This window comes from Accipiter gentilis, chromosome 25 (genome assembly GCF_929443795.1).
Source record: "Accipiter gentilis chromosome 25, bAccGen1.1, whole genome shotgun sequence".
Lineage (NCBI taxonomy): Eukaryota > Metazoa > Chordata > Aves > Accipitriformes > Accipitridae > Astur > Astur gentilis.
In genome coordinates, this window is record NC_064904.1 from 16,444,740 (window position 1) to 16,733,097 (window position 288,358).

General features: G+C 43.8%; 5 protein-coding genes across 8 annotated transcripts; 3 read left to right on the top strand and 2 right to left on the bottom strand.

Annotated features, from left to right (window-relative positions):
* Positions 1-45,858: 45,858 nt before the first annotated feature.
* On the bottom strand, positions 45,859-89,425 carry SLC38A6 (solute carrier family 38 member 6). 2 transcript variants are annotated; one of them, XM_049828541.1, is made up of 16 exons: positions 89,270-89,425; positions 88,330-88,451; positions 87,482-87,555; positions 83,164-83,216; positions 80,066-80,105; positions 68,916-68,994; positions 64,147-64,229; positions 63,618-63,676; positions 58,840-58,905; positions 58,594-58,647; positions 56,955-57,034; positions 56,182-56,282; positions 51,543-51,667; positions 50,528-50,672; positions 50,303-50,397; positions 45,859-49,143 (listed from the first exon to the last, which is right to left on the bottom strand). In XM_049828541.1, exons 1-16 carry the CDS (start codon positions 89,423-89,425, stop codon positions 49,063-49,065), a joined length of 1,413 nt encoding a protein of 470 aa, XP_049684498.1. In that variant the 3' UTR covers positions 45,859-49,062. The 2 variants fall into 2 exon arrangements, with proteins under 2 accessions (XP_049684498.1, XP_049684497.1); XM_049828540.1 differs by having other exon boundaries at positions 89,264-89,425.
* Positions 89,426-89,585: 160 nt separating this feature from the next.
* On the top strand, positions 89,586-96,114 carry TRMT5 (tRNA methyltransferase 5). The gene is made up of 5 exons (XM_049828678.1): positions 89,586-89,665; positions 91,437-92,086; positions 92,496-92,620; positions 94,154-94,808; positions 95,786-96,114. Exons 1-5 carry the CDS (start codon positions 89,661-89,663, stop codon positions 95,848-95,850), a joined length of 1,500 nt encoding a protein of 499 aa, XP_049684635.1. The 5' UTR covers positions 89,586-89,660; the 3' UTR covers positions 95,851-96,114.
* A 3,203-nt stretch (positions 96,115-99,317) lies between these two features.
* MNAT1 (MNAT1 component of CDK activating kinase) lies at positions 99,318-225,910 on the bottom strand. Its single transcript, XM_049828301.1, has 8 exons — positions 225,767-225,910; positions 188,075-188,227; positions 186,319-186,392; positions 177,404-177,507; positions 173,023-173,163; positions 167,250-167,375; positions 138,011-138,132; positions 99,318-99,807 (listed from the first exon to the last, which is right to left on the bottom strand). Exons 1-8 carry the CDS (start codon positions 225,853-225,855, stop codon positions 99,687-99,689), a joined length of 930 nt encoding a protein of 309 aa, XP_049684258.1. The 5' UTR covers positions 225,856-225,910; the 3' UTR covers positions 99,318-99,686.
* Positions 225,911-226,900: 990 nt separating this feature from the next.
* On the top strand, positions 226,901-238,739 carry SIX4 (SIX homeobox 4). 3 transcript variants are annotated; one of them, XM_049828298.1, is made up of 4 exons: positions 226,901-227,125; positions 227,246-227,799; positions 229,657-230,345; positions 232,818-238,739. In XM_049828298.1, the coding sequence occupies exons 1-4, from the start codon at positions 226,907-226,909 to the stop codon at positions 233,612-233,614; spliced, it is 2,259 nt and encodes a 752-aa protein (XP_049684255.1). In that variant the 5' UTR covers positions 226,901-226,906; the 3' UTR covers positions 233,615-238,739. The 3 variants fall into 3 exon arrangements, with proteins under 3 accessions (XP_049684255.1, XP_049684256.1, XP_049684254.1); XM_049828299.1 differs by having other exon boundaries at positions 227,414-227,799; XM_049828297.1 differs by having other exon boundaries at positions 226,901-227,799.
* Positions 238,740-260,787: 22,048 nt separating this feature from the next.
* Positions 260,788-263,882, top strand: SIX1 (SIX homeobox 1). The gene is made up of 2 exons (XM_049828302.1): positions 260,788-261,411; positions 262,524-263,882. The coding sequence occupies exons 1-2, from the start codon at positions 260,852-260,854 to the stop codon at positions 262,810-262,812; spliced, it is 849 nt and encodes a 282-aa protein (XP_049684259.1). The 5' UTR covers positions 260,788-260,851; the 3' UTR covers positions 262,813-263,882.
* Positions 263,883-288,358: the final 24,476 nt, after the last annotated feature.

The following is a 288,358-nucleotide window of genomic DNA, read 5'->3' on the forward strand; positions in this document are numbered from 1 at the left end:
ATCTGAGAACTGCAAGGGTCTCTGTAAGAGCACTGTTTTTACTGCACTTTATAGTGCACTGGGAGGAGGTTAATTGGTGTAAAAGTTTAATTTCAAATAAGGATCCCCTTTTAAAGTTGCATATATGCATATACTTTTTATGGAGCGTTATATTACAAAGTCAAAGTGGGGGAGAAAAATCATCCAAAAACATTTCAGGATCAAAGACACCCAACCTGTCAAATGCTAAGATATTTTTATGAGGAAATAGGACTCACATTTTCTCCAGAAGACGCAGAGAGAAGTAAGGAGTGGAAAAATATTTAACTAGATTCCATGGCATATTAGAAGAGGGAGAAAAAAAACACCCATGCCAATATGTTGGTTTCAGAACCTTCTGGCTTGGCTTCCGCTGCTGAAAATATTGGCAAAGAAAATGCTCTGCGCTGGGATTATTTATTAGAAAAGCAATAGATTTGTACAGTTTAACAATAGAGGGAGGATTGAGAATTGTCCATTTGCTCTGTGTTCTAACTTTCAACTACTTTTGTTTTTTATTTGCGAGCCAGAATAACTATACTTATCCCTTGAAATGATCATCAGCACTGGCTTAGCATAATTTTATTATTTGATTAATTGTATTGCCTATGGAGGGGTTATGGCATGTTTCTTACACTGAAAACTGCACAGGCTACTCCCAGATGGGAGACCAGTTTTCTTATGAATCTTAAGTCATTTAAATTTACATTTTATACTTATTAGAAGTTATCAGGTTTTTGCCTTTAATAAAGACAACAACAAAAGAAACTGTATTTACCTTAAACTTCTGTCTAATTTTGCAGGCAATAGAGACTATGGCAGTATTCCACTCTAGAAAGGCTCTCCCTCCTTCCCTTCTGAGGGACAATCCCATTAAATTTTGCTGCCTCTCCTGCCTTGTATTACAGGAGCACCCATGGGCCTTGGCCAAACTTCCTTAGCACTTTCCAAACCATGGTCTTGACAAAGCACCTTCAAGTCTACCAGGGTAAGCCAGATAAAGGCAGGTCTACAATCCCTTTCTGCAAATGAGAAATGAGTGATTTACTCAAAACCATAGGAAAACTATGCCTGGTGACTTCATACACGCTTCTTACATCCCAGCCTAGAGCCCCAATCATAGCAGGTTCAGTTTCTGTTCCTGGTGAAGACTTCTCATCAAACAGCAGCAAAACACGACGGCAAAGTTCTCATCTGTTACTTCTCCTTTCCTACCTGTTCAAAGCACAGAGTCATCTCAGACTTGCATGGCTGAGGGAGATTTTTGTGGGGTTCAGTGTAGAGGATCATTTCAGACTTTCCGGGCTGAGGGTGGTTTCTGTAACCTACAGTTTGAGCTTAGTCAAGTCTTGTGCACCAAGTGTAAGAAAGACACGCTCCCCTGGCCCTCTCTCCTGCTGTTCTTTTTGGCAAGGACTGTATTTCAGGCATTCGTAGTGTTGTGCTACAGCAAGACCTCCGTGGTGATGTTCAGACTCATGTTTGAATTTGCTACATTTGCTACATCTACATCACATTAGCCAAAGTGCCCATTGAGTTCCTCGCCTCTGTCCATCTGTCCGTAAGTGGCACTGTTGGCTGCTGTGGGGAGAGCACTGTCTGAGCTCTGTGTGGCTCAGGAACAAGGAATGTGCAGCACCTGGGAAGGGGAAAGGAGGAGTTTACTTTGGAGAATTCCCAACAGGAGCTGAATACTGGGCAAGCTGGAGGTGCAGACATGCAGGACATTTCCCAGACAGCAGAACAGTGCAGGTGTTGTAACTACGCTGGCTGAATGGGCACTTTTATCATCGGCAATGTGGTGAAGAGATTGGCAGGATTTTATTGTTTTTGAAAAATCCTTTTCCCAAAATTAAGGGTAGCTGTGTAAGAAGGACTCAGTCCTCAGAGCTTTCATGACTGGGCAGGGCACACCAAGCCCATCACTAAATACGTTCTTTCAAAGGGCAGCTCAAAAAGGTATTGACATGATCAGTGAAGTTCCTGTGCAGGGTTTACACCTATTTTTTATAGTCTAGTTTAGTGGTACACAGGGACCTGAGTGGGCTTTCTGCCCAAGGAAGAATATTATCCTTCAGGGGATATGGAACTAACAATCTCATAATGTATTGGAGCCAAAACAGGCAGAGCATACTGGGCCAAACGCATCCTGACTAGAAATCCCACGATTTGAGAAGGCTGCAACACAGATGAATTTGACCCAATGCACTTTGAATTTAGAATAGATGCCAAGTAGTAACCATTGCCATGTGAAAATAGCTAACATATCTCCTGGAGACCGGCATGTTCCAATGAAGTGCATGAACTTTAGGATTTTTTTCCTTCCAGGTGAGTAATGCAAGAATAAATTAAAAGCAGGAAATCCTGATAAGTGCTACAAGGATATCTGTGCTACAAAAACATCAATCCCCATCTTCTCTGGCTCTCTTTTTCAACAGCTTCTTCCTCATTAATCTCACTTTCAAAGTTCTGAAACAAGTTGCTGCCAAGCCTGGTATCTGGGGCCAGGCGAAGTTTTTTATACTACAGCCATTTGGAATATGTATTGCAGCTTTGTTAAAATACAGGAAGACTGCCCAAAAAGCAATTACTACCCAGTTTATACAAGACAACAGTGGGCTTCAGGTTCTTTACCTTTCTTTTGTCTTTAAAATTCACCTCAGAAAAGATTGCTTCCAAATTCCATGCAGTGGTTTTCAGCCCACCAAATGCAAACTGTGAGGTCTTCCAGTTAGCAAATACTGAAATCTGGAGTCAGCTTTTCCAGAAGGTCTTCTGGAGCACATTTTAGTCCTTCTGACTTTAATAGGGCCTTTGGTTTTAGCATTTATTGACATCAGTAGGTCCCTAGTAACTTGGGATCTCTTCACCTTTTAAACCCCAGACTTGCAGTTCTCCAAATATCTCTTCCCAGATAAAATATGAATACTTACTAAGACCTTTGAGAGATTTGGCAGTTGCATCTAAATTGAAACTTGAGTTTGTTGAACTCCTGTTCATAAACTTCACACCCTGAAAGTGTCTAGGATCCCTAGTGCCCACCAGCAAAGTTCCGTGGACACCTAAATTCATGCCTCAGATTAGGTGCCACCTCCTCCTTCCAGACACTGTTAAACATTATCAACATCACCAAAGGAACACAATATGAACTGGGAACGGTAGACAGAGGAAGGTGTTTCTCTGAAACCAGGTTTAGGGGCCTAATTATCAAATCAGAGGAGAGATTACTGCTGCAGCCTCATCTCAGGTTCTCCTATTGACCAGTCTATGCAACTTCCAGCTTGATAAACTTCGTACATCCATTTTGATCCAGCTTTGTACATCCCATTTGCGGGTGCACATGTTTCCTTCCTTATGTGTTGTCAAGGATAAAGAGTAACTAACTTCGCTTTGTGTCTTTTTCCATGTACTTTAAAGTATTGTAATGTCAACCTAAGCTTTACTGCCTCCCTGAAATGGAGGAGAAAAACTGACAGATGTTGACCCATCTCCCTGGTATCCAGTGATAGGATGCGCAGGAATGGTTCAAAGCAGTGCCAGGGGAGGTATAGACTGGACATTAGGAAGCATTTCTTTACCGAGAGGGTGGTCAAACACTGGAACAGGCTTCCTCGAGAGATGGTCAATGCCCCAAGCCTGTCAGTGTTTAAGAGGCATTTGGACAACACCCTTAACAACATGGTTTAACTTTTGGTCAGCCTTTTGGTCAGGCAGTTGGACTAGATGATCGTTGTAGGTCCCTTCCAACTGAAATACTCTAGTCTAGTCTAGTCTAGTCTATCCTATCTTTCAAATATTAATACCAACTTGATAAAGGCCAAAGCCAATAATTCCTCTGTTAGATACCTTTGATATAGAATTATCCTGCGGAGGGTGTAGATGAGGGTGAGCTAGTACTATGACTTTCCCAAAAGCATGGAAAACTAAAGATGGATGTAAGCCTGATGTTCTCTTCTTTACGCTGCAGTGAAGGCTCCAAGTTGCCAAGAGTTGGTCAAATCTGCCCAGATAGAAGATTTCTCCATCAAGGGTGAAAGATGATGTCCTGAGACAACTTTCAGCCATGACATTCACTGCTCACTAGGGACAACTTGTGTTTTATCCTAATTTTCAGCTGCTCAAATGTCCACAGGAGACTTGCAAACATCTGAGCTGCTCACGTCTAAGCCAAAACTCTAAGACCTGAATGCAAGAGTGGGGCTGACCCTGGCAGTCTAACATGATCATTTCCATCAGTTACATCTTTTTCCTTTCCTCATGTACCTGTTACTTGTCTCTAACATTGGTCTGGAACTGCTTGTCTAGAAATACCAGCATGGGTAGGACTTCACAGACAGTGAGATAATTCTTAAATCGCTCAACTTTTACAGTGAAACATGCTAAATAATCAGAAACGCCACCATGCTACAGATGTATGTTTTCATCATTATTTTTCCTTCCTCCATTTCTAAATACACAGATCAGTTTGATGTTCATAAAAACAGGAGGCAAAATGCAAGACTGTGTCCTTGGATGCATCTCTGCGGATCCTGGAGCCTGGCTGCCGGTGCCAGATGGACTCTGTGCGCAGCACCCTATTCAGCTCTGCCAACATATTTCTTGCTCCCCACTAACTTATGATGTCACTTGGAGCAAAACTCATCTCAATATCTTACTTTTATTATGGTAACTGTGTTGCAAAGCTGAAAATAAAAGCAGCGGTACCCTGGCTTATCAGCTGGTATAAAAAGGAGAGCTGCATCAGTTTATGCCAACTGAGGATGTGGTTCAGGTTGTTTGGGGAGTTTGGGTTTGGTTTTTTTCCTTGCAAGCTGTTTGCTGTAATCTCAAGGACATTAGAAAAATGTTAACATCAGCCAGTTGGGGGCGGGAGTGAAAAAAACCTGAAAATTTAATATAGTTGCAGAGCACTTTTTGTTTTTTCCATTAGCTGATATTCTCAGGTTACCAGAAAGGAATTCATTGCACTTCTCCACATTCACTGCTAGTGAAATGAGAGATTGAAAGACTTTAGAATAAATGGCCAGGCTGAAAACTAGCAGTGCTTGTGCTGGGGTTTGGGCTAGGGCCTTTACACATTCAAGGCTGATTAGGCATCTATTTCCTGGTCCTCGGCAATAAGACTAGGAAGTGCGGGAAATGCAGTCTTCAGCTTGCCACTGCTGGCTTGCTCCTATAGCTATACATCACACAAAGGACTGACAAGCTCAAAATGTCCATGTCAATCTGCAGCTGCCTTTAATCATATACAGATTTATGAGACACCCCTTATACCCCCTGTGGAGGTCTAGAAACTGTGCTTTGTTTTGACTTGACATATATTTTTCCATTTAAGATTAAGAAGTATGAGCCCTATTAGACTGCATTGCAGCTACGAAGCAGAAGGGGTAAAGCTCTGTCTGAAATGGAGGAAATGATGATGTAATTTTGAACCGTTAAGGACTGAAGGGATTAAAAGATTTGGAGTAGGATTTGGAAAGTCTCTGGTGTTGCGTACAGTAGGGCTATATTGCCTGCCTCACCATCTGGACAGAGAAGGCCTTTTTCCTATTTACTGGTTTGGGGGTTGTTGTTATAGCTGTGCAGCTCATGAGCACCACTGCACTTAATACTCCATCATCATTTCCATCATAAACCCTTTTTTCCCTTGAGGGACCTACAACGTCACAGTAAATATTTGCTGCAGGGTAAAGCTTGCCACTAAGGTCTGTTCTCAGACCTAAGAGCAGCAGGGGCACGAGGCAGCATCGGGCTTGGAAGCTTTCCACCTTATAGTAACATTACACTTACCTCATTTTCTAAAATGAACATTTCTAGCCATTATCAACAACCACGGACCAAAGGCTGATGCTCCTTTTCCATCGGTTTGGACAGCTTGCTGTCCAGTCCGTGCAAGGATTGACAACCTGACCAGTTTGGTGGTAGGACATGTGCCCTGGGCGATCCTGGCCAGCCACGTCTCGCATGAGGGGGTAGGTAAAACCTCGGCAGGCTCAGCAGCACGCTGGCGCAGCAGTGCTGGTGACTCCGGGCAGCTGGTCGCTTGACTCAGTTGAGTGCTCTCCGATGCACCAGGCAGGAGCTGCATGGAGAAGGCAGTGGCTGGTTTTCCTCAGCCTCCCCTCAGCCATTCTGCTCTTACAAAAGAGGTCCAAGAGAACAGGCATGAAGTCATCGCATGCTATAGAAATTACGCTATTGTTCTGTGCTGCTGCAGTCCTATAGCTGGTCCTTGCAGCAGTTCAATACTATTTGGGATCTCACTCGTTGTTTCCATTAAGAGAAGAATTTCACTTTAATTTTTTTTTTAACTCCATAATCAAAACCTCTTTATGAACTCAACTACTCTTTATTAACCAAATCTAGTTTCTCTGAGCAGAGCAGGAATTGAATAACACGTGGGGCAACAACTGGTCCTATTGCAAACAACAGCTCACCCGTATTCTCTCATTATTTTCTCAAGGTTGGGCTCTAAGCACACCTCTGGCAGCAGCTCAGGTCCCTTGCCCACTCTGCTTCTCCTGTCATGTACAGACACACAGTCTCAATCAGAGCTGTACACTGTCCTGCTTGTATTGTGAGAAATGCCTTTGTTAAGTTTTTCAGGGAAATTTGAATTTTCCAGTTACAAATATGTCCATATCAAGTACATGTCATGGATATCGAGCTAAGAATAAGTTAACAAATGGCAAGGCAATAAATTATTTTTTAGTCTAAGAGCAGAAGTGATAGTTTGACAAGTGTTCTTGCCAGGCTTTAAAGGATGAACAAACCCCATCAACACTCTAAACACATGGAAAGTAAGTATACATGCAAAAATGTGGGCATATCCCCTAGTAAAAATCTGACTAAGCAACTGCATTGCAAATATATTTGCAAAGCCTGTTCTGTAATTACTCTGCTATATGGAAACACAGCATGAATCTGTGGTCTGCTCCTATTAGTTTTAATCACAAAGCGAGCAAATAAAATCAGCCATTTAGACATGCTGAAATAAATTTAAGGGCCTGATAAATTTGCAAAAGCAATCACAGTTGCAAATCAAAAGTTATTTAAAAATCAAAGTGTGTCAGTCTAATTTAAGAGGCCTTTCTTTCTTTCAAGACCTGCTTTCTTATCTGCCTCCAAAGTCAGAAAAAATTGAGTGTAATATGCTCTGATAAGAACTTTCACGAGTTCCTTATCTGAACAGAAGTAGCACAGGGACTGTCTCACTAAGGTGACTGTAAATCAAAAATGAAACAACAGTTTTAGTGGAGCTTCTGGGATTTAAATCAGCTGAAGACCGGGCCATACTGTTATAGCATACAAGCTGGCCATAAAGACAGCGTTAAATGAATCTTAAAAACTTTAAAGGAGATCCAATTTACTTTCAGAAATAGTCTGTGATTTACAGGATTCATATTCCTGTATTATTTTTATTATCATTTTATTACATGGTTCATCCAGGGTCAACTGAGACTCCAGAGCTCTCCAGAGCTGAGCTGTGCCTGTTGCAGTGGTTAATACAAGACCTAACACTGAGGAAGGGAAGTCAGTCCTATCTGTCCCATACCCGGGCATACATTTAGGCAGGGGGTGCAGTGCTGCTTGGTAGGGAAGAGGGTATAGCACTGTGCTGCAGCTGGGCAGCGCTGGGGATAACTTCTCTAGAGCATGGCAACCTTCATGGGTCCCAACAGGACCATTTTAGGGGTTGCCCAAGAAGAACTGTTTTCAGCAGCATGAAATACTCCTACCTTTACTTCCCAGTGACTACACTGGGGGGGCACAAGAATTTGGGAGGGGACACAGCTGGGACAGGTGACCCCAACTGACCCAAGGGATATTCCAGACCATATGATGTCATGCTCAGCATATAAAGCTGGGGGAAGAAAAAGGAAGCAGGGGGACCTTCAGAGTGATGGCATTTGTCTTCCCAAGTAACTGTTATGCATGACGGAGCCCTGCTTTCCTGGAGATGGCTGACACACCTGCCTGCCCATGGGAAGTGGGGAATGAATTCCTTATTTTGCTTTGCTTACGTGTGTGGCTTTTGCTTTGCCTATTAAACTGTCTTTATCTCAGCCCACGAGTTTTCTCACTTTTACCCTTCTGATTCTCTCCCCCATCCCACTGGCGGGGGAGTGAGTGAGTGGCTGTGCAGGGCCTACGTGGGGCTCGAAGGGTTCAAGAATACAACAGGTTTGATTGGAATGTGCTAGATCGAATTTAAAGCTATTACTGCTGTTAAGCTATTAATCAGCGGGCTTCTGTTCTTGCCATGGGGCTTGCTTGCCTTACTGTATATTGGAGTCTAGTCTATATTAGAGTCTAGTCGTTAGTGGTTGCTTTTTCTTTCGCTGCTGGCTGTACTGCTGTACCGCTTATCATCTTACTCTGGGAACATTTTGATAACAGCAATGGCAATGCGCCTGGGCTGACAAACGGCCAGGGCATCGTTATTGTTTCTGTGCTGCTGTACTGGACAGGCTGGAATGCCAATGTGAGCTTGAGTCAAAGGGACCTTGACCTGTGGATGAGTCCACGCAGGAGCAGGACACCCCGAAGCATCTGTGGTCATGCATATGTCCACACCAGAGCAGGTACATCTCAAAGTGTCTGCGGCTGTGGTTATGTCTGTGCTACAGCAGGTACATCTCTGAAGGGATTGTGGCCCAAGGATAAGTCTGCGCTGGAGAAGGTACACCTTGAAGCATCTGTGGCTGTGCGTGAGGTTGTGCTGAAGCACCTCAAAGCGTGTGGCCATGGAAAAGCCCACGACAGAGCAGGTACACCCATGGAGGGACTTCAGCCATAGGTAAGGCCATGTTGGAGCAGGTTCACTCCTGAAGGCACTGTGGTGGTGGGTAAGACCACGCTGGAGCAGGTATATCTCTGAAGGCATTGTGGCCCATAAAGAAGGCCATGATGGAACACATGAACCTCAGAACAACTGTGGCTGTGGATAAGTCTATGCCGCAGCAGGTATACCCCTGAAGAGACTGTGGATCATCAATAAGCCTCCACTTGGAGGGGGTACACCCCTAAGGGACTGCAGCCTGTGGATAAGTCCCAGCCAGAGCAGGGGCAAGGGGAGGACCTCACTGCAATGTTAAACCCTATGGTCTGGTCCAAAGGGACCAGGGATGGAGACTGTAATGCAAATACCTTTAAATTGTTGTAACCTGGAATTTGAGTTGCATGTTATGGGAGTTACTATAGCAAGTACCCCTTATTGCTAGCCAGGCTAGGAGCAAGGGGAGGAGTTCGCCGTACTGCTAAACTGTATAACCTGGCCCAAAGGGACCAGGAGCGGAGATTGTAATGGATATACCTTTAAATTGTTGCAACTCATGATTTCAGTTGCATGTTACAGGAATTACTATAGCAGGACCCACCTGAACCAAGGGAGGACAAGCCTTACAAGAAGCAGTGCAAATGCAGCAGTGCCCTGACCTGAGCTGGCTTTGGTGCCCAATAACTCCACGCAACACACCACCTCTCCTGCCCTGAGTGACCACCACAACAGACAGACCCCAAAGTCATGGACTAAATGAACTCAGTGGACATTTTGTGGACATTTTACAGGGGTGGTCCATAGACTGGGGGAATGATAGCTGTGTATTATATCAAGGAATGGGAAGGGGAGTGGTAGGTAATGAGAATGTATTGGATAGTGTGGGACCTGAGCATGACATAAATGGTATGGAATAAGGGTAGAGAATGTGCTGGTTTGGGTTGGGCTTGAGTTACTTTTCTTCATAGAAGCTAGTGTGAGGCTACGTTTTGGATTTGTGCTGAAAACAGTCTTGATAATACAGGGATGTTTTCCTTGTTGCTGAGCAGTGCTTACACAGAGTCAGGGCCTTTTCTGCTTCTCACCCCACCAGCGAGTAGGCTGGGGGTGCAGAAGAAGTTGGGAGGGGACACGGCTGAGACAGCTGACCCCAGCTGACCCAAGGGGATATTCCAGACCATACGATGTCATGCTCTGCATATAAAGCTGGGGGAAGAAGAAGGAAAGAGGGGGACGTTTGGAGTGACGGCATTTGTCTTCCCAAGTGACTGTTACATCTGCCTTTGCTTTGCCTATTAAACTGTCTTTATCTCAACCCGGGAGTTTTCTCACTTTTACGCTTCCGATTCTCTCCCCCATCCCACTGGGGTGGGGGTGGTAAGAGAGCGGCGGCGTGGTGCTTAGTTGCCAGCTGTGGTTAAACCACGACATCCTGCTCAGTTCCTGAGATACTACTCTGTGGTAACAGAAAATAATCCTATGTAAGCTAGAGGACAGCTTGTGGACATTGTCCCACATTTCTGCTTGGATTCATATGAATCTGGTGTTCATCTTAATTAAAAAAAGGACTGGGTGACACAAGTACACACATGGATATGGTATTCTTATTTGGAAAGGCCAGAAAACCATAATTCCCCAGAATAAAAATATTGGACCAAATCCAAAAGTCCTCGTTGCTCAAAAATATTCCACAAAGACAAAGACAGTGTCTATCGAGGGATCACAAGCCATATCCCTTAGCAAAGCTGAAATAATATGGCAAAGTAGTTTTATAGGCTGCCCCACTGTACACAGTTAGGGAATAAATGTACACAACCAAAACCAATATTGCTTGCCAGTGGCTGAGAGCCAGAGAAGACATAGTTTTGAGTCTTTTTTTTTTTTCCTCTTTCTCTTTCTGTCCCATCTTCAGAGCAATTACAGATAGCCATCCAGCAGAAGATTTCAGGGCTCACACTGAGTTCTGCAGCCTTTCTGCAGATCTGCTGTGCTCATTACGGGTAGGAGAAAGAATGGTGGAAAAGTATCTTAAGCTGCTTTTGATACTTTGAAAAGTATCTCAAGATACCTTGTAATAAGCGGTGCTTTCATGATTATAAGCAGCAGTTGACTGGTAGGCTGAAAACAACAACCTGTTTTACCCAGACTATATTTTTGACCCACAGTTGTCACCTGGATAGATATATTGCACGATCAGCTAGTCCTTATGCCTGGAAAGGGTTTGGTCCCTCCTTCCCTGAGCCCTGATGGACCAGTGGACTTTTGCCATCAAGCTGGGGAGAAGCTCCTCTTCAATTCCAGATGCATGAAATTAAATCTGTAAGTTCTGGTCAGTATTGCCATTGCTGGCTTTCACAGGGTTGTTTAAAAGGGCTTTTTCCCATTGTTTTTCCAAGGACCTGCCCAAAAATGTTTCCATCCAAACCACCATCACGCAAGACTCCAGCAGAGGAGCAAAGAACAATAGCACACAAGGTTCCAAGTTCAATAGCAATTTCAAGGATTTCAGCTGTCACAGTTAATTAGTGGCAGTTTCTCTCAGGCCTCCTTTGCTTAACCCTGAAGGACAAGGCTTGGAAAACTGCTGGTTGAGAGGGCAAAAGAGGTCAAAAGACAAGGTTTGTAGCAGCCAGGAATTATTAAGAAAGCAAAACTAAAAAATGGAATGCGTTGTGAAGTGAAAATTTCAGACAAAATGAGGTTCAACTTCTATTTCCACTTTTGCTAAAGAAAGAGGCATGAGCCTTGAGGGTGGGGTCCAGAGTCTGGATTTTGGGCAGGGTTATTTTAGAAAGCTGAACAGAGTCCAACTGTTGTTCTAGGGCAAGCACTTCCCAACTTTAGGGTATTTAAAAAAAAAAAATCTGGATCCTGATCTGAAATCTGTGGCTTGGGCTTGTTTCTAAACATTTCTTTTTCTTGCAAAAAAAAAAAAAAAAAAAAAAAAAAAAAAGGCATCATATGGTAAGCCACTACAGAAAAACACTGGAGCTCTGCTTCCTTACAGGAAACTACCTTGGCATGCCTTCCCTTCCAAAAGGTGTGGTGTGTTTGCTAGATACAAGACTGAAAGCCAGAAAAATTGGAAAATTCAATGTTCCCAAACACTGATGCACAAACCACTTCTAAATGATACACTGGAGCAGTTCCTGACTCCTCTGTGTGAAGACCCCTGACATCAGAGGATGCCGTCTGGGTGCAGCCTCTGCCCTCACAGCTGAGGGAAGAAGTTCTTCCCCAGCAGCTACCAACCCACACCACGAGGACTGTTGGCCTGTTGTGCTCACCATTTCCAAAATAAGGCCCAGGACACAACACCCTTGCCCCAATCCATAGCGGGTCTTATGACAAGGGGCAATGCCCATCAGGTGGACTGACACAGGACAAGCATCACCTGAGCCAGCCCAGGTCTCATGAGAGGGCCATGTCCCCTCGGTTGGATCGGGTGGTCATGGGGATGCCCCTTATTTCAGATCTTACCACACAGTGCACGTGTCAGGATTAAAAGTTGTCCCCTGACACAACCAGGGGAGCCGTGAAAGCTTGAAGGGGGGGGGGGGGGGAGCGTCAAATGGGAGCATGCATACATGTCACAGGGAAAGACACAGGATTTCAACCTGCAATATGAGAAAGACCGTATTTTATGGGAGGTTAGCAGCCTTGCCTGGGATTGCTTGCTATATACAAGCCTCTGAGCTAGTTTGTTACTCCTGCAGCAGAGAGAAAGATGGATTAAACCTGGGGGACAGAAGGAGCACCTGAGCAAGAGGGACACAGCAAGATGTAACGCTTCTGTCTCTCCGAATCCGAACTCGGCCTCTTGCATCCTTTAGTACCCAGACGTGCAGCTACCTCTGCCCGGGGGCTTGTCCAGCCTATGCAGCTACTGGCAGGACCCGTCCTGCAGGAGCATCCTCCACGGCTGCCCCATTTTCCCCCATGCCCACACACACACCTCGTGGGCAGAAGCAGCAGCCCTGCACCCGGGATCAGTACAGTTCTCTGGCACAGCAAGATTGGTGGCTTGAGTCCTGGTTTGTCACCTACCAGAGCGGGTTCAGGTGAGTCCCTTTGCCCGAGTTGTGAAACGGGACATCTCGCTCTGCTGTGCGTGCAGCACGTCAGAGCAGGAATCCATCAAACCACACAGCGCTGGCTCTTAGCCCAGCTTGGTTTTGTCCTGGACACGCATGAAGGCAGGGGCTGTCCCTTACGACATGTTTCTGCCACACTTCCCTGCGCCTCGCTGGGGTCTCAGGGCCAGCGGTGCCCAGTCTTTTCTGACCCCATACAACACGGCACTTTGCTCCCGCTGCCTCCATTTTAATGTGTCCACGTCCTGCGAGCGTGAATGGTGTCACAGATGGGAAAAGACCAAAATTAGGGGTTGTGCTGCAAGGACACAGCAAAGGTAGCTCAGTAGAAATCAAAGGTCCATTCAGAAAATCTGCACTTTGTGTTACCTGAGATACATCGTTTGTAGTTGCTGGTGGTATTCCTAAGCCTTCTGTCCATCTTGCAAACAGCAACAGCTGAAGCGTGAGTAAATCCTCCAGCACATCTCCAGAGAAAACAAGAGGCCCTCACATTCAAGGAGAATGCTCGTCACAGGCTCTGTGTGACAGCTCAGCGTTTGATATGAATGAGGGGGGAAGCTGGCAGCAGGTGGAGATCTTCAGGCTAATTACCTTGAATAATTTGCCTGCAGGTGCTGTGCAGGTGGTCTGAGCCCTTAGGCGTTGACCTAGGAAAAGCGATGGGAATCCTGCATCTGCCACTGCTCCCGTCTGAGCTGCAGGCCTGGGATGCTGAAAAATTCCAGATTCCACATTTTTTAATCTACAGTTAACAGTTTAGGGTTGTTTCCCTAAAGGTTTCGAAAGAGGAGAAAAAAATTTTGATCCCATGGAAAAGTTTAACTCTGTTCACTTTAGTAGCTTGCTACTTGTAGCTTTAAAACAACCTCGAAGTGCAGAATTTTCTTGCAGATTAGAAGAGCATTCAGCAGCTAAACCCAGTAGGCGTTTAAAAAACAAACCAAAACACGCATTCTTTCCTGAGGCTGGCAAGGCAGCTAGTGGGAGTCACACCCTCTTGAACAACTGCCCTCTGATGTTTTAAGATATTCTGGGGTTTTAGTTCGTTAGTGACAAACACTCGTGAATGTGCTCAAATTCTTCTTCTCCAAACTGCTGACTTGAGGGCTACTGTGACTGCATTAAGGTTTACAGGGATTTAACAGCTCTTTATTTTAAGTCAAATTCTCAAGACGTTCGAACCTTGAGACTCACGGTGGTTTCTAAGGTGAAGTAGTAATTTATACTAGTGAGAGCTAGACTCTTGGATTATCAGAACAATCTAATTTCTGAAAATAAATAAAAAAGCTACACTGGTATTCTGTGCTTTGACATACAGGAATATGTTATGAAATAAGGTTACTAGTTTATGCTACATGCTCAGTTGGTTTCTAAAATCAGATACGAGTCTGTGATCAAGTTAGAGTTTTACCACACATTTTTTAGTGTTGCATGTGCAATGCTTGGGTTTTATCCCAAGAAGCAATTACAATCCTTTCCACACCCAGGGAACACGTTGGTCAAGACTCAGTGTAGGCTGATCCCAAATTTAGCAAGAAACTAAAGGCTTCGCTCACATGCTCAGGGCCAAACTTCTTGGGTGGGGGGAGTAGAAAAATACTTCCTGGGGAGTTCTCATTCAGATTGCAGAAGATTCCTTTAAACCCAGCATGGATTGAGGCTGTGAATGTTCCTGCATGAATTTTAGGATGAAGAAATTCAAAGTATTCAGAGTCTGCTTCAAAATTCACTTTTTTTCACAGAAGTTGTCCTCTGGCATCAAAAGCTGAGATGCAACAAGAAGCTACAGGAAAGGATCAAAAAAAAAAGACTGTTCAAAGAAAGAGAGAGCAGGAGTACTGAAACCAAAGGAATTCCAAGCTGTTCGGTATATCTGAAATTCATGTTCCTCCTTTACAACAGGGAACTTGTCTTACCATAAAAGAAACGATTATTTTAGCACCCTTTTTGTGATATAAGGGGCACCTTGTGCACACAGCAGGCTAGATCAGACCCAAGAGGCGAAGGATTTTTATGTTCTTTGGAGAGGAGCTGAAAGCAAATGGGTTTTGCTTTTGGTGCAGTTACAGCACAATCCTGTAGCGTATAACTTTTTCAGTAATAAATAGGTGGAGCCCTGTAACTGCTAGTATAGGTACCGGTGGGTGTCTTGTCACCTCCCTCGACCCGGATGGTTTCAGAGTGTTTCCATGAGGAGAATACATATGCTGAGTTGTAGTCAGATGCCACTTCACTGCCGTTCTGTTTATTTTTAGGAAATGCAAACTGATCCCCATGTGCCAGGACACGGTGGGATCAAACAGCAGGAGGCTGTTTCTTTGCTCACCCTTTAGGCCTTGTGCTCGCTGCCCCAAAGCTTTTGTTCTTTGTTCTTTTTCAGGATGTGCCTTATGTTTTCTTTATCCCTTGCTGTTCTTGCCCACTCTGCTCTATCAAATAGCATCAGCCTCTTTATTATAGGAAATAGAAATGTCCTGGGAATGTCTTGATATCCCTCTAGCCTCACAACTCCTCTTTTAACCATTTGCCCTACGATCTGCTCTGTTTTTTTCCAGCTGCCACTAATTAAAGGAGCGGTTTCCCATGAGAAGAGAAGACAGCAGTTTTGCCACCACCGCTAACCTGAGACCAAACACACTCTTTGGGAGCCTGTTTTCCAGGGGAACAGCATGCTCTACCCATCTTCTCCTGCCTCTTGCTGGGTCCACAGCAAGCAGAGAAAAAGGACTGTGAACAGATTACAAATGGCACAAGCATAACCAGGCAGCCACTATTTTTTGTCATGATGTTTTCATACCACGAGCTCAGTCTGAGCTCTCCTATACAAACCTCCTGGGGGATTTTAAATCTTCCTGCTTCTTTTTATTCCATCTGTCCTTTCAGAGAGTCCCTGAGGAATATTTATTCTTTCTTTGGAATCTGCTGTCTCTTTCATAAACTCTTTCTCGCTTCTCCTATAAAAACCTATCCAGGACAGAACTCCTTCCAGTTTCCAATTTAATTTTATTCCTGGGCAGTTTATACCCCATTGTTTTCATGCTGTGGTTGCGCCTTAACTTGAGTAGCTCTTTTCCGTCCCTGGTGTTCTCCCCCACAATGTGTGAAAGGTAAATTATTCCTTTTCAGGGCTCCTCACATTTCTTTTTGTTTCAGATGGGCTGCCTTGAGCTTATCACAGACCACTTATAAAGAGTTTATGAGTTCCCCTTCAAAGACTTCGGCATGCGTCAGGATATCGGCCAGATACAACACACTGGACAAAAGACACGTACCACACAGCAGCCTTTTATTAGTGGATGGTGCATTTTCAAGCTGAAAGCCATCTCTTTAAATGAGTACAAGCCTTGTCTTACACTAAGGGCTGGGCTTTTCTTTTCCTGTCTTTTGTATCCCCCACTACTTTTCCAGATCTAATAAGGAAAGCCCGGTTGAATCCACTGCAGCATTCTGAATGCCATCTCTTCATGCAAGCAATAGCCACCTTTTAAAATTATTAAGTTCAACTTTCCAGTGTTCACTCAGAAACCGGTGCTGTCATCATCTTATTTCACAGTAAGAGCTGGATGAAGGTCAGTGCTTGACTGCGGGTCTAATTATGCTTAGTTTATCCATTTCCTCAGTAGTGCAGGAAGACTCTTCTCCTTTTGTTACTAGTAAGTGGTAGAGTCATTGCTTGATGAGCCTGTTTCTGCCAGTACCTGGGCCAGTTTTAACACCTGTACCTCTACGAGATCTGGAAATTAAATCCTGATTCCTTTTCAGAAAGTGTCTTAAACTGTTGTTTTCCCCCACTTAGAGGTACTGCCCTGTGCTGGCACTAGTCCGAGGACAATTCTGAGAACGTACTTGCACTCTACCTTTGTCTTCAGCCCTTTGCCCCTTCACACACACATCTATGACAGCCATGTTTTGCAGTCATGCCTCATTTTATAATACTCTGCTGTTTATCAGAAATGCTCAGCAGGCAAGCAGGAATCCATACTTGCTCCACAAAAGCCCAGATTCCCTGAACTTTTGTGCAGGTCTCAACCATGCTGCACTTTTCCTCTCTTGGAACTCTATCACAGGAGGAAGTTGTTAATGACTGTTCCTGTCCCTGGAGGCGAAAGGAGTCATGCATGGCAAATGAGGAGCATGTACCTGCCCTCCCAACCCTGAACCACATGTTAAAAAGGGAGTTTCCACCAGCCTGTTGCGAACACCTTTCCTCACTCTGGCCTAATGAAATTCAGAGCGGTCAGTAATTCCTTTGCTACCTTGGCTACTCAGTTTTTGGGCTCAAACCCCAGACAGTCAGTTTTTAATCCCCGTTTAAGCCCTTTTTGGACAGATTCCCCATCACTGACACCAATCAAAGACTCGGTTTTGGATCCCTTGTTCTCTATCTGTTTTCACCCACCTACGTCCACTGCCTGCGCGTGTTCCCAATGGCTGCGTTCAGTTGCTAGCGTACCTCTTCTCCCGCTGTTTGACTGCCATGACCTAAACCCCCATGAGCTGACTCCGCAGCTTTGTGTCACCTCCTTCACTAACCCATGTTGGGGGATAACCTTATATTGGGCACTTCTGAAATTCTGTTCTGTATTGTTTTGTACAGTTCAAGTTTTTTTCTGCAACCAGGATTTCTTTTTCTTTAACTGCAAAGTGAAAGACTGTAACAGAACTATTTTTCCTCCTTTTTATGGCAGTGCAATTTTTCTTGTTTTATGGGGATTGAACAATGTTTCAAGTCACAGGCCACCAAATATGCCCTCTCAGCAGCAATACATTCAAAATTATCTACTTGCACCTTCTTCTGAACAGCTGCAAAGACAAAGTCATGTTCTGTAAACCATTTCCACAACCTCTTGGAGTGGCTTTTTTTTCTTTTGCTGATACTGAATGTCAAAGCCCACTTGTGAATTTATAAATAGATCTATTGCCAATTCATCCTGGAAGACCTCACTGTGCTAGGAACATGCATTTCCTCTGCTTCTCTACCCCTTCAAGTAGGGCATCTCCTTTCACTCCACTTCAAGCTTTTGACTCTTCCCAGGCCAGCTTAGGTTAGTGGCGAATGCCAAACTATATACCAAGGACTTGTACAAAGTCTAGCTAATTCAGCTTTTTTTTTTTTTTTTTTTTTTTTCAATCTGGCGGTAAATCTTGCAGTAGCATCAAAAGGTGGGCTGCTTGGGTTCATGCTTAAAAACCCATCTGTGTTCATCCTTCCCAGTCAGCCTTTTAGACCATAATGTTGAGCTAAGCTGAAAAACCTCTGAGGACTCTTCCTCTCCCAGTGCAATTTTGCATTATTTGAGAAAATAAAACCTCCCTTATTCACACTTCTCAGAGTTACTGATGGTTACAGAAAAGTGCTACAAATATCTTGTTTTAGCCAAATTCTCTAGCTGGCCCAGCTCCCGCATCAAGAAGGCTGACTTTCACTGTCCTCTGTGACCCTTCCATCACCTTAGTCAGGCAATTTTTCAGCTCCCAAAAAGCAATTGCAGAATCAGGAATTAATTTGCTGCATCATCATCTTCTGCATCATCAAGCACTATATAACTGGAGAAATATAACAAAAAACATCAGTCTTTTTTCAGACTATATTTTTAGGCTTTTTCAGATTACATCAATCTATTTTTAGACTAAATAACTAACCTCTTCACTCACCTTCCGCTAGTTAGTCCTGACAGCAGGAGGATTGTTGAAAGAGATGTGTGTGGTCTATGTTGAGAAGTGAGTGCACAGGGCAGCCTCTCGTCCTCCATTCCAGCTGCCAATACTCTTTGTGCTGAAGTTGCACATGGGGAAAAGGGATAATGGAACCAGCGTATCTGGCCATAGCAAGGGGAGGAGAGGACCAGCAACCACCACGTTTCCTTCCACGTAAACTTAAAGTAAAAAATGTAGCAGTTAGGTGAGTTTAAAAGGGTGCTGCCATTCACTTGTCAAGAAGGACCACAGTGCTTCATAAGAAATGGTAGCTCCCATAATGCAGCATGATCTGAGATGAGATTGAGTTTTGGTTCAAAGTTTCAGTTTGCTTTTTGGAAAGAAAAAAAAACCAAACCCAAACAACAACCCACTCTAAAGAAACCAGTGATGCAGCTTTCTTATATGATGTAAAATGTCTGAGCAGATGAAGTGATGGCATATTAAATGGTACTTTAGCATAGAACAAACCATAGTGAGAAGCAGGAACCAGACATGAAAGCCAGGCAAATCCACATGAGCAGCTTTGCACATGTGTTAAAATGGGGGCCCTTAATCATTGGAGCAATCCCTGGAGGGCAGAGGTGGATTGGTTTGTATCTTGTCATTTCTTCAGATGAAGGGATGGAGCTTGGGGTGGGAGTATGGGACAGTTATGTGTTAGGCAAACAGAACATAAGCTTTAGTCAAATGTAAGCTATTTAACTCAGAAAGGAGGTAAACGTGGATGAAATTTAATATCCAAGACATTACAGCAGATGTTAAAGTCCCTCTGGACTTCAGTCTCTCTGTTCATATATAGTCGAGGATTTTGTGGGTTAGAGCCAGTTTTTCCAGGGGAGCACCTTGCTTGAAAACCTTTTGGGTCTCCTACTCCTTTGGGACACAACCCATACACTGTTTATCTGAACTTGTCCACTTCGCTCTTTTCTTTTTGAGAACCTGGCAGGGAACATATGACCCTGTGAAAGCACTGCGGGGTGTTGGGGCTCTCCCTATTCCTGTCACAGATAGCCTATTACATACCACTAAAAAAAAAAAAAAAAAAATCTGTGCAAAGGGAGAAAAGCACTTTATAATTAAGACCCCTTAAATAGTTTTCCTGGCTCCATTTTACAAAATCTGAGTCACCCTGGCTCAAGTTGGAAGGAATCAGTGTTCAAACCTGCAGAGATATTATCTGCTTTTGAAATACTTAGGAAAACTCTCGGCCTTATTTGGAAAAGTGAAATCTGCTGTGATAACCAAGGCCTTGATTTACTGGGAGGAGAGAAGGGTCCTGAACACCTTTGCCCTTTCAGATGAACTCCTGCTCCGTCTGTGTGGCACCCTGTGGGGCTGCTGGCACCTCCGACACCTCATACTTGTTTCCAGAGCACCCCACGAGAGCTGAACTGGCAGGTCACGTGCGAGGATAAAGGACATTTGGGGTCTTCTGGCAGGGACAGGGCTGCAGTGGGGGAGCGTGCCTTTTCCCGGGACACCTTTGACCATGGCGGGGGGTTTGTAGGTGGCAAGACCTCACCCTCCCTAGCAGCAGTGCCACCACCCTGCTTTTTGCTGGGGTCCCCAAACAACCAGTGGTCCCCCAGCAGCGTAAGGTGCCAGCAGGATTATGGTGCTGGGTTCATGGGGCAGAATAGACCCCATGGTGCTGTGCTGTGACAGCAGGAAAGCCACCCTGGGCAGCCGGGGCTGGGAGCTGGGAGCTGGCTGCGCCCACAAGAGCCAGCAGCGTGCGTAACAGTTCTGCAGGCAGAAGACCGGCAGCGTATCACTTACATTTACACGGTCACCAGTAACACAAGACCTGGCAGCTCCTCAAAGATGAGCAGAGGTTTGGAAATCAAAGATATTTTTCATTCCCGAGCATTTCTATCATACCCACTGGGTGTCTTTGATTGTATTCTGCAAGGAGAATAAGGCAACCAGAAGTGCATAAAAATGGTGGAAAAAACTCCACCCTCCTAAATTTGACAAAAATTTTTTACCATTTGCTAGAGGTTGCCCCCCCCCCCCCCTTAAAATGTGAGTTTCCTTCATTATAGAAATACTTTTTTTTTTCCTTTAAAAGCCAATGGAATGTGGACAATGAACAATTTCACATTTAGAAGCCAACTTTTCATCAGGGTTTATCCTTTTGATTTGGAAACTGGCTCATTTAAGCTGGAAAATTCTGTGAAATGTTGCAATAAAAGAGGCTCTATTTTTGCATTAGCTAAAATATGCGCACACAGAAACCCAAGCAATACAAAAGCAAGCAAACAAAGATGTGCCCAGCCCATAAGCTCCAAGTTGCTTAAAATTTCTTATTTCAAGTACAAATGCCACATAGATCCTTGCCATCTCTAATAATAATGCAAGCTGCCACCCAACAACAGCATAACATTTCCACTAGGCAGTATATTTTTCCCTGCGAAACGTAACTTGGTGAATGTGGCTTCAGCTGCCTAAATGTCATCTGTCTGTTGCAATCTGCTGTAAACTTTCAAGATACTAGTCATATGTCATAAACTCACAACAGTTTCTGGATTTGCTTTAGGACTAAAATGTTCCTGGGCAAAAACAATTCACTAAGGAAGAAATCCTATCCTCTGTTTTTTTCCTGATTCCCTAGAAGTAGCTTCTCACTGATTTTTTCCCTCTTTCTTGCCTACTTCTATGCATGCTATTTTACTTTATAAATCAGATCCATCCCAGTTCCAGTGATCAGAAATGGGAGTATCTTGCTTTTCTGTATTGCAAAGCAGAGCAGTAATTGCACATACTGTTTGAGGAAAAAAAAGGAGAATCCAAATCCAGGATAGGCTTCTGGCCAAAGCAGCTCAGATTTTCCATCTCATTTGCAACTGAGACATGAAAAGCGCAGGTTAGGACTGGGCAGCAGCCTCCGACAGAAAAAGCCTTATTTCTGGCACCTTTCTTTCCAAAGTTTGTCCGTGTGACTCAAGTTATGGGCTTTTAGACCAAATACAGTAAAACTAGGTACAAGGAGGATGCATTCAGACATTGAAGGGTAGGGTAGGTATTTTACATTCATATGAAGCCCACATTTACTTGCTAGCAGATATTTATAGAGCATGACTATATGAACCCTGATCTACAGTCAAGAAGTGGGATAAGTTACATGAATTCAGTGCTGCCAGTTCAACATAATTTCCTTTCAACACCACGACCAAATTGCCTTGATTTTCACACCTGTAAAATGGGGATAATACTTATCCCTTTTACAGGGGATGGTGTTATAAATGTTAGTCAAATTGTCTGGAGAAGCACTGACTTCAACTGTAAAATAACTTTATCTGTACTAGCTGATAGTACACAGGAGGAGCTGAAATCTAAACCAGGAAAGTGAGGGAGAAAGGAAGCATAATTTCCTGTCTGTATGATGTACTCTGCAAGTGCAACTAAGAATACAAAACCGAGGGACCTTGTGAGAGAAAACTTTTTTTCAGCCTGCTTTCCCCCCTTTCACCAGGTTGTGCTCATGCAACGCCACGGTCCTCAGTAAAGGCATTCCTCGTTTACCCAGCGTGTGAAGAGAACCCAGTCCTTTCACCTAAAATCAATTTTCCTTAGATTCCAGAGCAGCTATGGTGCTACATGCCAGCGACTCTCTCCTATCTCGCATGCCCATGCTGTGCGCAGTTGTCCCCTCTGGTTGCAGAATAAATTAGAGGAGCCACCGCAGTACAGCTGAGAAAGCAATGGAAAATCCAGCCAGCCAGGAAGCTTTTTCTTCTTGATTTCTGTAAAGTTCTCCACGTTTGGCAAGCTTTGTAAACTCAGTAATGGGAACTGAAAAGGAAAAACCATCACGTACAATTTTTCTGTGGCTTGCAAAAGTGAAATAAATCAAGACATAAAACAGCAAGGCATCTGTGATACAAGATTTGGTTTGTGAATGTTTAAAGCATTTAATCTACATCCCTCTGGCTTCCCATTCTGGTTGCTGGGACTTTACTATTTTACCTATTTTGGAAGGTATAATCACTTACATCTCAAGAATTTTCTGGCTGTGTTCCATATTCCCCTTTGCAGGACTTGACTTGGATAAATCTCCATTACGCTGTCCATCTGTCCCTCTTTTCTGCCTTCTAATTTATCATCTGAAAATTTTCCACGTGACACCAGTGAAGTCCCCGATGTCACCAGCGGGGCCAGCCGTGCCGCCTTGTTATTTCCCCCCGTTTTTCTGCCTCATCAGCGCTAGGCCAGGTGTCTCTACGTGAGCCACAGTCACTCCGCTCAGGCAGACAGGCACCCCCATACCCCCCCATCCAAGGGGCAGCCACAAGTTGGGCTTCCCGCTGCCACCACGCTCCTGTCCGTCCGACCACCGTGCTGTAGCACATCCCCTTTCCCACCCCTTCACCCGGAGCGATGACAAGTAGCGTAGCTTAGGTTAGCGTGGGAGACCTGGGGAGCCACCGCAACCCCAGCGTGAGGCTGAGATTTTACCAACAGCCCCTGGCCCTGGCAGTCTGCACAGAGGAGACAAGCAAAGGGTGAAAGAGAGGTCAGCGAACAGCCTGGCGTGTATTTGCGAATCGGTGGAAGACCTGAAAATAGACCCTGCTGCCTCGCCTTATTCAGTCCCACACGGACTCCTCTCTGTCTCCAAATTCTAGTTATCCCAGGGGTCGTGCAGGGATCCCTGCTCCCAGTAGGTCCCTGTCGTGCCCATTGTTAGATCCTGGCTGTGGCTGCTTAATTCTCACTAAATAGCCAAGTTCCTTTTAATCTTCTTCCAAAACAAGGAGCTTAAGCCTTACAACAACATCTCCTAGGAACTTTCAGCTCTCCTTTGGGGAGATATTTCTTTCTATTGAAGGGAAAATTTCCCAATAACTCTCTTCTGCTGCCAGGCAGCAAGACCAGAGGCAGCGCCGTGCCGCTCCCTCACCATTTCCCAAGGGACTCACACATCCCAGGCTGTGCCCTCTACCTTTAGTTTCCCGTTCTCATTCCAGCCTGTCTGCTTGAATTCATTCAAAGGTGTAGGAAAAAAACCCTCTTGGGACAGTTTGTCCCACGCTGCACCCACCGCCATAAAACCTCGGCTGCCGTACTACTGGTTCTTATCAGCCATCACACCTTAAAGTATAGAAGGTGTGTCTAATATTAGCCAGGAAACGTCGCAGTGAAGACCTGGACTTTTTCAGCTAATCGGTATTAATAACTTCCTATGTTTGAAGACAGCCCATAGGAAATGCAGCCTGACTCATCTACCCTGTAATTAGATGAACTCCTCGAAAAAGTGCAGGTGGCTGCACCACAAAGGCACATTAGCCAAGGTGCAGAATATGCATCTGACCAAAGGGCAGATAATAGCAGCAATAATTTCCTTCCACTGATATAATACAAAAAAGCAGTATTTCTTACAGATTTGGCATCTGGCTGAGGCTGGAAACTCAAGCAGTCATTTTCTTTCTCTTTCTTATCTCGCTCACGGGAAATCTGTAATATGCACAAAGACTTGATTTATTTTTTACACTCTCACAAATTACTGAAAAACAATTATGCAGTGAAATTTCGTGAAAAACAGAAGATATGCAGGCCTATTTGCTACAGAGTTTATACCTAGACTGTGATTCTTACCAAAGATATTTGTTTCCTGTGTTCTTTTTTCCTGCCAAGTTCAGCCATATATCACTTTTATGTATCTGAAGGCCACGGTGTAATGCAATATGAAGCTATGAATGGGATAAAGTTACATATTCTCCATTGATTTTCCATTGTATCCATTATCTTTAATGCTGGAATGCAAGTTAGTGCGAGGGCCGGAAGCCTCCGCACCTCCGCGCTGACTGCTGCCTTATGAAAACCATCCCCTGGGGGCAGATAAAATCAGCTGCAAGTTGCAGAGAGGAGACAGGAGCTCCCCAAAGTGTCCGGCTTAATGGGGCAGGCGGGTGGCTCTCACCCGTCTGTAGGAAAGAGAGAAGGAGAAGGTAGACTCGGGGAGGGGGACGTGAGAGGGGCTGGGAGGAAACCAGAGAAGGGCTGGAAGTGAAGGCAGGGGAAGGAGAAGAGAGACGGAGTGGAAGGGAGCACAACACGGCTGCCTCGAGGCTTCTTAGCAGTGGAGAAATGCTTTTTGCACGCGTAACAGAGGAGGAAAAGAAAAAGGGCTGTGGTCCGTGATGCTGTTGTTCCCTGCTGCGGTGTCCCCCAGTCACCGCCAGCGTGGCTGCTGGGGACAGCAGCTGGGCAGCACCGGTGGCTGCTCAAAAGCCGTTGCCCCCCAATCCTGGGTCTTGTGGAAAGCGAGCTGAGGGCTCGCTGCCACTGCTGCTCAGCCCCGGGGGTCGGGATGAGCAGGGAGGGTGTTTGCAGGCAGCACCGGAGCTTGCCACCATGGCAGCTCAAGCCAAAGTTTGACCGTCGGCGCTCGGGAGCGAGGAAGGTGAGTGGGACGGGAGGATGCAGCTGGAGGGGGAAAGCCGGACACTCGGGAGGCTTTTGCCGCCCAGAAGGGCCCAATTGCGCTGGGACTGGATGTTAACACTAGCTCTCTAACAAGCTTCTCAAATCGCATTTTTTAAGGCCATGTGTTAACAGAAAACAACTGTTCAAATTTAGCAAGTTCCAGCGCCACTTTCACCCTTGTTACATCTGGGCCGCGGGAGTAAGAAACACCACTGCCGCTTAATTTTTCATTCCTCTCGCAAAGGGTTAGAGCGGTTAGTCATGCGAGTGGTCGCCTTGGACAATCCCACGCAAGCAATCCCAGCAGGATTCCTCCATGTGTGACTAACTGCTCCTCCTGGGAGGCCAGAGCTTCCCATCGGGAAGGCAAAGGACTCCCCATTTTAGCAGCAGAGCTGTCTGTAATCTTAACTCTGCTGCTGCCCCTGTAATGTATTTTTAAGATCAAAATTCTTCTGCAGGACAAGTGACCCGTTCGTCTTCATCTGGCCTTTATTGCTCTGGCTACTCTTGTTGACATCCGTGACTAATTCGTGATCTATGAAACTGAGCTGTGACCAATACAAAAAATCTTTATTAAAACACTGCCAGGTTGATCAGCAGGCATTTCTTGGGAAAGCTGCTCAAGAAGAGCCGTCTCTGAGTAACTCCATGGGATGACATTTCTGGAATGAGCATTTCATCCCAGCTTACCTTGAAGCTCACAGCCACGGATGAGCCACCTTGCTTCACCTACAACCCTGGGGACAGAGCTTAGGGACCTTCACGCGAATTTTCCTTCAGTTATTTGGCCTGGTAGTGACAAGGCTCGAGCCGACACAGAGCAAAACCTTTCCAGCTAGTGCAAGAAAAATCTGGTACCTTGTTTTGCTATTTTAGCAGGGGGAGAGCGCGAGCCAGGCTCCTTCCCGCCCGCCCCCCTCGCTATATGTGTGTGTATGTGCATGTGCAGCGCAGCAGGACCCCTTTTCTCATTTAAACAGCCAATTAAAGCCTACTTTGGCACTTAGCACATGACATCAACTTGCAGTACTTAAGCTGCCTAGCACAGTGTGAATTTAATTTGATAAAGGGGCAACTAATAAAGATCTTGGAAGGCTGGTTAAAGTTCATTAAGTCTTTCCTTTCAAGGTACACTTCCCTCCAGTGCAAAAGCTTGCGTCTATTTTTTTTTTTTTTTTTTTTTTTAAAAGCTGTGTTATATCCTGCCACCAGAAAAAGGTGCCTGTGTCACATCCCGACAGGGTATATTTAAAGTCTCACTGTCAAAGTCATGTCGGGCCTTGGTTCTTTGCCCAGAAATGTGCAGAAAGAAAAAATAAAAGCCCCTTTCCTCGAGTGTGGGGCGAGGAGTGCAACGCGGGTTGGTGCAGGCAGGCTCGTGAGAGGGGAATTGGGCTTCTGTCACACTGAGCTGCATTCATCCTCCATCTCTTAAGCCATCCGTAATTCCAGATGGCTTTCATAAACAGATGAGGAGGCTCCTCTGAGTTCACTGGTTTAATGAAGCCCGTATGGCTGACTCATGTAATAAGCATTTAATCATGCTGATGAAAATCATTTTAAAAACTTCCACCACACACAGTGCTGTTCCCTGCACAGCCACGGAGCTGATAACACAACATCACAGCCAAGGAACCTCCGTTTCCAGAGCGTCTCCAGGTGCCTGCCTTGACTTTCATCAAGGAGTCATAAACGTGCGCACACGTTTGTGCATCGCCACCCTCTAACAAGGACCCGTTCATCTTTGAAAATACTCATCAAATCACCTACAGAAGTGCCACAAAAGGAATTTTTTTTTAAGCTCCACATTCCCCATGCAGCTGTTTCAGAGGTCACTCAAGGGTTAACACTTCAGTGTTTATATCTTCTCACTAGTTTCTGTTTGTGCTCTCAAATGCCCATGCCTTAAAAATTTGCAGAGCTTAAGCGGTCTTCATTTGTAAACAGAGAAATGCAGCAATACCTTGCAAATACCGAGTCATCTTAGGTGGAAATCGTTCCTCTCATCAGCAGAAGTCGTCCTCAATGCCATGAAGGTCACGGGCCTTCATCATTCCCAGAGCATGGACCTAAACGAATGCATGTAAGTCCATCACGTGGCAACTGGTGGCCGACACAATTTCAGTACCTTTTAAGCTAACTCCAAAAAGTCAGTCCTCCTCTCCTCCAGAGGAACCCCAGAGCTGATGGTCCCTTCAGAGCAGGCTGCGTGCCGAGCGTGGGGGTGACCCTCCCTGGAGCAAGGCTGGGGGCCTTAGACCTGTTCTCATGTGCTGCTGTCACCCAGATAGTCCCGTGTGGGCTGGAAGACTCCATGTCAAGATTTGAACTTATTCCTTGGGAGACAAGGTCCATAAATCACTACCTTGGAAGGTCGGGAAGGCCTGCAAAAGTCCATGAGGTCTGAGAATGAGAGAGGCCGCCTTGCGTGGGCTGTAGCACTGAGAAAGTTCAAGGTGCTCTGCCAGGTACTGAGTTTGTTTCTGTGAAAGGCTGAAAGAAGAAACATTAACTCTAGGGCTGGATTCATGTTGTCATGTTTGTCCTTACCTTTACAACTGGGTCATCACCGTTCAGCCGGTCCAGTCACTTCTGAGAGCTCTGGGAAAAGGAAGATGATGAATCCCATACTGTTCTGCACAGGATCCCAGCCACAGACAGATACCCCTGGTTTTATCTACACAGAATTTTGTGGATTGGTCCAAATTTTGACGGGTAGATATTTTTTTATTATCGGTCGAATTAGATTTAATTTCAAGTGTTGGCGACAAGGCCACTTGAAGGGCTTTGATTCGTAAGATTGTCTTTTCCAGGTTCTAGAAATGTTGAAAGCTGAAGGTATGTTTGCAGTATGTTATCAGTTACAAGATTGCTTACATCCTAATGGGGAAAATGCTTATTTTCTGACACGAGACCAAATGAAATCTCCACTTTGTGTCATTAACAGTTAGTTTCCTTTTGTGAGCAATTTGTTGTTCAAATCACTGAAACACAGCACAGTGTTTGTGGCTTTAGAAACTTGGTTTATTTTAATTTCCCTCATTTGATTTTACAATGGACATTTTTTTCACTTCTAAACATGCACATATGTTGAAAAGATACCACTATAGGCTAAACAGAAAGATGACTGTGATCCTGTCTCATCCACTTGCACAGTGTGCCCAGGAATTACCCCATACTTTCTGATGGACTGAATGCCCTTTGCACATAGTGGTTGTCGCTATAAATAGTTGTTCCTTGGGGCTAGCGTTTAAAAGTCTTCAAGATTGGGAAGTCTTCAAGATTGGGAATTCTTCTGGTTAACTTTGAATCATATTGCTGTAGCACCTAGACATAGGCAGCTCCAAATAACAGGAGCATTATGGTCTTTAGAGGCTTGATAACGAAATCCAGAGTTCAATTTATGCAAGCGCTTCATCTTCCCATGAATGAGCTTACGAATTTTGGAGCCATGGGATCAAACTCTGCAAGTACAGGAATTCCGCACGCCTTCTTGTATCTCACTTCAGAGCACCTAATTAAGATGTCATCATGACTTTTAAGAAGAGCACCTTAAACAGAAAAACACTGGAACAGTGGAGAGGTCTCAATTTCCTTGGTTTTGACTTCAGACTCCGCAGTTAAAGGACACCAAAAAGAGAGCTTAATGCCTATAAATCTTACAGTGTGAACTGATTCACGACTCAGACAAAGTGCCCAAGTCCCTAAGAGTCAGGAGAACAACCCTTTAAAATAAAGTTCGCTACTATCGCTGGAAACTTTAACCCACTGGCTTCACACTGAGGAGGTTTAAGCTGCAAATGCAGGAGAGGATTTATGTGTTCCTCTGAACAAAATACATCAGGGTAGGAAAACTTGACCCGGCAGTTTTGAGACATGCCTGCCGTAAATAACCAATTGATTGGCTGACTCGCAAAGCCATTAGCAGGCGTGAGGTGCCTGCTGAGATTCAGACACCGCATAAAATGCTGGAGGTGCCAGCAAAATGGACACGGCAATTGGCTATGCAGTCGTCTTCCAGCAGACCGCTCAGAAGGGCTTGTGAAAAATGGAGCGGCTTTCATCTCGCTCGTTTGACACCGTCGCTCTGGAAGGGGATTGTGCGTGGGATCCAGTCTGTCGTGGGCAAAGGGGGAAGAAAAAAAAGAGATAAAATTACCACCTTGTGCTTGAGCAGTAAATCATCTGGAGGAGTAGAAGTATTTCAAATGAAGTTGGAGCCTTGACAGTTGCAGATGATGAGTCTTTTCTGCCATAAATCACCACAGCTGCCAAGTGGCACTGATAGGTCTGAGCTAATGGGGCTTTCCACCCCCTGAAAAGTGGCAGCAGCAGTTATAGGAGGGAGTTTGATGACTGATCACAGGCTGTCAGGTGAGAGGACCGGAGGTTATGTTTTACTCTCTGAGAACGGGCCGTCTTTACCTTTTCCCTCCATCCCTTTTCCCTCCCAAAGAATGCAGGTGATACATCCATCTTTGCTCTCACTGCTGCAGCAATGGTTTCTGGACTTGTGTTGATCTTTTTGCACTGTCCCACCCTGATGGCAAGGGAAAGGGTAAGAGCAGAGAAAGGTCCCTGGAGCTCTGCTTACCAAGTCTTTCATTCTGGAGAAGACCAGGCAGTAGGAAGCAGAGCAGACGTGATGCTGGTCTACACCAGACACTCATTTACACCAGTCTGAGAAATACACACCGTGCAATTGAGTAGGAATCTGGGTGTAAATGGCTACACAAACAGCAGCGTAATGATGAACCTGAGCCAGCTCCTTGGGGAGGCTGCGGCTGCGGGTATTAGCCTTGAACAAGCAAAGACGGGGCCTCGTTCCGGTATCAAACACGAGATGAGGAGTGACAGCTGGGAGATAAAAGACAGGTAGGAAGAACGTGGGTATGTGAAGTTACATTCAATCCGATTCCGCTCAGTCTCAAGTTCTTTGCAAGCTGTTCCTGCTCAAGGAAAGAGTGGGCCAGCACACAAGGACCAGGGTATCTCCTTCTGTGTTAGCCAGATTGTCTCTTGTACTGACTTTTAGAGGAGTGAGAAAGTCCTCAGTCCTGGCACTGCCACCACTCAAACCCATTCGCTCTTTCAGAATCAGAGGATTCCTCCACTATGTAGGACTTGGGTCCCCCAGATAGTTTATTGGTTTATGGATTAGATTCAACAGGTGGGTTGGGGTTTTTTTTCCCCCCAGGGAGCAAAGGCCCACGAGGGAAGAATTGGTTCCAGATAACTGCATTTACACAGTATGCAAATATGCAGTGGCTGAGTATTGACATGCTGCTGCCCAGGTGGTTTCCTGGTGGCTCCTCAAACATCAGAAATGGTGAGCACCAGCAGAGGATTTATCTGCTTACAGGAATCTGGCCCTATTCCTATAAACTACAAGACTATACAAGCACAACTGTGCCTAAAGTCTGACTAGCTAATACCAGGTTTTATTACACCATCCTGCTACCCCAGCAACATCTCTCAAAGAGGCATAAATATCTTAAACTCCCCACCCAGGTCCAGTCCTCACCCCCCCCCCCCCCCCCCCCCCCCGCCATTTTAATGCCACCAAGATACACACTTGCATGCTGTGCTGTCGGAAGCATCTGCTTGAACAAACCTTCCAGCGGAGCAATCTGCAGGACGACGACCATCACTGAAGCAAAGACCTCATCCATGCTCAAAGCACTGTCCCCAGAACTCGTAGCATCTCTTTAGTCAACGCATTCAAACACTGAGGGCTGGCATTGCTGGAGACCGGTATTCATGATTCCTCTTCATTCTGGTTTGGCCTCTGGTCTCTACAAGTGGAAGCTGAAGTAACAGGTACAGGGGGAAAAAAAAAAAGAAATCAGCTAAGTATTTCCCAGCTATGTAATATGGAAAGATGGGGGGTCCCAGGTTGGGTGGGGTATCTCTACTATTAGGAAGAAGAGGGAAGAGCAGGTCAAGGGAGAGAGAGTTTGTGTCTGGAAAACACAGAGTAAACTGCTGCCAAATACTTTGCATTTATTCTCCCTTTTTCTGTTGTTCTTTTTTTGAACTCAAATCAGCCGTAGGCAAGGGATCGGGGGCAAGAAGCTTTTGGGATCTTGCTTCTGTTTTGCAGGCAGTAGTTCCTTTGAATTCATGGGCTTTTCATATCAAGGAGATAAGAGCGATCATATTTAATAAGAACAGGAACTCAGCATCTCATCTCTGAGAGTAGTCAGTAATAAATGCTTTGGAAACAGGTATCAGAAAGGGAAGAGCAGTTGTCCCACACCCAGCCAGCTTCTAGCCCACAGTAGTTCAGCGTCCTCCGAAGATGTTGTATCCATACGGCTTCTGCAGGGAACAGGCACTGTTTGTGCTGTTTTCCATGAGTTTGTTTAATCCTACCCTTTGAAAGTTTTAGCCACCACAACATCACTAGCGAGGCATTCTGCAGTGCCATGAAGCGTGTTAGAAAAGTGGTTCCTTCTGCTTGCTTTGAGCTTGCTCTTGGGCAATTTCTTCAGGCACCATCTAGTCCTGGTTTTATGGGATAAAGTGACTAACAGCTCCATGTTCACTTCATAAATACCAAGAGCTCAATCCATGTCCCCTCCTTGCTAGCTTCTTTCCACAAGTGTCTTACTCTCTGAACTGCCCATTTTTTGGAAACCTAACACTACATTTTGTACAAATATTTTTCTATGGGAGAGAAAATACTTGATTTTGGAAGTGTCATTTTAATACACACAGAGCAAATGTTTATAAATACATACCTGCACATAGACAGGGCGCTTGTCAAAACACATTCAAAGGATACCTAGGTTCTTTCATGTATTACATACTCGGAGTGAAAATAACGAGCTATATTTAACCCAGATCCAAGCCCAGACTAAATTATTTTAAAGGTCAATTAAAGAACAGAAAATCTCACTAGCTAAGAGATAAAAAGCTCCCATTCATCTGCATTTCCAAGAGCTTTAACAGAACTAAAGCACAGAATGAGAAATCGTAATTAAATACAATTTCATATAAAAATCATTGACAACTCCAAGTTTCCGTACCTGCCAAGACCTGAATTCAGATGACTGCATTTGGCCTACAGCAGTTGATGGAAACTCCATCACTCACCACGCTGATGTAGTTGTTTGGAAACCAACGGCTCTTGGCAGAGAAAATACATTTCAGCTTCTGTTGAATGACTGCACATATGATGAGCAGAAGACGAGATAGACTAATAGCCGGTGTTCAAATTTGAATTATGTTTTGGCTGGTGCTTAAAGTTCAGGTCTGAGGCCAAGTGAAGGCTAGAATTTAGCCTGCAATGTAATCCTGAAATCACATGAACTGTTCTCCTCAGGTATTGGACTCGGTGGCAGAGACCCAGGGGTATTTTCTCGCTTGCGATCGCGAGTCCGTCAGTTTGGCAGACGCCGCTGCGCTTGCTGCATTCCTGTTCTTTGGCCCTATGTGAGTCAGCTCTGGAAAACTCTTATTTGACCACAACTGGAAAAGAAAGAGAGAAAAAAAACCCAAGCCAAAACCCACAGATCAAATTTGTAGGATGGGTTTGAACCACAGAATCCAGTTTTCTGCCCCGACAGCCTGCATGATCTCAGCTCAGAGATGCCGGCGCAGTCCCCGCAGCGGCCACAGACAGCAATCACCCAACCTGAGCCAGGCAGGCAATAGCAGCCCAACCGGGAGGGCAATGAATGCAACGAGCCAAATCCCTGAAGAAACACCAGGATTCGTTCTCTCTGGCTGCTTGGAAAAGCTATTTGCAGAACTTAACACCTTCCTTCAACCTCAGAACACCTCCTTGGGTAAACATAATCACCTTCCAGGTTTGGGCCTTACACAGAAAGAGATCAGTCCACGTTGGAATGATATTTAGCACAGGTCAGAGTTTAAAATGCCATCAAAAATATCTGGAAGGGCATTCAGGTTTCAGATTTGCCATCAGCCCTAAGGTGAGGACACCTTGGCGCGTCTGCTCAAGGCGTGGATTTGTGATGTGCACCAGAACATTTGTGCAATAAACAGAAATGATGGCCCGGCTCCATTTCTTGTGTAGTCTGCAATTTCTTAACATGTCCGACACACTGGGAACCCATTTGAAACGCAGTGATGGAAAACTTGGAAAGCAAATGGAAGTGAAGAAAAGCCCTTGGTGTAATTTTACAGCGTGTGAAAGACTTAAAGCAAGAAACACAACCAGATGCCACAAGGAAACTACTTTCAATTAGTTCTGCTTTGTGTTATACCTACTGATGAAAAATAAAAACAAATTCATTCTGTCAACAGCTCTATCTATAGCATAATCCTTAAATGAACTCATCCGTCAAACTGGTCCTCTGGCAAAACACATTACAATCCCTGTTTCTCAGCTGTGTGAATCAATCATCTGTTTCCCAAACCCATTGGTCAAGATCTCAGGAACCCAATATATTTTTATTGCGCTAAACAAGCCAGTTGCAGGGCACCAACTTCACCACAGCACCTATGTACAAAGTGTTCATCTATTAGCAAACTCTGCCATTTCAGGGGAACTATTCCCCCGTCAAGGTTACGTGGTAAATGCGCCTGACCTGGAACAAAAGCAAACCTCGACCTTCCTGCCCCAGCAGCATACATGGGAGCCGCTCACGGCTGGACAAAGAAAGAGCACCAAAGAACAAACCAAATTTCTTTCTAGGTGGACAGTTCAGAAAGCTGTGGACAGTTCAGAAAGTGATGTTTGAAAGGACATAGACATTTTTGAAGATATGGAGGTATTTTTATGGGGTTTTTTTTAAGAGAAAGCTAATGGTTCACGCTGAAGTTGCAGCAAAAGAACCCCACCAAACAGCACAGACATCGCTGGCAGTATTCAGTAGTATTCACAATATTTCTCAGTCGTGTATGTTTCCCATCCTCGATGCAGGAGGACCTTGAAGAGGGCGTCCCTTCCCAGGGCTCTGAAGGCTGCTGCAGCCCAAGAGCACACCCTCCTTCAAGCAAAGGCATCCTGTCAGAGGGAGACCTGCTCTCATTCCCATGTTATCGATGGGAATATACAGGTACAGCCATACTCCATCCTGGATGCACAAGGGGATGTAGGTGTGGGGGTTTCCAAGGGTTTCGGTGCCAAACCTCCCATGCCAGGCTAAGAGGCTGCACTGGCCGCGCTGAGATGATCCGTACTGTGCTCTGCAGGAGCCACATCAGGATGGAGTGGTCAAAGAACAACTTTAGTCATCGTCACTAAAGGCTAAAACATGCCGCAAAGTCATCCTTGAAATCCTGTTTCCCACCAAGACTCCCTCGTGCTGTGAGCAGAGACTTGTGCAGTTGGTGCTTTTGGCTTCACAATATTGGCTGATAGAAAAAAATCTACTAGAAGCATAATGCAAACCTGGGTGTTTCTTGCAGATGTAGTAGCTTTGACAGGCAAACTGCAGCAGTGGTTTTACCTCATGAAAGGTTATTACTTAGTGTCGTGGTTTGACCTTTCATGAGGTGGCCTCAGGTAAAACCACTGAAACCAGGAGACTTAGTTGCATTTTAACTAATAAAATGACAACTTCTATGAAATTTACTGGGAATCTCTCAAAATAATTTAAGATGCAGATACCAGTGCAGACTTCTAAGGAATTTTGAGCAAAGCAGATATATCAAGGACCCCCTGATCCTACTGTCCCAGCAACAGTACCAGCTACTCTTGACATTGCAGGAGCAGCAATATCTGACCAGTAGTGCACTACTAGTTCAAGAGAAACTTCCATCCATCTTCCATGGATGTCACCTGGGATATTTGGGAAATTTTTCTTCTGGGTTTGAAAATTTTTGATGTAAGTCTTTACAAAAAGCCAAACCTTTCAGAAAGATCTGGGTAAAATTTCCTCGAATCCTGGGGGCAAGCAGAATGGCAGAAGACTCTCCCCACCAACCAGCAGATCTTACAGAGGTCTGTTATTCATCAGCTTGGATCAACATGAAAAGTGCCCAGAGAAGTACCTCTGAATACACTGGAGGAAGCTGAGCAAGTTATGAGGCTTAAAAAAAAAATAGAGCATGAACTTTTTATCCACATTTTTAACAATATCAGAGTTTACTGCAAGGCTGGGCAAACTGGAGAAAAGCAAGATACATCCACAGTGTTGCAACCTACGTCTACCAGGATGAAGATCAACCATGGCCAAACTCAAGGGAACCATGCACCCACTTCAGCAGGTACTGGGTCTCCACTGCAGGGGAACACTGAAGTGGCCTGTTGGTGCATACAGCTGTCAAATTTCACTGCAGAAAGCGGCAAAGGCAACAGGACTCATAGTTTGGTGTGGATTTTGATAGCTCAGATATATCTGCCCAGGGTTTCCAGACCTGGTTGGTCTCGGCATTGGGCCTGGCAGTCCGAGGAGGAGGAAGAGAGGAATTCGTCTGAGCTGAAATCAAAGTCAGACTTCCCCAAGGAACAAAGCCTTGGCTCGCGGAGATGCATATGCTGGGGAAATCTTGGGGCAGACAGGTGCCTGGCCCACGTCCGTGCTTGGGGACGGACAGGGAATTTTGTCAGCTGAATGTCTCCAGCACCGATACCCTTGGGAGGAATGAAAAGTTGCCAGCAGAGCTGGCAAAAAAAAAACCCACCAAAACAAGGCATGTATCACTGGAGAGTCAAATAATCCCCATGCAGCAAACAAAGTCAAGTTTGAGGAACGAAACGTCACTGCTCGCAGGCAGTGGCTGCTGAGGGCATGTATACTCTGGAACCAGCCTCTGGAAAGTTATCTGGTGTTCATCTTCCCTAACCCCAAAAAAACCAACCACAAATCCCCCGGCATCACCATGGAGAAGCAGCCTTAGCATCTTTCCTCTGTCAGAGGAGACACACACACACACACACACACACACCCCCCTCCCTGCAAGCAGCAGAAGGGATGCACTTAGCTCTGCCCAGGAGCTCGTTCCCTTCTTTATTGAAGGACCTGCTGTAATTCCATGTCCTGCAGGGTGAGCTGAAGCCATCCACCTCTCTTGCCCTCACTGGCTCATCCTTCAAAAGCTCATCTGTAAATGAAGCCGAAAGACCCGCTAAGGGCATCGCCAAATCCAAGCATTCAAGCCCCTGAGTCAGCCCTACACCCTGCTCGTGAGCTGGCGTTAAAACACCATGGGGTTTTTCACAGTGATGCATTGAGCATGCCTTCGTTGTGCTTTACGTCCCAGACCTGCTCTACAATCACAAGAAGTAAAAGGATTTTTCTTTTCAAAGATGAAATTCTGTCTGCTGGCACAACCTTAGAGCCTGAAGCCTCTGTATGAGTATCAGGTATTGCTAATTCATACCAAAGTGGTGAAAATTGGCGACATAGCACAGTTCTGCTGCTTACCCAGCGACTCTGGAGTCAGATTTTGGCACAGACATGGGATCACTTAGGGAAAAAAAAAAAAATCCACATCAGTGCCACTAATGAAGTATCAAGCAGATACTTGAATTCTAATGGAGATAAACATAATCTGTTCCATTCAAGGAAGGGTGAAAACTACGCTAAGTATTCATAGCACTTCAGAAAGAAAAATATAATTATTTAGATGAGGCAGACACAAGAACCAACATCAAATCCAGTCCCCGTTGGTCATCTCCCAAAATCTCCAGGGGAAGACAGCAGATGCCCAGGGCAGATGTAGGCCCGGCTGTGGGACCAGGGCTGCTTTGGGCTTTTCCCACCATGACGATGTTGGGGGCCAGGGCAACGTTTTCCTACCTCGAAACAAGCTTTGTTTTGCCGAGGTTTTTTGGCATAACGAAAGCAGCACAATCCAAGGCAAACCATGCAATTCTCAAAAACAGCTTAGATGATAAACAAGAGCATCTAACTTCGATAGAGGGATCGGGGGCTCACCCCGGCAGGGTGCGGAGGACCGCGCTGCGGACCCCCTGGCCTTACCGTCGGGACATTTGTGCTCCCGGTCCCTGCATCCCGCTGTCCTTGGGGAGCTGCCCTGAACACTTGGACCCTTCACATCCCCGGGATGGCGATTGCCCCCTCCCAGGCCCGGCGCTGAGGCAAGCTATAAATATTCCTCCCAACTTTCCCTCATCGCTCAAGCCCCTGGCGCCCCGGCAGTGGCCGCGGTCTCCGTGGAGCAACCCAGAGCCCCGGGCCGGCGCGGAGGCAGCACCTGCTTCCCTCTCCCAGCGGGATGCCCGCGGATGCTCGGAGCCCCAGGGGTGACGGGACATCCCAGCAGGCTCTCCCAGAGACACCGGCAGATTAGCGGCTCTATTTTTCAAGCTGATCCCCTCCCATCCCCTCCGACTTTCATTCAACTTACAAGAATTTAAGACAACTTGGCAGGACAGGCAGGATCTATATATAAACCCCGGTGGCCATTTCGTCAAACAAACCCTGATGAGCAAATGGCCTCTGTACCTGGAATGCGGGTTTATGCAAGTGACAGGTCAGCAAAGCAGCTGCCCTCTTTCCTCGCAGCACAATGGGGATAGCAGAGATGCCATCAGCACTATTTTTTTCCTACCCTGCTGTGTGCTAAAAAATTTATTCTAGGAACATTAGGGAGCAGGGGAGTAAAAATAGATATGCAGGTTCAGCAAATGGCTCTCTCCACTCCTTGTGTTTCAACCTTTTTTTGCAGAGAATAGAAGCAAAAAGGGTTGTGCTATTAAACTCTGTGTGTTTGCTCAGCAGCTCCTGATAACGACACTTGCTGCTTTCTGAGCTCATTTTAAAAAATGTTTCCAGCAAGCTGGGCATTTCTGCGGTTCCGATTAAACCAGAAAAGATGAGTCTTCCAACGGATCAGCCTGGGTGGGAAGTGTCAAAACATTTAGGGCAATGGCCCCAGTTGAAGTTAAGTTTTGCTTATCACTATTGGCAGCAACTAATGTTAACCACATGGTAAAAGAAAGTTAGAAATAAGGTTTACTTTGCTCCAAGACCTCTTGCCTGGGGGTCAGCAGCCTGCAGAGCCGTCCTGGGCACCGGTCCCAGTCCCTCATGCTCTCACCACCCCAGCCCTGAGCCCTGCGCGTGTCCCAACACCGAGGCCGGGTGGGAGGCAGCTCCCGCAGCCGCTCGCTGAAGTTTTGGCTCAGTGAAGCTCAGCAGAGACCAAACCAGCTGGAGCTGCTGGGATGCAGCAACGAAGCTTGCGGCTGCTGTGCCCGTGCAACGCGCCCGTCGCAGAGGCCTGCGATGGCCAATTTTGCCTGGTCCCAGAAGTGACAGTGGTTAAATAATCCCGGTGCCAACGCTGGTGGAGTCATTTTGGTAAAGCAGCCTGGGAGGTGCCGTGCTGGCGCTGGGAGCATCTCCCACCCACTGAGGCACCTCCCGTGGCTTTTTTAGACCCTCGGGGACAGGCAATTGTGTTTATGGCCAGCTCAGAAGGGGCTGAGTGACAGGCTTTGACCTTAGGCTCTCCTCTGGTTTCCTTGAAGGTGGAGGATGAGGCTACAACATGGGTCACCATGGCCATCGTGGGGGGTGAGGGCAGAGCAGGCAACCGTCACAGGGAGATGCCGGCTAGGTGGGACACGGAGGGTGATGTCCCCATCCCAGCCCTGCAGAGCCCCTGCACAGCAGGGATGGTGCCACACTCTGCGCCGGGTCAGCAAAACAACATAGTTTCAAGAGACAACCCAACAAATCCTTCCTCTCCCCTTGCTCCCTCCTCCCCTCTGCTCTCAGCCACCTTCCTCCTGCCCCGGGGTGGGACAGCAGAGCTGGGCGATCCCTTTGCCTTGGTGATCTTTAGCCTTGGCCTCTCTGTGGTTGGAGCAACCTACAACAGTTCTGCAGCCACTCCAGGACCAGCTCAGTTGTGCCAGAGCCCAGGCTGGGCAAAGGGAGCCCGTCTTTAGGGGCTGGATCCTGAAGATTCAGGCTTTATTGAAAGCCTCTGGCATTTAGGCTCCTAAACACTTCCATTGGACTCCGCTTTTTAGACTTTCCCAGTCAAGCGCGTTCCCTCTGCAGCGCAGAAAGGGACTTCAATTCCCAGCTTCCCAAGAGCTCATTTAACAGCGAGCTGTAGGGACTGGAGAGACGACAAGGAATTTTAATAGAAGGCAAATTAAGCACTTTATAAGTCACTTCCAAATTGATTTATATGGCCAAGGCTGCTCTGCTACCCTTTCACAGTAGAAAGATCCCTAAAGAAAACAGCTTCAAAGGACCAATCCAACTCTCCTTGAAGCCAGGAGATGCAAACCCTGGAAGTCAAAGCTGGGGCTAAAACTTACACAAAAACCTCAAAACTCTCAAAATCACCATTCGATAGATCACCTCCGCAGTCCCCTGAACCCGAAATGCTGGAGCCTAATGGATAACGCTGAGCTATCAAAACACTAACGTACGTGGAGTTTCTTTATGCCTAGTGAAATGCTGTGCTTAGCATTACATTTTTAAAAGACTTGATTTCTCAGCATTAAGGTTCATTTCAAAGCAAGGAATTTTACTCGGTCTCTCCCGGGACCCCTAAAGCCCTCATGTTTGTATTCTACCCCGGCGAGGGAGTGAGAGGTGGTGAGGAAGCACTCGAGCCAAATATTTCCCCCTTCTCAGCATGCTGGAGAATGTGCGGTGACACCTCTGCTCAAAGGGAAAGGCCTTGTTTAGACAAGACGTGGCAAACACGAGGCCCCTGCCCTGGTGGAATGGCTTCAGTGGATGGAAGGACAAATATCGACTTTCAGAATTTGTGGGGGGAAAAAAAAAAAAATATCTGTCCATGGTTTCTATGTATCTCCAGCCTGGGGCTTTGTATCCCCTAGGGGAACATTATTCCTTGGCTTCCGACCCACCAAATTGAACTGTCAGATTAAGGAATGGCAAGACAGACGTCTTCAACTAACATTTGGCAGCCAGGCTGAGACAATGTCTCTCCACCATCATTCGAGTAATCTCCCCTTGGAAAAGGACCAGACGAATGTTCCCGTTGCTCAGACGGTTCCAGAAGAAACGACTTGTAAACAGCAGCAGAAACTGTGCCAGCAAATACCAAAAGGAAAACTGTACCATTTCAACAACAATTTTGGAGCTGGCTCCAGCAACAACACTCTTGATGAGCATTAAAAATGACCATATCCCCGCAGCTCCCTGTCCCTCCGTGGCTGCCAGGGAACATCGTGGACCTCACGGGGTGCACCTCATTGTGCAATGCCATCCCCCGAGATGTGGACTTTTCCCCCTAATCCCATCTGGTGATCACGTTGTGCAAGGGGCCTGGTTGCCCTTGACGGTATCATTGCTTGTGTAACAGCTGAGGCTGGTCTTACTCATCCCCACCTCGAACCCTTTCCAACCCTTGGGAAGGGACGTGCTGTAGTAACAGCCCGTGACCCCAAAGTGCCATGGGAATGACTCTGCTTGCACTTCACTGGTCTCAGTGCCCTCCAAACTCAAAGCAGCACACTTTCACGTGGCAGAGTTTATGGATAAATATCAACTGATATAACAAAAGGGCTTTTAGCTCTTCACTCCACCTTTCCTTACTACTAGTGCCTGGCAAGTCACAGTCTGCAAGCGGCACCTCGCTGTGCTGCACCGCTCGTGAGAAGAGCACACGTCCAGGAGGGATAGAAGAACCAAAGTCCTGAAGATGCAGCAATGGCTGGGGCATAAATTCCACATATCTTCTTTGAGACAAATCACAACATCAAAACAACATCAAAAGGGCAGCAAAGGCTATAACCCACCTCTGGAGTCCGGGTGGAGGAATGGACTATGGAAGTGTTGAGTGTCAGATGCTTTCCAGTAACCTCAGCTCTCCCCGTTTGAGCAAAGTCACCTCCAGACAGACCTTCCATCTGCATCCCTTACCTACCACGTAGGATTTCACCTCTAGCTCTCTGCACCTCCAAACTCCAAGCCCTGAAGAACTGGGTCAGCACCTGGTCAGTGAGCAAATCCCCCGGCACCCCCACCCCAAGCTCAGGGGTGAGGGAGCCTCCAGACGGGCCCCTATGACTGCGCAGTGACTGGCAATGAAAACGGACGAAGAGGAGGAGGTCGGTGTCATTTCAGAAGTTCTCCCCAATGCCAGACACACAGAGGTTAACAGGTAGCCCCCTTGGCACAGCTTCTGCCCAGACTGTCTCTGCGTCCGCGTATGGTCCCCACCAACGTGAACATGACTCTGTCTCACCGCTCAAGCTCTTCAAAGCTTACGCCTGAAGGATCAAACATCGATTTATATATTTAGAGAGGGAAACTGCGGACAATAAAAAGCACGAATTCAGCCACCTCTCCCTTTAACAGGCATGGAAGTTGTTCATCAAAATCTCGAAGCAAAACTCTAAACACACGTCCCACCAACTATCCCCAGTGCCAGACCTGTAAAAAGCTATAAAATACACAGGCGACTTAAACCCTTCCTACAGGAGATTCACAGCCATGAGCTGCACAAACCCAGCTGGGGAAACGTTATACTAAAGCCCCGCTTCCGGACCGACACACAAAATGAAACAGCAGAGCGTGACTGGAGGAGGCAAGAATAAGGCCCGAGATTTTCATGGCCCTTGACTCCAGCCCTGCGGGTTCTGCATTGTCATAACCACATCCCAAATCTTTTCTCCATCCCTGTGTGTAAATCCCATTATCAAGCAGAGCTACCTGGGAGGGTGGAGAGACCAGGCTCCCCAGAACACTGTCCCACTCCAGTCGATGGAGCCACGAGACTGGGCTCCTGAAAGGCAACAGCCTGTAACAACAGCCCCGAGCTTCCAGGCCTCGTTAACTCTCCCCTGGCCAGATCCGTGATTTGCTACACGATGCATGGAGCAGTAATTTCCACCCTCGGTCTTCAGAAAAGTAGTTCTGCAACCCGGGCCGATTAGCCACCGCACCAGCCTCCCCATCCGTCATATAAATCTAGTGCCTTCGATTACATCATGCCAGAAAACTGAAACGTAAGTCAGATGGTGAAGGCATTAATGGCAGCACCATAAAGGCTCAACAATGCAAACCTTCCCAAAATGAACTGTCTTGACCTTCACCGGGCTGACAATAAAAGTGTGACATCATGTGCAAATGAGCTTTAAATTTAAACCAGGTGCGGAGAGCTGCCTGGTGTCATGTGGCTGCCGTATAAACCACCGACATGCGAGCAGCGATGCTGGAGGCAAGAGACATGCCACGCACAGACAGGACTCACTCTGCAACAAAAACAGGTACGAGCAGCTGGTGCAGTGCAAGACCAAATTCTGCATCGCACTTGAAAAAGCCGGGGATTTTGCCATTTGGTACCAGTTCTAGCTGGGGCAGATGTTATTAAGTAAACACAAATTTGCTGATACTCATTTCCATGTGTGTGAGCATTCAGACAGCTCTGGAATCGAGCCAGCAGCACAATAATGAGTTTTTTCCATTTTTCACTTCTATTCAGGACTCCCTTAGACCTTGCAAAGCGCTTGGAGCTGTGCTCACAGGTTGTCAGTCACAGCTATTAGAGGACCACGATTTATAGCCAAAAAGCACGTCCCTGCTCCACGGCAGCCATCATCCCTCTTGTTACTACCCCACAACGAAATGTTTCACCTTCCCCGGCTGCCCCTCACCTCGCTGCACAAGGTGGCCCTTCCCAAAGTGGTTTCCATGAGCAGTTTTTCGCCCTGTTTTGCAGTTTTTCACCCCATTTTGCACTGCCAGGCCAGCCAGGCACCCACTGCCCACGGCCTGGAGGCACACCGCACAGCTACAGCCTCCGGGATCTCTTCTGCTGCCTCTTGTTTTATAGAGGGGAGCAGAACAGCGCAGAAGAGGCAGGTTTGCTGTCAATGAAACCAATACCTGAGAGGACATCAACTGCACTTCTCGCTGGATAAGTTATTTTTTGCATCCTTTGTGTTTTGGAGAGCATAGTTCAAAGGGTAAAATTAAGCACCGACAGTAGACGGGTCCAGGAGGAGCAATTCATAACAGCTTTCTGGACCATGTCCCACATCCATTTCAAGCTGGGTGCTGCAAGACATCGCCTGCAGAACAGAGCAGGGATCACACATAACTATGCGGAGGAAGGAGAACACTTGTAAGTGCACAAATATGCTACCACCACCAAACCAGGAGTGACTTTTAAGAACACCCAGGTGAAAGCGATGCTGCCGCCTGAGCTGGGCCTAGCAGCAACACCACTGCATGTCAGGAACTAACTGCAGAGATGGCGACGCTTAGTTATTTCCCTAAGCAGGCACGTTACGCACAAAGCAAAGATGACAATCGCATGAGTTGTGCAAGTACTGTTCTTTATTTTCTGATTTTTTTGGAACATGTCCTGGCTGTTCCATAGGGAATCTGAGGGAGGGAGAACTCAAAACAGGAAATCTGTTGTACAACATACAGGTTTGACATGAGCTAGGCAATTTTTACATACAGATAATTCTTAATTTCTTTTAAGAATTCCAATTCCACATGAAGCGTGGTTGAATGATCGCTACTGAAACACAAATACCAAAAACACCACCACAAACTGTAGAAATTAGGCAGCACGTTTGTAATACTGAAAATTCTCTCCCACCAGCAGTCATTAGGAAGGAGCTGTAAACATGTCCAAAGGTTTTTCAGTATGCAGAGCAAGTACAACTAATGCTTTCAAGATGAAAGTCAACTGTAAACCAACAATTCCAGGTAAAGTGTTAAATTAAATCTAATTGGGAAAGGAGTTCTACAACAATCCATGTTACTTTAGCTCCTGGACTGATCTGAGTTTCAATCTTTAGTTAAAAAAGTTAGAGAGCACATTAGGATGCCCACTATAGAAAGAAGAATATTAATTTTCATCTCCTTAAGTAGGGACATTTGGAAACAAGTTGATTAATCTTCAAGTATTTGTAGTGATGCATTGGTAAATATGTCCATCTCTCTCTACTTTTTACAGAAATATCAGTGTAAAGCCACATGAAGAGCCCAGGCTGCTGAACTGGCAGGACTCCGAATCCCAAATCTCCCTTTGGCTCAGTAAGGGCTCAGGAGCTGGCCTGCCAGAGAGGTACGGCTCTGCGGTAGTGGGGACATCACTGATATTTCTATCCAGAACAGACATACTTCTGTCCTCACTTATCACATGCAATGCTGAATGCACATCGGCTGATGCTCATGAAAGCATTTCATATTCTTCACAAATAATCCTCAAAACTAATTTTAAGAATTTATTTTAAATGAGCTGGCCATATTGGGTCAGGCAAAATACCCACATAGTTCCATAACCCTGCTCTACTTCTGGCCTGAGGAGGTGCCTATGGAGCCTCAAAAGAGGCAAGTGTGGACTGACAGGTCCTCTGTGTCCTTGCAGCCTCCATGGACTAAAGTCATTGGAGCACTGACTTCCAGATCCATACCAAAATTATACTTTGTACTTTTATTACTCGATTTCTCATGCCGCACAAGTCCATGTTCTCTTTCATGCAGACAATGTGCTTACAAGCTGCTCAAGGATTTAACATTTGCCCTGGCACCTCAGCCAGACAGATCCCATTGTACCATCATGTTTTCATCCTCATTAGGAGGATTGCAAGGGTAGGAAATATGGCACCTCGAGTATATTACATGACACAAATTATTTACAAATTTTCAATCAGCACAGTCTTTCTATGTTGCAAAGTTTCGAGACAAAATTCTTACAAGAACAAACAAGATGGGCACACCAACAAGGTCTGCCCATGTCTAGCATTGACCTTTTCAGTACAGTGCAGCAGTGCACACTCGGTGAAAATCAAGCCCGCAGGGCATGGATAAAGCGGTGCTTTCCCTGATCCATACCCTCCCGCCCAGGCTGCACTCCTCCTAACGATCACTCGGACTGTCCAGCTAACGGCACATTCCTGCTCAGTGCCATGTAACTGGTATTAACACAAAACCGAAGGGGAAGGTGAAAGGAGGGACAGAGAGAGGACAGGACAGTTTCACAGTGTCTCAATTTTCACTATACAGGGACACAAGAGAGAATTTTAAACATGCTTATTGCCATGAAAATCAATATATTAAGATACTGCTTAGAAACATGGGAATAAAACACGAGCATTTGCCACAATACAAAGGCAGGTTTGGAGCTCTTTTGTTTTGCAGCACTCGTTCCTGCAATGCTGCTTACAGGAGACACTCTCCACACCCAGCTTACTGCAGTCCATCTGAAATTGGAGCAGCCTTCAAATGGACAAGGAATGGAAATAGGAGAAAGAGAGAAAACAAATCAAAGGTAACCAATTAATTCTCATCCCTTACATTGTTGTTCTTGCTCAGCTGGGGAAAGGCAACCTTTCCAAATGAGTTCAGAAATGCTGCAGGCCCCTTCATCCATTCCCACCAAGTCTTCAGAAAAGAAGGTTGGAAAATGCTAACTACAGGTAATAAAGCAGAACCACTGAAATTTATAAACCTGGAAATTCAGGGGGGGGGAAATCTGTATACAAGAATAAAGAAAAAAATCTATTTAGCAACACGTGAGTGAGCAGAGTTCCAGACTGGAGGCCTGTTTTGCTCAAAAAATTCATGCTAGTGCACAACTGTAGTGAAACCTTCGTAGACACAACATTAGAACAGTCTGTGGGAGATGCGAAGGATACAAATAGCGTCCTTACTCTGCTTTTTCATTGTGGAAAACGCTCATACCTCTTTCTAAATTTGGAAACAGAAGGTCTTTCTCTTTCTGCCCTCTCACTCTCTCCGTATTTCAAGTTATGTCTCACAGAAACTTAAAAGTAGCAGTACTTCTAACTCTTTTTTCAGATGAAAGATAACACACATTCTGCAACCCCCTGTGCTGCTATCCTTTCTGCACCACAGCCAAAATGTAATAGAGCTCCAGCAGAGGTGCGAATTACTTCCATTCGTCCTCACCAAGTATTAACTTCATACACTGGTATTCATCATTCCAAAGTCTACCTATTAGGATAGTTAGTTAATAGCCAGGCTATTGAGGATAATACTCAGGGATTAAAAACAATAATGTAGTGATTTCCGTGGCATTACAGGAATTAACTGCAAAATTAACACTGTATTTCAGGTATTTTCTCAGTCACATTTTTTAAGATGATGCACACAAATCCAACGGCCTGTGTATGTGCAGAGCATTACAGTGCAGGGCAAGCCTCAGCTTTTTCCGGGGGAGGAGGAAAGAGCAAAAGCTAAGCAAAACTTTGCCAACTTTCTGCACATTCACAGATAATCTAAGTCTTCAGTATTAAGTCTTCATGGTTAGAGTTTAAAATAAAGTGACTGCAGTGATTACGAGTATTACTCACCAGTATGGTACAAGCGTGTGTGAAAAATGAGAATCAATTTCCATAAAATTTCTAATAAATATTCCTCCTAAATTCTAGTGTCTGAAAAACCCCTACAGTTCATTCGCATGAATGCAAGGTCTCCTGTTTTCCTAAAATGTTTTGCTTCAATCAGACAGAAAATCATTCCCTGATGTACAGCTGTCATTGCTTTCTCAAGGTACACTTTTATAAGGTAAATATTTAGCTTTTTACACTATTGCCAGAAATACCCTGAGTGGCTGAATCCCTGTAGTGTAACAAAGCCTGTGAAACACAGCTATTAGAGGGTAGCCACAGGCAGGAAGGCGGCTACATCTGGTTATCAAGAGTTAAAACAAGCTGGGCGAGCTGCAAGAATAAAGACAAGATGGGGAGCCTCAACCATTAACACACAATGCTGAGAAAGTCTGATCGATCCCTTGATCAAAGGAGGCCAGAGACCTCTCAAGTTAGAACCATCCCCTATGTGCACATACACACTTTAACCTGCTGAAGCAGAACCGCTGGACAAAGTGTGAGGTTTTACGAGAAAAGTGTGCTATCTAATGGCTGCTGCTGCTCAAAAAGGTGGTCCCACTCCTGCCACCCCCTCACTTTTCTTGTCCCCTAAGTGAGCTCACTCAGTTCATTTTTTTTGGCAGATAACAGGTCACATCTTGCGGTCATATTGGTTTTCTGCTAGTTAAACAGCCTGACCAGGAGCCACTGCCAGTGCCACAGAAGTAGTGTGAACTTCTGGCCAAGAGAGGACATGCTGTTTCTGGTGCTGACAAACTATTAGATGGCTCAACTTGTGTCATGAAACCTCTCCTAGAAGCTTTATTATAAAGATAACTGCAGTCTTTTCCAGGGATCCTTTTCTTTGGGATCCTACCAAAACTTCCGAGTTAGTTCCCAGGCCTCACTGTACACGTCTACGTCTATATTAAGTAGAAGAATATTCCCCAGGCAAAAAGGAGGACCAAGCTGCACCACCTGGGTGCCTTCAGGCCATCTGTCAAAAATGAAAAGTATCTTACGGATCCTGAGAGAGCCAAGTGATCTGTGGGCATGAGAAATCCTAGTTTGTCAACTCAGGAATAGAGAAGGTGATTCCAACTCTGCTATTTGCTGTTCCTCCCTATTAGACAGGTGAGGATCAAGCACATTCAGTCAGGGTTTTGTAAAAGTTGGCACATCAATCAGCATTTTCCAAATCCAATGTGACATAATTAAAAAGGTTAATAGCACAGACCCACTGCTAAGAAGCTAGAAATGCCAGGCTCTGGGGCTAAGTCAACATTAACAGAGCTGTCTCAGCAGGACTTTCTAGCAATAGTCAACTACATTTGCTAACTGTGCACCTTATGGACAGAAAAATTTATTCAAATGTCACTTACTCGTTGCTTTCATATTACATAAATGTATTACTTCACTATGATTCACTTGTGTCTTATTCCACTTCTCAGATGTAAAAGTGCTAAGCTAAATTAAAAGAAATATTGCATGTGGAAATAATGAAGAACTTTCCCACTCGCTGAATCTTGCCATTTGATGCTGAGGTCTAATTTCTTAAGCTTACACAAGCCATTTCTGTGGAGGCTTAGCTTCCTTAGGGCATAAAGTGTCTGAAGAGATTAGGCTATTTTAAAGACATCAGATCCCATCCGATAGAAACAAATTTTAAAAACCTTACCACAATATCAGCCACTTTCATTCTACTAATGCAAGGAACTTTCGTGGTGGGCACTCAATACCATATTTAACAGAGCCCAGTTGCTGTTGAAAATTGCATTCACATTTCATTTAGGCAGAAAAAGAAAAAGGAATTATAAAAGGGTACATGGAAGTTTATAGAGATCCGACATAAAATTAAGGTTCCATGAACGTAAAATTTCCTTTGTCTTCAACAGAGGCAGAATTTCACCTTTCAAGCCCAAACCTTCTCTGACACACAACAGTACATAAAATATAGAAACACTCTATTTCAAATATGAAACACTTGTAAAAATGGGAATAAGAGAGAAAAAGAAAAAAGTCTTTCACTTGGAGGAATACTGAGGTACATTGAATAATATTCAAAAGCAGATATTAATTGAAAAATGTCTATTATTAACTGCAAAATTCCTAATGCTACTAAAAGCTATTATGCTAGATGGCCAAAGCCTTCTAATTTAAAAATTACTTCAGTATGATTCAAGTATACTGAGGTATAAAAACTCTACTTAAAATAAAAAAATTAACAAAAATCATGACGTGCCCATTAAACTGGGCTAAGGCAGTTGGTGTCTGGATCCATGTTAGAATAAATTAATGGTAAACAGTTGGAATCAGGAAGTTCTTAATATGAACTGGCTGAAATTTTGGAAATTATTAAAGCAATAGGAGTCTTTCATGGTTTAGGATAATGTGTGCATTATCCTAAATGCACACATCACAATATGCACATCATGATTGATGTACTATCCATCCACCTCATTATCTTCAAAAGAGAAGTTATTTCAAGGTTCTGCTTTTGTTCACCATGTGCACTAAACCATTTTTGCACTGCAGAAATTCTCAAGAGACCTTCGTACCTGTCATGATTCCACCATTAAAAACTAATATTTTAGAATGACAAAGACTAATTGTCCAATAACTGAAGAGAGCAACTCAAGATTAAAGGAGGAACATCACTAACACAGTAAAAAAGAGCATTATTTCTTCCATAGACAGCTTTGGTCAGTGTTTTCTTTAGGATGTTCAGCATTCATTTCAGTAGTTTTGACACATCTCTGGTTCTTGCTGTCCTTCTGAAGCTCAGTTCAGACAGTGACAATAGGCTGTTATTGATCAATCCAATTGAAAATTATTAGAACTAAACTGAGAAGGCCAACACAAATGCCAAAAATAACCAGTGCACATGCCTGTGAAGAAAGAAAGAAAAGCAAAAATTAATGTTTTACTAAAGGAACCATTTTACATTTCTAAGGCTTATGATGAAAAAATCTGTAAGAACTGGTTTAAATACTGTCTTTTAAAATAATCTCTAGTGTTTCAAATTACTCAGCCTTCAAACACAAGGGATCTGCTTAGGGGGAAACTAAACTAAGCCTGCTCTGGGATAGTTTCACTGGAAACTCAGAGCAGTCTGGTTTGCTTGCTCACACTATCCATCTGCCAAAAAGAAAAAAAAACCCAAAACAACAACAACAAACCAAAACCCAAAACATTTGCCCTTTACAACTCTGAGCAAATTAAGAAATTGAATTCGTATTTTACTCGAAATATAATTAAAGTTACAATGGATTCTTTACATTTTTGAATAGCCAGATGATAATAAAACTACAGTTCAAGAGACAGTAGCTTGCTGATTTATAACAAGGCCCCAAATCTGTTGGAACAAGTGAAAACTTTAATGGTCAGAGAGCACCATTACTACATTTTCTTTCAGATTCCCTATTTAATCAATAGAAGAGCAGCCCTATGAATCATAAGAACAGCAGAAGGACTATGTATAAACAGTTTGTCAGCATTGTAGCCACTGTCATGAAGTAGCTCTGCTTCGCAGTGGTTAAAACAAAGACAGTTACGGTGCAAAAAGCAGACTGCTGCAAAAATTCCAACTAGAACTTAACCTGCTACATGGAAAGAGAAACCATGAAGAGGAGAAAAAAAAGAAAAAAAGATGGTTTTGAGAAGGCTTACATAGAAAACAAGCATAAACACTGTTTCGCTTAAACGCAGTTTGGTTTTGTCCCAGCTGCCCAAACAACATCAGAATAATGTGTAAAAACTGAGGAGAAATTGGATTAAAAGTCAACATCTGAAAACTATAGGGAAAAGCATGTATTCAGATCAACGGTCAGGCATACGGACATACTGCTAGTCAAAAATCTCTTGTGAAGAAGGTGTTTCAGAAAGAATAGACCTATCATGACGGATAAAAGAAAATGCTTACAGATTTTGTGAATTGCAATGAAAACAAGAATTTGCCCCTCATATTACATGCTCTACAGTGTATTAAGATGCATCTAAAATGAGACTGTTTAAATATGATTAGCACACATGGAAAAAAAAGCATACCCCAAGTTTCTGTGGTGATAAAAAGTCCTCTCTGCTAAGTTTAAGATAAAATAGTCCAGGATATACAAAAAGTAGACATGTTGATGTGGTTGAACCTTTAAAAAATAGAAAGTAAGATTTTACTTAGAGCAAGATTGAAGTACATTAGCTTATCATAATATTGAATTTTTTGAAGAAAAGTTAAAAAAACAAAACAAAACAAAACCAACAACCACAACAACTTACCAACTACTCCAAATACATTTTTAATGTCTGGCACGTACATTGCAAACAAAACAACAATTGTATTCAGTGTTAAAGTGACAAGGATATGGCAAATCCACGACACAGGAAGATGAGAGAAAAATACCATCAGTACAGCTTTCCTTGCCTACATAATATGAAGAGAAACATTGCATGGGTAAATACATACATATACATATATTTTAATCTTATCTCAATTTCATAAACTTAAGAATTACATAATTCCAGATATGAAAGAACATTTTAAAAATCAAAATGCAAAATATTAGTAATAGTTAAATGTTTCATCTTTCTGTAGCATAGAGTTACTTTAGTATTAAAGCAGTATTTTTCACGTGGCCATTAGTCTTAAGGAATCACTCCTTTTTTGCAGGGACAAAAGAAGGTCTGGGGGATAATGCTTTGTCTCTTTGAGCATCTGTGGTAGCAAATGTCAGCATGTTGCCAACTGATACATAATCTATACACTACTTCTATATACATAGTTTTGCATGCACAATATTTTTTGGTCCTAACTGAATGAATTTTCAGTTCCACCATGGTATTGATAAACTAAAGTAGCAGTTTTTTGGTGAAATAGGTCAGTATGTGTTTTTAATTTACAATTAAATTGAGTTTTCAAGTATAAGTGTGTTTGTGTGTGGGTGCGTGCATGTAGAAAGGAAAAACCAAGTCAGCAAAACTCAATTTAAGGCGGGGGGGGGGGGGGAGGTGGAGATCAAACTAAATAAACTTTAGAAGTTCTGCATTCTCTAAATTAAAAACAATGCTGTGGGCTAGTTTTAATCTGAAATCTGTCTCAAGAGCACAAATTAGCTTAGTGGTTAGTTGTTATTTTGGAGCTCTCATGGAACATATGCAAATATGTGGTCTTTGATCAATCACTTGACAAGTGAGTAAGATACACAAGACTAGATGTGACTCAAATATTGCAGTCTGCAAAGTATTAGCGTTACCATTGCTTATTGCCAGCTTTAAAACGTTTAGGAGTACTTACTGGGAAATGGATTAGAGGGACTGTCAAAAGCACAGCAAACAGTATGGCTACTTTAACAGTCATGATGACAGTATCATGTGGCAGGTACCTGCTGTAACCTTCTAACAATTCAGAGTCCACTTTGTCTGAAAACAAGAAAAATTAATTGCTTTGTTAATCATTTGACAACTAAGATAATTAGCAACGCATATTAAGCTTACATTCAAATTGATCAATTTGCTTGTGACTAATGTGGAGTCGAGAGGGGCTGCAGATAAGCATCACTTTGGCATTACTGATACACTAGGATACATAACCTTGAGAAAACAGAAAAAAACTTCAGGAGGCGAGTCTCTAAAGCCTCTGCTGAAGCCAAAGCTACTTAAAGAGAAGATACAAATATGAAGCAGGAAGAATTGAAAAGAAAGATGATATGACGTGAAGCCAAGTTACGGTAAAACTTGTTCTATGTGTCTGAAACAGTCAACACTAGATTCTTTTGGTTGAACTAGAAGCCAGAAACAAATTAATTTTGCTAAATCATCTGAATTGCATTTCCTTTTTTTGTCCCAGAAACATTAAGTCATACGCAAGGTAAAATTGCATTATTTGAAAGAAAAGCTGCAATTCTAATTTAAAGGAAGAAAGAAATGTTCAAAACTATGCTAGCGTTATGTGCTTTTACTGTCTATAGTTAGCAATATATTACTATGGAGAAGGATATATTGACATGGAGAACGATAACTAGCATTAGTTACACTTCTAAAAGACATTTCTTATTTAAAAAAAAAAACAAAAACAAAAAAAAGAAAAAAAAGAATAACAAAACTATTGACAATTGAGACTGATTTTTCCCTATGCCAAATAAGTAGACAAGTGCAATGCAAGGACACCTGAAGGCTGTCAGTTTGGATTCTTACAGCACCCAGAGAATAACAGAGGACTGGACAGTACTGGCACCGCACCCAACCAGGCCACACACTTTCAAATGACAGCTCTGTCTCCTTCAGCAGTAGGAATCTCGTGTGCTATCCACCACATGCATATTTAGCTTTGCAAAACAAACTCTATTGTGGAATTAACTATAGTTCTGTATACCACGCATATACCATTGTAAGTGTTACTTCTGTGCTATTCAAGGCAGAAGTCGGACAGAAAGTGATGAATCAATGATGAATCCTTCACTTTTGACTTCTGTCCTTTTAAGGTGAAAATTTTCACTAAGTTAACAGCAAAAGTCAGAGCCCCAAAAGTGATCTGCTACCCTGACTTTTTTTTGGGGGGGGGAGGGGGGGGGGCATACTTTGACTCTATGCTTTTTTGGACTTCAGAATGGACCAAAATTTCCACCAAAGTCTAGTTGCTGTATGACATTTCAAATTCACAGAAAACAATAAACCATCTGAATCACAGAAAGATAAAACATACCTCATTTCAAAGAGGAAGCTCCTTTTTTTGTTTTCAATTTAAAATAAAATATCTTATATTTTCTCAGACCGGTGTTTTAGGAACAATGAACAGATTATCTCTATTTAAAGAAATAAGTTAAACAAGACAACCAAAAAGTAAAAAAAAGAAGAAGCTTGCAAGGGCTGGGGTGGAATGGGGGGGGGGGGGGGGGGGGATAAATCTCTTACAGTCATCCACTGTTGGTTCCAGTGTTTTAGGCTCTTGGAGTCTAAGAGTTACAAAAATAAATCAGGCTTGCAGAAAACCAGAAATGTTCACAGTGAAACAGACTAAAAGTCTACAGTCAAGGCAGAGTCTTGTCCCAAAGAAATTGTGACACTGAAGGTAACAGGAACTGGGATGGTTTCTAGGGCTACTACCATTTTTCTTTTTCCCTTGGTTTGTTTTTTGTTTTGGTTTGGTTTTTGTTTTGGGTTTTTTTGTTTGTTTGTTGGGGTTTTTTTGTACTTCTTGTTGAGATCTCATCTGGAGACAGATGGTCATCCTGCACTGCCTGCTGAATCCTTCAGACGCTCAGAGTGGCACTCAAAATTATATTTTCCTACAAACCACATGGAGACAGTCAGGAAATGGTAATAGTGGCCCATACACTATTAGAGGTTTCAAGACTCCCCATATAATTTTTCAAAGGATTTCAAAGGAGTGTCAAGGGAACATTTTCAGACAGTTATGGTCAGACATACATTTATACTTGGGAAAAAAAGGTGCAAAATCCCCTAGAAATCTGGAATTATTAGCTGCTGAAAGCCAGTATTCTTGGTGCTTTGTCAGACACTATCTCAACCCCATGAAAAGATCAAGAAATATAAAACACTCTGAAAGGAGAGGAAATCATAATCAGAACAATTTTGTCTTACTGCCTTACCATCCCTTATAAGAACTTTTATTCTTTCCAATCAACACAGGTTATCATGTGATCGTCTCATAAAAACAGTGAGTTTTTAGAAGACATTAGAAGAATCCTCATAGATGACTGTGATGCATTTATGAGATAACATTTGTATGAAACTACTCCAGAAGACAGATCACCAAGTAGAGGCAATTCAATTTGACAATGCATGCTATGTAAGCAAAACACACCATAACACAAATTTACAGCAGGATACACAGAGCCAAATGACATTGCTTAGAAAAGACATCACACTGTACCATTATACAACAGTATACCAAAATCACTGCATGAAATAGACACACCTACTTCTGCCAAGGTTATGATGGACCTTTAAAAAAAGGCCATTATGTAGATAAGGGTTCTGAAATCTGAGTACTTGCGAAATGCAAGGATAGCAGATAGACGAAGTCATCTATGTTTAAACTCAACTAAAAAATTATACCCAGAAGTATCAGAAAGTCCAAATGCAGAGTTATTAAACTGGTACTGAAGTACATTGCCACGTAAACTCTACAGCAACTGAAAATGAAAGATGTCAGTAGAATTTGGTAGGGCAAGTGTCATACCCTACCCACTTTTCTGTTTGGTAAATAAAAAGGCATATTTACTTCATCATGCACTGTGTTAACAACACCTCTAAGAAATGTGCATTTCTTGGTTCAGTTCATGTATCAAACAGATACCAAGTCTGGCTCCGGAACTGCATGCAACACAAATTATTAAAGACTGGAAGCATGTGCTAGGAAGCCGAACTCAAAGCTTTTCCTTTTACATTTTTAAATCCTTCCCTAGTCTTTTGTCGTGGTTTAACCCCAGCCAGCAACCAAGCACCATGCAGCTGCTCACTCACTCCGCCTCCACCCAGTGGGATAGGGGAGAAAAATCAGGAAAAGAAGTAAAACTCATGGGTTGAGATAAGAACAGTTTAATAGAATATAAAAAGAAGAAACTAATAATGATAATGGTAACACTAATGAAGTGACAGCAGTAATGATAAAAGGATTGGAATATACAGATGATGCGCAGTGCAATTGCTCACCACCCACCGATCGACGTCCAGTTAGTACCCAAGGAGCGATCCCCCTGTCCCCACTCCCCCCAGTTTATACACTAGATGGGACGTCACGTGGTATGAAATATCTCTTTGGCCACCTTGGGTCAGCTGCCCTGGCTGTGTCCCCTCCCAACTTCTTGTGCCCCTCCAGCCTTCTTGCTGGCTGGGCATGAGAAGCTGAAAAATCCCTGACTTTAGACTAAACACTACTTAGCAACAACTGAAAACATCAGTGTGTCATCGACATTCTTCTCATACTGAACTCAAAACATAGCACTGTACCAGCTACTAGGAAGACAATTAACTCTATCCCAGCTGAAACCAGGACACATTGCACTCCACTGAAGTCACGACATAAAATTAGATGGGCCCTTTTTCCGATTCAGACCTTCTAATTTTCTTATGTTCCTTGTTAATTTTTTTCTGGAGCCCTCTAGTTTGTCTTTACATTACACATAAACAAAGATGCCACTTTGTGCAATCCTTTAAAATAAAGCTTTCCTAAATTGGATGATTGATGGGGATTTTTTTTTTTCCACTTCCAGCAGATTTCTAGTGAAATAGCTAGTGTTCCAATTAATTTGTAAAAATACAAAAACAAAACAAAGAAACCATACATGCTTTGTACCCAAGCTGTATCGGACAGGGAAAACATGCTGCAAACCTTCATGCCTACCTAACATTAGGGCTAGACTTGCTGTGGTCAAATTCCCCTCATAAAAGACAACAGCCTCAGTGTTACTCAGAGACTACGAATGTGCTGGGGTATCACAGGGTTAATAAGTGATGAATGTTGCTAGAAGATATAGCCTCAGCACAGACCTTTCAAACTTGTTGGACAAGCAGACTATTATCAGATCTCAAAATTTCTCACAGACCACGATAAATCTGTTCCCAGCTTTTAAGTGAAAATACTATACAGGCCAACATATAGTGGCAATCGGTAGTCTAATTACATAGCATTAGAGAACATCAACAGACCATCAGCTACAGTTTAGGGACCAATATTTTCCTTATAGCATTTTAGGGCATAAACCCTGCAAAGTTCAGCTACATTAAACACTGAGAAGTCAATGAGACTAATACTTGGCAGTGTTAGGCATATTCTTAAGTCTTCACAGGAATAAGATTTCTGAGGATTCAAGTGTATTAATGCACAAACAAGCCTGAAGTACTCCAGACAGAATGCATTTATCATTTATTATTAGCCTTCATTCTAAAGAATAATTGAAGAATATACTTACCATAAAATGTCAGGTACCCAAACAGAGCAGACAGAAAGTAAATTAGGAAACTCAGACCAATTCCTGTGACAGTTACGTTCTGCATTCTACTTTTGGATGGACTAAAACAAAAAAATCCAGAAAATTAGTGTTGCTTAACCTGTATTGTGGACTACTACAATGCAATCTACATAGCAGCTTGCCTTTCATAAGAAGGCACCATCTTAATTTATGGCCACAAAGTATTTGCTGAGGTCTGTGCTGTCAGTAATATTTAGGGTTTTTAAAAGTATTTTTAATCTGGTAATTAAAGGGCACTTTTCATGCTGACAAGTAACATTGTCCCCATCTTGTAGGGAATTTAGACATACCAGAGTATCTTTTAAATCAAAATTTGCATTTATACAGGATGATATATATACACAGAGCCAGGAACAGAATCTGGGTCAAAAACCCCACTGAATCAGATGTGGCCAAATGCAGATTCAGTTACAGCAATAAAAATTAACTAGTAAGTACCTTAGCAAATGACCTTTTTTTCTCCAGATTGTCCAGGCCAGGACAATGTACTGACACTGATGATGGAACCATATTTGCTTACTTTTCTCTCCTGTAAGAGAGGAAAAGCCAGTACAGACTAAAACTGTACATTTCCCCAAAACACGAAAGCTACTTAGTTTGCATTGTTTGATAGCACTGACTTGAAAATAAAAATTATTCAAGTTTAATTTAGGGGAAGTACTACAGAAATGCTATAATTATATTTTAATATTGCATGTGTTTTCATACATTACCTTTGGAGTTCACAATAAATGGGTAACACTGAGGTATGGCAGAGAAAAGAGAAGGCCATAGTTGGTATTGCATAAGCACTCTAAAATGGAAGAAAAAACATCTTGTAGGTTATTTGTTATTACAGATGGTTGGAAAAATATCTGGATGAATTCAGAATTCAGTTCAAGCACTGCAAATCAGTGGAAACCTTTCCACATTAATATTCTGAGATAGATCTCCACAACACAGAATGGCATCTCTGAATCATTCAACAAAAACTGGACCTTTTCAACTAGCATATCTTCAAGTGGTGGTCATAGATTACTATTTCATGATCGGGAAAGGTCATGCTGTCTATAAGCCAACAACTGAAAGATTCTTTTTTAGCTGTATTGAGGCCAAGTACTTACCTAAGAAGAGTAGGATTTGCCCCAGTCAGTGTATCATTCATAAAATTTTCTAAGTTTTCTAAACTCTAATTTCCATAGCTACCTGTCAAATTACTGATTCCATCATCCTGACTTCACTATTTTCATATTACTCCTTCACAAAAATTTGGATACAGCATCCAGAAAATATAACATGCTTTGGCATCTAAAGTTTTAAGATAGTTATATAATTAAAGTTGCAACCACACAATTAGCAGTATATTATTCCAAAAACTTGTAATGGAAGAGATGACTCATCTAGTACAGTTTACTTCAGTTGCCAAGTGGCAAAAGCCGAAATATAACAAACACTTTTGCGCTGACATAATCAGGCCCATACTGGTAAAAATATGCCACTTTCTATCGATAAAGTTAAAATTAAAAAAGAAGGAGAGAAGGGTCCCAAGATTCTTCAAAGCACAAAAGGACAGATGAAAGGCCAGAATCTCATGATAGATGTTTCTGGTCAAAGCAAAATTTCTTCTCTGATCTACAGATAACATTTGTCTTCTGTTCGCATTGCCAAAGGTGGTTTGGGGTCGGGTTTTTTTCCCTTTTTCTTGGGAGGGTGGTGGTGGTGGATTTTGTTTTTTCAGACAAATGCAACCAACCATGTCCCTCTTAAATTCCACTACGTTACAGGCCTATCCCAGATTTATTCTTCCATTTTTCCCTTCCTCTTCACCCCACAGAGACTAGAGTTCTACATGACACTTCCTCTTTTGCAAGCCTTGATAGGTGGTGACATGATTTAAATGCCACATTAATTAACAAATACCAGAGCTGGCATCCAATGAAATGCACAAGATTGCATTAGGCCTGAAGAATTAGCTTCAGGTAAGAAAAAACTAAGGTTAGGTCCAGGCAGTTTCAGGAAACCTGTTCTACCTCGCCAGGAACTAAAAGTGTGCATACAGCCAAGTAGCATTGATTTCCACCTGAGGGCATATTAAGTTGGCTTGATACGACTGCATCATGAGGCTGACCACTGCTGCATCTGTTATACTTTATACTTTGGTCATATTTGCAAAATGTTTTCATAAACGCTAACTTGGACAGCCAGCCTTCATATAAAAGAGTGAGACTGGATAACACTTGGCAGCAAGTATAGGAAATATTTCAGCAGCCTATAGTTTTACAGAAGAATAGCTTACCCTGGGCACAGTTTAAACCCCAATTCTTTAAAAACCACCCACCCCCTGTAAATTTGCGTATTGTTAATAGAGATTACCTCTTTTGAAAGATGAAAAAGCTTTGCTTTACAATCCCCAGTAGAATTTGAAACCTGTAAGACATACATGCAAAAATATGGCATAATGAAAGAGTAAGTCCAAACCACAGATGTGAAACTTTATTTTCTGTGATGATTAAGAAAAGAAGGAATTTAAATTACCAGTAATTCTGAAAGTGTTAATGTAAAAAGAGCATTACAGTTCCTAATAAAATTAGAAGAACTTCAAAACAGCATGCACTTTACCTGTAAAGTCTCTGTGGCACTGCTAAGAGGTAGAGGACAAGGGATTGACCATTTTTTTATCATAACCTGCAAAGACAGCATATTTAATGTATGAATGATACCCTAAAAATCAGTTTAAATTTAGATATACGTAGCTAAAATATCAGACTGTTGGTATACAAAGCAGGGAGCTACACCCATAGTAAATTATCAGTCTTGACTGGTAGATAGTGAGGCCACAAGAAGGAAGCTTGACAGAAAAACCTGTCAGTGCCATTCCATACAGCTGCTTACCATGCACAGCTGGCAGCCTTATGGCGTGCCTATCTGGAGGTGGTGCACTGAAACGAGCTCTGACATCAACTGAAATACAACCAGCGCTCCGCATTCACTCTCTCTGTGCTCCACACTAACTGCCTCCCGTACAGAATAGCTGCTGTGTTAGCTATCCCAGGCTCTTTCCATAAGTAGACAAGCCCTTAACAGAGATAGAGCAGAGCCTAGGGCTAATCTTAAAAAGGCAGAAACATATGGTTTGGACTAGAAAGCAAAGGAAAAACAATAAATGCAATTATTGTCCCAGAATGTCATTGGGGCTTTAGCTACACCCTGCTGGTTTAGGGACTGCCAAGTAACAGGGCTGAAAATCAAAGGGAAATTAAAATAAGAAATGTTACCTCCTTTTCCAGGAGCCTAGTTTAAAATGATAGTTGCATTGCTCTCCTCACCCTAATTAATTTCCTATTGTAGTTGCCTGGCTTTAGAGGTTGTAATTCTTTTGAACCCTAGAGCAAATAATTAAAAACTTAATTAAAGACTCAGATTCACGAGAAAAATAACATGGAAGAGAGCGCTTCTCCTGGCTCAGAGAACTACTTTTTGCTTGCAGCCAAGTGGTGTTTCCCAGAGGATAGGGATTAGATGCTCCCTCGTCACCAGTGCCAGGAGAAGCAAACAAATGCTACCTCCGGCCAAAATGTGGGGAAAAGAAACTGCGGGTACGCAGCACGCCGAGTCCATTGTGGCAATAACACAGGTCTTAAATTGCATGACTAAGAACAACTCACAACAACTCAAGGTATGGAACTAGGTAGCAGCTTGCTCAACAGCAGTCTGCAAACTTCGTGAAAAATTATTGTCAATGGAAATCCTCCAAGCATGTTTCTGACGCTAAACTGGCACTGCTTTCTACCAGGAGATCTGTTCTTACCTGCTTACTGATTGGGTAAACTGCCTCCCTCTGTGCAAAGTGAACTGCAACCTCATCTGAGCAAGGGTGTAAAAGAAAGGACAAGAACATGCATCAAGAAGTTCCACCAAAAAGTGAGCAAGGGAGAAGGTGGAAAGAACCAAACACTAAAATATAACTTAGGCCTGTACCGTACATATGCATGACTCTGTCATATGGGTCACCCCTGCTTCATCTCTTTCTTACACACTAAGCTGAGGCACAGATGCAGACTGCTGCTGCTGTAGTACCATAACTGTGGATGCATGGCTATGCTATGTCTCCAGGAAGCCCAAGGTTGTTGGCTAGCTGAAGACATTGATGAGGCTGAGCAAGAAGGCAGAATATTTTTTCAAGAAGATCTCTTTGTATTTAAAGGTACCCAGACAGGGGAAATAAAGGAGAGGCTTTGAAGGCTCCAAAGTAGAAGGCTTTGTGGGAACTCTGGCTAAGGTTGGAATAGGCTTCCTGAGCAATGAAAAGGAGCAACGCTAAAGGGCAAGCTTTGGGGAAAGTGAAGTGTGCCTGGCAGTGGTGGGAGCAAAGACATACATAAACATTGCAGATGGAAGACAAGACAAGCCAAACCTAAAAAGCTGAAGAACATTTTTCTAAAATAAAATTAATACAGATTAAGATCAGATTGAAATGGAAATAAAAGGAGACAAAATAAAATGCACTAGGTGCATTTAGAATCTAATTATATTTGCCCATCTGCTTAATTATTCAAATCTGTTTGGGTTTCCAGTTGTAGTCTTATGAGGTTCCCCCCAACAGGAAGAGATTTTTAAGTTGGCAGCACAGCTCAGTTAGCTGAGCAGTCACGCAGGCAGCACAATCTTCCTCTGGAACTTTAAGCCTATTTCATATAAATGTTGTCTTTTGAGTGTAACAAACATTTGGTTTTAAGTGTAAAAAACCCTAAAACCTAAAGAGAGATTCTAGTGGAAATAGGGTTTTAAACCCATACCAAACACTTCTAAAAATAAAGTTAGAGGCTCAAAATGTTCTAATCTTCTCAATGATGTTGCTTTTTTGTATCCTGCAGAAGGAAAACAGGAACCCCTTTATTCTAACAGTATTGACAGCACTCAGCAAAGAGGGGCTCTCTGTGCATAACATCATTCATTACATATGGCAGGTTCCCAATCTGCATTACATCTTGTTCTGGGAACACAAACAAGATATTTAGAAAAATACCATCAGGAATCATTAACACCTCTGTTAAACCAGCTACCAATAGGGTTGTCTCCACAAAAAAAAGAAAAATCTGTCTTTACTCTTCACCAATATTCAATATAGCAAGCGGGGAGGCAGTAAAAAAAGTTTAATGATCACATTTAATTTCTTTTCACTTCAGATTCAAGTCAGGAGTATTCAACAATCAGAAACAAAAGTGCTCAGGACCTCACAGAATCTGGCTTTGAATTAATAGTTACATATATTTGTTTTTCTCCCAGATCAGCTCATCTCAGTGTTTTCACTTTTTTCCTAGGGAGGACTACAACCAGTGTATTAACTTTAAAGGAAAAGATACTAAGCACAGAGAGGAGATACGTGACCTGCCAAAGCCCCACAGCAGAGCACAAAGAGTACTCTCTAGACCTTTTGCTCAATGCACTCACTAGACCATACTGACCAAGACATATGCCATCTATTGTACCTATCTTTTCTGCAGGCTGTATTAAAACTGGCTTGCTGGCAAAAAGCTGAACAGATGGTATGCACTTGAAAATGCACAGAATTATTGTATATGCAAAACATAATTGTATTACTTCCATATGACTAACACAGTTTTCTTCTGGAACAAATTAAAACATATCTGCCATAAAGAAATTAACATTGTGCAAACTAAAACACCATTTCAACGGCACGTATCACCCACTTCAAAGCAATTAGATATGAAAACTAAACCACAGTTAATGCCTTTGATTTTCAGTGCCTAAAGAAGTCAGAGAAAATATTCTGTGAAGAGTATTAGTTTTCTTTAAAAATCTGCAATGGCTTTTAAAGATTTTTACCTCAATTAGATTTACTGTGGCTGCTTCTTTGTCATTTAACAACAAAGAGTAACCACACACGTTTAACCATTTCATAAGAAATCCAGTAGTCTGTGTACTCCTTCGTTAGTACTTTCTACCTACTTTGCTGATACTCAGAACTAAACCCTAGCTTAAATCATCCCAGCTTGACACGTCTGCACACAAGTCTTGCTTACACACTTGCTTTTTCAGAGCCAAAAATTGTTTTCAAATGCATCCACCCATTACAACAGCTTTCTCCAGAGATGCATACACATTCCCATTGAAATCCAAGAGCTGAACTTGTTTTAAAACAACTCTTGCAACTACCTTCAGCCAAAGGCCTATTTCAGCATTATAGTTAGTGGGTTTGGGGGGGGAAGGGGGAGGGTCCCCCCTCCTTTTTTTTTTTTAAAGATAAAGTTTAGGAGAGGTCAAAAGTTAAGATAATTTATAAATATTACAAATGAATTTCCATTAGCTCTGGAGAGGCTGTAGCTGCTCCTCAATGCTCAGCTTAAGAAGAATACTTCCCAAGGTCCTACAAACACTGCAGTTCTCCAGGGATACCCTAGGGAGATGTTTTGACAGCTTTGAAGTTTGGTTTTATCACATGGTTTAGTTCCTAATGGATTGCCTTGGTCTCCTGGATGGCATGTTTGTTCAACTTGCCTTCAAGTCTGTTTATCCCTTTGTAAAACAGGTATTAAATGCAAGTCAATGCAAGCCAGAATGACAGGGGAGAGGGGGAACATTTTTCCAGGCTCCCAAAAAAAGATTCCTGTTTCTATACCTAGATGACAGAGTGCGAGTTGCTTGGTTGTACTACAGATTACACATGTGCATTAACATACTTTTTCTCTGTAAAAAGAATGATAGTGCAACTTAAAGGCATATTTTCCCTCTTAGATCTGCCTAGCAGGTCTCAATTTTGATATTTGGAAACATCTACCTCACAGGGGCCTTGAGAGGGTGAACATCAGGGTCAAAAACCCCCATATGGCTGGGAAAAGAACTTTTCCTTTCAGCGGGGAAGAAGAATAAGGTCATTGACGTATTAATGAATCTTGTAAACTGCCTTAATGAAGTTCTAGTTTTCTTTGCCTTTTTTTGAACTCTGTCACTCCATTATACATGTAAATTTAATTTATTTGGAGTATATTAAATTTTCTTCTGCACTAGTTGCAGTAAGTAATAGAAGCTAAGAAAACAGAATTCCATTCCACTACTAGTAGGGAAACAAAAGTATACGTGCCAGCTCCCTTCACTGCACCGTCAGCAAAACAAAAATATTGTTACATTTACCAGTCCAAAATATAATTATTTTTAAATCTTTTCACATGCTTGAAAGTTCATATACATTTCCATGCCTCTGCAAAAAAAATGTAATCTGTCCAAGCAAGCACATACTGAACTTAAGGAAAACTCTAAATTTCACATAAAAAGTTAAGTGGGGAAGGGGAAGACAATTCATTTCAAAACAAGCTTATGAAAACATTCAAACAATAAGAAAAAAAAATAGATAAGCTGTGCACAGATTTTTAACTTACCACAAGAGCAAAGTACACCATAAAGAAAAATGATAAACTACTTGTGTAGCCAAGAAAGCCTGTAAAATAACAGTAAAAATAAAAGAGAATTTATAAGGAAAGTGATCCTAATGTACAGCTAAAGCTTTACATTTTAGGCATGTTTTCTATTACAGTGCTTGGTATCTGGGGCTTAGGACTCAGAATAACAACATTCCAACTGCCTGTCACAGATCATTTATGTAGTTTTGTAGGGCAGAATTAGAACTGGCTTACCACTAATGGCATGCTGTAAGTAAATGCAGCTCTTTAATGTTCTGCTGTAAAGATTTTATTTTAGTATTGCAGACAAAATACTACTGCAACCCAAGTAATAGGTTAACTAGGCAGGGCTGGAAGGCAGAACACAGTACAACAACTGAAGTAATCCCCACCATCACCAGCCCCCTGCCAGTTAAAATAAATAAATAACCCACTAAGGTTTTAAAGTCTTCAATTGTAATTGCTACTAAAGTAGAATAATGTTCGCTTCTCTCCTTTAATTACTCACCGATTTTAGGAAGAAGCGCAAGAGGAAAAACAATGCAGACTGAAGTAATCAGTAGCAGCAGTCTCCCATCAAGGTACCATGACCTGTTGGAAAATCTATTTATGATTGATGCAAAGCTCAAGAGTCCTAAAATATATGTTCTACTTTAAAACCGATCTTGGACAAAATAACCACCAGGACAAGAAAAATAAGTATTTTCCAGTCTCACATGCTGTTTACGTGAATTTGTACTCCTAGTTTCTATATTGTGATATAAAATAGAGCTCCCAGATAATGAGGAAGCAGAGCAGTGTCCCGTAACTAACCAGCATTGCAGGCAATGTTCCATAGGCAAGTGTCTGCATGGATCAGGGGTCTGATGTGTGTTATTTCTCTGCAGCACAATAAGCAAATCCCTGCCTTTATTCAAAGCAATGATCAGAGAGCAAGGGTATTTCATACTCTACGGATTTCCAAGAGAAGTACTTACATAGTACGCTACATATATCTTGAATTAGATTACACCGAGTTGCATATTTCAGTTATATTTTCAGTTGCATATTCAGTTATGTTTTCTCAACATACCAACTTTCTTTTCTGCCCAAGTTTCATTACACCTATCATTACAGCATTCAAATAATAAAAGAAAACAACAAATAAATCAACTTTCAGTTATTTCGAAATGATGTTTGCTGTCCAGAGGTGATATAAGAAAGAACAGCAATAAAGAGGACTTTCTTATCTTTAACTTTGCACAAAGCAGTCACTCATTTTTTGCATACATCCACACAAGAATTAAAAGACAGAAGGGATGGAAATTGTAATAATAAAATCTGCTATAATGTTTAAACATAAAACTATACATACAAAAAAAGCATTGTAGAGGCATATGAAGTCTTAATGGATTTAAAATCTATTCAAAGAATCAAAATCTCATCTCCAAACTGAGGAAAGTACAGATGGATAAGTTGTTAAGAAACAGAAACATCTTGAGGGTGGCTCCCCCTAACTTGGTAATAACCATATCCTGTACTGATAAACATCTTGTACATCAGCCTCCAACTTTACTACCAATAAACACCCTGGCCTTTGACCTTCAAGTTTATTTAGTCCAGGATATGGTTAGCAGCTAATAAACAGGCAGCACCTCAAGTTATCATAAGGAAAGTAGCGTAACACTTATGTTAAAGAAAAATTACCATATATATATTTTAACTACTGTCATACATCATGGACAACCACTTGCGTCACTCATTTGAAAAAATATGTAATATAAACGAACAGAGAAATTTCAAGGTTGAGAGCGTCTTCACCATATCAAAATCAAAGTAACCCTTTAGTGACAATGTCTATATTAAAAATGACTTAAAATACATAATTCTTAAAAAAAAAAAAGTATTACTAGCCTAGGTCTGCTACTGCTACAGTGAAAGAGCAACTTTGCCAAGATCAGCTCCCTGCTGTAGTATTCTTCACATTGTTATCATTTAGCGTTCACATATTTTGAAACTTTTTCTTTCTTACTAGTATGGTGGATGTTCAGATTAGGAGGAACAGTATCATAGCAGTAGGCAAAAGTATAATGAATGCTGCACTGTGTCCATGTGGGACCTCTATTTTAAGTCTCCCGATTCTAAGCATGCAGCAAATCCACAGTTACTATCACAGCTCACAAGCTCAGCAGGACAGAGAAAAAATTATTTTGGTTACTTTATGGTAAATGAAAAAACATTTGTGGGGAATGGAGGAAAAGAGAGGAAAGCTGCAATGAGGTGATGGGAAGGAGAAAAAATAATTTTGTAAATGGCTTAATTTTGGATTACCAATTCATTTCTTTAAAAAAGATGTCAAAAACCTAATAGTGGACCATTTACTGGTTATCAAAAAATGTGTCCATTTTTTCCTCAAAATACTGTTGTAGAAATACACTTATTTTCCAAAGGCAGAATAAGTGTTTTGATATTGCCTTTAAAATCAGTTTGATCTGCAAATTTAATCCTATATGATAAAAACATTCCAAATATGAAATATGGAATATAAATCCTTGACTCTACTGAAAATGCTTTGGCATGCAGATGTTCCTCCTCACTCCCCCACATTTTAACTAAAAGCAGACATTTATAAATCGCTTTAATTTCATTCCTGAATGCAAAAGGACAAGAGATTCATATGTTCTAAATTAGGATTTTACTCTCAGTCCATATCAATTATATAACACACAAGCAAGACAACTTAATTGCATCAATCATATCCTCCTGACAGGGTCATTAAATGTTAACAGAGGGCTCACAAATTACAACTTTTTAACACAATCCTCATTTGAAACTATGTTCATATCATCAAAACTATGTGGAATTCTTGTTATGCAGACAGACTGAAACATCTCAACTTGTAATTAACAAGTATGTTGTATGTTTTTGGTTTTTTAATAAAGATATGAACATGTATTACACACTGGCTCTGAGCCTTTCAAACACATGTACACCTGCTAACCTTTATCTATAAAAATAATTCAACGTGCAAAACATTCTTTAAATGGCTTTCCCAAATGTATGGCTTGGGAGGCTTTATGCATATAAAATATTTTCACAGATAGTTTAACTGACACTTTTGATACATTCTAAATACAGTTAAATTCCGCACCCAAACAAAAGCATATCAGATGCTGTAATGACTTAACAAAAACAGTTGTGCAACAACATCTGGAAACAAGTGGTCCAGTTAAAGAAGTTTAATCAAACTAGTCGATATTTATGCCTTTTGCGTAAATAAATTGCTGCTTAGGCTTGATATTTGATTACCTATTTTTGTTGAACAATTTCCTATAATTTAAAAACTCTGTTAGTGAAAAACTACTCTTGACATCTGTGAAGAAATACACAGAAACAAAAGATTATGGTCTACCACGGCAATTCATATGGCAAAATATATGAAATATAGATGTGGACATACAGAGAAGGTCAGCTGTGTGCATGTACCTAGCATGCTGCTTGACCACTGCATTTGAAACATTTCATTTGCTTAGGCAAAGAATAGAGGAGTCAAATAAACATTTATCAATGGAAGAACTCCCGGTAACAGAGGCAGAAACAAGATGAGACCCAGGTTGACAAGCAGCTGAGCTGTGGTTAGTATTCCTATGGACAATTCCAGCTCCTTCTAAATGCAAAATTGAATTTCATTCCCACCTCAAACTGTAATTTCAGCTAAGGAAGAAGTATAGGTGGTGGCATTGCTGATGGTGCACTGAGAATTACAATGGCTCAGATGATTTGTAATAACTAGTTCAACTGCTGCAACCTGTGTGTTCACCAGTGTTCGCATCCAGAAGATCTGCACTAGGACCTTGATAAAGAAAGGTGGTGGGTGTGTTATCAAATAGGCACTTTAATAAAGAAGTTGTTTATACTGCTTTTTTAGACAGAACAATCCTTTGAACAGTATGCATGCATGTGGGACCTCCAGATTCTACCTATTATGAGTTTTCATAAGCTGTTTGTTTAAAAGTGTATCTTGGGAAAAACCACTTTGCATAAACAGAGCTGACAAAAATCAAAAACAGTAGTAAATGATGTTATAAGGTAAATTTGGGGACAGACTGGAACACACATGAAGCAGATACAGTAGCAGGCTCAACGCCACCATGTATGAAGAGTGGGGTTAAAAGTATGATCTTGAAGGAGAAAGTGATAGCACACAAATGAAAAGCTGATGACTACCACAGCTAGAAGAGATACATTAGCAGACTAAAAGTGACATATAAACATAAAACACAATAGCTTTTAAAAAAAAAATAAAAAGGAAAGCCCCTTACTAAAAACATATTATTGCAAGGGCCGGGATGGGCAGAAAGACAGAAAGCAAGATTACCACCACACTTCATTTCTCAAAATGTTTATTATAAAATTGAGAAGTTATAAATGACAAAATATGAAGCAACTTTTAAAAAACTAATTTCAAATTTAAAATTCATCCACAACATTCAGGAGTAATACAAGCATCACACTGCCTTGATACAATTTCGCCACATTTCAAAACAGAGAAAGTTTTGAGCTTGAAATGTCTGAAAATTGCAATTTGGAAAAACAGCTGTAACACAATCTAAGATATATGTTACATATGATATATACTATGAAAGACAGCAGCACTGGAACAACTCAAACAAGGTATTTCAGTGCTAAAGCTGCAATGTTTGTCTTAGCATAGGCACAGATTTCTTGCAGCAGTTCCGATAGAAATCTGAGGGACACGCTCCTTACATACAGCTTTATAGCTCAATTGCGAAGAACAATTTCTTTACTGGGAGCCAAGTCAAGGAATTATAAACCAAGTCTGGAAACCTGGCATTTTTCCCAAGACAAGTCCCATTACTGGAGCAAGACAACAAAATATTTAAATTTTAATGTCTGCCGGTTTTTGTACTGTGGTTTTGAAATATGTGAAGTGATAACATGACAGCAGTTTAAACATTTCTTCTCCTCTCTCTCCTGTCCCCTCCTGCTTCCCCTTTTAAATTTTTACAGAAGGAAGATTTCTGTAGATGGAGTTTTGCCACTGACTTTAAGGTCGTCTGATGGGAAATTGCTACGAGGAAAGAATCATGCTCTGTGTGTGTGCTGCAGAAGGCTTGCACATGCCAAATATATTTCATATTCCAAGAACTCCTGTAAATAACTAATTTTTTTAGCATGTGAGATCAAAGGGAAGTGTCAGTACCCATCTCCTTCAGCAGTCCTGAACCACTTTCTTCTTCAAGACAAATACAGAACGTATGAAGCATTTTTCCTTACCCACTCTCGTCTCCATTTAAGAACCCCGCAACAGCACCAGGAAGTTCAGACTTCACAATTAAAAGATAAGATGACATAGCTGCAAACAGAAGCAGAACAGATTTAGTAGAGGAATACCAGCATCCCTGGTTGTAACAACTAGCATGGCTTAACCAGAGTGATTAGTAATGGAACATCTCAGCTATGTATTAGACACCATGGCACCAGAATCAGAATTTATTTTCTCATATACTTCCTTTAAAAATAGCTGCAAATCCCTGAGTATTGCACTGATGTTAGCTAATGCCTCCAAAGAGACTGTTACGATGTGAGTCTTGAAAAAAGGAAAACATAATCCAAAGGACTAAAAGGCAAAATAATATAAAATATAGGCCTGACCTTTTACCTGGGAATACGGACCTACAGGCTAGAGACAGACCACAAGGCTGCAGCATTTCTCCTTGCTCTTTACTCTTTATAAAACATTGTTAATGACAAGAGTAAATAATAAGATTTGTTTCTATCAATACAATAGGTTTTTTTAAAGAGTCAGTTTTTATTGTTGTTCAATTGCTTTTATACTAAATAAATATCTGACAGAAATTTAAAAGACAAGAATAGGACCTTAAAAGGTTTTTTTATATACGGCATGATTTAGCTGTCGGAGGTAAGAGGATTATCAGTGACAGACCTCCACCTCTCATGCTAAACCCACCACCAAGAAGATCCCAACAACACCATCAAATGTAAAACTATACAGGAACTGCAAATCAGAAGAGAAATTGCTAGTTACTTACAACAGTCATAGGAGTGTCGACTTGAAATTAAGCTTTCATAATTATATTCAGAAGAAAGCAATGATGCATACACATAAATCCAAAAGCTACTTCACTTTTCTCCTTTACTATATAAAATGATCAAAGGCATAAATGAGAGGGTCTTTAAATTACAACTTACACTAACCTGATACCTTCACATACTGTTCGTGTCACTTTTTTCTTTTAAATAAGCAGCAAGTATTTATATGAATCAAAAACCAGCAGAGAATTACTCAGAAAAATGAAGCTTTACAAACAGCTTAACTGAATATCAAAGCCTACATGAAACTAATTTCCATCCTTCAGCAGAAAATAATTTTAGTAACGTGTTGACAAAATTTTAGTTACATTATAAGCTTGACAAAAATTCATCTGTAGTATTCAAATTTTACTGTTCTGTATTTAGTAATTCTTGACAATTTTACTGTAGTGTATTTACTAATGCTTTAAAACTAAACCATAAAGGTAAACTAGCAAACTTCCGTAAGCTGATTTTTTAATAAGTTTGTGGGGTTTTTTTTAAAGGAATGTTTTGAACCTTAAAAAAAAGTGCGGACTCAGACACTGCTGCACTACAGCAGTTAATGTTAAATTTTGAAGAAAGTTAATGTGGTCTCTCTAAAGAAAGCAAATTCTATTAAGACAAAGTGACATCTACCTACTGCGAGGTTAAATTAAAACCATTTGGTAGGTCACTAAATAAGGAAATACTCACTTCTTCATAATTAAAAGCTCTGGTTTTTTCCCAATATTCAAGTGTATTTTCCTGCTGACATATAGCTGTTGATTGCGTCTGGCGAGGTGTTTATCTGCTGTCCTGATTTTACTCTCCTCCTTGCATACAACAGAATGTAAATGCCACCACAGAGAAAATGACAGCATGCATATTTCTAAATTACCAGAATTTGTAAGTAAATTAACACAATTTCTCACACTAAGCTACAAGCGGATGCATATTTCACCCTAAGCAAAGACAGATTTTTAAAAAATTAAGTGAGGGGAGGGGGAGAAGAAAGATTCCTCTAAATTATAATTCAACTTTATGTACCCATTAGCCTTCTTTCTTGTATTATACAATACTTTATACACAAGCAAGTCAGAATTCTCATGTATTTATGTCCTTCAGAAAGATTTCAAAATTAGTTCTTTTGCAGCCTCAGCTGCAGAAAGCTTCAAATTAATTTCCAGATCAGATTTCTCCTAATATGCAATCTCTCACTCTTCCCTTGCATTCCTATTAGCCTCTGGCTAATCATTTGATCACTTATCCTTTGTTGTGTGCTTAGTCTTTGTTTTTAAAAGAGGAGTCCTATTTCACTGAATTCCGTTCCTAAGTAGGGAACCAATCATACACCAAGAAACTTGCACATGCTAAACATTTGTATGCCTCTTTCTTCCTTTCTCTGGGCATACGGGAAACAATGTCACATAGTAGGATCTCCCCCCCCCCCCCCCCCCCCAGTTTAAATTCTCTTGTTTGTTCTAGAAGATGAAGAAAATAAATAATAAATAATTCTGTTTATATCCTGATACTTAGATAAGACATGAATCTCATACATAAACCTAAGCAGGACACCCACGCTAAATACAGTTTAAAGAGTCAAATCCTGCATTTTCTTCACTTACAAACACAGTTGTAATTCTCCTCATGAGCAACAGCTCCTTGTAGCTTTACTTAGCATGACAGAAGAGATGCTAACCACCATATAACTCTCTGAAACACACTACAAAGTAAGCAGAAAACTTTGTTTTTTAAAGCAGAAACTAACAGTGAAGCATCTTCAAAAAGGGCATAGCAACTTGAAAAATTTATCTCAAGTAGGAATAAAGTGCATACAGTACAACAGACAAAAAGTCATGTATCCTTTGCTCCAAATGACAAATTTTACTTAACTTCCCTGACGCCCACCAAGACCGAAGCCATGTCAAGTTACATTGTAAAAATTAAACATGAGCTATCCTTGGCAGTCTTAATATATAACGGAAGGAAGAGATTACACAGTCACAAGGCTAAACTGTGACACAAGTGAACACAACAAAAAGCATACCTTTGTGCTTTGATTTATTCCACTTTGAAATACTGACTTCCTCTCTTTTTGAAAATAACGTCAATGTTTTAAAGGCTAACTTCTAAGGCACCTTTTATCATACACAAAAGTTACAATAAACATACATTCCTCTTCAGAAGGCAAGCGTTCAAAAAAAAATTTGCAGAAGTCAGAAGCAACTTTCCCTTCAGAGTTCACTCCCCCTTGCACGCACATATTACGAGAGCACAGAACTTACTGCTCTTGCAACCCAGCCTCATCCCCTAAGTCAAAAAAAAGAATGTTTTATTCGTGTCACCTTCTCTTTGTAACTTGAGACATCTATCTTTAGCACTAAATGAGACAGGTTTCCTGCAGAACCAATGGTGTACAATGACGTAGTTTGAGGCTTTAGCAATATGCATATGCAACAAGTGCTGAACTATAACTACGTAAGCAACCTTCATATAGTCACTTCCTAATCTTCAGGTCCTGAATTTGTATATATTATGTTATTTTTAATTAATTTTCAGTATGCATCAAGAGCTACTTGATGAAGAACTAAGCAGGTCTGAACTTCTCAATAGGACTTGACACAGAAATGCCATAAAACAGTATTCAGCAGAAATCAAAATTATATTACTACTTTATTATTCAAGAGGCTTACCACTGTCTTGACAGCAGCTAGAAATCACATTCTTAAAATACTTATCACTTTGCCTGTTTTGAAAACTTGGTATTAGCTCTCTGACAGAAAAAAAAGATGGTTTTTAAAATATAAAATAGGGTACTTGCTTTATACTTCCATTATTATAACCTGTAGTGCTACCATGAGATATGACCCTCTATAAACATACATACCAAGCACACATTATTCAGAATGTCCTTATTGTGCTACAGTGTTGTTTGACACTGAGCATGTCTGCTCCTACCTGAAAAAACATTAGTTGCTGGAAAAAAGGGAAGTCAAGGTTATGCTTTGAAAACAGTCCCCAAAATGCCTCTTCTGAGGTAGCTCAATCTTAAAATCAAATATGTGAGCGGCTTTCTGGTTACCAGAAAAAGAAGTGTAACTTTTGTTTATTATCCTACCCAAAAAAAGTTCAACTGCTGAAGTCCACAGAAATGATGCAAGAGAATACGTACATTAAACTTAGGTGTAAACATATAATTTATTCATTCCTTAGAAAACGGTTGGTGATAAATCCTTTCAAATCACTTAATTGAAGGGCCTGAATCTAACTCTTCTGGTTGGTTCTTCCTAACCTTCCGCTGTAACTGATCATATTAGAGCACTATAAAGATGTCTTACATTATTAAGCACTGTGCAAAAATGGAACCAAGCTACCCTCCAGACTTCACACAGGAGAAGACATAGGGGAAAGAAGGGGCTGGGGGAAAACAGACTCTATCAATACAGCCACACTGGCTCTTCAGAGGGGTGCTGATTTGGGAGTCAGGACAAGTAGACAGAGCAATCCCCATTCTCACCTGGGGGAATACCAGATAAGAGAGAGATTCCTCACAAATGCTTATAGATCATTAAGCTAAATGAAAATGCTTGTAACTCTCATCCTTTAAAGAGTTCAGTCAGTCAGATCCCTATTTTTCCCAAAATACTGAAAAGATTAAAGGCTGAAAGACAGAAACAGAATAAACACTACCAGTCGCTGCACGCTCCAGCCCAACCAAGCTGCATCTTTCATAGCAACTGCATGTGACAAACCCCTTTGGGCTTGTGTCTTCCCTTGCTGGTGTGGAGGTTGTTTAAAACTGAATCTGTCCTCATCCAAACAACGTGACAAAGTTAAAAAGGAAAGCAGAGAAGGATTTCAAGAATGAAAGTGAAACTAGAGAGGATTTTGGGCAAGCTCCCCTTTTTCCTGTCAAAGAATTAGAATGGAATAGCAAGATAGGGAATACTTCAGTATTGCATTTTGCTCCTCGAAAGTAATCAGAATTGTGCAAACACCAGGAATGATGCATGGATGCCACTGAAAACCATCAACTGTTTAAGCCCTCACATCATATGGCCTTAAGAGCATGCTCTTTTCATTTTACAATTAATCCCCCTCATATTTGATTTTAAGAAGTCTCCCAATTACTTTAAGTATTGTTTTTAATATTTCCTCTTAGTGGAAACTTAGAAAGAATTTGTTGGGCTCATTTGTTTGCTTTTAAATACAGATGCAGAATAGAGCATGTGAAAGCAGATGTAATGCTTGTTCATATGGAGAAGTTCTGAGAACAGAAAAAGGTTGTCAACTTCTTTGCTAGTCTTCACATTATGGACGCTCATCCTGATGAACTTCCGCTCCCCTGCTTCCCTTTCCTTCTGTGTTTAGCTTTTATCTGAATTACTCTGGAACGTATCTATGGCAAACTTAAAAAAAAAGTGCTTCTTATTGCACAGGGAACACGTGGGCAGCAGATTTATTTTGGTAAAACTTCATTAGTTTAATTGTATTTGTATAGCTATGCTAAATGCTAATAAAACTGTGTTCTACACAGGTCTTCATATATTCCATTCTGAAGTAGAGCTACAGGTTGGGATTATTGTTGGGGTCTTTATTTAAAGCAGACTTAATATTCTTTAGAGTATCAAACCTTCCAACAACCATTCACTGCAATACAAAAACAGAAGAGCATGGGCCATCAATTGTTAAATTAGTACAGGAGCTGACAAACATGCCCTTAATTAAGGCAGCTCTGCACTGAAAATCCTCACTTTGAATCAGTAAGGATAATTAGGGTTGCAGGTCAAAAGCAAACACCACTGTGAAAACAAACATTCGTGTTTGTTCGAAAACAGAATTAGATTTCCCATACTTAAAGGAAGCTCAGTGATTTCTTAAGGTTTTAACGATGCAGGTCTTGGCATGTAACAAGCAGTATTTTATTATTCCATGATTTGCACCTCCCCCCCCCCCCCCCCCCCCCAAAGTTTGCAGAGTATCTTACTCTGATTACAAAGAGGTGGTTACTCCCACCGACCTCCCCATTCTCAAAAAATAGTTGCTCCATTTAAATTCAAGACAAATTTTGTAAATACTTTTAAAACTAAATTTCAGAATCGATGAACTCTGGGGAGAAAGAAACCCCAACGAAATAATTTGCAAAACAAAAAAGCCCAATTAACTTGATAAAACAAGGTATTTTTTTCAATCCACGCACAGCATTTGTAAGTACTGACTCACAGAAAGCATACCTATATCCCAGCCCTGGCAAATGCCAAAGTGAAATATTTCCTTGTTTACCTCATGCACACAAAAAGGCACGGGGGATGTGGAATAAAGCCGGGGAAGGCTGGAGGTTCTGGTGGCAGCTGGCAGCCCCCACAGGCCAGCCAGGCCAGCGGACGGTAGTGGGGGGCAGCAGCACTGCTCCCCCCACCACACTGTCCGCACCCTCTCGCTGTTCTTCATAAGCATGCTTCTGCCTCGATTTACTTTGGGAAGCTTGAAAAGCATGAACTATCCACACGTCCATATGTATTTAACAGGCAGTACATTCGGAGGAGGGTTTCTGTGTATCGTCTGTCACGTTGACTGTATTAACAGGCCATAAAATCCAGCTAAAGAACTGAATCTCTCATCAGAGCTAATCCCGTAGCTTCTATTTACTGCCTATAGCATTCAGGCAGACCCGAGGATAAAACAGTGCTCCAGGGATTCTGAACAATCTTTTTTTCCTCATTACTTATTCTTACAAAGAAGAAAAACATGTACCTTTGAGGACATGTTAATTGCAGAATATTGAAACAAAATCCTCAAGCACCAATTTACAGAAATTACACTTAATTAAACTGTATTTATACTAGAAAGCAAATAATTCTTTGTAAAATTAAGATACCTGTCTGGAAAGCTTAGTTCCAAAGAGGGACTGCAATGATCACTTGGGTACAAGCCAAGGAAGGCTAGTTACCCACACTGATCCGCAGCATGAGAATTCCTCTGTCTATCTCAGCCTATCGAAAGAAACAGAAAAAACAAAATAAAGTCTGTTGCAAAAGTTCTCCCACAGACCACCTATGCTATGTGGCTGTACTGCAGGTTCTACTGTTGCACTTAATCCCTCTGCTAATAAATTTTAAATAATTAAACTCGTGTTCCCAGCAGTTTCAATTTATGTCTCTGCGTATCACAGCTACCAGGCCCTCTGCGCCTGGCCGTATCTCCCTACAGCAGTGACCTTCAGCTGATACCAGCCCGCAGCCCAGAGAAGTATGCTGTAAAACTCTCTGCATACTTCCTGCTAGACCTCAATGCTGAAGATTTGTTAGTGTTGGCAACAGACTGAGCGCTGCTCTTGTGCAATGCTTTATTGTGTTTGTCTCCATTTTTCCACCAGCCTTGCTAAAATAATTCTTTCTCTAACTTCATTACATATCCTTTAAGATTCCTACCAATTTTCTCTCACACAGATGCGGACCGTCATTCTTTTCAGTCACATCCACAGAGAGGACAATTCCAGGAGGAGAAACTCCCCATTTTCCTTCCCCCCTTCCGAAAGCATCTAGGAAGCTCACAGAGCTTCCCTGGCAGGAGAGGGGGAAGGGCTGCGTGACGCCGAGCCACGGCTTTGGCCCACTGTGCCTCATCCATCACTTCCTAGAAGCACAACACTATTAAAACAATAGCAGGGACTCTGTCCAAGTCCAGTCGCTCCTGGGAAGGATTACATAAAGAGCCAGCAGGGCCACGTAACTTAGCGCTTTCGATAGCGGTCTCCCTCGCTCCTTCTATACCTCCAGGCATGCAACTTCCCCAGGGGCCCTCCTTCATCTTAGAGGGCACGTGACAAGATCTGAAATCCTTCAAGATCTTCTTCTGCATGGCAGGCAAGAAATGGACACTTGGAAAATCGCTCCACTTAAAGACCTGGGGTGAAAGGAAAGGGTTGGGAGGAGTGGAGGAACCAAGTAACAGCCTGGTAGGCATGCAATTTGATAGTTTCCTTTCTAGTGTCCAGTTTGCAGCCCCATACACACAGTAACAAGCTCTTTCAAGAACAAGGCAGTTCACATGTAACTCATCACTACTTACTTAGATTAAAGCGCTGCTGGATTGGGCCAAAATACTGGCAAATAAAACAATGTAAAACTTAGAACTGGCCATCCCATTCAATGTTTTGGTTCCACTTTATTAACATACACCTATAGTGCAAGAACAAGTACATATTGATACAAGGAAAGCTAGGCAAACATTCTCAGTTTAACCACTCTAAGCTAAGAATCTGTATCTGTTCTATAAAGTCTTTAAGTCACAGTATTTAAGATGACCTTAATTTACATTTGGATATTGCAAAGTTAACGCATTATCCTGACACATCCTTAGTTAATCTTTTGTACTTAAATGGATTTTGGTACTTGATTTGTGTTACCTGGATTAACATAACACAAAGTGTTCCAAGAGACAGTTAAAAATCTGCAGGAAAGTTGAGCACTTATATTAGAGATACGTGTTAAAATCCCAAGCAATGTACTTGAAAGCAATATTTTTTTAACCTTTTAAGTTCAAAATTTGACCAACCAGTGTGTTCCTGTTGCTGTACAACAATCTTTTCTCCCCCCATCCCCACCTTCTGTATCTTGCTAGTAGAAAAATCAACTCCCCTACCTACACAAATCCATAACTGTATGCAATTAGGATGTCAAGTTCGAATTTGCACTTTAAGCTTTCTTTTTAAAAAAGCACAGATGACAAACTGGAAAGCATAACTATATTAAAATGATTACTAAAAAGCTCTCTCCACCACTAATGAATGTAAAGCACTTCCGCACTGCAATTATTTTTAGAAGTGATCAGACAAAACTTTAAAAAGCCCAGACTAGATGCAGACAGTGACAATAACCCTAGTAAAGTTGCTTATTTTAATCACAGACCATCATTCATTATCTCATGCTCTCCAATCACATTTGAAATAAGACACCATATGATGTGACATACCCAGGTCTGATGATGGAAGAAGTAACAGGAAACAATTTTCTTTTTAGCCTTACTCTGAAATTAAAAATGTTGATAGAGCCTAGATGTCTGCCCATCAGGCATGGTACTTCTGGTTCCTTCAAAGGTACAGAAAAACAAGAAGAGGGGAACACCTACCAAAGTGCACTAAGGGCAGAACCTAAGTTTTACACTTAATTTAGGCACGGCTCCCATTCAGGACAAACTACGCTCCACAGTTTGACCACCCCCATTTAAAATCTGCAGAAGGACCAGAAAGACAAGAAAAATTCATTTCTTTCTCTGCATTTCTTCAAGAGTCAAGGCTCAGTGAGAGATGAAGAGAACTCTTCATCCCTCCTTTTTTTTTTTTTTTTTTTTTTAAAGCCTGTTAACCTCCAGTATAATCATCTTCAAAGATGATTCCTGACACAGTGCTGCTGTGCTGACTTGGACTGCAGCATCAGGACTCTGCCAAAGGCAGTTGTTAAGGAGCGAAATAACGCAGCTGGGAGCTCCACTCCCAAACAGAAATCTAAATACTAAACAGAAGCTGTGATAGCTCCTTGCAATGACAGCACAATACATCTTCTGCATGGCAGAAGGTGCCAAGGAGGCCCAACTTTCAATCCATGTTTCGACAAATGACCCTTCCTCACAGTTTGGGGCATGTGTCAGTGTTACTGACTCAGAGAAGGAAAGTCAGCTTTCTCTTTTCAGTGCATTTGAAACTGTGATCTTTGCAAGCAAACATATCAGATACATGAACTACTACCATGCTCTTACATGAAAGATAGTGCCCTTGGAACCAGAAGATCCAAAACATAGTTTTGAAAGCTTCCATCAAAATGAGGTCACTAAAAATATTCGAAAGAAGGGTTTCAGCTTGCAAAAACCTACTTTTTAATTAGTTAAACAGAAAACCACTGGTTGGCAAACCAGGCCCAACTTGTTGGCAGAAGACTAAGTAGTTTGATAATATCCAGCATGCAATAGTTTGGGGCTCTAGAGTTACTGAGCTGAATTTTATTAAAAATGACACAGAGAAGGTTATGAACTGCTATGAAGAAGAAATAAGAATCATATCTCCTTTGACCAGAGACCTGTACACAAACCCGGAATCTCCAGAACCTGTACTGTGTATCCCTCCTTCTCTAGTACTTTTTATTTAGAGGTCCACTCAAACAGGAAAGGAAATTAAAAAATTTGTTCATTGCTAAAGAACATCCTCTAAAAACCTGTATGAATAAATAATCCTTAATCTTGGAATTAATATGTTCACTCCTGCCTTAAATAAATGCTTGGGGTTTTATAGCCATTTCAATTAGGCAGTTTCTATTATTGGAGCTTTTAGTATAAGAAAAGATTCCAATTTTATCATAAAAGCAGTTACTTGGTCTAGTTCTAGGTCTCTACATAGTGACAAAAACCAGCAATCACTGAATAGTCTGAACTTGACAGGTAATCCTGAAGGAAAGAACAGTGCTGGAATGCTGTTTCCTTCTGTCAATGTATGTGAACATGTGTGTCTTCTTGAGGGTAGGGGACAGAGAGAAAGGAGCTTTCACGCAATTCCTTCATCTAAAATAAAGTATCCAAAACATTTAAGGCCAAAAATATTTAAAATTGTTCTGTTAAACACTGTCTACTTTCAGACAATTAATTTCTAAGGGCACTACTACTTAGTAACTGTCTAGTATGTGAACATAGTAAGAGTTTAAAGGCTTAGGCAATTTTTTTTTTAATACAAAGACAGCTAGTGTTATTTTATTATGTTATACACTAATAAGGAAGACAAAACAAGAATAATAAACTGGGCAGCCCAGCATATGACAACATAGATTATCAGCCCACATGATGAAAGTCAGCAAACTAAACAACCTCCCCAAAAACCAAGGTATTGAACTAACACAACAAAAAAAGCTACCATTAATAAAGAACACATGAAACTTCAAGGCTAAGTAAACATTCAGTTGTTACTCAAATCACTAAAAGGCATAAGCAAGCTCCAACAGCAAAAACTAAAACACATGATATGATAAAATGTAGCTACTAGACGTAAATGTATGGAATGGCAGAGACGAGATTATGCTTTCTCAGCCCCTTCCAATTAGCAACGCCAGCTATAATGGATGTGCTCCACAACCTATGATGCAGTATCAGTCATACAATCCAACCCCCGTAAATCCCCCCATCTACCCCATGACAACGGCATGTCCAGTTAGCATGATCACATAAGCACTTTCTTTAAGTTTTCTGTCCTTTTAATCAGTCTCTTAAGAACACTTTCATTTAATTATTGCTTTTGGTGTTTGTGGAGCTTTGTAGACTGTAGAGGTTATACTCAACTTGGTTAATATTGAGCACATGAAATTTCTTACCTCCAATATTCTGGATAATTATTGTAGTTGCAACAAGGACCTATAAAAAAAATTGATTTCTTTAGAAAGGGTAAGGCTAACTAAAATCGTATGTCTACAGCAGTCATAAAACACATATGTATTATCTTAAACAGACCAGATGTAGAAGCGATAACTAGCACTGAAGGGAAGGGCATCTTCTCCAGAGTTTAACACATGGAAACCAACACAATCTAAAATGAATATAAAAGCAAAAAAATCTCCCTGAAAATACTGCATTTTCATTCTGAGATGACAAAACAAGAGAAATTATGGAGTGAAGCCTGTTCTGCAGATGATGAGGTTTTTAAATCACTGAAAACGTGTATGCACATTCTAATTATCATCAGGAGAGTACAAGTGAAAATGATCATTCATCTCTGAAGACAATCAGACAGCAGAGATTTGTGCAAGCTACTTCCTCACTCCAAAACCCTGGATATTTTTAACTGTCATGAATGTCATTATTCTTGTAAACCAGACAGACTTTTCTTTAGCATTTGTGATTAATCATGCTGGACTGATATGGTAGTCGAAATGATCACAGGCTATTAAAATATTTGTCTGAATCCAAAGAATTAACTTCCAACTGACAAAAACCTAAAAGCGTCTAAAGTTTTCCCAATGTTTTCTTTTCAGTTCAGTTCTAAAATAGTATGATCATCCAGTACAGTTTTTCTTTTTACCCACTGCTCTCCTTGATGTAGCAGGGCCTTCCTACAGAGTGCTACCATTAAATCAGTTTTGAAAAAATTAAGCCGCAGTTATGAGAAGAAAAACAACTTTGTACTTTTGAAAAAAGGCTGAAAGCAGAGTTGCCTTTTTTTTAGTTGATCAGCTAGAAAATCATATCAGATTTTAAATGAATTCAAAGTCAATTCAAAAGTCACCAGGGGAAAAGAAGGAAAAAAAAGAGAGAAAAAAGCGCATGGTATCTTGGCATTTGCCATAGATGGAAACAAATACTTCATGCCTTTGGAAAGGGAGAATCAGCAATATTCCAATAGCAGAAAATGTCCATTCTCACAAATCTCAGAAAAATATGTTTGACAGGAAATCACTGTAAGGTTGTATAACTGCTCTACTTCAAGAGCAGTTAACCAGTCATTTACTGTCAACCTAAGATGCCTGTTCAAACAAGGTCCTCCTACAGCAATCTGTCTGTATCATTACCTCATGACTTGGGTGAGGGAAGAATAAGTACTACTTTAAATAAATAAAGCCACCTGTGCCTGACTGAAGTGAGGAACGTTCAGGGACAGGATTAGAATTCAGAATGGTTGTGGTAAACTAGAAAAGTCTAAAAATCAAAAAGATCAGTTATAAGCAATGCACTCAGGAAGTAGATCTCAAATATTTGACTTAGAGTTATTAGACTGCAAATAGAGAAAACAGTCTGAGATAAATAGCATGAAGCACCCACAGGAACAGCAAATCTTGTTTTGGGACATAGTACTAGCCATGTTCTATCTAAAACATAGGTAATAATTACATTTCTTGTCACTGTCAAGTTCTCAGCCAGCTTACTGTGTTCCATTTTGCAGGCAAGTTTTAAGAAAGGTGTATAAATATCAAAGATACTTCAAGAGAGAAAGATAAGTGTTCCAGAAAATGTCAGTTCATCAAGAAAACTTGGTGAACTTTGGTTAATTATTTTATCAAAACAAAAGCTTCCTAACCTAGAAATATTCCAGTGTTCTCCATGCACACTGAAAATAAAAAGACTGGATGATTTTTAGCACAAATTATTTAAACTGAAAATTATGAAAAAGTATATTAGGGAGAATAAAAAAAATTATTGATGTTGACTACATAGTGCAGCTGTGAAATCACCTTCATTTAATCTTTTAAATAACAGATTAGACAAACGCCTGCCAAGAATCATTTATGTATGTTTAGCCCTGCTTCAGAGCAAAGACAGACTAAGTCACATTTTAGTATCTCCTTAAGCTCTACATTTCTATGATTTCTGCATCTAATGGCTTGTGGTTAACGTGTACAGAACGGCTCCTGTAAAAAAATAACTTTAATTCATACCTTGCTAATATCAACATTTATTATCTATTGAAGTTGATCACATCTTAACTTCGATCGATAAATATTGATCCTCACAGACTACACTCACATCTGCTTATTAATGCTAATGGAAGTCTTCCAAACACCTAATAGCTCAGATTTAATTCTCAGTTACATTAAACCAGAAGAAATTAGAGTCCCGTCCATTTAGCAGAACTCATTTTAAAAAAAATTTACATTGTTTCAGTAAACCATTAAAATTGCAATTTCTGTGGGGTAGAATCTGCTTTTAGTATTGTGTAACTGAAACACAGAGCATAGAAGTCATAATATTACATGTGCAGTATTCACAAGCAGTATTTCCTGTGCACGCAGTATTACTGGACAACATTGCCTACTAGGAGAAACAGATTCAGCACATGCTACTGAAAAGGCACAGCTTACATGTTGATTACTCTTACAGCAAAAATGGTTAGTTTGTTGTTGGTTTGTATGGGTTTTTTTAAATCATGAGATAAAACAACAAGTAAGAAATATTCATCTGAAGAGTTTATTAAACAAAAGAAAAAAATTAACATGCATTAAATGTACTCTTACTTGTTCCTATTGTGGAAACTACATGAAAGTCAAACGCTTATCTTGGATCTCTATTAAGTGCTAGAACACCAACAGTAAATCACTTACCTGTCTCTTAACAGTTTACAGCACAGGTACGATGGGACTGTAACAAACCTAAAATGGATTGCTGAGCCAATTTGACCACAATGCCAGTAAGCATGTATTTGCACATACAACTAAAAAATGAACACACTGACAGGAAAGTAGTGCCAAATCTTGCGTTTAAGGAATGTCTATCTTACAGTTAACTTAAGTTTGGGCTTCCACAGACCAGACACACTAACTGAAACGTAGCAAAAAGCTTCAGGAGGTAACGGACCTTTTAGTATGCTACATCAGTAATCGTACTACTTATTTCATTTATATCTCTTTACTATGCAAAGAACAGTTGTATATCAGAAGCATGAAAGCAAGAAAAAAATACACAGGTAAAAATAAATGCTCACCTTTCCAGTTGATCCAAAAGCAAACAGGCCAAGGTCTTCATAAGAAGTGACAGCTGTTAGTATGGAAAAAAAAGTGAAAATATTTCTAACTTCAAAATCACTTGAAAGCTCTAGCTCTGCCTTTTTTCCCTTTTTAAATTAACATAATTCAGGACAAAATTTAGAGTATTTTACAGTATTTTTTATTTAAAAAATAGCTTTTATATACACCTGTATTCCTGCTACAAAATACAGCTATATGCTCAACCATTTAGAAACTCTCCAGAAACTCAATTTAATATTAAAAATAGTACTATTTAAATAAATAATAAAAAAAAAACCCAACACATTAATGGCAAATTGCCTTCCCCCAAAGATCTTTGCAAGAGATACTACAGGTAAAGAATTCTGAGATTAGCCTCAACAATTAGATATAAGATCTTCCCATATTTTACTTGTTAAAAGGGCACACTTTTTTTTTTTAAATGAAGACAACAACAGAGGATCTGTTTTCGTCTTTCTACGAATATAAACATTAATCACCATCTTGCCAGCTTTTAAAAACTTGGCGCTATTTATTTTCAAGAGAGCTGAAGGTAAACATCTTCCTTGGTTGAAATCTATTATTAAAAAAAACAGAACAAAACACACCAAAGCAAAACCAAAACAAAAATCCTGCCCTTACCTGCACCTAACTTACATAATCACATTAAAACAGCCTGTGGTTTCTTGTACCCTTTTGTTGAGTTTTAGCTGCAACCCACTTAATATTGCTGGTAACTCAAACCAACCCCTTCTCAGAATGAAGGAAGTCATACTGAAGTCTTTCATTGTTGCTCTGTATTTTGTTATTAGAAACTGAAGCGGTATCAAAAAGATGAAAGTTTTCTGAGAAATACCACTCACTTTCTCAGTATATAATAAAATGGTCCACAGTTGTAAATGTCTCAAAGGGTAAAATTAATCTCAAAACCACATTAATTTTATTGTCACAACACTTGCTTTCTCTCCCTTGGTTCTACTTGGTACACTACTGCTTCTATTCCTGTCACATCTTAATTTAAGGCCCAGCCCTGCAATATGAGCTGCTGGGGGCAGACCTTCACACCTGAGTGAAGTCCCACTGAAGTAAATGAAACAAGACATAGGAGACACAGGCGGTTCGCAGGGATCAGATGACGGGACTGGAGCCTCAGACTGCCAACTGCCCAGGCTTAGATGTTTTTAGTTTTTATTTCACTGAAGTTCCGCATACAATCAGATCAATGCTACAGAGGGGTGGGGGGCAACAAAACCAAACTTCATTAATTTTCTCACATTATTTTCTCAAGGGCGATGTTTCACATTCTGCTCTACTACTGACACCAATATGTTATGAAAAAATAAATGAAATGACAAAATTGAGCCACAGTCAGCTCTCAGCATAAACCTGGACTAAACTCTTACATTTGCCGTTACACTGATGTAAGTTACATAAAGATTAATAATTAAAGAAGGAGTATGTCTTACTAGATTTTACTCTGTATTTTTCTTAGATTTGTATTTATAAAGTTGTTGATCACAAGAAAAAAAAATAGCATTTTAGAAGACCATCTCCATGGCATCAGAAAAATCAGCAAAATTTTAAACATATTTACGAGAGAGTTGTTTTTACCATGTGGGAACAAATACACAGCACACGCGTATGAGGAGTTACTAACAAAGAGAACAAAATTTTCCACAGAATTACAAACAAGCAATGTGAAACCTTAGAATATTTTCTATAGTAACTCTGTTTCCGTAACCAATTTAGTCCTGTGAACACTGGGAAGCCTTAATACTTAATCACATTACTTTTTGTAATTTCAAGAATATATGAAACAAAATATTAAGCACAATTGATATAAAGATAAACAAGTTCTGCCTGATTGGCTTGATTTCTATTACGTTACTAACACTAAATGGAAATTATTTATTTAAATTCAAAGTGAAATTGGCAAGTATAGTATGAGCAATACTATGACTAACTCTTAAAATGAAAAGAAAAAAAGCCACAAAATTTCAAAGTACATCCCACTTAAATTCCCAATTCCTCAGCTTTACAGAGTAAGCTTAGCCTTGGTCAGCCCAAACCCGAAAACAACTTAGGTCGTACTGAATTAACACGAGGAGAAAACATTGACTAAAGTAATCCAAGTCTAACCCTTGACGCTTGGGAATATTTCTTTTGCTAAGCCTTTTGGTCTACACAAATCATTGATTTTGTCAAAGTCCAGACCAACATAATTTAAAAATTTAAGACACTTCTTTATTTTTAAACTACAACTAAAATGCCCGTGCTTAATAAATCCTGGTCTCTGTTTAAAATGGAATTAATATTAGAGCTTTCTTTTCAGAAGGTATTTTACAGGTCAAGTCTTTCCTAGGATTACTTTTATGATTTGAATACCTGAATGAATTGTTTACAAACACTTTCAAAGGTTTTTCTTCTCCACCCTTTAACTTTTTCTAGCTCATTTTTTAATATAAAACTACTAAAATTTCCTTACCATGGATTAAGCTTAATACTATAACATTGTTCACAAATGGGCGTAGGTTTTATAAAGAAAAATGTTCAATTATCTAGCTTGGAAGCAAACACGTACACAGATTTTACTTTGTCAGGCACAACAGGTCACATTTCTCACTTTTTAAAGACAACATTCAAAGGAAAAACTCGGAATGGTATCTAACATTTAATTACTTCAATAGTTTACAGGAATTATAGTAATTATAATCTGAGAGAAATCTTACTTTAAAAAAAAATTACAAAAAAAAATAATCAAAACACAGAAGGCCATAAATCCAGCAAACTTAACCAGACATAGCTCTGGTGCTAGTATTATCTGTCAACATTAGGTGATAACTAATTATTAAATGTAAAGTGCTAGTTTCAGACAAGACAAATACTTCATCCTGCCATTTCAATGGTATTCCTTGCTTTCAGTTGTGCATATTTAAAAAATGCTTTCTTGAGGTGGAATGTTGCCTTTGGACAATAACTGAGGAGTTAAACCATTCTTGTATATTAGGTCTCTAAGTTCACAACACTGAAATTTTCTTAACTCAAAAAGCTTAAATCCTTAGTTTTCCCCTCTCACCAGTCATTCTTTTGCAAGGATCCCTTTTATTATTATTTTGCCAGACAACAACATAATACCACTTTGTGCCTTTATAATACAGAACTTTTCAGCCTCAAGTAAGAGGTAAACAAAGATCATAAAAAAATACTTCCAGTTCTCCCTTTTTTTGCTTATCTATCTTTCTAGCTATTCATTTCAGGTTCCGATTCCTTTCTACTAAGCAGAGCTCCAAGAGGAGGGAAAAAATTACCAAAGACTTAGTCCAAAATCATCAAGCAGCCAGCAGTATCAGCCATAAAAGTAACCCTACCTCTGAAGAGTATTTTTTAAGAATGTATGAAGAAGATCACTCAACAGGTGAAGACAGGAGCAGCAGATCTAAGAAGAATCAGGAAGCAATCAGCTGAGAGACCAAAGCTAGCTATAGAAAACCAAAGCCAATGAGGAAAGAAACAGAAGCTTTCTCCCACCACCTTTGAAAAGAGGAAAACAGAGGAGAGAGAAACAATAACCAGGTGATTGAAAGAGAAGGAGACCTCCTGCTACAACGTGATCTTTGTGCACGAGAACTCAAGGAACTAGTCAGTTGTTTCAGTAACAATTAAAAGAAGCAAGAATTAAAACGTTAGCAAATTAGATTGTAGATATTAGAATCTACATGTTTGAACATTCTCAAAGCAGCGTAATTTCTAAGGACTGCAACGTGACTTCTCATTCAGTATCAAAAATGCTGTAAAAACCTGCATCTATAAAACGCCATGAGAATTATGATAATCCAGTATGATTACAAAACCTGAAAGGTATCTATTTCAAACCATAAACAAAATATATATTACAAGTAGAAGAATGAAAGTCTGCTACTTTATTGCTCTTAAGCCTTCACTGAAAGCAACAGTATACACTGAAGTAGTGCAGTTCAGCCAGCTCCAAAATAACTTTGCTACAGAAATATAGGAACTATCTTTCTGGAAAGATGGGAGAAGCATTTTGATAAAAATAAAACTGAAAACCTAGAAACCAGTCGGTGTGGCATTGACTTTTCATAAGAAGTTTCAAAATAGTATTTTTAAATGGCAAATAGTAATTGCTAAAGTTGTTAAATATTTCAACATCAGGGAATCAGACACAGCTATCTGTTAACATGCTGTTAATTGTAATAATTATACTGGGTCATGTCTTTGTGATACAGGTGAGGAATTATTTCAGAGATCACTGTTAGATAAATCCTTTTCACTTACCAGTCTGAGTGCACATACTGAGCAGAAGAAATACAGAGTAAGCAGCAAGGCTGGCAACAATCAGCAGCAAGATACTAAAAAACACAAAATATTCACAATTACAGCACTTTTACACTATAATGCACTTTCTATCTTTAAGAATGCTACTTTTGCAAGAAGTAAGCTACCACAAGACCAGATTTCCTCATTTTACAGCTTGTATCTGCTGACTATGGTTCATACGGTCTCTGACCTTCCCAATACTTGCTAAGTTCCACTGTTTGTTACATTGTTCACCAAAGTATATCACATACTACACAGGACAAAGGCCTGACCATTGAATTACAAATGGGACATAAACATGGGAATTTGTGCGTATACATATACACAGACAAATATGTATCTTCTAATGAAGTGAATCTAATGCTTAGAAAATGGTAAAAGTGACAGCTCTGGTGACTTTGGCCCTGTTATCCATAGGTTGGCATGTACAACAAGCAGAAAAAGTGCAAAGAAAAGCACAAGGCGATTCAACATTTTTCAGATACATAGCCATCCCACTCCAGGAGGCCCATTTCTGGAACTGAAGGAGACAGCAGCTTTGAAACGTAAATATCAATCTATTAGGAGTAATGGCCAAGAAATTGCCACCATGTGGCAATTTAATGCAACATCTGGGCAGTACTTATGTTAGGCCAGCTCTGAATGACTAAACCAAAGAGGGAAGATCTTATTCAACAACGCCAAAAAGCACAAGTTATTTATTTCTTCCTCATTTTTTGCACAGGAGTCTTAGTAATCAAGTTCTGTTCCATTTAAAACTACAAGCTGAGTTTAAAAATAAGTATACATAAAAACTGAAAACTTACCTAAACCCCATGATCCCTGTGTTGGCCATAGCATAGGACAAGCCAAGTATCCCACTTCCCATGATCGCATTCATTAAATTAAATACTGAGAAACCAAAGGAAGAGCCACGATTTGGACGATTCTGTGAAAAGGGCAAAACAAAGTACAGTTAGTACAGGAGAGGCGTTTTGGTCTTTCATAGGAGGAAATTTAAGGGAGGGGGAGACAGTCAACTTTTCCTTCCCTCATCTAAATCAGAAAATCTCTTTTCTCCTTCTCAGACCACGCAGACCCTCCTGCACATACAACAACAACGCGATGCCGTCCCAGGAGGATCTCGAGACTTGAGAACGGCGATACCGGAGCACAAACCGAGCGCAGCAAGATTTTAGGCTTAAAAGCGGGCTGCCCCCGGCGTGCTCGCCACAGGAGCGAGGGGCAGAGCAATCGGCAGCACCACTCCAAGAGCTGCGCCACCGAAGCGTCAAACGGAGCAGAAGGAGCGCCAGGACCAGGCGTTCGGCTTCGCAGGCCCGGCACTGCCCCGCGCTCCCGCCGCCCCCGGCCCGGCCCTTCCCGCTGCCCTCGCCAGGTGTCACCCCCCGGAGCCGTCCTCCACAGCCCCGTCCGCCCTCCGCCTCCCCGCTCCACTGTCGATCGGCCCGACCTTTGAGCCCCCTCCGAGCTCCGCCACCCCCCTTCCCGGGCCACGCTCCCCGAACTTCTCCTCAAAACCAAGCACTGCCGGCGGCAGCCGCCCCCGCAGCCTCCCGGCCCGGGAGCCGCGGGGACCGGGACCGCCCTGACAGACACAGCGCCCGGGGAGAGGAAAGGAAAGGAAAAAAGTCAAGCCGAGCCGAGCCGGCGCCCGCCGACGGAGCGGGCCCGGGCAGCCCCGCGGCCGCAGCCCCCTCAGGGCGCTCCCCCTCCCCGCCGCCGAGCCGCTCCCCTCACACGCACGCTGCCCGACGGCGGCAGCAGCGGGGCGGACTCCCCGTCCTCGTCCACCGCCTCCTCCTCCTCCTCCTCCGCCTCCTCTTGCTGCTCGCGGGCCGACAGGTACCAGCCCCGCTCGGCCAGGAGCCGCCCGGCCCCCCGCGGCGGCGGCGGCGCCATGCCACCCCGCGCCCCGCCGCCTCGCCTCTGAGGGGAGCGCCGCCGGGGGGCGGGCCGAGGCGGGGAGGGGGGGAGGAGGGCGGGGCCGCCGAGGGGGCGGGGCCGCCGCTCCAGCTCCGCCCCCCCACCCCACCCCACCCCACCCCACCCCCAGCTCGGCGCTGCTACACGGAGCGGCGCGGCGGCGCGGCGTCACGGCGGCGGTGATGACGTGAGAGGGCGGCGGCGTCACGGCATGAGGTGAGGGAGGGCGGGGGGGGGGGGGAGCGGTAGCCGTAGCAACCGGGGAGGCCCCGGCTGCGGCCTTGCGGCCGGGGAGGGGGATCCCCACGGTGACCCCGGCCCCGCAGCCCCCCTCCCCTCCCCCCCCCCGGCCAGCGGCGGGCGGCCCAGGCCGCGCGGTGGGCCTGAGGCGGCGGCTGCCGGCGGGGCTCCCCTCAGGCCGAGGCGGGGGGTGACCCCACCGAGGCTCCCGCTCTGCCGAGGGTCCCTTCTCCCGGTGAGGCCTGGCCGGCGCCTCTCCCACCCGCCCGGGGGGGGTCTGTGTGTGTGTGTGTGTGTGTGTGCCCGGTGGAGCTCGGAGCGGGGAGCGGCCCTCCGGCAGCACACCACACCCCACCCCCCCCCGATTTACCTCAGATTACTCTGAGGGAAAAACGGGGCCAACGGGGATCTTAGTGGGACTTTGGTTACGGGGGAAGGGCAGGCCTTCCCGTAGGCGGTGTTGGGGAGGTGTTAGTCCTCGTCCCGGCTGCAGGGGCCTCCGGCCAGACCCAGAGCGGGGGAGGGGAGGGGGGGGGGGGGCTTATCTGACACCGAGATGCCCATGCAAACTGGGTCAACAGTTTCCAGCTAGGGAGTAGGGGAATGCCTAAGAAAAACACCGGGATGCTCTGGCCTCTGGATGAAGTTTTTTTCTCCTCTGTAGCAGACGTGAAGAATGTAATGTTTATTTTTGAGTCAACGGGGAAAGGAGGTGCGCTTTGCCAAAAACTTGGCTTAGGGAAACGAGCTGGCTTGGAGATGTGGGGAGTCCCAGCGAGGAGCTGGGATTTGTGGGGGAGGGAGGATGGGAGCGGGGCCAGCTTTGCTAAGGGTCGAGCACAGCTCCTTTTTTGAAGAAGAGACCACATGGCTTGTTACCCACAAGGAGGGCAGCAGCCCTGTAGATGTGTAGATGTCTGAGGCAGACAAGAGAACCGGTTTCCTTTCAGAGCTGGTTTGCATCTCTGCTGTCAACCCCTAATCTTAAAACAAACTTCCCAAGAAGTCAGGAGAAATGTCAGCCTCACACACTACCTAAACCCTTGGTTCCTGCCTAGGAGCAGCCGGTGCAGAATCAGGAAAGTTGGGCCCCTTTGGACTGGCTCTAGTGGGGGAAACCATTTAAAGAAGCGTACAGCTACTTTTCAAGTCCCCATCCTATGAATGAACTGTGGAGAGGGGTTCACTTGCTCAAACAGGCATTACTAATGCTTCTCTGTACCTTTAGGGGAATTCTGCATTTAATTCATGGTCTTTCTGGCACGCAGCTCATGGAGCAAAGACACTACGGAGTGAGTCTTACCACTGGGGTATAGGAGGCAGAAATCGCCAAAGAGTGATTATGACCGCTATTGCTAATAACTGTTTTCTAGCAACCACTGCTTGGTAATGAATTTTATCAGAGACAGAAGGGATCCAACAGTAGGATCAAGACGGTAGAAATTTTTCCATGTGGCTTACCGGGATTAATATCACATTTATTAGAACAAAGAGAGGTCATTGTTTTTTGGCAGGAGGGGATTATCTCACTGCTTAAAGTTAGTTAATGTTTAAGTCTAAAAATACATTTGCGAAAGGACAGAAATTTGTAGTATATTATTCATAATAAAGAGCTTTACTAAACTATTGTGGATTGTTTGGTACAGATGGAAATTCTAGTTTAAGAGAACAGCAAATCCATGTGATTTGCAGCCTTTTTAATGGAATGATTACATAATGTCTATAAAATGAATAATTTCTCTTCTAGGACTTTATGGAGATTTGGATACTCTGCCAGACTACTGAAAACTAATCGTTTTAGGACAGCTGCATCAAATACATCATTTCCAGCAGTTTGGATGCTATTGGCGCAATATTCTGGCAGAATACCTGGGCTGTTTGTAGTAGTTAAAAAAAATACTTTTTTTACAATGCCTGAAACTGTGGAGGATAAAGCTAATCTAGAAGTGTATTCGCCACATCCTGAAGTGCGTGGGATGACACTACTCAACAGGGAAGCTTTTAAAAGGACAGTTGTTGTTCCAGTTCTTAAAGTCAAGAAAGAAATTGTAAATACTTTGCTAAAGTCCCTAAAACATACGGTACTACAGCGTCCTGGTCTAAAGCGAGTGGTTGAGGATCCAGAAGATGAGGACAGTAGACTTGTTATTCTGGATCCTCATAAAATACCAGAATTCTCATTAGGGCAATCGGAGCAAGAGGTATTAAAACAGCTTAATATTCGTCCTGAGGTGTCCAAGTATAACTTGGAGCTGACATACGAGAATTTCAAGTCGGAGGAGATCCTACGAGCAGTCCTTCCTGAAGGTCAAGAAGTCACCTCTGGATTTAGCCGTGTTGGTCACATAGCTCATTTGAATCTTAGAGATCATCAGCTACCATACAGATATTTGATTGGTAGGTAAAACAACTCTTCTCAAAAAAGTAATTAATGTATTTTGTATAGTCTGAGAAAGATATTTTAACAGTTATCCTGCCGATAAATTATTACTTGTACAAAGAAAACTTTTGAGTGCTTTTCATTGCTTTATATTTCGACTTTAAATAGCCTTGTGCTGATGCCGTAGCAGTGCACAGAAGGCACAGTTCTCTCCTCTTACAGTAATTGTGGTCTCCCTTCACTGAGCACTGGGTCAGGGTAAAGTACATGCCTTAGAAAGATGTCACGTCTGCAACGCTGAATCATTAGAGTTGTTCTAATACATGCTTAGTTTTATTAACTGTAAACAGCAGTGTTTGTATCTCTTAGTAGAATATTAAGAGGTTGTAGTCCCTTAACCAGACTATCTTTTGCCCTCTCTTTCAGGCCAGGTTATAATTGACAAGAATCCAGGGATCACCTGTGTAGTGAATAAAACCAGCATAATTGACAGCACATACAGAAATTTTCAAATGGAAGTGCTCGCTGGAGAGAGCAACCTGGTAACCAAGGTACAGGGTTTTTTCCCCTGTTATTTTGAATTTAGTATGTTAAAAACCAAAGGCATCTACTGGAAAGATGTGCTGAAGACGGTGCCCTTCATGAGACCTGTTTTGGAGTGTAAAAGTTGGCAGTTACTTCTACCTTCCTTTGTCCTGGTCTGCTAAGAGCAAACTCACAACCGTAGGCATCATGAACATAAGTATTCTTTCAATTTCACAGCCTAGATTTTAATGGTATGTAAAAGCAGCTGAAGTAAAGGTTTCTTACAGAGATGCTAATTACAAACTTGTAGCGAGGGGTGTTTCTCACTCTAAAGCCAAAATACTTAGTGGATTTGATGTAAGAAAATGCTGTTTCTTAATTTCATCAAGCATTGTACAGTGGCTGGTACAGAACGCAGGACTGTGTTTTTTAAATCTCACTGGCTTTGCAACTTAGGCGAGATTTTGTCTATGCCTTTTTCTGTCAGCAGCAAGACAAACTTCCTCTCTCCTCTGTTCCGACATTTTTCAGGTGTAAAGCACTATGTAACTGCCAAGTATTCTTCACTCAGGGTTTCTTGTCCTTAGCTGGAAACTTGGCCACTGGTTCGACCAAAAAATATTTTTTCCTAACTGTTAGCAGTTTTATACTTTTAGAAGAGAAAACTTTAGATTACCAAATAAAGAAGATGAATAGCTTGGTAGAACATCCTGTACATGCAGAGAAGGCATTTGAATTGTCAAGGCAGAAGCGATAATCAAATATTATGCAGCTGGTATTAGCTCATTAAGCATACATCTAGCATACCACTGAGCTGCACACCGAGGAGTGCCGATACGCTTCATTATGTTTCTTGCTGGCAAAGCAAATGATGCAGTGATTTGGACCCAAAGTTACGTTACTTCAGCGTCACACAATTCAAGCGTGGTGGTGCAAAGTGAGTATTATCTTGCATCCCATTCTCATCTGAATAAATACTGTTTCTTTTTAGCTCTGTTCTTAAGATAGTGGTCATCCCAAAGTTTGGGTTTGGATCAGTTTCCAAACTCTGTCACCTTGAGAGATAAAATACAGTATTTCTTCAAACTGCAGAATTTGCTCCCAGTGGCTTTAAATTTGGCTGACTGTTGCCATTCTTGTGCTGTATCATTCGTAGACACTTATTTACTATGTGGACTCTGCTAAGGAGGGCTTGAGGCATCTTCCCAAGGTCTGCTTTCAATAAAGGAGTTGTCAGCCAGCCACAAAGCTCTTGAAAAGCCTCGGAATTTTTTATTTTTTTTTATGGTTGTTTTAAGTTGCTGCTTTATTTCCACCTGGTGATTGAGACATGCATAAGCCAGCCATCTGGATTGACAGTTGGAACATTCCTTATGGCTAATTCTGATGAGTAGATCTGTTTATACAAGATTCATGTGTACTGCTAATGGGACAAATGTCAATGTACACGTTCCTGTTTGATAAAGCACCTTGGGTTTTAGCTGTCTTAATTACTAATAATGCTTAAACATGCCTGGAATTTGAACAGAGAGACTTAAGCAAATTTTTTGGACTTTCAGGTCAAGGAAAATAATATTGCATATGAATTGGACTTTTCTAAAGTCTACTGGAACCCACGTCTTTCCACAGAACACGGCCGTATCGTTGAGCTTTTAAAGCCCGGTGATGTCCTTTTCGATGTCTTTGCTGGGATTGGACCTTTTGCAATTCCAGCAGCAAAGAAAAAGTGCCACGTATTTGCAAATGATCTCAATCCTGAATCCTACAAGTGGCTCCTGCACAACTGCAAACTAAACAAAGTAGACAACAAAATAAAAGCATTTAACATGGATGGCAGGGACTTCCTCCTGGGGCCAGTAAGAGAAGAACTAAGTAAAGAGCTCCAACTTCTGAAAGAAGAACAGAAAACCTCTTTTCATATAGTCATGAATTTGCCAGCTTTAGCTATTGAATTTCTAGATGTTTTCAGGTATCTCTTAGCAGGAGAGCCATGCAGCACTGCTAGCCTTCCCACGGTACACTGCTATGGTTTCTCCAAACACGACGACCCAGCCAAAGATATTCAAGAACGAGCTGAAGCTTCACTGGGAACCTCCTTGGATGGACGTTGTTCTACTTACCTGGTTAGAAATGTCGCACCGAACAAGGAGATGCTGTGCATTAGTTTCCAGATTCCAGCAGATGTGCTATACAAGAGGCCCTGCCCTGATGAAGGTGAGGAACAAGCCCCCTTCGTGGCACTTGGATTTCAGGCTACACCTTTTGTTGTCTCAGGCTGGTCCCACCTTGTCAGCCCTGAGGGCCACTTCAGCCGTGTGACAGCGATGCTGTACTCCGGCGTGAGCGCGGAGGTGGCCGGCAGGACTGAGCGCCTGCACGTGCGCAGCAGCTGCAGGGCTTCGTGTGCTCTTGGCAACAGCGCTCCACTCCTCTGATCCCAGCATGAGCCTCCACAGAAAAAATGGTGGACTGGATAGGATCATCCCACAGGCCGTAAAACAGACCTTTATGCCCTAGATTGCCTACTGGGAGAGGATGAGGTATCTAATGCCAAGTACACCTTTCTATTAGCTAAATACTTCAGAACTGGAGCTTCATTTTCACCCAGGGTAGAATGATGTACTTCCAAGTGACTGGTCCCAGTTCTGACCTTCTCTCTTACGCTTGCACAAACTCAGTTTAGGTCCGGAGTCACTACATCAGCAGAATCAGGTTCTGTACAATTTAACTGAGAAATAGATATCCTTAGAGATTGCTAACATTCAATTTGATTTTTTTTATTTTTTTTTTAATAATTGGTGATTTATTTCTTGTAGAAGCTAGTTGGCTTCAGTGATCTTGGGCTTTGCACTACATGATGGGGGGGAAGGCTTTCAGTCTGCAGTTACGTGAACTGGAGGAAAGGAGGTTTTGATAAAGCTTTAATGCCATGAAACTTATCTTTACACTGTTGTTGGGTAGCACTGAGATATACATCAAAATGTAGCTCCATACAGGTTCTTTCAAAGTCCTTTTTGGCGTTTGGTAAAGAACCCCACGTGACTGCTGTAACGGTTTTCATTTGTGACTGGTAATCCTGATTTTGACTCTCATCTCTTCCTGTTAAATCCCTTAAGCGTTACATGGCTTGTGGTTTAGTTCAGTCTGTTTACTGTACATTAAGTAACTTACTTTTTCTAACCTTCTTCCAGCAAAACCAGCCTCTAAACGTCTGCGTACCAGCAAAGATTTTCCTGAAGAAAAGTTACCGAGTTGAAGACTAAAGTTACGGTAACTACTTTAGCAGTTTGCGTAAGGTATACTTGGGTTACCTCTGGTTTACCCCTTGAATTATTTGAAGCATACCTGCATTACCCATCTCAGGTGCCAATATGCGTAACACATGTTGCAGCTTTCCTTTGTGAGCCTTGCTTCCTGCATTTACCTTTTTTTTTAAATTGTGGGATCAATAAGCAGATTGAAAATGTTGTTACTACAAAAAATTAAAACTTCTCTTTTTTGTAATAAATGTGTTTTGGTACTTTTCTGCTCTCTATTGTTTCACGCCCGTGATAGTTCAGTGACGCAGACTGGGATAGTTTTTTGCTATGTCATTTTGATACTGTGGGGTTTGTGGCGAAAACCGATTTTTATATTTTGTCGGGTCTAGCAAGATAACTTGTATAACCCTTGCATTGGATTCTCTCGGACAAATGGTTTTGGTGTTCAAGAATATTAGGTTACTCCTAGCAGATGCACAAACAAACAGCTCTTGTGTAAGCAAGATAACGTTTCAAAAACTTAACCGAAGATAAAAAAAGTCCCAAACAGCCGTGTACACTTGTTCCTAGGCTTTTGAGTAATAAGTGCTTTTTAACACTGAGATTTAGTTAGGGATTAGTTGACTCCTACCTTAGTGTTTGCCCACCGTTAAAGCAGGAAAGACTGTAATGCCGTTTGCACAGTTGCAGATGATGCACTTGCGTTGGAGCGCTTGACTGAAAACCAGTACCTGGCTGAACAGTCCTCGTCTTGAAACTGCATCCTCCTGCGGCTTTTGTGCCCCTGCCCTCTCCCAGCTCTCCCCTGAGTGCTCCTCTGCTGCAGTCCCTGGATGATCTCTCTGACTGGCTGCCTGTGTTCTGTGGGGATTGGAAAAGCCTCTGCCTTTGATTTCCTTTTCTTACCCATCCAAACTATTGTTGGGCAATGTCAACCACAAATAGTTTCTTGGGACAGAGAACTCGGATCACCCTCTCGGTTTCAGATGTTGTCCAAGCTCAGAGCTCACGCCTAGCAACTCAATTACCAGATGTCCATCCCCCTCCCTGGCTCTGCTGCTGTGGCTCCATCACTGGGCCCAGCGACCTGACACCTTGGCTCTCACCCAGAGAACCGCTAAGGCCCGTGACTTGTTTTCCTCACGCCTCTGTTACAGCCTTTCCCTTGGCTACACAGCCTGTGCTTTTGAGCAAGCCTTCGCAGCTTCGTTACCGCTGGATTGCATTTATCAAACCAGAGGAAAACAGTCATCGTGACTCACTCGTACTATCTTGAAAGCTGCTGTACAGATTACTTCCCTGGTCTGCCACTCCAGCCTCAGCATTCCTCCACTGGCCTTTAAAATGGTATCGCAGCGGCTTTAACCTATTTGTCCTTGCTGTCAAGGATGGGCACATCGTATCCTCTCCTTACCAGTCACTGCTCCTCTACGAGCAAGTGCTGGACTCTTGCCTCCGGCCTGCGATGCTATCTCTGCTGTCTGTTACATCTTCTAACACCACTGCATGCTTTCCTACCGCTGCCCCGCGGGTTTCCCATAAACATTTGAAAGCTGCTCTTGTTCTTCAGAGTCCTCCATAAACACTGCTGTAGTGATAAGGCCCTCGACCGTTCTGGAATGGTGCAGTCACCCTATGATCTACACTAACGCACCTGTCTGTGCTGCTGGAGACCGTGGGTCCCTTTGCGTGCGTTGCCTCACAGTCCAAATTTAGGGCTTCTTGGCACTACTGCACTAACAGAAACCTGTCTTTGATCACCCTTTCTGTGTTAAGCAAGTCAACTACATAACTCCAATTTTCAGCACGTGACTATCCCAGGGCAGGGAAGGATTTTAGTTCTTAAAAGTTTTGTTCGCTTAAGGATTAAATGCCATCGTTATTTTAGCAGCACAACTTTAGTTTAGATGCCAGTTAATGGATTGTATGTAGCTATACTGGTAACCAGGGTTTTTTCCACATTTCTGTGCAGTTGCCACTTCTGCATATAACCCTCCCACATGAAATAGCAAACGCTAGCCAATGTACACGCAAGTTGCATGAGTGTACTTAAATGATATGTATGAATATGCATATGCAGTTCTGCATTCATTAGGGCAATGACCTGAGGCTTTACAAACTGAGTATAAAGCAGATCATTGATGAGGCTTATCTTTACCAGTCTGGATGAGCCCGGAACAGTACAGACTCCCCCTGGTTGCTGCTACTCCCTCCCAGGGTCCCGAGCTGAATCTCGGGAGAACCGCCGCTATCTTCTATCTGGGAACAGGAGACAGGCTGTCAGGTATCTGTGACAAAGAGAACGAACTCCCGCAGCTTCTGGCTGCTAGGAAAACAATCAGCTAGGCCCCACGGTGGTGGCAGCCATCTACCATGAGTGAGGGAACAGATAACTAAAGGGCATGTCAATTTTCAGGCCTTGCAGCCGAAGGGAGAGGAGGAAGGACCCCAGGTGGAACGCAGCACTCGTCTCGGGGCTAGGCTACAACATAAGTGCAAGCGTATGAGTGATTTCTCATGTGCGCTGCACAGCCAAGTCCTGCAACACCCAGCCACAGGCTTTCTGTCTCTAAGGCCAGGCCACCTGGCCCTGGCAGGGAGCAGTGCTCTGCAGGCTTTCATCTTTTCTACTCCTCTGCCTCCTGTGTAACGTTACCTGTTGGCAACTCTTCTGGGCACAAACAACAAGATTTCAGAGAAAGGGCAATGGAAATTTTGGTGCTTCCCCCCACTTCTGCACCGAGTCTGGAATAGAGCTTTTTCTTCTCTTTATTACAACATAGAAAAAATACATTCATTTAGTACACTCCTCAGAGCAGTATTCAACAACTGCTAACGGATGACCCATAAAATGTGGTCCAGGCTTTGCTCTAGAGGTGCTCGCTGTCCTGAGCAGTTTCCAGTCTCCTGCAGTTTATACACACTCTTGCCCACATATACACACATCCTGCCACAGAAAGCCCATCTCTGCTGTGATTAGTCTACGTTCCACTACAAGGAGAGGTGAAGGAGTACGTCAAAGCAGCAGATCAAGTGGCCAGGGTCATCCCAAGAGCCAGACAAAGGGATGTTCCTGCCAAAAGAAGCTCCTGAACACGTGACAGAAAAGTTGCCAACAGAGCTAAACAGGAAAAAAACAAAACCAGTTTTGACCACTTTAATGACCTAGGCTTCTTAGATTGCTTCTAGAGGAACTCAGTTGAAAGACTTTGAGCTAATGATTTCTTTTCCAGACAAAGGTAAGAACATCAGGACAGATCCTGCACAAGACTTGTGTCAGCATAGTTCCAGGGTTTCTCATCTCATCCAGCTGGCAGAAGGAAAAACCCACTTGTCTGAACTGAGGAAACTAGTTTTATGGGAAGAAAATGTAGGCTTGAATATTGACACTAAATGTTATAATCAAAATGGCATTTAAATGCTTGTGCAAATAAAACCCTGCAATAAGAGTAAAACCACAAACTTTAATAAAAAAGTCTGGCTTTATTTAAAAAAAATTTACAAGTGTATTTCTTTAAACCTCAAACATACACAGCTGAGTTATTCACATCTTCCATTAGATGTGGCTTATTGCTTCAGCCTCCCTCAGCAAAGTGCCACATGACTAACGAGTTTCCCCCTCCACAAAAATGTATCTACCATTTTACAAAGCTCTCGTGCAGACTTTTTTTTTTTTCCCCCCCTTTAACACTTAAACACAGCTGGTTTTACACAGAAAAGTGACTGCAGCTTAGCCGTTGTGCAGATGGCAGCAATTTTACCCAACCTTTGCCGGCTTGATTTGTTTCTCACTCCGTTTGGCGTCCCTTGATCACAGGCTGATGCACACTGGCTAACTGGGGTGCCAGAAAAGACCACTGAAAGCATCCTGTAAGGCTCGGTAACAAGCAAGAGAAGAAGTGTAGCCCCCAGCAAGATCCTGTGGAGAGGCGGCTCGTACATGGTTGAGATACCTAAAACAAAGAGAAGCATTTAGAGCAGAAATAAACACATGAAACACCTGTGTAGTTCACTGTACAGTGAGATTGAGGCTACTTTTTAGGAGGAAGCAAGGAGACACAAGCTGCCTAGTGTTAGCCACCTACAAACACCTTGACATAAAACCTCCATTAGTTAAAGCAATGATGATGCTCGCACACCTTCAGACAAGCTGCCCAGCCAGCGCACTGAAAAACCCAAGCTCTTTGCAATAGGTTGCACAGGGTGAAGTACACTCCCTGGTTTGTTATTTTCTGTGCTTGCTCTGGGAGGAGGGTTAAATTTTCCTCCCTTTGGTAGGTCCTTCTAAGACGATGATGATGACAACAGATCTTTCCTGCGCTCCTGCGGAAATCAGAGGGTTTCAGCTCTGTCCAGTTAACGCTGGGCGCTCCCAAGAGCCGACTGTGCCGGTTGCTCTGATGACAACTGGGCTCAACTCTGCTCTTGGACCTATCTGTATCTGCTGTAAGTCCACTGACACCAGGGAATTAGATCTGTAGGAGGCTATCATCAACATTTTGGCTAAAGAAGCCTCTAAACTTCCCCATTAATTAAGCATCGTCACCCATTTGCAGAGCCATCTGATTTTACACCAAACCAGCCAGACCGATGAGTTGACATTGAAACACGCTACCTACGCTGGCACTGCCGCAAGCTCTTGGCTCCCCTTAGCTCCTTCTGAGGGCACAGACGCAGCCGTGCACACCAAAAGGTCCCATTAAAGGTGTCTGCTCAGGGGGCAAGTACATTGCACCAAAACCCCATCAAATACAAAGACATAGACATAGGCTGTAGCCTAGCATGATCAGCACAACGACCATCTCAAATTCTGAACACCAGATCAAACACCGTAAATGAGGACTGCTTTTCACAGTGGCCATGTAAGCCACTGAGCTTCAGCTAGCTGTTTTGATTCATCACTTGGTACATGTTGCTCCTGGGAAGGTTGAGTCATTCCACCTCTGGCTTGGCAATTCAAGCATAAACTTGCAAAACGCATACAGCCTTTTATAACGTTATCCCGAGAAACCTAAAACAGCTGCACTTTTGGCAGGAAAATACAGGACCACCAGTAAAATATCCAAAACAGTTGCATCTTTTAATTTATGACTGTACACTGTTTCCATAAAGAGTATATAAAACAGGTCAGATTTTATAGGTAAGACATAATAAACAGTCATACCCATTGATGCCATAAATGCATAGAAAAAGAGGTTACTTAGAAATGATTAATTACAGTTTTAAAACTGTATTTCTTGCACCTAGTAACCACAATGCACAGAAATAAGCAACATTTCGGAGTGATTGTTGGTCAGATGCTAAAGTTAAAAGACTGAATTTGCCTCCTGTGGCCGAGTTCAGGTGAGCTCTGCCGCTTTGTACCAATTTGCGACAAGAGTTCGGTCCTCACTGCTGGACACTGGTTCCCACCAGCACAGGCACAGACGTTAGGGCACAAACCCTTTCAATAGCATTTAGTCCAAAGCGAATCTACAAACACAGCAGCAAACCTGGTCTCGTCTCTGTAGAGAGCTCCTGTTTTGTGGGAGAATGCATTTAATAGATTTTTTTAAAAAAAAAAAAATTCTTGTTACTTGTTCCTTAATATTTTAGAGGGAAAATCTCATCCTTCCCAAAGGCCTTTTACAACTGCTGTGGGAAACAGGAGCTCCTTCCCCCAGCCAAGAATGATGAAGGGATACTGACAACAACAAATTTCCTTCAAATTGCCAGTGTGAAACTACCTCCACCCTCCGAACCCGAGAGTCTTACAAAAATCAATTCCCATCTCGGATTTCACTTCCATCATGTTTATCTCATTGCACAAACTTCATTTTCCACTCATGCATGGAACAGTCCAGAGAAAACGGGATTACTTTACATTTCTACATTAACAAAGGTTGGTTGTGTGTTTTTCATTACTTATCTTTTGTTACTTATGCATCACTAAAAGGAGAGAGGCAGAGTCTATTGTTTCCCTTTTTTTTAGGTCATCTGAAATTGGGGCATTAGTTTCATAAGAGGGCCTGATTTACAGCTATTACAGCATTTATAGTTAATTGGTATGTGATCGCTGAAGCAATACAAAATCATTGCCAAAAAGGCTCAGATCAACTTTTACTACGGCAACCTCCATTAATTCTCCTTACTCCTGTGAAACAAGCACGACACGCTCCGGCTGGTCAAGTGAGGTCTTTATTTTCCTGTTAAGTATCTAAACTTACTGCTCTTGACCCATTTAATTACTGTGGTATACCAGGCAATTGCAAAGAATCTGCCACGCTGAAGCCACACAATGAGAAGTGAACGTTTCGCTGGCTTTTCCACACCAATCCCCATCTGTGCTGCCTGAATCCGGCCGTACCCTTCGCAGGAGAATCTCTCTGAACTGGATTCCTGGGGTTTCTGGCAGAGGTCAGCACATCTTTTCATGTACACCTTTACAACAGCAGCAGGAAGAAGCGCTTGCCAAGTTTTATTTCCAAAAAGTCAAGCTCCGTTAGGTCTGGGGACCTGGAGGTAATTGCTCTCACTAGTTAGCAAATTCCAGCACACTAGGTCTGTTTTTCATAGGTTTATTTTAAGTACCTGTAAATCTTATAAGCAGAAACCAGGAAAAAGAGGTTTGCTTTTTCTGGTGCACAGTTTTTTAATGTAACTTGTTTTTACTGAGGGCAGACTAAACTCTGAAGTTAAAAAAAGCCTGCACTATTATTTTTGAGCGAGGCCAAAGGGCTGTGTGTTCTCTGCCCCACGGTTTCACACTTCCCATTCACCGTAATGCCTACGCTCCGCTTCAGGCTCTGCCCAAACAAGTCCCCTTTCCTTCGCTGCAGCCATTGGATGTTGATCTTCCCCATTAACCTTTCACATCAGTTAAAACACATCGTATTTTGTTCTTCATGAGCCTTCAGGGGGCTCATTCCTGACCTTTAGTTTCTCATCACCATGTGGGGGGGGGAAGAAAAAAGAAAAAAAAAAGCCTCCTGTTTTCCAGGAAAGAGGTGTAATTCACACTTTGTGCAGACGCGCAGAATCAAGCTGGTCATTCCTGGGGGTGGGTTTCCTGCATGTTTTCTCTTTTCTGAAGGCTGTGTCACTATCACTTCATCAGGAACGACTGGGACCACTAGAGAACTACGCAGCGGTGCTCAGCGTGGCAGTGGGCGCGATCCCCCATGCCTTTCCACCCGCTGCCCGGGCAGCCTCAGCACCGCTCCGCATTGCCGTTTCCGAGAGCCAGCGGACCCAACACCAGCTCGTCAGACAGTAACGCCTGAAACCACCGGCAAACGTCCCCTCGCTGTTCGACAGGGCGGTCTCGTTTCAGAGAAATTCAAGAAAGACTTCAGAAACAATCAGAAAGGATGGAGAAACAGCACAATCAAACCAGGCTAAAAAAAACAACCAACCAACAACAACAACAAAAAAAACACCCAAACCCAAAACATCCAACCAACAAGCCAAAAAACCCCACAGTACTTCACCCATTCAACTAGAAGTATCAGTGCTTGGGATTATTTCACACAGTCTTCCCCCGTCTACCCAAAATAAATACACTCCCACTGTACTTCTGCAGATGCATTGTTGGAGGTACATGTGGAGTACTGTGTATTTGGCATACAGATTTCATTTTTTTTGATCTATTAGGTAGTTTATAAGGGTGAAGAAAAGCAAAATTATTCACAAGTAGTTTGACAGAGAAAAAAAAAAAGATAATGTAATTCTATTCCACAGAAAAGATTTACTGCTCATCTGATTATCTGCAGTATCCAAGACAGAAAGTAATGGGGCAGACTTGAGATCTGGGAAATTTTCCTGATTCATCATTTAAGTAAAAAATAGCGATTGCATGAAAGCAAGCGGAATACGCCAGTCTGCAAAATTGCGTAAAGCATTAGTAACGCAGTAGTATACGCTGCATTCCTGAACCTTTCTGGAGGCAGCATTTTCATTAGATTTACCAAGTCTCTAAGATGAGCTATCAATACATTATTCAGAGTATCCTTGCAGAGACGGGGTCTTATCAGATGAGAGAGGCACATAAGGAACTGGATTTTCTCTGGCCTGTTTTCCATTGAGGAATGTGTGGCCTGGGTTACTCTATAGCCCCTGAGCAGGTAAAAACAGCTCCTCCAAGCAACTGTGTTTTTCTTTGAACTAGTTCTACCACACAGTCGGTCCATGCAGCCAAAGGAGAATTTGCTTAAAAAATGAGTTCATTGCTGTTCTTCATTAAATAGTCCTGGGAAATTCATTTGAGAACAGGTCTTCGCTAGGTGTTATTCAGACATGGTGTGGCTTTCCCCTTCTCGGAGACTGTAACGTCTAAGTTAGGACAAAAACGCAACACACAGAAAACTGGTAATCAAAGAAGTCATCCAGAATAACAATTCATCCCTCCACAGACTAGTTACAAGCCTGATCCCAGGTCCTCAAAAGTCAAAAAAGCAGTCTTTCATCTATTTTAGCAGACACTCTTTGGGCACTATCATCACATTCAGATCTTAACAAACCAGCTATTATTGGTGTCAGAAATTCCTGCTGAACACCAGCCAGCACAGCCTGTTCCTACATATAATACAACTTTAACAGAACGATGAACACAGCAAAGGCTCCTCACGAGCCCAACTCAATACCTCCCGCACGCCTTGCACCATGCCTGCAGTTACGCTTCCAGACCTGACGGTAGCAAGGCACCTTCCATCAGCCGCTCTTCTCCTTCGCCTTCCAGGACAACAAAGACTAAATGGGAGAAATCTATTTAGTAGCTGAAGGGGGAAAATTGTTCCCTGGAAAGGAATATCTCCATGGCTGCCTCAAGCAACCAAGACGTCATTTGGTTGATAAATACAGTGTTAACATTTTTAATTACTTTAATGTGACCAGGAAGTCAATAAAACGGACAACAAATTACCACGGTGTGGAGTTTGCTGCAAGCACCAGCAAACGGGCAGGCAGCTACCCACTGCAATAGCTGAGGGGGGTTGGCTGTTGTTTTGGTGGGGGTGGTTTTGGGGTTGGGTTTTTTTTAAAGCCTCTGTGTATACAGTTGCAGCAACCGGTGTGAATGTCAAAAAACTGCTAAGCCTGAGGAGGTCTCAATACAACAGATCCCAAGGCAGGCAGAAAAAGAACATATTTTTAACCCGATTATGTCACCTGTTAGTCTTGCAGCAGGACAAGACCATAGTGCAAGGGGTACAAGGAAAAGTCAATCGAAATACCGCAATACAGTTTTGGCTACAGAAGAATCGCTTCGAAGACAAGAGAGCCTACCGTAAACGCTACCCTTGAAAACCCTTCAATCCCACTTGCAGACAGCATTTCCACCAGTTCAGATTCAGCTTAGTAAGCAAGTTTATTTTATTAGTAGTGTTTAGCTATGGTAGTTTTCTGAGGGCTTAGCAGAAATTGCTCACCAAGGTGTCAGAGGAGTGCCAGACCCCAGCCTTTTCCATGCCACAAACTTGTTCAGCCCATTTCACATACCCACACCTCAAGGAACTGCCACAGAATTGTCACTTACTCATCACAACTTGCAGAGCTGTGCCCAGAGTTCCCCTCATTCAAACCAGCATGTGATCAGGTGTAGAAACTTACGGCACGCTTGTAAAACCACCACCTATGCCTCCAATGCAGGGGACAAAGTAGTCATTCTATTCAGGGGCTGAAGCTGCCAGAATTGAATGCTGAATGCACAGTTGGTATTACAAGCAAAGCCTCTGGTTTCATCTGGCTTTACCTTTGATGACATTCCCAGGGGCTCACTTGAATTGCTTAGAAATAAACATATTTATACTTAGAGGATGTTTGAGTGTTCCACCACCACCAGCACCTTTTACTTCAGAGGGAAAGTTCAAACAACTTTCCGATAAGGAAGCGTTAAAGTCTTCACCTTACAATAAATTCTTCAAAATCAGATGCCTACTGACTCTAATGGGTGTCTATTTATTACAATGAAGATTTAAGAAAAAGCACCTTAATTGGGAGTTTGAGTTCATGGCTCCTAGGACTTTTATTTCCCAGTTTTGGGTCTTCTAACTCTCTTCTACCAGAAATAACTTTCCCAGTAGAAAAGCCAAGAAAACCCCAACCCATCAAATCAATAAAAGAAATCGAGGACCTCCAGTGATTCTTTTTAGCCTCTTCTAACTGCTTTTTCTAAATAGCAATTTGTTTCAAATGCTGTCAGAGTGTGGTTGGGCAGGAGTACACATCAACTGCATATAGTGAAACAAAGTTCTTTAAAATTAAAATAAAACAGGTCTGCCACAACATGCCTTAGCTAAGATGGAACAGCACAGAGGTCTGCTAACGGACACTAAAGGAGGGGGGAAAAAAAGCCTAGAAAAGTAATATTAGCCATTAGCCATGAAACAGCTGTCTCTGATAAGGACAGTTCTGACTCCCGAGGTAGAAAACAGCGATGAGTTATTCCTCCCTCTTTTCCCCCATTCCTCTTCTCCCTTATGTCAGAGGGCAAACGTTTCAGCTCCTGGCAGCCCACAGCCACACATGCCTAGCTGCCAACAGCAACCCAGCGGCGTCTCAGGGCTCAGTGCTCCCGCTCCGAAAGCGGTGGCTTCACTCCTTACCATTCAGCTACTGCAGTGACAATAAAAGAATCTCCGGAGTGTTTAATATAAAAACTAAGGCACTTTTATTTGATGTTTCTCATAAACTGTTTCCTCTTTTAATGGTGAAACGCACACGTAAACTCTAAGATATATCTAATTACCTATATCAGTGATTTTATTAGAAATTACCTATGACATTGGTGAGTACAGCTGTGAAACTCACAGTGGAAAAATCTTGAAATGCAAAGACAAAAAGGCAAAGAAGCCATCCTTGGTGGGGGGAAGAGAACAGAATCAAATTTTCCCATACTACTTTCCCTGAAAACTTCCTCTTTTTGTGATGAAATCCAGACTCCAGAGACCAAATATTTCCACTAAACAGCTAATACACTGGGGAACAGAATCATAGAATAGTTTGGGTTCAAAGGGACATTTGAAGGTCACCTAGTCCAACCCCCTGCAGTGAGCTGGGACATCTTCAACTAGATCAGGTTGCTCAGAGCCCCGTCCAACCTGACCTTGAATGTTTCCAGGGATGGGGCATCTACCACCTCTCTGGGCAACCTGTGCTAGTGTTTTACCACCCTCATTGTAAACAATTTCTTCCTCATGTATAGTCTAAATCTACCCTCTTTTAGTTTAAAACCATTACCCCTTGTCCTGTCACAACAGACCCTGCTAAAAAGTCTGTCCCCATCTTTCTTATAAGCCCACTTTCAGCACTTAAAAGGCTGCTGTAAGGTCTCCTTGGAGCCTTCTCTTCTCCAGGCTGAACAACCCCAACTCTCTCAGCCTGTCCTTATAGGAGAGGTCTTCCATCCCTCTGACCATTTTAGTGGCCCTCCTTTGGACCTGCTCCAACAGGTCCATGTCTTTCCCGTGCTGAGGACCCCAGAGCTGAACGCAGTACTGCAGGTGGGGTCTCACCAGAGCGGAGCGGACGGGCAGAATCACCTCCCTCAACCTGCTGGTCACACTGCTTTTGATGCAGCCCAGGATACGGTTGGCTTTCTGGACTGCGAGTACATATTGCTAGCTCATGTCCGGCTTTTCATCCACCAGTACCCCCAAGTCCTTCTCTGCAGGGCTGCTCTCAATCCCTTCATCCCCCAGCCTGTAATGATACTGGGGCTTGCCCCAACCCAGGTGCAGGACCTTGCACTTGGCCTTGTTGAACCTCGTGAGGTTCACAGGGGCTCACTTTTTGAGCTTGTCCAGGTCCCTCTGGATGGCATCCTGTCCCTCAGGTGTGTTGACCACACCACTCAGCTTGGTGACATCTGCAAACTTGCTGAGGGTGCACTCAATCCCACTGTCTGTATCACTGGTGAAGATATTAAATGGTACTGGAAGAGGAAAATTTTCTTGTGATGGCTCTCTCAAAATACATCTTCAGTGCTCCTAAGTGAACGAGCCATAAAAATCCCAACTCTTCTAGGAGTAAAAAAAGTTTAAAGGGCAAAAAGTTTTAGAGAGCACCTGGTTCTCCAGCATTTTCCTAGCACTGCAATTCTACTGCTGCTCTAGTTTTAAAATAGATGCGAGATCAGAACCAGGTACCCATGTTTATTTAACACACAGATAAACATTTGCCTTTGGAGTAACTGAGAAGCCAATGCTATTGCCTAAAGGTAAGATGAAAAAGCATGGAGAAATGAAGATCAAAGAACAAAGAAAAATGCCTTCTGCCCCACAGAAACTGACTGATATAATTTTAAAAGAAGTGGATGCTTTAAAGCGTAAAGACAGGAAACTGGTGAAAAAGGTTTTATAGAATAAAGGAAGCTTTGTATTACTCTGACCTAATATGCATTTTCTACATTTTTTTATGCCACAGGCTGAATGACAGTCCTGCCACTTGCAGACTGCGCATACAGGTTTCTGCAGGTACTGCCGTAACAATAATTTTTAGACAACTCCAGTCCCGCTGCAGGGTCCTACCCAAGAAGGCACCAGCCTTGATACAATTATTTCATGCAGACAAAGACTACAGGCTCAAAGTACTGTGGACTACAGACTTAAGGACTATCCACTCAAAGCACTGTAGTATAAGACTTAAAGTCTTACACAACTTAAAGCACTCTGAAACGGGACATAAACCCCTTAAACGGTGCTAGCTGAACTATACCCATCTTTGAAGGAACTGCAAATCCAATTGCACCTGTAGACAATATGTTGAAAATATTTAACAAGTTAAATAAACCTCTTTTTTCACTGAGGAATTATGCAAAACTAGAGATTTACATTCAACAAGAATCAGGTGTGTAAATCCAGTGCATACCTAATAACACATCTTGTACCTCATGGGAGCCCAGAATTCACAATGGCTGTCTACATACTTACTCTGATAATAATCAAATGCTACATTTAATCAGGTTCTCTTAACATTTGACCAGGCAGCATCACTTCAGATAAGGTATAGCAGTTTCAACCTTAGAAAATGTAAATACCAGCGTGCAAGAGAGCAGCCATTCCTGTCTTTTTGCTGTAGATTCAGTGGTCTGAGCTAATGCAGGAGATCTTGAATGCACTTTCAAAAGTAAAAGCAATGACAGAGGTCACACTGTTTTGTTGGGGGGGGGGGAAGCGCGGAGTAGTTACAAAAAAAAAAAAAAAAAAAAACCAAACACAACAACAACCAAACAAAAAACCCACCACCCTGAAGCTGCCAGAGTACACCATAATGCCCAATAGTCAAACTTCAGAAAAAGGAGGCATATTCTCAGGTGGTGTAAGTCAACATGGTTTATAGATTTCTGTGCTGTTACAGGTCAGATTCAAGACAAGGATTATCTGAAAGTTCTCATTTTAGCAAGCGACTGCCTGTTTTAAAATAAAAACGGGAAGTGGAAAGCAGAACCTGCAAACATATTAATCCTTTGCTTGCAAAGGAATACTAAAGACTACCCAATTTCTTTTTATTCACGTGTTTCAACTCTAAAAAAGGATATTTTATACAAGTTCTATGCTGACTTTTCTTTCTCCGGTTGTTGGGGGGCTTTCTCACATCCCACTTTCCTCCCAGCAATATATTTAGTTGTTTTAATGACTCCATACGTGTCCGTCAAGAACCATCACCGATTATGCTGTGTAAACAGTTTGCTTCTTGTTGCTCACCACACATCTCAGCACCACACATTCCTTGCCGGCGTTCCAGACGCCGTCTCCAAAATATGCGCAACCACCACCATTTGGATGAATTCTCTTTTTTCCTTCAAACTGAAATGGTTTCTGCTTAAACTCTTTCCCAAAGAGCTGCTTGAATTCATTATCCCCACATACTTAGCCGGTAACAAAAGGTTAATGTTTATTTCTAGAAACCTTGCTCACAGGAAGCCTTCCTTCAGCGCGAGTGACTTCCGTAACGCGCGCCTCCGCGAGCACAGGGGTCGGGAGTGCTTTTGGACGGGTGGGGGCACCTGGTCCCCCATTTGTCATCTTCCTGAGGTCACCCGCCAGCTGTCTGTCCTCTCAACATCCAGCCTCGCCACCGCGGTGAAGGCATTTCTCCCTCGCTCAGGTTTCCAGGTCTGAACTTCCAGATACAGTAAATCAATCAGCCATCGCAGAAACTGCTCAAACAACTGCAAGTAAGCATTTTAACACCCTTGAGCAGCCTCGCTGCGTAGCAAGGACACTGCAGTCCTAGCTGGAATCCAGCTCTGCATGACTAGTATAGATTACACTTTGGAGGACTGCAGAACTGCAGCTACATTTAGTCTATGACTAAATCAGGCTCCACTTGTACTTGACCCTGAGAAGAATGTCACTGAACACAAGGGCCTTTTCTCAGCTATGATCTCATATTTTTTTCTTTTCAATGGCTAAAAAGACCATTAAGCCATCATTTCTGTAATTACAAAGTAGCGATCTTTTTAATGTGAAGTGGAAATGTTTTGGCACGGGCTTGATCTTCAAATTGTTCATCTTGCCCCCTGCCCTCCGACTCCGCTCTTCCTCCTGCGTGCTACGTTTAGGACAAAGGTCACCAGAAGAACGTGGATATGTTTAAATAATTATTTTTACTCTGAGGAAGTTAACCATTGTTTTCTAACTTATTACCTGAGTCAGGATTGTTTTCATAGGCTTATCTTCTTTTTTAGGTAAAGGGCACGTTTAGTCTTAAAGACATCACTGTGTCTTTCCCCACGGCTAGGGGAACGTTTACCTGGGTTCCACCCTCAGAATAAAGCATCTCTTCTGTAGGCAAAAAGAGGGAACACAACTTTTATTCTGAAAGACAGTTCTTTTGGACACAAAAATTCTTCTTTCAGGATAAAAAAAAATCCCTACTGTTCCTCAGTCTCCCCCTTTTTCTCTGACTTCCGCACACCCCACCGTGTACCATGAATCCCCCAGTGCACAGCAAGCAATCCATATTGATGAACTGGGGCTTTGAGTGAGCTACATGAAAGAGATTCCTCCTGGACCAGCTTCCATGTAAATTATGCAGCTGTGAAGCAAACTGAGCCCTTTCTGAACAGAGCGCTCAGTCAGGAACACCTACAGAAAGATGATGGAGATGCACAGAGCCTTTTTTCCCCATTTTTCAGTACATTTTGCTTGATGCACAGTTCTGTGGCAACAGGCCACAAGGACGGTCATGGTTGTACCACAACTGCAGAGTGCAGGAGGTATTTTTGCCCCAGGAGCTCTCATAGGGACCTTGACTTTGGGCCCAAGACTGGAGAATGGACTGGCCAGCAAACTTTTAGAGGGGTTTTTTTTCACACTGAAGGACTGTGTTTTAGTCGCAGCAGGGGAGGACAGAGCCCCTGGGTGACTTGGGCATCAGGCATGGTCACAGCCAGGCTGCAGACTAATGGAGGTCAACAGGCTCCTTCGCCCCCACGCCTCCTCTACCTACCTGCTCTGTCGCACAGCTCTGAAATTGCCCCTGCAGGGCACCGATCCCAGTGAGAACTATGAGGCGGGACCTAAGGGGAAAGAAACATCACCTTCTCCCCCCTACCAGCATGAAGGAACAACAGCAGAAAAATAACACCAGAAAGGCATTCACCACAGCCACAGGCTTTGCCCCCAAATCACTTCAGATGGAAAAAACCATCATCTGAACAAAGAAAAAGCTGTAAATACCGTCTCCCCTGGTCAGCCAGTCCATTCTGTTTTCACTGTGACGCAGCATCCTCCACTGACAGCATAGGAATGAATTCATGTCATAAGGTAATTCCAGTTTAATGTAGCTCAAACAACATAGCTCAAGATGCGCAAGAATTCCTAGAGGGTTTTTAACCTCTGATACTGATCAGATAAGTAAGCCACCAAACTAAAAATTATCTCAAATGAATAACTACGAACACAGAGCAAGTTTTAAGAACCCAAAGTTATTTTCTCTAGGCAGTATTTGAAAAGCATAATTGTTGAAAACAAAAAGACTGCTGCAGTTTGAACGACACTATTGAAAGGAGACTGTTCAGGTCAAAACAAGGTGAAAAAACCAGCCCGCCTGGTATCACAGCTGACTAATGCTCTAATGCATTAGACCCTCCGCTTCTTCAGGTTCTGGTTGCTGCTGATCAGGTCAGCATTTCAGTCTAATGTTGAGGATCAAGTTTACAGCTTTCAGCCATGCTGGCGTTTGCTCCTCAGGAAGGCCTGGAAAAGGTGGGAGGGAGAAAAGAGAGGAGGGCAGGAGCAAGGAGTGAGGGCTTCTCCTCAAATCCACGGCCAGGCTAAGAATTAGAAGCATCTGCCCAAGTCATGTGCAGCCTTTTGGCTGAGCTCTCAAACACCAACCTGCAAAGGAACCATTTAGCCCCACTCTGTATCACAGAGCAAAGACAGCTCACCGAGGTGGAGGCTCTGTTCCCTTGAAAATATTTTTATAGGGGAATGAAGGAAAACCCCCACTCCTTCAGTCCTAAGAAGTTTCCTCCTATCTGTCAACATATGGTAGAAGCTATTATTATTTGGCTTAAATATAAAGTATCGTGTTAAGCCTATTTTTCTATTTTAACAGTTTGACATTTCTATTGTGAAATCTGGGTGTAATTCTCTGGATTTTATTGTCCTTCTCTATTGTGCCCTGGTGGAATTTCTAGAGGGGGAAAAAGCAGTGATGACGGGAGATTTTCATTTTACTCTTCTAAAAAGACAATGAGTTAAGTGTCTAAATGGAATCGTCCTTTATTTTATATAATTTTTGTTGAATTAATTTTTATTCTCTGCTGCTTTCAGTCTAATGCAATTTCCTGAACCAGCAGCAGCACAGATATCAAAGCAGAAGTGTGCTGAGTTAGGCAGAATCCCTTAGTTTCACCTGGGGGAGAAAAGTGCTAACAGAGTTTTTACAGAGGAGTGACATTCATAATTACCGAAATTCTCCATGGATTATTTGTATAACAACTTGACCCACCTTGTAAATTGCATCCTCAATAAACATATCCAAAGAAGTTGTGCATGCTGATTGAATTGATTCTGAATCCCTCTGGTGCAGAAACTGCATTTTTAAACATTCACAGAGAGTGCCTAGCAAGTGGGGGGGATTATTAATAAATAATGACGTGTAATAAATTATCTGGTGATACCCTGCTGAGGAGAGAACTCACATTAACACTAGGTGGCAGAAGGCTCTGTCACATTGAAGACACCTGCAGATAGACTCATTGACCTAGACTCAAGCTTGATAGCCGATTTTAGAAAAGCTAAGGGCAAAACAGTTGAAAGCAAAATAGCTATAAAATACCATTTTCCATCCACTTGTCCAGTTCTAATTCTGGCTCTGATATCTTTAGTGCACATCACTGTTTAAAAGATCGTTGGCTATCACTGAATCTGAATACACCTTCCACACTTGAACCTTAAATCACCTCTTATTCAATTCACGTGAAATTCTGTATGTGACAGATGATTCTATTAAGCTTTTATTTAAGTAAAAGAGGAATTTGCAGTTTAAAGAAATAAATGGCCATTAGGGCAAGTACACAATAAAAACATACACTGCTCGTTACCTTGAAAGATACTTGAAACCAAGTTTGGAGTGCTATAGCAAGCACACTTCTGCTGCTGAAAGAAAAATCAACAACCTACAAGCAAACTCATTCAAAACTGCTCAAGAGTCATTGTGGAAGAGGTCTCCTAAAAATGGCAGCTGCTCCTTCATGGAGATGCATTTTCAGGAGGTACGTTTGCAGTTACATATAGAATCCCATGGTGTCAACTGGTTTCTTCTTGTTTTATGTATTTAACCCTTTAAAAGTGTTTATGCTTGATTTTCCTTTATTCTGGCCACCTCTTTTCAACTACTCCAAGTTTCTCTCTCATCTAGTCTAAATACAACATACAGACGGAAACAAAAATTTTAATTTCCAGTAAAAAAGACAGGTGAAGAAATATCAGCAATCACAACTCAAAGGCGGTATACAAAGAAGAATTTGCTGCGTGGGCTCTAACAACCTGGATAGAAAAGAAAGCAAACAGCAATGTCAGATGTAAGGAGGAAGCTGTAAACAGAGAGAGGAAGAGTGGAAGACAACCAATGTCTACATGTTGAAAAACAAAAGGAGGTGGGGGGAGAACGACACAGTATTTCCTTAGACAAATAAGTTAAGCTGACAGCAAAGGTTTGTTCTAGATCACTGTGGCCCCACTGCTTTTACACTTGCCATCCAGTAATGTCCCAGATTTACAGTGCTTGAGGGTTGGGTTCTACAAGTGTGGCTGGTGCCAACAAAGAGCTCAGTAGTGTTGTGGTGGACTGTTGTGCACTTCTAGACATGGAGGCTCTTTGTGTTTAAATATAGTATATTTTATCATTCACAGTTGTCAGCAGTGGAAATTGTCATCTAAGCAGTAAAAGATGCTGTTGAAGAAACAGGAGGGATTGGTTCGAAAGTAAAAAATTATTTTGGCCGTGACAACTCATCTCGCTGCCCGTTTTGAGGGTAAGGGATCAAGCTACCCATTGCAAATTGCTGCCTGAGAGTCAGAAAAATCAATAGTAGGTAGGAAAGCCTACTTGCCAAGGCTACAGCCACTGCCAGCAGATTATTAATGCATCTGTCTGCATTCTTTAATGTTTCCTAAGAAGCAACTATGTTAACTGAAAAGGTGCGATGTGTCACCAGCCCTTCTCTTCTCTCCTCTTCATTTTCTCTCTATATTAAAACCTTGGCTACCAAAGAAAACAATCATGTTTCACCTCATCTTTTCCCAGCTTTTCTGAAGTTCAGTTCCTGCTCTATAGCAATATATACAGTCTAAGTACTATCCCTGACAAGCTGTTTGACAACCTTAAGTTGCACATCTATTTTACTCCCCGAGCTTTGGAGTTGGTAGGGTTTAGATGGGAAATGGAGGCCAATTAAAATAAACACAGACAATATCAATGAATTCTTCAGAAACACACAAGACAAGCAAAATGAAACACTACTGGCTTTTGCCCACAATTAGAATTCAGCCCATCTTGCAGGCTGAACACTCTGGCTGAGCTCCAGAAAGACACTTAAGCACATGTCTTATTTTAAGCATGTGAGTAGTCTCATTGATTTTTCACTCATGCCAGTAAGAATATTCAATGCGCTTAAAGTTAAGCACATTGTTAAGTGCCTTCCTGGATCAAGGCCAGGCTATTTAGCCCTTGCGAGAGTTAGTCTACAGAATATTTACCATTATTTTAACTTCTCAAGACTTATCTTTGAGATAAAGTTTTATGGCGTATGGAAATATTTCATTCATTGAGTATCATATGAGCAATGACTGGTTTACAGCAACCTTCGGGGAACAAGTATTCTTCCCCTTCCCACATCTTCTGAAGCACTAACTGGAAGGGTTATCAAGACACAGAAGCAAATATACCGATAAAGAAAATTAGTTTTGAAAGGGAAGCCAGCAGTCTAACTGATCTGGAAAGCAAAACTCACGCCATAGTGAAAAGCTGACAGACATACTAATTTTCAGTGAAAACTAATAAAGTCATTTGCCAATATCCCATTCCAATACCAAGTCCTGTACAGCAACTTTGAATAACAAGATAATTGTAGACTGAAATGAATCATCACAAAAAGCACATATTCAAGTCCATTTTTCCTTCTTCCTTTTACATCGAGTCGAATACAAAATTCAGGGAAAGACCTGTTGGAGCTTCCTCTAGAGGATCTCACCGCATCAGAGCACTTTCTAGAGATCAAAGGCACAACAAACGCTATTGCTTTTTGCTACAAGGAAGCAAATGCCATTCGCTTTGCTACAGACAATTGGATTAATTACCTGGTTGGCATTATCCAAGTTCAGTATCGTACCCTGAAAAAGAACTAGAGAAAGGCGTTTAACATAAGGAAAGCTGTACTGGGTCAGACCAATGCTTCCTCCACCCCAGCCATCCCTCTCCAGGAGCAGAAAAGGGAGCGAATGGGAGCTTTACCACGCCAGTGAGACCAGCAGGACAACATGACAATTTGCTTCTATTGAGCAGACGTAGCTTTTCATTTCAGTACTTGTTTCTTCCTGAAATGTTTAAACTCAGTAGTGAAAGTATGCAATTGACAGGGCAATACATGAACAGAAAGCCAACTTAAAACTAGATCATCTCTTTGAAACCTCAGGTTGACTCACAACTGTATTACTCATCATGCCTTACACTAATGCAAATCCACTGATTTCATGTTACCAAGCCCACACCCGATGGCGACTCAAGCCTCAGCATCTAAGACACTACTTTAGAAACTGGTGGACTACCCCCACGGAGAACCTCTGAGACCTCTGCAAGAAGTAACTAAGAAGATAAAGGTAGCCTGCTAACAAACAGATACCTCCTAGTGGATTCTAGTTTAGAAGTCCTCAGTTTGAAAGAAACAATCTCTCTTTTTTTATATCTAGAGTTATTTTACATGCCTTGATGCTGAGATTATTTGATGAAATTTTCTCACCTTGTCATGCAGAGTCAGAGCAGACAGACATAAACACCATAAAGCAGCGAACCCTTGAGGCTGGAAGGAGCACGTGGAGACCATCCAGTCCAGCCCCCCCTGCTCAAAGCAGCGTTAGCTCAAGCAGGTTGCGCAGGGCCACGTCCAGTCAAGTTTTGAATATCTCCAAGGAGGAAAACTTCACAAACTCCTTGGATAACCTGTTCCAGGGTTTGACCTCCCTCACAGTAAACCTGTTTTAATAGAATTCCCTGTATATCAATTTGTTCCCACTGCCTCCTGTCCTCTCACTGGGCACCAGTGAGAAGAGTGTGGCTCTGTTCCCTTTACTCCCTGCCCTCCATCGGGTATTTACACACATTGACAAGATCTTTCTGAGTCTTCCCTTCTCCAGATTAAGCAGTTCCAGCTCCCTCAATCTCACCTCACTCGACAGATACCCCAAGTCCTTACTCACTCCCATGTGTCCATGTTTCTTGCACTGGGGAGCACAGGACCGGACCCAGCACTCCAGATGTGTGTCTCACCGGTGCTGAGCAGAGGACAAGGATCACCTCCCTTGACCTGCTGGTAACACTCTGCCTAAAGCAGCCCAAGAGGCTGTTGGCCTTCTTTCGCACAAGGACACATTGCTGGCTCGTGGTCAACTTGGCGTGCTCAAAGCCTTCTGTGCAAAGCTGCTTTCCAGCTGGTCAGTCCCCAGCCTTTCCTGGTGCATGGCATTATTCAACCCCAGGTGCAGGCCTTCGCATTTCTCTTTGCTGAACTTCACAAGATTGCTATCAGACCATTTCTCCAGCCTGTCGAGGTCCCTTTGAAGGGCAGCACAACCATCTGGTGCACAAGCTGCTCCTCTGAACTCTGTATCGCCTGCAAACTTGCTGAGAGTGCGCTCTTTCCCATCAGCCAGGCAGTAATAAAGAGGCTAAGCAGTACTGGTCCCAGTACTGACCCCTGCGGTATACCACTAGGTCCTGTTTTGCTTTGAAATCCACAAAACAAGAGGTATGGTGATATCACTATACTGTATTGGTTTAACTAGTTCCCATTCTTAAATTAAGATGGTTAAATGAACGCAGTATTTTAATATATGCAAGAATCAAGTCTGTTTCTGAACAGTATCTGCTGGCTTAACTAATTCTTAAAAGTGAATTTCCTTTAAGAGAAGTTCAAAAATCATTTATGACTTCAGAGGGACAAATGGCCTTTTCTTTTTGAACTGCTCTAGTATGTAACTAACCCAAATAGTGGACTTTATTAAGAAATCACTTCTGTGGACAAAACTGCACCATCACTTGAAGAAATGAGAGCAACAAGGAAGCTGTATTCCAGAACTGGGATTATAGCCAGCTTATGATGGAAAAACATTGAATGCTTATGGCATAATTATAATGTTACAGCATTTGCTGCCAGAATTACAAAAATTGTTCTTAAAGTTATGCCCTAAATAGAATGTTGTTTAGCTAAACTGAAAGCACATTCCAAGTAATGTGAAAAAACAAACTTACCACGATTCCAAATCTAAATTATGCATACTAAGGGCTTGTTTTAATAAAAGTACATTTAGTGGCTGAATAAAGTTTCTCAAAAAATTATTTTAAAGATAATGAATGCCTGATGTCCAAAAGAGTGTCACATGAAATTTCATCATTGACTCATGTAAACTAACCTCAAATTTAACCAAATGCAACTGTGATCAATATTGTGTCAATCTGAAAATATCTGGGTTTTAAGGCAACAAAACCAGATGCAAGGATGAGTAAAAAGTTGGACTCCACAAACGGAATGGAGTTCTTTGCCACTGAAAGGTCTGGAACAGTTATACTGACAGGGAAAAGCCATAAGAATGAAAAGTTTTGATAGTATTGCCACATTTACCAAGAAGAGAGTCAAGTGCGGGAGAAATAAAAGGAAGCTAGTTTGTTACTGTTGCATGTTATTTAATTTTTTTTCTTTTAAAGACAGCATCCTCCACTTTTAGGCAGTTTGGGGCACAGACTATTCCTCCACACACCTCTAAATCACTGTACAATGTCTAGTACTACGGACTTGCATGATATGTTCCTGGGAACTTTATGTAAAGCAAAAACCAGCAATAAACAACAAAAAACCCAACCGCATAAAATATAAACACTGTCAGATTTACTGACAAACTCTTGAAAAAGCCGTAAGAGTTACTGAACAATAGGACACAAAAAGGCCAGCTATATATAGTAGAGCTGTTCTACAAAAGGACATTGGAAACAGATTCTACCTTCACTGTGAAAAAACCTGAAGGGTTTTGATTTCTTTTGTTCTTTTTTCCCCCCAAAATGCTGATCACCTTGCAGCCTTAATTAACGGCAACCATCCTCAGCCTTGATGACTTAAAGGGCTCATCCAGTGAGAAGGAAACCTATCCAGTGGACAGAAACCTAACATTTGCCAGCCAGGCAGGTCTTCCTAGCCTGTAAAAACTAACTTCTGCAACAGTTTTATCTTTGTTCTGCTGCAACATGTGACTACCTGTAGTACTGACCAGATAGAGGGAATGCAGTCTGATTACCCAGTCTCACTACAGATGAGCGTTTAACATATCATAGAGACACAGACCCTTTTAAACGTAGTACAGAGCCCCTGTTGGGCGTGCTAATTGTTTGTATAAATGTGTGAATGCACAAACATGCATGTGCATGCACTGCCCACCACTGTGCTCTGCCATAGATCACAATCTCAGAAGGTGACAGAGAATAAAAAGTTGCCTACATCAATCCCTTTCTATTATTTATTTTATTTATCATTTCTTGGCAATAACGCTTATCATAAGTTGCCATGGAAAAAACCATGAACTAAAACCAAAAACTGAGCTGAGGAAGGAAGAGGTGCCAGAGCGGAGAAAATGGAGTTTTATTCCTCAAAACAATAACCCCTACCATGACAGCCTTGCTGGCTCCTTCTCCACTGACAGGAAATTTCTGTAAAAGAATCATGTGGTGCTGGAACACAAAACTGCAGAGCTTCATATACAAGACAGGCTATAGTCCTGACCAGGGATTAACAAACAAAGTAAAAAGCCCAGTCTTCTCCTTTGCTTTCCAAATACTAAAAACTTAGAACGTGACAGAAACCTGTTGACTTTGACAGGGTTTAAGTTATACCAATATGAAGTCAAAGAAGCAGAACAGCTAAAACTGGCAGAAAAATAAAAAGTCCAGGACTTCATTGCTTCATTGAGTCTCCTGAAAGTTTGTATCTTCACAAAAACAGGCAGAAAATCCTAGAGGACCACAGAAGGGCAATGGATTTATGAAGTCTGAGAATACCAAAACAAAGATGCAATTGAGCTAGTTGATTTTACTATTTTATCCCTGAAAGCTTGAATAATAAAAAAAAGTAAAAATAAAAATAAAGCACAGAAAGCACCTACTAGAAAAGCACTGTGTCAGTATTGTCCTTTAGGCATGTTTCCCTTCCCACCTCTGAAAAGTTGTCTCGCATTTGACATAAGTGGGAGAAAGAATTTTCTCCCCTGGTAAAGTCAATTAACTTCACTGTATTTGTATCATCTGTCAGAGCCAAATCTGCTATCTTCGTGTCTGACACGAGCTTCTACACCTACTTGACAGATCAAACAGGTTTTAAAGAAATTACTGTGCTTTAAAGGGAAGTTCCATGGCCACATCAAGTCAAAAAGCTGCAAGGGAAGAGGTGATTATTATATTAGTACGTGATACACTCCCCTCGAATATTAAAATACAGTGTATCTTTGTACTGAAATTTAACTTCTTTCCTGCAATTTGCTATTTTGTTATGAAACTCCTTTAGTCTTCAATCATCATAAACATCTGTAGAAAATTAAAGGTTATTTTCCTGCTTTGTGCTCTTGAACTACTTAATTTCTCATATTATTAAGATATGAAAACTCCTTTGTATAACAAGAAATGTAAGAAACAGTGTGGGCCACTGCTTTAACCTAAAGCTATAAACAGGTATATGCATGTTTGTGCACAAACATGTACTGAATGTTATAACCCAGCTTTTTTCTTTTTTTTAAGACTACATAAAATATTAGTGCTTTATGCAACACCGTACAATGTGATGTCATCAGATTACACGTTATGCCACTCTTTGGAATCATTAATCCAAGTGCCAGATCGCATCACATTTTATAGTCACTATAACTCAAGTCCATACTAATTTCTCATTAGCCCCAATTTAATGTTTGTGTTTGTTGTACATCAATCTATAAACCTCCTAATTAAAGGCAGCAGAGGAGAGAAAGATAACGCAAACAATGTGCTTAACGCAGTTCTTCAGTTAAAACCCAAATGAATACATAGCAGTATGGTGGGTAATGCAGGTGTTGAAAAAACTTCTCTATCGAAATGCATTTCTTCGTAATTGACCGTTAAAAGCAACTGGGCCAGTACTCCAGCTCTCCCAGATGGCAGCCAGGAACTGGGAGCACTCACTGGATGCATAACTGGGAAACAATGTCAGGGTCTCTACAGACCTATACTTCTCAGTTTTTAAGTCCCTGAGCAGCAAGGAAGGCGTATCATCGAAGAAAACCAGTCACTTTTATTTGGGCATGGACCTGTTCTGAAGTAAAAAGCTATAGTCTACTCACCAAAGGCACTCTGACATTCCGCTAAGAGGGTTTGGTCAAATAAAATTTCTTTACTAACAAAATAAACCTAATAATTTCTATTGAGTTGGTCAAGCGCAGTGCATCACATCTGACAGGTTGCTGATGTGATTTAAGGGAAGAGAGCAAAGGACCATATTGATCTCTCTCATCAGTAGGGCAAGCGCTCTAGTAAGTCATCATTAACGTAGCTGCATAGAAGCACTGTATTATCTGCCACACAAGTGCTACAGAGGTTTTCAAAGACTTAAATTTTTGGCACATAAATCTACTATAGGCTAATGTGATGCCCTTTGTGCCTGAGAACTTCTTGTACTACAAAGGTTCTATCAGCTGGAGCCATGGAAGAGCCAAAACCACAGAAGCAGCAGCAGAACCGGCTCTTCCCAGACCACCTCCGTGCTATTCCAACCCACAGTGGAGCACACGCAAGTCCAAGCTGCCCTAGAAGCCATCTCAAACTTAGCCCCCACACACACTTCACCACGAGTACAGTTTTACACAATTCTCCTATAGCTCTTGATGGAGGTTAAAGCTGTATCAATGCAAATTCCTCACTTTTTGTATAAAAAGTACATTCCGTTTTTTCAAGGAAAAAAAGATTTTTCCTGCAGTAAGATTACCACAGGAATGCTATGGGTCTTCTTCCCGAGTTAGTTATTGTTTTGCATCACAATTATTATCCCTTAATCCCACTAGGGTACAACAGCTCCCTGTCCATTTAAAGCACTGCTACTGAATATATTCTATACTGACCTATGGATTTGTTTAACCAACACTGGTCTCAAATTTCTTTACCCCAAGAACTAACACATCCCTCAGTGACTCACCTCAATGAAAAGGAAAGATCAAGCTCACCTTTAGGTTTATAAGAAAAACAGGCAGGTTTTTTGTTGTTTGTTTGTGTTTTTTTTTAAGTACTACATTCAAATTAGTTTCATAGGTGCTACACCAAAGAATATTTAAGCACGATTTACACTGATAGATCTCAAGAACTAAGTGTAAATGGGGATTCATCATCCAATGAGGTATTTTCCCTGCAGGGATCTCATTTTATTCCAGTGATACTCAACAACTTTCATCTACAATTTAATAGAAAATATAGAAGTCACCCCTTGTAAAAAGCACAGCTGTCAAAAAATCTGAGGGGGCTGGGGAAACAGATAAATTATTCAGGCTAATCTGTAGCACTCACTAATACAGACTTCTTCCAACTAGAGACAGCTTAATAGCAAAGGTCATGCAGCTAGGAGCAAAGAACACAGGTCACACAAGACACAGCACTACACGAATTAATTAATAATGGAAACAACATAGAGATAATGCTTGCCCACTTACAAAATGTGAGGTTTGGTTACTTCTGTAGCTAAGAAGGTGGATACATACACAAAGTAGCATCAAGCAGGGGAATGGGGAGGAAAATAAAAAGATGGATTTACATGTGGACCGAAGCCAAACTCCAAAGGTATTTTGGTGCTTAATTGCCTTTGAGGATTTTAGTTGACCTGATTTAACAAAGGCTATAGAGGAATCTGTGACAGGATCAGATCTGATCCATCTCTCTGCATGGTCGGTCTCTTCCTCTGTGGCTCCGCAAGCACCTTTCCAAACAGCACATGCTGCCCCACACGCCGATAGGTTCTTTTACACTAACACCGTGTTTCCAGCACCTTTCCTTCTCTAGTCTGATTATCCTAAGCTAGTATGTGTTTTTAATCAATTCAGAGCCTACAGTTTGTTAAAACTAGCAAGACAGACTCTTCATTCTATTAGTTGCTCTAGAAAATGTTACCTCTGTCTATTCAGCATTCAACCTGTTTTTCTGCAGTAAGTTCTCCGAGCATTAGCTTCTCTCTTCTGGGGCAAGACACCTATCTTCAGCTGTAGTTGCTAAAACAATCAATGCATTGACACACCTACAGAAACGCCTAATAATGCGACAGCAATAACAATGAGTTATTACATTGTAAATGTAAAATAATATATAATGATATATGTGTACACACGTATGCACACACACAAACATATATATCAATAAAATCATTCCAGCAGAAATCACAGCTTTTCTGGGTGTACAGAGCATGCCCTCAAAGCAGTTACTCTGATGCCTTCAGTTCTACCCTTTTCTTGGAAGAATGAATGGTACCACTGCAGTTTCTTCACCACTTTGCAAGGAAGTAGAGAGTTTTGGGGAGCTCTCATTCTCCCCCACATTTACACCTACCATGTGGCAGCTATTCTTCTGCAAGCATCCAAACGTTTTACCGGAGGAAAAGCAAAATTTTTTCAAACAGCCCATTAAGAGACAATGTAATAAATGAGTTTGTGTGGCTTGGTGAAAAGGGGGAGGAAAGAAGGTGAAGGGAATCAAGGAGCACGTATGCCTATTTAGATGTTGCTTTCCTATTACTTCACGAAATTTTGCTAAATTTAGCATGTCTTCTGAACCCTTTTTGTTAAATTCTTTTTTTTTTGCATGAGAAGTATTTTAAAGCCTCTCCTTTATTTGTAGTTCTTGCTTTTCACATTGTTTTTGCTTTCTTAAGGAAACCGGCAGCTGAAATGCTGTTCTAAAAACAAGTCACAAACATTTAGCAGTGTTGCCATTTCAAACACCAGACTCAGCTGAAACTGCCGTGTGGCAAGATGATGCTGTTTCAGCTGTTGGAGTCCTCAGAAAGGGCAAAAAAATGCTGAATAAAACCAAAATATAAGTCATGAGTCAACAAAAACTCTGGGATTTGTTGCAAATAACCATCCTTCAAAGCAGCCCAAAAAAGAGGATGCACTATTCTTTGAAAACACCAGCAGCCTTTATTATCACCTCCATCCAGCCATTCCAGCTTGTGGTTCTCTGTCTACTAAGTAGCAAGTACTTCCCAGAGCCTAATGCTGATATTTCAGAACAGATATTTCCATTTAGTTTGCAGATAATGAACTAAAGCACCAATGGGGAAAAAAAAATTAAAAAAATAAAAGGACAAGCTTATAAGGAGCTTAGATGTACAAGTACCATATATTTCAGAAGTTTGACCTTTCTAGGTTCCCCAAGATCACCCAAATACAGCAATGTAGTGGTGAAACCAGCTTCCTCTCTGGAGGTCTGGACTAGAGCCCCGGCTGCACTTACCTGTCATCCCTCAGCAGGGCTGCTGGGCAGATGCTGACACTTACATTAAACTCTATTACTGCTCCACTACTCCCATGGAAACAAGAGGTGTGCAAATGCATGAGGAAGGCATGAAATTAATAGGCTGCCCAGGGAAGAATACCACCATCCCTGGAGGTATTCAAAAAGCACATAGACAAGGTACTCCAGAACATGGTTTAGTGGGCATGGATGACGGCTGGACTCGATCTTGAAGGTCTTTTCCAACCTAAATGATTCTATGATTTTAAGTGGACCCATACGCAAGTATCGAAATCTCCTCTATTTGCTAACCCCATTCACAAAGTATTTTTCTAAGGGGATAAGAATAGCATTAAAAGAAGAGACATTGATTTTCTTTTCTGATCTTAAAATTCCCAGGGCAGACAGCCTGTAAAACCTGCTACCGTAGTACATATGGGCAGTTGATCTTAGCAGATAGCTCCAGACAGTTTTTCAGTTTTTCTGTTTTGAAATACAGGAAAGTCAACTAGCAGCCAACAGCTCCCAGTAAAGCCAAATACCTACTAAGTCAGCCAAGCTATTACCCTGATGAACAGCCTGCAGCATTAGCACGCTGCTTCACTGCCGCGGCTCTGTCACACAGGTAGCCACATTCCTTTGCTCCATTTGCAAACATCCCTGAGCTATGTCGAGCACACTCCTCAATTATATGAAAGCGCCTGTGAGCACACACAGTTTATCCACTGTGTTACAAAAGAAAGTAGTATCCACACATGCTGCCCAAGGGTAGGCACATTAAAGGCACTTCTGTAGGCCTAATCCTGTTCCCACCGACGCCGCTACAAATCCCCTCTGCCAGGGCCGGGAGCAGAACTGAACCTATGTTGAGCTTTTATTTATTTCTAAATCTGCCACCCTCAGCACCCAAGCAAGTTCAATGGGAATTTTTCAGAATAGCATTTTGACACTAGAGCCAAAAACATGTCAGGGAACATGTGAACTTCCTACAGCTCTTAGGAGAAGGCAGGGACGGAGTCTGACGGCATTAGCTGCGAGAACTCATGAAAATGGCAGTTGCACTGAATTATCATTGCTGTCATCTCCAGGGTCAGTACCAGCTGTTACAACACTATTGATTGCTCAGAAGTTTGCAGAATTGGACAACACTGGTTTTATATGTTCTTCTGTTAGTCCATGCTTTTCCAAGCACATTTAAGGGCTGGATAAATTGAGCGAATAGAGCAGACCCAAAAAGTCTACAGATAATTTCTGGGTGAGTGAGAACAAGAGAGAAGTTTCACAAAAATAGTTAACTTCAGTGACTGCTCTTAGACAAAAGCCAAAAGATGAAGAAGGAGGATCCTATGGTCTGGACTGCTTAAGGCAGAGTACTACTCATTCACAGCAGACTCTTAAAAGCAAACTCCTGTATTGTACTCACACCTTCCCAACAATACTTGCTTATCTTCTGGTGAGAAAAAAAAAAAGCAGGATGCACCTACATCACGGAATAAGGAAAAAAAAAAGGCAAGATTTTTCTTTCCGTATTTCAGATTGTTTGCAGACTCTGTATCTGTGGGACTTTTCATTCCAAAATTAACTGTGTGCTGAAGAGAGTCTGGAACAGCAGAGCCTTTATGCTTCCAAGTTTTGAGATGGCCTCAGACTGCAGATCTCTTCTCTCTCATTTCTGGAATACTTTTTGACAATTAACAGAATCAATGACCACAGAGTAAGAAGTCTGCTCAATCCATCAGGGCCTAAATGTGAAAAGAGGAGGAGGAGAGAAGGAACCTTCTAATGACAGGAAGGGGAGAAGAGGTGTAGATTTTTTTGGCTTTATTCATGAGCATTTCCTCACGAATTCTGGAAGAGAGTCAGGAAATAAAGATAGCAGCCAGAACTCACCTTCTGCATCTTTTTAAGGGAGAACTAGACAAAGGCAGCAGTAGCAAATACAGGAAATACACAAGTAACTTTCCCTATGCAAGGCAGATCCTACCCCAGTACAGACAGTTGGCATAAAACAAAAGGTATAGAGGCTGTTTGAGAAATTCTCAATAAATATTAAAAATATTAGTATAGGGATATCTGCATGTTTTTCCAAAGTTGACAGAAAAATTAAAGCATGGGTTGATGTTCCTAAGAACAGAGGAGTCAGTAAGATTCCCAGGTTTAGCAGAAAGAACAAAGAGATGGAGAAACTACCTGTTATCTTGAATCTCAATTCATGTCAACAGACTCCAGAGAAGAGAGGGGAGTGCCTACGTTGGAGCCAAGACCACAGCACCTTCTCTATATTTCCAGAGAGGTTCTCCTGACTTTTTGAAATGAGAGAGCAGAGGCATGGGGAGTCCTGTCTAGTGGACTAATGCCAGCAATACCCAAGACATGGGACCTCCTCTTTCTACAGAGTTCACCCTCTTCTCCTCTCCCTTCATCACAGTTGTATATTCATTGCTACCATCCAGCCTAAAAGGACAGAGAAGGAAAGAAGAGAGACTAGTTCGTTTTCAACAGAAGGTAGTCCTCATGCTCTGTGATTATATATATATATATATATATATATATTTTACATATATTTCACTGCAGAGGAATAGTGGAGACCAAGTGCACAACCATCACCTGATATTAGTAGGGCATTAAGAGCATAGAAAATATGCTCACCTTAAGCAGCATCTTACAAGAAACACCACTTCTACATCAGGACAACAGATGACCGGATCCGTAAGCAAAAAACCTATCCCTGCAACAAATCTGGATTGATATGTCATTAAAAACAGTGACTAAAATAAACTTTTTTTTTTTTTTTGTAGAAATATTTAAAATATAGAAAAACACAACCACTTCCAGTACAAAAGTAACCAAGCATGTAGCAAGTATATTACATCAACTTAAATAATAAATCTAACCTGCTAATATTTTCAACACTATACTCTGTTCTTGCACACTTTAGAATTATTCTAACACTATTTTTAAGCAAATCCTTTCACTGAAGAAAACATCAATATATCAAAACTATTTTTTTAAAACTAATGAGTTTCCTCTTTTGCAAAGCAATTATTTTAAGTACTGAAAAGGTTTCCATAGTACCCTCCACCTCCCAATGACAAATATCAGCAATAGCTGGATTTAAAACAAACAAACTGAAAACACCAAATCAGCAGCATTTGACTCAAGGAAAAACATTACAAATTTTCAAGCAGAAGAATTGAAAAACTTATTCTTACTGAAAGAAAAAAGTATGTAGGCACACCTGCTGTTCTATCAATCTCAGCAGGAAACCATTTCACTGCTGCATCATAAGTAGAAGAAAAGTGCTTATTAAAACATTAATCACAGTCCATTATATTCTGACTCTATGCCAGAAGTTCCCATTACATCACTGAAAATATCTATTAACCAAAACCTGATTCTGACAAGTTACAGAAGTGTAGTGTTTAGGATTTAGTAATGTAAAAGTCAGTTTTAGAAGAACAGTTACACAATTGATTTTGCAGTGGCAAGCAAGTATAATTAATTGTTTTTGTGACATTTATTACTGCAATGGGGTTGATTTAACTGGTGTTTCTACTGTAAAATTATTCAAAAATTATTTCAAACTTCATCTACTTTTATTAAACACATTTATTGTGAAGGTATTTAATACCTGGGCCTGGCTAAACAATTTTAAAGTGTGCTGGATATACTAGTACATGTAAAACTGTATTGTCTTGTGTAAATATGGGCCTTGTTTAGAACTACGTCTCACAGGAAATTATGCCAAATGAAAACCATCTCCCCTTCTCCTCTCCCACTGGAAAGGATTTATGTTTTTACATTTAATACCAGTTAGGTAAAGAAACAAAAATATGGTGGCCTTACCTTCAAGCCTGAGCAATAGTTCATCTGTGAAGTCCGATTATGTTCAAACCCCTATTTTGTTATTAGAAATGTGGCCTAACTCAAATGCCTCAATTTGGAAGAGAAAGAAGTGAACAACTCAATTCTTTCTGGAAGCCTGGCTCTACATGGCTTGTTTACCTAAAACAGTTTTCAACTAACTATTAGCAAGGCTTTAAAACCAAAGCCATGAAAATCAGTTCCTAAATGTGTGTATATAATCTCCAGCCAACCAACTTAATTGCAGGTACTTTCCTCAACCCCCTGTAAGCAGCCCCACGAAAAAAAAAAAAGAAAACAAAAACAAAAGGAAAAAAAAAAAACACAAAACCAAAACAGCTATTGAGCTTGATATGAAACATGTATTACATTCCTAACCCAAGAAAGAAGAAAAAGGGGCATTTTTTAAAAACACTGAACTAATAATCACCTCTGTAGCTGTACATTTAGTGCCACCAATCTTCACAAGACCAGTCCGTTCAGGGGTCAGTCCTCCCTTTCTCAGCTCAAGCAGGTGCTGCCGCGTGCTTCACATGTGTAAATGGACAGGTCTACTGGCCTTGCCGTGGGGTGTACTGGATGAGGCAAAGCACTGCACAGACAGCACTGCAAGCCAGCTTCAGCATCTCCAGCCACCTTATTGTGGGTGTCAAGCAACCAGGTAACATGTCAATCATTTGATACAGAGGTTGATTTGAAATGAAAGTAGTGGATGCTTATAAATGACTAGTATTTACAGAATTCCTTGATTATACCCCCCCCCCATCCTGCAAATACTCACATTTAAGAGACTCTGATTTTTAAAACACCTCATGTCGTTAGTGTTCATGATGAATAAAAGGGGTCTGGAACACACAAAGCTAAGAAGAGTTATGCTTTTGAGAGGGTTGGTTGGTTTGTCCATAAAAAGATTGGGCTCCCTTTTTGCCCCCTTGACCTAACTACAAAAGACACCTGAGCTAATAACTTTTTATCTGTCCTTGGACATCTTCCAATTTCAAAGATCCAAAGAGCTTCAGTTTTCCTCTCCTTTTTTTAAGTAGTGCCATGACACCAGAACTAAAGCAGTTTAACTTCCTACCGCTTGGTCTTGTGGCTGCTTACAAGCTCCGACTGCAGCTTTTCCCGGGTAGTTAGGATGTCTATGAGGTGTCTCACTCCATACAGTTTCTTCGGTGGCTAATAAGTTACAAAGCTTACCAGGCAGGCTTTTTGCAGTCAAGGTACTTTTAGGGTCCCCCTTCATATCCAACCACTCCTTTCCATGCAGCAGCTAGGGTCTTTGCTGCCCCTAAAAATCTCTGCCACTCCACGAAGTGTGACTGCAATCAGTGAACAGATGCACAAACTGCTGGAATGGAAGGGTGTGTAAGATTTGGATTTTTTTTTTTTTTTTTTTTTTTTTTAAAGGAAGCTAGGAAAAAATAAAGAAAAGAACACGTGATCAGATACCATTAACTCTAAGGAAATTTCTCCCGTTCCACTTTTCCAGAAAGTTCCTCCAGTGTGTTCTAATCTGAGGGACATCAGGGTCATTATCAAAATAACAAAACAGGGACTACCAGCCCAACCCTTAAAAATCTTGCCATCCATCATATCAGGCGTGAGACAGTTATATACATAGGATCAAACTTATGAATGGAATTACTGGCTTTGGCAGATGGCATGCTCCTCCAGGAAGAGATCCCTCACTCCTACCACTTAGCACTCCTCAGAGCAGCTTTAAACATTGTTGACTCCTGGTCGCTGTTAGAAATATTACTCATCAAGAATAAAGCTACAACAAAGCTATCTGAAAGGGGTTAAAGAATCCTGAGCAACAGCTTGAAAAGCTGCATAAAGCTTCAAGCAAGACACCCCCCATGTTTCCCTCTGCCATTTCAGGAAACTGGTAATGCACCTTTTCAGCCATTTGATACTAGAACAAACAATTTTCATTTGGAAGACTGCTTTACAACTAAGTTTATCAGTGTCAGCTGAAGTCAAGGAGATGCATCATTTCTGGCTTTATTTTTCTCTTCAGGGGTCTATTTTGCTGGCTGTCCCACTCAGTCTAAATATTTTCATTATACATAACTCACCCTTCTTGAAACAATAGTGTTAAAGAGTCTAGGAAGCCTCTCTCTATTCCTCTTCTCGGACTTCCTTCTTGCATTTTTATTACAAGAGTTTTTTACAAATGCCTTAGAGGGCAAATTCAGAACAGGATGTTCCTCACCCTTCTGAGATCTGAGACTAAATAATTAATTTAAAAGATTAGTGCCTCCAAACAGACCATTCAGAAAACCACGACAGCATTTGCCTAGACTGCCCCAGAGCGATTCCTTGTCATGACACCTCTGCCGTTCCTTACAGCGAAGTACAAAGCACGAGCGATGCTCAGATGTCGATCAAGAGGCAGAGCTCTTCGTCTCAGCAGTGGTCCTCAATGAGCTCCCATATTCTCCATGACCATCACTGGACAGACTTTGCTCCTCGCTGCTAAGGTGTTCCTGCCTCTGTAGTCCAACACTGGGAAGAAAGCCTTTTGGGGGTGGGAGGAACTACAGAAGCTGAGGACACCAAAGCCCTTCTGTTGCTGAAGTGAAAGATAAGCAACAAAGATCACTCATGCACATGCAAAACTTACTGGTTTTCTTGTGGCAACTACACGATTCCCAATGCAATTATACATCTGGCTGAGGAGTCGGAGAAAGACTCAAAAAGGGCAGGACGAGCAAGGAAGGAAAAAAAGAAAAAGAAAACACTGAACAAATAAACTACTGACCTCAAACTTACCACAATTTCAGAGAAGCAACAGAAGATCTAAAACTTAACTTTTACAAAAATATATTTTTCTAAGCTGATGGAGGACAACTAAGGAGTGAAGTCTGTGAACATATAAAGTCACGGGAGAACCATACATCAATAGTGATAATCAATGCAGGGGATGAAGGGAAGGATGAAAGCAAAGAAGGGCTTTCAGTAACAGTAAGAACTATCATAGACAATCAGATACTGTTAAGTGGCTGGTAGTAACAAGGCTTTGATTTGGTGAGATACAAAGAGTGCAGAAAATAGGGCGTTTGGCCCACATAATTGCTGGATGCCTCCTGCCACATTATAATCCATCAGCAGACAGCTCTGACTGACACTGTTTCAGCTGCCCACTTAGCAGCATTGCCTCTACACCTGCAGAGAGAGCTCAGGGTCTGCCTCCTACCAACTTTCAGTAATAAAGCCAATACTACCATCCTGATTTTTTGAAGCAATTTTAAATATTTACTGATTAATCTTGTAGTACAGTTTGCCAGACAATTCTCCATTCCTTATGTTAAGGCTCTGAATTTTTTTTCTTCATATTATATGTATTTTAATAAATGCATGATTTAGTATTCTGCAAGCCCACACTACAAAAAGACTATTCTGGAATAAATGGTATAATTACATTTCCTACAGCGACCTTGTAATCTCTCGAGTATTTATTCTAGACTAAACAGCCTTACTCAGCTGCCCTGTGTCTGATTGTCGATGAAAGAAGCTTGTTTGACAACTGCTTCGAGCAGAAACATATTTTTTCCATGATTGCATGAAAAAGTAAAAAAACATTACCAGACCAGTATTCTGAGTACAGAGACTCATGTTAGATCGATGAGTTAATTTTGAAGCCAAACGCCAACAAAAACAATTACTATGGACATTCTGCTGTCATGGCCAGCTTTTGAGGTTAATTTAGTGGTACATATACAACTACAGCCAACTTTACATATAAGAAACTACATGGTGTGTGCAGGCTTCCTTCTTTGTTTCTTTATATATTTTCCATATTCTCTGCTTTTATAACCCTCACGAGACCTTTTACAGTTACAGAACCCACACTATACCCACAGGTGGGCGGGCAGGAAGCAAAACTCTCCGTTTCATAAGCAGTCCACTTTTAATATATTCAATTGCTAATGACCTTGACAGAAGAGCTCCATGCAAAACACCATATACTACAGGGTGTCGTTTGAAATGTTCATAGACATTTTTGCCAGAAAGCTGATTTCTTAAACAGTAAGATTTCAGACTTACTAGAGGCTGTGCTCCTTTCCTCGATTCCCATTCAGCTGGAAAAATTGGTGCTAATCTATCCCCTCTATATTAAATTTGCATCCTTTCAAAATCCTATGATGAAACCTGTAGGATTTCTGTAGTACACTAAAGCAATACAAGACAGTTTCTACATCAAATCAAATTAAGATGGTTTACACACAGTTCTGTTTCATTGTTCCATCCTCTCTTGAAAAAGACACCACACTCGGCCATATTCACTATTCTAAAAAAAGTGTACCCACATAGTACTTCTATTGTCGTTCATAGGGTTTTATTCAATTATTCATGATAAAATGAACAAAAAATACTTCACTTTGAAAGGCTGTATACAAATATACCTGTGTCTTTAAAGCAGTAATCACTTCTTACCTGCCGATTCTCATTCATTAGGTGCCTGACTCAAAATGCATTGCAGCCAACAGAAATCTTTACTGAGGATCAGGCCCTGCAACAGGAGACACTGGGAAATTCAGACCATATGCCTTGGTAGCCAAGAGAATTCCTGCAAGGAGCGCAGCCCTCTACATGCTCTCCAAAGCAAGACAAGCTTTCTTTGCTCTTACTCAATCTTTTGACTCTGACTACTGAGCTTATTGAGAAACTATATTCTATTCAAAGGAGCAGAATGAATTCAGTGTTCAAAATCAATGGGCCAAGGCAGATCAAATAAGCCCTTCATTTGTGGCTTTTCTCCTTTTCCAAGATTCAAGAAATATCTGCATACCCCAATGACAAAGAGAGCAGATGTGAAAAATCACCTGCTACAACTTTTAAAGCCCAGCGGTCCTGTCACCCATTCAAAATCAATTCTCAGTTATTTCACTGTCTTGAACCCAACACTGACACTGACAGGGTTTTAGCAAAAACTAATCCAGCCAAAGACTAGATCAACTATGGTTTAAGAATAGTTTGGAGACCATCCTTACTACTGCCTCCCTTAAAAAACAAAACAAAACAAAAAAACCCACTATGACTGACAGCAAAGAAGTTACACGAGTCATTTCTAGATTAAGTGCCAGAACTCTACATGTGTTTCAAATTACACTACAACATTGTACAACAAAGAAATATGCAGAATTTTTCCACTTGAAATAAAGGTTAAAAATCAAATGCTAACAAAGCTCTAACAGATATGAAATCCAACCTCCTCATCTTAATTCGAAATTCAAAATGACTGAGCTGTCCTACACTAGGAAAAAAAGGAATGAATCAATTCAGTTTGTTATAAAAGCACAATGGGCTAAAACACGTTCATTGCATGTACAGACTGCCACAGCACTCTGATTTTGCTTCAGTACTTACCCTCAACTCTTAAAATGACATTTTGCTTAGATTTAACTTTTAAATTATCAAAGTATATTACCTATCCTCATTAGATTACTGTTCACCACTGAATTTTATTTTTGCATGACATTTAAACAAAACACTAATTAACTGGAGTGCCCCTAACAATGTGGTTATACATGAAAACAAGTTGGTAGATCAAAGGGAAGACACATTTTTCCCTAAAGAAAAGCAAAGATTTTCAGAGTAAACTCAAATTTTTTATATAGATGTGTACATACTCAGCATGTATCTCTCCAGACAAAGTTAAGTAGGCAAGCACAATTTTATTTTAAGCAGCCCAGGCTTGACTTGATTACAAAGTCTGCACAAAAGTTCTCTGTTAAGGCAGAGGATTTTTGAGTGGAGTGCAGACATTTTTAATCTTACTTGTAAATTACGCTATTTTGTGAGAATGGCGAGAATAGGACTGGTGCTGTGTTAAGAGTACGATACACTTTGGATTACAAGAGACTGTTTCTAAATTTTGAGACATGAAGTTCACACATCTTTACCCAAAATGTTAATCACATAAGCAGATTTTCGATTTATAGTCAGTTTTTAAGTAGCTGGTGTATGGCTCTTCCACAGCTGTAAATACTTGGTGTGAGAATGCTGTGTGGCCATTCCTGCTAGCTCTACATACTTACAATTAGTGCCAAGAATGTCTTTACATTTTTCAGGACCTCAAACAAACATCATTTTGATCCTGAGGGTTTTTTTGTTTTTGTTTTTTTAAATCAAAACTACATAACAAACATACATTTTTAAAACAACAAACTAATTTACATCCCCATCCTGTTTTGGTCTTTCACTACTTGGCATGTCAGAGTTTGTTATATTTTTCATTTCTTTTGTTTTGCAGTAAGAAAAATCCAGACCTCCAACCACACAAACTCAGTGTGCTCAGCTAAAATATTAGCAAAAAAAAAAAAAAAAAAAAAAAAGACAGGCCTTTTTTGCCCCTCTTGGAAAACCTCAAAGTAAAGTAATGGCAGTGAGTGCCAAAGCATCCAGGCGCTCATGCTCTCCTCCTCAACCACACAGCTCCTCTCCCTGAAAGCCATAGTAGGTGTCACAGCCTTGCAAGGACTTTGGCAGTTCAACAGATTTGGACTAATTTGAACCAAAAGATGACACTCCCCACTTTACCCAAACCACACCAACCTAACCGCTTCTGGTGATGGCAGAAGTGCCAGCAGGGTCTTTGATAAGATATAGCTCTCTAAACACGACCACCATCAGCAGGTTGCCTTCAACCCTACCCAGAAACCAACAATTTCCCAATGCACGTCACCAGACACCTCAGTAATTTAGAGAAGTGCCCAAGTCACACAGCCCCAGTACTACTAGTCACCACGGAGGGACAGGCAGCTGTAGAGCCTGCCTCCAGGACGGGTACGTTACCGTGATCCGAGACCCCACTTTTCTCCAAGGACAGCACCACAGGTTTGGGAGATGCTCTCATACTACATATCTTCTCGCCTTCTTCAAGTCACGTTTCCATTTGACAGCCGAGACAGGCGTGAGCTGGTCTTCACAGCCTGAACACTCGAAGTGACCTTTACCACCCAGATCAAGCCACCAGCAACCTGGCATGTTCGGTCTGTATTCATGGGACCATCGGCCACTGAGACGTCCTTGCAGTAACCCCACAGACATGTAGTCAAGGGACCTCTATCAGAGGCTGGCTCTCAGAAAGCTTCACTCCCCCTGCCCTAAGGTTAAATACTGTCTACAAGTTAGCGTAATAGATGTTGCTCCCAGAAAGCCATGTGGATTATTGCCTATATTTCATTACTTCCAGAAAATCATCCTCCATTAAAAAAAACTGGGGGAGGGCTCCTGAAGGACACAAACCCCTACACATTATACCAATCATGTGTGTTGGTAAAAAAAAAATTTAAAAAAAAAATCTATTTCTTCATTATTCTCAGACTTCCGACACAATAGCAAAAAATGCATTATAAGGATGTTAATGCTCTTCTGCACTACACAGAAAAAAAGAAAATTTACCGCCCGAAGAAACACTGAAAACAAATTTGTAAGAACAGTTTGAACATAAACTTCCTTTTTTGCAAAACATGCAAAACGCACACGGAAGAGCAGTAGGAGGATGCAGAATCAAGTTTATTGGACTGCACGCAAAGTTTTTTGTAAAGCCTAATAAGCAAGTAATACAAGTCATTTTAAAAAGCAATTTTTTTAAAATTATAAAAGATCCCTATTGAATGTTCTAAATGATCCCTTAAGGATTCGCCCTTTTTCTTGTTCTTTGCTAGAAACCTTCTTGTCAGCTGTCTCCTTCATTACAGCAGTTTACTAAGAAAGAAAAGCGACACTGATGCTGAAACCTAAAGTGAGTCTTGCAGACGGTAAGAGGTTAAGATGTGAATATTCAAAAAGCCCATTCTACTTTGAAGATAATAAACTATATCTTTAAAAAAAAAGTCAATAAACTATGCTACCAGAAGTGAATTCAAAGTCTCCAGGTTGGCAGTGTCTTTGCAATAATTCTGGCTCCAGAAACTCAGACGATAACAGCCTGCACATATGAGGGAGCTATTTAGCAGCAATAAATAGCCAGACTGCAAAATTATTAACAAGAATACGAAAAAAGGGAGAAACAAAAAAACAACAACAAAAAATCAAATAATTTTGGATTTAACCTGTCCTTGTATGAATGCAAATGAAGAGGAAACTAAAAATATTTACAGGGGTGGATAATGTTGTGCCCAGCTCTTCCGCCTCACGCAGGCAGCTGTATGCAGCTGCCTGAAAAAACCCAAAGCAGGGACCCAGGCACATTAGTTAAGCATTCATCATCAACAGGAAATGCGCATGAGTTCATATAAACACAGAAACACGAATATATAAACGAACAGCCTTGCATGGTTTAAGGTATTTCAGACACCCCATGGAATAGGGTGAGAGTTGCACCGGCTGGGAACCCACAGCATATCGATGTATTTGTTTTGGAATTGCAAACAGCCTCAGGACTCAGAGCTCCTCTCCTGGTGGGCACCACCGACCCACCCACGCACCTCCCCTTGCTCCCACAGCCACCCAGCACCCCTTGCCGCTCTTAACTCTTCCAGCACCCCCAGAGCCAAGCCGAACAACCCTGGCTGTTGGTGCTCGGAGGAGTAAAGTGACACGCGCGTCAAAGTGGCTGCAAGAAAAGACTGCGAGTGTTGTTCGCAAACCCTGCTGCAAATACGCTCACGCAGCGACGTTGCAACGCAACTGCAGTGTTTAAAGGATTTTTTGCAAAGCGTTGGGTTGCCTTCGAACTGGTGTCACAGGCAATCAGGTGGGATGGACACGGATCGCACAGGGCTCCTGCCGGATCTGGACAGCAGCACTCACCTTACAGGGGCGCAGGCAAAGGGGCAGGGACTGGGAATCCTCCCTGCACAAGGCATCTTTTTCTCCCCCCCCCCAGCCATTTTCATTTGTGATGAGGCTTAGGGCTGAGAGGGCCTCAAAGTTCCCCTCGCAGGGGAGGTCCCTCACAGCTGTGCTCCATCCAAACAGGTGGTGAAGGCTGACTCTGGCTCTGCCCAAGTTTAAACTGCTAATTAATATTTGGTCTCAGAAGCTTGGTATCAGATAATAAAAATTACAGGCATCAGGAGGACACAGAAACAATAAAAATGGAGACAACCTCAATTCTAGACAGCCTTGAATTTTCTGAAATGCCATTAGGTTGCTTATTGACTTTAAAAAGTCTATCTACCTCTATCATTTTCTCGATGAGATACAATTTCTCCTGTGCCAGTGAACTTGATGGGATTCCTGTTTGGATTTCAGTGGTCTCTGAAACTGCATACTAACATGTCTCAACTTTGTTCAGTACTTTGCAGCTTCAGTTTTCCCAACTTGCACAGTCAAAAGTAAACTGTTGGGTTTTTTAATTCTTTCTTGCCTTGCCAGTCTGCACATTCACCCTGCCACGTAGTTTTCCAGCCACTGTAAGCAATTGTGACCTTGAAAGTTAGGCCACGACGAGTTGGGTGACACTCACTATCCCAGTAGCTGTATGTTTTCAGGTGGCATTTCAGCTACAAACATTTCTCTAGAGAGCAAACACGTCACTTTTGGACTTCCCAGCCTCCATTACCCGGGCACAGCAGGCTCTCAAACTCCCTTCCAAACATGGCTGCACACCACGATGCCGCCAAGCTGCTGGACCAGCCTGCATTATATTTTTTGACAAACTTAAGCTCTGTGCTTCATTTCTCACAAGCGCAGTTTGACTGTAGACAGCAGTCGACAAGTAAATCTACCCTTTTCCATGGCAAACAGCCCAACTTTAATATTTTTACTGGCTTACAGCTGGGTAAATTAAGCCCCAGATTTTTATTTATTTATTTTTTAATACCGTGCAACTGAAAATGAACAGCTACTTCACTGTGACTGCCAAGGACAACCTTAAAAACACTAATGCAATCCAGTCCAGCTCTCAATAGATCTATAAAGGCTAGAGGACCAAAAATTTCAGCTTATCCACCCAAACAAAATGTTGGTTGGGCAGGAAGTCTAATATTTCGTTAAGATCCTTTAAAAAAAAAAAAATTAAAAAAAAGAGAAAAAAACCCCAAACCCTACATGCTGGCAAAGTGAAGATGGTAACAGTCCCAACTATAATGCCATGAAATGGGAATTAAAACTTGCTGTGTTACTTACCCCAGCCTTCCCAGCATTTCAAGCTCTGGAACTTGTGGTCCGTATGTCTCCACTTGCAAAGGCTGATACTCATACAAAGCTTCTTCTAGCTTTTGAATTGGAGCTAGTGAAATATGCTGACCCTATTAAACAAACAAACAAAACAATTGTACATAGCAGGTCAAGGTTTTGGGTTGACTTTTTTTTAATGCAATGCAAGAACAAGTTTATACCATTAAGCTGGTCCGGACAAAGACCATCCCATTAGGAACTTCTTGTCTATTATATCACTCAGTTTTTCATGATTTAAATTTTTTACTGGGATCTACAGTTTGGAAGTAATGTTTCATTAGCTATAACTGTTTGGACAAGGTATGAAGGAAAGTGGAAAGTTTTACTGAAGGCAGGCTTACCGTTAGAGAGTGCAGCTGCTTCCAGTGTCACTAGTAAAATTATTATTAGGTAAAAATTTCGTTTATCAGAAGTAATATCAAAGAAATGTCTCTGAGCAGCCCTATTTGATTCTGTAATCAATTATTTCCTGAAAGCCCTAATTAGAAAGGGAAGCCGCTTTCATTTCTCTCTGCAGGCTTTGTAAGCTCCCATATATAATGGCTCTCAAGATAGACTTTTACAGCGCAATACAATTAATTCACTCAGCAAATTCCCATTTGTTTCATAACTAAAAACATAGAAACACACAAACATAAAACTTTCATTCCAGATGGTACTTTTGCAAGCCCTTTAGACCACTGAGTAACAGCTAGACATTCCCTCCCCAACCCCCCAGTCCCTATCACTCTGAGCTCTCACAAAACAGGAGACTTGTGGCTGGAAAGGAGGGGTCAGGAGGATATGAGATAGAGCCAAAGTTAACAGATGTTGCTGCGTGACATTCTACACTGATTTGTTGATCTTTCACACAGTTTCAATTTTCTACTGTATTCTATGGTGCTCACAAAAATTAGCAGCAGCAGCAAAAAGACAGCACTATGAGCTCCCCCAAAACAGCCTGGCTTCCCCTGTAGAAACTGAGCTTCACATCTGCAAAATGCAGGAACTCGGGAAAGTACTAGTATTGTTTTTGTAGACATTTTGTCTGCAACAGGAGATCGGAAGCTTTCCACGGTGTAATGTCATGTATAACCCTGTCTCCCACTGGTGATCATTTACTGAGCTTCTCTTCCCTGGGGCCACTCATGCAAGCATCTACTCCCTCAAGTAGAAACTAAAGGCTCCTAACATGGGACACTGTGTTAAAATTAACTAAAGTGAAAAAAAAAAAAGAAGTCAGTAGAAGGGGAAAGCTGTTAATTAAATTTGTGGTTGAGGACAGTGACCTTTCTGAATTTGGAGCATGGATATTTTTGTTTAGAGAGTTGCAGAAAATAGCTAAGAAAATTGAAGACGTAAGTCCTTGAGAAGTTCTATCATGGATCTAGGCTGATCTCTATGGGAATATCAGCAGCTCAGGTTTTCCATTGAAACAGCTCTGTGTGTGTGATGAGAACAGATAGTTCTGGCCTTTTTCTGCACTGCCCAGGAGCCTGGTGGGGCTGCTGCTAGCACTGTTATGGTGACAGTCTCCTGAAGGCGAAACATGGTGAATAAAGTTCTCAAGTCAGCCATGAGTCACTCCAACTTTCATAGTTAGCACACTGTTATTTCTGGGCCACAAACTATTGCTGCAACATTAAAAACAGGCAACCACACATTTAAAAAAAAAAGTAGGAAAAGAAAGGTTAAAAATTCAGCTCTAATGCTACTTCATGATATTTTAAGATACAAATGCAGGGTCTTTTTATATTGCTAGACATTGGCAATTTACAAACAATTCTAATTCATGAAAATATTATACTTTGTAACTGCATTTATATGGGCATGCTAGACCCATTGTAAGAGATTAATATTTAAATACGACTTCTAGATTTAAATTTTTAACAATATTTGTGTGTCTGTCTAAACTGAAAGGAAAGACATACCAGTATTTTACATGTATACACACTCATTTGGTGAGTGAAAAGTCTCAGACTTTCCAAATCCAGAGCAACGTCATTCCAGCCATAGAAAAGAAAATTCAGTTTCAGGCAAAGATCAAACCCATGATAAGTATTTTGGGAAATTACTTGTGTATGGAAAAAGGAAGCAGCTCAGATTGCAGGAGCCACATCTCTGGAGGGCATCACCAGAACAGCTGCTCGCTGTTAGTGGAGTTGCCACTGGTGCATTCCTAACACTTTTTTAACGAGAGCGACTTCTGCCGATGTTGGCCAAGAGACACGGGAAGGCTCACGACAAATGGACCAGGCACATAACAAGCCTCTTTCTTATGCTGCTACAGATGTCCACCTCTGGGGAATCCTAGGAGGACAGGATGAAAATGTTTCGTCTTCCTTTCTTTGTGGGGTTCCCAAGGTGCCAGAAGTCAGAAGGAATCACGACGGTCATTTACTGTCAGATGGTCAACCAGTAACTACAAGGGAGCTATGCCTAACGGTGGGGAGGCTGACTGGTCAGCATGGCAGCTGTATGGTGGGCACTGGTGTATGTGTCATGGGGAAGCCACCGAGCCACGCCAGGACCTTTCTGTGAAGTGCATTATTGCAAAAACAACACACTGTGGTGGCCCAGAGAGCAGAAGTAGAACTTCAGAAGAGGAGCAGCATATAGAAACTGTCCATCCTTGAACTGGTCTGACCTCATGTCCAGCACAGGCCAGGACATTTTGTGTTCCTGTACAACGCCCAAGGACAGGCAGTTCAGCCAAAGCACCTTCTTTTGAAAGGTGTCCAATTTAGACTTAAAGATTTCACATCATAAAGGTCCAGGCACATCCCCTAGGTATGTTGTTCCAATAGTTAATTATCTTCACCATTAAATATTGACAGCTCATTTCTGGTTCATCAAGATCAGTTTCAAAGCGCTGGCTCTCTCCTACGTCTTTCTCACCTATATCCTGCGCCAAGGTGCAAGCATTAGGAAGCAGTGCATACTTTTGCATGGCAAAACCGACTGCTTTGGTTTTACATCCAGCCAGCAGATCTGCACCTCAAGGAGACTGTGCAGCTGTATGACACAGCTCATTTGTTTTCATTTCCCAAAATCACAACTTTAGCTGATGGGCTTTGGCAACATAGATTACATTCCACTTAGCAATGGGGGGGGGGGAGGGGGGGAGGGGGACCAAAACAAAACAAAAAAAACAAAAGAAAGAGAAAAAACACCACCATAAAACCCCACACAACCTGCTGTTGTTCCTGCCCTGTAGCTGTCTGGCCTTTAGGTAAAGGCTTTTTCCTATAAACTGGATTTTAGTCTGCCTTCATTTTGGAAGGGGTTAGATGGAAGCATAAGAGTTACAATATACATTCCCACCTGAAAGGGGCTGAAGCCTGGTCAAGCCCTGCAACCACATCAGCTCTGTAGGTGGTTTGGATATGACCAGGCTGTACCTATGCTGCTGACTCCTTGCAATACGAGTACAGTGACACGGCCACGCAGGCTCCTGAGCTCACGGGCTTCCAACTTGTTCAACCCCACACAGATTACACGGCGGTCACAACACGGGGTATGGCACAGATTGGTGCAAAAAGGCTAGGATAGAAAACAACGAAAACTTAGCAGTGAAAAGTTTTGCCTTTCCTCTTTTCACTGATGTTGTGATAAGGTACATTTACAAAAAATCTCCCTGAAGTTAAAAGGCTCAATTTGAACAATATTACCTCAGTTAAAAGCCATATGACCAGCAGCGTCTCAGTTTTATTTCCCTGCCCTGAGCAGTCCCTAGCCATTTCGTAAAAGACTAGTATAAAAGGGAAGATGTTGCGTAATTTCAGAGACATCACAACAGACAATAACTGTTACTTAGGACTTACACAGCACTTTTACAGATCCAGAAACCATTTCACATCTATGAGGTAAGACTTTTAAATTTCCTGTATTCCACCTAGACAGCCAGCCTTACCTCTTTCCAGCATTAGGAGGCATTTATCAGCATGCTAAAACCAAAATGAAAGCAGTGGGTCCAAGATCCTGCTTTTGCATTGCTTTCTCCTGACAAACCTAAGATCTGACGTTGTGGTCATGGGTAAGTATTTCTAATTCCCCTTGGATGCTGTAATGTTTGTGTAAAAGAAGCTGACAGTATCCAAATGGGAGATAGAAAAAGGCTTCCAAGAACACAGACAACAGATTTTCCTGCCTCCTCTCCCTCCCACCCCTATCTTTGTGGCACAGAAGTTTTTTCTCTGGGATTATTTTAGGCACCCTAGCTGTCTATTACATTTTGGAATGTATGGAACCACAAAACACAATGCTAATTAGAAGGAAGGCATTTGCTTATCCTTATGACTTTGTTTATGTAAAAGACTGCACAGCAATGGATTTGTGAGCAACTGACTTTCCATTCATGTACTGTATGGTTTTAGATGAAAGACAAGATTAAATTGGGAGTGGGGGTTAAATAATGTCTTTGCATTACAAATAAAATTGACTGGCTGATTTACTTTTCACTATCCTAGATACAGTGTTTGAGGCATCTCTCAGTTTAAATAACAAGAAACAAAAGTAGTAGCCAATTTTTGTTTCAGACTGTGATATGATATGGCATTAAGAAAAAAAAAAGCAGCCACGGATTATATACAGAGAAGAGCTGCCCTTGCAGTGACAAGGAGTTTATTTTAAACAAAAACCAATGTCCTGTCAGAGCATCAAAATTATAGTGCATTAGCACACCTTTCACACAGGCGCTTGGGGAGGGAATCTTGGCAAATGCCAGGTATATCAGTATTTGCCTGCTAGCAGAAAGAGGTTACTTTAGCACACAGAGTCCAGAAGTATCAGCTTAAGGTGCAGCGTTCACACTTCTTCCCGTCCTGTCGCCTCTCCCCTTCCCTGTCTCCAAAATGACACTGCCTTCCTTCACCTCCTTCCCTCAGCAGCAAAAAGAACTAACAACTGACAGTCTTCGCAGAAATCTCTCAAGCGCCAAGGAGGAGGAGAAAGGAGACTGACTCCAAAAATGTACTAGCAGGGGAAAGAGGAGGAACTGCTATGCCACAAAAACATCCCCAGGCAAGAGACAGAAGCCAGAGACTGGGGTCAGTAAAACTTGCCCAGACAAAGCATGTTTCTGTACTAGAAGCGGCTGGACTAGATGATGTAGCCAATCTTTGTGCTTTTTTAATTTCTCTCTGCTTAGTAACTTAGGTCTGATATCACCACACTACCAGAACACAGCAAACATCAGATAAAAGAAATATTACTATTTATGTGCTACATCTCATTAAGTCAGTTTGCAGCGATGTTATTTTTATTTTAACTCTTTTCACTGTCAGGTCGCTCTCCCCAGCCTAGCGTAAGGAGCGCACGGCTAGTCAAAAAGAAACCGAGCACTGTGGGATGCCGGGGCATGACACTGCTAAAACACATCCTAAGCATCACTTCGATTGTATGTGGCATGACGGAAAGGCTAACAAAGACCCTTTTTGATACACCATCATCTGAGTGTGTAATCATCCAAATGCTTTCAAGTGAATGAAAATAAAACTATAAATTCCTTGAATTTTTCAGTACAAGCAGTCTTAGGAAACTATTTTACTGTTAAGCTCACAACAGAATTCAGGTTTTAGAAAGATTTCATGTTAACAGAATTTCTTACAGAACAATATTAAAACAAATATCTCAGGCAATGTGGTCCGAGCCAAAAGCTGGATTGTTCTGGGATTTTTTTTCTCCAGTTTCCACCCTCCCAATTCACTATTGACAAATCCATGTCAGCAATGCTAATATGTCTTTCTGATTCTGATTAACTACTTACTTTGATTACAGTAATACTCAGGAAAAGGAGAATGAAACTGATAGATTTGGAGAGCTCAGTTAATATTATTTTAACCTTTACCCTCCCTGTCTTCCACAGCTTTTTTAAACAAACATGAAGAATGTCAAACTAAAATGCATAATTCCATTCCTTAGCCTAGAATTCCTATGCCAGTGAGGCTTTTCCAAAGACTTAAATATCTGAAAGCAACTGCTCACTCTTCTGCTCTTGAAAACCAACAATAAATCTAATTTCTTTACTCCAGTGCTATGGGGATATCCCAGTAGTGAAACAAAGAGAATAAATGATCTGACAGAAACCAACAAAATCAATGCAAGTTCTCCTGTTGATCTCAAAAACAGAATCTGACCACACGTGGCAGGACAAGAGATATAAGATTGCCACACACACACCCCCTTCTTTCTGGGGTAGATGATTTCAGATGCCTAGTAACAATCTGACTAAATTTGGACCCTTTCTCCCCCCCCTCCACAGTAACTTAATTTGATTTTTGAACACCAAAACAGATCTAAAAAATGTGCTTTCTTTAGGAATGGCAGAAATAAAGCAAGAGATCAAAAGCACTGAAGAAGCTATTAACAGTCACAAGCGTGTGATTTGTTACACACAAACAGGCACCTGGGAAATTAACCAGGGAGCAACATGGGCTAAATCACACCATCAGTTCTAGTTGACTCCAAAATTCTCCTTTACAATTTTCTGACGTAAGTAATTACCTGACAAGACTTATCTTTAAGGTCCTGCCAAAAAGCCCCATTTCTCTAATCTCTCAGAAGAAAGGCCATGTCCATCTAACATGCCGAAATACAATTCTTCTGGGTCACTGCCAGTACCAGGATTTAGTAACTACTCTCTTCGCAGAAAAGCCTGCTACCCTTTCTTCACGTCAATGGACGCAACGCCCGTTTGGTACTGTCCTCTCCAGTGCTGGCTGCTGGAGCCCAGTTAGGATTCAGGGGATAGTCTGGATGTTTGCTGTAGCAAGTCACTCGCTTGTTTTCAGCGGAGACTCCAGAGTTCTGGCAGGAACTGCCAAGCTTTCCTCAAAATCTCCGGCACTGTTCAAAGGACAGCCTGGTACACAAGAGAGCACCATTTTTGGAAACTAACTGAAAAACACAACAGCACTTTCATGTAACTAATAAGCCCACAGGTCACCCTCCTGGTTTTCAGTACTCATTCCTCAATCTTGCTCCCAACTGGGTCTCAGCTCCTAAGCGCTTATTCGCTTTTGTACAACCCACCATGCTGTACATAGAAGTCGAACTGCTTCTGCACCTTCTGCTCTGGTTCCCAGGACCTCTACCCTGCACGCAGCATCTGGCCACTTTTGGCTAGACTGAAGAGCCTTGCCATGAACTGGCTGTGGTGTGGTATTCGGACACAGTGGGACTGCCAATTGCATTTGCAAACCTCAGTATCGGCTCACGCCTTCTTTTTCCTGCTGTGGCTTCGACAGGGCTCAACATGACCCTTCTCAGGGTACAACCACAGGTTCTTCCCATTTCTTAGAGACAACCTTTCACTACAGGTGACTCAAAGTCGATGTTCTCTTCAGTTTGTTACGCCAATTCCCAATGTGCTATGTTAGTAATACAGCATTAAGCAGAATTAAGGAAACTTTTACTGCATCTCTACCATCAGACTTCTGGAGCGTTGATCGTTTTGATTTGGCTATCAACAAAGCACAAGCTCTGCAGTAGCCAGTCTAATTACAGGATTAAAAGCTTTAATGTTGTTTTAAATACCCACATTAAGGGCCTAATTTTTCAAGGGATGTGAAGTAGAAATCAATTTGACAAATGCCACTTTATGTATCATGATAAGAGAGGGACAGACAGACCAGCGGAGGTCAGAGCACAGCAATAGCCGCTCATCGCTCACTGACCAGCGACAATTGTTTCAGTCTTGGTACAGCTGAGAAACTCTGTGTGTGTGTGAAAGTCAGACATATTCCCTATTTTACTGAGCATACAGCCTAGACCCAGATAAATGTTGATAAAGATGCAGAACATCACATTCAGCACGGCTTATGTCTGCCTGATAAAGAGAAGAAATAAAGTGAGATTCCTTGAATAGCTAGATTTTAAGGAGGTACTGCTAAAGGTTGATAAAGGTCTGGCAAAAGAAAGCAGGGAAGTTTTTATGGCAATGGGGACCAAAAAAAAGGAATAAAATATGAAGAAAAGGACAATAAAGGCAGATGAAAGGAAAAGCATGAATAGAATAGGAAAAACAGGAAGAGAGAACAGCAGAGTCAATTATTAGAAACAGGCAAAAAGATTCAAAGGAGGAATTTAGAAAAACTGAAGTTTAAAGTAAAAAAATTAAGAAACTGTCATTCAGGCATCAGCAGTACGTCATACTTCTTCACAATATTTGTGGACTGCATTTACTACAAATTTTAAATGAAAACTGAAACCTGTTGGCAATATATTTACAAATTACTACTCAACATAAAGTGGAAAGTAGTTTATTTCTAGCCTTTTTTTCCTCATTTGCATGCAGAGCACACAAATAGACATTAGCCAATTATTTTGGGGACAAGAAGAGACACACTGCAAACATAACACACAGTTCATGGCACTGCTTTGAAAATGCACGTTAATTTTGTCACACTAAACAAACAAAAAAACTCCCTGGGGCAGAAGCAACTGCATTTTAATCTGCAGAAAACATACTCTTTTGTCCTTCCAGAGACTTTTAGTTTCTTACTGTGCAAGTTTCCATCTATGTTTAAGTGGGTATATCAAAATGATACTTAAATCTGAACCACAGACACACGACAGCTTTTAAAGTTGTGTATACTTCCAACAACACCTCAATTTTAGCAGTACTTTGGACAGGATTCACAGAACTTCACAGGATCAGAAAGTCTATTTGTAAGCCTTGGCTGATCCTGAGAGTGTTGCAGAAAGAGTCCCTCCACATACCCAAGAACTACCATTGCCTACTGCATTGCTCTGGTTTCAGTGACTATGGCTTTTTAACTCCATGAAGCACAATAACCAGAAACATCTAAGGCATCTTTAGTACAAAGAAAAAGGAATGGTTCCTGCCATGAAAAATCTACAATCTCACTTCAAGAAAATAGAAGCTGGTAGCAAAACAGTGGTACAACCACACAGTAATTTCACTTAGTCCTATTTATCTATTTATAAAATAAAGAGATGCCTCATCTGTTCTACCTTGTTCACTGGCTCCTTTGTCAACCCTTTTGCTAAAACGCTTCTATTCAAATAAAAAAAAAGCAAGTGTCACCACAGATTCTGAAAGAGGAGACTGCTGGTGAAAGCAACTGCAGCACAAACATCAGATTTTGAGCAAGAGAGAAGCTGCCTGAGTACTTCCTGCTATAGGCTTATAACAAGACAGTTTTGCCTTAAAAAACAGCTTCCATTGTAGAAAGTAAGATTACTATATGCTCTCACATATGCACTGGATGAACCCACACCAGCAGAATGCCCTGAAATGTAATAATATACAACATGGGGGAAGAAATCACTCAAATGCAGCGTGCTGAAGATCGGGGCTTATACTGACATCGCATGCCATAGCTACTTACTGCTTCTTGGGAAACAACACAAACAAGCTGTAATCCAAGAAAAAGGAAGCCCAAAGAACAAGTATTAAGAACATTTGTTAATCAAAGGACTAAACATATAGGAAGGTTTTCATTTCTTTGACTTTCATATATTATTTCCATACAGTAAAATATGTACTAAGCACTCCACAGATGATGCAAATGTCTTACCCTGGCTCAGGGCAGCTGCTGCTCTGAGAAACAAACCACAATGAGCTGATCATTTGAATTCCCTTAAAACTCATAATATTGCACCAAATAAAGCAGAGTGTACTATACAGTTTAACAAGCCATGCCTAACATCTTTGTGCACTTAAAAACCATAATTTAATTAACTTTACCTGTAAGCTTGCGGAGAGCATGAGGGAGAAAAAAAATGAAAATACAAACTCATATTCTCCTCAAGTCTGAAAATAGTTCAGGGTCCAAACCCCTATACAAGATGTAATAAAAATAGTTTGGTTTCTGGTAGCAATAACAAAAATGAGGGCAAGATTAATTCTTACACTTTTACGGCAAACAATCTAAAGCAGATGTTCGAGAATAAAAGCGAGATGTCAAAGTAGTTAATAAGTGCTTTTCAAAAGCAAATACAACAAGACAACTTGCAGCTTTATGTGCTTATATAAAACGCTAAATCATCTCAGTCAGCTTCCACCCTTAGCCCTTCTCTATTCTATGAAGCTTCACAATTAGCAAAAAAGTTATATTCAAGTCTAAACTACCACAGAACAGTGTCTCCTGAACGAAAGCACATGCAAGTGGGTTTTGCTGATTAGAGATCAGCTGCTGAATCTGGGCCCTTAAGAACAGAAATACATTTCCATGGTTTGAATATCCAGGATCTCTGGAATAAAGTCCCAATCTTCAAGAGACAGAGCATATTTTAAAGATATCTAAAAAAAGTTCAGACTGTATTTACATTTCCGCTAGAATACTGCAGTTTTAAGACAGAGATCAAACTTCACATTATAAGGTCAAAACCAACATAAGCATTCCTTAGAATCAGACTTCAAATAGATATTTGAAGTTATCCACACTTTCTTGTTTGCGAGTTCAAAGAATTGCTGATCATAAAGCAAACCTGAAGATATTAAATCTTCTGAGTACAAATTTCACAAGAGACAATGTGTGCATGCAGGAGAATTGAGTCCGTTTAATATGGCAAAAGTTTGTAGAAGGTAACCATAAGCACACCCTTTCCAAATGAAACTAGCTTTTATTGTGAACGCAAAAGACACCGTGTTAACTTAAAGCACCGTTCACTTAGATGTGCTTTCCAAAAGGCCTTAAGCAGGATTATACTGATTTAAATAAAGTAAATTAGGCAAGTCTTTGCACTCGAGCTTCCCACACAAATAGGATTTGCCAAGCCTTTTGAGTCTAATCAGTGGTACAATCATACAGGTACACAAGAGACTGACTCAGCACGCGCGCGCGCACACACACACACACTTCTAGACTCACCAGCGAGAGCTGATTTTTGTCTGACCACAGAGAATTACCTCCTAAGCCGACCAGTCCAAGTCTCCATCTACCTGGAAGCCATCCATCCAGCAACACTGGGCTACTGTGCATCGCCGTTCCACTTCATTACATGAAACACAAACCCCGTTGCTACAGGCATTGGGTAACTGATACTGTATCACTGAAGTCAATGGTAGCAAATCAGAAACTCTAGAGTATATATGAATAATAATAGGTTTTTGTGTTTCCTTTCCCAAGTGCTGACGGTTTGGAAGGGTATTTCCCCCACCACCACTGCTGGACTATAACCACATTAATTTCATCGTGCCAAGGCAAGCTGTTCAAGAAGCTTTCGCAGCACGTTTGGCTTAATAATCCAGGGTGGGGTTTGGGGGTTTTGTTTTGAACTGTCCAAGATTTGACAAGAAAAAGAAAATGAAGGTAATATGTGTAACTGTCAGGAAAATTACATTTACAGCAAAAGATGGCAAGGCCGTATCTAAAAGCTTTAACGAACAACCAAGTCCTTTAAATGACCAGCCGCCTAAATAACTTTGTCCTATTTCTGGGCATAAACTTTTATCAACTGGTAATATAGTGAGAAAACCAGGTTTTCTCCTTTGGTTTCACATTAATCTTGGGTCACAGTTAAAACACGACACTGCATCAACTTTCCTCTCCCCCATTTCCTTTTCACAGCCGTTGCTGTGTCGGCTGAAGCATTCATTCCTAGGATTGAGCATTGATAGCCAGCGTGTCTAAAAGAGCTACAAGGAAAAAAAGCCTGCCAAAGCCTAAAAGTAGCTCACCTTCGAAACCACCTAACCCCCAGCCTCAGCTCCTCCAGCAGCTATGCCAGTCTGCTCCAGGGCATTAGCAGAAGTAGGGAGCTGCAGTGACTCTCTGCTGCTAACGAGTCAAGGAAATTCAGACTTTGTTTAACCTTTCATATCTTAGATTTAGACCAATACTAAAAGGCAACCCTCAAGAGCTACAAAGAGCACTCTAATTCATACCAGTAGTTGAGTCACAGCAAACCAGCAGCCCAGCCAGGATAATGCATCATTGAATATACCTACATTTGTTTCTGTAAGGGGCTACAGTTTGCTGTTAATTATTCACAATGCTTTGTAATCTACTTGGATGTGTATATTGTACATACACACAGCAGGTTTAGTTTTTAAAAAAATAACCAAGTCTCAGTAACTAGAGAGTTGATTGTAGTGCTGATTGCTGATAGTATTTAACAGATACTTTCTTTGAACATTTTGCAAGACCCTGTAATGCCCCAATCCTGTGCAGATTGACACACAGGATTCATCTAAAGGCATATCAAGCTAACAAAGCTACTTGCTATCAGGAAGCATTATTATACGCTTACTTGGAGCTCAGATCCAGATTCAGCTCAGAAAACTACAAATGATTCAGCTTTAGGCGCACAAAGAGCCTCACAAAGTCAAAGCAGCAGTCGCATACCGATTACTTTGTCTAAATTGTGGCCTACAAGTCCAGTCCAACAACGCCAAGCAAGCCTAAACCTGATTGCGTAAACTGAGACCATCCGCTTCGCTGCAATTACCTATGGCAATAAACACAATAGTCTAGGAAGCAGAGGCTTGCAGAAACAGGCCTCCAGAGGAAAAAAACAGCATCCTGACGACTCTGGTCTCTGCTCCTCGTCCTTCCACAGACCATTCCAACAGCTCAGGAGTCGAGCAGCTCACAACCAGGTATTAGACACCAGCGTCTGCTATCGCCTGGTCCACAGATCCGCCACGATACATCAATGGGCCCTAGGGACTGAAAGGCAACGAGGACAAGGTAACAGAGCCGACAGTTAAGCCAAGCGGAGTACATGCTTGCTTAATTTTAAAGCACATGCTTAAGGGTTTTCTGGGTCAAAGCCAGGATAATCCATATCTTATGAGATCAAGCACCTCTGCCCGTTTTAGATCAAAAATTTTACATGACTATTTCAGTGATACAATTAACTACTTCACAAGGGCAGACTTTTACTCAATACTCAGGACTCTATAGTAAGATGAATTTTTCAAGGCTAATCAAGTTGCATGGGCCATTTTTGAAGCAAAGACCCACTGGTATTGGTGTGAGTTTTCTTACTGATTTAAATGGATGCTTGACCATGCTGCTCTAAACAAAGGTGGGCATCAGGAGACTAATACAACAATATTAAGAATATTAAGTAGTATATAGGGCTTCCGAGTAATCTCTCTGGAGTATTTATTTATTACATAAATCATCTTAATTTTATTATCTGGGCCCCAATCCCATGGCCTACACAAATTGAGAAAATAGTCCCACTAGGAACTATGTGTAATGAGGTCCATTACTCATACCAAACAGATCAAGCACCCTTAGAAAGCTAATTTACAGAGAAAGTTTCCAAATTTCTCTAATCATATTTTCGAAACTTTAAAAGGAAGACAGTAAGCAATTATAAATCATGCAAATGTACATACTCAATAATCCGTATAATTTTAAAAAGTAGACTAGAATTCTAAGAAATGGCTTATAGCAACAGCCACTGAATTAATCATATTTACTTCAGCATCTTTTTCAAATAATTCCTATCTCAGCATTCAACAGTACCCTTGACTTTTGTCTTCCTAGTTAAAAACACTGCAAAAGACAAACCACAATCCTCTGTAAACTGATGTTCAGGGGCATCACTGTTTACTGATGGGTTGCACCTAATCACACCAAAACAATAAAAGAAAACTTGCTTTCCTTCCAAATGCATGTCAGATTTCTTTAATCTGTGCATTTACTAAACTGCATAAATAGAAAACTGGTGGTTTGATGCAATCAGCACAGTGCCATTTAAAGCATAGCACATCACAGCACTCTTAAGTCTTTTTGGAAATACCTCTGCTGCTCAGCAGCACTAGCTGTCCACCAGTTGCTGTTCCACATGCTATTGCCAATCAGCTGCATTTGCTGTAGCGCATTCCAAAGTTTACTAATTAATCTCTGCACTAAACCCCACTGATGGCTGGTTGCCATTTGAAATGATCATCATCTTTTATTTAAAGACATAGTGACCCTACGGTCAAAATCAGACCTTATTTGTAAAAAAAGGTGTGCCAAATTTCAGGTAATGAAATCCACTTCAATAACAATGAGAGGTGTTTTTTTTTTTAAACTGGACAGAGGCAATCGTTAATGGTTTGAGAGGGTGTCTGTATTAGACATACTAAGTTATTTCAATGGTAATTGTCAGGAATCGAGCAAACTCTTGCATTTTGACCTAGGAACTATATTCAACCGAGGGTATGAGATGCAAACTTCTGGAAGAGGGACCATTCATTTCTTGCAAAACAGCATACATGCTTTGAAGTCATGTGTTTTAACGATTCCAGCTTATTGCTACATTTCATATGAGGTTTTAAATATTGATTTCACCCAGTCCAACCTCTCACACCATTGTTACAGGCTGCTCTCATTCAGCGGTGCATACTGGCTCCGTGACCTTCACAATGACCTCTACAAAAGCAGTTGTGCATTTTACTGTGGTGTAAATCCTCACAGACAAGTCGAACCTGTTCTTTTTGGCATCCAGCCCTTTAGATGAATACTCTGTGGAGATTTATTATGAAAGGGGAATGAAGGGGCATTATTGCACAACATTCATCCCTCGCATACGGCTAAGTTCCATCTCTTACAACTTCTGAAGGCTTTTAAATAAACAGATCTTCTTAATTACACAAATCGTTCTTGCTTCTCACCAATTTTCTGTAATTAAAATACACTGTTGTTTACGAAAAGGTAGACATGCCCAGGAAAAAAGCATGTGTGTGAAGGTGTTTTATATTATTATTAATAAGTAATATTCATACTTCCTGTTACTATACACGAGGGATTAGTGTTTCCTAGCACAACATTCACTTACAACACTGAAGTATTATTCCACATTGTAGCAACACACACTGCCCTAAAAGGGTCCATTAATTATTTTTGTAATGCCATGAAATTGCTGCAGGATATTAGACTGTCTCTATAAGAAACACACTCCTATGGTAAAATGATGAATGACAAAGTCTGCAGGTTTTTAATTAGATTTCAGAACAGTAAGAATGTATTTACAAGGTTATTTTCCATGGCCTTAGCTTAATACTTTGCTTGCCCTTATGCAAATAGTAGAAAAAAAAAAATCAAGATTAATTGAATCAAAAAATATAAAAGCATAAAAGAATTGTGAAAGGGGCAGATTTTATAAATTCAGTGAATCTGCCAAAGTGGTCAGAGTAGTAACCCTATCATTCACATTAGCCACATTCCTTCAGGATTTCTAATTGATCCTTCAGCAAAACATGCCCTGCCAGGAAAGGTGGGGAAGCCAAAACAAAAAAACACCCAAAGTTGCATTGATACTCCAGTCCAAAAATCTTGTTCAAACTGGCTTTATCTGATAGTTGCTCGGTATTAACCAGAAACGACGCATTTTGAGTGAAGCAAATATTCCCTCATCTAAATCTCTGAATTCCCCTAAAAAGCTCCCTCCCCCCAATGTCAGCTGTCATGGACAATTGACAATGCACACACACATACCTCTGACTGCAAAAATAAAGAACTGCTGTGTGTGTCTCTCCCTGTCACCCACAGGCAATGCCAGGTATGGGTTGTCTCTCCCCTTCCTAAGTGTATCAGCTCGTCATTCCTTAGCTTTCCTGCTCCTCCTTTTCTGCTAGCAAAATCAAAGACAACAGAGTGCACAATAGCAAAAACTTCCCCATACAAAAATATCAGAAACTACACTCTCCTCCCACCTTTCCCAGGTCCATACTGCACTTCCACAGCTCCAGAGCTGCAGACAGATATTTCCCCAAACAGAATATGCAGCAGTGGTTTTTCCAATCTAAAAATCAATTCCCACCTGTAGGTCCAACCGTTACCTCCAGCACAGCCCACTCCTTCATTTCCAAGAGATGGAGCTGAAGATAATAGGTCATGTAGTGTTGTATTTAACAACAAAGATAAAGTATCCTGAGTTCTAGAGGGGGTTTCTTCCTACAGAAGAAATTTCACATTCTTAAAAGTTGCAGTTATGTACTTTGCCTGTTCATAAATAAAAATAAACTAAATAAAAATTAATTAGAAGTGCAGCCACATTTATACTTTGTTATTCACGACAAACAAAACTCAGATACCACCAATATTTTATTCAGGGTCCTTTTTTAAAAAAAATTCCAAAGGTTTTCCATTAGGTGATAAACAGACTTAATGCCAAAGTTATAGCTGGCATCTCAGCTACAGCTGAAGCTAGTTACACAGAGTTTAAAAGCAACCAACAGTTAAGTGGGTACAGCACTCTTCACGAATATTTGTTACTTTAAAAGTGCCACATCTGTTTAATTTTGTATTTCAAATTCACTTAACTAACCAGACGCAACAGGTTAAAAATTAGCATAAAGCAGATGCTGTACACAACACTATCAATGAAACTAAAGTGATAAAACATTAAGCTTTAGAATAAACTGCACCGGGGGGGGGGGGGGGGGGGGCGGGGCGCACGCTACCCCTATTCCAAACAGATTTTAGAGAAATTCTCTTGGCCTAATCCTTTCTAGGCTTCAGATCCCACATAAGTTCAAATGGGAATTCAAGCTCAAGGCATCATGCCCCGAAGAAGCAGATGAAGGTGAATAAGTGAGAACTGAATGGGTGAAGATGAAGGAAGCATGACGTTCCCATTGCAATCCCCTCTACATCCTCCCATCAGCTCTCAAGCCAAGCCCTCTTCCTCTGCCCCCCACCAACGAAAAACCCTAATCATGTTTTATGGGGAACAACCACAAAGGGGAATCCTTGGTGTGCAGGCACAGCCAAGATAGCGCCAACAGAGCTTGAGCACGGGGATCTAGACGTCAAAGCTCTATGCCAAGATCTCCTCTGTCAAGCAGACAACACTGAAGCCCTTCAACTCTATCCATGTTAGAGTTTGTGTGTAGCTGGTGGAAAATCCAACAACAAAACTCCCCAAGTTATACCTTTTCTGAACTTGTAGTCATGATCTGGCTCAAATCCCACTCCAAATGCAAGTGGAGAAAATGTTGCCACTCCCAGTTTCACTACCATCATGCTCTTACAGAAACTGCCACTTTTTGGAAAGGCAGAAAATTCGTCAAATATTTACTAATCAGTTATTCAAACTTTGCTCATCTGAACTCAAAGGGTCTATCACAGGGAGGCACTGCAAGCTGGACATCTTTATATATAGTCTTGGATGCGTGTGGCTTTATTTTTTTTTTATGCTAGCCATGTACACATGCCCACAGGTACACAAACACAGGCAGCCCTAAGCCCCGGTGCCAAAGACTGCCTAATGATGGTGAGGATCAGATGCCTACATTGATCCCTTTTAGATCTGTCAGCACGTCTACACGGCACAGACCAGCAGCTCTTGTTTACTTGAGCACTGGCTCTGAAAGTCTTGCAGAGGATCACATTTCTGTGATTCTCTTTCTATGCTTTGGATAAGAGAGCAGTGCTCCATTTATTTATGCGCCTCTTTCAAGAAATGAAACAGGAGAATGGACCTCAGACCTAAAAATATATGCTGCTTTCCCCCTGTGCACAGCCCTCAGTTTTAAATTGTTCCTCCCTTCAACCTACTTACCTTTCCCCTATCTTCCAGTTCCACACACACCGCCGTTAAATGTACTGTCTCCTGCAGGATCTACCTCACTATCCCAGAATAATACAAGAATCATTATTCTTGCACAAAGCCATCATTTAATTCTTTACTAATCATTGCAAATGTTGCAAGTTCCAGTTTCCTGGCCCCCATCCAGCTAATTTAGATAGATGGTTCCACATGTGCTCTCTGTCCTTCCATTTCCTGCCTGTACCACCACACACATTTGTTTAAGTGAGTCAAAGCAGGTTTCCCTGTAGTCACAATATTCTTATGTATTTTATATTTTTAAAGAGCAGCCTGCATAAAATAAAACCTATTACCATGCTATTATCTGCTTTGCAAGAAACGGAGGATTTTACTGCTCTGTCACACTTTCTGCTGAACTATAAGGCATGTCACAAACTACACCTGAGCCTTGCGTTTCCCCACAATACGAGTTACCTGTGTAGCGACTATGTTCAGGCAAAGCAGAACAATAAACTAAAATAGTCAATTCTCCACTTTGATATTATCCGTTATCCAGGTTTTATTTCTTAAAAAAAAAATAAAATTAAGAGGAATAAAGTCAAACTTTCAGAGACCAAGGCACGCATTTCTTCATGAGAATAATTTCTCTTTCATTAGTAGCCAATGCTGTCAATATTCCTTTCCAGTGACACCTTGACTGACACACTAAGTCCAGACTAGGTATATATGGGGAAATTCACCTTTTGATGTCCAATGCCTATTGCCTAAAACAATATTCCTTTCTCCCACCCTCTGCACCTGAACAAACATTCTTGAGGAAAACTACTTTTGAAGTCTCCTTGGTACAGAACATTATCTCTTTGATCCAAAATATCTTTTGCTGCAAGTACCCTAGCACAATATGAATGCATCTTGGATGAGTACTGACTATTGAAAACTAGGGCCCCCAACAGCTCCTTTCAAATACAGCTTTATTTTTAAATGTATTTTTAATTTACAAATGTGTTATTTTAAAGCTCAGAAGTTGACTCCTCTGAGACCCTGTAGCAAACATTCATTCATCTGCTGTGTTCACTTAGGCACAAGTTAAGGTGCAGAAAGGTGGTACCCATACACACACAGCATGGCCTCAATCAACACGCTGAAGATTTTCTCCTTGTAGGGAATTAATATATTAGTAAGGCTGGTGTACCTTGTAATAGAGATTAACGCAAAACAGAAGATGCTGTGGGAAGCAGAAGTCCTGCATGTACACCCCTGCCTACAGCCAGAACCCTTGTTAACAAGGTGTGGGGGGGTCACATTTGAAACCACCCAAGTGTCCACACACCATCCCCTGCTGTCCCCAGAGACCAGACTTCTTACACAAGAACTGATCCAGACAGATGAGTACCAGAACCCCCAATTCCCCAAATCCTTCTGTCCCAGAGCTCTCCTGTAATTCCCAATCCCATGCAGGAGCCCCTCCGCCCTTCTTCCTAGAAAGTCCCCTGTTCCACTCACTGCCACCTTTCTGCCAAACTCTGCCCCAAATCTCTCCCCTCAGAGCGACAGCCCCATGTCCCCCCATGTTCTCTCCAAAGCACCTCACATCCAAGGTCCCCTCCTCCTCCTCCATCCATCCATCCCACCCGCCGCCCCATGCTTCCCCATCCCCACGAGCCCTAACCCCGTGCTCCACCACGACACCACTGCTGCTGCCGCCAGCACTTGATACCAACTTCCCTGCCACGTTTCTTCCAGCAACTACCTCCCACTACGGCCATCCCTCTTGGCTCCTCTTGCATGACTTTTCAAGTCTGGCAAGAATTTCAGAAAAGCCAGATGTAGGTTGCATTTACCCAAAATTTGTCTGAAGAAGGCCCTGAGAACAGGCAAGGAAGAAAATAGAGGCATATGGGAGATCTTTTGTGTTGCAAGGTCAATACATGCTACAACATCGACAAATAGACTGTAGTTCATTAGAGAATGGAATAACCAGGAATAAAACTAGTCTGTGAGATAAGCCTGCGCACATGTGCCTAACAGACAAGTCTCTCAAAATCAGACAAACAGACACAACCCAACTGACTGCTGACTCAGAGGAATCCGTGAAGCTATTAGCCCAGCTCTGTCATTCCAGGTCACCAGCCTTTCTCCAGGTATGCTACAGAGAAGATGAAGGAATGACACAGAACCACTTTGATCAGCAGCAACAGAAGAAAGGATTAGACGAAAACATGTAGTGTTCTCACAAATGCAGAAAAGTGCTAAGAGAAAAGGATCATGGCAGAAAGATCACACATTCTTCTATGCAGACATATACAAATTCACTACTTTAGCTTGCCTAAATGGCTTCAAATCCTTCATTGCTTTTACTACAGTTCTTTAAATGTTCTTACTGCTGTCTTTTAAAGACTTTTCCTCTCTAAAGAGTCCTCTTCTCAGCTGATGAATGTCGTTTCACATCTAGTCTGTAGAGTGGAGACAGTCTATCAACCATTTGCAGAAGAAATCAATGCTTTTTTGTTAGGTAACGATTAAGGCATCTGACCCTATTTTTTTAAGATGTAAATTCTAAAATATTTAGTTCTGTGAAGTCCTCTTTACATAGGCATCTTCAAGTACATAAAAAGTTCCTACAAAGAGGCAGAGAACAACCTGCTTTTGGCACCTACCTAGGCAGAAAATGGACTTGCATTGGGTCAAAGAAACGCACGATTACTAAGTTTCCCCTAAAATGGAAAAGCAAGGGCAGTTACGTGCTACCAGAGGCTGCCCAGGAGACTGCACAGTCTCCATCTCCGGAGGTCTTTAAGAACGGGTTAGACAGGTACCTCTCATGAAGTACCCAGACTCTGCCTCGCAACAGGGGGGAAGGACCCCATGACCTCTCGAGACCTCCCACCCAGCACTATGATTATACAATTCCACGAATACCTACTGCAATTTCGGCACCAAAGCGTCTCATTTTATTCATTTTTCTTCCTCAACTTAAAATTCCACCCTTACAGAGGAACTTTGTCTGCTCTCATTTTTTTATATCATCTCTATCAAGACATAATGACACTGCTTATACTCCCACTTTTAGACAAGCTATTTATTTCTGCTTCAGCCCAGCACTACTTTCTGGTATGTTTACTTTTAAACAGTGTATCAAGCAGCACTATTTAACAACTTTTCGCATTAAAAATGTGGTTCAATAACTTTGCATTGCTCATTTAGCACAAACTCTAACATTTATGATGTTTGCAACTCTTGGCCAAAGTATAGCATCAAAAGAGCATATATGCACTAAATTGTATCTTGTTAAAAAGAACAGCAGCACTGAAAAAAGTTATATTGGAACAATCTATAAATGTGTTTACATTATATGAATGATTTGCTGTTTCTTCACAAGGCATGTAGGAAGTCAGCACTTCTCAAATGTGTAAAGTATTTCCATGTGCTTAAAGCATGATCTTTCCAAAATAAACAATGATTGAGAAATTTTTTATTATTCTTTATTTCCCTGCCAGCTGTTTTTTTGGACTCTCCTCTCAGCCACCTTCTTTCTTTCAGTCAGATCTCTCCTTATTGCTCACAGTAACACCTACTCAAGCAATAGCGTATTCAGAGCTATATGACTCAGGAAGATCTCAGGCTGATTTAAACAGCATTTTCCTTAGATCACTTCACAACGTGTCTTTGTGCTATCGTAGCTAGTGGCAGGTCTGGCTGTTGCTTAGGATGGAATTTGGGCATCCTACATTAGGACCTAACACCCAGTTCCTGCTGCTCTGTCCCAGTGCCTGATCCCATACAGACAGGACGACAGATAACAGCCTGGCTGAACCCTTCCAGCAGCCTTCTCCCTACAAGTCTCGTCCTGTGCAGCACCTTTTCACGGGACCAAAACAACATGCTGCATGACATGCAGCTCTAAGTCTGAAATTTGATGGTAAAGAATCAGGCAAGCAAGCCCTTGGGCAACCGCATAAATCAAACAGGAGAATAAAAACCCAAACAAAAAAAAAAAATTTTAAAAAGAAAAAAGAACCCCCCCAAAAAACCCCAAACCCCGAGAACAGTGCCATTCCAAAAAGTGACAGCTAAAGAGTAGATGGGCTCCACTGCTGACTACAGCCACTTTACTAACAAGTACATTGGTCTTGCTGTTCGCTCCTGTACAATTAACAGTGTTGGCACTATTTCATTTACTAAATTCCAGTCATTACAGCTGTGCAAACTTATGGGCCTAATTTGTATTTATACTAATATGTGTATATAAACATATGCTGCTTTAGCCATGGAGCCTTAAAGCAAATGAACAAATATTTATTCTAACAGAGTAATATAAGAGAGTCCAACCATAAAACAGAATCAGGTCAAGCAGTTCTGATTATGTCTGTCCACCAAACAGCTTAATTTCAACTATGGCATCTTTCCTAAGGCATTCCAAACAGAAATCCTGGAAAGAGATACAGGGAGACATGGAACTGCATTTTCAAAATCCAGTCCCCTTTTCCAAGGCCAGCATTGTGTAAATGAGGGGAGAGGAAATAAATACTATCATTTACTTGGCCATTTTTTCCCCAAAAACATTTCTTACCTACATTAGGAAAAAAAAATTCATTAAGTCAACATAATGCGCTTAATGTTTATGCACTTTGATATAATAGTAATTACTTAGTAAGGCCAGAACCCAATTAAATGTTTTAGACTTCAGTCTGTGGGCTGGAGTGCACAGGAAGCGTTCCGATGATAGATCACTTAAATAAATTTTATCTGGCATACACTTCAAAACCAGAGTTAAAAAACTTTAAGCACAGTTCTGCATGTATGTGCTTGACTCTTAACAAAACATCTTTATTTAAATAGAGGGCTAGAGATTTAGTATGACAAATATATTTACTACTGCTAATCATTCTCCATCATGCTAGTCAGAAGTTGCAGGCATATTAAATCTCATAGGATTGTATATACAAGTGAGCAGTATGTGGATCACAGGACTCTAGATCACTGTTCAAACGCAGCATGTTAGCCCTAACCTGAATTCTATCATTCAGCATTTTTGGTGTCCCTTAGTTCATATATTTGAATTCCGTATCCATGTATTGTCAGAGATGGAGAACCAACAGCCGCAATTTCTTTTCCCTTTTTTCTTTTCAGAAATAGGTATGCTTCTCAGCAGATCAATGCAATGCTCATTGTTAAAAACAAGATAGTTATTGATGACAAAAATTCAAAGCTAAAGCAACATGCAATATATATTTCTTACTAGGAATCATGAGAAGGTGCTTAGCAACGGCAGAACCCCACTAGCAAAGTTGGTGTTACAGGGCTACATGCACCTGCTCTTCAAACATGCACCCCCTGTGAATCTCCACTCCAGGGAAGCTGCTTGGCCAGAACGCTGGTTCTCTGAGCACCTTCATCCAGCGACCCGCGAGGAAGCACTGCGACTCCCCTCTCACTGTCACTGCAAAGGGACTCTGCTTCACGGGACTGATGCCCAATCCTGTGTGTCTGAGCACTGAGCTGGGATACAGCCACCATGCACGCAGACACCAAGGCTGCAAGGGCAATGTAGCAGCCTCATAGTATAGATTCAGGCAGACTCCTGCTGGAGGTCTAGATAATGCTCAGTGCCCCTGAAAATTTTACCTTTATGTGCATGCTCTCTGAAACAAATACATCTATTCCGATCTATACACCTAAACACACTACTTCCTCTTGAAAATAAGGTGTTGTCATTTTGTTGTGATTCTAAACTATGAAGTGTTGTGAAAAGGGAAATATTCCACCCAGCTGCAAAAAAGAAATGTGTGTAGTATGAGTCAAATGAAGATTAAAAACAAAACACCAATCTCAAAGAAATCAATTCCATCTGAAGTGTTTCAGCCTGAAGATAGACCAGCTGAGCTAACAGCAAAGGCAGGCAATAGGCTGGCTTTATTTATTTATTAACTTTAGGCAAATACTAAAAGCACTTTAAAAAAAAGAAAAAACACACAACACAAACCACCAAACACACCACACCAAAACCAACAAACAAACCAACCAAACCAGAGCAGTAAGAATTGGCAAAGCAAGGCTGGAAGGCTGAAACGGTTCCCAGTCACACAGACAGGGTGGCAAAGCACCCTTGGGAGCTGCAGAGTAGTTGTAGTCTGAACATTAGTGCGACGTGCACTTCGCTTACCTCAGAGTACCTGGCATATGTCTAGGCAACTTTGAAGGAGCACAATTGATTAAAAAGGTATTTTGACAGACTTTTTTGCGTTTGGAACAGGATTTTGGATAATTGCTCCACAAGCTATAAAAGAAACAGACTGAAAAACAGGAGCAGCCGCTGAGCAGTTGTTTACACAGGAAGCAATATTGTAGGGAAACGCAATAACGAAGAACAGTTAATTTGACCTGAGCTGAGGAGGTCAATGTTTTAAAAGAAATAGCTCCACATAACATAAAATAAGAACGTTATTTCCCATTAGAATAATACTGCAAGTGTAACACTGCACAAAATCTATTCCCTAACACTTGTTATCCTCAGCTTAGTGGTAACGTGCATTCCTGAGGTGTCCTAGACATCCTGTGTCTGACGCAGATCCATTCCTCTGAAATACTGATTCAACCGCTCTCTCCTGCAAAAGAGAGCTGCTTCAGACTGCACATTGCTCTCCCCAGCATTCAGCTACTAACAGCCTGAAGGTACAGGAACTGGAATAAAATCCTGGTAATATTCAGACACATAGAAAGTGAAATGTAACATCGTTGCTGTGATTTGGACAGGGAAGCAGAAGCTGAAGCAGATATTTCACTCTTAATTCGCTGCCATTCAGGGGTGCTGCTGACAGGAGATGGAGCCTGGCGCAGCGGAAGAGACACGAGGTTAGGAATTTAGTAGGGCTGGATCCTATTCCTCCTTCCGCCACTGCTTTGCTGTCTAATCCTGGGCGAGTACATCCCCTCCGGGCATCTGGTTCCCCTCCCTCCCTGACACATCTATTTAAACTGCAAATTCAGAGGGGTAGCAACCATCTTGGTAATGACGAAGCATGTACAACACTCTACACTAATACTTCTATTAATAAATATTCCCACTGCTATTAAGTAATCAAACAAAAACCATGATAGAAATTGAACAGTCAATGATGCATTATATTAGTTCTCAGATATTTCGGTATGAAATGTAAAGAGGTAAACTCTCCCACGTGGTGGCAGGCCAGAGGACACTTATGCCCTTTTCCTGCGTATTTGGGCAATCCAATTAGAGGTAATTGAGTTTTTAACCACATGAAATTACTTCAAGAATACCATCACCATAGAGGCTGAATTTCCTGGGAGGCTGGGGAAAGGGAGCAAAGAAACATAAAACTGGAAGGAACAGAGAAGGGACAGGGTACCCAGCCTGAAATATGCTGAAGAGAGCATGCAGCTAAGCCAGTCTAAGGCATTCATATTTTTTACAAACATGTAAATAGCTGGGCCACAGAGTCAAAGATTTGCATGTTCCCAGTTCAGTGAATTAAAGAGGAGATAAATACATCCACACTTCTATGCGTTTTTAATTGCAATGGTAATGTAAAGCACAGATCTACAAGCACCAAAAGGCTTCTACAGTCCTGTAAACATCAGAGACGTTAAAAAAACCCCTAAATTACTGTAATGAAATTAATTCCTGCTGCATTTGCAAACTGCCATTCATGTGCAATGCATATGAGCACCTCTTTTACACATGAAAATTAGCTTCACATTAAAGCCACCTCCCAGCCAGAAATGGTCACTATATTCACCAAGAAACAGAAGAACGGTTCTATTGCCAGACCTTAGATTTGTTTTGCACACCCTGATAAGCCCTAGAAATACTAGGAATGTCATTCACCTCCAACAACCTTTGCTGGTTTTGACAGCTACTAAAATCTAAAGTACAAGCATTGACAGGAAATAGTACTTTTAGGACTACTGCAACAATTAAGATTGCTACAGTTTCTTTTGTAGCTTTACACTAATTTGAGATTAGATTTAATACTACTTTTAAATATTCAGATATGCTGAAAGCATATTTCTTAATATGATGAGCATGAAAAGCAGAAAACTCTGAAGTATTTTCTCCCCCCACCTACAGAGGGAAAGCAAATAGATTGATTAGGAAAGTATGTGTTGTGCACAGAAGATACAATTTACTGAAATAAAATTTAAAAGTTAATGAGCAGACTGCTAAGAAAAAAAAAAAACAGCCTTCACTTGAAAGGAGAAAAAAAAAACCAATTTAACGAAAGGAAAAGCGAAGGAGACCCTGTCCCCATGAACTAATTGTCTGTCTTGTTCTATAGGGGATGCTCTTGCTTAGCTTACAAGTGAAAGACACTCCCTCCTCCCCCTGAAAGCATAGGAACTCCACAGCACTAATATGACACCTTAAATGAGCCAACTTCCTTGAGCATTGTCCAGGAGACTAGAATGGGCATGCCTCTTAATTCAGAAACCGAGAAACATGTTCAATTATCAGTCAGGCTGAAGAACATCTCTGACCAAGACCATCCCAGGAAAAACACTCATGTTCAAGCTGAAAAAAACCATGGATTGCCACAACTGGCATATTTTATAGGCTTCATGTAAACACAAGCTCCACATTAGCCAGCATCTCAGCTAGCTCTATGTGGATTCCTTTCTTTTGAAACAAAATTAAGGAAAACACCCACCAGAAAAGGTCAATGGCCAAACTATTAGGAAAAAAAAAAAAAGCACAGGGGAAGAACTTACATAGTGATTCATTAAATGTGTGCTGCCGAAACCCTAACAGTGAGCATAAAACAGACTTTTCACAGAAACTATACTTAATTTGCAGAACTGTCGAGCCACACAGAGCATTAATTAGAATTGTATTTTTTAAGAAATTCTCAGTACTCCCCTAGAGCTACCCCCACCAATGCAAGTGGTGTGAACCCCATGGCTTAGAGAGGAACAAAGCTAAAGCAACTATCAAGAGTGCTGCCCTTGAGGGCAGGCCAACAAAAGCTCTACCTATTTCAAGTGTACACCTATGCAAAACAAATGGACTGAGCATCTCAGGTTTTTAGAAAAACATTCAACCCGGAAAACAAGCATGTCATAAGGTGAGTGCCCAGGTGGGAATTCACCTTACACTGTCAACCACGCCAAATCATGTACAATGAGCAGTACTGCTTTTTACAAAACTAACTCCGTTCTGAGCCAAACAACTTGCATTTGACTACAGTAACTTTCCAAGATACATCCCAGTCCTAATCTGGAAACATCAAGAACTAGAGATTTCATTGCATTCCAGAGTCAATTTTAACAGTGAGGTCAATTAACCAGTGGAACATCGTGAACTTTTGGTCTTACTTGTTCCTTCAGTTTCTATTTAGATCCTATTTGCTTAACTAAGGTTACTGGTTCTTGCTACATTTACTGTTGCACTGTTCAGATTTGGCATGTTCTGTGTTAAGGAGGTACTTATTGTAAATTGAGTCATGTATTAACCTTCCCTTACACTAGAGGCAGAACACAGCTTGAAGCACATCTTTCTGCCTTTGAATAGACCTTTGCAGCTCCTCTTTGCGTTCTTTCTGATTTTTGCATTCAAAACGCCGTCAGCAGAACTCTTCAGCCCATGAGTCTTCCCAATACTGCATTCAGACGGAAAAGTCCTTTCCTATGTATTGCTGTACTATGCACATACCCAAGGCCCTCCCACACACACATGCTGTGGCTAAGGGTCAAATTGGTTTACTTGCTTAGCTAAACTTCCAAATCCTCTTCGGAGTCTCTTACTTACTCTTCTATTTATCATTTTGAACTTAGCCATATTAAAACACATTTCATTCAAATGAGGCTAGCTTGTCAAAGTGGCCCTGTAAACTGCCAGCTTGCACGTCACCCATAGAAATTCAACATCTGCTTCCAAACACTGAACTGTGTCCTAGTAGAACACCCACGGAAATATTCCTATGCTGTGGTAACCAACAACTACTTGAGAAATGCAAGTTAGCCAGTTAATTCATTTATTGTGCAGAACCTCAATACTGTTATTATTGTATAATATAATTTCTATATAGTTCTAAAAAGCAATGTCATGTAATAACCAAATCGCGCACCCTATAAAGAAAATATGGAAACATTCCTCTTTCTCAACAAAAACCGTACTTTAATTGGTGTAAAATCTATTTTGCTTGATGTAATCTATTTTCCATAAACAGTAGTCAGCAACTTCAAATAGTCCTATCTTAACTTTATTGTTAACTGTACTTATTCCTAATTTTCTTTTTTAGTTGTTCTTTTTTTAATCTAGGACTAAGGTCAGGCAGGGTGAGGTTTTTGTTTGTGTGTCTGGGACTGAACAAAATATATTAGTTATCTACTCACACTTTCTGAACACTGCTAAAGTAACAATCAGTTACATGGAGTATCCCCTATTATTCCAAATGTTAAAATGTAAATGTCGTGATGCTAGAAATCTCCTCATCCAAGTCTTTCACCATTCCTGGTGAAGTTTACTTAGCATTGCAGATCTGAAATGTCCACTACCGCATACTGCATTTAATATTCATTTACAAATGCATTAGGAAGTACTTCCATTGTCCTCATCATGTAGCATAAGCTTGTCTTCTTGCTTTTCCCAGAAGAAAGGCCAACAGCTTTAAGAAATTCTGACAATATATTTTAACAGCAAGAAAAAGTACAGGCATTCAGTTAGAATAGTTTTTAAACAGAACAACAAACATTTTCTGTCCACTAGCTTTTCTACACAAATAGAAAACGTCTCATGAGTATCAATCTCCCCCAGACTCAGATTTTAAAAGAAAAAGGAAGAAGATATAGTTTATACTACAGGAAAACAAGAAAACAATCTGCACAACTTTGCAAAAGCTGACGCTACTTTTGGAAAGATAAGCTGCAAATCCTTCTACATTGTAAACCCTCTGGGGGATAATGAACACAGCACAGATATCCCTGATAAAATAAATTCATTAGCTGATGGGAGACTAGTTTGATGCAAAGGTTTTTGCTTTGCCAACTTCTTGGTTTGTTGAGGAGGGTAGAGAGTGCTGGTTATTTTCAAGACATCGTTTACCATTATCAATTCTAAAATACAAAGTCTAAAAAAGTGCAGAGATTTAAAATGAAACAAAACACGAAACCAGTAAGGTGCAAAGAAGACCAGTAACTCATGCTCCCACCCCTGAACCACCACCCCCAAAACTTCACATTTCATACACAGGCTGATGTGTACTTGTACCACGTCATGATAAAGGACAGGAACACTGACACATCTTTAGCTGTCACCATAGCAGTAACACACTTACAACAATACTTGTTGCTTCCTGCAGTCCAGTAACAATGAAAATAGCGTCCTTAACCACTCGGCATAATTTTCTAAATTGTCCGTCTCATACTCACAGATTATTCCAGTGCTTAATGTAATCTGAAGAAAGTGCAGCCTATTCTTGAACTTCCAAAATTTCAACTTCCAGAATTGGTACACAAATGAGACAAAAATAATTCAGGGACACTGCAACTTTGCAGGGAAAGAGGTATAGCTTGGTTTTTGACAACTATGTAATGAAAATATTTCATATATTCCAACCAGCAGAATGATGAAATTCTTCGATTAATTCCCAATTACTTATTTAATTGGAAGAGAACAGTCTATTTCATACAATATGCAACTCGGGCTTAAACAACCTCTAAATTTCATATGAGGAAATCCTCAGTCTTTTGAAAGGCATTAAAAAAAAAAAAAGAAACAAGCAAGTCTTACCATTTTGATGCCAGTGGAAAACGTGACTGGTTTGACAGGTTTGGGTTTTTCCAGTTGCATTTCTAGCTGAGTAGATCTGTCCTTATGCTGAGCTAAAAGCAGTGAAGCAGGAAGACTGGAGCTCTCCTGTAAACATGAGGAACAAATTTGAGTGCTAAACAAAACCAAATATTAATTAACACTGCATATTCTTCAAAAGTGCAAGCTGTGTCTGAAAGGCCATCACTAGGAGAGCAGTGTAGTGCTAAGTATCCTATGAGAAACAGTTTACAGAAAACGATCATTTTCAGTAATAAGAAAAAGCTGCAGCAACCCCATAAATCAGAGTAACCTGCAAACAACCATTTTTATAGAATCCACATTAAAGACAATATAACAGGCTCCTTATTCCAACTGGCCAATGCAACTGTATTTATTAACATAAAACAAAAATTAGAACTTAATCAGAGAAGGAATAATACCAAGTAGTATAACTTGGATCAGATGTTTATCTAAGACGCATTCTTTCTACCAATGAACTCAGACCAGTTTGAAATTGTTTCCCATTAGATTTCACCTGAGGCCGTTTGGAAATGATCCTTGCTCTGCTTTGCACAATGGCACTATTGTAAGTGCAACCAACAGCATATTTATTTTCTCCTTCACCAACTTATTTTTAGGGAAGCCAGCCAATTTAAAAAAAAAAAAAAATATAAAAAGTAGTAAAATGAATAGTTAAGCAAATGAACTACTTAAATTCTCAGAACAGAATGATTATTAACATACATATACGTAACTGCATTCTTGAGAGAGTCAGAAAATTATTGGCCAAGTAATTTTCTAGTAAACTAATGCAACTATCCACACGCACACCAAAAGCCTTGAGACTTCCTACATAGAATGACCATAAAGTTGAGAGCAGGGAAGTTCAGATGGATTCTTCCCAGACTGCTCTAGCACAGTATTTTACTCGTAAGGCCCTCAAACATCATGTATACTTCTGTTTCATGGGACCAAGCAAATACTGAACTATGAACCATATTTGTTACTCACAAAACCAAACAAAACTTTAACAAACTGGACTGTGATTTTTTACTTATTCAGTTCAGGGTAAGAAGTTGGAATTTTTTAATGCCGTGAGATGCCTTGCGGTTCATGGTAACCTACAGAAATCTTCTGAAGTGATCATGAAGAACAGTCATGTTGTACACTGACTTTTCATATCACTCTCCAGTCCTCTTTCCTCTCTATTTTTTTGTGACACTCCCTTTGTCTTATGACTAGATTGCAAGTGCTAAATGCAGAAAAATCTCAGCTGACAGAGCTGGTCCAGTCACAAATACAACTAAGGCATAGGATCCTACTCACATTTCTGTGATTAAATGGGAGGAGTGAAGAGGTTAAAAGCCTAAATTGTAATAATAAGAGATGCCTAATCTCTGTACAACTGGGAGAAAATCTGGACCATGAAAGCACTAGCTTACAGTCTGCATCTTCAAAGTGTTGTACATATCCGTAACCACCATGCAGCAGCATATGCTGCTAGCTGTCAGCAAAGTTTAAGGATGTTGGATTCTTTTAATCACCAGATTTAATATGCTGGGGGAGAAGGGAAGAGTGGGAAGCATTCTCTGGTTCATTTTGTCCTCTCATATTCCTTAAACGTTCATTGCATTTCTAGTACAATAACTAAAGGAAGCCAATTTTTGCACTAACTTCTCAAGAGTTCACACAATGACCGGTAACGAGATTACACAACTGTGGGAAACCCCCACCGTGCCAGAAAGCCGCCACGTCCGTGATTGTTTGTCCTTTCGAATAAGCACATAGCCCTTCTGTTAACTATTAACACACATGAAAGGTCCAATCCCGTGAGCACGTATCCATACTAGCAGTTTTCTGTATGGGAAAACAAACTGTCTAACAGTATGAACAAAGCTAGTTATATGCAAAAATTTCTAAAAGATTGGTCTCAAAAACCCTGAGGTTCTAATAAAAGTGTGGACACATGTCATCTTTAAGGCACTTTGCCCTCTGCTTGACTCCAAGCTATGCCACAGCCCAGGGAAAACCTGCCTCTCTGCCACATGCTGCAATGCCATTTTGCTCATGCCTGGGAAGTATGGGCTCTTAAAGAGGAGAGTGCCAGTCCCACAACACAGAAGACATCCAAGAGCAAATCTACAATCTCCTGTATGCAAGTGAGAGAGTTTATAGAGTAAATAAAGGAAGCGCTTTAATATTTTACTCAGCCCCAATTATCCAAGTCTAGAAGGTTAAAAATAAACCCAACACAAAATAAAACACACACACACCCCTCTTCCAATGATACATAAAATGCATTTGAGACTACAAGTCTAAATTACAACAAGGCATCGTGCTTTTAAAGTGAGAGGTTTTATTGTGAAAGAGGTCACTCAATGAAGGTAATATAAAATCTGCATAATTTAGTACTGGGAGGCAAAACAGGCAACAGCCTAGGCAAAGCACCAATAGCCTGCAGAGCCCAAGCTGCCCGCGATGCCTTGCTCACCTCTCCAGCAAGCGAACCTGCCCTTCCTTCCCCTCCCTGCTCCCAGCCGAGGACAGGTTCTTGGAGCCTCTGCCCCAGGTCCAGTCCTTTCTGCACGAGCCACGGCACTCGTCAGGCTGCCCAGGAACCAGAGCCTGCTGCGCGACATTTTAAATACCAAATGTTTCTGTGCCTTTTTCCCTCCTTCTGGATTATCTAAATTATAAGCTCTTTGAAGATGGGATGGTATTCTCATACACGTTTTTAAAAAACTGAGACCTTTACTCAATATGATAATACCATAAATAATACATACAAGAAACTGTGAATCTCCTCAGACATTAGGATTTAAGCACCAAAGGCAAAAACCCTCTTCTTGGAAGAGGAATGACCCCACATCTCTACCTGCACCTCACAAAAACAGTTGTCTTGGATATTCTCTTGCTGCCCAGTATGGGGGAGGAATCTTGACAAAAATGACCAAGACCCAGGTCACGTGGGCTGTAGGTTCCCAACACCAGGTGATGCGTCCAAAAGAGACAATTCAAAGCCAATGGGTGAAATGTCAGCTTCCCACCTTTCTCTACACTCACAATCCTGCAAGCCAGTAGTTTTGCCACTGGTATCACTGTAGCCGGAACTTAGTCCTTGTTGTTTTAGCACAGTACCAGCAACCACAGATGTAAGATTTTGGGGGAATTTTTTTTTTTTTTAATGTAACTCTTTACACTGCTACTGCTTATGCTTGGCTTTTGCTGCATTTCTCAATTAAGTTTGACTTATGACCAGCTTCATTTTCAGATTTGCAGCACAGCATTAGAGGGATTTCAGAGACCATAGGAAATGTTTATTTGTTTAACAACTGCTGGTTTTCCAGAGATTTTGTAAGTCATTATACAAATACTTCAGTGCTGGTTTTATAAACCTTTAGTATTACAAAACAAGTTTTGGGTCAAATTTAAGTTGACAGTGCCCCTTCATAAACAGAGACACAACTTAAAATCACCCAGTTTCCTTCCTCAGTCTTTAAAAATCACCTTTCTGTTGTTTTTAGAATATTAAGATATGTTTCAATAGCAATACGTATGCAATCACAGTAAAAACTACCTATTTTGGTCATGTTTTAAGGATTATTTATAACCATTTTTTCCGCAAGCCATCTGGTGAAGTAGGTTTCCAGTAAAACCCACTGCTGTGTAAAAAAAAAAAACCAAAAAAACTAACCCCCACATGCACCCCACCACTGGTCTCTAGTAACTTTAGAGTATATTTTAGAACAGGATTGAAGTAAGTCAGAAATCAGTTCAAAATCCCTATTCTGAGCCATTAAATTCAAGTTCATAATGGAGTTTTTATTAATTGATCCACTACTCAAACTATTCCCAATTGTGTGGATTGTAAGCACTTTGACCTTTAAAGTGAAAAAAAACTGCTGGATGCAAAGTTACAGACTTGAGAGATTTTCAAAGAACCTTTCTGCTCATCTCTGCTTTTGTCCACAAAAAATGAACACCAGCTTCTTTCAGCAAAACCAATGACGGGTTGCCAGTACTCCTGGCTTAGAAAAAGGTAGCTCTTCGGGAGGCCATGAAACTCCTAAATTGCATACTGATGCTCTCTCTTCATGTCAGTGCCTTCTGCCGTGGTTTGACGAGGAACTCTACCAGGAAAAGTAGAAAAGCATCTGTATCTTGAATAAGAACTGAGAATACAAAGCGGGAATCAAGCCTATATTAACGTGAGACAAATTGAAATGAGAGAAATTCTGATTTACATCTGCCAAGTAGCTTTAAGCCACACTGACACAGCTGCACACATGTATGCATGCATACATATGTCTCCTTTTTTCTGATTTCCTGCAGGGTTACACACAGACCATTCTCATGGGTGTTAGAGCATGTGAATGTGTGTGCATGCGTGTCTGTACACACACGTATTAAAAAATTGAGACATGAATGTTGTTTAAATAACACATTTATTGAGCTTCTCTGTGCCCACACATCATCATTGCATTTCAGATGCAGAATCAGTAGTAAATTCAGCCAAAGACAAGATTAACACAATTTCCAGAAGTAGTCTGAGTTTTTTCTTCAGTTGTTTATACTTGCCTCAAATTAATCCAAGCTTCGTTCACTTCAAAAGGAGCAACTCATTAACAAAATTTTGCAGCAGGAGACCAAGACACACTCAAGAAATCTTCTTGTTTTAGTAGTTTTTGAATACAAAGGGACCACCTATCATTTAGGTGTTCTGACTCAAAAAGGGTTGACTAATGCTCCGATAACGCATGAGGTTACTGCCCCCTGTTCTCCACCATCCCCCCATTACAGAGGTGGCTGAGCTCATGAAGCAGCTCCTGATTACCATTTTGCTTCAACACACCAGATTATCAACCACTATTCAGGACTGCTTAACAAGACAACAGTGGTCTGAGTTCACATTATGGCTGAACCAACCTAGTAGCTCCTCTCTACCCCCCTCGCAAATTGCATGACCAGCCATGCACCAAAGCAGATGCAGCTGTCATCAGCTGAAGGCAAAACAAGCAGGCAGTTACATGGCCTCAGACATGACAGAACCTCACCCATCATACATTCAAGGTAGAGTAGTCGCCATGTCAGCTATGCTAATGCAAGCCATCCTTGATCACAGTCAAAGCCTGTGGCTTTCATTATTGTCGATGAATTAAACAGAAATCTAAACTTTTATACTAGCTCTTCCTCAGATAGGCAGTCAAATGTCAGCTAGTAAGTAAACTGGTAGAGTGGCTGGACTCACTAAAGCCATTTCTGAAATACATCTCCACGTGTCAATTAGCAACAGGAAAAGAGCTTTCAATGGAAGCTCACTAGGAAAAGAAATGAACAAAATAATCAAAATGGGTAGAACCAGAAAATAGCCTTCTTCAAACACCCGAAAAACCTTCTGCATTTTTCTTTGCTAGAATCTTAGCCAGGATTAATTTTGTGTTGAAACAGTCAAGAATGCTTTCCTAAAATTAATTTTTAACCAGCACTGGACATTCTGGACAATGACTCCAACTAAGTCTATGAATTCCAGAAGCACTCTTCCTCCAGTCCTTAGCTTACCAAAACCAGAGTCGTTTGTAACACTGAAATGAATAACAGGGGAGACAACAGTAACGCAAAACATGCAAGACAGGGAAACAGAAAGGGGCAGTTGTGTTAATTCCACACAGTTAACTGTGGTAGAGATGAATGTCAAAGTACTTGCTGTTTGCTCTGCTACTGAGCATTCAAAGCCTCTGGTTTTGTTACTCACCAGATCATCCAAGAGTGCCTGTTTATTCTTCCTTTTTATCATCTGTTGTAGTTGTTCTTCTTTCTGTATGAGCAGTCGCCTTTGTTCATTTTCCTGTCGCTCCACCTCTAAAGCTTCCTCCAGCTCTTCCTGCTCCCGTGTCTGAAATGAAAATGAGAAATCAACTCATAGCAATCTTCCTCCTTAGGTGGACAGAGCTTGCCCGCAGCTCTACTGCCTACCAAAGGACCTAGGACAGACCAAGCAATACGAAAGCAGCCAAATTCTACCTTTTACAGTAGAATTTTAGGTAGAAGTTTAAGGTGATTATGGATGATGATTCTACCTCCTCTTATTGTCCAGTGCAAAGTTAGATTTCTATTTTTTTTTCCTTACTGCTCTCTGCAGTAGGAAGTAACCATCTGGATCTTGGCTCTTTAAACGTTAGAGGATGGCAATGGGTTTTTCTTACACCTTCACTCTAAAATGAACTCCTCTTTGCTCCCACACATCCTGCTTCTCAAGGGATATAAGCGGGGTGACCGAAAATACAATCCCACAGTGCTGTTCCTGATCACCCCCCTCATCAGCTACATCTTCTGTGCGAAGTGTGCTGTGTGCTTATCAGTGGTGTAGAAGAAAAACAAGATATTACAAGTCTGTGATTATTAATAGAGAAGCTCATAAGCTAAAACACATTTAAGCACAAACTGTAAAAATGTCATATTCCCAGAAAATGAGGAATTTTTCCTATAACCTGGATTGCAGTCCTGTGACACAAGACGAAAAGAAAGCTATTACTAGTACACAGTGGCTAGTTTTTGTTTCAGGATTTACTTCTTGAGAAGTCTGGTTTAACCTGTAAACTACTAAGTAATCTGTATTTGAAAATCACAGTGAAAGAAAAAAAGGAAGACGGCTAAGAGATGGGGGAAATAAAAAGATTAAACAATTTAACATATGGAAGAGGGAATCAAAAGAATATAAGTTTGGTTGTAAGAAGGTACAGGACAAAACATACAGGAAACATTTTCCAAATCTTCCCCACCAAAAATACTAAAGGAAAGGGAGATTCAGTAAAAACACAGAGATCATTAAAATTTTATAAAACCCAAATGGATGATTTATTGATGGAAGCAGTTTCAGCAAAGCACTGTTACAGCCAAGAGCTTAGAAAAATTTGGTTTTATCATAAAGTATAGCTATCCGATATAGGCCAGAATATGCTGAAAAACATCCCTTTATCAGGCAGAACAAGACAATTGGTCCCAGCGAGGCCCAGTTACTCCTGGATGCAAGAGCTGACAGATCTCATCACCTGCCACTGAGTCAACAGAAGCTGCTTCCATTTTGTAACTAGCAGCAACACTGGTAAAAAGCTGGTCACCAACCAGTGACTGCCTGAAACTCGATTCTCTTTGCATTTAATGAAAGGAAACAAACAAGAAATCCCCAAGTTGCTAATTGACTATATTTCTGAGAATTAAGGGTTCTAGTTAGTTCAGTCAACAGAACTGAAGAGCTCAGGGTCTTTAAGACATTCCAAGCCTCTTCCATGTTTATATCTAAAGACTGCCTGGAATTTGCACTGAAACAGAAGAAAACTTGTAGGGAAGTGCTGACAGACCTAGTCTGAAGGGCCAGCCCTCAAAAATTATAGTCAGAAATAAGTAAACTGATATACAAACCTAAACCAGATCAGACTACAGGAAAAGGAAGAATTATCATGAGTCAGATCAAATTCTTTCTGAAAGGAAGACCAAACAAAACAGTAAAACAGGAGAGACGAGTTCAATAGGCAGCAAGGGTTGTGTCAAGTTTAAAGATAATCTAGACGCAGTCCCAACATCTAAAGAAAAAGATGATCATGGTAGAGCCTGAAGCAAACTCAAGACAAGTGGAAGAAGTAAATAGAAAGTGTAATAATGTTTTGCCACATTCAAGAACGGACAATCAAGAAAACTTAAACACATTCACATCGCAGAGTTCAGACAAAACTATTTCAAGACTGAACAAAGCAGCAAGTGAAATTAAACATCTAGTGACAAAGTAAGAAGCAATAAGTAACCCTATGACTGGAGAACAGCAGATATTTAAGGCGACACGTTTGGGAAAACCATAGTCCACTCACAGTGCAAGGCTTTATAAATATATTAAAAGTATATATAAATATATATATATATATATAAATCAATTTATAATGACAAGAACCCCTTCTCCAAGAGTTCTTCACCTTTTTATCCAAACCTGTCTACTTAAAACTTTTTCTCTGCATGGTCCTGCATCAGATCTACAGATCTAACAGATGGGTTAGTACATGAGCAGCAAGCTCATTAGGAACTGCTACAAAGATGAAAAACATGGCTTGTATTGACAGAACAAGCAGTTATTCAAATCCTGAGGTGACTGGTTCAGTAACTTAGTATTTTGATTTGTAAGAAAGAATGACATACTCATGAGGACAGAAGTAACAGAAGTGAGATCAAAATAACTTACAAGGCCACAGATTTGAGACATTAACTCATCAGTTAGAAACCAAAGAGGAGAAAATATGATGCGCTACTTGACCACTACTGATTTTGAACCTCCCATACAACAGCATCACAAGAGAACAGTCTTAGGATCACGTCAATGTATTTCCAGTAGAGATGGGAAAACAGTGTTCTTTTATAAGAGGCTGTTAAGATCTCAGCTACAATATTACATTCAATTCTGGTCCCTTCTGCTTGCCAAACACAAATTCAAACTGGAACAGGCAAAGGGTAACAAAAACACCAAGAGGGACGGAGAACATCTATATTCCTCAGAAGTAAACTATTAGAGTGGACAGAAAAATTTATGTCAGTCCAAGAATGAAGGGACAATGACTGGCCATAAGAAGCTTGGGCGAGAAATTAGGACACCTTTTACCATTTATAGAGTAAAGACATTCCAAAACCTGCCAAAAAGATGTAGAGAGAGAAACCTTTCAGCTTTTGGGAAAGGGGCAAATTTATGGGCAAGATCATGCAGTTTTTGTAATAGCAACTGCGTCAAGTCTATTATTATGTTTCAATTGTTGAAAAAGAAATGTCGAATGTTTCAAATGTTGTAAAAGAAAAAGAAATGTCTCCAGATCTCCAGTAAGTCTGGATTCACGCAGGCTTGCCCAGCTTCCACTGGACAGCCTCTAGCACATCAAGACCATACAGTACAGAAAACAGAAGGCCCAGGGGGCTTGGGTGGGTACAGAGTATTACTGTGCTGCTCGATATGATCGCACAGCTAGCGCACAGGCTGTCTGTGAGTCACATATATAAACAGAAGGTGGGCTGCAGGCAAAGCGCACTATTCTCATGGTGACCCTAGAGGTTGCACCTACATTGTAAAATAAGACATGTATCCAAAGATTTGGCAGGTCTCTTCAAGCTCTGAAGCATAGGATATTGCACAGTGTCAGAGACAGGATAACAGATCAGAGATGGACCCCTAGGGAAATTTCCTTGCCTTTAAAAGGAAGAGGTTCAAACAAACATTTTTCAGATTCCAATCTCCTCCTGTGAAATCCTAGAGCTAAAGAAATCACTGGAAGTTTTGCCACAGACTTCAGGGGAGTGAGGATTTCACCCCTACTGATTTGAAAGCAAGTCCTTAGTGCAACTGGAATACAAAACCTTGTTATGTCACACTCTGGGCAGACATTTTCCTTCAAGAACCGATAACAACGTGTATTTTTATACCAAAAAAAATATTTAACAGATTAAACTTTTCTTACAGCAAGAAATGCTTGCAAGTTTATTTTCAAAGAACAAAATTATCTCTTAGCCATATTTTAATGAATTAATCTTCAAAGAACCATGTGTTTTGCATACAGACCATGTATACAGTATTCCTGGTGTTATTGTTATCAGCTCTTGAACAAAAGTTTTAATGTTTGTTTCAACATCTTTCATTTTAAATTTTGCATAAACCAGACCTGTGCTTTCCTTCAATTTTACAGCTCTCTCCTGGGAGTTTCATAATGTCTGCATCTGGATTCTTTTTTTCCTTCAGATGAGAAAGGAATGATTGTCCTGGTATAGGAGTGAACTTGGTCTCTCCTGGAAATTGTCCAATGACACTGCCAGCACGCATGCAGTGGTGATGTATTAGATGTAGATTTTACTGCCTGTCCCTCTTTTCAAGCCCTTCCCAAAATAAAGCACAACTACATTTCAGCTATCAATTTAATCACTTTACACAGCACTAAATAACAGTATCGCAGAACATTAGCATATTACAGTTTTTGAATACAAAGTGAAATCTGCATAGTGCCTTCAGCTTTGACTTGTTTTTAAGACATTATAGAAAGTACTCCACTTCAAAAATCCTTTAATTCTAACTAATGAATAAAAATTGTAGGGGAGAGAAGAAGTTAACTAACCAGTTTTATCTTATTTTTCTGAATGACTTCTTTGTTATCCTTCTGGTACAGCTCCATTTTCCTTTTGGTGTTCTCCAAATCCACATTGTTGGTCAAGTTAAATACTGCACAAATATTAGAAAGACAGAAAGCAAAAGTATTAGGTCAGTATGCATGACTGACAAAGAAATACTACTCTTACATTCTCTATCGCTTCTAGCATCAGATATAAACATCACAACAAGAGAATTTATTTAAATATGCCCTGTAAAGCAAGACACAATCTGCTAAATCACTGCAAACTTCAACAGAAGCCAGTAGAGTTCCTTTAGATTTATACATCTGTAGGAGATGAAAATTTGAGTCTTGCATCCTATTTTGCGATACTGATGATTCACATGAATAATCATATTATTCGTAACTACTACTTGAAAAGGTCAATATTTTACAGCTAAGAACACAGTGATTCCTGTAAAATTAAATTAGAATAAACACATACATATTAAGACAAGGTTAAAACTTTAATCATTCCATTTCATAAGATTATATAATGCACAAAGACTACTAAGACTGTTCAAATTCTCAGGTACACAAAAAATCTTCACATTACTTGATAACTTCAAAGGCACCAATGTACAATTACCTTTATTATGAGGAATCTGCAGATGCATCCAGATTAATAAGTTAAATGGCATTCTTTTGATGTCTCTTGATAGTGACAGACTATAGCTCACATAAATATGAGCAAGTAGGGTTGGCCAGCAAGCTCCATAGTTTAGCACAACATTCCCAATTATCTACACATGGCACAGAAGATACCTCAAGAAATTGAACAGTTTCTATAATCAACAGCTTGAAAGATGTAGATGGTTTTGATGATTAGTAACTTGATGCAATGCCTGAGCCTTTCACCTCTAGGTCACTGGTTCAATTGTGGGTCAAGTGAATTCCAACTGAAAGCCGTTATTACTGGGAAGTCACTGGGAGATCCCTATCCAGAGTGGATGCTGGGCTCATGCCCGTGGCCTTAAAGCTATTGAAGACTGCCAACGTACAGCACTCAAAGCCTCAAAGAGCTCTGTCACGTGGCTACAGTAAATTTACCAGAGCAGCAGAGAAATTTGCCATTGATAAATCCTTCGCAAGGGAACAACAGCAAAATGAGTGCGCTGTCAAACCCTGAGGAAGGGAAGGAGGTTCTAGTGAAGACGCCAGCATGGCACTTGGAAGATTTTTGTTCAGTTCTTTCTTCTAGGTTCTCAAGCAACTAGGGCCAAATGAACCCTGTGCACATGCACCACTGCCAAGTCATTTGTATATATGTAAGACTGCTAGAGAGAAACAGAAAGAAGCAGCATGAAGTCTGTTGTCATTCATCAGATAGCACACATCTCAGTTTAGTAAAGATATATCCCTCCTTTCATCCTCTCCACAGGTAACATGGCAGAAAAGAGCTTTTAGGAGGGTTTTAGGTAAACCAAACCATGAATAGCCTAGACTGGAAAAACAGCTGAGAGCAGCAAGAAATCAAAACAGGGAGCAAGTGGGGCCGGTGGGAGAAAACAGGAAAGGTCCAAAAAGCTAGAGTTGTGGGATACAGCTCAGTTTTACAAACCCAGCTGTACAGCAGCTCACTACTGCCAAAAAGGGGCAGTCCTGCTCTTACGTCCCTCTTCCCAGGTACAGGTCTCACTCTTTCACTTGCTCGGACTCCAGACTCCCTGGATGCTTTGCAGTGTCAACAGAAACCCTCCAGTAACCTGAACTGGCTCAACAAAGGGGTCAGGCAAGTGCCAGAGATGGCACAAGGGAAGTAATGAAAGTGTACAGATGAGAATAGGAATACTCTCTTTCCAGGAGTGCTGAACCACGACATCATCTTACTCTTACCAAAAGTATTCAGTCCGTCCTCAAACGGCAACAAAAAGGGCTACACAAGATAAAGCTGAAGAAATTCCTAACCTTAAGCAAAAAAAACCAAAACACTGTATTTATTTTTTGCCTTCTTTTCCAAATAATGAGCAATATCAAGAGGACTGACATTTTCATTCAGCCTGGCTCCTAAATCAGCTGAACTCTTCCACCTCGAGTCCATCATGCTCGCTTCAGAAGGAAGATCTGAGATGGAGGCTGGTTTTGTGGTTTAAGTATTCAATTGGGAATCAACACCTGAGTTCAATTTCCAACTTTGCTACTCTTCCAGGGCAGATCACTGGGCCTTTATACTGGAGGTCTGCCACCAGTAAAAACCAAGAGTAGGGGAATAAAGCTTCCTTTCTCCTATACATCGTCTGCTATATCTCCATACTATAGCTATATTGCAGCACCTATCTCCATAGTCCTGATCTCATTTCAGGTGGAACCTCTGGGCACTGCTTTAACCCAAACAAGCCGTTCAAAGTTCAGCTTCTTGGTTTTTGGAAACAAGTTACCCATTTCAAATTTTTTTTTTTCCTCTCCAAAAGGCATAACAATATTTTCCAATTTCATATTGTGACTAACATATACTTTTGGGTTACAGCAACATTACCTTAGTAAAAGTGTAAATTTCTGGTATTTTAATGGATATTTGACCTCCAAACTTCCAGCCTACAGTTCCCACCTGACAAGCAGCTTAATATTTGAGTATTATGGCAGAGAAGAACTGTCATGTGAAAATGCTGGCATACAATCAGACTAGGACTCTGCAGTGACAGCAGCTGCATGGGAATGTCAGCACTTCCTACAACTTAAATCCACACACCAGCTCTCTAAACTCTTCAATGACAACACAAGAAAGAAATAGCATATGAGACATGCTGTGCTAGCAGGATGCCCAGATACCACCTTCAGGTGCAAGATGAGATGCCAAATGCCTTTAGGCTCCTGATCTTGGGTATTTCTCTAAAAGTAATCCAGTAATAAGCTGATGATCTAGGTTTTGCAACTATTGCTGCTTGAAACATTCAGGGGTTTTCTTCTTCCTTCTCAGTTATCTTTAATAGGTTCAACTAGTCACAACTTGGGTTTGTAAAATAAATAAGATTTAAAACTCATACTGGGGAAAGCAGGCAAGTTTTAAACATGTGTGGATGCCTGCCTTTATTTAGAACTACTTACAAAAGCAGGTTTATTTTGCTATTTGACATGAAGTAACATTTCCATGTCAGAGATATGTTTCTGCATCAATGTTTGAGAAATCTTCAGTAGCCCCTGCATAGCCACCTTAAATGCCCACTGCTCTGCTCACAGCAAGGTGAAAGATGGTTCACTTCCCCTTCTGTTTTCCTGTTGTGGCTGGAACCAAACCACAGGTAAAACCCTCTCAACAGCCAGATCTGTTTATACCATGCTGATTCTGCCCTGTCAGTCTTATTGTACTCTGGCACTTGAGAATAAGGTAGGACATGAGCAATCAGAAAGATTCATAATTCCAACACCCTCAAAGGCCAGGGCAGATTTCTCCCACTGAATACGGATTCATAATCATTGAAGAACAGCATTATTTGGGTCCTAAGCATCTGCTCCTTAACACTAAGTTATCCACATTTCAAGACTTAAAATACTGAAGAGCTACATTTTGTTGCAACAGTGTTAAGATCTGGATGTGTCTATATCAACATTAGTGTCAATAGTGTTCCTTTAATAAATGAAAAGGGTACCCTCCCTCCTACAATAAACACCATAGCAGCAAAATTATGTTCTTTGACTTTGCATGGTTATCAGTGACCAACTAGCCAGTCAAAACATCTTCCAACATATTTTCTAATATATTTTTCATAAGCTTCAAACGTCTTTTCATCAATATTCAGAGAATACGCATTCCTGCCATTGTGTCCTCACAATTACAGCTGACAAGTCCACAGGCCACTAGTCCACAAAAAATAATTAAGAGATTATTTCTTTCTATTCTCTTTTGTCCCCTCCACAAGTTACTTGGCATTTAAAAACCAACAAGTATCAAATCAAAGAACACAGTCAACTAATACTCAACTTCTTACCTTTTACATAGCTAGGACTATGCAGTATTTTTTTTTTTATTTGCTCTGCTTTGAGTTTTGCCAGAAATTTATTTTAAATATAATTCTTCCAAATATTCCCTTTTTAAAAAATACACCAAAACAAGTTATAAAACTAGAAGAATCATAAAGAGTTAAAAAAACGTAACTCATATGCTACACCTACCCTGAAAAAATATTGGTATAGATCTGAATATGACTGGCAAAGCAGATGGCTAGTTTGAAAGGGTTTCAAAGAGAAGCCAGACTTATTTTTGTCCATGTTGAAATATAGCATAAGCCGATATAAGAGGCCTGAAACCCTTCAGGGAAAAGAAACAGAAGCTGTTTTGTATGCAACAATTATTTATCTACTTATCCATCTCACATTGGTTGGTTTATAAAATGACTTGCCTTGAGACATCTGTTGAAGTATAACAGGAAGACTATTGTGTTTTTCTGAAACATTTCATTCTGCTTAGGTAAAACTCTCTACTTCTGAAGTTCAGCCTCTACAGGGAGACTTTCACTGCTTTTCAAAACAACAACATTCATTATGCAATTTTACAATAAATGGAAAAATATTTTCCTAGTTATAAAAAAGAAAGAAAATGAGACACAGATTTTAATTATATGGCATAATAATTTGTCCAGAGATGCAGCACTATGAATGAATGAATGTCACCACACTGCAGGACTTAAAGTCCGTCAAAATCTCCCTGTTTTCGTCCAAGACATTGCAAATTTTCTGACCCACCTCCTTCTATTTCCTTAAGAGACAGTAATGTTACCACGTAAAAAATATTTGCTAATCAAATAGTAGGAACATTCCCTTTCTAGCAAGATAGCAGATGATTACTCTGCTGACAGTGTTTGATCTGCATTGTTGGTATGAGCCAGCTGAAAGTTTAAAAATTAGTAGTATTAGTTTGTTATAAAAAATATTCCTCCCACCCTACTACAAGCAACTCCTTAGTTATCATCTTCATAAATCGCCAGCCAGAGATCAGGAATGGCAGAAGAGCAACTGCTTTGGGCAGAGCACTATGAACGGAGACACAAGCACATCCTCAGTCTGCCCAGGGAGTCCAAAGCTACTGTGGTACCTTCTGTTGGTACTTTTGAATCCTGATCCCTGTACTTTTAAGAGGGGTAGGAGAGGGGTGAAGGGGAGAAAAGATGGAATAGATTTTAACAGGTCCCTTCCAACCAACATTTCTGTGATTATAACAAAATAATTATCAGAAACAAAAGAAAACCTACAGCTAAGCTAGAAAAATATAGTTAGGTATTACGACTTCTTTCTGTTTATCCTCAGTTGTCTTTTATTGGGTCAATAATTTTCCAGAAAAATACCTTAGCATAGTAATAAATGATTGAAATTACTCAGCCCTATCAGTCTAAAAAAGATCACTTTGTCTGGAACAGCATGCTACCGAAATCTTTGTTCAGATGAGATAACCGAAATGGATCTTTGATAAAGCTGCCCAATTTCCAGTTGAGTTATTCCCGTTGTCAGGACCAGCAATACCATCCTCATTCACACAAATGGGGGGGGGGGGGGGGGGGAGAGTGGGGGGCAAGGGCAAACAAAAACAAACCAATAGACACCACAACCCACAAGTAATCACAGATACCAAAACTTTTCTACCCAAGGATTGCTTGTGATAAATGTTCTGAGCAAGACAAGCCACTAGGCAGCTCATATTGCATAAAGTCTTAGAGGAGTAACAAGATACAGGAATCCAAAGGGCACAAATACAGTAGCCTCCTTCCAAGTCGAATGTACTGAAAGTTTTTAAAAAGCAATAATTACTATTAACAACTGTGCTGTGGTAATGCCTGGAGGCCTCATCCACGTATCAGGAGAATGGTGCCAGGCAGTGTCCATACACATGCTCAGAGGCAGGCCCTGCTCTGGAGAGCTTACACACTGCGTCTTGAAAAACTAGCTACCAAGATACAACCTGGGGGAAAGAGGAAAACCTGGGGGAAAGAGGAAAACCTGGGGGAAAGAGGAAAACCTGGGGGAAAGAGGAAAACCTGGGGGAAAGAGGAAAACCTGGGGGAAAGAGGAAAACCTGGGGGAAAGAGGAAAACCTGGGGGAAAGAGGGAGCAAAATTTGCATGATGTCCAGGGATTCTAACTTGTAGCAACACCCTAAGGTTTAACCCTGCCCTGCTCATCATATGGGCATAGACCTGTCTTATTCCAATAGCTGTTGTCCACCCCTTTCCCAAGGGCAGGTTTTAACCCTTTCACTTTATTTTTCTTCCTAGTGTTAATGACAACAAACTGTGTTTACAATGTTCTCAAGTTGTCCAACTGATTTTTCTTCTGGGGAAAACTTGCTTTAAAATGTGGTTTCTATTTAAAGTCTTGTATAACACATTTTAGCCCAAAGCATTATTTAGTGGCTACATTCTAAACCACTTCAAAAATGTGTTTTTTATAATAGAAATCTTAAGAGGTGACTACCCTAATGTTTGTTTGACCTTCCCCTCTCACACTTTTGCTATACCACCCAACTCTTTTCTTTAAACAGAAAAAGTCTATAGGTATAACAATCCTGATATGAAGGGGGAAAATCTGTTTCAAGTGAGGTCATATATCACATCAGTGGAATAAGACAGTGCAATTGCTGCAAATTCTGGAGTGGAGCTGACCTACCTGAAACATTTGGAAAAACTATCAGAATTGTGCCAGGTCACATGAAATATATAGGATGTTTACATTTTGTCTCTGCCGAGCAACTACTTCATTTAATCCCCCAAAACAATTTAGAAAACAAAACATAGCAGCGAAAAGAAAACAGGGTAAAGCTGCACTTTGACCCTCCCACAGAAAAACTGAAAGTTTGGGGCAGGGGGAGAAAGGGAAAATCCAGTTCTCTGCTCCCTTGCTTCCTAACCTGGCAGCTTGAACAACCACCAGCAGCTACTGCCAACCTGCTGTACATTGGCTCCACAAGGCAAAACTTTGCGCTGCGTGACTACACCCTTTTTTTTTCCTGTCTTGCAGCCTAGGTTTTCACACGCACAAATGAGCAGGGAATTCACATACACAAGAAGAATGAAATAATACTCTCAGCAGTAAAATGTGAAGTAACCATACAGAGTCAAAGACACCTTTAACACATGGTTCAGCCACGCCACACACAACACACACAGCAAAAACACTGGAAGAAGTCTGGTACATAGCAATAGCGTGACAACTGTCAGGTGGAGAACTCAGCCCCAGAACGCAGGCAGGGAAGGGCTTAGGGAGAACAAGATGTGCGCAATGAGCTTTGTCACCAAGGAGAACAGGCCTTGAATTCTTACCCACGGTGGTGTTCTTGCATCTAACCCGTCCTCCAGCTTCTGTATCTGCCTGAAGTTAGCAGATCATAAGTGACCCCTTTGACAGTGAAAATTAAGAGCCTTCTGACTGCACTCCTCCTTTCCTCTCATTACCCTGGCTGCTACATGAAGAAACTAGGAGGTAGTCGACTTCCTATTCCATTTAGTATTTTGGTATTCCTGTTTATCGAGCTTTTTCATTATGCATTTGCAGGTCTGGCACAATTATTGACAAAGTTATTCTTCTTCACAAGGTTACAAAGACCAGCCGTGATTTCTGCTGCTTCTAAACAAAGTTACCAGCGCAGGCTCTGGAACCATTTGAAATTTAACAGCCTAATACCAAGAGCTGGAGAATCATAACATTCTGCACAAATTGATGAGGTTAAGGCAATTTCAGGCAAAACTTCAACTCCCTTGCTGCAGATGCTGAAAAGCCCTGCAACAGCAGTAAGTGGGAAACCTGTATTTAATGCTAGATAAATAAAAGCATTTTTCCTTTCCATAAGCACACAGATTCTTCCAGGACCCTCTGGCTAAGATGCAACCATTCTTTCTACTTGCTCACTCCCTCCTTCCCCCACACCATCCAAAAAAATATATAAACAGAACTACACCCACATCGTCTCCTCCAGATATTTGGACCTGTATGAGTGTGCCTGGTATTTCCCAGCCACACAATTTAGCTCTCCAGCCTCAGCCTTCTGATGCCAACAAAAACATGATACATTACTCGCAGCAGTAAGTGTACTGGATACATTTCTACAAAACACCACAGTGCAAAGAGGAGCAAGGGCTCCTTTGAGAAACCAAAGCAGAGTGGCATCTCCATGTTTTCCTTCAAATCACATTCACTGCCCCTCATACATGTTCTAAGCCATCTCTTCTTCCTCCAGGACAAAAAAAGAAAAGCCTCAGAAGCTCATAAAACCCAAGAAACAAACCATTTAGGAGTCACTTCTTTGAACACATCCTTGTTTTTCTAATCAAAATCCATCACTCCACTATAAATCACAAGTCACCCTAACTAAGAAGAAAATAAACTCTCTTGATAACATAGTCCCTTCCCCAAAGGGCAAAGTTCTGCTTCAACTAATCCAAAGAGAAAGGAATCAATGTCTGTTCCTAAACCTTCTCCTTCTGAACAGCAACATAGAATGCTACCACAGTGGTATGTAAGGTCATCAGCTTCAAAGCAGCTTCAACTACTGTACTTGCAGAAGCAAAAATGATGAAAGACACCATATGGCTTCTGTCATGGTAGATAAAGCTAATGGACGCATATAATGAAAGTTTCAATTTCTCCTCTCTTTGTTTAATCTTTCCCAGTGCATCACCAACAGTCCCCTGCAAGTCTGTCTTTTCCAGCTACAAAGCACTACTTCCTCTTTGAATTGTGTTTTTTCTCTGGCAGATAAAATGTTTTACTTAACAGTGTCCTACAGATCAGCAAATATGATTGAAAACACACAGGAAAAAAGTAATTAGATAAACATCTGATACTATGATAAATCCTGTTACAGAAACTCAGACATTCTCATAGGCAGCTGAGTCAGAAGATAAAAGCCTACGGTCTCATGAGCACAGGACATCAAAGATGCAAGCTTTAAGACTTACCAATTTCTTCTATTTCTTCCAGGAAATCATTATATTCACTTAGACTGGGAAAGTCATCCTCTCTTTTATTGTATCTTTGAGAGAAGAAGAGACACAAGTATTTATATAACACACAAAGATGCAATTTCAATTCAACAAGGCTCTTGCTGCAAGCATATTGACATGTGCTTTGTGGCTCCCACAACTGACCAATGTACAGAAACTTAAAAGGAGACAGAAGTGCTTGTTTCAAAGGAAAGGAGCCAGCCTGGCATAAATCAGTGCTATCTTTGCCTACTGTCTGCCAGTTCCTCTTCCAGGATTACAGGTAAACAGGAGCACAGAGGCTAGGATATATTAATTCCAAGCCAGCCCTTCACCATGAGAAACCTGTTACCAAAGGCAGAGACAACAGTAAAATGCACAAGAAAAGCTTTTCTAGTATTAGAAAAGGGAGTTTGGCTTTTTGCCAACAACAGAAAACACATATCAGTGGCAGACTGAAAATGCTACACAATTATCTTATTTCATATCAACAGACCATTCCAGAACTCATTTATCCAACTCTTGATAGCTGGAAAAAGTAAAAAGATGAAGGGACAACTGGCTAGAACATAGAGAGCCTCTGAAAGTCAAGACATGCAGGCTTTCTTCCCAAGAAAACATACAGCTGAGATTCTGCCTGCTCTGTGGACCAAGATACATGACACCCAGGAGTATAAAAATCTAATCCTGAGAACTAAGGCCAAATTTCAATTTGGGGACATTTTTTCTGCCTACTAAAAACTAATCTGGCAAATCCAAGTGGGCCAAGCATTTTATGTTTTCTGTTCTAACTACACTTCATTCTGTGTTTAGTCAACTAAGTTGACTTCATTCCAGTTAGACTTTTGTTAACTTCAGTAGACTTTATAATCAAACATCAAAATTATTACTGCTTTTCACATCAGCATCTTGGTATTCAACAATGCAATTCTGCCACATCTCAGCAACATCATGAGATTCATTTAGTATTGTACTAAGTCTTTAGATAAAGGCTGCCAAGCTTACAATTTACCTGCACGTTCATTTTTGCACACACAATTCTCTCCAGGTTTGTCATGTTCCATCAGACCCGCTTCTACCAAAACATCAACTGGTTCCCTTATTTTCCTTATAAAATGTTGTTTCTTAGCCACAAGGAGCAAGACGCAATTTTAGACCTCATTTATCTCAATTGCAAGAGCTTTCAAATCTACATTACAGACTAGTAACACAAGGCTTGTAAGGAAGCATTTCCACTAAAATTTCCACTAACAATTGTGAAGTAGAAAACAATGTGAACACAGCTTCTCTTTTATCCATTTTCATTTTGAAGGGAACTAGCCTTCAATTCTCAGAACAGGTCCCCAGGGAACAAACAATCAAGGTCCTGTTTCTTGCCCCACTCCCATGTTCACCCCCTCAAAGGCAAAGCTGCTGTAGTCATCAATATCTAATCATCTCCATTTAGGAGGCAAGTCTGTGCCAAAGGAGGCAACACAGAAACACCCAACATTTTCTAATGCTAAGCAGGAATCCCTCAAGGCTAAACTGAGAATTCAGCCCTCAGTTCTTGCATAAAATCAGATTCTCTGAAATCCCTCCATGTTAAATGGAGTCAAGTTTTATGGGTTGTCACTTTACAAAAAAGAAGAAAATTAATCTCCTCTGTACTACTGGAGGAGTCAGTCAGTTTTTTTAAATGGTGATCTATGAAATATAGCCACCTTCTGTTCTTTTAACTGGTGACACTCACATTTTCAGCACTTTCTTCCGTATTTCCACTTCCTTGTCAACAGCAGGATCCTCAAAGAGCTGTACCCTGAAGTTACTCTTCCGCAGAGGTGTATCGCACTCCTGGCAATTCCCAGCCCCTCTCACAAACAGCAGTTCCACACAGCTCTCACATCTGCACGAGAAAAGAAGGGGTATAAAGGCAGATACATATTAAACAGTAACTGAAACACAGGACTGTCCCCCCTTTTTGCTGTTTACACACGCACTATAAGTACACGGTACATCTCCCTTTGATCTCACTATTTCTTCAGCACCCAACAGTGGCAAGGAAGCAAGAGCTCTCCACCACAGCTGAAAGGAAACAATCCCAGCAGCACAAAAGCATTTATTCTACTTGCCCAAACAACTCGGCCTCTTTGCTGAGACTGAAAGTTAATCCAAACACAATGATGGGTTTTGCGTCAAGGGGAAGCTTGTTTATTGACACCATCAAACTCATTTCACATGGACCAGCCTGCAAGATCCTTATTTACTCTGAGCACTACCTTGCTGCACAAAAAGCGTCGTTTATTTTCTTGATGCCATTCACTGTGCAAAATACTATTCAGCACAAGCAGGGATACAAATCTTGCCTGCAGCCTTTAATGCTTCTACCAATACCACCATGGAGGAACTGCTATTACAAACCTGAGCTAAACTCCAGCCCAACACAGCTAAAAGAATTAAAATACCACTTTAACCAGCAACCAGCATTATGCAACTCTCCTGTGCCTTCTGTTAATACTTTTAAAATTGCACATAAAATATACTTTACACAGAGGCTGCACAGAAATAAACCAAAATACCTTTCTGGTTTTATTTCTTTTGTCTTAATGAAGATTTCAGATTTTAACAACATGCTTGCTGACCATTCAATTGGCACTTAATAAAGGAAGAACACACAACAAGAAAGTCCATTTTTTAAAAAGTACTTGGGTACTAATAATGTGCAAATTTCTAGCAGAGGACAACACCTGCTGCAGTCATTTCCTACTGCTGGGAGGCAAGGGGGTGTCTATTTATAGCTTTGCTATATTGAAGCCAAAACAGTTGTACATTAAGACCTAAGCTGTATTGTACCTTCACAAAGCCAGCACAAAAGCTAAACAAGCTAAGAGAAACAATACTGACATGGTTGCAAAGGATCTTAAACAAAACTTTCAGTCTGGTGACCTACCTCCAACTAAACTGGTTCCAGTACTTACAGAGGCAGAGCTAGCTAGTGCCAACCAGTTTTACCCAGCTTCTGTTTCCAAGATTAGAAAGTGCAAAACAAACGCAATTGTATTTTACAATTAAAAAAAAATTAGAGCAATTTCTTGTTGTTGCTAACACAAGTAGAACTTCAGTTTCAAAATGCATCTTGCACAGCAGCTGCCAATGTTAAAGAGCAAAGCCTGAATTTACTTGGACATTTTCCTGCTCCAGAATTCCTTTAGTTAGAAAACCAAGCACTTTTAAATACAATTCATTTGGGAAGGGAAAGATCAAATCTTTTAGCACACTAGGCCTGAAATTCAGAAGTTACAGGGACATCAACTCAAGAAGTATACTTCTTTATGAAAATAATTTAGCTCACCACTATGGGAGAAACAACACTCTATGCAAGAGAAGGCAAGGCAGGGAAAGGGGTTTTTCCTTCCTCCCCCAACCTGCCTGTGCATGCAACAGCCCGGTACATATGGACAGTTTCACTGTCTCCTTCATTTTGGCAGCTCATGCTGTTTAGATGTCTCTCTCAACACAGCAGCGGAAGCACAGCAAAAAACTCCCTGCCTCTTCTTTCCTATTTTTAAGTTATAGAAAAGGGAGTGTAAAGCTACAGAACTTGGCAGGTGGATCCAGGTGTTTGTATTGGTTTTTTTAATCATGGTATTGCCTAAGGACCAACAGAACAGGGTCTCCATGTGCAAGATATTATGCACCTGAAACTACTTCACTCCTCACGCCCCCCCACCTTCCCTAAATCAAAGACATTTCAAGTTTGCACAGGACTTGACTATGGAAAAAATACCTCCTTGGAAAAGCACTTCATACAATTGCCTCAATGCCTTTCCAAACTGGAACCAGTGTTTCTAAGGCTGGAAAATAGCTTTCCATACAAAAAAAGATGAGTCAACGCCTCACTATGGGAATCCCACATCAGGCGATCACATTCTCACACACTTATGCACATCCACCCTTATATTTATTCATAGATAATTCCTTCTGAATTCAAAAGGGGTTATATGGGACAAGTCAAGGGCAGACCTGGACTCTGTCCAAATCCTGCCTCCTCTCCATCTCCAGATAGATTTAATATACACAGTTAGATCCCAAGTTTACTTCCTAGCAGGTCTGTCATTCTTGCCCCCACAAACAGCAGCCACTTTCCCAGTGATGGCAAGAATGTCTGGTCACACAACTATTTCCACCTGATTCTCGAGGAAGGAAAAAAGCCACCTCCTGAATCCCTCTCAAACAAGTTCCTTCTGGTTTCACAGCAGACCACTAAAGTCAGAGCATATGCAAACACCAGGAAGGCAGATTTCACTAAAGATGGATTTAATAAATTATTTCATGTCTTGAAATCAAAGATTTCAAACCGTGACTTGAAAAAACTTTATCTTGTACTATAAAATTTGAAAATACAGCTTGACTTTTTAAGAGATGCAGCAATTTATGTGACCACCAAAGGTAACCCAAACCCATGCAACAGCCAGACATCCCGGACAGCACGGGACACGCCAACATCACAGCTGGCATTACAGACCTCCCTCCTGGCACACAGACCACATCAATTCAGGCAGTCCTTCCATTTCTTTGCAAGTCCAACTCTACCCCATTTGCCTTAGTGTAAGGACAGTCTGACTATGGAAGCAGGACATCATTCAGTGCATCTTTTATTGGCCAACGCATCACACATGGCTTTCCCCAAATGAGCAAAGCACCAAAACACCTGCTCAACTCCCCCTCAAATCATGGCCAAAACAGGTGGCCAAGTGTTTTCTTAAATTAGGAGCCTTAAATCAGTGATTTTTAATACGCATATGTATTCTGTATGCATACATGCTACGTATATAAACTAACGACATGTGCTCATACTTAAAAATCAGGTTTATGCATCTGTTCAAAACTGAATATGTCTGAAGACCACAGTTTCACATGAGGTCTAAACACTCGGGGTGTGATATTGCTGATTCTCCTCTTCACACTGAGATTGTATGGCCTCTGTGATCTGTATTCTATTTCACATATTCACTAAAAATTTTCATTACCTTTTGGATTTAAGCTTGTATCCTGAGAATAGGTAATCTGGATGAAGATATCAATAGAAAACGCCCAGGGAGTTGCACATGCATGGACAACAGGGGAAGACTATTAGTAATGTCACCAACAAAAGCAATCACAACAACTCCAGGAACAATAAAGTCTCCTGGTCTTCCACACCAGGATAATAAACATCAGTATGCTCATTTTCATGTCCACAGACACTGGTTTGATCTGTCTTGTTCTTCTCTTTCATCGCCATGAAATATTAAACAAATGGCTCAGTCTATAAGCAGTCTAGTACAACGCCACATTTTTGAGGAAAGCAAATAACAACGCATCTAGATGGTTTGGCACCATCAACACACAAATAGCACTGCATGCCCTCATGTCTGTGTTCAAGGACTTCAGGACCAGGAGCGTACTAAAAATGCTTTTGGTACACTGCAGAAAACAAGCAGACGTTCCTCTCCAGAAAACTTAGATATTTATCAACTAAATTACACTTACTGGAACTGACTGTTTTAGACAAAGTGTCTTCAAAGGGTACAAGATTTGTGCCCCATCCTGCATTCCCCACACATGCACGCATATACTTCATGGAGGGATGATGGCAGATAAGGCATCGAGCTTCTTGGACACTGAACGGATGAAAATACCTAACAACATTAGCATAGCTTGATGGTGCTGCTTACTTTTCTAGCTTGGCTGGCAAGAGAGCAAACAGAATAAAGGAAGAGCTATTTTCACAAGCAGGAGTACAAGATATCCTTTCTTTTAGAATTTTAGATTCTGCTGAGCATAGCAAAAATTTGCAGGACTTCAGATATGCACCCACTAATCATTTCAGAAAAAAAATATCGTTACGGCTTTTGCTGTTGACTAGGAATATTACAGAATGAGTTACTACCCTTCTTTACAAACGCTATTTTTAGTAGATATACCTATTAAATAGTATCAAATATTTAGAATGTTTAAGCCCCCCTTCTTCAGTTTTTATAACCAAGATGTTTCTGTTATTTAAAGTAACACACAAAACAAATGATCCTCTCTACTATGGAACAAACAGTTTAGATTAAAAAATAATAATACAGCCTTCAACATACAGCCAAGACCTGAACCACAAACAAATGGAATGGAAAGAATCAGCAAAAAAGATGTGTTTTCACTTGTTCCTCAATTCTGATGTCAGAGGGAAATTTACTTACAGAAATGGAATGACTCCTGATTTACAGCGAAGGAACATTAAAACCAACAGAAAAAACACACACGTGAGAAAGCTTACAGAAAAACAGCTAGATTTTTAAATCAAAGATGCTTTTAGAAACATTCACAGGCTTTTTGCTTAGCTTGGGTTACACAATTTTGTGTTCTTGTACAGAGATTCTTGAACTGAGACAAAAACAGCCCAATTTGGAGCAAGCAGCTGTCAAACCTGTTTATTTCACAACCTTCAGTACATTTAGCAAGTCCCCATAACCCACAGTGGTTTCTGCTACATAGCCAAGAGTTCATCTACTATTCGCAGTTGGCCATTGCAGGCATATTTTCTAGGTTGATGGACCAATAGGCATAGCCTAGAAGGCAGGTTCTTCTTAGAATCTGCAGCCAGGATGATCTCTGTGATCCAAAAACCTAAAGGAACTGAGCAATTTTTTTCCCATGTTACAGGTTAGGGATCAAAAGCTGAGGAAAGAGAAAGAAGTGTGACTGCAACGACACCAAACGCTTCTGAGAGCCTCAGAATACAGGAGCTTACAAGATCAGTAGCTCCCAGAGGAATAGGGAGGTGGAGACAAAAATAAGTCTTCTCCTTTTCACACCTCAACTTCAGGAACTCAGAAATCCTTATTCAAGCTCTTGCAGAAGCAGCTGCCTATGAGTTTTGTGCCATCTCTTCCCTCTCCACCAAATACAAGAGAGAGTTGGGAGAAGATGATACCGATTACTCTTTCCCTCTTCCTCTGTTGAGATTCTGTCAGGTCCTACCAATGGGGATCTTGCTGTTCTCACCTTTTAAGGAGACAACTTCAGAATGCTCGCAAAACCTTATTTGGCCAAAAACCCCGCCATGGGCTTGTCTTCAACTAGTAAATAAACAGGTTTCACAAGCAGCCTATGCACCATGCAGAGATGACGGCTCGTTACGGCAATAAGACATCTCATGTTTCAGGCAGAAATCACAACTATCAATCAACAGATGAGAATTTTTGGTTTATAAACACTGTTGATAGTCTATCTTCAGTTGTCTGCAGCTCCCCTCTGTTCAGCCCACAGTAACATGCACTGCAAGACAAAATCTCAGAGATTAAATTTGCTCATGGGTTTTTTTTCCCCAGAAGTATCAATACTCCAGAGAGCTGATCTTAACCCCTCCTTTAAACAACAAAACAAAAGACTCCAATGCTCTACCTTTATCTGTATTATGTCAATTCTCAGCATCATCTGCCAAGATGCTGAGCATGCAATCGTTCTTTTAGACTATTTATATCTTTTGGGAAAAGGATGCACGCACACACTTTTCTTTCATTTTTGTTCTGTCAGATGAGTTCTGCTCCATATTGCAGAAAGGAGGAGATTAAATGAGCCCAGACATCGCAAAAAATTTAGGTGACACTCAGCAACATTAACCCTATTTTCCAAACACCCATATACATACCCTGATACACAGACCGGTTCCATCTCAACTGCACTCGCCAGAAAGAAAACAGACCAGGTAGTGATTGAACTATAGCCTTGAATGACTGGCATTTTAAACAAAAAAAGACATACTGAGTCAATTAATAATAAACAGAAACATTTCCACCACCCATTGAGTTTCAACATCTCCATTACAAAACCATTTCAAGTGGCTTGGACCTGACAAGAGAGTTTGCAGCAAACTGAAACTTAGCTCACATTTACCCAGTACAGATGAGCTAGAAAAAAAATAGAGAAGAACCTTTTTATGGTGTTAACTCTGGATAGTATAAAGAAAATGTTTCTATAGGTATTTAAATAAAAGTGGTTCTTTGTGACATACTGCTGCCTAGTCAATTAAGCACACAATCATAAAAAAACATGTTTTACAGCACAATTATGTCAATTTGGTCAAACTACAGGCCAACACTTGACAGGCCTATTCTTGACACTTCAAGAGCAGCTGTGTGGCATTGAGAAATAAGTGTTTTCACAATGACTAGGCATACCAAAATCAACCAAGAATTTACCCAGTGTACCAGAACAACTACTTCAAATCCATTACAGTCTACTGGGTAAACACATGCACTAAAATAATAATTCGACTATGTCAATAACCCTTTTATTATGCTTTATTCTCTTTGAATAAGAACCTTTGCAAGTTTTCTTGGTTCTCAACAAAAATTAAACTGGGTAGCTATCAGGATTAGCAGCTGCTCACAGCACACCTCAACTTAAGACACAATTATGAAACTTCCCATGTCTAAAATGCAGAAACTGCACTTTTTTAGACATGATCCAGCTCAACATTGCCCATTGTCTCACAAGACAAACATACTTATAGTTAAGTTTAGGATCTCACACCGAACTCCATGCAAGACACATTGCTCCCTTCTCCTTCTGCACGCATTTGTTACCTCATGAGAAAGTCCTACACCATGGTGTGGGCTGAACTGCCCCCAAAGCTAACAGGTCTTACTAACTCAAGTATTTTGAGCATACACTTACTCAGTCTTATGAAACACCTGCATATGCCAGAAGTCACACTGGAAAAAACTAAAGCATAGACAACTGCAAATAAATGCTTTGGGGACCCAAAATAGTCACAACAAATCTTTCACTTGATCCGAAACAAGGCTTCTACCTTCTGTTCTGTACTTTCAACTCATTTTACAGTACAACGATGGCATGTGGGAGCAAGACAAGGAAATACGCTATACTGTAAAAGGAAAAAAAAAAACTTAAAAGGTATTTGTGGCATGATGGGATAACCTGACCACATTACTGAGGGCTTGTCACAAGACACTCCCATATTTTATGTCTAACCTCAGAAAGTAAGAAGATAAAAGTTGATAAGACACACATCTGTAAGAGAACCAGGCACATGACCAAGGTTTTCTATAAAAAACAGTGGTTTGGGGTCTCAATGGGAAACATGCAAGTGTTTAAAACACAAAAATCAAAACCTTTACTGATCTCTTGCAAACGTACCTGTTGAATGATCTGCATATGTTGGCTCATCTCTCCCAGGCTTTTGGGAGGAACTAAGCCAAATTTCTGCCATGAGCATAGGCTTGTATTTCACTTAAAGCATAAAAAGTACACAGTCCAGCTTCCTTAAGCTATTCAAATACAGAGATACAGTGTGGGTGTATGTACACACAATTAAAAACAACTGAAAAAGCCAGCCCATTGGAGCGATAACTGCATTGTCCATGTTCTGGATTGCTTTTAGAGCACCAACAGTGTTTTCAGAGCTATGTGTAATGAAGAACTGTCCCCTCTACCACTAAGCTTGCTTGGTCTGAAAAGACTGGAAGAACAATCTGCCATAACAAAGTGCTACATGGGAGCTCCTGCATAAAACTTGTTTTACGATACAATAAAATCAACCATTTCTTTCCATGTAATTTGTCAGAAATGAGTGACCAAACTCAAACGTTAAGACACAAACTCCCATTCTCATAAGTAGCAAAAGTCCTAACAACCTTCAGTTTATATATGCAGCCCAGGAACACCAAAATTGTATTTCTACATGTTAAATCAGCACCAATGCCAAAGAAGCTGCTCTAATCTGCCTTCACACTGCCATACACTGTCCTTGCCCTGCTGTCCTCTCCCGCAGGCCAGAAAAACATTTGTGCAGCCACATGGTTATTTGCTGGGTTATTTTCCAGCCAGATGAACTCTCCCATTTGGTTCACCACATGGTTCACAAATGCTTTTACCAGCACATAGCAATGGGCAAAGTGAAGGTAGGAATGAGCAGCCAGGGTGAGAAACCTGAAGCGGGATGTTGTCAAATATAAAATCCCAGGCAAAACAAGCGTATCGCACCACTATCATGAAAGTCTTGAAAGACAGACTTGTTTAAGACCCATTCATTAGGGAAGCTGAAGCACAGAGAACAGGGACTGTGTTTAGTACCGAACAATGCAGCTAGGTGCCCAGCAGCATGGGTAGGCACTTTTGTAAACACCCCTACATACCTACACAGCTTTGCAGATCTGCCCTCAAAGCGGAACTAGGAGAACCCTCAAGTGAACTCCAAGTCCCAACAAGATGAGCAGCCAAACTTCCTGCAGACTTCAGACAGGTTAGGACATCCCACAAACAATGCTCCCATTCAGGCAGCTTCCACCTGTGTATTGACACCGAGAGGGCTTCGCCAAAGGGAGATACCCCAACTGCTGACATGTCTGTGACAGGAGCACCAGCACAGCTGGGCTGCAAAGCAAGGGAAGAGGACGGCACCACAGCAGACCACCTCTGAACAGCTTAGGCTGATGTAGGATCACATCCTCAAGAACTCCGGCAATAGCAGACCCTCTGCAGCATTCAGCACGGTCTTTACAAACTGTGTAATAACATCTGAGGCAAGACAACTCCACTCTAGAGAAATACTTCCTCTGGAAGAGGGCTCCTCACCGGTGTTGATGGAACTAACCACAGTAAATCAAACCTGTGGAGATGCCCAGCATGGCCAGGGACCCCCACTGAGGTCCTTTCAGTCTGAACAAGACCCCAGAACTAAGTTACCAGGAATAATCACTGGGTGGGAGAGTATAAAAAACTGTTCCTCTCTTACCACACTCTGGATTCAACAGCACTCGATGCTGTTTATTAAAAATTGTCCTTCCCTCTTACAAAGCTTTTATGACATACTCAGCTATTTTAGCTTGATCCAAAAGTATAAGGAGAGGGAACACCACTCAAAAGCCATCCATCGTTATTTCAGGGTACCCTGAAAGCTACTTGATCGACACTATTTGATCGACACACCTCTAAGAAAGGTGAGCTGAAGCACAGTTACAATGCAAGAATACAAGAACAGGTAGGATAGCAGACAGAGGATAAAAAGTATTTTTCAGAACTGCTAAAAATAAGAAAGTCAAAAAGCATGTCACATTATTTCAGAATATTTTAAACAAAGCATACAAGATTACTTTACAGGCAAGTCCTTCCACAACAGGAACGGAAGGCAATACAACTGAACAAAACAAATTCATGCATTTGAAACAAGTTACAAAGTCACTGGGAGCTCATCATTTAAAAAGCACCAAGGCAAGAAAGAGACACTCCTATACCAATTAAATAGTAGCTCACTGTCCCTCTGCAATGTGATGCAGTCATGAAAAGGCACATGCAACCCAAGAACGTATCAGAAGAGCTGCTGCTGTCAGAAAGACAAGAGTTACCAGCAGGATGTAAGGAGACTTCACCTGAAATGACATGTGCAGTTCTGGTCACTCATACTCAAAACAGATGAGCTCACCCTATAAATACAGCTAACGGCAACTAGGAGGATCACAAGATTGGGAAGATTGGCTTACCAGAGGAGAAACAGCAGAAGAAGTTACTTACACTAAAACACCACTGGTCCAACCAGTAGTATAAAAATTTATACTGGAAATTGTAGTTCTCACCAGCCACAATAGTGAGAGTCTGGAACCATACCCAAAAGAAGTAACAGGGCAAAAACTAGTTTAAAAATGAAGTTTTAGAAGCTCACAGGAAGGATTTGATAACCTGATTGTCTTCAACAGGTAACTAGATTTGATAACCTAGAAGGTGCCTCCAGTCCTATCTATGGTCCTGGCTACGTGCTCTAAATTCTAAAACCCTGAGACAACAACAACTCAGGAAGAAAAATTTTAAAAGGACAGAGGAAAGCTACTTTTGGTGAAAATACTGGAATATTACATGCATCCTTGAATACTGAAAATTTTTTTCAAAGAACAACATGCATGGCACAGATGTTCTAGCATCTACTCCTTCTGCCCGTAACAGAAATAACTCCTAACCATCAGTCTAAAGCAGTCTTTCATAAATTACACAGATTCATAGTCTTTTATCAATAACCAATTGATTTATCTTATCTGGCATAAACCATCGTATGTATATGTCTCAGAGGTCCAAACTTGATTCACTTTGGATCAATTTTTTCACCTTGTGGAAAAAGAGAAAAGGTAAAATCATACCATTCTGCTTGCCTTTAATAGCACAGAAGAAAACTGGAGAGTAAGCATTCTCAGCTTATTTCAGATAGTACATGTAATTTAATATGGATATATATTCTACTAGCATGTAAAAAAATCTTCTGGTAGCAAATACCTATTAGCTGATGCGTACTTCTGTATACCTTGTACCACACCATGCCTTAACTCAGAAGTAAAAGGAGCTTAGATGAACGACTTCTGTGCAGCAATAGGTGGTGGTCATGACTCAACACATGATCATTCCTGTCTCTTATCAGTTCAACACGGCCTTAGGGAACAAACTGCTTCTCAAGACTGCTGGCTTTTCAGGGAGACAGACCAAAAGCACCAGTAGCCTTTGAATACTGAAGACTCAGTAGTAGCTTTGTAGTTGAAAGCACCCCAGTTTCCCAGACTAGTGTAGGTAGTATTACATCATATCCCAATTCCCTACTGGAATTTCAATTGATTGGGGCATTATTTATTTCCCGCCCTAAAGCACCATTTAGAATGACTTGCTAAATCTTTGTTGCCTTTACTATTACAATTTTAATAGCTGGATGTCAGAGAGGGAAGAATGATCTCTATGCAATCCTTAAATACCTTACAGAGCGGAGTCTAAATTATTCTTAACATTAAGTTGCAGAAAATCTCATCAGAAGGAAGAAAAACAAACAAAAAACCCAACTCAATAACATTTTATTGCCATCTTTCATCCAAATACAAACTTAATCCTTAAATAAGTAAGCCTGGGCAAGTATCTTTTAAAAAGAAAGACTGGCATTTTAGAAAAAGAAAAATCCATTTGCAAAGAGTGAAAGATGGGTGTATTTCTATTTTTGAAAACATAGGAAAAAAAATCTTTGACATGCAAAATACGTATAACAAAAAATCTAACAAACCATTCGGGGCCTGCTGAACAAGTTCCTGTCAACGTAATCACACACAGAAGCAGGGGTACAAGGGACCCCTGGGGTCATTCCCTGCATTTCTACAGAGCCATGCATTACACTGTCCAGAGAATGTGCAGAACATTTGCCCCAAATGTGCCATGGGCTACACAGAGCTCTGCAACCCAGCACTAAGGTTTTGACAAATCTACTTGTTTTGTAACCCAAAAAAGTTAAAGATGTAAAGAATGAACCCAAAACCAAGTAAGGCATCTCTTGTTGCAATGGATCACTTATTTAGGAGTGTCCATGTTAAAGACCTTATGCCTAAAGCTCATTTGCGTCTTATCACTTCCCAGAGCCAGCACTTTTGATCCACTAATGATCTTTAGCACCACAGGCACCTTGTCATGCTCTGTGGCTGCAGTCTCTGAAACTGTAGCACTAATAAATGCAAGTTACTAGAGTTACAAGTTTAGTTTTAGTTTCTATAACCCAACAGGTTTTTATTACATTTTCTTGAAAAACTTCTTTATCTTACCAATCTTCATTTCCACCAATGTAAGTGTAAAGGAGATATTAATTAGCAAATCCTAACAGTAGCAATTCAAACAGCTTCCCTGCCTCTCTAGTCTCATTTGGGAATCTCCTACTTCCTACCAATTTTTAAGGGTCATTCCTCACTCCATTTTCACATAATCCCTAAACAACCGTTATCACATCTTTTCTCAGCATGAGATAAAATATAGACTGTGCTTCATAAACAGTGGAGACCTTAAGATTACATTCTTGGTAGGACACAGCATGATAAATATTTCAGGGGTGTCTTGAAATACCCTACAATATACAACACGTGACCAGTGAAACAATCTCAAAAACAAGTATGTTTTGCCTTATTACAAAAAGAAAGGAAAAACACACCAAAACCTCCTCCCCTCACCCCACGCTGCCCATTGAGCAGGTCAGATTGCAATTTCCTTTTTAAGGGTGGCAGAGATCCTGAACTACTTAAAGCCTAGTAGGGAACATTTTTTTGCATTGTAAATTTAACCATTTAAAAAAAAAAAAAACAAAACCAAAACTTTCTCCTCGAGCTGAAAAATAAACGGCAATTGCTATTTTAGTACACTAAACCAGTTGGTGAACATCACACAAACTTTCTGAAGTCAAATTGTAAGGTCACATTCAATGCAACTACTTTTAGAGGAAGGTATTGAACAAAAATAAGGACGTGTGTCAGACCTTCATTAGCTATGCTGGCATCTCAACCATTTCCTACAGATTGTAGGGAATAAAAATCCAGCCCTGTTTCAGTGAAATTATAGTCCTGTTTGATAACCTGTGACGCTACCTCCAAGTAAGCAAATGCATTACTCGCCACACCAAAGACATAACACAAACTGTCCTCTCAAAGTTGCAGCACATTTCAAATAATTTTATCATGATGAACATTTGTGATGCATATTCATTCTTTTAATATTTGTTAGTAGGAGAGACAACAAGGAGAATCAGTTGCACAACGCAGGAGCAAGATGCAAGACAACATGTATTAATGAAGGATCAAAGGCAAAAGAAAAATAATAATTCTATTTTAGCAAAATAAATTAAATTCTTGTTTGTATTGATGTCAGTACTTGTTATGTCACAAACTGCACAAAACAGAACACCCTGGTGTAGTTACTCAGCAGTGGATGCAGACACCAGGACAAGAGACTGCAGAGGACGTGGGGAGGATGACACACAGCTGTCTCCCCACACTGGCAAGCTGATCATGATCGAATTGTTGCCAAACAATTTGAAGTCAGATAAATATCCACAAATCTGTTGTTCATTACGTGGAGTTCCTCCCGTGCATAAAAATGAAACTCAGAGCACAGATCTGTTGGGTGTTTGTGTATGGCTTGTTATTTGTGTGCGAGAATAGCTTGGGAGAAGTATTTTTGAATGCCTGTTTTAGCATAAACCCCACCTGCCACCCTCTGTAGAACTGGTCCAATTTATTCATTTTGCAGAAGAGTTTTGTTCATTCCAATCTCTGCGTAACATTAAGTGAAAAAAAGTTCTCAAAATTTCCATTCACTACTTCAGCTGCAAATATTATGCAGACAACCAAAACCCACCATTATCAACAGCTACAGTTTTATGCTGCATGGCACCATAGCCCACCAGTCCCACTGATTAAGTAAAGAGCCACTGAAAACAAGTAAGAAAGTGGAAATCTGGCCCAAGATTCAGATGATCAGTTCCAGACAATATTTGAGCTTATCTGTTTTATCCAAACAGCAGCTGAGAAGCATTCAACAATGCTGCAGGTTCTCTCATAAACACCACACTGCTCCATAATTATACAGGATCTGCGTGAGTATTCAGAAGCGGCATTTATTTAGGCTCACGACAGCTGTATTAAAGCCATGCATAATGAACATTGTTCCTGGTCTGAGAAACAGTGAATAGTATTTTCCTTATCCATATAAATCACAGACAATAAACGCTTGATATCATCTAGTGCCAATAAGGCAGTCAAATTAAAACAAATCAGGAGAGTATACCCTTGAGCACATAACTCTAGGAAGACTGAAAGCCTTTGAACACAGAATTTTATGCTTTTTATATGCTCCTAGCCTCACTGAAATAAGCTTATACACAATAATGAAAAGGATTTCTTCATCCACCACAACCCACTCAAAAAAAAAAAAAAAAAAACAAAACAAAAAAAAACACATCTATTTTACACATGAATTTTTGATTCTGCAGACCCTCCAAAAAAGCAGTAGCCACTAGCAAATTCCATTATGACCAGCAGATTGGAGGACCCAGTAAAGAAACCCAAAAAAGCAAAGGACAGGTTTTTCAGAAAGCAATGATCCCTCCAATCACTGACATTTTGGAGGTGCCCACTTAACTCTGACCACGTTTAATCTTCTTGGCCAAAGCAAACTGCATATGTGCAAGATATAAAATTCTCTCTAATCAAAAATGAATCTCTAAGGAGACCCCCAGACTGTGAATTATCTACTCCCACCGTTTTATGGAACTATGTATTACTATGAATTATTCAGCTCAATCCTGCAAGTTTAATGCACAAACTGTCCTTGATGTCCAACAGGGATAACCTGGGCAAACAAGGCTCCTTCCATCAGGGCGTAGGGACTAGTTTTCACAACAGTTGTATGGAATCTGAATTTTTTCAGATTTAAGAGCATGAGCTCAGTGCTGTGACACACATTTGGGTAGGTGGTTACTTGTGTGCTAAGGACCAGGACTGTTCTGTAATATGCTTACACAGACAACTTTTCCCATGTAAGGGTTCGCTCCCTCCTTTATAGATAAGACTAGCACCTAAAAAAAATAAAGGTCCTTCTCTGATTCAGTTTAACTGCTGTTACTCACAAGTGCAAGACCTTTTGCCACAGTCCATCCTTGCAAGATAAAGTCCTTCAACTCATTACCAATACCTATGATTAGCAGTCTACTTCATTTAAATCCATGCTCCTGCTATTTATAGTACAATTTTAGTGGAGTTCTCTAAAGCTCTCAGATCCCCAGGAACTTAAGCCGCTTTGTTAACTTTGCAACGTTTATCTAAAGGGCAATTCAAGCTGCTTCCACCCTCTAAAACTACATGCAACATTTTGGATAAAGGTATAAGGTGTTCTACTGTTAACCAGCATTTTCTCTAAGAAACATTACAATGCTACAGAAGAGTGACCATCTTGCCTACTTCCATGAAGGACATAAGCCAAATTTACCAGGCAAAATTTTAAAAAGGGATCCAAAGATAAGGAAGAGATGGGTTGTTTGTAGATACTGAAGATTGCACCCTGGCTATTGCAGCTATCATGCTCTCAACACTTAAACCCTGAGCAGTTACAGGCTGCTGTTCATGAGTGACAGTGCCATTGCGCAACAGAAGTCTTTGAAAAGCAGCTAAAGCCTTTTGCATTTACAGCCTATCAGCCTACCCAGAGCAGAAAACACCATACTGGGCGTTTTCCTTGGAAAACCCTGTAAAACAAGTTCGGTGACACCCACTGCAGCACGACCTGAATCCAGTGTACAAAGTTAACCAGTCTAACAAAATTCCGCAGTAAAAAACATGCTACGGTTGGTCATGAAAATCACAAAGATCAGGCCACGTTCCCAAGATGACTGAACACAAGATAGAAACACACACACCTCTGTGTAGTGGTGACGCATAACCATTGCCTGCTGCCCTAGCATTACCACTTTCACTCAGCAATCTAGTTAACTGGAGCAGGGGGGATGTCAGCCCCAAAACTGGAACCATCACCCTACGCTATTTAGCTTGCCAACAAAGGTTGACAGGTTCATTAGAAATAAATAAATGTGTAAATTAAGTCAGTGATCCTAGGGACGTACATAAGATTCTCCCTTCTCTTCCCTTCTTTTAGGAGGCCTTTACATGTCACCTTATGCTTTGTGCTGTATCAACACCACCACGACATGCTGAGTCTTCAAAATCATTTTGTATTAAAAAATAGAATACATGACTCAGATGGTTTAAAGATGTATATGCTTAGTCAAAAAAATACTCCACCCCAAAATATCACCTCTAATAGCAATTTATATTATAGTTTCCAGAACTGCCAAGTACTTGGCTGCAAAACTTTTAAGCAATGGAACTGAGGCACCTGTGAAATACTGGTTGGTTTGGGGGGGTGTTTTTTGTTTGGTTTTTTGTTGTTGGGGTTTTTTTTCTTTTTTAAGAACTACAGAAATCAGCATTATTAAACACCCGAAAGGAACTTCCATGCTGATGGGCCCTTATATAAATTTATTGCAACTGAATACCAAGATGATAAATTTTTACCTTTTATCTGAAGGTGCTCCCATGGAAGAAAAACTTTCTCCCCCATAAAGGGGTATTTCCTGCTGGTCATTGCCTCTTATCTGGTTACTGAAAACCTTGACAATACTGATTCACACATACTCACTTCTCAGGGCAGCTGCCCTCAACCACACGGATACAATCACACTCAACTGCTACCCAGACTGTATACGTGGAATTAAATCTCAGTCAAATTCACATAGGCTTTAAATGATAAAGCGTTAAAACTGTGGGAATGCGTATAGCAGAGGCAGCTTAAATATAATGCTGTTTAATTGCAAAAAGATGTGAATGCACTAATAAGATAATAGTATGTTTTGGTTCTGCTAACTAGGCAGCACTTGTCACGCTGGGCACAAAGTCAAATAGTTCAAACTGTCACCAGCACCTGCATCGTACCCCCACCTACACAGCAAACAGTTCACAGTGAAATACAAACCCATGTGATTTCTGCTCAGCAGCTTTTAGCAAAACCAGATTCAAGTGAAGCTAAATGGTCCATTAAATGGCCATGCCAAAAGAAGTTACTTGGTTTTTACAATATACAATTAAGTCACTTTTTCCATCCCCGAGATACCTAATTTAAGAGGCATGTTCAAACTCAATACTTCATCATAGTTAAGTTAAAAATGTGCGTATAAGCTGTAAACTGTTGCTTAGCCATTCATTCTCAGACATAACATGTCAAAATATGAACATGTTCAGATCTTTTTTACTATGAAAAAAATCTGGCCTGATCTTTCAGGCAGCTACTACTGGAGAGGCAAGCTGGCTTCACTTGGGGAATGGGATTCCTCTGGGAATCTTTCTCTGGGAACAGAGGTCTCAAAGAAGGAGAGGAAACAAAACCTCAATATTTGGTGGACTTCAAGGAGGTCTTGGATTCAGCTCCATATGCTTATTTGAACAGTCCCACAGGTATCACCAGTAAACAAAAACTGTTCATTACTGTTTTCAAGATTAGGCCCCTCAAGACAGTTGCCTACTGAAAGCAAACAAACAAAAAAACCACTACACAGAAAGGAGAAAAGGAAATCAAAAGACAGATCCAGACATTTGGGAGAATGCTTATTACATGCATTGCATAATTCCCATATAACTGGAGTTTTTGCTTTCCCTAGCAACACAGTGTGGATGTAGGACTGCCCAACAGTCCCCTCTGTAAGCAGCCCTAGCAGCGAGGCCATGCTTACACTGAATATTGTAGAAAACTCGTCAGGAACTGCTTTTCACTTGTTCTCTGCTACAGACAAATACTCATGAGCCTTTCAAAAACAGAGGCTATAAAGAAGTAATAGATTATTAAAGGCAAACTTGAATGCTCTTTCAGAAAAGTGAGAGCCTAAACTTGACATAAAACTCGGCACAACAGACTGCAACCCTGCCCTGTTCCATTCGCCAATACCACCCCTGAAAAAAAGTTATCTTTTTCCTGTTCTGCAGGAATGACTTGTCAACCACCAAATTCACATATAGCAGAAAAATGAGAACAAGAACCGCATTGCCAAAAGGACTGGTCCAAGACATGGAGCCTTTCATTCCCTGTTCTGGAGTCGGAAGCATACATATTTGGGCAAAAGTACCAAAAATACAAAGACACTCACTCTTAGTTGTCCTTCCTGAAGATCACCCTGCTGTAAAGGTCACGCAGCAGAAATGCTTCCTCTGTATTTCACAGGTTGCTGATGCCACCTGGGGAAAATGCGTCAAGCCAGTCACTCCCAGAGCATTAAGAAAAACCGGTTACAAGACAAAAGCCTTCCTCAACTTTGAGGAGTGTTTACAAACGTGATGAATGCCAGTGTGTCCTAGCATGCCAGCTTGAAAATAAGTCAAGCACCTGGCCCTCAGCACAAAAGGCTGACTCACCTGCACAGCATCTATTATCCTCTGAAAAGACCCCAAGTTTAGCACTCCAAGGACACAAAGTACTTTCAGGAGGCTAACAGGAGCATGACTTTTCCTCCTTTTTTCCACCTGCACATACCACAGATCAAAGTTGTGGGATGACTTCCCCAGTCAGGGGACAAAGATGACCTGCATACTTGAGATCACTCTCCCATATTGCACAAACACCTACTCCACTCCAAGGGGGGGAAAGAGAAACAGCATAGAGATTACAAACCATGAATACAGCCACTGATTGCTTCAACCTAAGCTCCATGAAGCTCCAACATCAGTGTTAGTCCCCACCCCATCCTGCAGCTCCACTGAAAAATAATGCATAAAACTGAGCAAGCACTTTAACAAGAGACATTCTGTATCAACTATGTCAGGAGGAAATTGTGCTTTTCTTGTTCCCACTATATCTTCACCTTCCCTGCTCAAATTTGTTTGCTTTTTAGACTACGGCTAATTCAAGGATCTTTCTTTTCCCTGTACGGAACTATGAGTTGGGACTCATGAAAGGCCTTCTGGCTACTACCAATGTCAACATTGCTCAAAAAAAAAAAAAGTGAGAAGAGAAAAAGCAGCTTGGTGATGACAGTTGTGATGCATCAAATATCAAGCTTGCTTCATTGTCATTCCCACTACCATCCAAACAGATTTTGCTTTGTATTATCTTCACTTTATGTAGAGAAGAAAAATAAGCAAAATGAAAACCATCACTCTTACCAAGTACCATATTGTGCAGTGACCATCCTCCCGAGTAATATCTCATACCAGCTTTCCATTCACACTGGTGACAATGCTAGAAGGCCACTGTAAACCACATCCCCCTGCCCAAGCTTTTAAAAGACTACGAAAAGATCTGAATGAGAAGAGATCTGAAAACTCTCCCCTATTTCAAAGGGAAGTTGTATCCTCCTCAGCATGGCTCTTTTCAAATTGCAACACTTCCAGTAATCCACAAGTGATCCTTTTATTCTCAGGAACATAAACTTTACATAACATGAAGAGACAGTTCCTTGCAACTTGTTTAAGCTAAATCTAAATCCAAGCTATACGGTGTTTGAGCAAAAGGAAAACAGAGCCTCTGCATGCTCAAGCTGTCAACTAAAACAAACACCTTAACTCCCACAGTATGTATTGGGGAAATCACGTGGGATCATCTGAGATCAAAGTTTTTTTCTGCATGGCTGCCACACACCTACGTGGCCACTTTATGCTGCAAGACAGCACTCTCCTGGCACAGCACTGAAGTTATCAACAAAGACACATACAAGTACCTAATACAGAGATTTATTTATTTATTTTTACTGGCACCACATACAGCTACTACAAGTGCAAGGTAGAGTCAAGTCCTAGTACCCATACAACAGCACACATGCCCAGGAGCAGTACAAGGAGCTAATTCAGCTGGTAACTAGTCTAAACCCTTAAATGGATCACCTCCCTGAACTGGTTCACCATTCAGTGCCAAAAAAAAGGGTAGGAACACAAGGATGGGACAGGCATGTGACACAGGGAACAAACGCCTGGACTTCAATTAGCTGGAGTAACCATGGAGACTCAAGTGGAAGTCAACACACACATGTAGCCAGTAATTTTATTTTTTTTTTTTTTAACCAAACCACTGCTTATCTTTTCTTCCTGTCACCTTTATTCATAAAAGGCACAACCAGTGATGTCTGATGTCTTCACATGCAAAGCATATACCAAGGCCAGTCACAAAGCTGGTATGTGCTAGAAGCACAGTGCAGGAACAGTCATAACATTTTGAGCACAAGCCATAACAATTCCACTGAAAGGGCACGATCACAGATGTTTGACAAAGTGCAATCCTTCTGTTCATGATTCAGCTTAAAACTGCATAGACAAAACCTGCATGTGAAGGTGCATGGCTGCTGAGGCATCTCAGAAAACACACAGAGGACTCACAGAAAAGACACACAGGGGGCAGCTGCACAACAGGTTTTCTCCGGTGGCAAAACAGACCTTGCTGCTGTGTATCCCCATCTCCTCCCTGTACCTGCACTGGCACCGCAGCTTGCTGCCCCTCAGATGTGCCGATATAACCATGTATGAGGCTGGACAATAAAGCATAACAGAAAAATGAATCAAGGGGGGGGAAAAACAAAGCAAAAAAACCCCCATGCCCCTAACAACCCCACTTCTTTTGAAACTCTACTGTTTCTTTTTACACCCAGTTTCCTTTCCCCCAGGACCAGAACTTCAGTTTTAATCTTGCTCAGTAGCACTGAGATGATCCAGTGGATTATCTGCCCAAACACTAGGTTGCACAAATCACCAGTCATCTATGACCTCAAGGTTGCAACACAAAATAAAACCTCTAAAAAACTCTAAAACTATACTGCAGAGCAAAGCTGAAATATAATTACCTTAACTAACAAATACCCTTTTCTGGAACACCCAACAGCTATTCATAGGATTGGCACAGTCCAAGTTTAACACTTTTCGTTACAAGGCTGTCAAAAGGCTAGTTTTGTTTGCTGTGGAAGTGGGTTGTGTGTTTGAAGATGAAGGGTAGATGAGAAAAAAGTTCTAACATTCCCCTTATAGCACATTTCAAAATTTAGAGATCCTTGTAAAACCATGATTTTTCTCATCAGTAAGATAGAGGTAGCAATGCTTTTATATCACAGGAGAAATATAGGCATAAAAGGCTGTATATCAAGAGACACTAAGCACTACAGAAAAAGAAATCAATGATCCTCCTATTCATTACATATGCTTGATAATGTCCAGAGAATAACTGATTAAAATATTCTCTGAATATGGTACAAAACAGGTCCTGCAAGATGAAAAATAGCATTCTATGTCAATAATAGTACGCTACTGTATATACAAAGGAACAAAGCTAAGCCTGAACAAGGAATCCTTTTTCTGGCATTTTCTAACTTCTGGGCACTAAACTCCAAAACAAAGCTTGGAACATAGCTTCCACATGCAATTTATACATACCTCAAGAGACTCCAGGTGAAAAATACTTGAATTATCTTTAAACAATCTGGAAAAAAAAAATCAGCAGAAATTGGGAAAGGAAAATAAACAGATTTTTATTACAGTAGTCCCTGCAAGCTTGCAAAAGAAAAAAAGAAAAGAAAAGCACTCTCATCATGAAACAAAGTTGGACTGCTATATTTATTACAATCCCTAGTCAAAAGCTGACCTCGTCAAAAGAGGTCAACGCTTAAGACTGGCAAGTAAAAGATCTGATGTCACTCAGGAGCAGATGAGGGACAGCCATTTAAGACCTTTGAACTCGTAATGCTTAAAGGAAAAAAACCCAAACAAACCACCACACCTCTCCCTCATCTCAACCACCTTCAGCTTCTACTGTAAATAGTCCAAGCCAAATATGAAAAGTGACTGCATTAGGACAAACTCCAAATCTACTGTTATCAACTTATCTTAAATAAACTGTTTGTCTGTGTTAAGTAAACTATTTGACAGAAAAATGACTGTCAGAAAAACTGATGTACATTTTTTTTTAGAAGTGAAAATAAATAGTATGGTTTTGATCCTAAAAATAATTGTCACATGAGGCGTCTCACTGTTTCTATGGGCTACTTGCATGAGCAAGGCTATGCTGGCATTCAAGCACCTGATGAACTGAGCTAGTCTTTGAAACAACAATTTTGTTAACAGTTCTTTCATCTGCTCTGCTGTTGTACTGCTCTACATCCCAAATGGCTAGGAAATGAGAATTTTAATTAGAAATTTGTAATTTTTAACTATCCATCATAAATTCAGTGAATATAGAAATCAGTACACCGTGGAAGTGTCTATCACTGATACATAGCTGACATTGCCCAGCATGAAATGCCTAGAACAGACTGGTACAGCAAATGAATTCACCTTCCTACTTCAGGAGATGTCAGATTTACTTCCCCACACCAGATCTTTTCTAGTAAAGAAAGTCTCTGAAAGCCTTAAAAATCAAGTAGGGAAGAATTCAGAAGGTAAAAAAGTAGCGTTCTTGCAGGGACACGCGCTAGGGACTGGGGAACCACCAGGACCAGGGATTACAACCCAGCCTGCCGCAGGGACTGCACTGCAGGCTGCACCGCATCTGCTACAGCTTCCCCTGGGCAAGGGCTCAAATCACAGCAGGGCAGAACTGACCGAGGAGACAAAAGGCAGATCACTCCTGTCCCATCCGAGCTGGCCGCCTAGACCACTCTCCCCACAAGTCTGTGCCAATGGCACCCAGAGGGGCTGCAGAGTGGCAGCTCCAAGGAGGCAGGCTCCAGAGCTGCACCTCCCAAGGGATGCCAGTCCGACAACTTCTCTTGGTCTGCTCCGAGAGGAGACCGTGAAGGTCAAGTGTTAAGTCTTGCTAAAGATTGAATAAAATTCTGGGGCTGCTAGACATACCTGAAATAGTAAGAACAGCCACATAATATGCTCAGCATATAGTGTTCCATTTGTGAGGCTGCTAAAACGTGCATTAAAAGTTGGATTAAAAAATATGTGGGAAAACCTCCTGATTAGCCCTGCTAGTGTAATGCTCCAAGTAAATTAATGCAAGAAAATAAGAACAGTCAAAAGCAATCAGGATAATAACATGTGTTGTGCAAGTGTAGATTTCTCTTGGTACTATATTAAGATTTCTTTTTAAAAGACTTCTTAATAGATGAAATGGAAAATTGCATACTGCCAAGAAAGGAGGTGGAGTGAATACCATTCTCTACATTGCCTTTGGTATTATTACAAAAGGCAATACTATGTGTAGTAGAGAATGTTTCTGGTTATTAAATTTTATGTTTCAATGGCATCACATTATATATGGCCTTTTTCTGCAATTAGCCTCCAAAACACAAATTAAATATTAATGGATAAATGTCAATTATGATTATGAGAAACAATAAAAGGACCATAAATTAAATAATGCAGATAGACCAATAAAGTATTTTCACATGATCAAAACAATGTTTCAGTGTTAATGTTTTCTTATTCTAATTGAAAATGTAATTATGTACTCATAGGTGGTGTTATTGCATAAAATTTGGTAAACAATACCATCTCTTCAGTATTACAATTCACTCCCACTAAGAAAGAGCAAAACAAGCCTTGTTGCTTCTTCCAGCCAAGCCTAGCAGTGCAGCATTATTTGATGCTTCACAGAAATCTTCCATTTGAGACTGTCCAGAGTGCAGTAGGATATCTTCACAGTTATTCCTAGACTATTTCCATCTTCTGTAATTAATTATACTCAATTCTATATTTTATTCAGTATTACCAGCTCTCCCACACATCCAAAATATTTTCCCACTATTGTACTTTTTAACTAAGGAACTAACCTTAGGCTTGCTAAGAATTAAAAAAAAAACAAAGCACGAAACAGAAATACTCAAATATGACACTTGGGCAACCTCATTGCTTTAAGGTCATTGCTTCTGTTTTCCGATGCTGATTTTTTTTTTTTTTGGGGGGGGGGGGGGGGGGCGGTGGTGGTGGAGGTCTGAGACAAAACATTTTTAACAAACTACCAAATGCAGCCAAAAGCTGATTTAAATAGCAGCTGCTTGATGCTCAGATGTACAACTCTTCCCGTGCTTTACCACACTGCCCATCAATGACTACTTTACGAATTGTAAATTACATGGGACATGCTGTTCACAAACAAATCAGATTTATGGTTATATTCAGTTGTTCCTGTTACCTGAAATTAGAATTAGAAGCTCATTAAATATGAATACATTTCAGAGAATGTAGAGGCACAGCATTATATTGATGAAAGCTTCATTAAATTTTCAATGATATAGCTGCTTCTATATTTGTGAAGGAAGGACACAGAACAGAACTAAGTTGAGGCAATTCTCCTTCAGACAACTTTGCATCTTTCTACTATCCCTAAAAAAATATGGATTTTAAAATATAATGGTGGACTAATTAGGTGTAAGAGAAAGTGATTGTGGTCCATTATATTCAATGAATGATTACTTTCAGATCAGCATTTCTCTTATATATGTTTGCCAACTATACAACTCATGTTCAAGAAGAGAGGAATTGGTAGAAAGCTAGAAATCCAGTTCTAATGATCAAACTTACATAAAATACAGACTCTGTACAGGTCCTAAACTCACTTAATGGCACAGTGATCTTTTTAAAATATTCAATTAAAGAGACATAACAAGAGTATTGGAAATAAAGTCTTACCTAGCAAAGAATAAGACATAACTTCTTGTGCAAGCAGAAATGTAAAACTATCTGTCAAAGTCATGCAGTAATACAACCTTATTTTTACTGCAGAGACTGAAACCAAGAAAAAGAAAAACTAGACACAAGCCCACTACTCAGCTAGATTTCTAGCATTATTATCAGCAAGTCAGAATTACAATCTCCATATGTAAAACACCCATAACCAGGCTACATTAAAGAATGCAGAATCAAAAACACAAAAGTGAAAATTCAAGTGGTCTGATCCCTCTTGTGGTCATGCACTACGACATAAACTTACTATATCTCCACATTATGTTACCCCAGTTTTCTCTGGAAAAAAGGCTTATGCAATCAGGCTGTTACTCGGCTCCTCCCCATCCACTCCCCTCAATATGCATTACCTTATGTCAACTAAGTCAGGCAGCGGGGTAGAGGCCTCAATGTCATGTCATTCCTCTAACAAGCCTGCACAATACATGGCCCGGGCATTACATGTTTTCCTTACAGTTAATGTGCATGGCCTGCCAAGAACCGAGATGTAGCGTTGTTCTTTCCAACCTGTTAGGACTGCCACCTCTTTCAACCCTCTGGATAAGCAACGCTCAACTAACATGCATGCAGACAATGCCGGTTTATTCTCAGACCTTGTTTATTCTGCCCTGTTCAAATCCTGCTTCGACACGTTTACTTTTTCTTTTCCCTCCAGTTTTCTTTGGCATGCCTAGTCAGCATTAAATAACTGACCTTCTCAAAACCACCATGAGGTAGTATTATCCCCACATTACCAGATAAGGAAACTAAGCCACTACAATTAATGCCTGAAGCATGCCCAAATTTCACATTCCTGATTTGAGAGTGATTAGCATTAGCGCTATACAGGATTTCCTCTGCTCGAAGCACAGCTCCTGGGGAGCAGGAGCAGTTGCACACAGCCTGCACTCCTGCAGGGAAGTCCGACGGGCAGAGCTGGAGCCCCTGTGAAATGCCAGGCTCCAGGAGCTTGGCCAGCTCCATCCCAGGGCTCTGTAAAGTAACTCAAACACCCCAGGGTGCTGCTCGAGCCCAATGAGGGAAGGCAGGATATCAGAGTGCCAACCGCTTCTGCATCCTTCCTTCTTCCCCCAACCAAGACTTTTGGATCCAGGAACAGACTCCTTCCTTGCTCAGCTAACTTCCATTTAGACACCTACACCCCTTCCCCACACATGCAAGCACACACACACGGACGCTCACTATCCTTACCTCTGAACTTCCCATAGACACTGGCTCCCCCCGCATTCAGCTTCCTCGAACCTCACATCTTCCTCTATGGTTCTTTAGCTCCAGTTTTCCCTCAGTCTTCCCAAATAAGTCCTAAATCCTTCTCTAGCCTAGTCATCACTCCTTCTCTCAAGCCCTTATGTAGTCATGCCCCTTTCTCCAAGCAAGTCCCCCTCGCGATCTTTGCTGCTTCATTTACTGCCACACAATAAGACTGGGAGTCAACCTCCGCTTTTGATTCCACTATAGCATTTCAGAGTTTCCCCAGAGCCACGAGATGTTTCCCAGTCACGCATTCCTTAGAAAAGAGAAGGCTCCTTTCCAAAATCTGTCCGCAAAGGTTCCCACACGAACCCCATGCAAGGTTCATACATCATCGAGATACTGCCCACGTAAGGACAACTAATTCCAGCCACGTCTGCTCTTCCATCCTCTATTACCTTTCCCCAAAACCAGGCAGATAGAACAGAAATCAAGGATTTGTTTAGCAAAATTTTAGGCCAGGCTTTCTTGCAAGAGTGGAAACAAAAAGGTTCAAACAAATACAGTAATTCTAGACTAAGCTCAACAGACAAATATCTCTCCAGCTCCTAAATTCCTCCAAGCCTGCTCAGCTGACAACTGTCCTGGTTTCAGCTGGGATAGAGTTAATTTTCTTTCTAGTAGCTGGCATAGTGCTGTGTTTTGGATTTAGTATGAGAAGAATGTTGATAACACACTGATGTTTTCAGTTGTTGCTAAGTAATGTTTATACTAACTGAAAGATTTTTCAGCTTCTCATGCTTGGCCAGCAAGAAGGCTGGAGGGGCACAAGAAGTTGGGAGGGGACACAGCCAGGGCAGCTGACCCAAACTGGCCAAAGGGGTATTCCATACCATGTGACGTCATGCCCAGTATATAAACTGGGGGGAGCTGGCCTGGGGGGATCGTGCTCAGGAACTAACTGGGCACCGGTTGGTGGATGGTGAGCAATTGCATTGTGCATCACTTGTTTTGTGTATTCCAATCCTTTTATTATTATTGTAATTTTATTATTGTTATCATTATTAGTTTCTTCCTTTCTGTTCTATTAAACTGTTCTTATCTCAACCCACAAGTTTTACTTTTTTTTTCCCCAGTTCTCTCCCCCATCCCACTGGGTGGGGTGGAAGTGAGCTAGCAGCCGTGTGGTGCCTAGTTGCTGGCTGGGGTTAAACCACGACGACATTCACAGCAACATCACATCATCCTAGCGTTGCCCTCAGTCCTGTTAACCTTCCTCTCTCCCTTTACAGAATACAACCATATCCCAATGCTAAAGATAACTTTTCATTTTTTTCCTGGAACAAGGGGATCTTGGGGATTTAAAGGCAGCCTCCCATCTCCAGTTCACAGCACATCAGTCACATGCTTATCAAACTACACAACTGCTACCGACAGTCCTTCCTGACGCCGTCCAGGGCTTATTTTTTCAGTCTTTCCAAGCCTGCAGACAGCTACTCCCAGAAGAATCTGAACTCTGCTATTTACACAAGGCTATTTGTACACTCACACTAAAGATTATCTGGTCTTTAGTTGCACCTACAGATTGTTCAGCTCCTAACCCCCACGAAGATATCAATATTTTTTTTTAATTTTTTTTTTAACAGAAAACACAGGACATATTGCAAGTAAGGATAACAAAGACATTAAACGTTTGTCTGCCTGTACTTGTCTGGAACCAGAGGTCCACCTTCTTCACCCTGGCTCTGCCAGCAGCTCTTGCAATACGTCTAACTCCAGTGCCAAACTTTCCTGCTCTATTAGACCTAACACTGCTCATTCTGGCTCAACACTCTGAAGGTGTCAACATTAGCCAAACCACTCCATTGCTTTTTGCTGTCTAGGAACGCCAGCCTTTCTTTGCCACCCTGGCCGCACTGCTTGGCATTAATAAAAACTGGGAAGCAGAACATTCTTAGGGCTTGGGAACTTTTACCTCAATGTTGCTTCTAAAAAAAAAAAAAAAAAAAAAAAGCCACAATCTGTTCCTTACTCTGCCCCATCGCACTATTTCCTAACTCTCAGCAGAACCACTTATCTTCCTCTATAATGTTAAAGAAGTCGTCCTGCTCATGTTAAACAGCAAAAATCATTATCTACATGTTTCTCAATTTGGAGCCAAAATATTTATCAGACCAGATGACTTGCTCATTGTTCCTTTGTGGCAGAGGCATCTTGTTCTCACTTCTCTGAACTTACCTGCATTACACACATAAAAAAAGAAAAACTACAAAAATTTCCTAATACATTCTCTCCCTGCATATGTGTTATATTTAGAGGAAGAACTACTCTGAATATCATTTTCAGGGCATCAAAAAATGATCTTAGCTACAACAATTAAAGTCTAATTTTGTCATATATAGCAGCAGTTCCCTCTAAGTTCTTTTCTCAGATCTGGTCTTGTCAAATAGAATTCTTGCAAAACATTTTTTAAAAAAAAAGAAAAACCAAGTAGATGTCATTACAAAATTCAGTTCACTCTTAGGACTACTACTTATGACTTTTATTACAGCCAGAGTGGCCTTTCTGTGAAGAAACATCCACTGTTTCCTGCATATCATTAAACCAAAGAGGGAACCAGCAACATGAAACTTAAGCATCCACAACACAAGCTCATCACCCTGCCTGTCCCATATCCTGTTACTATCAGGGAAGATTTTTTTATTTCTTAATTTCCTAACCAAATCAGAACACTGGAGTACTCAATTCAACTTCCAAAATGTTGACCTAGCTTTTCTTCAAACTTCACCTTCAGTTGTCCTGGGGAAAAAAAAAAAACAAGCAAAAAGCGTGCACACGAATGCAACTTTGAGTACTCCAAGAGGGTACTTTCAGATCTGCTCTGCTTGGAATTTACAATTACTGAGACATGCTTTTTAAAATTATTCAGGAATATAGTTGCTTAATTTCATAAATATTAAACCTATGCATATCGCTTATTAACATTTGGCAGCTAATGCAACCACAAAGAAGCAAGTCAGATGTCCTTCTTTCTCACAAACCCGCAGAATTATTGGCTTGAGTTACAATGCAGTAGAATGCAATTAAAAGAAAAAAAAAAACCACCTAATATCAAATTGTTTAAAAGGTTACTGCATTTGCTTTCTTTTTGAGAAGCACTTATTTTAAACATAGAGATTTACCACACCTGTGTTGGACAATTACCATATTCAACCTTACCATGGTAAACATTTACCCAACAAAAAGGGTAGAGCATGTTTGAAGACTCCTCAAGCTGGGCACCCAAACTCATTAGCTATTTTCATGATCCCAGGCTGCAGATTTTAGCCAGACTGAATTTTTAGAACCAAGGAAAAAGAATTTACTTCTCAATTTACTGATTGGAGATTGAGGATACAAACAATAGCTTTTCTTTTGCCAAGGTTACATCTCAGAGCAGAACCACAACTTCAATTTCCGAAAAGTACTTATGAGGAATGAAGAGTAGAGCTCTGCTAGCTTTGCTAAAGCAGGCAAGAAGTATTACTAAGCAGACATGCCAATTGATAGCTCAACAGAGAAAAAAGAAGATTTTCTAAATACGTCAGTTGTAAAACAAACTAATAATATAACTGAAGCATTAACACCACTTCATCAGAAGTATTAAGACCATGATTCAGAGTGAAATTTAAAAGCAAATATTCATTGTCAAAACTGGATGGCAGAAGGAAATAGCCTCTTGGGTAATTCAGCAACGATTTAATCACCTCCCATGACTAACTCGGAGAGACTTTGGAAGAGTAATGGGATGGAACACAGTTCAAAGACCATCTAATCCCAATTAATAAAAACAGGAATAACTCCAAAAAGACAAAGAAGAAAGATGACCTAGATTTCTATTCCCTAAGAAGTCATGAAAAAGCTTTCTTTCTGAAGGAACGCATCCCACTTTAAAAAAAAGTTATTTTGCTTCTTCCTTTGAGGATGCAGACACGTTATGATTGTGCAACTATTTCAACCAACCACCAGTTAACCTAACTTCCCTTGGTAGAACTGACAAAGGTGAGTAAAAACCTCCCTGATGTGTCTCCCAACTCACCCAGAAGAAACAAAGAGATTTTTCTCACAGATGTAAATCGTTGGGAATGAAATAGGCTACATGGTTTTCAATACTTACCTCACCAAAGCAAAGTAGGCATTTTTAGGACCACACAAAATTCCTTTTCTGGTTGAGATTTTTAGCTACATGTAGTCCCAATCTGCTTTATTCCACCGAGACTACATAGTTTTTCATGCAAGTACGAATCTACCACCCAGGAATCTAATTCGAGATGTGATAGGGCAAGAGCAGCAAGAAAACAAGCCTAAGAGACAAAACAGAGCACTTGCTTTCCCAGATAAGCCATCTTTTTAAGCATGCAGCTTCACAAAATGGTGCAAGCTAAATTAACAGTGTGCCATAGCAAGGTACTTCCTTCAACCCTATTCCTACCTTACTTTTGGACGCACGTTCCTACAGATTAACTTGCATCACCTCTGATGCCTGTCTACCATTCACAAGCCACTCCAACTCACTAGCCCTGTACAAACACCACCACATAACTTATCAAAAAAGCTTCTCATTTTCTGCCAGGTTAGCAAACTCGATCAACTCCTGCATGGAGCAGTAAGTACTAGTAATTACCAGAGTATGGTGGCTCTTTTCCTTGTGCCTGCTGCCTGTTCATGGGTCCTGCATTCACGTGCACATTTCTATGGTTCAACCAGCACTACTCATACCATTTACACTCATGAGCCTGCACCCCACTTTTGTATTAATAAAAATGTGATAGCCTAAAAATCATATACATCACAGCCAACTTCTATGGTACAAATGACAGCCCTGAATACAGTATCATTGTATTTGTGTATCTTGCATTTAAGATATTTTCTTTGGGAAAAAAGCTTGCCGAATAAAATTCAAATATGTATTTAAGCACCTAATTCCCACATGCTCAAGTTCAAAGTTCCAGGTCTGACAGATCCTTACTGCCTACTTGTAGTTGGACTTCTTCACTCAAACTCACTTGGCTGAAATACGGTTTTATGTTATTTTCCACAATCTCCAGGGCTTCCCCCCATCTTAGAAGAAAGGCATTTTCTTGAACCACACTGCAGAGAAGAATGCAGCAGGAAGCCAAGCAATCCTTTCACTTGGAAGGAGCTTAAACAAGAAGATTCCAAACTTTTTTCCAACAACTCCAGCCTCACACACTGGCATGAGACCCCACTGCCCCAAATTCACCAGGGATGTTCCTACTTCCAACTCTGGGGGAATCTGACAGCCACAAAACTCCAAATGCTCCTAACATTAAAATAAATATGCAAATAATGGAACCTCTGTTTCTTCATTTTAGCAGCCGTTAGCACCGCAATTAGAGTTCTCAGAGGATGCACTTACCCCCTAATGAATCCCTGGAACAGCCATAACAGGGTGCAGGGCAGATTACAGAATCCCCACAACACAACTCAGTGAATTGATGTCTCCCCTGAGCAACGCAAAGTTGGGCCTAGAGATAGCAAGCGTTTTTATGCTGTCTTCATTTTGAAGCCTTATTAACAAATTAAACAAGAAATAAACACATCTCCCTCTGGGAAAAGGAGAGGAGAAAAAAAAAAAAGACATTTTAATAAGCAGCCTAGACACCTTTCCATAAGTCTCTTGCAGACAGGAAAAAGACACCAGAAAATCTTACAATAGAGCAAGTTCATTAACTGCCATCTAAGATTGCAGCAGTACATGAACAAACCCAAAACCACTACACTGGTAGCAGCTGAAATCAAGCCTATCAGTTTTCTGTACAGGCTGCTCTGGTACCGGTGCCCCTGTCTCCCAGAGATGTCAAGCATGGGAAAGACACTTTGCAGAGACAGCACAACAGCTAGCATGACACTGGGGAGGAAAAGGAGTTTCTTTGCTTTTGTTGGTCTGCAGGCATCCACGTTTCCTCTCTCTACGAGTCAGGATGGGTCACAAGTAGCTCCAGCAGCAGGACTGACTCCTAAGAAAGAGCTTTACATACCAGTTTCCCTCCTCCTCCCTATAGCAGGCAGTGAGACAAAAAAGCTGAACCAGCAGCCTCAGTTAACTACCTTTTTTACCTAAGATTTTCATGTCTGATTGTTGGAGACCATATGGTCCAAGTTTACAGCCAACAGTAAATTTCTTTACCCAGTCCTGTTTGCAGTAACAACTTTAACATTCTTTTAATGCAGTTTTCGGTAGATGCATTTCCTTTCCTCTTTATGCAAGTAAACCAGTGGGATACGCTTAACCTGCCTCCTAAAACTCAACACAGGCCACGAAATCCAAGCAGGCAAAGTAAAAGATAATTCATGATCTCAAATGAAGCCAGGTGGATTACAACTCCATTGGCAAGCACGCACCCAGCATCTGTACACTCAGAACAGACTTTAGGAATCATCTGAATAATCAAAAATTGTCATGCATGCATAAAGGCTTTTGAATATAATTCTTGAGAGTAAACTTTCAAAAGAAGGCAAAGCCATCAGTGCACCTTAGAAACTAATACACTGCAGAACTTTAATCAAGCATTGCTCCATAATTAGACACACTTTCCCCTGGACAAAAGCATCTTTAAAGCCAAGTATCTGATGCCTTGAACCTCTGTTATACTTAAGAAAATAAACTTTAAAAGACATTCATTATTCTTGAACTGAGCACTTCCATACTAAGTCCCATCCTAGAACAACTTTTAACTGCTAATTTATCATCTTCCCTCCCAGTGACAGGGAAGATTTATAGTGGAAAAGGCTTATTTAACATCACTCTAATGCCAAAACCACATGGTGTTACACTTTTGGCGATACTGGTCAAGAAGCAATAATCAAGGAAAACAAAATACTAAGAAATAACCCACCCCCACCCCTGAAAAAAATATTCCCATAATTCTAAGTCTTGGCATGGTTCCATTGGAATAAACTGCAATGGAAGCCCAACTTGAAGGATGTTTACAGCCGAGACCCAATGCCCGATTTCATCCTCTCGCACTCATCTGCCTACCCCTTATCTCCACCGCAGCACTGCTGTGCTTATCAGCAAGCTGACCCCTGCTCTGCCACAAGCGGACATGAACACATTCCGGAGCCCCAATGACCACAAGGGAACTGAACACGGCAAACATGCAGCATTAGGAGAAAGCCACTGTGAGTTCTTCTAACACAGGGGTCAAGCACACTGACACAGGAAGATACAGAAAGGACCAGGCAGGAGAAATGCTATCTGCATATGTTGCTGCCAAGATCCAGAATGAATTTGTTGGCAGGATCAAGGTCACAGTAAGAGAGAGATGGGAGGCCAACACAGGTACTCTAACACATAGTATCTACCCCAGATGAGTGAGATTTAAATTAATGAAGTGGGGAAGAGGAGAAGAATGAACAGCCAAACCTCCAAAGCACAGGACTTCATAGCAAGAGGAACCTTCAGTGCAGGCATCTGTCAAAAAAGAAGGAACAACACACTGCCCAACAAGTTGCCAAATACTTTGAGATTAGCTTTGTTTATATAGCAGGTGAGAAGAAAAAAAGAAAAAAGCACCCAAAAAAAAACCAACCCAAAAAACACCACACACAACCACACATGATAAAAGGAAGGCTCTTCTAGTTTCATTCTAACCAAAGGGGAGGAACTGGCTAAGAACGTGAAAGTGGAAACAACTTGGCTGACAGAAGGCATAAGGCAGCAACTCTCACAATTCTTCAGAAGGGCAAAACACAGAGCCACAAAATAAAGGAAATGAACTAATGGTAAAGCCACAAGCTATCTGAAACCTGGGAGAAAGACCTGAAGCTTACTGACATATCTTCTCAGCTAAGTATAGGCTCTTTAATGACTTGAAATTCAAGAGATTCTGCACAAGTGCAAATCAAATCACTGAAGGTCACTTAATGAAGTGACTAGAACAGTTAACAAAATAGGAACAGTCGAAGCATTAGGAAAGAAACTACTGGGAGGCAACACTGAAGGTAACATGAAAATATTCCTTCAGAACGTCTGCAGTGAAAGAAAGAGCAGTTAAAGTAGGAGCACATTAACCCACTATTCAATGGGAAGAAAAAATCTCTAACAGATGATGCCAAGGCACTTGAGGCTTTTTCTGTATCGATCTTCATTCAGTAAGAGGGATTAACTGGCTAATGTAACTCATAAGGCAGCAAAATGAGCTGCAAGAACACAAGCTAGAACCGGGAAACACATTAGAGCAATTGCTCCAAACCTCCCAAGCCAACAAAGTCAAGACGCTGAATTTCCCATGCATATTTATCGGCAGACTTCAAACAGAAAGCATGACAAAGGCAATATGCTTCTGCTGACAACTTAATAAGCTTCCATAAACCTATGGACTATATTCAGGGGTTACAGCATTAAAAGAGTATGTCAAGGTTTTCAAGTCTGGTAGACATAATATTTACCCTTTGAAAACTGACAAAGGCAGTTATCAAAGACTATCTCTGCTCTCTGCATTAAGTTCCAGCAGCCTGAAGAAAGGGAAAAGCACCTGCCTCAGAAGAGCAGGAAACTGAATACGCAGGGAAACACAGACCAGTAAGGGTTACTGTCAGTCCCTGGGAAAATGCTGAAATAAATAATCAGACAAACAACCCATCTCCTGCATATTTCAGATAACGAAGCAGATAAGATCCAACCCACAATTTGTTAAGAACAAATCATATCAAACAAATTTTATTTACTCCAATGACACAGTAACAATGTAGGTAGCAAAACGGCAACTAGAGGCAATATAGTTTGGGTTTAACTAGGCTTTTGACACTCTTAAATTGACAGTCATATAATCTAAACAAATACGGTACATACTGAAGTACTGAGAGATGATTAGAAACCCATACTCAGAGATAAGTTATCATTATTTCAGTCAGAAAGAAAAAAAGGTAGCAAGCCCATTCACATGGCTCTAATCTTTTAACATTTTCCACTGTTACAAAAAGTAACCTGGGGGGCTGGGGGTAAAGGCTGTTTAGCAAGGAACTTCCCGCAGGCAACTCCGTATTTTGCTCTGCCTCAGTTTGATTCTTGTGGTCACAAGCAACAACTTTGAAGATCTCTCAGACAACAACTTGTCCACAAATTACACATGGGAAAATATCAGGACAGAAAGGTCATTTACTTAAGTTAACAGTATAATCTAGGACAGTTACAAGCGCTTCAATGGAGGGACTCAGAATCCAAAGTCACGTGAAGCAAGAGCAAAAGTCACCTGAAGTAATATGGAGTTTGACAGCACAAAAAGGTAAGAGTAATCAGCTGCATAACACAACATGGAAGGCAAGGTTAAATACTGTTCTGATATGTTAAGTGGTAAAGTGCTAAAGAATCTGGGGTTTATGCTGAACATAAATCACACACATCATTGCAAAAAATAAAAAATACGTAAAGACTTATCATCCTACTGAGATGTATGAAATGCAGGTATCATATGAAAAGCGCATGAAATAATTTTGACTCTGCCTGTTGTACTAAGGACTCAGGTGGAGCACCATGTCCAGTTTCAGTGTTCCAGAAAAATGCAAACCAAGTGGAAAAAGCCTCAAGAAAAGCAGTGAGAATAACCCACAGATGTATAAGAATAAAAATTTAAAAATCACTGAGGAGAAGAGACCGAAGGAATGGGATTTCTTAAGTGTGGAAAACACCACAGAGAAAGCCCCCAAAACACATGACACGTTCCTGCAGAAGAGGTGCAGTTCACAAGGTGTATAAAATGCATGTTAGAATTCTTAAATGCTTAAACTATAGCAAATAAATGTAGACTACAAATTAGAAGTATTTTCAATGGTAAGAACAGCAAACTATTGGAATAGATTGCCTAAGAAGGGTAAACCTCCATCAGAAACTTATGTTAGCTCATTTGCTTTGAGAACTAGTTAAACATTCCTTCCTTGTGCCTGAAATACCCTGAATTTATGAAAGAACAAATGTCAATTACCTCCCCTTTTTCCCTCATACTTCATTCACAGGTGCCTCATCTGAGCTTCCAGCTTCTAGATGATCAGTTATTATGAGAATTTATTAACCGTTACTAAGAAATTACTTCCAGCATGAAAGCTTTGTAACATCATATGGATACAATAATAAAAACACAACCTTCAAGGAGTTATTGGAAGGATATTACAGAGGAAAAGTGACCCACTTGAACCACATCAAGATGGAGAGTCCTTCATTACATCAAAACCAGAGAAATCCAGAGATCCCACCTCCACAGTGACTTGAACTTTACCGTCATGCACATGCTTTAAATCAGTGGTGGCCACCTACACAGATACCCTTTGCTGGGAAGGTAAAGGAGGGACTAACAGACCTTGCTGGGTCCAGGTAAGGTCAGTCTGGGTGGGTCTGCATAGCCCTCTCCCAGTAAGCACCCTGCAGAGATACCTGGCTGGCTCAACCCAGGGCCACATGGATCCAGACTACTGATCTGGTCTCGGATAAAACACTTGCCAAATGCAGAAGTGCAAACAACAAGAGCTGAGGGAAGCAGAAGCAGTCCTTGCGCAGCTGGAAAAAAACAAGGGAAGCAAGACAAGGACATCAACCCCAAATAAGGTGTCAGCAGCTGGACCCAGTAAAGCACAAAACATGACTAATTTTCTTAAGCAAAGCTCAGCTACAAAAAAAACCACTGAGAACCAAAGTAGGAAAGCAAACTGAAACATGCTGTCCTCTGCTGGAAGTGCCTCTGGAGGAGCTTGAAAGCAGAAGATCATCAAGACCACTAGTCCTTTGATCTTCACTGGAATACAAGATAAAAGCATCATTTGAAACCTGCACTGCCTTGCCTAAATGTGGCTGTTACCTTTTGAACTCCAGCTAATGCTGCACTTCTACACAGCCAGCAGCATCACTGTCACCGAAGGGGCACTCCTGATGACACCCTCTCCACGACCACCACTAACTACTGGGAGATCATCTCCTGCTCTCCCACACACCTTCCCTCATGGCAACAGAAGTGTTTATGTGGCCACAGAGAGCAGGATCAGGGAGCTGGATGAAAGCTAACACTTTTTATCTAAGAAAATAACATAAATCCTTTGTTGCAATCCAGTTCCTTCATCCTGTTCAACACTGTGTCAAGTTAAGTAAAGCTTTCAGGCTGTGTCTTTTCAGTGTAATTTATATGCCATTTAAAAATATAAACAACTCAACATACACATCACAGGAAAGATGAAAAAAAAACACAAAAGATGAACAAACAAACAACAACAACAAAAAAAAAAAAAACCACCAAAAAGAGCTGCTACTGCACTATGAGGCTTCTATCACCAGTAACCAGAAAGAATTTAGATTAGAACCTTTAAAACTTCCACACTAAGGAAGATCTCCAGATCTGAAAGTGAATGATTTCAGACTACGTATGCCTTAAAACAGCTAGAGCCAGTGGTGGGTATTATCTAAGTGTTCATCTCTGGGGAAAAAAAAAGAAAAACTCGTGACTCTTGTTGCAAAAAGAAAAAAAATACTGAATGAGTAAACACCACCACCAGCACAGGTTCACAAGAGGATTTTCCAACATTTAAACCAGCATCAAACCTTCAGACAAAGCATTCCTCATTCAGGAGAATTAACACGCCAAAAAAATGACACAAATCACTTATTTTTTCCTTCCCTTAACTATCCAAGCACAGTATTAAATACACGTAAGAAGTGTTTAAATTGATAAATGTATTTTTCTCTAGGTTCCCCGTTTCATACCCCGAAGCCTCACACCCCTTCGGGACAGGAGCCGGTACCGAACACGCCGAGTCCCCTCCGTTTCCACACACACACACACACACCCCCTCCGCCCTCCCCCGAGCATTTCCCTACAGAGAAGCCGCCGAACGCACCGCCTCAGACCCACACCGCCATCCAGACCCTGGCCTCAAACGGAACCGCTGCCGCCGGGAGAGCCGAGCGGGGGACACGAGGGGCCCGCAACCGCCTCGCAAACGCCCGCACGGGTCCCGCGGAGCCCCGCAGGACCGGGCCGGGCGGCCGGGGTCGCCCCCACCCCCCGCACCGGCCGGGGGAGCGATCGTTCCCCTCAGACCCCGTCGCCCGGGCCCCCCCCTGCAGAGGAGCAGCCCCCGGGCCGGGGCGCTTCTCCCCTCACCGCGTCCGTTTCGCACCCCCCCCCCCCGCCCGGTCCCCCTCAGGGCGGGGCGGCGGCCCCACTCACAGCGTGTGCCCGCAGACGTTGACCATCAGCTTCAAGGACGGGTTGCGGTACTTGGTGGTCTTGCACCGCGGGCAGCCCTGGTCATCCATGGCCGCCGCCGCCGCCTCCCCCTCCCTCCTTCCCTCCCTCCTTCCCTCTCCCTCCCTCCGCGCCTTCCGCCTTCCGCCGCGCGGTGCCGCCGCCAAAGGGGTCCGCCGGCGCCGCTCGCCGTCCCCCGCGTTCCGCCCGCCGCGGGGGCCCGGCCCGGCCCGGCCCGGCCCGCCTGGCTCCGCACCCCTCCCGGCCCCGACCACCGCCAGGCAGAGCCAGCCAGCGGCGGGGTGGGCCGGGCCGAGCAGGTACGAGCCGCCGCGGGGGCAGCACCTGCCTGGCGTTGGGGCGGGGAGAGGGGGCTGGGGGGGGGGGGGGGGGGCGCAGGCTGTCCCGGCCCGAGAGCTCCGGTTGTAACGGCGGGGGGGGGGGGCAAGGGGAGGGGCAGGACAGGACAAGACAGGACAGGACACTCTCGCCCTAATGAATAATCAACAGGAGGCCGCTGCGGGGCGGTAGCTCCCTCGCCCCGCTGCCGGCCCGGCCGAGGTGCCGTACCTCACCCCCTGAGGGTTTTAATTCTTCCCACCCCAACGCCCTCCCCGCCCGGGGAAAGGCGCTTCGGCGGCGGCGGCGCAGGTGAGGGCGAGCCGCCGCCGCCCCCCCGGGGCCGTCCCTGCGGCGGGGCGCCGCGCTCCAGGTGGAGGTGGGGAGCGGAGGGGAGGGGGGAGAGGAGAGGAGAGGAGCGGGGCCGTTTGATTGACGGTTGCCATGGAGACGCGGGAGCCCCCGCCCCCCCGGCGCGGCGCAGCCAATGGGCGGGCGCGGCCGGGCCAGCAGGCTGCGGTGCCATATAGTATTGCAGCGGGGCTGGGAGTCACGTTGGGGGGAGCCGCGGAGAGGAGCCCGTTTACACTACTTTGCTATAGCAGCTATCGTTAATGGTTATTGCGTGGCCGGGAGGAAACCTGATCGGCTAGAGCCGGCCGAGAGCAGGAGGAGGAGGAGGAGTGGACTTTCCAGAGAGATAGGAAGGGGGGAGAGGAGGAGAAGGGGACTGGGGGAAGGGAAAAAAAAAAAAAAAAAAAAAAAGAAAAATCAAACCGAAGCATGTCTTCTGCCTCCCCCACGGACGAGATCACGAGCGCGGTGGAGATCAAGCAGGAAAATGTGATGGAAATCCTCTCTGAAGCCAGCAAGGTGCCCCCCGACGGGGCCGCGGCGGGAGCCCTCAACCCCGCGCCGCCGCCGCCCCCTCCCGCCGCGGCCCCGTTCCCCATGGAGCACGCAGGCTCCGCCGCCGCCGGGGAGGAGGGAGCCGCGGACCAGGTACTGCTCCACACGGAACTCCTGGCCAGGAATCACCACGCTGCCTCCTCTCCCTCCTCCTCCTCCTCCTCCTCCTCTTCTTCTTCTTCTTCTTCCTCCTCCTCCTCCTCCTCCTCGCAGACCCCCCTGGCTTTCTCCCCGGACCACGTCGCCTGCGTCTGCGAGGCGCTGCAGCAAGGTGGGAACCTGGACCGCCTGGCCAGGTTCCTGTGGTCGTTGCCCCCGAGCGATCTGCTACGTGGCAACGAGAGCCTGATGAAAGCCCGGGCGCTGGTGGCTTTCCACCAGGGCATCTACGCCGAGCTCTACAGCATCCTGGAGAGCCACAACTTCGACTCCTCCAACCACCCGCTCCTGCAGGAGCTCTGGTACAAGGCTCGCTACACCGAGGCGGAGCGAGCCCGGGGCAGACCCCTGGGGGCGGTGGACAAGTACAGGCTGCGGAGGAAATACCCTCTGCCCAGGACGATCTGGGACGGCGAGGAGACGGTCTACTGCTTCAAGGAGAAGTCCCGCAACGCGCTGAAGGAGTTCTACAAGCTGAACCGGTACCCCTCGCCGGCCGCCAAGCGCAACCTGGCCAAGATCACCGGGCTGTCCCTCACCCAGGTCAGCAACTGGTTCAAGAACCGCAGGCAGCGGGACCGCAACCCTTCCGAGACCCAGTCCAAAAGGTGAGGGCAAACTTTCCTCCCCGCCCCCTCTCCCGCCCGCCTGCCTTCCCTCTCCCGGCTCTTTCTTCCCTTGCAAACATGGCGCTTACCTTCCGTGCGCCTCGTCCTCCCCTCCTTCCCCCCCCTTCCCGCTCCCTCGCTCCCAACACACCCACCCGGGCCCGGGCACGCAGGCATGCGAGCCGCGCCGAGGCAGAGCGGGGAAAACTTTCCCGGCCCCCGCCGCCCCCTTCCACCTCGCCGCGCTCCCCTCTCCCGCCGCGCCCGGCCCGCGCCGCCGCCCCTTCCCCCCCCCCCCCCCGGGCCGGGGGAGCCGCCGGGCGCCCCGCGGACGCTGGCGGCGCGGCGGGCTCCGGGGAAGGGACGGGAGAGGGGAGACGAGACGGTGTGTGGGGGGGGTGTTTTTATTCGATTGCCGCTCCTGACAGAGTTAATCATTGACGGCGGCCGGAGGACGCGCGGGGGTGTGGGGTCCCGCCGCTCGCTCTGTTTTGAAACCTGACTCGGGAGCGGGCCGGGCTCGGGTTTCAGCGGGGGAGCGGGGCCGGCCGGGCCTCGCCTCGCCTCGCCTCAGCGGCGGCACCGCCGGACTCGGCCCGCCGCAGGCCTCCGCCTCCAGCCCCGCGGCCGGTTTGCTTCCCCGCGGGGCGGGAGAGCCTCCCCCCCCCCCACCACCCCCGCCTTCCCTCGCCCGCCCGGCCCCGCTCCGCCTGCGCCCGGCCCGGGGCTCTGCCCGGGCTCACCACCACCCCCACCCCCCCTTCCCGCCCCGGGCGGTGAGGGGCCGCGGCGGGGGCTCGGCGCCGCGAGGCGGGCAGGTGGAGGTGACCTCCCCGCTCCCGCCTCCCTCCTTCTTCCCGGGGCAGGGACGGGAAGGGAGGGGAGAGACGAAGGGGGGGGGGGGGGGGGGAAGAAAGAGCGGGGAGAGGGGGAGGAAGGGAGGGAAGGAGGGAAAAAAATCGGCGGCCGGCGGAGGGCCCCAAGGCATTTCTCAACCAAGGGCGCGATTGTGCCGCCGCGGCCCCCTCTCCGCGGGACACATCAAAGGGCGAGGGGGGGTGGGGGGCGGCGGCGGGGGGAGGGAGGGAGCGACCGAAAAATGCAGCCGAGGGCGGACCAGTCAGCAAAAAAAAAAAAAAAAAAAAAAAAAATTAAAAAAAAAAAAAAATACCCGGCGCAGCTCCGGGCGGAGGGGCTCGGCGGGGCGGTGGCGGCAGCCTGGGGCGGCCCCGCGGGGCGCGGCACAAAGGCCGGCCGGCCCCCCTCACCCCCCCCCCCCGGCCGCCGGGCAGAGCCTGAGGTGACTCCGCCGGCACCTGGGGGTAGCGCCGGCCCGGCCCCCCGGGGGGGGCTCCTCTGCCTACTTCCCCCGCCCCGGGGGGCCGGGGGTGGTGGGGGGCCCGGGGGCGGCAGGCCGAGGCCGGGAGGGAGGGTCGGGCGGTGCTTCCCGGCCTGCTCTCACCTCCCGCAGCTGCCGCCCAGCGATTTACCACATGGCTGCGGCCGGTCTCACACGTGTGGGCACCCTGGGCCGGTGGAGGGCGGGGGGGGGGGGGGCCCGGGCAGCCCCCTTCGGTCGCCCCAGTGGGTTGGCTGGGGAGGGGGGATTTATTTACAAGTCCGTAACCCAGGCTGTAAAGTTTCTCCTCGGCGAGCGTGGGATTTGATGTGTCCTTTTCCAAGAAACCTCCCCCTTGGCTTGAAATTTCGTTTAAAGTGCCTTGTGAAGGCAAAACACCGAAAAAATTGTTCGGGAAAACTCTGACGAGCTGTATCAAAAGCAAGGAGTCCCCCTTGGTGCAGAGCTCGCTGGCACGCCATGGTAATGCAGTGTCATCTCTCCGTCTTTTCCCATAGCGAGTCAGATGGCAACCCTAGCACGGAAGATGAATCCAGTAAGGGGCAGGAGGATTTATCTCCCCATCCGCTCTCCAGCTCATCCGACGGCGTTACCAGCCTCAGCCTTCCTGGCCACACGGAGCCCGTCTACATGCAGCAGCTCGGAAACACTAAAATAGCCTTGAGCTCATCGGGCGTCTTGTTGAATGGAAACCTCGTGCCTGCCAGTACCTCTCCCGTCTTTCTCAATGGTAGCTCTTTTCTTCAGGGACCCAATGGTGTCATTCTCAATGGACTCAGCGTGGGGGCTTCGCAGACGGTTACCTTAAATTCGCCCAAAACCACGTCGAGCGTTGTGAGCAACGGGGTGGCCATTACTGACATACTGTCATCTTCGTCAGAAGACGTTAAGGACTTCAAACTTCTTCAGGCTTCGGTTCCCAATGCCGCAGCAGCCACCTTCACCCCCAGCAACATCCCAGTCTCATTCCCAGGGTTGATACCGAGCTCAGAGGTGAAAAGGGAAAGCGTACAAACTGCTGCTTCCCAAGACGGAGGCTCCGTAGTTACTTTTACTGCTCCTGTCCAAATAAACCAGTATGGCATTGTCCAGATCCCCAATTCAGGAACAAATGGCCAGCTGCTGAACGGAAGCATCGGTTTTTCTTCTCTGCAGCTGCCTCCCGTTTCTGTGGCAGCTTCACAAGGTAAAAGTTTTGTCTCTTACAGCAAGAGGTATGAGAAAAAGTTGGAATCGGGCACACTTAGCATTTCCGAAGCTGTGGTCCTTTTCCTCCAAGGTACCAGGATTGTATCTCAGCCACAGCCACACACAGTACATCAAATAACACCTTTTGCCTTCCTTTATAGTGGGTTATGCTCGTGGGCAGACTGTTAGATGAGGGTGAGCTCCTCTCCTAAGAGAGCAGAGAAGGAGGTCTGGTATTTTACACCCCTTTCATCTCATGCTGTTCTCAGAAGTCTGTGATACCAGTCTTCACAAATATCTGTAAATTTTACACGTTTCGGTAATTCAAAATATTTCCCGTTTGCAGTTGAAATCTTTTAATGAGAAGGTTAATGAAAATTGCAGCAGCTGGAAATTGTTACTGTTGTTCTTGTGGTGGTTGTTTTGGTTTTTTAACCAAAGCATTTCATAAAAATGAATTTTAAATGGCTATAGACACAACAAGACCAAGCAGTTACACTCGTACATTTTCAGTTCTATAATTAAGAAAGATGAAACTGCAGAGAAACAATAGAAATATGCAATAGCTTGTAGATATAAAATGTGAGGGTATTCGGATAAAACTGCCCTCAGTCCAAGGGAAATATGTCATCGCAGGTTCACGTGCCAAGTGTGCAGGCTCCTCCCAAAGTTTGCTTTAGAGTTTGTCTTAACATACCATAGCCTGAAACTTGCGGCCAGCCAGGAAGAACCCCAGGGAGCACAAGCCTAGTTCTGGATCCTTGTTCTGAAGCAGGTCCATTATAAAGCACAACTTTGTTACTCATTAGCCACTGTATCTTTGGTTATGAAAATTATAAACTTGAATGAATCTTTCTACTTTCAGGAGCTGTGAGTACTATAATGAAAATCAAACTGTGTTCATGTTAGCTTATTTGAATTAAACGTGTATAGGGAGTGAATTTTTCTTGCTGTTAATACGGGGAGGAACATTGAAGCTCTACAAACATTTTAAATGGGTGTGCAATTATCCTAAAATGTGGCACTCACAGTCACTGGAAGTTGTTGGTACGTAGTTTAACCAAGATGAAAAAGAGAAGACATTTAGTCTGAATACCACCTGTAATTACAAAAGCCAGTTAATCCACGTGCTCCGAGGCATAAACTGACAGCCAGCAAAGGTGAGAAAGAAAGTTCTGTCCCTTTAGTAGTGTGGGACTATTGTATTTGAAAGTCCTAAGATTCATAATAAGCTCCTCTCTGAACGTTTTCCCTGTTGTTAAAACTACCGATTCCTACTGGAGAGTGATCCACCATTTGTCTAGTCTGGTGCAGAGAAAAGTCAAGATCTGTGTTTGCTCCTTTGATTTCTTTTTTCTTTTTGTTTTTCTTAACATGAGAAGGATGGATAGCCAGCTGCCTATTCCAAGTGAAGTGTGCTGCAGGCTATTTTAAGTAAGCGGCAGTAAATGGTATCTTATTGTCAGGTAACTCCAAGTTGTCTCACTTTATTCTTCCAGTTTACACGTATGAGTAACATCTTCCAAAAAATTATCATTGATTAACAGAAGTGAATAGGGAGCTAAAATAGTCCCCAGGTGAGAAGTTAATCTTCAATGCTGTTCTAAAAAATTCAGGTGTCTCCAACTGTAGCCTCTTATAATTAAACTGCTTTTGAGAAAGAGAGGCGTTTGAAGTGGGACCCAGTCCCAAGAGCCTGTATATCTTTTTTTAGGAATAATTATAATGACAACTTACACAGCATGTCCAGTAAAACCAACTTCAGGTCATCTCTGGCCACCTCTTCTTGCTTTGTCTAGCTGCGACATCATGCAAGCAGCGCCATGGCTTTCAGCAAGGGTAGGCAGTCACTGGGTGACTTCACACAGCATGGTGGATGTGGTAGGGTTAGGCTTTTGGAAATAAGTGATAGAACAAGGTGAAAGGCAATACGTCTGAGTGCTTGATGGACTACCTAGTTAACCTGACAGAAGTTACTGGGTTTTGATGTTTTCTGTACTCGGGGTGACTCAGGTAGGTTCTGCCCAGCAGTAGTCGTTTTCATGTGACGTGTCTCCAGTTCCCACACACAAGCTGTAGTCTGTCACTGAACTATCTTTAATAGCTTTTCATGCTTCTATTCTTAGATAGAAATTGAGTGGTGGCAACTAGTGAAGGCCAAAGCACGTTCGTTTTAGTCACGTGGCTGGGGACTCTTTGCCCCTTAATGAGAGTCTGAAAGATACCTAATATACAAGAACTTTTTTTTTTTCTTTCTTTCTAGAAGCAGTTTCTATTAACGGCTTTTATTTCTATATACCAAATTTTCTTTCACCTGTTAGAAACAACGCTGTTCTGTGTTGCATGCATGAAATATTGGCATATGTGTGTACTGCAAACATAAAAAAGACCAAAACATTTTAACAAAGTGCCTGCACAACTCTCTGCCAGCTATAATCTGTTTTCCTTTCTTTTGCTTACCTTTCTCTAGGTAATGTTTCAGTAAATCCCAGCACATCTGACGGAGGAACTTTTACAACTGAATCTTCAACAGTGCAGCAAGGAAAGGTTTTCTTCAGCCCCCTTGCTCCGAGTGCAGTTGTTTATACGGTTCCCAATTCAGGTCAGGCAGTAGGCTCTGTCAAGCAAGAAGGACTGGAAAGAAGCCTTGTGTTTTCTCAGTTGATGCCAGTCAGTCAGAACACGCAACTAAATGTAAACATGTCTTCTGAAAATATATCCAGCGGAGGACTCCAGTCCCTGGCCTCCTCATTAGTGAATGTAACGCCCTCACATAATTTTTCCCTCACACCACCAACTCTCTTAAATGCTGCAGAACTGAACTCTGGTATCTCGGAGAGCCAGTCCATGTCATCGCCCGTGACCAGTACCTCTACCGTGATATCTATCAGCAACACTAACTATGCAACCCTGCAGAACTGTTCCCTCATTACCAGTCAAGATCTGTTGTCCATTTCTACAGCACAGCCTGCGCTTGGAGAAATAGTTTCTACAAGCGGAGACCGTGTCAGCCACCCCTCTGCACAAGTACATGAAGATTTTGTCAGAGAGCACAGGTTAGTTCTGCAAGCCGTACCTGATGTCAAAGAGAATTTCTTACCTAATTCAGAGAGTAAGTCAACTGGCAATTTAATGATGCTGGATTCGAAATCCAAGTATGTTATGAGTAACATGGTTGACACGGTTTGTGAAGAACTGGAAACGGACAAAAAAGAACTTGCCAAACTGCAGACAGTTCAGATGGATGAAGATATGCAAGACTTGTAACTTTTTTTTTTTCTTGCTTTCTGTTTTGATAGATAAGTCTCCTGTTGAGGCCCTAACAAGCACCAAGTGGGGTTTTTTTTTTGTTGTTTGGGTTTTGTTGGCTTTTTTTTTCATTTAAAGAAAACAGAACATTTAAATGGTCTGAATCGATGTACAGAGGAATCTCTGGCAATGGAATTAGGTTGCCACACTTGGTTTGCATGCAGTATTCTCTTTTAAGCAGATTAAAGGAGAAAGGAAGTGCCAGGGCAAGTACCGAGCGAATGGGTGCAGGTTTGGCTAAGAGACACTACTCTGATAATTTAACTAGACTCTCCATAGTACAACATACTCTCAACAGTAAGTATACACTCCTAACTTTAGATAGAAAACAAAAGTCTCGCTCTGAAAAGGTAGAAACAACGCGGTCATTTTTGCTGTTTACTTCTAGTCCATGGGCATTGAGAAATTTTTAAGGAACTCTAGACGATACCTCACCGGCTACTTCTATGTTGTTTGAGGTTAAGAAACGAAACAAAGTCATAAGTAATATTGTTACTGGTGTATTTGCTTTTTTTCCAGCAGACCTGCTTTCAAACCAAAAATGTCACATCAAACATTTACAGGTTTCTAAATGCTATAGCTAGCATTTTGTCAGTGCACCAGAAAAAGCATCATTTGAAACTCTAATTATGCAACTCAGAAGCTTTCTCTCCAGTATGAATGTAAATATTGTTTCAGTTCTTATAAAGGAGACTTTTTTTTTAAATTAGTACAATGATTTTATTTATGGGTTATGTTCCCTTTCACTTTAGACACAAGGCATTGAAAAGGAAAGCATTTTCTGGCTGTTTAATTTATTTTTATTGTTTGAGCAGGAAGTAAACGTAGTTATTTCTGACAAGGTTTTACTTTTTTTGTAGTTTTTCAAGCAATAGACTGTAAAAGTAAAATGTTAATCACACTGAAACTAGAAAATGAACTCCCAGTCTCACAAACCCAGGAGGTCCCTGTCTCTACCCCCTCTGTCTTTGTGTTCAGGGGTTTTTTGTTTGTTTCGTTAGTAATTTGCGAATTAGTTGAACCTTTTTGTGTATTTTTTACAGAATTCCACGTGCCTTTCTTCCTAGTGGCCTTATCTTTGTTACTAAAGCACAGTGGCAGGAGGAATAAAAACACTGATTTGCAAATATCCGTCCTCAGGGCCAAATCCTGATGCCTTACTTCTGCAAGTAGACCCACTGACTTCGGTGCCCCTACTTGCACGAGTAAGAAGAGTTTTAAGTCTGTCAGTCATTGTGGGTGACATTTACTAGCAGTGCAGAGCGCCAAAGATAGGTCCTTCTGCAGCATGTCAGCAGGGCAGGAGGAGTCCGGAGAGGGACCATGGGCAGAGCCGTCGTGCCGAGGGAGAGGTCTTGGCTCCAGCCTCAGGCAGATGAACAGGAAAGGTTGGATGGGCAGGCCAGGGAAGGGAGCTCCATGTTTACATGGACCCATTGGCCAAATATATTGGCTCATGTGGGAGGGCTTCAGCTGCTGTTCAAGCAAGCAGGCCCCCATCCAGGAGTGCACTTAAGCGTGTATTTATATATCCTTCCAGAATAAGCAGCGTGGGGGCTGATGGTGGGAACTGCAGCTGCCCGAAGGCCTCCTGGAAGCAGCCATGGTCTTTGCCTGGCTGGGGATGGGTCTCCTCTTCCTTCGCCCCCGTGCACTGCGCCGGGGACAGCAGAAGCAGGTGGGCTCTGGGCAGGTAGAGCAGCTCTTTTCCTCCAGCGGAGTTTTTGTAGCATGGAAAAGCACATCCTTAAGCTTTAAAATAATAATAAGAATGCAGATGTATAAAAATGACATGCTGTTAATCTTTGTGGTTTTGATTTGTTATATTTTTATTCTAATGTGAATATATACAGTAACTAAAGCATGTATTCATCCTCATCAGGGGCCTGGTCCAAAGCCTTTGGAAGGCAATGGGAAATGTTTTCATAAGCTTCTGTGGGCTCCAAATCAGGCTCAGGACAAAACAAGATCACTTGTAAAGGGCAAAAAAATGGAAAGGAAAGAGAATAGAGGTAGCACATCCTGGTCTGTTTCTGTCTTGGTTGTTAACTGGTTCTGTGGAAAGCCTTTGAGGAATGAAGGGGTTTTTTTCTGTGCGCCCGTGAGCGTGGCATAGGCATCCTGACTGTTGTTTTGCACTATATTGAATACAGCGTGTTTTGCAAGGTGTTCTGTGGAACCTTGAAGCTGAGCTCTGTCAGTAGGCACTGGAGTCCGTGCTGCAAGCATCAGAGTCTCTAGGGCTGCAGGGAAAAGTGCAGGGAAAGGGAAGAGCAAGTGTGCAAGGCGTGCACTTTGCAGCTGTACCGAGTCACTGATGCTCTGCAAACAGAAGCAGCCCATAAGCAGTTGGCTGTCCCCACCTGCTCCCAGGCAAAAAGGGTGTTTAAGGCAAGCGCTTTAAAGTGGAGATTATCACAAGCAGAACATGGAGCTATACGTTTCCCTGGCACAACTTCCCTTGACATTCAGCGGATCTCTGTGTGAGCAGGGAATTGGATAGTCCAGAATTCTCCCCTCTGCTCTGCTTGTTTATGCTTGCTGCGCTCCAGCATGAGCAATCTGCTTCCCACCTCTTCTTTGCCCATAAAACCAAGATGATGATGACAATAACAGTAGATGTATGTTCCTTGCATGAATTTGTTAAACGGTTTGGAAAATTAGAAGGACCCTGTATCGTCATATTAATGTAGAACATGTGTGTGGCTCTGAAGGAGTTGTTTGGGGCTTAACATTTCATCTGTGAAGCTCAGACTATATTTGGAGGCAAGCTAGAGAGTATGTCAGAGCACTCTCGGTTGTTGAAACGATCAGGTCTCGTAACTGAAAAGACTGCGGTGTTACACCAGTACCTGTTACTTTTTTTTATTTTTATTTTTCCTCCTTTGCATTTGTTGTGTTAACTGAGGCTCTGAATTCTATGGCTTTGCAGCACAGTTGACATGAAAACTGTGTATGTTGTTACAGTGGCACGTATCTTGGAGTGTCTGGTACTTCTAATAGGAGACTTCCCGCTCTTCAGTGGGTGCGGAGGATGTACATAAAAGCAGTGGTTTGGGACAAAGTAAGATTACCCTATTCTAGTCTTCCAGATACCAAGTAACTTATTTTATTATTGTGTTTTACTCTTTCTTTCTCCCATTGAAACTAAGTGTCATTCCCTCCAGATAATGTAGTTATAACCTCATGTTTTCTGCAGGTACATATGCACAATATAAAGACTCATTGCACGGTACAGTGTTTTTAAAATAGATATTTAAATAGTAGTTTTACTCCTACTGTAAAATAAGAGTCAGTTTTTATTATGTGGCCCTCAAGCAAGCAGGCTAACTGCTCTAAATAGACAGTACACAAAGTCCCGAAAAGCATCTGGGGCCAGATCTTCGGCTGCTGTTAATAAGGCATTGCTCCACTGATTCCCAAACTAGGGATTTTACACAGTGTTTAGGGGATATGGATGCTCATGTCCTACACACATGAATGGCAGTGAGTGTCTAAGCCCCACAGACAGTCCTTATTATCACATTCTGTTGTTCAAATGGAAGGTATGTCTATCTGGCATACATGTTCCTTCTCCCTCCCTCCTTCTCTGTTACGGATGAGAATAAAGGATCGTTTCAACTTCACATATGTTTGTAACTTGTAAGTCCACTGGAAATCTTACAGGAAACATTGCCAAATTCTACGACTTTCCTGGTCCCAGGCTCAGCTTTGAAAAATATGCTTAAAGTTTGATCAAATTCCTACAAAGCATGATGTTAAAAAAGCCTTTGTTCTTTACTACTTTTAATTAAAGCTGCCTCTGTTTCACCCAGAGTTTTGCAGAGGACCAGAAGTATATTAAATTGAATGCTCTGTCTGGACTATTTGCAGCATTATTCCTGTGGTCTTACCTAAAAGGACATTTCAGCCACATAAATCATGGACATCGATCGGCCAGGTCCTCGGCTGGCTAAACTAGCACAGTTCCATTGACTTTAATGTCGTTTCACACCAGCCGAGAATATGGTCCATTCATTTCACTGGAGTTGGGTCAGGGATGCATTTGGCCCAAGTATATGGTGGCAGTATGAACCAGTGCTCAAGGCTGACACTCAGACAGTTATGACCGAACAGTCACAGTCTATTGAAGCATATACCTCTTTCCATTTACTGCTTTACCTTACCTGTGGATTCAGGAAGACGCATTCAGAAAGCTACTTTACCCAGAAGTAAGGCTGGAACCATCTTTATTGTTATTACTGTCAATCCTAGATTAATGACAATAATGAACAGATTCTGACTTCCAATCCTGCAAAATCACCTCAGTAACTATTTTCAGTTAAATTAAGCAGGGCAGAATTTGGCCCCGTGTGCACAAGAGCTTTTCCCATGTGTAGATTTCCAGCACCTGTGCACTTTTCTTAGCAAGGGAAGATGAACAAGCAACAGGGTGCATCCCTCCAGTTCCATGTGAAATATGTGCGCAGGACTCCTGGGGCCATGAATCGCCTAGTGCTTGTGGTCAAGAAGCATCTCAAATTGTAAAAAGAATAGTAATTTTATAACTCTGGAAACAAAAGTAATGACATTTTACAAGGAAGGAGACCTGAAGTCTTCCTGTATCTTCTAGCAGTTATTATCTTGAAGGATATTTTATACCTTACTTGTACGTTTCATATAATTTAAAACTAGCTTCTTAAATTTCTGAACTCAAGGAGGGGGTGAATCTTCTGACTTTCAGGATTCGCGTTCAGAGGATGTTTGTTCTTTTGCTGCATGTACTGTTTGTCCAGAACTAACCAGTTATTTCTGCAATATGGGTTTATTGTGCCTTACAACAAATATGAAACTTAAGCGGAATGTACGCATTAGAGGAGGGAATAATCAGAAGACTTTACTGCACTGTTAGGTGATGCCGCCCCAGAGTGTATCATCAAACATATCTGTGCTTAATTACCCAACCAAAGAGATCTAAAGTATGTATGTTTGTTGTACTGTAATAGGGGTTTGTGCCTGGACAATTAAGTGTTTTATTTGTATTCTGAGATGATGTGAACTTATTTTTCTAAACACTATACTGAATAAACTTTATATTTATACACATCTTGTGTAAATATTTCTATCTGGATATAATGTGAGAGCTTTGAATTTCGTGTTAGAAAAGTAATCTGAAGTAGAAGCTTGGCTTTTAATGACTCATCATGAAGGTGGTGGCAACTAGGAATGCCTGTGCTCACCAGGGAATTGATCTAAAGCCTACTTAAGCTAGAATGAGACTTTCTGTTGACTTGAGTGGGTTTTGTCAGACCCTAACTTTGCTTCTAAAATACTAAATTAAAAACCATAAATCTTCTATTTCATATCGAACCTAGCTATTAACTCTGTGTCTCAAACCAAATTTATACCATAATTAGATAGATAACTGTTTAAATGTGTTTTCACCTACTAGTTAGGACTACACAGTATTTACTCGCGGCTCCCATGGCATTGGGATGCTTTCTGTGTCAGGGTTTCTTTTTGGGTAGGTAAATACCTATTTATTTGCTAAATTTGTGTTTGTTGAAATTTTTCTTTAAAATGTTGCGCTTGGTGTCAGACCTGGTTTTGGTTTTGGCAGACTTTTGAGAACAGCCTGAAATTTATGTTCCCTTGATGTTAAAGGATTTAAACACATTGCCATATTACTTCAGGTCTGTGCTCCAAGTGCCAGGATTGCCTAGTTACGGTTTTGATGCCAAAGTGAATGACAGTAAGTTCAAGCGGGCTAACCTGTACAGGTGAAATAGTTTCCCTCACTAGAGCTATATATACATTACAGATAGTTAAGAGCCTGCACATGCCAGCAGGAAAACACCCTTTCACCACTTAAATGGTATTTAGGCTACGGGAAGCAAGGTTAGGTCTGTGAGATTAGTTTTTTCAAATAGGTCCAGTTGTATATACCAATTATATTTTTAATCACTAAGACATCATCTTTCCCATTTATCGCAGCCGTGTCCCGCTCACTCCACGCAGCACCGCTGATGGCAGGCCAGATGGGAAAACCCAGCGAGCCGTCTCCCGGCCCTGGGAGCATCTCTCCCCGCTCTGCCTGGGGTTGACCCGCCTCGCGCTCTGCAGCTGCCGAAGTAAATCCAGTTACCCAGGAGCAGCCCTAAGGTAGAGACAATTGCCTTGTTGCCCAACTCCTTTTCCTTCCCAGAAGCAGTGGGCGTGACTCAGTCCTCCTGTTCATAGCACTTCCCTTTGCCATGCTTTGGTTTTGCCTGAGCGGTAGGACTGTGATAATATTTTCCTGCCCTGCAGATACCAAATTCCTGATGGATCCCTGGCCAGCAGCTCCATCCCAGCTTTGCTTGGAGCAGGGGCTGAGGCTCTAAAGCCCTCATTCAACCTGGCTGCGAGCAACTTCTCCTTTCGTTTCTGCCCCGTGACGCAGCCGGGGGGAGAACCACCACCTCTGGATCGGCTTCAGCTGGGGGAGATCCCCTCCGGGAGGGGGTTTCTGGCTGCGCAGCCCCCGTGCGCTCAACCAAAGTGCAGGGGTTTGAGGGCAACCAAGAGGTGGAAAGTCTCAGCGTATGCAAATGTCAAAATTCTCCCTGAGCAGCCACCCATGCGGTATGCAGGATGAATCATGTCCTAACGGAGCGCATTCCTGCTACTTCGGAGGGCTTTGCAGATGTGTTCCAGGTCACCCTGGGCGAGAAAACCACACACAGCCACGGTTACTTCTTCCCTGGCAGCTTGTGCACAGATGGAGAAAAGGGGGGACAGCACCTTCGGAAGGGTGGGCAGCTGGCTCCCCAAGCCCCTGCCTTTCACAGGGGACCTGGGGATGCTGGAGGGAGGACCGGGGGCTGCGGAGGCAGTCGCTGGGATAAAGCTGGTAGTAGGGAGGCTCGCCGAGACGGGCGGTTGCTCTTGATCTATCAGGGAGACAAGCTGGAAAGGGAGGCAACGTTGGAAGACAGCACTTTTTATCCTCCGTTTCTGGCTGGATTTTCCCCAGTGCCAGATCAGAAGGGAATTTTCCTGCTCCAGGAGGCAGAGGTTGAATCGGTAAAACAAGATCTTAATATAAATGCTCACAGCTTGGAAAGCGGAGGTATCCTTACAGGACTGCATCCCCTGTTGTAGTGATCTCTGGCTGCAGAAATCTTTGGGCTGGAGTCTTAGGACAGTATATCTTGGTTATGGATACAGATCACACTTTTAATATAAAAATACGTTTTAGAAGGAAAATGATTCCCAGAAACAGGAATTCATCTGCCAAACAATGTGCGCATAACTGACTTTACACTTAGAGGTGCCAGAAAGTTCAGGAATGAGACCAACAATAAAAAACCAACACACGTGTGAAAAATCTACTACATTAAAGCCAGATTCAATAAAAATAGCACCTAGTTTATATGCTGCAGAAGCTGGCACACGCCTGCAAAAGCCAAAGGAAAAAGATAAAATGTTCAGAAGTTACATGCAGTCCAGAGGAACTGAGCAGCGCTGGAGTAGAGCTGATTGTTACTTAATAACTCATGTACAATATTCTCATGTGTAAGTACTTTAATTCTTCATCCTGCTACTTCTCGGGCAGAAAGACCCAATTTGGAATACTTCGGGCTAATCAATAAGCTTTGTTGTTGCAGCCAAAGTGCTTTGCGATAGATCTTAAATTACCTAAAAGGACTCCAGAATGTTTCACCGCACCATTTTCTTTTCTACTCTCCAAACTGACAGCCAATTATTTTGGTGTTAGTGGTATCCCTTATACCGCTTGCAGCTGTAAAAAGCAGCCCCTCCCTTGAGGAACGACCTGACTGTATACAGGAATACAAGCAGTCCAAGCTGGGAGGGGAGAAGAGGTGATTTGCCCGGGGCGATGCGGGCAGTGGGTGGCAGAGGCAGGTTGCAAAGCCAGGTCTCTGACTCCCCCTGTTGCTTTGCCCGCTGGCTCACGCCGCCTCCCCAGGAGCCCAATCCGGCTCTGATGCAATGCCCCCTGACAGCAGCAGGAGAACTTGCTGCTTACACCAAAGCTGAATTTGCTTCATTCATTTATTTACTACATTTACAGCCACCTTCTGATGCTGACCAACAGCAACGTAAGCCTCCAGCAAAGCCCAGTCGATAACTAGACTGGCCCTGGACCGGGATGACTGAGCCTGCAAACACTCAGGCTCCAGCAAAAACCGCTCCTGCCTGAATCACCCCATCAGGGTGATGCACGCGTGGGCCCTGAAGGACTCCAAAGCCACCCACTTCCAGATCAAGGCAATCTGAGAAAGGTTTGACTCATCTCCCACCAAGGCCGAGGAGCTGAGGGAGAGAGATGCTCACGGGAGGTGAAGCTGAGTTAGTCCGGAGCCTGAGCTGTCCATGCTCTTGCATGTCCTAAGGGAGTGGTTTCTTAAAATGATAAATCAAGGACAAATTATAACTCGTGTCCTAGGAAGATGCTGGGGATTTTGCTATTTACTGTGCCTAAGCAAACAAGGGCAGGCTGGGGGATCAGAAGGTGGTTCTGGAAGGCAACAATTTCTATACCAGCCCAAGCACATCTGCAAGGGACATAGACATCTATAGGCTGTCTGTGTTAAAAAACACTATCATCTGTTGTGTTGTATGCATGCAGGTGGAAGTGACCACTGACTGGATTAAGAGTCTCTCAAAAAAAATTCTTTATTTTGAGGTTCACCATGAAGTTGCAGAAGAGGCAGCCTCTGCTCCCTCTTGCAGGCAACATATAATAGAGCCCCCATCCCAAAACTCAACGAGTGAACCAGGCTGAGGCTCAAGACCCCCCAGCTGGGTGCAGATTGTTGGCCTGCTGCTAAACAGCGCAAGAGCATGTTGTCCCCTTGCTCAGAGCTTGTGGCCAAAGAGCAGCAGAGGCAGCAGGGGTTAACTGCCCTATTAGTGCCATGCCTGGAGGAGAAGCATGCTCGAGCGATACCAGTAAGAGAGCTGCAAACTCTAGGGGCGTGATATCATCTGCATGTGGAGGGATTTACGCACATAACACCCCTATGTAGGGAATTACATTAGCTTCTTGAAGGCTGTTGTAGCCCTTCTCCTCCTCTTGCCTATAAATGTAATAATGTTCTCCCCAGAGCGTCAAAACATTGTTCGTGGTGTTTCTGCTTCTTACATCGCCTGCAGGGCTTGGTCTCCCCGAGATTTGCCAAGAAAGCTGCCAACACCAGGCCAGAGAAGCAAGGTGCACTTTTACACATCTGCCCAAGAGGATGAGGGCTGGGTGAGAGACCACAGCGGGTCCAGCCTCCAGGTCAGCGAGCACCAAGGTGCTTCAGCTGAGCCCCCCACAGCATCTTCCCCATAGCTCCTTTTGCTTGGGACCCCTGAGGATCCCCCCCCCCCCCGATAAATTCCCAGGGGGTTGTTTAGGGGCTGCTCTCATTTGCCATCTTCCCCGTAGCCCTTCAGCCCCGCAGACCTCTGCAATGTGAGGGAGGTGGGACACCGGACTCACAAAACCAATGGTACCTGGAAGCGGGCTGCCAACAGCAGCCTATTTCCAGGTATCGCTTTATCAAGAAGAGCCCAGCCCGGCTGGAAGCGCTCCCAGGAGCGCTGCACATGCTGCACATACCGGGCACGGTCGCCTTGTACCGGCCGGCAGCGCCGCGGGACGCCTGGTCCCAGGACGGAGAAGGGACCGTGCCAGCCAGCCCTCCCCGGGCTCGGCCGGGGCAATGCCGACAATTTCCTGGCCTGGTAGAGGGATGCCAGGCGGACATTTGGCACCTCCTGCTACGCACGGCGTTGGGGCTGGCGGTCTCGGTAAACCCCTTTTGGTCTTAACTTCTAGGAGTAGCTTCTTATAGCTACTGGGGGGGGGGGGGGGGCAAACAAAAGGCAGAGCTAACCTGAGTACCAAGCCAGGAGACCTTCATCCCACTCCTTTGGAAATGTCAGTCCCAGCAAATGAGACTACTTGACCCGTTACTTTTGGTTTATGTTCGTTGCCCAGTAATGGCAGCAAGCATGTAACATATACATGGCTCAGAAGTGTTCCCGTTCCTTCCAAATTTCCCCACAAAGATCAGAATCTTTATAGTTTAGGTTACAAAAGCAGGACTTGTTCAGGTGAACGATGCTCACGATGAAGAAGGAATAGTCATTTGCCGATGGACTGGAGGACTAGCCCCTCAGATTAAAGTACAGTGTAGAGCCTATTTCTGTTCATTTCTTAACTATTCTCAATTCTTAGGATCTTCTTACATACCACAATAAATTAAATATACCTGTGAAATAAGCAGCTGCTATTAACATAGACTCACAAACCTGGAAGGCAATAGGAGAGCCATACCTAAGCCCAAAACTAAACACTCCTGCTTAGGTTTTACCAGAGCCAAATCCAGTGGAAGAAATGCCTCCCGCCTTGCAAGCTCTACTTCCATGATAGACACCACAGACCGTGTTTCAGGACCCAAGTCTCCACCCTGTGAAACTCGTGCAGAATTGTCAGCTTGTCTTCCAGTTTTTCTCACCTTGGTGTAGTTTCTGTATTTAATAAGGACACCCTCTTCCAACATCCAGGACGTTCCTGAAAATACTGTCCAGCACCGTGCTGAGTAGAAACCCTTGCTTAAGAGGTCGTGGTATTTTGACCTGGAACCACAAGATAATCACTGTTTCAGAGCAATTTCCCACCCATCCTACAGGGGCTTTGCCCAGATCGCATTTCCTCAGTTCATCAGGGCATGGAACAGCATCAAAAGGCTGATGGATGCCAAGTTGTGTCATGCCTAATGGCTTTTCCCTTTCCAAATGGTGTATCATGTCATCAAAGGCAACTAGGCTGGCATGACATAATTTGAGAATCCCACTTTATAGCCGGTAGAAACCGAATCCCAGCGAGTCTGTCAGTAATGATATATTCCAGGTAATACAGGATTGAAATCTCCTGGCCCCAGGTCTCAGTTTTAAACTTAAGCAATGTTCTGATTTGCCAACTTCCACAATTTATGAGCTTTGAAATATTTAGTAGCTGACGAGAGAAGGGAAGTAGGTGGGGGGGTTATGGCCACAGCTTCCTGCTCATCTTCATTCTTAAGCTCCTGGTTTGAAAAAACATAAATAAATTTGGAGGTGCTGAAGGTCTCCAAACCAGAATACATATAAACATGGGTACATCACATTTATCTATCTAACGGTATATAAGCATTTTATCTCAAAGCTGGTGTCGCCTCACGCTCTCCGAACCTTTGGGTCTGATAACACTGTGTGCAGCAAGACACTTCCAGAGAATAAACCAGGGTATCAAAAAGGTACCATTATACAAATAAAATTAATAAATGGTCTACAAATTCAAGAGAATATTTGTCAAGGCTGCCTCTGGATCCAAATTGCAATAAACTTAGACTTCTGGGTTAATTTGCTAGACTATTGCAGTCTAATCAGTAAAGGTAATAGCGGATTTTTGAAAAACCTCTATATAACTCAAGTTAAGGAAACATTTCACTGACCTAAAAACAACCCCCCAAAAATAGCATACAAATGCATTGCTTAAAGTCAGCACTTGTAAGACCAGTTTTCTTTTTAAGGAATTCAAGCAAATTCATTCTACGTCCCTGTATAACTCGGGCAGGATTTCCAGAGCGTCCTGTGCCTGGCAGCTCCCACTGAGGCTGGCAGCACAAGGAGTCCCACATCAGGTTACTCAAGGCCCCAGTTCAGCAGCACACCTAAATAAATGTCTGCACACAAACCTGCATTTCAGTGTAGCCGTAATTATCACAAGCAAATGGCTCCCAGTTGTAACAAATGGTTGTCAGCTGAGTTATCACCAATAGCAAAGACAAGACGAACCTCAAGGGCTGTGGGAAAGGAGACAGGCTAATAGGGAGAGAAACCTTCATCACGTGCCTTTTATTAACTACCACCTTCAGTCCTGGTCCCAGAAAACTCTGAAGCATTTGTTTTCCCAGACAAATGAAATCGACTTCAGGATTTTTGTTTGCTGCAACATAACAAGATGCTGCAAGAAGAAAAATTACTGGGTTGCTCAGCTCACTCTGAGTTTTGAAGCTTTGGCCTAAACCAGTAATTTGAAAGGGTAATGATGTTTTCCCCCTGGCCCTGACTGTAATGGGGGTTGAAATGTTCCAAATGCTTGTATTTTTGCAAAATAGGAAGGAGCACAAACATCAAGATGGGTTATCCTTTATTATTCAAGCCTGACTCAGAGGCAACCTGAGCTGTAACTATCTCCCAAGATTAGCTGATGTTAACCGCTGGGAACCAACAGTCCAGTTCCTAAATACCTGGATTTCCATCTCCCCATCAGTACAACAGCAGTAGCAGCACTCCCCTCCCTCTTGGGGAGAGGTACAGCCAGGCTGAGATTCACCCAGATGGGACGGCACAGTCGAAATACTGAGGCTAGACCCTACTGGTGGAACAGATAATATATATAATATATATTACATATATATTTAAATATATATGATACATATTACATATATAATGCGTTGCGATACGACTAAACTTACCCTTTACACAGATGAGTTCTCCAAATGGGCCTGGGTCCCTCCATAAGCTGTGCTAATGCCTCCCAGCACCCAATTCCTGCCCACCTCCCACCTCCTGTACGCTGGCACCAGGAGGAGCGTGAGCAGGGCACAGCAACAGCGCTCTGCCCTTCCCCTTTGAAGAGGCCTTTTCCTTCCCACTTCAATAACATTTGCCCAACACGGCTCCTCTCCAGGCCACGTACGGAGAAGGGAAAGTTATTTACGAGCCTTTCTTCTTCACATCTCCCTTCCCTGTTCGTTTTAGCTGAGTCAGGAGGACTGCTCTGCACCGGTGGTGGTGGAGCCAAGCCTGGACACTGCTTTACCGCCTGGCAGCGCTTTTTAAGAGCCATTACATGAACAGACTGCGGTGCTGCTCCTTTCGTTGTCTGCCTCCTGAATCCACTAGCACAGCTCTGCACCCTACGACACGCTCCCCGCTCCTGGGCTCACAGCGGGTGTCACTGATCCACCCGACGGAGCTGCCACCGCTTTCCTGAGCAGCCGCTCCTACCGGCAAATAGATCACATTTGCAAACCACTGCCTGGAAAGTCTGCATGGTATGTGGCTTAATTTTCTTTTCCATAATATGAAATCCAATCTGAAATGCACAGATTAGTTTACTAATCTGTGTAAATCCTATTAATAGCACTTACGCTGCTGCGCTCCCATTCACGTTCTAACAAATCTGTTTAGACTGGCTTGGTTTTCCCTCCTCTCCTGCAAGACCTTCGCACCTGGTTGCGGTCACGTCTTCGCGAAATAGCTGGCCGCGAATGGAAACTTGTGCTTTACAGTCATCTCGCATATTTTAATTCACGTCCCACGGTCCAACGTGTTCTGGATCAAAGCATTAGTGCTGTAAATCACCACGGTGCCATTGAAGCTAAAGGGATTATACAAAGGGTAGCATGGCTTCAGTGGGGAAGGGCAGAGCCCGTACCCCTCCTCTGCCCCAGCATCGCTGGCTTCTGCGCCTGCTCCTGCCGCAACGCGCCCATCGTGCCGCGGTGACTCCATCCCGCCCTGGGCACCTTGCTTAAAACTGAGCCTAAACGCTAGCAAAGGACCTTCTCGCAGGAAAAGAGGCGACGGACAGTCTCTGGAGCCCCTGGATGAGTTCACCCCGGCCCCACGCACATCCCCCTTGTCACCTGCGGGTTTAAGGTGACACGCCTGGCACCAGGGCTCGCGACTATCAGGAGCAGCCTCGCTGGCAGCTGTGTGGGCTACAGGCCCCCCCCAGGCTCAGTGTGACCTCTCAAAGAGAAGACACCCTCTGTTCTGCTATAGAATAAACCACTCTCTATTTGAAACGACAATATTTACTTTTCCTATAGTGGACTCCAGCAGCTACCTACATCGCAGTCACGGCGAAGAGGGGTCAGCAGCAAGAACGGGAGAGGACGAGAACAGGGCTCGCATGCCTGGCTCCGACTTCCTAATCAAGCTGTGCATTAATTAGCTAGTCCCCCTCCACGCCGCTGTCCCCCTGCGCTTCATTTCACCACCACCCCGGAGTCCTTGTAACCGAGCACCTTTCGGCACGGCCGCGGTGAAGCCTCAGCCCCTCCGTGCCGAGCCGTCTTCGTGCAGCCAGGACCACGCTGTTCCCTTGGGCCAGGCTGGCATTTCCCAAAACCAGCCCTCGGGAAGGGCTCTGTGCTGTGGTCGCTCCTGACCTCCCCTGCGAGGCTTCCAGCACCTGGTAGCACATCCCACCCCGTGTGCCAGGCAGGAGAGGATGGATGCAGGAGGAAAAGACTCCCCGGCAGGCCAGCAGCTCCCCAGACTTACCAGCTGGAAAGGTTTAATGGAGAATGGGAGAACATGGGAACTGTACCCCTCCCAAAAAATCCTGTCAGGTGAGGGATGGAAAAAAATCTACTCTAAATCACTGAAAGGAAGGGGGTTGTGTTAAAAGTTCATTTACAAAAGTCCACAGTAGGACAAACCCACTCCTGCCCTCCTTGCTAAGGGATCCCTGCTCCTTGCACGAGTCTGTTGGCTGCGCAAACGCAACGATCCAGCTCTTCCCTCTTCCCAGGGCCAAGGAAGGCTCTGAAGTGCCTTCACGAAGCTCAGTAAAAAGGCTGGGACTGTGGTGCCGAGCCGGTTCCAGTACAGCCCCAACTACATTTCTAATGGTTTTTCTACCAGAGGGTTAAATAAATGAATAGCATAAAGGACTGGGGGCTCCTCTCCTTCCTCCCCTGTAGCTGAACTGCATCCACTCCCCATCCAAAAGTGCATGGATTTTCTGTCACCACTGTAGAAACTTTTCGAGGTTGATACAGCTTCACTCTCTCCTAATTTCTCCTAAAATGGTTTTAAGTCTTTAATTACCTGAATAATTCCTGCTGGTTTGCGTGAACGTTAGCTCAGGAATTGTTCGTAATTCCTCAGTGCTGTGGAAGAAGAGTTGTAAAAGCATTACCCACACTCAAGAAATTCTCCTCAAATTCTCTTTTACAAGGGATTTGGTTTTGTTACCTGTGTTAAAGCGTGCCTATGAAACAGCTGTTTGCTTTTAGACCTTTAATCTCTTTGTAAAGATGCCTGTTGTGAGATGTTAAAATGCCACAGAGGGGAAAAAAAAGGGAAAAAAAGAGGAATTTTCAGAAAGACCCTACCAGCCAAACACAATATGTGGCCAGACAGAATCAGAAGCGCTGGCTGCAGTACAAACCCAAGAGGCATCAAACTGCCTCAGCCACAACGGTAACGGTTCACCAGCAAAAGGAATGTAGAAAACAAAATGGGGGGGAAGACCCCCCCCGAAAGACTGTCTGACATGGCTGATGCCCCTGGTGCAAGTCTGCCACTTCTGGAAGGGCAAATACAGACTCGCTGGCAGGGAATTTCTGCCTTCGGTGTCATGCCGGCCTGACCCTGTGCAGGCAGACCTCATAAAAAGTGAGGCTTAAATACTAAGGGTTAGAGTAGGGGGAGACCCCATCTCAGCCCTTTCGTACACGTGCTGAGCTCCTTCGTAAAACTAGTGTGATTTCTATCGCCCTTGCTGCAGAGCATCGTGTACCGACGGCTGGAGACCTTGTTCCAACATCCAGCTCGTGTTTGCTCACAGCCAGCCCATGCTCATCTGTCCTGCGCCCGTTCTGTCCTCCCCCTGAAACCGCTCTTTCTTCTCGGACGTGTTTATAGGGGACAGTCACATTCCCCTCTCTTGCCTCTGCCTTTCCTGGGCTGTCTAACCAAGCTCTGCCGGAGGTTAGCTTGCAAAGAGTTCCTCGTCCTGATGTCAAAACCTACATCGCGTCCCACCATGAGCTGAGACGTAGCATACCCTGGAAGACTCCCCTTGGTTTTGTACACCCTGCTACCCAAGGAGCTCATAAGCCACCTTCTTCTCCCTGTTGCTCATAGTCCTTGAACAAACACGCAGGAGAGCTCAGCTCACCGTCTGCCAGGAGGCTACGGCCGAAAGGTGAACTCATCTCACAGCTGCTCTTCAAACTCTGCCCGAGGACGGATTCACGAGCTCCGGGTGCTCGTGCTCGGGCAGCGTCAGGGCTTACTGCCCCTGCCTGTCCCCAGGCTGGAGGCTGCTGCCTTGCTGTGGTCTTGGCAGAAGTAGCGGTGTGTCTCCTCCATGGTCATCACAGAGTACAACCCACTGTACTAAAATACTCTGCAGAAGCTGGTGATTTCAGCTAGTACGTCAGGTTACAAATGTGGTTGCTAGACTTTGTTCTCATGCCTTTGCTATGGGGGACAAAGGTTTTTTGGAAGGATAAAAGGACTTCTCGTGGACAGGCAAGAGAAGTCACCTCTTAAATCTCATGCAGGCTAGTAGCAGGGGCTAAAAGCCTACATCACAGAGTTTTGCAACCTGGCTCATCCCAGCATTCGGCTTCAGAAATTCAGGATTCAATTTCTGCTACAAACTTTGGTGTTGATTCCTGCAACTCGCAGCAGCATCTCGTCATTCCGTCCGGCACTCACCAGGGAGGTGCAATGGTGCTTCACGGTCCTGGGGCTCAGCTCCTGGGAGGTGGTGATGTCGCAGGGAATATCAGCATCGCCTGGTGTAGGTGTGAGCTGGGGCTAGTGACAGAGGAATTACTATACAGTTTCCTCCACACCAGCCCTGAAAAAACCCTTTTCACCTACCTGGAGTAGAAGCTTCCCATCATGGAACAGCTTCTCGTCTATCGCCAATGCTGAGTTGCTCGGGACCCTGTCTTTAGGGGAGCCTCCACGCGTCACAGCGATAAAACTCGCTTTGAAATGAATTTTAATAGAAGTACTTAATATTGGCTCCTGTGTAAAGGATCGCAAGTCCTGGCCCATGATAACTCCCTGTCCTCCATGCACGAACACAAACAAGCTGCCAACACACTCCTCAAACGCAGCCGGCGGCTCCAGTGGTCCTGCTGAGGTTTGCACGCTCGGAAAGAAGTTACAAGGATGCCAGCAGCAGCCCTGACCACGTTGTCTCTAAAGCACAGGGATGCTTTGGAAAGCGATCATCTACAAAAGTAATGATTTAAAAACCCCAAATCTTTCCTGCTGTCATCTTCCTCAGCCAGACAGCTTCTCCAGGCACCCATCTATCGTATGTAGGAATAAGTTTCTACTATCATGACCTTACCTCGAGGAGTGTAACCCCAAGTGGGCGCCCAGATGCACTTTGGAATCACCAGAAAGCTCCCAGAATTGAAGGGACTTCATTTGGTATGAAAAGAGCTGAAGAAAAGGGGAAGGGAGAAAAATACAGGCGGTAGATTAGACCCTGTGATCTGATCCACTCGAAGCACAAAGGACATATTGAATTAGATGGAGCTGAAACTCAAATTTAATGAAACTGAGAGACAGCAAACCTATGTGTAATTAGCCTACAGGATTTCACTGGCACAAAATACTGCAGAGGCCAAGAGCTTGCCACCGAAAAGTGTGGAAACATATACATGTATGCACACACACACATATGTATACCTACACACACACGTATATACACGCATATACTTACGGCCTCTCAGGGCTGGAATGGACTTGACAGCACCATTCAGCCTTTTCCCCAGCTCCAAGACAAGATCAAATAGACGTCGGTATCTTCTGACAGATGTTTGTCTAGACCTGTTTTTAACAGAGAATCTCCCACCTCCCCAGGCAATTCATTCGAATGCTTCCTTTTCTTCTTCAGCTTTATACGCACATGCACATGTATATTTATCTCAGAAGGTGAGCGGAGCAGTCTCTGATGACTTGTACATCAAAAGGCTTGGTAACTCATTTCTCATGGCAAGATCTTTATTGCGAATGATGTATGAGCCCGAAAGATCCCAACCTGACCTGAGATGACAGGCTGAGCTTGGGGGACCAGCAGATGGGGTAAGGGGGGGCAAGTAGGAAAGGAGGGGGAAATTCATTCCTTTTCTTATTAACCCATCAGGTTTGGTTTGCTGATAAAAGGAAGACCAACTTTTGTATACTCCATTTTTAGACTCGAGCATTAAGTTCATCTGGTTTCAGTAAAATAAAGACACTTTTGGCTTCCTCGGCAGCCACCTCGGAAGAGATGCTGTCTTGGCAAACTTAAGTAAGGCAAAGGAGGGAATGAGGAATGAGGCTGCGCAGCTGGAATATGCAAATGGCAGGATGGAGAGCAGCACTTTTCCAGCCACCCTGGATATCTATTACCTCCGCTTTTGGACTGACAATGCACCAAATGTTTCATTGCCTGAGGCCTTACAAAGCCGACCGGCTTTTTTAGCTGAAAGCACTAATGTAGAAAGGCAATTGGGAATTAATTATTTAATGGGGTTCTCATTGGTAGAAAGCTTCCACCCCTCCTGCATCTCAGCTACCATTATACATATGTTGCTCTCTTCAGACTCCAGTGATTAGACAGCAGCAGAAAATTATGACTAAATCCCGTTCCCACTTGCAATGAACTCCATTTAAATTGACAGATTTGCACTCAATAACTAAGCCCACAGTTTAGCCCCATGCTAGGAAAATATAATTTATGGCAAAAAGCATAGACAGAGCTCAGCATCTCCATTTCTGAAAATAAGCCATCTCATACTTCTCCTCCCAACCCCTTTTTGACAGGCAGTGGAGGACTATTCCTATTTAAAAATTAAAATCCATGCAACTAGCCCTATTAGTAGGAAATCGGAATGAGCTCCTTTTAACGTGGCTGTTCGGATGCCACGCTGGAGCAGGCAGAAAGGTGTATCCTGAATCTGCAGCGCATGTTCATTCAGCTCCAGCTTCTCTGGGATTCTCACGATAAGCATCTATTTCATTTAGAGCCTTTTTAGTGATGACCTGCGTAGAAGCAAATGTCCTTTTGAAGATCTCTCTGCAACAGCTGCATGCCAGAAACTTCCACCCCAGTTACTTTAAGTGCTTAAGAATCAGGCCCCGTGTATTTAAAAAATAAAGTTTGCAAAATAAGATTCTGCAGCGGGGCTGAGGGTGGGCCTGAACTTCACACTCTCTCTTCACACTCTTCATCATACGTGGGAAAATGGTAACTTCTTTCCCGCAGTCACCACCTCCGGAATCATTCCAGATGAAGCCCTGACAGGATCCTACCAAAATTTAGCGTAGTGAATTACACCAGGAATTAATTTAACATAATGTGTCGTATATTTCCAAACACAAAATATATTGGGTTTGCTTCTTTCCCGCTCTTCAGATGAAAGAAAAATGACTGTACAGATGTGCTTTTCTAAGATCCAGTGGCATGAAACCTGAAATACCCCAGCAAGATGCAGGAGCGAGAAGTTTTTAATCACCATGGAAGCACGACACTTTTGAAGGTCTATGAAATTATATACCCAGGTCTGAGAAGGGTAAACTTATCCGTCTGGGTAGATCTGCTGATAAAGAGGGACAACTCATTTTCTCCCGGAAAGCTGCGTTATATGTTGTTTGAAAACATAATCAGTCGTTAGAGACAGGTTTATGCCGGGAAGAGAAAGAAGACAAGAAAAAAAGCAACTCTGAGGGAGATGTTCTGTATGGGAAAAGGAAAGGCAGGGTGAAAGTATTCCCTTCGTTTAAGTGATTCCCTGCAAATTCAGGAGGCAGAAGAGGAGACGGGCTGAGCATCTCTCAGGGCCAGACAGAGCGAGGCTGGCGACGACGGAGGCATATGGAGACCCACCCAGGGCGCAGACAGAGCGGAGGACCCCCAGACCTCGGCTTACGCAAGGTGACCTTTCCCCTCTCTAAAATTTCAAAGCTGGCGTTGCCGGCGCTGAACAGACTGTGTGCCATATGTAACATGACCTCAGCTCCGCTCTGCCAAGCCACTGATGGCATCACTAATGAGAGGTGAAAGGTCCCTTTCTTGCAGCTCGCTCAGAAACCCACCGAGGCGGCGGGCGCGGGACGGGCCCCCCCACCCCTTATCCCCGCAAGCAGGCACCCGCTGCCCCGCCGCAGGGCCCGGCCGCCCTCCCAAAAATCACACGTGCGCCCATCCAAAGGGATTGACGGCGCCTCTTCCCATGGCCCAACCGCAACGGGCACAGTCCCCCGGCAATGAAAATATTTGTTCAGCGCCCGAATGCAAAGCACGTAGGCAAAGAGCCCTGTATGTAAATCGTGCCCCCGATCCCAGATGGTGCAGAGGGAGGGGGCATGAGAAATACCGAAAAGGGCCGGCTTTGCACCCTCCCCATCACACCGCAGCCACGGGGACGAGGTGGCCGGGCCTCGGTGGGTGCCCCGTGGGAGGGTGGCGGGGGCCTGATGAGGTCACCTCGGTCCCCCCACCCCTGGAGGCAGTGCCACCCCCGAGCTGCCCCCCTCGACCCAGGGAGCGGCGGGGGGAGCCTGGCAGCCCCCTTATAAATCAGCTTTTTTTTTCTTTCCGAAAATTTTAGATTTTTTTTTTGCAGCGTTTTGCACGAAAACCGTTGCAATGTCTTGCAGAAAAAAATCAACCACCGCACTTCCCCCCCCTCTTTTTTTTTTTTTTTTTTTTTTAGAAAATAAAGAGTTTGGGTTTTTTTTTTTGCAGTTTTCCCAGTGTCCAGCACCAGCCATCACCTAAAGAATGGATGGAGGGGACCCACTCGCACGCCGCTCCTGAGTACCCGGTTTGCCGCCCCGGATACGCGTGGGGAAGGCCCGCGTGGGTGTCACTGATGTGGGTGGGTGGTGCACGGACACGTGGGTGGGTATGTGTTCACACGCCTGGGAGCGTGTGTGCGCACGGGTATACGTCTACACGTGAGCGGGGGCGCGTATGCAACACGGGAGCGGGTGCGTGCATTCGTGGGCGCGCACGCGCACACGGGTGGGTGGGAGTACCCACGGGTGGACGTTGGAGTGTGACCACACGGGGGGGGGGGGGCACAGGTGCGTGTGCAAGGGGGTGGCTGACTGCACCAGAGCGCGTGCCCACCCGCGTGGGCGCTGCAGTGCGTGTGCACGGCGGGGGCTGCGGTGTCCCTGCACCCACGGGACCCCCCGTCATCCTTCCCCCCCCCCCCTCCCTGCTCCCAGCACCGCGCAGGCTTCCGCGGGCGGCCCCTCCGCGCCTGCGCTTTGTCCCGCGTGGGGCTGCGAGGGGGTGTCCCGGAGGGGGGGGGGGGGGGGGGCGCTCCACCGACCGGGCTGGAGCCGCCACCGCGGGCGCGGAGGGGCCGCGCACCGGCCCCACGGGGCAGGCTCGCCCGGGAGCTCCGCGGGGAGGGGGCGTCCTTGGTTCCTTTCGGTTTTGGGGAATGAGTCATTTACGGCTTATGTGGCACTGCCGAGGTGGGGTAGCGAAGACCCACCCGGGGGTGCAGTACATCTGTCCCACCCGCGGCCGCGCTCCTGCCTCCCCACGCAGGGCCAAACCCCGCGGGAGAAAGGGCTGCCTTTAACCCTCGCTGCTTTTCTGCCCGGAATTAATTTTTACATCGCGTCCCACCGCAGAGAAATTCAATTATTCGTTTCAAATACTTTTTCCGCTCCCCCACTCCGCGGCACACCCGCATTTCATGGGAGCGCAGACGAAGCTACCCACGCGTGTTGGGTTGCGCTGGGGTATATTCCGCTACCGGCCGCGGAGTGGCTGCAGAGGGGCAGCCGAGGCGTGTTTTTCTCCCACGGAGGAACCGCACCTCGGGGGGAAGCGGCGATCGATCCGGCGGCAGCCCAGCGCCCAATTTGGCTGCAGCCTAATTCGAGCTGCATTATCATATTAAAAAAAAAAAAATAAAAAAATAAAAAATAAAGGAGGGGGCAGAAATTGCAATTATCATTGTGTCGGGTTACGGCAAATGCCATTATGCTGAGAAACGGGAGGAAAACAATGCCACGAAAATGCGAATCGCCTTGCTGAGAACGCGCTGCTTGCTGCGCGGTCCCTGCGCGCCCGCGGAGGGCTTCCACTCCCGCGGCGTGGGGCAGAACCCGCGGCGCGGGGGTGGGGGGGGAGCGGAGCCACCCCGGCAGCACTGGGGGGGGTCTGGGGAGGTTGTGAGCGGGTGGGGATGGGACGGGGGGGAGTCCCCCCCTTTCCGTGGGGGGACCTGCACACTCCGGAGACGCGTGGGTACCCGAGGGTCGCGTCACGCACACGGACACGAACACGCAGGGGAGATGCAACGTAGTCGGTGCCGGCTGGAAGGCAAGCCGGCAGGCTTCCGTGCAGAAAAGGAGTTAAACCCCGCCGTTGTCCTTTGATTTAGGAAACGGCTCATCCAATTCAGTTCCAGATTATTCAGGGGCAGACTGCCTCGCTCGCTCCCTCTCTCCCCACACCAGCCCAAACATCTTGAAGTAATCAGCAGCTGAGAACGGAGACGTCCCCCTGGCATCTCAGGTTAAAGAAGGAGGTCCAGGAAAATGTGGTAGAGCCATTACAAGAAACCTGAGATGCATTCATCAGAGACTCCAATTGCCATCGCATTAGGATTGATTAGAGACCAGCAGTACCGTAATGACCCGGAAAGAGGGGCATACGGGGATTATTAATATCAGACTTCTTAAAAAAAAAAAAAAAAAAAAAAAAAAAGAGAGAGCGAGAGGAAAAAAGAAGGAGGAGGGAAAATTTAAAAAAACAAAAGCGCATCACGGGGCTGCCGCTCGTTTGCAGACTTACCTGAGGAGCACAGGCACCGGCGAGCCGCACCGACGATAATTTAATCTAACTTCTGGGGAAGAAAAAGCCAACGAACACGGAAAAAACCCCACCTCTGGACCCCCTGCAATCGCCCGCTCCCATACACGGCTCCCACCGAAATTTCCCAGCGCCGGGGCTGCGCAGGCGGCGGCTGGGCGGAGGGGGGGGGGGGGGGCGCAGCCGGGCTCCCCCACCCGGGCCAAAAGAAGCCGGTCCCCGGGGCCGGCGACAGCAAGGACAAGTTAAGGAGCCTCCAAGGAGGAGCAAGGAGACCTCGGTGGCTCGTCTCCTTCTCAGTTCCCTGCGCCAAAACAAATCAGCCCCTCCTGGTCTCGGTTTAAATGTAGCTCACTGGATAATTAACTCCATCTTTCCAGCCCTGCTTTAACTGTTTATTTAGTGTCACCCCGTATTACCATCACTAGCACTTTCCTCTGAACAGGAGGAGCTGGAGGGTTTCACCTCCCCAAAGGAAATTCTTCGTAGCTTAAAAGAATCAGCATCCAGGAGGTACATTAGCGAGCAGGAAAGGGGGGGAGAACGGGGGGGGGGGGGGGGGGGCAAAAACAGGCAAAAATAAGGGGGGGGGGGACGACACAGGGGCAGAAAGACGTATCGGCCCTCGGAGAGAAAAAAAAAAAAACACCACAAAAAAACCAACGCGTGATCACTTCTAATCCTTTGAAAAATGTCCCGGTAAGTGCGCGAAGAAAGAGCTCTTTGTACCCTGGGGATCGCCCCCACCGGGAAGGCCTTCTCCTGCCCCCCCCCCCAGCCCCACCGAACGTCCCGTCCCGTCCCGTCCCGTCCCCCCTCCGCAGCCCCGGCCCGGCCTGACCCCGCTGGGTGCGGGGGGACCCTCGGTGCGGGGCACGCCCGGGGTGCGGGGATGGTGCGGGGTGGGGGGGGAAGAGCCGTGTCCCTGCCCGCCTTCCCCCCCCCGCCCCGGCGGACACCGGCTTTGTTTTTACAGGTGTCTGGAGGGCAATTTACTAACAAGTAATTAAAGGTTGCGCCGGTTTGCAGGCGCGTCGGGCCAAAGGCTGCCGCAAGAGAAGAGCGATGCATATGGAGAGGGGTTTGCCCTTCCTCATTAAAAAAGCGAATAATAAAAGAGGGGGAAGAGTGGGAGAGAAAGAAAATACAAATCCTTTATTGTTCGGGAAGAAGCCGGGGAAGCTGGCTGTCTCCCCTGCGCCTCGCATTCGGCAGGGAAGGCAGCGCGGATCCGGTATCACGTTGCAGATCCTCACTCGAGATAACGAAACGCGATCTATTTTTCAGAACAGCAAGTGGATGGGAAAGGAGCCCTCTACGACACAAACCTCATTGACTTAATGGGTCGGTTTTGGATTTCGCCTTCGAAAGGTTCGGAAAGCGGCAGCGTTGTGTTACCGCCCCGCCGGCTCCCAGCCTCCCGCCCCGGTTATCACCGCGCCGAGACGGGGCTCCGGCAAAAAACGCCGCTGATTTTATTTGGTCGCGCTATTTGTTTCCCTCAGACCCTCTCGCTTAAAAGAAAAAAAAAAAAAAAAAAAAAATTAAAATTTCTTTTTCGGTTGGGGAAGAGTTTTATTTCTAAGGTCGGGGCGGAGGGGGGGAGATGGGAGTGCGTTCGGGTTAGTTTTTTCTGCTTTGTTTTGGTTTTCTGGCGAAATCGAGGAAAAACCCGCAGAGCGTTGCGTGGGATCCGTCTTCATCCCCGCTCCGCGCTGTCTAAGGCTGCATCGAATAAATAAGCCAATAAAGGAATTTCCCGCACAAACCCACCCGAGCGATGCCCCGGCAAGCGGGGCGAGGCGCGGAGGCCCCCGCGGGCGCGCAGCGGTCCCTTCGGCCGCCCGCCGCCTCCAGCTCCGCGGGCGCGGAGGTGCCAGGCCCCGCGTGGAGGTGGGTGGGAAGCGGGGGGGAGAAAACCCAAGAGTTTTGCCCGGGCTGGGAAGCGGGGGGAGCCCACCGGGCTGCTCCTTCCCTGCCGAAAAATAAACGAGCGAGGAGCGGCCGGCGGCAGCTCCGCGCCGTTATGTTGTTATTTAGTTAGTTAGTTAGTTATTTGCATCTGCCTTTTTTTTTTTTTTTTTTTTTTTTTTGAGGGGCTCGAAACCATTTTTTTTTTTCTGGGTGATTTTGAAGGGCTATATGGGACGGGGTGGTTTGGGAATTCATTTACCTCTTTCCGTGGTTTCAAGTGAAAGGTTTCCAATTTTTAGGAAAATCAAGCCCGGGCGATAATTAACATTGCTGCTGAGCGGTTCTCGGCTGCAGCGTGTAACTCCCAGGTAGACCCCGGCGTGTCTGTCCCCTCCTTGGGTGAATTTTGGTGACACGGAAGAATAAAGTCCCGCTCGGAAATCGCGGGGAAGCCTCGGCTCAGCCCTCGCCCGTCCCTGTCAGCTCCGCCGCCGGCCGCGCCGGGATAATTTGATTATTCCCAGCAAGAGCGGTGTTTGTTTTGGTCGGCCTTTTAAAGGAGAGAGGGGGGAAGAAAAAAAAAAAAAAAGGAGAAATGCGAGGGCAGGAGAAAACCGCTCTCGTTAAAATGGCAAGGAGCTTCCCCAGCCCCGCTTTGCATTTCTGTCCTCTTCATCCTGAAGGTATCAACCCCTCAGGTCCGTGCTTTTCCCGAACCGAGCACCTTATTAGAAAGGAAAAAAAAAAAATATTAAAAATTTATGACAATAAAAAGGCGGGATGGGGGAGCCCATCTCCCAGGCTGGGCAGGGCACCGCTCCCGCAGGACGCGGCCGCGGGCGGCTGCGAGCCCGTGCGTTATAATTCTGCGCACTTGCTCCAGACTTTAGGGTATTAGTTGATTTTAGAGCCGGGTTTAAGGCTCCGTTCCGGTCCCCACACAGCTGCCTTGTCAATAAGGATCTGTTCCAAGCAGACATTCCTTCTGGGAGGACATTGCAGCTCTTTAAGACTTCATCTGCAACATCATAAGTACTAAAATAAAATGGCAAGGGAAAATTACCAGACACATGGTCATGGGATATAGAAGCGTCCTGACTCCAGCGTACATAGTAAAGGCACTGGACAGACTGGGTGGCAGGGGCTTATTTTAAACCGCCCCGAGACGCGAAGTACACGGGGAAAAACAACAATCCGGATTTAGGAAAACGTCGGGACCGGCCTTGCCCATATCGTATCGCGGGCAGAGGGAGCGGGCAGGGAGCGGGCAGCGGGAGAACCGCCGGCCCCGGCTCGGAGCCCTTGGCCGCCTCGGCCCCAGACGGGCTGCTCCTGACTTTGAGCATTTACAGCCAAATAAATCCGAACGTCTTTAGCGAAGACAAACAGGTTTTAAAGAGCCCCGCGATGGTTATTAGCACCCGCGGAGCGAACTCGTTCTTGAATCAAAAGCCTTCTGGAGTGCGCTGAAAATAGTGGTTTCGACTTATCTAATCAAAGATAAATACAGTCATAAAGACACCCTCTTCCCACCGCTCCCCTGCCCTTATCTCACCGCATTGTCCTCATCTCCCAGCCCGTCCTTGCTACTGACAATAGATTAGCTTTGCTTAGGGAGTCTAATTGTTTTCTGCTTTTTTTTTTTTTTTTTTTTAAATAATTGCTTTGGAGCGAGGTGTGCAAATGAGGATTAGGCTAATGAAAGCGCCGCCCGGTCGGTGCAGTTTTCCTGCCCGCCTTCCGCGGGGGATCCGCGGGGCTGCCCCCGACCTGCCGCGCCGCCCCCGCCGGGACCCCCCCCCCCCTCCTCCGGGGCCGAGCGGGGAAGGGGGGGGGAGAGGGGGGACGGGACGGGACGGGGACAAGGAGGGGGCGCACGGGCCCCGCGTCTTATTTAGCTATTCGCTTCAAGCATTATTTATTCATCCCCAGCATTAAGGTAATTAAATACGGGCCGGCTTGGCAGGGCGGGGGGGCAGGAGTTTGGGGGGGGGGGGCGGGGGGATGTGGAAGGAGAAAGAAAGACAAAGTCCGCCGGGAGCGACTTCCCCGGGGATGCGCCCGGCGGGGTGCGGGGAGGCGCGGCTTCCCCCCGCCGGGACCGGGACCGGGGCCGGGGCCGGGTCCGCACCCGCGCAGAGGCGGCGGCGGCGGGAAGCGCAGCCGCGGCGGCCGTAGGCCGGGGCCGGGTCCCCGCCGCCAGGCTCCGCCCGCCCGTGCCGAGGCTCTGCCCGCCGGGCCGGGCTGGGTTGGGCTGGGCTGGGCCGGGCTGGGTTGGGTTGGGCTGGGCTGGGCTGGGCTGGGCTGGGCCGGGCCGGGCCCAGCGGCGGCGGGGGCCGAGCCGCGGGCGCCCAATCAGCGCGGCGCGGGGGCTCGGGCGCTTTAAGCGCGGCGGCAGCGGAGCGGGGACAAAGTCCCCCCCGGCGCCGCGACGAGCATCCCCGCTCGCCCGCCCCCGGTTTACCGCCGCGCCTCCCCGCTCTGGGGCCGGGACCGGGCCCGGGACCAGGACCGGGCCCCCGGCCCGGCGGGCGGCTGCCCCCCGCCCCTCCGCCGCCGGGCTCCCGCGGGGTGCCCGCCTCCGCCTCCTCCTCCTCCTCCTCCTCCTCCTCCTCCTCCTCCCGCCGCTGCCGCCGCCGCCGCCGCCGCTGCCGCCGCGCTCGGCCATGTCGATGCTGCCGTCGTTTGGCTTCACGCAGGAGCAGGTCGCCTGCGTCTGCGAGGTGCTGCAGCAGGGGGGGAACCTGGAGAGGCTGGGCCGGTTCCTCTGGTCGCTGCCGGCCTGCGACCACCTGCACAAGAACGAGAGCGTCCTGAAGGCCAAGGCGGTGGTGGCCTTCCACCGCGGCAACTTCCGCGAGCTCTACAAGATCCTGGAGAGCCACCAGTTCTCCCCCCACAACCACCCCAAGCTGCAGCAGCTCTGGCTGAAGGCTCACTACGTGGAAGCCGAGAAACTGCGGGGCAGACCCTTGGGCGCCGTCGGCAAATACCGCGTCCGCCGAAAATTCCCTTTGCCCCGCACCATCTGGGACGGCGAGGAAACCAGTTACTGCTTCAAGGAGAAATCCCGGGGCGTGCTGCGGGAATGGTACGCCCACAACCCCTACCCGTCCCCCCGGGAGAAGCGGGAGCTGGCGGAAGCCACCGGGCTCACCACCACCCAGGTCAGCAACTGGTTCAAGAACCGGAGGCAGCGGGACCGAGCGGCGGAGGCCAAGGAAAGGTACTTGCCGCCCCCCCCCCGTCCCCTCCGTGCCTCCCCCCCCCTTTTTCTCCCCGGTCCCCCCGTACGGGGAGCGCGGCGGCGGCTGGGGAAGGAGCGGCGAAAATACCTCGCTCCCTCCAAATCCCTTTTTTTTTTTTTTTTTTTTTTTTTTCCCCCCCCGAAACCGCGTTGCGTTTTGTCCCTCCGTGGAAACCCAAGTGGGTTTTCCACCCGAGATCCACCGACCCCACCTGCCCGGGGAGGGTGGCGGTGGTGGGGAGGGAACGGCGAGCCCCTCACCGTCTTCTCCAGGCCTCGCCGCCGCCTTTGTTTGCTGCCTGCCTGTCCCGACTAAAACGGCAGCGATACGGTCCCGGGAGCCTCCGGGGAAGCGTTAGGGGATGACGGGTCGGGTATTGCTGGGAAAAATCGGGCAGGGGAACTCCGAAGCCCCGGAGGAGGAGAAGAAAGATGCAGCCCCGGGATGGAAAGGGTAGGAACCGGGAGGGAAACCGGGATGGGGTCGAGCTGACCGGGCCGAGCCGCCGTCCCGTACCGAGGCCACCCCGGGCGGCGCCCGGGGTGGCCTCGGTACGGGACGGCGGCTCGGCCCGGCGAAGCAGCCAGCCACGGGTGGCATCGCTTCACTTTTTTGTCTCCTCCAGCAACCTCCCCACCGAGCCTCTTAGAGAAAATCCCACAGCCTGCTCGTCCCCGCGGCCGCGCTTTCATTTTTAATTAAAAAGAGAAAAAAAAAAAATCACTGCCCCCCCCCCCTCCAAAAAAAAAAAAAAAAAAAATTCCCCCCTTCGACTTTTCACCTAAATTACCGGGCTGTGCGGTGTACGGCTATTTCTAGGAGGGTAAAAAGAAACGGGGACGGTCCGTTATGAAAATATTAGGTGGGTTGGTTTGGTGGTTGTTTGGTTTTGGTTTTGTTTGTTGGTTTGTTTTTTTTTCCGGGGAGAGGCATCTTGCTCCCACGATGAAATAAAAACGCGAAGGATTTACTGAGGGCATTAGCACAGCGCCCATCCCCGGCGCCTCCCGCCTGCCGTAACATCCCCGTTGTTTTTTTGTTTTGTTTGGTTTGGTTTTTTTTTTTTTTTTTTTTTTTTGCTTTTCTGCAGGGAAAACACGGAAAACAACAACGCGGCCACCAACAAACCGAACCAACTCTCGCCTCTGGATGGGAGCAAACCCCTCATGTCCAGTTCCGAGGAAGAATTTTCTCCTCCCCAAAGCCCGGATCAGAACTCGGTCCTGCTCTTGCAGGGGAACCTCAGCCACGCCAGGAGCTCCGGCTACTCCCTGAGCGGCTTAGCCACATCCCAGACCCCTCACAGCCTCCAAGGCCACCAGCTCCAGGACTCGCTGCTGGGACCCCTCACGTCCAGCCTGGTGGATCTGGGATCCTAAAGGCCCGCGGCGGGCGGCCGGAGGATCGGGAGAAGAGGTTCTGCTCGGGGACAGAGGCTCTGGGTTGTACATAGAGGACAGTACCCGGTTTTACAGCTCACCCGCTGATTCTTGACGGGACTCTCGGCTCTTTTCACACAACCCCACATCGGCTCCTGGTCCAGTTCCCGCCCCCCCCCCCACCCCACCCCCAGCGTCTCCCGCTACCACCACGATTTTATTTTTTTTTTTTAACTTTTTTTTTTTCCACGTAGCCAAACGCAGAGAGCGGCAGAAACCCTCAGCCCTTCGAGTTCAAGCAAGCTGGTCCCAAAGGGAATTACAAAAAGAAAAAAAAAAAAAAAAAAGAAAAAAATGGGAAAAAAAAAAAAATCCCAAACCAAAACAACCAACCCCAGCTGGATCCGATTCCACCCAAATAAATCCCAGCCCCGCTGGCCACGGTGGGGCAGGGGTGGCCGGCGCATCCCTGCTGCTGCCCGGCCGGGTCCCCGCGGGGCCGGCGAGGAGCCGGGACGGAGGCAAAGGGAGCGACCGGCTGTACCCAGCCCTGGCTTGTAGCGGGAGGAGGGAGGGGAAATTACGTTTACATTTTTCATATTTAGCCTTACCAGAAAGATTTCGATGTAGTTCAAATTTAAAGAAAAAAAAAAAAAAAAAAGGCAAAAGCTGCAGTATTAGAGTTTTAACAAGTGCCTATGTCTTAACGCGGCCGTGCGAGGCAGTCAGCGAGCGAGCTCCCGTGGGCCCGTGCCCCCCGGCTTCCTTCTCGGTGGTGAAACGCATCGATGTGGCTTAAAAAAAAAACCCCAAAATAGGAGAATATGAAGAATACTAATAAAAGTCGACGGCCGTATCCTCCTGAACGAGTATTCCTCGGGCTGCCCCGCCAGCTCCCCGTTGCCTTCTCCCGTCCGTCCCCGCTCACCGCCTTCCTCCTCCGGCTTGCAGAGAGCCCGCGGTCAACGCTGTCTGCCTCGAGTATTTGTTACCAAAAATCGCATGTGCTTTCAGGTTTCTTTTCTATTGTACCTAAACAGTCTAAATTAAACAACGCTGATGGCAGAACACCCAGGCTGAGCTTTTCTTTGAGGGGGCGAGCCCGTGCCCCCCCCCCCCCCTCCCGCCCACCCTTACCCCCCTCACCCGACGGGCTGCATCGGAGGAGCTTCGGGGCTGCGGGGGGAGCCGGTGCCTTCGTAACCGAGGAAGGAAGGAAGGGGAGAGGGGACCCACCGGAGCGGCTTGCGTGGGTTCGCCCCGTGGGAGCCGGGCGCCCGGCCGGGAGGGAGCGGTTCGCCCCCGCCGCCCGCCCCGTCGGGGCCTCGCTGCGGTCGGTTCCCCCCCCCCCCCTTAGCGTTTTGCATCATTAAGTGCGTGTTTATTTAAGTCTCTGCCGTGTTTGTTCTCGGGGTCTCGGGCCGTGGAGAAATGTCACCCTCTGCAGGAGGGTCTCGCCCGGCCGGAGCGCTCCGCGTCCCTCCCGCTCAGTCCCCACCCGCGCCGGGACGGGGCTGCGGATCCCTCCGTGTCTCCCCCCCCCCCCCCCCCCCCCGCCGTCGTCCTCCTCGGCTTCGGCTGCGGGGGGAGCCGGGGGCCCGGTGCCCGGGCTGGCCGAGACGGTTTCCCTCCGTCCTCCGGCCTGGCACCGGCCGCCCCCCCGGGGCTCCCAGCCCACGTCCCGCCGGGCTTCCTGCGCCCCCGACCCTTTGGGGGGGGGGCGGGGTGTGTGTGGAGCATGGCCGGGACAGTGGGGGACCCCCCTGGGAGGGACCCAACGTGGCTCCGTGGGAGCAGGGCGAAGGGCGCAAAACCCGCCCGTGGGCGCGCAGCTGCGTGTTTGCGCGCATCCACGATCACGGGTGGACCCGGGGCAAAACCTGACCCGCGGGGACCCTGGGGACGAGACGGGAGGGTCTGTGCCCCCCGGTCCAGCCTCCCCCTCTGCCCCACGCAGGGACCCTCATCGCCCTTCGCGGGGGGACTCATCCAGCCCCGCCGTGATCCGCCACGAAGCAGCGCAGTGGCCCCCAGCCCCTCGGGCAGAAACGGGGGAACCCCCAGGGAAATGAGGGAGATTTTTAGGCTTTGCGCCCCGAGGGTGGATAAGCTCCAGCTCCGGTTTGTTGGTTTTTTTTTGTTTGGTTGGGGGTTTTTTGTGGTTTGTTCCCCCCCCCCCCCCCTCCAAACCACGGACTCATGAAAAGGAAGGATAAATATTGCCCGGGGCTCCAGCCCTGCCAAGCAGAGACTCGCAACCCGGGGGGTTATTTTCAAAGCAAACCGCGCAGAAACGCTTCATGCGTGCAGGCAGCGGCAGGGCTGACTTTCGGGGAAAGGAGAAGCTGCCGGGGGGGGGGGGGGGGGGGGGGGCCTTGCCCCAACACCCCCCCCACACACACACACACTGTCCCCCAGGGTAGACCTGCGGGCCGGGGCTGCTGTCAGGCTGCGGAGCGGGACCGCGCAGCACCGCGCAGGGCCGCGCATGTTGCGCTCCCCCCCCCCCCCCCCCCGCCCCCGGCCGCAGAGCCCTGCCCACGCCCCGACCCTCCATTTCCCTAACAGGGAGAGGGATGAGGTTGCCAAGAGGGGGATGATGGCAAGGAGGGATGGAGGATGCTGAGGGACACCCCCTCTGCCCCGGGGAAATACCACCCCCCCCCCCCCCCGGCTGGGGAAGGGGCTGGGGGGCAGGTAGGATGGGGGAGGCCCCGGAGCTGAGCCGGGGCGCAGGTTGCTGAGCTCTCCTCCATTAGGCTTGACCTCGCAGCAAGCTTTTCACAGCAAAGTCAACCTGGGGAGGCAGCCCCAGGCTGTTTCTCACCTCGCTCTGCTTTGTATTTCCACCGGCAGGAAAGAGTTAATTCGCCCCCCCCCGCCCTCGCCCCCACTCCCGCTCACCTCCCAGGACAGATTTCACACTGTGTCCAGGTCAGCCAAAAAAGGGGAGGAAATGGAGAACAGCGGAATGATTAATTCTACCTGCTTTTCCCATGAGTGATCACCTGCTTTCGGGGTCATGAATAGCAGGTAGCTCTCCCCGTCTCCAGCTCTGAGAGGCTCATTTGTCTGGTGACAGCTGAGTGACAAGACCTGAAATCCGAGCCCTCAACTTTGCCTGATGTGTGGATAAAACCCTGGATGTTCCCTCAAACATTTCAGGAAATGAAAGTTGTAACGCGATCCCTTGTGCGCCCACATCTCCCCCAGCAACACACAAAAGCTCAAAGGAACCTTCTCGGATTAAATTCAGCCTGGAGAGGATGGAAGGAAAATGGAGAGCAGGCTGAGAAAGCTGGAACTGGCAGGCTTTTCTTCAGCACTTATTGGAAATGTCTGTCCAAAGCAGGGATTTAGAAAGGTCACCTCTACCGTAAGCACCTCTTCCTCCGGCGCAGTCAGACGGGCAGCCCGCTTCTCCCCAGTTTACCTCCACGTTGGGGGCAGCCCGGCGAAGGGGGGGAGAGGTTACACTTAGAGTCCCCGAGCAGGAAATTCAGCGTCTAAAAACAAATACCCAACGAGAAAACCAGCCCCCCTTCCTCTCTCCTCGTTTCATTTCCCGGGTCACGTTGAGCCAGCGTTGTCCCACGCGTGAGCCGCACGCCCGCTCTGCCCCTGCCCCGCTGCCAGCCCCTGCCCGGCTCCGCTGCCCCGCTGCCCCCCGGACCCGTGGAGGGGCAGGTACGCCCCGGCTCTTGGCCCTCCTAACCCTGGGCCACGTGCTGGCAAATCCTCCGCAGAGGCCCGCGGTGAAGAGCGGATGCTTGCTCAGCCGATGGATTTAAATGCGACATTTCCAGGCCTGGCTCCCTAAAGCTCATGCATCCCCAGCTGCAATGCCAGGATCCTGGAGCCGCGTTGTGGTTAGGAGACTGTTGTACCCTGGGTCTTTGCAAACCTGGCCTGCTCAGCCAGATGTCGGAGCTTCGTTTTGAACACGCACGTTTGGAAACGTCGGCAGCTGGAACGAGGCGGCGGGGTGCGCGGTACAGGCAGGATTGGGCCAAGGCATCCGGACTCACTCCCTCCCGGGTAGATGCTTTTATCGCATGGCCCGTCACTAGGCAGCCAGTGGCTGCTTGTGCTGTTATCCGGCCTGAAGAAAAAGGTCTATTTAACAATTGTTTAACTATTATTGAAGTGCTTCGGACTCCGCAGACCTGTAAAGAAAATGGCACATGCCCCAAGATAACTCTTCACCTCTGAGCTTCTCCCTTACTCCTGCTTTCCTCCGGTGAGCGGAGAGCAGCTCACGGACACTGCACGGGCACAGGTGGAAACCTCCCTGTCTGCCTAGCTGGTACGTGTTGTCGTCGGTAATTTTGCATCTGAGGAATTGCTCCCTACGGGGTGATGCTGCTGGGGGCTGGGTCTCTGTATACGTCGCCTTCAGAGGCAGGTGCTTTAACCTGCCCGATGCATGCGGACGTCATTAACAGCAGCAGAAGCAGTAAAGGTAGAGTCAATGTGGTGCTTGGCCGACCTGGCTGCGATAATTCGTCTTCAAGGGTGGATTTTGCTGTTCCTGCTGGGGCCGAAGCCGTCAGGTTTTCGGAGGGCACCAGGTGCTGTGTGGGGAGAGCAGAGGTGGCAGAGCCCAGATCTACAGGAGCTTTGGTTCAGCTCAAGTGTACAAAGTAACCTGAGACACCGTCATCTTTCCCAACTGGATGTGGATCCAATCTTAAATATGGAAACGGCGGAAAATTTGCTTTAATCTTCAGGCAGAGAGCGCCAAATTACCAGGTTTCCCAGAGATTATCAGCGCTCACGCCAAGAGCAGCCTGACGCTGTCTGGAAGGAGGGCACCAGGCTTGAACCCCCATCCAGTGCCACCCCGTCTTTCCTTCCAGCTGGACTTGTCGCCAAGCACAGGAACATTTCCTCTCTCCCCATGGTTTCTAGCATTTGCTCCCACCTCCCCAGATTTTAAACAGAGGTTGAACTTTCTCCAGAGCATATAATCCCAATCCTAATAACAAGGTTAAAGAGGCAGATTTAGTTCAATTACAATTTCTGTTTTCACTTGTCCAACGCTTTTGGAAAATGTCTCCGTGGGCAGAGAAGCTCCTTCCCATCTCTGCCTTAGCCTCTCCTCCGCAGCCCAGTCCTGCTAGGGTTGCGTCGGTACGGTGCCATACCCGCTCAGACTCCCACGGCTTTCAGCCGTGATAGAAAAGGTATAGAAGATCCTCACGCCTGCTTCTCAGGGTGGAAGAAAGGGGAAAAACTCCTCTTTTTCTGACTTAAGGATGGAAAAGCTTTTAAGCTAATAGCTGGAGCGGGTATCGGCCCTGATTTACAGGAGGGGAAACTGAGACCCAGGGAGACGACAGACCTGCTGAAGGTCAGAGCAAGGGCAGATGACGAAGCGGGGAGGGAGGCTGCCCCGCGCCAGCGGCTGGTGCTCCGTGCGCCCACGCTGCCTCCCTTTATAGTCCCCATAATAAGTCGCTGCAGCTTATCATTATGTAATACAATATTCCTAATAATACAAGACAAAACCAATTGACTAAAAAACAATGCCAAATGAGGCTTGTGGCTAACACTCCCTGAAGAAATTGTCTCTTTTCTAGAATTGAAAAAAAAAAACCCAAACAAATTAGAAACAATTGAAAAATGAAATCACATCTGCAAACCATCAGGGCACTTCTCCTGAGCCCCGAAGGATGCCTGTCCCCCCCGCCACTGTTCCCACTGCCCAGTGCAGGGTGGTGGGTGTCACGGGAACCCACAGTGCCGGCCGTGCAGGCAAGGGAGGGATTTTGCTGCGGACAGACATGGCCTCAGCGTGTGCTTCATTCAACAGAAGGGCTGTGTCACAGTAGAACAAATCAGAGGTGTCTTTAGGGAATTAAGATCTTCATACGCCTAATCTCCCGGAGCCAGCGGAGAAGCAGGGAGAGAAAAAACGCAAGAGGGAGGGAGCACCAGCTTAAAAACTGCTGTTCCCTTCCTGGGAGCCCTCCAGGACTAGGCTAGAGGCGCTGGCGCACAGAAACCTCAGAACTTGCCCAAGCGCTTGGCCGTGGGCTACTTGGTTCCCCGTAGCCAGCGGCTGCCTTTTGCCCACATCGGCAGGGTTTTGCCTGCATCGCTCGTCTGCAGGAGCAGAACCGAAGCGAGTGGAAGCCGGGAAGGGTGAGCGGGCTCATCAGCGCTCGGCTGCGGGGGCTATTTCTGTCCCCAGCATGGTGGCTTTGGAGGTTGGCACCCTTTGCGGCAGAGCTGAGCTGGGGATGCCCTGGCCGGCTCCAATGCTCCCCTGGGTGTTCGGTGGCTGTTGCGTGCATGGCGGGCGAAAGCTCGCCGTGGTTTTGTACTGCTGGGACGGCTTAGACGGGGACGTGCATCGCTGCCGTCCCTGTGGGAGGTGGAGACGCTGAGGCTTGAGCCGGGAGGAATGTTTGTTGGCAGAAGTGCCCCTCGAGCCAACGTCCCCAAAGGCCCAGGAGGTGCTTGACAGGGAGGTGGGATTATTTCTTGGAGGGAAGAGCTCAGGCAAAGGACGTGGGGACGCTGGAGCTGTGCTGTCCCCAAGAGACACGGTGCCTAATGAAGCAGACAGACATCCTCAGTGCGACACGTCGGCCAAGAAGCTGATGCCACCCTGGGCTCTACCAGCCCCATCTATTACCTTTGTGTGCAGGATCTGCTTCTCAGGCCTCCAGGTCAGAAGGGTAACTTGGAGGAGGTTCAACGAGCCCTCAGGAGGGCAAAGGCAAAGCAGGGCCTGGGGAGGGGGAGCTGCAGGCTGCTTGCTTGGAGACCCCAGCTCTGCTCTGCCTCTGAGCTGCCCACCTACGGACGGGGCCTGGGCTGGAGGAGACCTTCAGCAAAGGGGCTTTGGGGCTCAGCTGCTCACCCACGCGGCTGTCACCAGCCCGTGGGAACTCGGTACTGGGGTGGTGGGGGACAGCGGTGCAGCCAAGTCCGTGACAGAAGATATGATGATCGTGGTGAAGGTGGTCAGCAGCTGGTCGTCCCCACTACCTCACTCTGGCCTGTACCCACTCATGACCTAAGTCAAGCCTAAAAGGGAGGTGTATGATTTAGCAGGGAGGAGAATCAACCCTCTACAAAGCCTGTGGTGACTTTCTGGGAGACGTTTAGCAGGCTTGATCTGGGCCCACGGCACACCAGATGTCCAACCAGCTCATCATAATGGTCCCTTCTGGTTTATGGGTGAGTCAGATTTGGTAATCCATCTTAGAGAAGGGGAAGAGATGATGTTACATGGTCTGAAGGCATCAGTACAAGGAAGATTTCTTAAAATTCTCTAAACCAGGAGGAAAAGAGACAAAAGGAGCAAAAGCTCTGAATAGGACCGAGACATAAGGTTTTCCCACAGCAAAGGGGAGTTCAACACGCACACGATGGCTCCCACACCACTGCAGGGTTAACTTCAAATCAAAAACTTTTTCGAAAAGACACACTCTGTCTTGCACAGTGACTTTTCATGCCAGGTCCCAGTGATATCCCAGAGCCCCCGCATGGAAGTCGCATGGGTGCATACAGTCCCTGCCACCCCGGCCCCTTGAGCGGCACACGAGGGGACTGCCCTGGGAAAGGAGCATCGCACGGCGTGGGACGGGACCCCCCATGTCAGCGCCAGCTGCAGCGTGTGCTGTCCTCGGATACCCGAGTGTCTGAGCCCACACCTCCGCCCCGGTGCTCCTCTGGGTGACGTTTTGGGGGCTTTGCTTTGCTCAGGATGCCTCTCTGTCCTCCTCCCCCTCTTCTGCCATGGTTACGTAGCCACAGCTATTTGCTGATGGCCTCCGCGGAAACCGTATATCCTGCCTTTGCAACTGGAGACAAGGTGCCCACGCAGCTGCCAGGTTTGAAAGAGGAGCTGGCAGGAGGAGAAGAGGCCAAAACGGGTGTGTCGAGGGAGGGGGGAATCACATCCATCCCAAATTGGGGCCCATCCCATCCTCACCCAGAGAAGAACTATAGTGGGATGGGGAAAAAAAAGCCCTATTTAGGAGAAATGACTCAAGGCAACATGCAAGTGGCTGAGGGCTGAGGCAGGGTTTAAATTGAACCTCCTGCCCAGTGATCCATGAGGAAGGCTCGGCTGCTCAAACAATGAGCGGGGAAAGAAAGCTGAAATGATGGTCACCAGGAGAACCTGAAACCCGCGGTGGGGAAAACAAATAAATACAGCGAGCGGAGCCTTACCCATCCCAGCTGAGGCAATCTGTGCTTATGCAACCCTACCCGAAGGCTCCCTATCTCTGTGTACAATCTGGGCTGATAAGATTGTTCTCCGCTGAAAATCAAAACCACAGGGATTCCAGGCGGCTCAGCCGGAGTCAGATTGTCCACCTGAACACCAGGGCACTTTCATGTGGAAAAATAATCGCCCGGTTATTTTGCTGAAATAAGGAAGGGGGTGGGGGAGAGAGCGAGGGAGATATTCTTGGCTGGTTGGAGGTGACTGCTGCCCCGGCGCTGGATGCGTGCAGCATGGCAGGGATGCCAGTGAAGGGCACCATCTCAAGGGCGAGATGTCCCCACGGGGTGATGATTGCTGCCTGAAGCCCTGCCATAGAAAAGCAATGGGCTCTTGCCCAAAGGTGACCGGTTTTTAGTGAAAACTCCTTCTTTTAGGGCCCAGGGACTTGCAATTGGCAGCTCTGGTGCAAAAAGCCTGCGAACAAGAGTCACGCGAGTGATGGTGGAAGCAGTCATTGCCAACAAGACATAGGCCACTTTTAACATTGTTTGGGTGGAGCAGCATATGACTAATATCTACACTGAATGGGACACAATACATAAACATATCGTATATGTATACAAGTATATATAGGGGTGAATACGCTTGATAGAGCCACTCTGTAGAACTCCTCACCTGATAAGCCATTCCCATGAGCAAGATGTGCAGCATTAGATCCATGTTTGCAGTTAGAAAGTAGACATTGGTTTTTTGTGTCTATCGTAGTTCAAAAAGCTGCGTTTTTAGGCATGTGCCTCAGCGCCTAGCTGATCAGATCCTCTCTGCTCTGGATATCAAGTCAATCCTTCCCTCAAGACAAAATTTGTTATCAAAACCGGGCCAGAAAAAGTTGTTATTTGGGAAAAAAATAGCAGCAAGGGACTGTTTCGTGATGCTGGAGGTGGAACCTCCTTCCACTGAGATGTGAATGGGATGGTCGGAACCTGCATCCTGCAGCAGGAGTGTAAATAGCCACCTGAAACAGCGTTTGCATTTATTTAGTGCATTTAGCACCAAGTACCGACTGTTCGTGAGTTTTAAATGCTGCTGAGTGAATATGTGGAGCGGAAATGTCCACTGGGGTATTAGATGAGACAGGCTGGGGAGCTGGGGTCCCAATCCCCTGCCAGGTCCCTAAACCAAGGACAAAGAGAGACCCTAGTGAAAAACGGTTCTGAGCGCTGCATCTACTCCTACGGCTCTTGCTCAGTTGTTGTGGCTTCACAATTGGCATTTTCCTGGGGAATTTGTGGCTGGTTTTCTCTCTCTCTCTGCTGCAGGAAAAACCATGTGAGCGAGAAGGGGATTAGCTCAAGTGGGGTCCAAGGACCCGGGCGGGCTTGCCTGGACACGTGCTGGTGTCACCTCAACAGATCGGCTTGGCTAAAAATGAGGAGCCACTGCTCCCCGTGCTCTAACATCCCTCCCCATCCCTTGGGTCCCTCCAGCTATAGTAATCCTGCTTGTGATAATGCCTGATTAACAATGAAATCTGTGTAAATATGTGTTTGTAGATGGAATATATCCCTTTAATCTTGCAGAAGTACCATGTTCCCACAGCCGCTGCCAGCCCATGGAGCGCTGGGCAGGCAATGCTGTATTTGTGCGCGCACACACACACACACATAGAGACATGCACAAACACACACAGAGAGATAAACACAGTTATTTGGGCCACTCTGACGAGAAACAAAGTCCTTTAGTCCTGCCCATGGGCAATGCATCCCACAGCGGCCGTCCTTCTCCAGGGCTTGGTGTTCCTGGCAAAGCTTATGTGAAATGAAACTGCCTGTAATTTTCTAAAATTCCTTAATCCTGCTTATTTTCTCCCTTTTCCCGAGAGATCGGAAGCCGCAGTGGTCTCCTCAAGCCCACCCACTAATTACAAGACATGAGCTCAACCAACTGCCGGCCAGAAACAACATCACGCGACCAAACACCGCTAACCAACACAGCTCATATTTTTGACTGAATGCTCACAGCAAACTGCTTGAAAGCAACTCACAAAGAGCTTGGCAATAATACACCGGCCAAATCAAAGAAAGAAAGAAGGAAAATATCCTTTTTTCCTTCCTCCTGCAGCAATCCTGACTTCCCCTGGGCCACCGACCAGCTACTCTGATCTCTGAGTCCCACTTGTCTGTCTCACCCCGGGATGCTCTTTTAGGTCTCTCTCATCTCTACTTGGCTGCCATTTTTTTCCAAATTTGACCCATTTATCTTTCAAATTTGCTTGAAAAGGTCAATCCCTTCAGCAGTGCCGGGGGGGCAATGGGGGTTTCTAGCAGGAGGGTGGCATTCAGCAGAAAAAATCTTCTCTCCGGAGAAATCAGATCAGACAGAGCCCCGAGGAAGCCAGGCTAAAAATAAAACCTGAACTCTCAGAGCCGTTATAGGATGGGAACAGAGACTATGGTGCATCCCTGGTTATATTCTTAGCAGGGACAACTGGAGAGATTGGTATACATTCACTGGCATAAATCGGTATAGTTCATGGAAGGATGTTGGGGTTTTTTAAATGCTGTGTTCACATTCACGGTTTCACAGCAACTTGGGTTCCTTCCCTAAACCCCCTGGTTTGCGGCGGCTGGTGGTTGCACTTCGCCTGGGCTACCTTGATTTTTCTTGGACCGCTTGCCTCCTCCTGCTTCCCCTGTTTGCAAGCAACAGGCACGTTCGGCCTCCTGCACCCCAAAAAGCGAGTGGCAAATCCCATTGCCCCCCCAGAGCGAGGAGGGGGCTTCTCTCCTCCAGGTTTTATCCCTGCGCTCACCGAGAACGTGATTTTCCCCCGCCACCGGCATCGGTTAGGAATAATATCCCAAGCTCTTCTGCTTCGCGGCTTGTGAAATCCTGAGGGTTGGTGGGGAGTGCGGGGTGGGGGGGGGGGGGGGGGGGGCTGCTTTGCCTGTGCCCTCAGCTGTGAGGGATTGGGAGTGGGAGTGGGAGTGGGAATGTGGAGGAGAGCAGCTCCTAGGGGCGGCTGCGACGCGTTCCTGGGGCTGCAGTGCCACCTGCTGTCACCTCGTCCTGGTGCTGGGGACCCCACCGGCTCCTTGGGCACCCCGGCCTTGGGCACACGTCAGGGAGAAACCAGCATCTCTGCCTCCCTCCACTCCATCCTAAGGATCGGGGCAGAATTCCTCGGAAAAAAATCAAGTTAAGCAAGAAAAAGGCAACGCTGGGGCAAAGGGATGGAGTGAGATGCACCCATGGGGCTGGGCTGGGCTCCTTGGGGACGGGGATGTCCCCACACTGTCACAGCACTCCAGGTGGACCCAGGGACCCTGCAGGCATCGTCTTTTATTTCCTTCTGGGCAGTCGGACGTGGTGTCTTGCTTCCTTCTGTGCTTAAGTGTGTCCTTTAGGAGCTTTAGCCAGTGTTACCCCGTATTATCCCTGCTCCGCGCTGGCTCTGTGAAAAACCTAGATTTTCCCCCATGCTTGTGGGCTAATGTGACCCAGAGCAGATTGTCCAGTCCCACGTCTCCGATTCGAGCTCTTCTCAGCCCAAAAAGCCATGTGCCCTTTCCTGGGTCACTAATCATTATCATTAACCTCTCAGAGAGGAGGAGAGTTTGTGCCCTCCAGAAAAGTCCACAGAAGATGCCATTGCCTCCATTTATGTTGAAAAAAAGGATGGAAACCTAAAGAAGAATTAAAAAAAAGAAGAGACCAGGGAGATCCTAGTTGCTGAAAATTAAGCATTAGGGGAAAAAAATGCACTCAAAAGCCAGATCCAGACCGGCCAGGCAGCTTTCAGAAACAACAACAAAAAAGTTTGGAGGAAACCAGATACTCGCCATGAAAATTTGCAATTCTTTGTTGAACAAATGTTTCCATGGAAAAGCTCTGTTTACCCGTCACTCATCCTGTCAGCTCGCCGGGATGCTGTGCAGCTGGGCAGGCAATGCCCAGAGGAGAGAAGGGGAGGGGACGGAGCCCCAGCAAATCTGGACGCAGCCGGGAGGCCTGGGGAGAGAGCAGCGAGCCCCTGTTTGCCTTTTAATCTTCTACCCCTGCGGGTTAGCGTATGAAATGCATTAATTTCTGACGGGCGACCCACTTTTGGGAAGGAAGGCTGCAAAGGGCCTGATCCTGAGCAGGTTGCAAAGGTGAAGGGTGCAGCTCCAGCAGTGTATGACCAGGGGATCGGGGTGCAGAGGGGCTGGTGGAGGAGCTTGCCGGGCTTTTTAGGAGAAACCTGTTGGAAAAGCCAACAGGTCCAGTCTTGGTGTGGCCACAGACCCAGAAGTGCGTGGACGGAAACGGGGGAGTTTGGGGAGGAAAAAACCCCATATTTGAAAGCCCAGACTTGCACATTGAACAACTCAATTTCCTTTTTCCCCAGCAGAGACACAAAGTAGCAGTGCATTTCCATCAGTGCTCTGCCAGCCCATCCCAGGATCCGGCTGGGATCCCGCTGGGCACAGCTTTTGGAGCCAGGGAGGTGCCGGCTGCCTCTGACTTAACGTTTTCTTACAGTGCCACTGGGACCGGCGGGGGAGAACCGCAAAAGGGAAAGGCTGGATTCGAAACCCACCACTTGGACCCAGACAAAATGAAACGGGGAAAGTAAAAACAAGGGGAAACTTGGCCGCGGCTCCTCCTTTCACAGGCTCCTTGCGTTGGGTCATAAGAAACCAGCCCACGGAGAGGCGGGCATGTTACTGTCTGCTGTGCCGTGTCCTGGGGAGCTGAGGAAAGGGGCCAAGGAGAGACCGGATCCTGGAAAGCAGCCCATGTTGCCTGCCAGCGCATGCTGCCAGAGGTGGGAAGCGGGGAAAGTCATGCACGGCCTCCCCACCGCCTCCGCTGCTGGCCTGGGGCAGCCCGGGAGGAGGCTGCCGCCCTGCCGGGGTGCAGCGTGCGTGGGGAGCACCTGGGCGTCACCCCCATTTCAGCACCCAGTGCTGATTTGGGTATCTCGTTCCTACACAGGGCAAGGGGCTTTGGGGCCTTTCACCGTCCTTTGAACCTCTGACTCTTCGGGTTGGTGCACCTCGGCTGCTCGTGGCCTCATTCCTCTCTTCCTTGCCCCATCGCCGTGTGCTCCCCAGCTTGCTGGGAGCCCTTTTCCGCGGCTCCGCAGCCCAGCACTCTCAACGCGCTTGGTGGGGACTGTCCCTTGCTCCGTGTATCTCCAGCTCTGGTTTTGGTGGGAGCCTGTCTGCAGCCGTCGGAGTGTTGTCATTTATGAGGCTGTGCTGACAAACACCAGCCAAGTCCCTGGTGGGGACGTGTCTTGATCCTTCCCCACCACCCATCTTCATGCTCCAGCGCGTGTTTGGGATTCAGCCGTCATTCGGGCTCTGTCTGGTCCTCATCCCTGGCCCCTTCCCTGCCTCTCCTTTCCCCCCGAAGATGGTAAGTGCCTCTTCAGTGCGCTTCGCTCCAGCGTCTCATCTCAACAGGCCAAGCATTCACTCTCTGCCAAACTGGCAGGCGGCTCGCTTTCCTGGCACGTGGCCTCCTTGGCTCTCCGTCCAGACTGATTTCTTTTATTTTTATTGTTTTATTTTTCCCTGTCTTTAAAATTCACCATTAGTTTTAATTAGGTGGCCGTGGACTTGCAGCCCTGGTGAGACCAGGGGGCTTCCAAGAGCAGGAAAGGGGAGGTCTGGTGAGCTGGGTCTGGTGGCAGCAGCTCCACAACTCAGCTCGGGGTGACCCAGCTCATCTTGCTTTCGAGAGAGGGGAACTGCTCTAAGTCAAGAGCCAAGAGGTGGCTAAAGCGTTTTCTCTTATTCCAGCATGCTCCCGGACTCCCACCATCTCCTGGAGTCCCACCATGGAAATGCTACCTTGAGGAGCCAGTGCCAGTGCCGGGGTGAGGCGAGCATTGGTGGCAGAGAAAGGTGATGGGAACAGATTCCTAGCCCTGAGCATCAGGTGAAAAATGGGGAAACCCCAAAGGAAAAAACTAATGTCTGAATGTCCCATGTAAGGCCTCTGTCCTGGAGGGGTTTGGACCCTCCTTGGAGAGAAGGTGCTTATGCAGACGAGCCAGCTTGGAGAAAGTGGAGGCAGGTCCCAGCTCTGCCGTGGCTTCTCAGGGGGAGGTTTAAACCCATCTCTGACTGGCCCCACGCCCATCTCCGAAATGGCCTCCACGCAGAGGGTTTGTGCACCCCACACTCCCTGCCCACACGGGCCAGCCAGCTGCAGAGTCCGTCCTGTACAGCCTTCCCGCTGCGAGCTGAGTTAATTCCCTGGGGAAAAAAAGAAGGAAATTATTTCTTTTCTCCTATTGATTCCATATGATCTAGGCCCGAGGGGCTGAAGTGCTTCAGGGAATCTGAACCAACAAAAGACGTTTCAGGGGTTTGATTTTCAGTGGTTTCATCTCTTGATACAAATGTTGGAGCAAGCGAATAGCTCTAGATTGACAGGATTTGCAGAGCCATCCCAGGACAGTTCCCAGGCTAACCGGGGTTTGGCCCCAACCAGGCCCGCTGATTTGGGGCGTACAAGAGACACGTCTTCTCCCCACAGACCTGGGTTGAGCAGACGCGGTCCCTGCCTCCCTGAGCCCCGTGGGCCAGAGCGCAGGTGTGTCGGAGGGATAAGCAACACCCAGCAGGAGCTGAGAAGGGGTTTGGATGGGGCATCTGCTCTCGGGACGGCGTCTGCATCCTGCTCCAGGGTAGCAAACGCATTTGTCCCCAGGGGAGATGTGGCAGGGGTGGGTGGCAGGCTGCCATCATTGCTGCCAGCCAAAATGCTCCCGAGAGTCCCAGCTTACTCTCTCCATCCTCCCCAACGTCTGGGAGAGAAGGCAGTGAGGGGAGAGGTTGGCTCTGCCCCAGGGCTGAGCCCCACGCCTGCGAGACTCAGCCCTGAAAGCCCTACATGCTTTTCCAGTCCCCCGAAATATCTCAATCCCTCCACCCTGCTGTTGTTCTTTCATTTTATTTTTAGATCCGCTGCTCCCGTTAGCTCTTTTCTATTTGTTTTTGGTTCTTATTATTCCTGGCTTCTCAGTGTTTTGGTTTCCCTCCTCAGCCCTCATCCGGATGTTTATTCTCGCTGCTTGTTTTTCTACTTTCCCAAGGTGCCTCCTGGTTGTAGCTGGGCAGAGGTCTGTGTTTGGACTGGGCAGGCACTCTCGCATAGCTGGGCTGGGACCAGCTGCTAGACCATCATCCGCAGAAACCGAGCTGGTCCGGGAGACGAGAGGACCTGGGCGCCGTAGCCTGCTTTTCTGCTTGCTCTCTTTCTCACCTGGGCATCTCAGTGGCTTGCCAAGGATGAGCCGACCGCTCGCCCCGTTTAGCAGCTGGTATATGAATGTGACAGCTCCTTTAATAGATGAGCTAGCAGCAGGGAAAAAGGGGTTGGCCCATCTCTGAGGAACTCAAAGGGACAAACACAGTGATGTACCTGAGGTCACGTAGAGGATCTCTAGCAGCCCTGGGAGCTGCTTTTCCCATGTCTCCATTTGGCCTGGTTGCCAACGTGGTTGTGCCTTGGGGTAACTTGAAAATCAGACGTGGCCTTTCAGCGCCTTCACCTACTAAAACTTTAAAAGTTTTCTTATTGCCTCATTTTAGGACAAATACACCCAAGTCTGGCTTTGTTCTTTCCATGTTCATCACTCTCCTACACACGCTGTGCCTGGATGTCTCTGTACATCTTCTCCCTGCTCATCCAGAAATGTTTCTCAAGGTTTTTTGGGGGGGCTCCAGCTAAGCCACATCCCCACAGAGCAGACGGAAAGAGCCATTACATTGCTTCATAGACCTATAGGTTAAGATCACATGCATGACTGGGGACTGTCATTGCCCCCAGTTTTGGAGGCAGGGACTGGAGGGTGCGTTTGGGCAGAGTGGTGTGTGCTAATTTTGCACTCATTTGTGGGAATGAGGCTTTGCTCTCACCTACTGCCATGAGGGTTACAAGAATTCTGCCCCCCCCCCCCCCCCCCCCGCCACACACACACTTTTCTCCATTTTCTGTCTAATTAGGAAGAAAAATGATGCAGCGTGGAAAAGGTGCTGCAATACCTCATGTTAAAGAGCCATGGTGGCTCTGGATATTTTGTTGTACCCATACACAGACCCCCCACGACTGCTGAATTTCAGATACACACAAGCACATGCCTGCAGTTGCTGCAAGAACTGTCCCTGCTTCCCTTGTTAAATTGTTTATTCCAGTGCAAGGCCGTAGATTTTATTTTTTTATTTTATTATTTTGGCGTTCATCTTGTGTTCTTCTTCCCATTCTACAGCTTTTTCACTGGCAGGGTGCCCAGAGCCATGTGGCCATGGGCGTACCGCAGCCCCGGCAAGGAGATGCTCATACCCTGTGGATGGGAAGAAGCTGTTCTCTGGTGCGTAGGTATTTATTTGAAGAACCACTCACTTGTGAGAGCAACGCAATAGTCTGGAGCAGCCTTCCACATTTTCGGTACGGTTACAGTGAAATTTGCATTTGAGACTTTAAAGGGCTGGCAGGGAGCTCTGTGCCTGGATATAGGGGCTTTTTATTGCTTGACTTCAAAGAGGTTCAATAATGGGAGCGATCGTTCAGGTAGGGAAAAGCTCTTTCTTCTTCCCATGTGCAAAAGCGTGCCAGAGGACACAAAGGCATCCCCGCACACACAGAGTTATGGGGCTCTGGGGAGAGTTAAAACAGAGCAGGCTGAGGATTTCGCATCAAAAATATTATTATTTTTGGATGGAAAAGTCAGCTGACACAACAGCCGAAGCTGTCAGGATCCTTTAGGGTTGCAGGGGGGGGAATCAAAATGAAAAGCACTTCAGTTTGCTGAAATGAACCAAAACATAGCAATTTTAGGTCAGTTTGAGGCTGTAGTCCAGCTGCCTGCAGGGCTTCACGAGAGCTGGGGTCTGGGTGCTGTGGATACCAACTCCTTGCATGAGTTGGACCCAACACCGGGTCACGTCTCCAGGCACACGGCAGCTGCTCGTGGACCATGCACAGGGACCAGAGCCCCATCTGAGGGCTGACGAGGGCAGCTGGTGGGTCTGTCCTCAAGGGCTGGGGCTCCCGAGTGTCACACTCCAGTCTGAATTTGATTCAGCAGAAGAAATGTAAATGTTTCACTTAGCAGGCACCAAGTCATGTCCCTTCTGCTTGAAAACTTGGCAATAAATCTGAGTTTTCTGCATGCGTGTTTTTTTCCGGATTTTTTTGTTCCACAGGTAGGACTGATATTTTGTAGCCTGCTCACTGCTTGGGATGAAAGTGAGCATTGGAAAATCATGGGAAAAATTTCATTCACATTTTATTGTGGAGAAATATGGGTCATTTGCATTCAGAAATAGAGCTCAGCCTCTTCCAGGAAATCACATACAGTGCAGGACATCTCCTGCAATGTGCTTGTAGGCATCCTTCCCTGTCCTTCCTCATGGCAAAAAAGGCTCATTTGTCTGATTCCCCAGTTTCTCTGCTGTCCCTTTTGACTTCCTTCCATATGGATGCACATGCATACGCAAACATGCGTATCAGGTGTATGACTTTGCCCTTAATCCTGGGTGGGAAAGCATCCACTGCCATCATTCGTAGTAGCTAAGAGCTGTAAATGTATTGCCTTATGTGCACAGGAGCATCTCTCAGATGTCTTCTTATGGTTTTGGGCCTAACCTCTTCCTCCTCTGATTTCCAACCCATCACTGTAGGGTACAGCCCCCAAAAGGGCATCCCTGCATGCCAGCTCCATCCACACAGCTGACCCTGCTCCAAATGGGCTGAACCTCTCTAAGGCTCAAACAATTTCAGCTTTTCTGTGGAAAGCTGACGGTGTCCCGCGTGGTCCATGAGCTGACGTGCCAGCCGAGGTGAGCTCTGTCCCCAGGTACCGCCATGCACCTGGATCTGGTGCCCACCTGAGCCCTGGTGCTTCTGTGCACCCACAGACCCAGAAGCATCTCTGCTCCTGGACGCATCGAGGACGCTGGGTCCCCTCTGTTGCTTTTTACTGCTCATGTTAAATTATTTTAAAGAAAAATGCCCAGGAGAGGCTGGTGCTGGCAGGGCTAGAGGCAGCAGGCCTCTGTCTCTCCATGCCGCTCCATCCTCCATCGCAGTCCCCTCTGGAGCTGTTTCCCATCCGTGAGCAAGATCCACATGTGCCTGCAGATACTTCATGGCCGATTCACGTCCTGCACCAGGGAGAGTGAGCCAGGGCAGGGCTGAGGGTGAGATTTCCACTACTTCTCCTCCCAAGTTGTTTCACTAAATGGAAATAAAACAAATGCAGCAATTCCTGGACCCCCCATGCCAGCCACGTCCACGGAGGTTGGGAGAGCGGCGGGGCAGGGTCCATCTCTTCCCGCAGGCATGGTGGGGCTCTGCTCTGGCGGGGAGCATCGAGGCAATACCAGCCTCCAAATGCAAATGATATCTCTAAGAGGAGTGATAGAGCTGGAAGGAGGACTGGTAGCCCATCCCGTTTATGGTACAGGGAAGATGGATGGAGTTACACCCAGGCTTGACTCCATACTTTCCTTTTGACCCCTCTTAATTGTAGAGAGAAAGGTGGGGGAATTTATTATTTCTTATCAACCCCTTCCATCTCGTGGTTGATGCTTTCCCTGCACTTTTGACATTCCCCCATTTCTTCTCTCATCAGTAGCCGTTTGCTGAGATCCCGGGCTCGTTCACACCCCATCGCCCCAGTTTTACCTGGATAACCCTCCCTGGAAAGCCAGCACTGGAACTGATTGATTCACTGCTGCCAATTTGTTGCAAGTCTACAGTAAAGTGGGGCCAAACTGCAGCCTCAGGCTCTGCTCTGGGTCCAGATCAGGATTAATCCTCCTGCCACCCTGCTCGAGCTCAGTACTGGCTCCAGCCCAGGGATGCGAAGCTGGACGACCCTTTTCTTGGGAGTGCTCTTGTGGGGAAGACACCAGCTTTCCCAGAAGGGCATGGACATTAGCCCTTCCCCGTCCGGCTGTTTTCGGAGGGGAAGCAGCTTCCAGCCAGCACGGTCACTTCTGTGGGTGTCCGGGTTGTTTCACTGCCACGTTTCATAAGCAGCCCCCCCCGCCCCGTCCCGGGGGGCTCAGCCCGATGCACTCACCTACCCCTGAGTCAGCTCCTGGCCGCCGGCGCTGGGAACCGCAGCGTCCTTTGCTGACTGCAGGGAAATGATTTTAATTACCGGGGGTTTTGGCAGGCCTGGGAGACAACAGTGGCCCTGCTGTGCTACCGCTGGGTTGGAGCATGTGCTTCGGGTATTTCCTTAGGCTGGGAGGTGTCTGAAGGGTTTCTGGGACCTGTTCCCAGCACAGGGCATGGGTACAAATGTGCAGGGCAGAGGACCAGTGGCTGGAAGCTGCCCGGGGTGGGCAATGCAGTTGGGCTGAGACATCCCATAACACAGCCTGAATGCTCCCGCTGCAGCTTTCCGGGCAGGAGACCCCAGGCCGATGCCAAGGGCTGTGCCTCAGAGAGAGGGGGGCTCTGCTGACAGCACGAGGAAGGGCACGTGCTGGCGGGGCTGGATGCGGCCGGGCTGATGCCGCAGTTTTCACCAGGTGCCAGGGACCACACCGATGAGCCGCGGAGGTTACACGCAGACCTGGGGGTTTTGCCCTCCAGAGCAGGCTGGCAGAGAGACTCTGCAGTAGATGTTGTTTCATAAACTGTTTTCTTGTCATTTTCTGTAGTGATAAACCTTTTTGGAAAGCCTTTTTTCCCGGGCTGGAATGATGCTCATGTTAAAGACAGAGGAGTCCCAGAGTTGCCTGCCAAAGCTTACGGCAGCAGCTCTGTGTGCTGGGTTGGACTGGTGTGGACTGGTGTGGCATGACAGACCGATCTGAGGAGCGTCACCTAAAAGGGAGCTGTACACGACACACTGGCGAGGGACTGGTCACACTTTAATTCCACTGCAGGGGAATATTTACACCCTCGGGGGACAGCCACCACCTCCCAGCACCTACGGAGGGAACGGCTGCTCTTATTTTGCTGCCACACAAATTAGACAGGAAGGAGAAAATACAATTCCCTGTATCTCTGACAAATCCTTCTTTGACAGATGAGCTCTGACCTACTTTGCAGTGGAGCCAGATGTTTAAATTTATGAATGCAGACGCATTTCCGTCAGACCTGGGGAGGAACGTGATATTACCGTCTGTGTATGCTGTCTCTCGGGCAAAGAAGCTGGATTTCATGTGAAAATACCATTTGTGGTTCAATCCTAAAGGTTTTTAAAGGAAAGGAAAACATGAGAGCATGCTGCACCTTTTTGAATGTGATCCCAATGGTACAAAACAAAGGATGTTCAAGTGATAACATTTATGCCAAGCTGCAAACTGACTGCTGCTAAAAAAGAAATCCTAGCCTGACTTTTCATATGGTCACATTTTCAGTTTTTGGCTTGACATTGGTTATGTCTTCTTCCATGGGATAGCACACTTGTTGGTATCTACCGTGTTGTAGGTTCATGGTACAGGACAGAATTTAGCAGATATTTCCTCATTGTCTCAATAAAACCCTTTTTCAACCGTGCGAATTGCAGAGCAGCATCCCTGGGACTCCCCTCCCAAAGCAGCGATCGTGCTGCTGGGTTTCCAGTTCTGTATCTGGAAAACAAGAGCTATTTTGCTCCTGACCTCCTACGTGGGTTGTACTCGTCCAAAGTACCCCAGGTGGTAATACGAGTTTGCAAGAGTACCTTGAAAGAGCTGATGTCCTGAAATACAACTTGGATGTAAATCAGCTAGGTCCCACTGACTGTATTTGATGTGGGCACCTGATTTATGGTAATTTAACTTGCAGCTTTTGCTGTTATTGTGGTTTCTAAACTGTAAGCTGGACCGTGTCAACATAAGGGGAAGATGAAGTTAAATACAGGAAAACACAAAAAAATACATCGTCTTCCTAATTCTTTTCGGAATTTAAAGATACTTGTTCATTGCCCATACTTTCCAAATTAAAAATGACATAAAGATGCTTGTATTGGGTATCAGAAGATACTGATACGAGCTGAAATGCTGAGTTTCATGTCATCAGGGTATATAGGCTTAAAGCAAGATATTCAGAAAGATTTAAGGCACAGATTGTGCAAATTTGGTAATCTGGGGGTTGTCTAATGCCGTGTGATGGCTGGGAAAAGCTCTGCCTGTCTCTCAGAGAAGTGCCACTCAGACACTAACTTATCTGGCACGTTAGCCAAAATCTTTGCGTACCAGAGACAGCAAAGCATGAGCCTGGCAAAACAACAATAGAGGAAAAGTCTTGACTTTGCTGTTGTCCAGGTTCAACAGGAGGGAAGACGTTCCCCTCCTACCCTCCAATAAATCCAGTATCCTGCAGCTTGCAGCCTGCTGGCAGGAATGCTCTCCTGGGAGGAATGCTTTTGAACTTCTTAGGACTGCAGTGGATGGGGGTAAGTGCAGCTCTTCCTCTTTTTTGGGCTGGCTTTTATGAACAGAAAGCACCTGTGATTGCATTTAATGAGGATCTCAATCCTGTTCACATATTAAAATGCTGAGGGTGACATGGATCCAAAGGTGCATTACTTGGTAACCCTTCTCAATGGGAGAGGACTTGGTCAGCAGGTTGTTACTCACCCCAGGCCAGCGTAGGCATGCACAGCAGTGTAAATATAGAGGATTTTCTGTTCCAAGCAGCATGGATAGGAATTGGGACCTTGCTGGCTATCTGGCTGCTGAGCTTACAGGGGTTTGCACTGCAATTTTGGATTTACCACCTAAAGCCTGTTCAAGGCTCACTCCAGGTCTCTCCATCCTTTTGAGAACAGCTGCTTTTCTCGCCGCACCACTTGCCGCAAGAGGTTGGAGGAGTACGAGGAGCACAAGCCACAGCACTTACATGCCTAGACAGCAGATCATTTGATCTGACATAAGGCTCACCATCCTCATGTTGCCTGTCGTCACCGCTGTGATGACAACACAACTAATGCCAACTGCCAGTGGACCGTCCTGCGCTCCCCCTGCCCGGCTGCTCGTCTGGGATGATCCTCATCCCTCCAGAGCAGCTTTTCTGGGCATGCTTGAGCCTAAATGGGATCAGCTGCACCCAACCTCATGCCAAAATATCCCCCAACCATCAGCAGTCCACCCTGCTGCCCTCAACCCCGTCCCCAAGGTGACACTGACACTGGTGATGGCAGGATAGCAAGGTTTCCACAAGGTGGCATCAAAAGACCTGGGCTTCCCCTCCCAGAGCTCAGATCCCACAGGGTTTAGGGCTTTGCTGGGATGGTTTCAGCATCAGTTGCAGCCAGAGACATCTCTGGGGAGAGGGAAGAGCGGACCCCGTGTGCTGTGATTTTTGTAAGGGATTTGGCCTGGAACGGTCAGCCCTCAACCCTGACACCCACCGCTGCCTTCCTGGGGGCTGCAGGGGTGTTTGACCACCAGACCTCATCAGGGAAGGACAGACATAACAGCAAACACCTGCGGAGATCACTAAGGAAATAAATGTGCTCCCTTCCCTGCAAACAACTGCAGCAGGGGGATATGTGTCGGGGTGGGGGTGTGTGTAATGGAATGGCAGCAGTTAACACTGGGAAGGAATAACCTCATAGCTTGACCCAGGACTGGTGTATCCAGATGAGGCAGGTTTGCCTTTTGCAGGGCAGAAAAGCCAGAGAGAAACCCCAGGGAGTGGGAAACAACGAACACAACCTATTTAGTCCCAGAGGTCCTTCTTCTTATATAGCTGTAGCACGGCCCCACGTTTTTTATTCGCCAAGCTGGGAGGTGAGGGTTGCCAGCCCTTACCCCACAAACATCATCCCTGGGGTGTGCCCGGAGCTGGTCCCACCCCAGAAGGAGCAGCGACCTCAAACGCTGTCCCGTCACAGCCGTCAGCGGGAGCGATACCCTGGCATCGCGCAGGCACGGCTGCGTGTGCTGCGGCTGGACCGTTCGTCCAAAATCCTGCTAAACTTTGTGGAAGTGAAACCCAGTCCTACAAATCTCCGAGGCTGCCCTGGGTGAGCGCTGACCTGGCCGTGGTTGGCACCGAGCTGAGAAGTCTTTCAAAAGGATGGGATCAGACACTGAGTAAGCGTATTTGAGTGAGCACAAAATATGGTTTTGTGGTTTGTTGTGTTTGGACTGTTTTGGCAAAAGGCAAACTCCAGTGGGACTGCTGAACGATTGCAGCCCTTGGCGAAATTGCAAGTCAAACCAAAAAAAAAAAAAAGACAAAGCTGTGACCTTGTCCTTTCGGAAGAAGCAGAAAAGGGTAATCAGTGAGAGCCTGTCCCTCGGCAAGCGTTCAAACGTGGGGTAAAAGCAAACAACCAAGCCCACGCAGAATTACTGCAGGCTCTAACGAGACGCAATGTAGCCGGGCTGTAATTCTGGCAATATTAAACACTGGGCTGTCTAGTCCTGCAATAATGAACGTATTCTTCCTCGAGAAGCGGGTAAGAGGATGCCCCTTGAAACAGCGGGGTTTTCTTGCTTTGCTTTTTAATTTTTTATTTTTTTTTTTAACTTGGAAAAAAAATTTAAATAGTCAATAAAGGCATAACTGTGACCACCGGGAGCTGGAGACGTGTCCCTCCCGTCTCCGCACACGGTGGAGCTGTTGCTCCGCGCCAGGACCGGGACCAAGGGGGCCGGAGTCAGCGGCTGGGACTGAGGGGAGCAGATTTAACCAGGTACAGGCAGGCTGGAGAGGGGACTGGAGCCCAGATCCCCATCCAGAACTTTTTGCTTCAGGTCTGCCTGCCTGGGAGAAAAGAAAATGTGTAAGTTCCCACAGTTCCAGCTCGTCCTTCTGCCCTCGGCCATGGGCTCGCCTGCAGACATCGCTGCCTGTGCCTGCCATCACCTCGTCTGGCCCAGCCCTGACACGGCTCAGGACGGGTAAGGAGGGTACCCGCGTGTCTGATCCACGCAGCCACCGCTGGCTCATAAGAGGTGACGCTCGGTGCCAGCTCGGCGAGCCCTGCCTCGACACCGAGACGGCTCCGGAGCGCGACGCCGCGTCTGGGGACACAGCTCTGCTCATCTGGGTCTCCTTCTTGTGGCCAACACCACCACGTACATCTTCAGTCCTCGCTCACACCTTCATGCTTCCCCGGAGTCGGGGTGGCCGGGACCCCTTTTTTCACCCTGGCACCCTCGGCAGGTCTGAGGTCTCGCCCCTTTTCAGCCGAGGAGACTCGTAGGTGCAGAGAGTAGGGGATCAACGGTGGCTTTAAATAGCCCTACCCAAAGCCTCTCTAAGCAGCTGGCTTTGTCAAGCAGCGATAAAACTGTCTGGCTGTAAGCTTTTCTATCCAAACCTTTAAAGTTAACATTACCAGATAAACTCTTCCCTCCCTTTCCGAGCAAAGGAGGAGGCAACGCCCATCCCATAAGAAAGGCATCGCTGCCATCCACCTGCACAGCAGCTTTTATGCCGGAGGGTCGTTGCAGCCCTGGCAGCGCCATCCCAGCTCCTGCCCACCCCGGGCCAGCACCGAGCGTTGGTACACGCTGAAGTGTCCCAGGCATTGATGGAGAGGCTGCCCTGGGAAGCCAATGGGGCGTAAGATTGTGTTTAAGTGCTTTCCTGGCTTGGGGCTTGTAATTATTAATAATAGTAGTTAATCTCTGCCTCATACAAGTCAGCCTGTACACCACGTCTTGTTTAAGCTATTTAAGTTATGCTTTTGTTTACTGCAACCATCTCTGGGCCTTCATATTATCACAACCGGCCTATGAATTATCAGTTACATGTTATTAATGTTGTATGGCAATGTTCAATGACAAAGAAACATCAGAAATCTACTGGTCTTTAAAAGAAAACCTCAAATAACCCTATGCCAAATCCAAGTGTTTTCAGCCTGCCGGCGAAGCTATGAATATTGCAGATATTACATATCTTTGTATGGTATTTGTTAAATATTTAAGATCAGAGAAGAGATTTTAGGCTAAATGGCTGCTTGAAGTTGCAGCATCAGGCACTTGCAAAATTATTGCTGGAACCCACAGACAAACACAGGTTTGCTTTTGGATACAGGCTCCTAATATTTTGTATCAGGTCAGGCAGCCGTTTCCCAAAGATGAAATACAGGCTACAGCTCACCCTACCTGGAGCTGTAAAGAGACAGAGGAAGGAAGAGCCGGTGTGGACAGCAAGGAGTCCTGCTGGGCCAACAAAACCCAAGGAATTCACCAAGTATTCTTGGTATCATCTTGAATGAATTATTACATTATTACAGTGCAGAAGATGGCTATAGGCTGGGTTTTTTTGAGATATTCTCAGAATTCCCTGAGCTGGTATAGAGGAAACTTCATTTTCACTTATCCAATGGACCGAACTCATTGCCCTCCTCTCCCATGCCTCTTGTTGTCTCTCTCGCCAACACGATCCCTT

Bases quoted from the DNA above. Each gene is read 5' to 3' on its own strand.
- SLC38A6 (XM_049828540.1), bottom strand. From the start codon at position 89,425: ATGGCGCCGCCGCCGCCGCGGGGGGCCGGGCGGCTCCTGGCCGAGCGG. The intron at 56,283-56,954 runs GTAATGTATGAA...TTTTTGTTTTAG, and splicing joins ATTTATTGTGAACTCCAAAG to TCCATCCAAAAGTAGAATGC. The intron at 51,668-56,181 runs GTAAGTATATTC...TCTTGTTTTCAG, and splicing joins TGGGTACCTGACATTTTATG to ACAAAGTGGACTCTGAATTG.
- TRMT5 (XM_049828678.1), top strand. The intron at 92,087-92,495 runs GTAGGTAAAACA...CCTCTCTTTCAG, and splicing joins ACCATACAGATATTTGATTG to GCCAGGTTATAATTGACAAG. The intron at 92,621-94,153 runs GTACAGGGTTTT...TTGGACTTTCAG, and splicing joins AGAGCAACCTGGTAACCAAG to GTCAAGGAAAATAATATTGC.
- MNAT1 (XM_049828301.1), bottom strand. From the start codon at position 225,855: ATGGATGACCAGGGCTGCCCGCGGTGCAAGACCACCAAGTACCGCAAC. The intron at 186,393-188,074 runs GTGAGTGTCACC...CTTCTCTCAAAG, and splicing joins CGGAAGAAAGTGCTGAAAAT to ATACAATAAAAGAGAGGATG. The intron at 177,508-186,318 runs GTAAGTCTTAAA...ATATTTGTGCAG, and splicing joins GGAAGAAATAGAAGAAATTG to TATTTAACTTGACCAACAAT.
- SIX4 (XM_049828297.1), top strand. From the start codon at position 226,907: ATGTCTTCTGCCTCCCCCACGGACGAGATCACGAGCGCGGTGGAGATC. The intron at 227,800-229,656 runs GTGAGGGCAAAC...CTTTTCCCATAG, and splicing joins TCCGAGACCCAGTCCAAAAG to CGAGTCAGATGGCAACCCTA. The intron at 230,346-232,817 runs GTAAAAGTTTTG...ACCTTTCTCTAG, and splicing joins TTCTGTGGCAGCTTCACAAG to GTAATGTTTCAGTAAATCCC.
- SIX1 (XM_049828302.1), top strand. From the start codon at position 260,852: ATGTCGATGCTGCCGTCGTTTGGCTTCACGCAGGAGCAGGTCGCCTGC. The intron at 261,412-262,523 runs GTACTTGCCGCC...GCTTTTCTGCAG, and splicing joins GCGGCGGAGGCCAAGGAAAG to GGAAAACACGGAAAACAACA.